Source organism: Muscardinus avellanarius (genome assembly GCF_963383645.1).
Source record: "Muscardinus avellanarius genome assembly, chromosome: 16".
In the NCBI taxonomy this organism is placed as follows: Eukaryota; Metazoa; Chordata; class Mammalia; order Rodentia; family Gliridae; genus Muscardinus; species Muscardinus avellanarius.
Window position 1 is genome coordinate 35,724,246 of NC_137802.1, and position 249,212 is coordinate 35,973,457.

Genomic DNA, 249,212 nt, shown 5'->3' on the forward strand with positions numbered 1-249,212 from the left:
TTATGATTATTTTAAGAGTCTTGCTAAGTTGCTGAGACTAGCCTCAAACCTGTAATTCTCCAGTTTCAGCCTCCCAAGTACTAGAATTACAGCTGTGCTCCACTGCACTCTGTGGGTACTACCGGTATGTAACTCTTTACTTGGAATGTTTTCTGCTTTATTATTTTATTTTATTTTTTTAGGAGACAGACCCCTGAAGCAAAAAAAATCTGGACCAGAGAAAAAGTATTCAAGGGCCATGCAAGCCAACTGTAACCAGCTGCATAGTTCTCCAGGAACTGCCAGTGGTGAGGCTGCCTCGGCCTCCCAGTGCCTCCACACAAGGCCGACAGGAGAAGGTTCTTGTCTTCATTCTGGAGACATTCGTATCCAGATGAACTCCACTCCTAAAGAATACACTGATAATCCAAGCTCCAGAAGTGCAAGGTCAGGTGGCCATAGCTGTACTCACGGATGCATGCACAGTCGTTTTCGAAGTCACTCCCACGGTGAAGCCAGGCAGCCTGATGATTCTGCCACGGAGTCTGGAGAACATGGCGGTAGCTCTTTCTCAGAATTCCGATATCTCTTCAAGTGGTTGCAAAAAAGTCTTCCATATATTTTGATTCTGGGTGTCAAGCTTGTTATGCAGCATATAACAGGTAGGGCATAATGAAACAGCGACTTGTTTAATTGCTAAATTCAGTTAATTTTCTTTATTGGAAATCTAACCTGTGTATTTCAGTTACTTATTTTCTGTTGGCTTTTAAATTTATATGTTTCATTTTAGTTTATTTTATTAGCTTATAGAGTGCTTTTTGGTTCTTTTTTTCTTTCAATTAATTGGAACTTATTTTCTAACAGGCATTTCTCTTGGAATTGGGCTGCTAACAACTTTTATGTATGCAAACAAAAGCATTGTAAATCAGGTTTTTCTAAGAGTAAGTATAAAAAGCAACTAAAAGAATATTAACTGTTTCTCTCTTAACAGTAACAGAGAAATAAATTTGAGAGAAATAGAAATAACTTTGAACTGGTGATTGAACCCAGGGTCATTCTACCTCTGAGCTACACCCCCAGCCCAATTATTTAATCTTAATTTTGAAACAGGGTCTCACTAGTAGCTGAGGCTGGCCATGAACCTAGATCATCTTGTCTCAGCCTCCCAACTACTGTGTTTACACATGTGTGCCACCACATATGGCTTTATTTTTTTATTTTGAAACAGGTTTTCACTAAGTTGCAGGGGGCCTCACTAAGTAACTGAGACTGGCTCTGACCTGCAATCCTCCTGTTTTAGCCTCCCAAGTACTGGGATTACAAGCGTGCACCAACGCCTGTCAGAAGCTTTTATTTTAAAACACAGTTTTGCTAAATTGCAAGGTTGACCTTAAACCAGTAATCTTCCTGTTTCAGCCTCCCATACTTGTATTTTGTGCCACTACACCCAGGTAGAAAAAACTTTTGAGAGGAATAGAAAATAATAAGAGCTGGGTGTGGTGGCACACGCTTGTAATCCTGGTACTTGGGAGGCTGAGACAGAAAGATCACAGGTTTGAAACCAGCCTCAGCAATTAGTGAGGCTCTCAGTAACTCAATGAGACCTTGTTTCAAAATGAAAAATAAAATAGGTTCTCAGGGTATAGCTCAGAGATAGTAGGCCCCTGGGTTTCATCCCCAGTACTCCCACAAAAAAGAAAAAAATAGAGTATGATATGATATCCATGACATATTTGTTATTTAAATAACCTGGAATAAATTATCTCTGCTTGCTAGGTGCAGTGGTGCAGGTCTGTTATCCCAGTGATTTAAGAGGCTGAAACAGAAAGATTAGCCAGACCTTTTCTCAAAATAAAAAGGATTTAGGATGGATTTTTTTTTTTTTTTCAGTTCTGGGAATTGAACCCAGGGGCATTTTACCTCTTACCTGTACCCTCAGCCCTATTTTTTATTCTTTATTTTAAAACAGGGTCTTAACCGGGCGTGGTAGTGCACGCTTGTAATCCCTGCGCTTGGGAGGCAGAGACAGGAGGATCATGCAGGTTCAAAGCCAGCCGCGCACGCTGGCTTAGGAGACCCTGTTTCCAAATAAAAATGTAAAAATAGGTCTGGGAGTGTAGCCCGGAGGTAGAAGGGCTTCCAGGAACCCCAGTACCACCAAAAAAAAAAAAAAAAAAAAAAAAAACAGGGTCTTAAACTGCTGAGGGTCTCACTAAGTAGCTGAGGCTGGCTGCGAACCTGCTATCCTCCTGTCTCAGCCTCCCAAGTACTGGGATTACAAGTGTAGACCACCATGCCCAGCTCTGGGGTGGATTTTAGTGGTGAATTGCCCTGATTTCAATCCTGAGTGCTGGGGAGGTGTAGGGTAGTAGAAGGAATAAAAGGCTCAAACCACACCATTTGATCTGGTTTGGTGCCCTTGTGTTTTTTTGAGCTAATTTGAACATAATATAATCTTAATAAAATTTTTAGTTGATGCATTATAAGATTTAAAATAAAGTACTGCATTGAATAAATAAATAGGTATTGAATTGTTTAGGGTCTCTTACTGAAAGAAAATTAAACTAAAGAAGGTTTTCCTGTAATAAGAGTCTTAGTCATAGATATCACTGGAAAAAACAGAGCTGACAAAATTTCACCTTAATGCTTACTTATTTTTGTGGTACTGGGGGTTGAGTCCAGAAGTATTCTACCTCTGAGCTATACCCTCAGCCATATTTTTTTAATTTTTAATTTTATTTATTTATTTATTTATTTATTTATTTATTTATGGGTCTAGGGATGGAACCTAGGCATTTGACCTCTATGCCACACCCCCTGCCCTATTTTTATTTATTTTGAAACAGGGTCTCACTAAGGTGCGGAGGGCCTCACTAAGTAGCTGAGGCTGCCCGTGAGGCTGCCCGTGAACCGCGATCCTCTGGTCTCAGCCTCCCGAATGTTGGGATTACAAGAGTGCGCCTCCATACCCAGCTTTTTATTATTTTGAAATAGGACTTCACTATACTCATGAGTAAGGACCTCTTGAGATTGCTGAGGCTGGCCTTGATCGAACCTGTGATCCTGTCTCAGCCTTCCAAGTACTGGAATTATAAGCATGCACCACCACACCTGGCTTACAGATACTGTAAAGCAAAGAGCTATACCTGTGTCAAGGATTGTGCATTCTTACCTGAAAATTTATAGAACTTATCAAACTTAAAGGAAGTTAATTCATGGTTTAAAACCAGTACAGATTATCCAGGTGTGGTGGCACATGTTTGTAATCCCCACCTTTGGGAAGCTGAGACAGGAGGATTACACAGACTCAAAGCCAGCCTCAGCTACTTAGTGAGGCTCTCAGCAACTTAGTGAGACCCTGTTTCCAAATAAAGTATAAAATAGGGCTGGGAGTATAGCCTGGAGGTAGAAAGTCCCTGGGTTCCACCCCCAGTACCACACACACACACACACACACACACACACACACACACACACACAGTACAGATTGAGTATCCTTTATCCAAAATGCTTAGAACCAGAAGTATTTCAGATTTTAGAATATGTGCATATACATAATGAGGTATATTGGTGATATGACTCAAGTCTAAACACAAAACCCACTGGGGAAGGTATTGGGGGTTGAACCCAGAGGCATTCTACCTTTAAGCTACACCCACAGCCCAGTTTTATTTATTTGGAAACAGGGTCTCACCAGGTTGCCGAGAGCCTTGTTACATTGCTGAGACATGCTTTGAACCTGCCATCCTGTCTCAGCCTCCCAAGTACTGGGATTACAAGTGAACACCACCACGCCCGGCCCTCATCTGTTTTATATACAACTTATACACATAGTTCAAAGGTAATGTTGGGAAGTATTTTTAGAGCACTTATGATTTGACTGCCATATGAGGTCAGGTGTGGAATTTCCCACTTGGGGCTTCATGTTGGTGCTCAAAGTTTTAGATTTTGGTATATTTGGAATTTCTAATTTTCAGACTAGGATGCTCAAACTGTAAAACTTTAAACTAGGAACTAAAACTTAACTTTTAAGAATTTAAAAGTAAATATTTATAAACCCTAATTGACTTAAATGCATTTTTTAAATTCTGTTTTGTGAAAAATTCACAAAAAGAGCTACAGAAGTAAAATTCTTTTTTTTTTTTTTTTTTTTTTGGTGGTACTGGGGTTCCTGGAAGCCCTTCTACCTCCGGGCTACACTCCCAGACCCATTTTCCATTTTTGGAAACAGGGTCTCCCAAGCCAGCACGGCTGGCTTCGAACCTGCGCGATCCTCCTGTCTCCGCCTCCAAAGCACGGGGACTACAAGCGTGCGCCACCATGCCCGGCAGAAGTAAAATTCTTTATGTCAACTTGTAGAAGATTTGGCTTCTTTAAAACATAGTTTATAGCCGGGCGTGGTGGCGCACACTTGTAATCCCTGCGCTTGGGAGGCAGAGACAGGAGGATCACGCAGGTTCAAAGCCAGCTGCACTGATTTAAGAGACCCTGTTTCCAAATAAAAAAGTATTAAAAAAAAAAAAAAAAAAGGTCTGGAGGTGTAACCCGGAGGGCTTCCAGGTACCACCAAAAAAAAAAAAAAAAACAGAACATAGTTTATAGCCGGGTGTGGTGGTGCACACTTGTAATCCCAACATTTGGGAGGCTGAGACAGGAGGATCCGGGTTCACAGACAGCCTCAACTACTAGGTGAGGCCCTTCGCAACTCAGTGAGACCCTGTTTCAAAATAAAAAATAAAAAAAATAGGGTTGTGGTATAGCTCAGAGGTAGAATGCCCCTGGGTTTCATCCCAACTACCCCCTACACACACACACACACAAGTTTATGCCAGGCATGGTGGCACAAATTTGTAAGAACAATATTTGAGAGGCTGAGACAGGATGATCGCAGGTTCAAGACCAACCTTGGCAACATAGTGAGACCCCCTTTCAAAACAAAACAAAAAATAAAAAGGGCTGGGAGTAGCTTGGAGGTAGTTCCATCCTCAGTACCACGCACACACAAAAAAACAGATCATGAGCTGGGGATGGTGGCACACGCTTGTAATCCCAGCATTCGGGAGGCTGAAACTGGAGGATAGCAGTTCACGGACAGCCTCAGCTACTACTTAGGCCCTCTGCAGTTTAGTGAGGCCCTCTGCAAATTAGTGAGACCCTGTTTCAAAATAAAGAATAAAAAATCGGGCGGGGGTGTAACTCAGAGGTCGAATGCCCCTGGGTTCCATCCCCAGGCCCACAAAAAACAAACAAAAAACAGATCATGTATTTTGTAACAGTGAAGTAACTTGTTTTATATTTTGTTTAAATACAAGAGTTCTGTTTTGTTCAGTAAAGATATATAAACCAGTGACTCTTGACAGTGATGTACAACTTAACATATATTTTATATTTTTAAGATTAATCTCAAAGAACACCAAATATTAATGTCACTAAATTTATTTGTGTGTGTGTGTGTGTGTGTGTGTGTGTGTGTGATATGTATGTGTGTGTGTGGTACTGGGGATTGAACCCATGGGCATTCTACCTCTGAGCTGTACTCCCAGCCCAATTTTATTTTTCATTTGGAAACAGGGTCTCACTAGGTTGATGAGAGTCTCACTACTTGCTGAGGCTGGCCATGAAACTGAGATTCTCCTGTCTCAGTCTCTCAATTACTGGGATTACAAGCATGTACCACCACACCTGGCTAGTCACTAAATGACTTAGTGATGCTGAGCTTCTTGGCTTATGCCCGTAATCTACCATGTTTCAAAATAAAAAGAGAGCTGGGTGTGGTGGCGCACGTTTGTAATCCCAGTACTTGGGAGGCTGAGACAGGAGGATTACACAGGTTTGAAGCCAGCCTCTGCTATTTAGTGAAGCTCTCAACAACTTAATGAGATCCTGTTTCTAATAAAATATAAAAACAGGTCTGGAAATGTAGCCCTGATATAGAAAGCCCCTGGGTTACACCCCTAGTACCACCAAAAAATAAAAATAGAATTGGGCTGAGAGGTAGAATGCCCCTGGGTTCAATCCCCAGTGCTACACACAACACAAGAAAAAAAAAAAAAAGATATTTGAAATTCTAGCATAATTCAAAGTAGTAAATTATAAAATTGTTTATTTTTCAGGAGAAGTCCTCAAAGATTCAGTGTGCTTGGTTACTGGTATTCTTAGCAGGATCTTCTGTTCTTTTATATTATACCTTTTATTCTCAGTCACTTTACTACAGGTAACTACAAGTTCTAGTACACATTTTTTATGTAATCATATATTCCATAGCATATTGCATATATCTTACCTGCAGTATTACTTCTGTATTATAGTTCAGTTTTTACCTGTCTCCTTTTGTGAGTAAAAGCTTTGAGTGACTTATTCAGACTTGTATAGTGTCTTGGAACATAGTGGCTACTCAGTGCATACTTAATTTTTATAGTAATTTTTGTTTAATTAGTACTTATTAAGTACCAATATGTGGTTATCACTGGCCTTTTTCTGTTTCTAGAAATAAGGAAAAGACAGTAGGTGATGAGTTTTCATGTTAAATGGGAGTGTTCTGAATTTTCAGCTTTAATCAGCTAGTTGAAATTCTGGCTGCAGTGGAACTGGAGATGTGGCAGATCTGGGGTAGAGATTAGAGGTGGAGCCAATACACTCAAAAAGCTGGGAGAGGATGGGTGGGAAGAGCAAGAACGACCTCTGGGTGTTAGTCTAAACATCTGGCTGGATGGTGGTACCATTTTATTGGGTTAGGGAAAGAGCTGGTTTTGAAAAGAAAATCAGCCGGGCGTGGTGGCGCACGCTTGTAATCCCAGCATTCGCTTGTAATCCCAGCATTCGGGAGGCTGAGACCTGGAGGATCGCGGTTTGCGGACAGCCTCAGCTACTTAGTGAGGCCCTCTACAACTCAGTGAGACCCGGTTTCAAAATAAAGAATAAAAAAAAGGGAAGGGGGTATAGCTTGGGGGTCATAAGCCCCTGGGTTCCATCCCCAGACCTGCAAAAAAAAAAAAAAAAAAAAAGAAATCACTAATTTTGTTTTGAACATACTAAGTAGGAGAGGCCAAGGCCAAGTGGTTCTAGATTGGAATTCAGGGTAGAGGTTGGTGTTGTAAATGTTGGTGTTATCAGTATATGGTTGATAATTAAAAAACAGGACTGGACAAAACTAATCAGGGAAAGAAAGTATAGAGAAGAGGGCCCAGTCTTGGACAGACACAGTTCGAGGAGGAACAGCAGAGGAGGCTAAGAAGACATCATAAGGGACAGGAGAACAACTATGAGAGTGTGTGTTACAAGTCTGGAGATTTAGCTCTATGCTAGAGTGCTTGCCTGGCATGGAGGAGGTCCTGGGTTTCATCCCTGGCAGCACACACACACACATAAAGTCTAGAAAGATGGGAATTCAGGGAGAGTAAATGGAAAAAGAGAAAGGGTCTTTAGAGCCAGGCCTGGTGGCACATGCTTGTAATCCCAGCATTCGGGAGGCTAAGACAGGAGGATTGCAGTTCGAGGACAGCCTCAGCTACTTAGGCTCTTTGCAATTCAGTAAGACCCTGTTTCAAAATAAAGAATAAAAAATTGGGCTGAGGGTGTTGCTCAGAGGTAGAATGCCCCAAGGTTCCATCTCCAGTACCGCAAAAAAATAAATAAATAAAAATAAAAATCTTTAGATATAGCAGTACAGAAGGAGGTGCTGACCTTGACTAAAGCGAGTCTGTGGAAAGGAAGGGATGGGATCCTGTTTAGAGCTGATTGAGGAGACACGGCAGATGTCTTCTGGTAATGAGGTTTTTATACGCTAGAAAAGTGTCAGCTGTAACAAGCCAGGGAGACCTTTTTCTATATTCTATGAAAGGAAGATTTGAAATAAAAACACTTTTTTAAAGTCCCTTTAAAATAATCTTCCATTCCATTTATATTAGCTCTAACATCTTGCCAAAATCCTATTTTTACACATGAAATTAAAATATTTGTATCATACTTAAAACTTGCATCACCCAGTTTACCTGTTACTCTAGTAACTAATCTTGATGTTTTCTCTTGGTAGCTTAGTTTTCTTAAGTCCCACTTTGGAGCATCTGAGCTTCTGGGAAGTACTCTGGGTTGTTGGAATTACAGACTTCATTCTGAAATTCTTCTTCATGGGCTTAAAATGCCTTGTTTTATTGGTGCCTTCTTTCATCATGCCTTTTAAGTCAAAGGTAAGAAACTAACATGGTTTATTGAAATGTTAGCAAACTACATTAATGCAATGTAATCTTTGTTTAAATGTCTCTTGTAATTTTCCAGTTTACTAAATGGCCTAATTTTAGTTAGGTTATCATCTCAACCGTACAACTATTTGCTCAAGGACTTGAACCAAAATCCTAACCTTTTGGGATAAAATCAGAATTATTTTTGCTTCACAAAAATTGACAAATTCGCCCCCCATCATTATGTGGGAAAATATTAGATTTGTACGTCTATCCTCCTCTAGGGTTTTATCAATTGATAATTGACTATATGTAGTTTTTCAGATTCTCATACCCTATAAAACTTTAATAACAAAAATTTCACTTTTAATAACAAAAATTTCACTTTTATTCTTTAGAAATACATTGAAGCTGGATGTGGTGATGCATACCTGTAATCCCAGTGCTTGGGAGGCTGAAACAGGAGGATCACAGGATTCTCAGCAACCTAGTAAAACCCTGTTTCAAAACAAAAAATATAAAGGGCTAAGGGTGTAATTCAGAAGTAGAATGCCCTTGGGTTTAATCCCTAGTACCCCTCCCCCCAAAAAGAAATAGTGCTTGCTTTGGCAGTACATATACTAAAATTGGGAAGATACAAGGAAAACTATCCTGGTCCCTGCACAAGATGACACACAAATTCACAAAGTGTTCCATATTTTTCAGTAAATTGCCATATGGTTCACTTTTTTTATGGCACTGGAAATTGAACCCCAGGGCATTCTACCTTTGAGCTACACCCTCAGCCTTGTTTTTTTGTTTTGTTTTGTTTTGTTTTTTAATTCGAAAATGGTCTCACTAAGCTGCTGAGGCTGGCTTTAAACCTGCGATCCTCCTATCTCAGCTTCCTAAGTACTGGGATTACAGGTGTGCGCCATCATGTTCCACTCTGGTTCACTTTTTTTTTTTTTTGCGGGTCTGGAGATGGAACTTAGGGGCATTCGACCTCCAAGCTATACCCCCTGCCCTAATTTTTATTCTTTATTTTGAAATAGGGTCTTAGTGAGACCTAAGTTGCAGAGGGCCTCACTAAGTAGCTGAGGCTGTCCTCAAACTGCAATCCTCTGGTCTCAGCCTCCCAAAAGCTGGGATTACAAGTGTGCGCCACTACCGCCCGGCTTCTGGTTCACGAAAGAAAGAAAGAAGAAAGAAAGAAAGAAAGGAAGGAAGGAAGGAAGGAAGGAAGGAGAGAAAAAGGAGGGAAGGAAGAAAGGAAGAAAGAAAAAGAAAGCAAACTATGCCCTGACTATGAGAATCAGGCTGAAATTGTCAGTCATAATCATCATGAAGACTAATTTCATAGCTACTTGTATTACTGCATTTACATATCCATGATGTTCTCAGTCCAGTAGTAAGTATTTGTGCTATGTATTTAGGTAGCTTGAGTAACTCCGTAAGTTTTCCTATTTCTTCCTTTTCAGGGTTACTGGTATATGCTTTTAGAAGAATTATGTCAGTATTACCGGACTTTTGTTCCCATGCCGGTTTGGTTTCGTTACCTTATAAGCTACGGGGAGCTTGGCAACGTAACTAGGTGGAGTCTTGGGATATTGCTGGCTTTACTCTACCTTGTACTAAAAGTAAGTAACATCATCGTCATTTGTAATTGCAGTGTTGATTCTACATACTCCTTTCCTTCTTGACTGTCTTAAGGCTTATCTTCACATAACTGATTCAAAATAATGGCAGATAGATGTGAAAAGCTGGACTCATTGGCACACGCCTGTAATCCCAGCTACTAAGGAAGGAGAATTGTGAGTTTGAGGATAGCCTGGGCAGCATAGCAAGACCCTGTCTCTAAAAAACATAAGAGAAGCTGGGCGTGGTGGCGCACGCTTGTAATCCTAGTACTTTTTAGGCTGAAACAGGAGGATCACGCAGGTTCAAAGCCAGCCTGAGCTACTTAGTGAGGCTCTCAGCAACTTAGTGAGACCCTGTTTCCAAATAAAATATAAAATAGGTCTGGGAGTATAGCCCAGAGGTAGAAAAGACCCTGGGTTCCACCCCCAATACCACCAAAAAATAAATAAAAATAAGAGAGGGTTTTAGGGGTATAATTTAGTAGTAAAGCACTTGCCTTGTATGTGTAAGGCCCTGGGTTCTATCCCTAGCCCCACATATATACACACAAAAAAGTGGGAGGTGAAAATCAGGTTGTTCTCAGTTTTTAATTGGGGTGGGGAGAGGATTTCCATGTGGCATAGATTACCTAAGAGGGATAAATAAACAGAACTGAACATAACTTGTCCTGAAGAGTAACATCTATTTTATACATAAGAGTATCTTGTTCTGCACCCTTTATTAAGGCCTGATGGCTACAAGTTAATAATCACTTTGTAAACTTTTTTTTTTTTTTTTTGGTACTCAGGATTGAACCTAGGGGTATTTTACCTCTAAACTACACCCCAGTTCCTATTTGGTGGGTCTTTTTGTTTTTTTTTTTTTTTTTTTTTTTTTTTTTACAGTACTGGAGATGGAACCCAGGGCATTCTACTTCCAAGCTATACCCTCAACCTTATTTTTTATTCTTTATTTTGAAACAGTGTCTCACTGAGTTGCAAAGGGCTTCACTAAATACCTGAGGCTGGCCACGAACCCAGATCCTCCTGTTTCAGCCTCCCAAATGCTGAGATTACAAGCGTGTGCCACCACGCTCGACTCACCCCAGTCCTTTCTATTTTTCATTTTAAAAAATGGTTTTGCATGCCAGGCATGGTGGCACACATTTATAATCCCAGTACTTGGGAGGCTAAGACAGGAGGCTCACAGGTTCAGGGATAGCCTCAGCTACTTAGGCCATCTACAATTTAGACTCTGTTTTAAAATAAAGAACAAGAGCTGGGCGTGGTGGCGCACGCTTGTAATCCCAGTGCTTGGGAGGCTGAGACAGGAGGATGGCGCAGGTTCAAAGCCAGCCTCAGCTACTGAGTGAGGCTGTCAGCAACTTAGACTCTGTTTCAAAATAAAGTATAAAATAGATCTGGGAGTATAGCCTGGATGTAGAAGAGCCCTTGGCTTCCAAACCTAGTACCACAAAAATAAATAAATAAAATAAAAATAAACAAAGAATAAAAAATAGGGCCAAGAGTGTGGCATGGAGATAGAATGCCTTAGGGTTCCACCCCCAATAATGCAGAAAAAGGGTCTCACAAAGCTGCTGAGGCTGGCCTAGAACCTTCTATCCTTTTATCTCCACCTCTCAAGCACTAGGATTATAGGTATGGGCCATGAAACCCAGCTCACTTTATGAAACTTTAAAATCTAAAGGCTAAGCCAGGTGTGGTAGCACATGCTGTAATCTCAGTACACTTGGGAGGTTGACACTGGTTTGCAGGTTTGAGGACAGATTCAGTAACCTTCAAATCTCTCAGCAACCGAGTGAGATCCTGTTTCAAAACAAAAAATAAGCCAGGTGTGGTGGCGCACACTTGTAATCTCAGCATTTGGGAGGCTGAGACAGGAAGATTGCAGTTCACAAACAGCCTCAGCTACTTAGGCCCTTTGCAAATCAGTGAGACCATTTCAAAAAGAAAAAAAAAATAGGGCTGGAGGTGTAGCTCGGAGGTAGAATGCCCTTAAGTTCCACCCCAAGACCCACAAAAAAAAAAAAAAAAAAAAAAATAGGGCTGGGAGTGTGGCACAGAATGTCTCTGGGTTCAATCCTCAGTATAAAACACACACACACACACCTAAATGCTAAGGGCATGTGAATTAGATAAAGTTGCTTTGTTTCTGACATAGTTATACTTATCTTTTTTTTTTTTTTTTTATTGGTGCACTGTATTCATACATCATAGTGGGATACAAACTTTTGGAGACATACATGCACACATCGCCCAGTCAGCCCCCACCCGATCCACACCCCATTCTCTCCCCATCCCTCCCTCCCATGCTTGGCTTAGTGGTTGACATCTAGTATTATAGCAATTTATCCAAAATTAACAATGATAATCTCACAGAATAGTTTCATTTGTCTGATACCAAGCTTTTGATGACTTAAAGATAACATTTCAATATTTCTTTTTACTTTCTTTCTTACCAGAGAATATTTTTTTCTATTTTTTTTAGGTGAAACTATCATATATTTATATATTTATTTTTCAGAAAAAAAAATCTATCCTAATATGGAATATGGACTCTAGATACCCAAAACGATCTTGAAAAAGAACAAAGCTAGAAGATATATATTTTCTGATTTCAAACCATATAAAGCTACAATAATTGAAACAGTGTAGTACTGTTCTAAAGGCAGATATATAAACCATTGGAGTTAAATAAAAGCCTAGAGCTAAATTCTTCCCTATATTGTCAAGTTATTTTTGACAAGGTTTCCACGAACATTTGGTGGTAGAAATAATAATATTTTAACTAAATATTGTTGAAACATAATAATTACATGGAAAAGAATAAAGTTGGACCCTTACCTAATCCCATATACAAATATTAATTCAAAATAGATAAAAGACCTAAATATAAATCTTAAGACTATAAACTTTAAGGAGAAAATCTGGGTCATAAAACCTCACAGCATTGAAATTGGCAGTGATTTCTTGGATATGATTTCAATGGCACAGGCAACAGAAGAGTATACAAACTCCCTAAAAAATAAAAAAGATATTGTATATCCAAAGACAATGTAAACAGAGTTAACAGTTACTAATAGAATGGGATAAAATATTTCCAAATGCTATATCTGAAGGTATATTAATATTCCAACTAGAAATCCTAAAAACTAACAACAATAAAGGCAAACAATACCATTTACAGATAGGTAAAAGACTAACATAAGTAATGAATCTCCACAGATAACCAATCTTAGTTGACTGATGGAAACTCTTGTTTCTCTGGTTCTGGTGTGTGTTACCTATTTCTTTTTTGTAGTTAATCTCTTTGAGTATTTTCTCTAGCGCTGGTTTTGAAGACATAAATTCCTTCAGTTTCTGTTTGTCATGGAAGCTTCTTTTTTCCCCATCTAATTTGACAGAAAGTTTTGCTGGGTAGGAAATTTTTGGCTGGAAGTTGTTTTCTTTCATAGTTTGGAATATGTTACTCCAAGCCCTTCTGGCTCTCATGACTTGGTTTGGGAAGTCTGGAGTGATTCTGATTGGTTTGCCTCTGAACGTCACTTGGCCCTTTGTTTTTGTTGCCTTTAAGATTCTCTGCTTGGCTTCCACATTGGTCATTTTGACAATTATGTGGCGTGGGGATTCTCTTTTCCGATCCTGTCTAAAGGGAGTTCTATAAGTTTCCTGGACCTGTGTATCAACCTCTTGCTCTATGTTTGGAAAATTTTCTGCTATTACTTCCTTGAAGAGATTGTTGATCCCTTTGGTATCACTTTCTTTTCCCTCCTCTATTCTGATTATTCTTAGGTTAGCTCTCTTAAAATGGGCCCATATTTCTTCAAGATCAGATTCCTGCTGTCGGATATTTTTTCCTAGATTAGAAACTATGCGTTCATTTTTGGAATGATCATCTTCTAAGAGCGAGATTCTGTTCTCCATGTGGTCTAATCGGTTGTTTGTGCTTTGAATTGAGGCCTTTACTTCATTAATTGCATCCTTTATCTCTTTTTGGCTCTCTCTGAGTTCTTTTCGAAGCACTTCTATTATTTCTACAGTTATTTTCCTGATTTGATCTTCTAGAAATCTCTGACTTTCAGTTTTATTGGGTTCTGATGTTGTGGGGTTGTGGGCATTCATTGCACCAGTGTTATTCCTCTTTCCCATGATTTCGGAAGTTTGTGCCTTCTCTGGTTTCTTCCCTTGGGTCACTATGACTTCACTTAAGGTGTTCTGGATCTCGAGTCAGTAGTATCTCAGACCCCACTACTCCTTTACTGGGTTGTATCAAAGAGTCTCCGACCCAGAGAGTCGATAGAGGCTGCTTTAGACTGTGGGGGGTGCCAGGTTGCACGTTCTCCTATGGTGTGATATCTCTGCCACCCCCCCTCCCCCACTGGGTCAAGTCCCAGGGAGTACAGTACTGGGATTTCTCCTCTGTGGCCCGCAATTTGACTCACTGTTCTTGAGTACGCAGATGTAGCTGTACTGGACTCGGTGAATTCTGTGCTGCTGCCAACGGTGGCAATATGGTGCTGCTGCTACGCCCTCGGCCGTGAGGCTGGCGTATTTCTTCTTGGTTTTGATTTCCACTCTGAATCCCTGCGGCGTGTGCTGAGCTCAGCCACTGGTAGCTTTAGATTTTACCTGTGGCGAGAAATCCCGCCTGGCTGTTCCGCAGCGGCTCACCTCGTCTTGCTGTAGCCGTCCGGTGAAATTGCCGCTGCCGCCGGCAGTATGGCGCTGCTGCTGCGTCCTCGGGCGTGAGGCCGGTGTATCTCCTCTGTGGCTCTGAGCTCTGTTCTCAGTCCGCTTTCTCTCTGGAGCCTGGTGATTTTTTTGTTTCTCTGGTGATGGTGTTTTCTGGCTATGAAAGGCACTGATTTTGTGGTAATGGAGATTGGTTGTTAGCGGGGCTCTTAAGCCCCGCTTTTCTCAGTCGCCATCCTCCCCGAAGTCCCTATTTATTTATCTTGATCACATTTTAATTCTAGGTATTTCAGTGTACTTCTTGTTGAGAGTTTGCTCAAAACTATGGACTAGATATTCAGTAATTAGACTTGAAATTTAATTATTTGTTTTTTGTGTGTGTAGTACTGGAGTTTGAACCCAGAGGCATTCTACCTTTGAGCTACACCCTCAGCTTGACTTTATTTCTTATTTGAAAACAGGAACTCGATGGGTTGATGAGTCTCACTGCTTGCTGAGGGTGTCCTCAAAACTCTGATCCTCCTGTCTCAGCCTCCCAAGTACTGGGATAACAGGTGTGCACCACTATGCCCAGCTTGAAATATATTTATAATAAGTGATTAGCTCCTGTATGCAATGAATTAGGGTAATATGAGAATTTAGCATTATGAGATTTCAGCTTTAGATCTTTGGGTTTAACAGACAGGGAACTTTAAACTAATAAAGCATCTCATTTTTTCTTTCAGCTTTTGGACTTTTTTGGACATCTGAAAGCTTTCAGACAGGTTTTGCGAATATTTTTTACACGACCTGTAAGTACTTTTAAACAGTTAAGGGAAAAAAAAAACCCCTCACCTTTCTTCATTATAAAAATATTTTATCCTGGGGTGGTAGTGCATGCCTGTAATCCTAGTATTTGGGAGGCTGAGACAGGATTGTAGGTTCAAAGCCGACCTCAGCAACAACTTAGTGAGAGCCTGTTTCCAAAAGAGTGAAAATAAAATAGGGTTAGGGAGTGTAGCTCATAGATAGAGTGCCCCTGGGCTCAATTCCCAGCACCACTGTAAGAAAAAAAGAAAGTAGGACTGGGGCTGTAGCTCAGAGGTGGAATGCCTTTGAACGCAGTCCCCAGAACCACACACAAGTAAAAAAGGATTGTCTAAAAGTGGTCTAGGGTAACTAGCCAGGGTTGTTGTTCTTATAAGACAGTCAGCACTCTATATCCTATGCACCCGTCTTACTTCAGAGAAGTAAAATCCAGAGTTTAGCTGTGTTCGGGTTTACTTATATGAGCGTGAGCCATGTTGTTCTAATTGATCTAATAGGATTTGTGCTGCGATGCCCCCATGGAAATGCCTTGTGTAGGGGTAGATGCTTGTCTAGTATGCATGAGGCCCTGGGCTCAGTACTCAGCACCACACACAAAACCCCGATACTGTGTAGAGAGAATACCAGTCATTGATACTAGTGTTCACAAGTCTGTCTGAGATGCCCTGAACATGAACACATATGTTCTTTAACAGAAATGGCTTATCAGGATAAGTCTTCATTCACCTTGGGGGTCTCCAAATGCCAGACAAAAGTGTTTTCAGCCTTTTCAGGAGCTGGACATGGTGACCCACACTTGTGATCTCAGTACTTGGGAGGCTGAGACAGGAGGATCACAGGTTTGCAGCCAGCATCTGCAATTTGTAAGGCCCTCAATTACTTATTAAAAAAAAGAATAAAAAGCCGGGTGTGGTGGTGCATGCTTGTAATCCCTGCATTCAGCACAACGCTGAGACAGGAGGATCACAGTTTGCGGACAGCCTCAGCTACTTAGTGAGGTCCTTTGCAACTCAGCAAGACCCTGTTTCAAAGTAAAGAATAAAAAATAGGGCTTGAGGTGTAGCTCAGAGATAGAATGCCCCTGGGTTAGCCGGGCATGGTGACGCACGCTTGTAATCCCCGCACTTGGGAGGCTGAGACAGGAGGATCGCACAGGTTCGAAGCCAGTCTCAGCTACTTAGTGAGGCTCTTGGCAACTCAGTGAGACCCTGTTTCCAAATAAAGTATAAAATAGGTCGGGAGTATAGCCCAGAGGTAGAAAGCCCCTGGGTTCTACCCCCAGTATCACAAAAAAAAAAAAAAAAAGAATGCCCCTGGGTTCCATCCCCAGTACTGGAAAAAAAAAAAAAAAAGAATAAAAATGCTCAGAGGTAAAATGCCCCTAGGTTCAATCCTCAGTACCACAAAAATAAGTAAATAAAAAAGCAGTTCAGACCAGGCATTGTATTACAGGCCTCTAATCCCAATACTTGGGAGGCTGAGACAAAAGATTGGCAGGCTTGAGGACAGCCTCAGCAGTATAGCAAGACCATGTTTCAAAATAATAAATGGTTAGGTTTGTAGCTTGGAGGTAAAATATCCTTGGATTCATTCAATCTCCAGTATCCCCACCCCAATAAAAAAGCTTTTCAGCATAAATGAATGTTGTGTGTGTAGGGGTGTGGTTGGTTCTGGAGATTGAACCCAGGGCCACTCCCACTGACCTATATCCCTAGCCCCTTCTTTTTTTTTTTTTTTTTTTTTTGGTGGTACTGGGGTGGAGCCCAGAGGCTTTCTACCTCCGGGCTATACTCCCAGACCGGGCTATACTCCCAGACCGTTTTTTTTTTTTTTTGGGGGGGGGGTGCTTTCTATTTTGAGGCAGAGTTTCACTAAATTGATCAGGCTGGCCTTGAACTTGCAGTCCTCCTGTCTCAGCCTTCTAAGTACTGGGATCACAAGCATGTGCTACCATACCAGGCTCTTAAATTATTTTTAGATTAATGGCAGAAGACTCTTGTCTTCAAACCATACTAAACTCACTCTGGAAACTTCCCAAAACATAAATTTCTGAGTCATATCTCAGCATGTTCAGGCCTACTGAATCAAACACCACTATGGAACACAGACCCCCTGCCCCCAGGTACTGGGGATAGAACTCAGCTTTGCACACATTGCCAGGCAAGGATTCTATCATCGGCCACACACTGAGCCACACACTATTTTTATTTATTTTTATTTTTTTAATTTTTTTTTTTTTTTGTGTGTGTGTGTGTAGTACTGGGAATGGAACCCAGGGGCCTTCTACCTCCGGGCTATACTCCCAGACCTATTTTATATTTGATTTGGAAACAGGATCTCTTAAACCAGCTAATGCTGCCTTCGAACCTGCTTGATCCTCCTGCCTCAGCCTCCCAAGCGTGGGGATTACAGGCGTGCACCACCACGCCCAGCATACCACACACTATTTTTAAAGTAAGCTCTCCAGTTACTTTTCTCCCTTTCCCTCCCTCCCTTCCTTCTTCCTCCCTCCCTCCCTCTCTCCCTCCCTCCCATCCTCCCTTTCTTCCTTCAGTACTGGGTAATGGAACCCATGGGCATTTTACCTCTGAGCTATACCCCCAGACCAATTTTATCTTTTTTTTTTTTTTGGTGGTACTGGGGTTCCTGGAAGCCCTTCTACTTCCGGGCTACACTCCCAGACCTATTTTTACATTTTTATTTGGAAACAGGGTCTCCTAAGCCAGCGCGCGCGGTGGCTTCGAACCTGCGCGATCCTCCTGTCTCTGCCTCCCAAGCGCGGGGATTACAAGCGTGCGCCTGCGCCACCACGCCCAGTCTCAATTTTATCTTTTATTTATAGACAGAGTTTTACTAAGTTGTTGAGAGCTTCGGTAAGTTGCTGAAGCTGGCTTCAAACCTGCATCCCGTCTCAGCTTCCCAAATACTAGGATTATAGGCACGCCCCACCACACATTGGATTGACTTCATGAACCACTGCTATATAGGTAACAAATAAGTGGGCTCGATTTGGCAATCCTGGATAACATGGATATATATATATATATATATATATATATATATATATATATATATAGAGAGAGAGAGAGAGAGAGAGAGAGAGAGTGTGTGTGTGTGTGTGTGTGTGTGTGTGTGTGTGTGTCACTGAGGATGAAACCCAGGGGCATTCTACCTCTCAGCTACACTCCTAGCCCTATTTAATTTTTTTTTTTTTTTTTTTTTGGTGGTATTGGGGGTGGAACCCAGGGGCTGTTCTACCTCTGGGCTATACTCCCAGCCCTATTTTATATTTTATTTGGAAACAGGGTCTCACTAAGTAGCTGAAGCTGGCTTCGAACCCGTGCGATCCTCCTGTCTCAGCCTCCCAAGCACTGGGATTACAAGCGTGCGCCACCACACCCAGCTATTTTATTTACTTTTGAAACGGTATTGCCAAGTTGACGAGAGTCTCACAATATGCTCAGGCTGTCCTCAAACCTATGATCTGTCTCTCTGCCTTCTGAGTACTGAGAATACAAGCATGCACCACCACACCTGGCAGGATTTTATAATATTTGTATTTTATTTGGTTAGTGCCTGAAGCCAGTTGTTAGAATTTGAAGCACTGTTACCATCTGGGAATACAGTGGATGTAACAATCTACCACAGTCCTAATATGTATTATTTGAGGATTTCGCCTTGATGTAGTCAAGATATGGCTCTGTATATGGCTCAGTTATAGAATGCTTGTATCCCATGGAAAAGCTTTAAAAAACCTGATTCCTGGGAGATTTGAGAAGTACATCAGCTATGTATTTGAGAAACAAGAAAGACATTTGTACCTGAACAGAACTTCTCTTCATAGAGTTATGGAGTGGCTGCCAGCAAGAGACAGTGTTCAGATGTGGATGATATTTGTTCAATATGTCAAGCTGAATTTCAGAAGCCAATTCTTCTCATCTGCCAGGTAATTATATTCTTAAACAAACAATATAGTACTTTTGTATGATTTGTAAAAGTCACATTTGTTAAAAGGCAAAAAAAAAAAAAACTCAAGCTACAATATTTGTGGAAGTTAACATTCAGAGTATATGCTTAGAATTTGTGATTGGGGTATGGTAAATTGGCCATTCTTCTCCCTTATTTTCTGATGATTTTTAACTTTTTATAGTACTTGGGATTGAACCAAGCAGCATTCTACCTCCAAGCTATGAGATAAAACGCCATCCCTATTCTTTTTTTTTTTTTTTTTTTTGCAGTACTGGGGATGGAACCCAGGGGCATTCTACCTCTGAGCGACACCCCAGCCCTATTTTTTATTATTTTGAAACAGGGTCTCACTGAGTTGCAAAGGGCTTCACTAAATAGCTGAGGCTGTCCATGAACCATGATCCTCTTGTCTCAGCCTCCCAAATGCTGGGATTACAAGCATGCGCCACCATGCCCAGCTTTATTTTGAAGCAGGGCCTAAGTAGCAGAGACTTACTGCAAACCTGCAATCCTCCTGTTTCAGCCTTCCAAGTACTGGGACTACAAGTGTACGCCACCACGCCATGGCTTGTTCATGGATTTTTATGCAGAGTATATAAAGGGGAAAAATAATTCAGTTGGCAGATTGGATATCAAAGTGATTGGAAAATAGGTTATTTATTTATTTTTATAATTGGATACTAGTCTTGTAGAATAGTACCAACATTTTTTATGGGAATGTGTAAGATTCTTTCCTATACTTTATGGCAGTTAACAGTTACTCAAAGACTTTAATAGGCTGCTAAGTCATTATAATCTTAAAAGTTATCACTTAGGGATGGCTTATATTTTGTTAAAAATGGTTAAATGAGCAGCAGCTGAGACGTGGCTCTACCACTAAAACGACTGTCTTCTTGAGTGTCACGCTTTCTCCATTTTCTCATTTGTAAAATGTGGGAATTAGTGCCCTCAATTCCCTTTCAGTTTTAAAGAATATGGTTCTCACAATATGAATATAAAATGTTTATCAAGTATAAAATCTAGTTAATTGCCTTCCAGCATATATTTTGCGAAGAGTGCATTACCTTATGGTTTAACAGAGAGAAAACATGTCCGCTCTGCAGAACTGTGATTTCAGACCGAATCAACAAGTGGAAAGATGGAGCCACTTCATCACACCTTCAAATATATTAAGTTGTATAAACCATTACGGCCACAAAACAGTAGTTGGTTACAGCAACAATGGTTTTCCGGGATAGAAGAAAAAATGTTTCCAAAAATTTTCACAAGACTTATGTGTGTAATCCAGTTTATCAAAAGATTAAATGAAAGAACCCTGTGTTTTTAAAAGCATGCCATATTCAGCCTACGGAATATGCAACATTTAGTCTATCCTAATTATTTGACAGGTAATTGCAGTGTTAAATTGTAAATGTGTTTTCTTGTTGATGTTACCAAAACAGCAATTAGAAACTAGAACTAGTAGTTTTAAAAGAAAGTGGGCTGGGGATATAGCTCAGTGGGAGGGCGCTGGCCTAGCGCAAGGCCCTGGGTTCCATCCCCAGTATCACAAAAATTAAAAAATAAAATTCAGGTATTATTTCCTGATATTGTTTTCAGAATAAAGAATATTTTCACAGTATTTTAAGATACATATTATTTGAAAGAATTTTCTCCAGCGTTGACTTTTATAGTTCTTATTCTAAAAATGTGTAAATTTTTCATAAGATTTGTACTTTTAAAGTTCTAAATGCTATATTTTACTTGTAACAACATTTTCTAAGTGATGGTTAATTTACTAAGGATGATATATTTTGCTATTGTATTATCCTCTATATTATGATTAGTAATCAGTGAGAATAAATGATTTAAATTTATTTTGTTTGTGGACCTTGTACATCTTGCCATCAGCGTTAATGTTTACAATTTTGCTTTTTGTATAGGGTTGTGGAGTTAACTTATAAAAACACTCATGCAGGGGCTGGAACCATAGCTCAGTAGTAGAGCACTTACCTGGTGTATGAAAGGACCTGCTTCCCATCCTCAGTACCAAGGGGGGAGCTGGCACTCAGGAGCAGTTACAAGTTTTGGATGTGTGGTTTGCAGCCAGGTAATCTGTGGCTAGGTAGGGGGATTAAAAGGGAATGAGGCACTTTGTTTATTCCACTTGATACTTTAAAGAAGAAATCTGAAATCTGAAACAAATCTAAAGGGTTGTTACTAGCTATATGTAGGTTTAAAGAACAGGGCTTCTGCCTGGCATGGTGGTGCACACTTGTAATTCCAGTCCTTGGGAGGCTGAGACAGGAAGATTACAGCCAGTCTCAGCAACTTAGTGAGACCCTGTTTCAAAATAAAATATAAAGTAGGTCTGGGGATGTAGTTAAGAGGTAGAATGCCCCTGGGTTCAATCATGAGTACTGCCAAAAAAAAAAAAAAAAACAGGGCTCATGCCTCTTTCGCTATTACTGCCTGTCAGTTTGCACACAAGGAAAAGACAGTGGGAGGAAGTTAGGAGGAGGCTTTCTATCTCTGGGCTACACTCCCAGACCTATTATTATATCTTATTAGAAACAGAGTCTTACTAAGTTGCACTAAGTCAAACCTGTGCGATCCTCCTGTCCTCAGCCTCCCAAGTACTGGGATTACAAGTGTGCGGCGCCACAATGCCCGGCTTGCAATAACTTCTTGTTCAGCACTATGCCCTGTTACCATACCTACATGCCTCATGGCTATTCAAACCACTTTACTTTTTTTTTTTTTTTTTTTTTTGAGGGTTTGGGGATGGAACCCAGGGGCATTTGACCTCCAAGCTACACCCCTGCCCTACTTTTTATTCTTTATTTTGAAACCAGGTCTCGCTGAGTTGCAGAGGGCCTCATTAAGTAGCTGAGTCTGTCCACGAACCACAATCCTCCAAATCACAGGTTCCATCTCCAGTAGCACACACACAAAACCCAGTAATGAAAAAAGATCAGTTTTACAGACGGGGCATGGTAGCACATGCCTGAAATCTCAGTATTTGGGAGGCTGAAACAGAAGAATCAAGGTTTTCAGCCAGCCTCAGAAATTTAGTGAGACCCTGTTTCAAAATAATGAGTGAAACTAAGCGTGGTGGCACATGCTTGTAATCCGAGCACTTGGGAGGCTGAGACAGGAGGATCGTGGTTCGTGAACAGCCTCAGCTACTTAGAACTTTGGCAACTCAGTGAGACCCGGTTTCAAAATAATAAGCCAGGCGTGGTGGCACACACTTGTAATCCCAGCGTTTGGGAGGCTGAGACAGGAGGATCGCACAGGTTCGAAGCCAGCCTCAGCTACTTAGACCCTTTTTCCAAATAAAGTATAAAATAGGCCTGGGAGTATAGCTCAGAGGTAGAAAGCCCTGGGTTCCATCCCCAGTACCACAAAAATAAATAAATACAGAAGGAAGGATAGGTAGAAGGAAGATAGATAGATAGATAGGAAGGACTGGTGGTAGCTCATAGGTAAAATACCTGGGTTCCATCCCCAGTACCGCAAAAAAAAAAAAAAAGAGTCAGTACTGATCACTTGTTCCTTCCACAAGAGGAACAGAATCACCACATGAACCAGGCACACTACTCCTAAGGATTAAAATTAGAATATAGTGATACATGCATACCCATGTTTATAGCAGCACAATAGCCAGATTATGGAACCAACCTATGTATCTATCAACAGATGAATGGAAGCCAGACATGATAGTGCATGCCTGTAATCCCAATACTCAGGAGGCTGAGACTGGAGGATTGCATGTTTAAGACCAGCCTCAGCAATTTAGTGAGGCTCTCAGCAACTTAGACCTTGTTTCAAAATAAAAAGTAAAATAGGGCTGGGGATGTAGCTCAGAGGTAAAACACCCCTGAGTTCAATCCCCAGTACCACATACAAAAAGATAAATGGGTAACAAAAATATGACTATAAACACAATGGAATTTCACTCAGCCATAAAGAGTAAAATTATGTCATTTGAGGGAAAAAGGATGGAACTACAGGATATTATGATGAGATCAGCCAATCTCAGGAAACCAGAGATCACATTTTCTCTCATATATGGGAGATAGAATAAAAATAGGAAACAAAGACTTCAGCCAAGTAAGAAGAGAATGCCGGGCATGGTGGCGCACGCTTGTAATCCCAGCGCTTGGAAGGCTGAGACAGGAGGATCGTGCAGATTCGAAGCCAGCCTCAGCTACTTAGTGAGGCTCTCAGCAACTTAGGGAGACCCTGTTTCCAAATAAAATATAAGATAGGTCTGGGAGTATAGCCCGGAGGTAAAAAAAAAAAGCCCCTGGGTTCCACCCCTGGTGCCCCCCCCCCCAAAAAAAAAGATACAAATAAGAGAAACCAGTAAAACAGTGGAAGGGAGCCAGGCATGGTGGCGCACGCTTGAGACAGGATGATCAAGGTTTTCCGATAGCCTCAGCTACTTAGGCCCTTTGCAACTCAGTGAGACCCTGTTTCAAAATAAAGAATAAAAAATAGGGCTGAGGTGTAGCTCAGAGATAAAAATACCCTGGGTTCCATCCCCAGTACCAAAAAAAAAAAAAAAAAAAAAAGTGAAAAAAGACTGGAGGAGAGATGAGGTTAAAAAAAAATGACCGAGGAAGGGGGGGGGCAGTTCAAATAAGGTTGTATCCATACACTAAGGTACTACTACCGATCTTGTGAAACATACATGGAGGGAAGGACACAGAGGGAAACACACCAAGTGATGTGTGCATGCATGTTTGTGTCACTTTGAATCTCACTATGATGTATACATACAATGCACCAGTACAAATATAAGAAAAAGAGGTGAAGCCGGGCGTGGTGGTTCATGCTTGCAATCCCACCATTTGGGAGGCTGAGACAGGAGGATCGCGGTTTGCAGCCAGCCTCAGATACTTAGTGAGGTCTTTAGCAACTAGGGCCATCCCCAGTACCGCAAAAAAGAAAAATGACGTTATCATATTTTATAAAAAGGCAGCATCAGTTTGAGAATTTCTGAAGAGATCCTCACCTTGGCAAGTGTGATGAAAATGCCTCACAGATAAGTGGTTTATAAAAAATACTCATCCTACACTACACATTAATTAAAATAGATTTGTGGGGGCTCTCTCCCTCGTGAGATGGCCCATGTTTTCCCTTGAATTTGTATCTACTTTCCTAAATAAATCTTTATCTCTGAAAAAGAAAATAGATTTGGGGGACTGGGATGTAGTTCAGTGGTAGAGTGGTGCCTGCCTAGTGTATGCAAGGCCCTGGCCCCGAGTTCAATTCCTAAGCACTGCAAAATAAATAAATAAATAAATAAATAAATAAATAAATAAATAAATAACATTATTTGTGCATATACATCAAGTTATCAAATGTAACTGAGAAGCTGGGCATGGTGGTGCATGCCTGAAATCTCAGCTACTTAGGAGGCCAAGGCAGGACTGCAAGTTGAAGGCCAGCCTAGGCAACATAAAAAGACCCTGTCTCAAAAACAAAACAAAATATATAGCTGAAAAGTGTAGCTCAACAAATTGTTGATTATCAGCACAAGAAAGCATTCCTAGTGTTTTAATGTGAAGTTAGTAGTTTAGAGTCTGTTCAGTGAATTTTTACAAACTATTCAAGTCTACTGTTTGACACAGCTTGAAAATCAAAGATGTGTAACATCTAATATATAAAGTCAGTACTAAAACTTGCTATATATTTAAGGAGCTTTGGCATCTCAGCAGAAACAGTTTTACAGCTGTCTTTCCTTACATATGCAAGTAGTTTATTAAATATGAGAACCTGAACACATTTGACATGCTAATGGAAAAAACTTGTACACCTTGTATGTATACTGAGTTATCTCTTCCTCTCCTGAGGTAATAAAAAATCACTTCTAGTTTATGTTTGTTCAAATTTGCATTTAATTTCTATTTACATTCATTCAATCTGAAGTCAAATATCTTAATACAGTAAACTAAATACAAGATGAAAAGCAGAAAAGGTGTTACCCTCATAGCACTCCTAATAAGGCAGCTGAAAAATTTATTTAATAGATGCAAAGCCAACTTGGGATAGGAGAAACACAAGAGACCAGAGAGCAAACACACACAGGTGAACCCATATTTTAGATGTTACTGCATAATCCACTGAGATAATACTTGTAGTCTTAGGAATCACACAGGAAAGGTACTGTATTAAGCAGCAACAGACCACAGGTCAGGTGTGACAAATACTTTTATGACAGTCTGCCCAGCTTGCTAGTGTCTACTGTGAGAAAAGGCAGATGTCTGGGTCTTGATAGTTTGAGAAGCATTTTTAAAGCCTCAGAATCTATTCTTCATAAATTCAACATTTCTCATGGGAATAATCTTAGATCTAGCCCTTGTAAGCTAGGATCAATTTGACTAACTGAATATTCAAAAAATTTAGGTCCTATATTGAATAAGAAATCCAAAGCTTTGGATAGTAATGCTATCTAAGATGCATCTTGTTCATAACCATTTATTACCTATAGGAAAGAATGTTGAATTTATGGAGTTTCATACATGCATCCTCCTCCCCCCAACTCAAATTATCTTCTATCTCAAAAAATAGTGTGGAAAAATCCTTTTTGAAGGATTTCAATTAGTTAAGACCAGTAAAGGGGAAAAATAAATAACATGATTTTCCTAAAAATCTGGTTCAAGTTCATTAATTAGTACTTTACATTGTTAATCACAGCTGGTTTATAAATCCCAGTTTAGTTATTCTGTAATGCTACAAACCTTATAAAATCAAATTAGTAAACTTCAGTGGTTACATTTTAATTAAAAAACAGCATGTATAAAATAAAAAAATATCCTGTAATAGCTGGTTTTAAAGAAAATAATCAAGTGATGAAAAAAGCACTTAATCCGCTTATACACTTACCTGGAATAATCACAGAGAATCCTCTAGAAACACAAGACCAGTAATACCGACATCATATATTTAAACTACACTTAGATTCTTACAAATAAATATCGGGTAGGCCATATTGCATAGGTGTGTGCTTTCCGTCTGTGACACTAATGTGACACTTGACATGTTTTCACAGTCATAGTAGGGATAGCCATTTATGAAACAATTTCTCAATAAACTTGCCACAGCGTGGGAAATTAACTTCATCTTAATGTTAAGTTTTAAAAACTAAATGTTTGTGTGGATGGAACGTGTGCAATTAATGCTTTTTATGCAAAAAAAAAGTTGCAGTGTTCGCCATTATTGCTGGCAATACTGGTAATGAAAACAGTTTAACTACGGGATAGTTATAGCCAGCCAAATCACAGTGCGCACGTTATTAGCAAATAGGACTGAGGAAGAATATTTTGGTGTAGAAGTTCCACTGGAATTTGGTCAGGCAGTCAACACCGCAGTTAGTAAACACATCTGAAAACAAGTGTCAGAGTAGCACAAGCCATTTACAGTCTACATTATGTATACATATCATCAGAGCTTGGGGGTGGTTTTTTCAAGTCATTACAAATTGTCACTTTAAGTACAATTTCTGCCCTTAATCATTGTAGCTTCTAATTTACCAGCTACAATTATAAAATTCTCAGTAGGCTGCTACAGTAAGAGAAGGAACTGAGAGGGAATCTAAAAAAAATGGTTTTCTCTCCATAGATGGAAATGTTATCGATTCTTACACTTATTGCCACAATTGAAAGGATGTATTTCCAACCTTTTTCGTGGTACTGGTTTTGCTTACTGTCATATGATTTCATCCCTTCTCCCTTGAATTGCAATTTACATAAGAAAAGTTTTGCTCTTTTTTGACTGAATTAACATGCATAAAGAATTTTATGGCTTGGATCCTATGGCTCAAAAGGGTTTGGAGAACACAGCAAGCAGCATCTATTTAAAAAAAACTCTAGAACGCAAACTATTACAGACTGATTGACACTGGGACGGAACACATTATAAAAGACAAACCAAAAAGAAGTGTTAAGTCTCAACTGCGACTGCACGATCATCTACTTATACCAGTATGCACTGAAATGTATTTTATAAAGCTCTGCAGATAGTAAACCCTTTCACCAGCTAAAGTCATGGAATTGCTCTCTTTAAGGCAGGAAGTATTTAAGAAAGGTAAAATCACCTTTATTTTTATTCTTTGTACCTGTAAAATCACTTATGTAGATTTTGTTACAATTTCAAAAACAGTGTTCTATCGACATGTTTCCTAAATTAAGCCACGAGGTTTTCTTATTCACTGTGGAAGACATTCATCAAAGGCCATCAAGTATTTTTACAATCAAAAAAATGTAGCCCCAGTATAGGAGAAAAAGTTAGACCTTTTTTTCCCTTTTAAAACCATTAAGGAAAAAAAATATTAAGGAAGGTAGACAGCAAAAACAGTAAAAAGAAGTTAACCTTAAAACCTTACCAATCTGCTGTAAAGAGAGTAGACAGAGAGTGGGCCACAGCAACACCCTCTTCCCCTGGAAATCCCTATCTCCCCACTTTGCTGCCCTCAGTTTGCGTTTTATCCTGACTCTCTTCTGTCCTTCCTCAGCCACGGGCTGAACACATTTGGCATCTTGAACCAAATACTGGTATAAGAACAGGTGGCGGGTTTTTTTTCCAGTGCAATGCAGGCCCAGTACAAGGATGAAATGAAGGACATACCACTGATGCCCATTCCAAGGCTTCCAGTTAAGCTTAGCACGGAGCAGTACTGCAAGTAGAAATGATTAAATAGATTTTTTTTCCTAGTATTACAGACAGGTATTGCAGCTGGGTTACTAAAAATAAACCCCAAGTCCACCCCAAGCCTTCAAACGAGTCACAGCTGTGGTTAACAATGATTCATTTGCATTTTATTATTTCATCAAGAGAAGAAACAGAAGCTGTCTGGCTTTCTTCACACCAACCAATAATTTCGCATTTTAAAGTTTGGGATGTTTTCCATAATGAGCTGAATCAAAAATCTATTTGAAAAATATATATTTATATAAAAAAAAGATTCAGGTTGTTTGCACGTAAAACATTAATTGATAAGTTTCTTTTGTCTTTGATTCCATGTTGCTGGAAAAAGTTTGACCAAGCTTGCATGCTAATTTGTCCTTAGTTGCAAGTATTGTAGGCAACTTGTACTTTGCCTAATGAAGGATAACCCTCTCTGACGTAATCAGAACTCAACAGTGATTCAGAAGCAACATCCTATCCTTAATACTGTCAGTTTCCAGCCATCAGTGTGAAAATCCTTGATAAGGTTGAGAAGATGTTGCTAGGAATCAATTAACTGATGTGCCTAAGAGTTCTGAAATACTATTTTGCTTAAGTTTTTTTTGCACCATTGATTGATTTTTAAAAATCCATGTTAATTTTCCTCTGTCCAAGTGTTCTGGGCAATGACACCGACTCTCTGAGGCTGTCATTTTGATTCCTCTTGTTTCATCTTGCAGGATGCTCGCACACCCCCTTCCCTGCTTTGTTTTTCCTTTTGCCTCAAATTCATTAAGAAGCATTGCTTTGTCATAGATTCATGCGCAGGTGCTCTGGCCGTTTGGAGATCATGGGGAAAGCTTGCTTTTTGTATGGCCCGGAGTTGGGCTGCCGTATGGGAAGCGGTGCCGACGCCTCCCCACTCGTCGTCACGTCCATCTGCTCTACGCCGCTCGTTTCCATGGGGTACTCCACAGGCGCCGGAGGGGCTGCCGTGCTGGCCGAAGCACCTCTTCCCCAGAAATCCCCAGGAGAAAATTTGACCGGGCTTTAAGACAAGGAAGAGCTATCATTCATTTGTCTCAAGGATCATCTCAACAAGAAGTATTTCCCTTACATTTAAAAGGAGGGGCAATATGACACTTTTTCATCTATTTTATTTTCGTGTGGACTGGCACAAGGGTAATAGTTCTAGTTGAGCCCTCCCTCTCTCCTCTAGACTTGACCCCTGAAGCCCTAAGTTTTATATTTGGGGGGGGGGGTGTGCTGAGGACTGAACCCAGGAGGCATTCTGAATCACACCCCCTAGCCCTATTTTATTTCTTGTTTTGAAACAGTTTCACTAAATTGCTAAAGCTGGGCATGAACCTACAATCCTCCTGTTTCAGCCTCTCAAGTACTGGGGTTACAGGTGTGCATCATCACACCTGACCAAATAATACAGATTTTAAGTCATTTTATTCCCCCACTTAAAACAGCTTCCTACTGCATTTAAAATACTTTTACAAACTCCTGCCACTGTCCTCCTTGCTCACCACACCCTGAGAGTACTGGCCTCCCTTTCATTTCCAAGAAAAAGCCAAGGTTTTCCTCCCTAGGGCTTCATGCTTGCTCTCTTCTCCCAGTATTTATTTCCATGCTTCCTATTTGTGCAGAGCTGGCTGTCTTTATTCCAAGATGTGTCTTCACCAGGGAGTCCTTCTAGGAATGCGAGCCATTGCCCACTGGGAAGACAAGTCCCCTTGACTTCCTCTGCCCTCTACTGCCATACTTTTCTTGTGGTACTGGGGATTGAACTCAGAGGCATTCTAACTCCAAGCTACGCCCCCAGCTCTCTTTTATTGTATTTGAAACAGGGTCTCACTAAGTTTTAGAAAGCCTCACTAAATTGCTGAGGCTGGCTATAAACTGGCCATCCTCCTGTCTCAGCTTCCCAAGTTCTGGGATTACAAGTGTGCCACCACGCCTGGCTTTTTTTTGTTTTTAATACTTAACAGTACTTGTAGTTACATATTTTTTAGTGTATTTCCATCTTTTTATTGTGACTCTCTTCCATTAAATTTTAAGTTTGATCAGGACAGGGTCAATTTCTGTGTTATGTGTATTACACAAACATAAGCATTATATCCTGCAGCATGCAGCATAGCTGCCAGTGTGTTTAGTGAATGAATAAAAAGGACATTTGCCAGCAAAGCAGCGTACTTTCAGGAGGGAAGGTAAGCTATTAAAATTATGATAGATGTGACTAAAGAGAAATGACAGACTTCCATTTATGCAACTGGACATAAGTTTCTTAAGCAATGATATTCTAGGTTTAAAAAAAAAAGAGGCCAAGAATAATAGAGTCTAAAATACCTGACAGGTGTTCGTGGGCTGCCAATAAATCTTCGTGGTGATCGGATTTTTGGTTCAAAAGAAAATTTTTCTTTCACACTTTCAAGTACAGATGGAGCCACATATGTAAAACCCTGAAAGACAGGAACAGTGGATTACAGAATGGCATTTGGTCATATACACCAAGAAAATGGGTGTTCAGTCTCCCATACACAACACATGAATGCCAGACTGGCAATATAGCTCAGTGACAGAATGCGTGCCTAGAATGACTGAGGCCCTGTGTTCAATCCCTAGCACCAAACACAAAAATAAACAAATAAAACCAGCCAGATACAGTGGCACACACCTGTAATCCCAGTAGTTGAGACACTGAGACAGGATGACTGTGGGTTCGAGGACAGCCTTAGCAATGTAGCAAGATACTCAGCAACTTAGTGAGACCCTGCTTCAAAAAGGGGGGGGGGGCCTGGGGGTGTAGCTCAAAAGTGGAATGGTCATGGGTTCAATCCCAGTATCAATCAATAAATAAAACCAAGTAAAATCAACAATGTATATATTCTCCCATCTCCTCAATCTCATTTTCACAACTATTAGCTTTTTTTCTGCCATTTCTTATGGCATAGATAGACGTCAAAAACTGAGCCCAATATGGCAGCAAACAAAATTCTACCCTATTATTAGGAGCAGGAAAAAAAAAAGAGGAAAAATGTAGGCTCCTCCTTAAGATGATACCAAGAGAAATACAAAGAAAATTCTAGTGTGTCAAGAAACATGCAAATAAGCAACTAACATTATCACCCTTAAACAGTCTCTAACAACTAGGCCAAAGTAAAAATAAAATTCTCCAAGTTGGCCTGTGTGATCCTTCTGGTTTTGTGCCAATGACTGGACAGAATCCACTTTTTTTTCTTTTTGGATGAATAAATATCAACATCATGAAAACCCTCCACTGTAACAGGCAAAAATACAATTTTCTTAATGTAGTTCTGTGTGGACCTTGCTATCAGGCTACCAATGATTATTTTCTTTGCTATTAATATTTGCTCCTTAACAATCAATCCTACACCTTATTATTAGCTATGAGTGACCATTATGCATCCCAGCAGAGTTAATAAGTTCTAAGTGAAGTCCAGAAGAGGGAGGTATAATTCCTCTGTATCTTCTTTGTGACTTCAGAGGCCATTTCTCCATATGCTCGAGTACACTAAAGCTGTAGAAGCTAAGAGGACCAGGCTGAATCTTAGTCATCTTTGAATTTCCTTTCATCCTGTGATGGGGTCTTATAGTAGGATTTAAATATTTGTTGAGTTAAAGTTATGAGAAGTAAAATCTCCAAGTAAGTGCGGGGGTGGTGTTATTGTTTACGGCAGTGCTGGGGCTAAACACAGGGCCTCACACAGTTAAGAAGCATGTCCAGCCGGGCGTGGCGGCGCACGCTTGTAATCCCAGCATTCCAGAGGCTGAGACCTGGAGGGTTGTGGTTCACGGACAGCCTCAGCTACTTAGTGAGGCCCTCTGCAACTCAGTGAGACTCGGTTTCAAAATAAAGAAAAAAAAAAAAAATAGGGCAGGGGCTGTAGCTTAGAGGTCAAATGCCCCTGGGTTCCATCCCCCAACCCACCAAAAAAAATATATATATATATATTTTTTTGTTTGTTTGTTTGTTGGTTGGTTGGTTGGTTGGTGGTACTGGAGAATGAACCCAGGGGCACTCTTACTGAGCTACATACCTAGCCATTTTTTTTCATTAACTTTTTTTATTATTTTTTAATTGGTGTATTGTAATCATGTATCACATTGGAATACAAGACTTGAGAGGATATACAAGCACACATCATCAAATTAGCCCTCATCCAGCCCCCATCCCATTCCCTCCTCCTCCCACAATCCCATGCTTGTTTGGTGATTAACTTTGATACATTTGTTTATGTACCTCCTGCTTTTTAAAGAGGCTCCATCCTCCCCTATTCCATACCCTCTGATTGGTCACCTTAATTGCTTCACTATAGGGCCCTTTCTATAGCTCGACCTCTTCCTGTTGCCCCTTTCCTCCTAGTTTTTGCTGATTAGGGGAAGCATCTGATTTTTATTTTCTGCGACATTTCTCTGTGCATGCCGCATTGCAAGTACTGATCCCACTCTTGACAGCCCCAGTAGTGGCCTGGCTACCCGGTGGACTGATCCAGACCTCGCTGGCTCAAGCAGCGGCCTTGCCTCATAGGAAGCCCCGATTCTGGTCTTGCTGGACCCGACACCAGCCTAACCCCTCAGCTGGCTCCAATCCCGGCCTCGGAGGCCCCAGTAGCAACCTTGCCTCACGGCAGGCTCCGATGCCAGCCATTGGCCCCAGCACCAGCCTAACCCCTCGGCAGGCTCCCATCCCAGCCTCGGAGGCCCCAGCACCGGCCTAGCCTTACAGCAGGCTCCAATCCCGGCCTCGCTGACCCCAGCACCGGCCTAACCCCTCAGCAGGCTCCGATCCCAGCCTCGGAGGCCCCAGTAGCGGCCTTGCCTCCTGTCAGGCTCTGATGCCGGCCGTTGGCCCCGGCACCAGCCTAACCCCTCGGCAGGCTCCGATTCTGGCCTCGAAGGCCCCAGCACTGGCCTTGCCTCACAGCAGGTACCTAGACATTTTTTAAAATTTTGAGACAGGGTCTCACTCAGATGCCCATGCTGACCTCGAATCTGCAATCCACCTATCTCAGCCTACCAAGTAATGGATTACAGGTGTTTTCTACTGTGTCCACCTCCTAGCGTGGTGTTTTTTTTTTGGTTTTTTTTTAATCAATCTTAAAAAAGATCTTAGCTAGGTATGGTGGTACACACTTGTAATCCCAGTACTGGGGAGCTAAGATAGGAGGATCGCAGTTTCATGGCCAGACTCCACTACTTAGGCCCTCTGCAACTTTGTGAAACCAGGTTTCAAAATAAAGAATAAAAGATAGGGTTAAGGATGGAGCTCAAAATTAGAATGCCCCTGGGTTCAATTCCCAGTACTGAAAAAAAAAAAAAAAAAAAAAAAAAAAAAGATCTTGACAGTAGGGATTAGCACATACAGGTACATCTAGAAGGAAAACTAATGCATTTATTATCACATATGAATCAATTCTTTGTGTGTGAGGAGTGATGGGGATTGGATCCATGGGGTTCTACCTCTGAGCTACATCCCCAAACCTTTTTATGTTTTATTTTAAGACAGGGTCTCTCACACAGCTACCCAGGCTGGCCTCAAACTCACAGTCCTCCTGTCCCAGCCTCCAAAGGAGTGGGATTATAGGCATGTACCACCAAGACCAGCTTAATCAATATATTTTGATGTTAAATATTCACAATTAATTTTACAAATCACTACAGACTTAGGTTAAGAATATCAACAATCTATAGTTCTGGGAATAAAATAGGCTTTCTCCCACTCTGAACGGCTGTGCGGTTTTTCATTGAAATGCTAATCCAAACATTTTAAGTCAATGGCTCAACCATAAAAGGGAACATATACACCAAACATTCATCACATAATTCTGCTTTGCTAAAATAGAATGAAATTAATTTTTCAATAAGTTATAAAGGTAGTGGCTTCTTTTGGCATTGGAGATTGAACCCAGGGACAGTCTACCTCTGAGCTAACCCCAATCCTGTTTGTTTACTTGTTTTGAAACAGGGTTTCACTAAGTTGCTGAGGCTGTCCTCGAACCTGCAATCTTCCTGTCTCAGCCTACCTTATACTGGGATTATAATATTGCCACCACACCAGACTGCATTTTTTTGGGGGTGAAGGGGCGGTAGTGAAGATTGAACCCAGGGGCATATTACCTCTGAGCTACATCCCCAGTCCAATTTTATTCTTTATTTTATTTTATTTTTTGGTGGTGCTGAGGGTGGAATCCAAAGGCTTTCTACCTCCAGGCTATACTCCCAGACCTATTTTATATTTTATTTGGAAACAGGGTCTCACTAAGTTGCTGAGGGCCTCACTAAGTAGCTGAGGCTGGTTTTGAACCTGCGTGATCCTCCTGTCTCAGCTTCCCAAGCGCAGGGATTACAAGCATGCGCCATCACGCCTGGCGTTTATTCTTTATTTTAAAACAGGGTCTCACTAAGCTGCAGAGGGCCCCACTAAGTATCTGAGGCTGGCTGTGAACCCGGATCGTGTCTCAGCCTCCCAAGTACTGGGATTACAAGCGTGCGCCACCACACACACCTAAATTTTTTTTCTTCTTCTTCTTCTTCTTTTTTTTTTTTTTTTTTTTTTTTTTTTTGTGGTCCTGGGAGAGGAACCCAGGGTCCTCTACCTCTGGGCTATACCCCTGATTTATTTTATATTTTATATTGAAACAGTGTCTCACTAAGTAGCTGAGGCTGGCTTTGAACTGTGTGATCCTCCTGTCTCAGCCTCCCAAGTACTGAGATTACCACCGTGCCCGGCTCCAAACCTTTTTCCTTATATTTTTATTTATTAAATATTTTTTATTAAAGGACCACCTGCATATTTATTTATTTATTTTTCTGGTGGTACTGGGGTTCCTGGAAGCCCTTCTACCTCCGGTATACACTCCCACGGACTACACTCCCAGACCTATTTTTTAACATTTTTATGTGGAAACAGAGTCTCTTAAGCCAGCGAGGCTGGCTCCGAACCAGCGCGATCCTCCTGTCTCCGCCTCCCAAGCGCGGGGATTACAAGCGTGCACCACCACGCCCGGCCCACCTGCATATTTAAATTTCCCATAGATACCTAGAAATTCTTTAACTTACCAGAAAAACTTGGTTGGCACTTTCACTGAGAGTTGAGTCATCTGGGCTGTCAACTGGTGTCTGACGTGTAAACTTTGAATCAAACTGACTCACATCCTCTTCAGATTGCTTTATAAAAGCAAAGTGATTAGAAAATGATGAACGGAACGGATGTATTAGAGACCCACAGTGGCCAGCTGAGCAAAGTATCTTTAAATGTCGCTTGAAGGCACACTAAAGCGTTTTTGTTTTCTTTTGTGGTACTGGGAAATGAACTCAAGGGCATTCTACCTCCAAGCCACCTACAGCACTTTTGTTGTTGTTTGGAAACAGGGTTTCACTAAGTTGCTGAGGGTCTTGCTATATTGTTGAGGCTGTGCTTGAACCTGGGATCCTCCTGTCTCAGCCTCCTAAGTACAGGAGTGCACCATCATCCCTGGCACACTCGTGATTTTTTTGTGTGTGTGTGGTACTGGGGGTGGAGCCCAGAGGCTTTCTACCTCTGGGCTATACTCCCAGACCTATTTTTATATTTTATTTAGAAACAGGGTCTCACTAAGTTACTGAGAGCCTTACTAAGTAGCTGAGGCTGGCTTCGAACCTGCGCGATCCTCCTGTCTCAGCCTCCCAAGCGTGGGGATTACAAGCATGCGCCACCACGCCTGGCCTGATATTCAGTTTTTAAAATAGAACAATAACTATATACTAAAGTCTACTTTAATACATATGTAAAATGTGAAGATACAATTTGACTGTTGATACTTTCTACCTGCATTCTTCTTCAGTCCATGCCTGCTAAAGAGGATTTTTTTTTTTTTGTGGTACTGGGGATGGAACTTAAGGACTTTCTACCTCCAGGCTACACTCCCAGACCTATTTTATTTGGAAACAGGGTCTCACTAAGTTGCTGAGAGCCTCACTAAGTAGCTGAAGCTGGCTTCAAATCTTCACAATCCTCCTGTCTCAGTGTGCCACCATGCCCAGCTAAAGAGGATTCTGATATCCTCTTTAGTCAACTCTGGAAAGAAGGCTGTCTAGAGCTTGCAACAAGTGGAGGTACGGGGAGAAAATGCACAAGATAAGCACAGACTATCACTTTCCTTGTTTTGCTCTCTAATCTCAGAGAATGTGAATGTGGTCATGTCAAAAGGACCCAGGAACCAACATGTATCCCAAGAAGGGGAAACTGAACATTAGTTAAAAACACAACAATGGCACAAAGGCCAGGCGTGGTGGCGCACACATGTAATCCCAGCATTCGGGAGGCGGAGACTAGAGGATCAAGTTCTCAGACAGCCTCAGCTACTTAGTGAGGCCCTCTGCAACTCAGTGAGACCCTGTTTCAAAATAAAGAATAAAAATTTAGGACTGGAGTTGTCACTCAGAGGTAGAATGCCCCTGGGGTTCCATCCCCAGTACCCCCCCCCAAAAAAAAAAAAAAGTTTCTGACTGCTCTGAGATTTTTCCTACTTTTAACAAAGTACCAAGTCCCTTAAATTATGTTTTCACATATACGTACCAATAGAGGTTTAAAGGGGGGCTCCACCTTCCGAGCCAAAAGTTCTTCCCAATTAATGTGTCTGAAGAATGGATGAGCCTAGGAAAAAAAGAATAGAAAACACCAGGGGAACAGACAAATCACAAGATAAGCTACACTAAAAGCAACTATATACAACTGTCACAAATCAAACTAGCATCATCTTCCCCCCAAACAACAGACATGCAGTTCCTACTTGCACTTCTCCAGCGTCCCCAGGACCAGCTCCAAGACGGGAAGCAGCGTTTCTTTTCAGCAGCTTTAGAGGGGATAAAAGCAGTGATGAAGGGCATTCCTTAGTTCAGCTGAAACTTTTTTTTTCTTTTTTCAGATTTGCTCATCAATTTTGCCTTGAGCAAATATAATTTATTAATTACTACTAAAAATTGCTTGAGAATATAAAGAAATATTTAAATATTTACTTTGCTTCCAAAATCTACAGGCTTTTATCCTCAATATCTATGTATGATTTTTTTTTTTTGGTGGTACTAGAGATTGAACCCAAGGGTGCTCTATCATAAGCTATATCCCAATTTTTTTTTTTTAAACCAGTACTGGGGATGGAACCCAGAGGCACTCTACCTCCAAGCTACACCCTCAGCCCTATTTTTATTCTTTATTTTGAAACAGGGTCTAAATTGTAAAGGGCCTAAGTAGCTGAGGCTGGCTGCAAACCAAGATCCTCTGTCTCAGCCTCCCAAATGCTGGGATTACAAGCGTGTACCACTACGCCTGTACGCCTTTATTTTGAAACACGGTCTCACCGAGTTGCAAAGGGCCTCACTAAGCAGCTGAGGCTGTCCATGAACAACAATCCTCCTGTCTCAGCCTCCCAAATGCTGGGATTATAAGCATGCACCAACTGCCCAGCTTCCAACCTTTTTCTTTTCTTTCTTTCTTTTTTTTTTTTTTTTTTGTAGTACTTGGGTGGAACCCAAGGGGCTTTTCTACCTTCCAGCTATACGCCCAGACCTATTTTATACTTTATTTGGAAACAGGGTCTCACTAAGTTGCTGAGACCTCACTCAGTAGCTGAGGCTGGCTTTGAACCCGTGCGATCCTCCTATCTCAGCCTCCCAAGCGCTGGGATTACAAGTGTGCGCCACCACGCCTGGCTCCAAACCTGTTTCCTTATATTTTTATTTCTTATTTATATTGATATATTGATGTGTGGTCCTGAAGATTGACTCCAGGGCATTCTACCTCCAAGCCACACCCCCAGCCCTCCTTTTTTTTTTCCTTTGAAACAGGTTCTTACTAGGTTGATAAGTCTTCCCACTTGCTGAGGCTGTCTCTGAACCTACAATCCTCTTGTCTTGGACTCCCAAGTACTGGGATTCCAGGCATGCAGCACCATGGCTGGCTTTTTATTTTTATTTTGAAATAGGTCTCTGTACATTGCTCAGGATGGTCTCATACATCTAATCCTCTTACCTCAGCTTCCCAAGTACTGGGAATACAGGCAATGGACCACCATACCTGTCTTATTCTTTATTTAAAATATATGTTAAATTCTATCTAGTTAACTAGAATACTAGTTGTTGAGATTTTTTTAGTTTGTCCACTTTCAGAACCCTACCTAGTTGGACATGGTGGTGAACTCCTGTAATCCCAGTACTTGGGAGGCGAGACAGGAGGACTGCAGGTGAGAGGTCAGCCTCAGCAATTTACAAAGGATCTCAGCAACTTAGACGATTTCAAAATAAAAAGTAAAATAGGGCTCAGGGAGCTGGGCATGTTGGCACACAACTGTAATCCCAGTGCTTAGGAGGCTAAGACAAAATCACAAATACACAGCCAGCCTCAGTAACTTAGGTCTTCTGCAACTTAGTGAGACCCTATTTCAAAATAAAGAATTAAAAAAAAAATAGGACTGGAAGGCATATAGCTTAGAGGTAGAAAGCACCTGGATTTAATCCCCAGTACAACAAAAAAATGTATATATAAAATAGGGCTGGGATATAGCTTGGAGGTAGAAAGCCTCCAGGTTCAATCTGCAGTACCACAAAAAAAAAAAAAAAAAAAAAAAAAAGAAAGAAAGAAAGAAAAGGAAAGAAAGAAAAAGAAAATGAAAAGAACCACGCTACTCATGGGCTGGGTACATAGCTCAGTATATAGCATTTACCCAGAATGTGCTATGCAAAGCCCCAGAGTGGACCCCTAGCATTGAAAACAATGAAATAGAAAGAACTCTACCTTTTTAAGCAGATCTCTGGCTTCTTGTGTGAGGTAGGGAGGCAAATTAAGTTTACATTTGAGGATTTTGTCAATTGTTTTCTTTCTATTCTCTCCAGTGAATGGAGGCTAAGGGTAAAGGAAAGTAAGAAAATTAGCACACAAAAAACAAAAAAATGTTTTGGTGGTGCTGGGGATTAAACTCAGGGACATTCTACCTCTGAGTTATACCCCCAGCTCTTTTATTTTTTATTTTCTTCTTTTTTTTTTTTCAGTATAGGGATGGAACCCAGGGGCATTCTACCTCTGAGCTACACCCCCAGCCCTATTTTTTATTCCTTATTTTGAAACAGAGTCTCACTGAATTGCAAAGGACCTCACTAAGTAGCTGAGGCTGTCTGCAAACTACGATCCTCCTGTCTCAGCCTCCTAAATGCTGGGATTACAAGCCTGTGCCACCACACCCGGTTATTTTTTATTTTCAAACAGGGTCTAAGTTGCGGAGGGCCTCACTGTGTTGCTGAGGCTGGCCATGAACCTGCAATCCTCCTGTCTCAGCCTTTCAAGTATGGGGATCACAAGCATACGCCACCCTGCCTGGCTCACAAAACAAATTTTAAATGACAATATCTATTTCCTGAGTTAAGCAGTTTGCATGGAGATCAGAAATGTCTGTGGTAAAATGTGCTAATACCTAAACACCTGTAGTTTTTAAGCCATGGCACAGCAGCAGCAATACTCTGAGGAAGCCTCCCTGGGCTTCAATTAGCTAGCTGTGTGGCACATTGCCTCACACAGTGAGGCACTCATTTTATGTTCCTCTTTTTCTTTTTGCATTAGATAACCCGACACCTATTTTACAGGACACCCAAGACATAGATCATTTGAATAAAAATGTTCTTAAAACTATGGAATCTCACGTGTTCATAGGGCATTATTAGTATTAAACTGCTGATAACAAATATGACTACATTGGTAATATTTTCAAAAGGTATGGGTCTTTTGTCAGTGTGGCTTAGTCTTAGTAATACATGCAGCTGTTAACTGTGCACCTACTGCTCCAGTCAGCATGTCATACATTAATGCTCCCAAACTCCACCAATCCACAGCGCGGTTGTGGCCACTTCTCATCAAGATTTCAGGGGCCCTGCAATGAGAAAAGTGACACGCCTAAAAAAAAAAGCACACATTAGCATATCATCTGGATTAGAATTACAGTAACAATATACAAAGTCAATTATACTACAGAAAACTAAGATGCTATTACTTAAGCCAGGTAAAAGCTAGATATTACCCCAAAACCAGTTACATTTCTTTTAACATGCAGCTCACATGTATTCTATTGTTCCACAAAAAGTGTGTGTGACTGTTCCATCATGAATAGATTCTTTGCATAGTCCAAAGTCTGTGAGTTTCACATGACCTACAATGAAAGATTACAACATGATTATTCTGAGTTTTTCGTTAAGCAGTGTTTGACTATATCACATAAAACACAATTATCTATCCTTCCATTTAACTTTTTCTTGAAGATGTCAAGAACTAAGGAGGTACAATACATAAGATGGGGTGCTAACTCTTTAGGGATAAGGCAGTCACCCTTCTCCAATGATATAATCAATCTAATACAGATAAAACAAAGCAAAAGTGGAACAGCTCGTCTGAGGCTCTGGCTTTACCTATATGCAGAATCTTCTTCCATTCTGAGAAAGAAAAGTCCTGGGAGCGCTTCTTTCTGAAGTCTGGTTTAAGTACATAGATCCTAATAAACATATTCTGTACCCTTTAAATAAAAGTTGTAACACTGTTTCAAAATATAGTTCTTATCACAGTGAACTATGACTTGAGAGTTCTTAAAATGATCTCATGAAGTCACTATAACAAATCAGTTTACTCTGCTAAATACTAACAATTAAAAGAACTAAAACTGGAATGGGACAATCATCTCTGCTCCAGAAGTAGAGCTCTACTGCATGCAAAGTTTAGCTGTACTGAGCTTCATTTGCTAGCCAATGGTTCAATACCAAGGAGCCTTCTATTCCATGTTCATTTCAGAGAAAAGAAAAGGCAATGGCCTATTGGCTCAAATGTATATAAATACTATATGCAGAAAAAGAACTGTGGATTGTATTTTCTCAGAACCATCTGACACACTGAGGTATCAAAGGGGTTCAATGTTCCACCACTCGACATTCTAGCCTTCGCCTCAGAATTTAGAATCAGAGTTCAGGCTTATTTTTTTTTGGGGGGGGGGGTTGATTTCAATGTTGTACTTAGTTAACTGTCATTGGTCTCAAAAGAAAAAAAAGCAGCACTACTTGGAATATTTATATTGGCTTTAGCTGTCCATATACCATTTTCTGCCCAAGAACGTGAAACAATTAACTACCTCTTATATCTTTTATGGATCAGCATCTTCTGCCAGCCTCCTAGAGGCCTTAGTCTGCCTGCTGCTCCTCTGAAGTGTGAGTGAACTGCCAAGATACCCAGCCTCGTCACTATGGCATAAACGGAACTGTCCGTAGCAGCACACAACTGGAGTCAAGACTCAGTGCACTACACCTACAGCTATACAGAATATTAGTCTCTTAGATATTTATGCTTGTTGTCACAAACAGCAAGAATTAACTGAGGCCTACTAAACATTTTACTGTCAAGGCTACATAAAATATTTTTGTTCAATTTCAATCCTTTCCTTTTTCCAACATTAATAAAACTGATCATAAAACGTACTGCTTCATATATATATATAATTTTTTTTTCTTTTGTAGGTCTGAGGAAGGAACCCAGGGGCATTCTACCTCGAGCTACAACCCCTGCCCTACTTTTTATTCTTTATTTTGAAACAGGGTCTCACTAAGCTGTGGAGAGCCTCACTAAATAGCTGGGGCTGTCTGAAAACCACGATCCTCCGGTCTCAGCCTCCCAAATGCTAGGATTACAAGCGTGCACCACCACGCCCGGCTCTGCTTCCAATATTTATGTATATTCATCATTACACTCAATTTATAGTGTTAAAATATGCTTTTCAATTTAAGGAATGAACCAAAATTAATGTTTGAACTGGTTTTTGGCTGGCCAGGCAAGCTTCCCCGTGCCTATAATCCCAGTACTTTAGGAGACAGAGGATCACAGGTTCAAGATCAGCCTTTCAATTTAAAGAGACTCTAAGCAACCTAGCAAGACCAGTTCAAAACAAAAAATAAAAAGGGGATAGAGTGTAGCTTGAAAGCAGAACGCCTTTGGATTCCATCCCTAATAAAAGACACACACACACACACACACACACACACACACACTAAAGAGTAGCAACTTCTGGGCACAGTGGTGCATGCCTATAATCAGAGATTCAAGAGGCTCAGGCAGGAGAATTGGAAGTTTGGGCCCAGCTGGGCAGTTTAGTGAGACCCTATCTTTTTTTTTTTTTTTTTTGGTGGTACTGGGGTTCCTGGAAGCCCTTCTACCTCCGGGCTACACTCCCAGACCTATTTTTACATTTTTATTTGGAAACAAGGTCTTCTAAGCCAGCATGCACAGCTGGCTTCAAACCTGCGCGATCCTCCTGTCCCTGCCTCCCAAGCGTGGGGATTACAAGCGTGTGCCACCACGCCGGGCTAGTGAGACCCTATCTTAAAATAAAATTCTAAAAAGGGCTGGGGATGTATTTTAGTGGCAGAGCACTTACCTAGCATATGTGAAGCCCTGGTTTCAATTCTCAGTATATCAAAAGAAAAGGAAAAAAAGAGCTGGGGATGTAGCTCAGTGGAAAGGCACCCCTGAACCCAATCCCCAGTACCACAAAGAAAAAAACATTGGCTACTATTTCAACTCTTTGTTCAGTCTTATCAATTATAAGCACCTAGATACTAAAACATCAGCAAGACAGGTGTGGTGGCTCACGCTTGTAATCCCAGCATTTGGGAAGCTGAGACAGGAGAATCACGGTTTGCAGACAGCCTCAGCTACTTAGTGAGGCCCTTTGCAACTCAGTGAGCCCCTGTTTCAAAATAAAGAACAAAAAATAGGGCTGGGGGTATAGCTCAGAGATAGAATGCCCCTGGATTCTATCCCCAGTACCACAAAATAAATTTTTTAAAATCAGCAATTTTGGGGGGGTATTGGGGATTGAAACTAGAGGCTTTCTATCTCCAAGATATACCCCTAGCCTACCTGGGTGTGGTGGCACACACCTGAAATTCCAGCATTTGGGAGGAGAACTGTGGTTCGTGGCCTCAGCTACTACTTAATGAGGCTGTTTAAAACTCAGTGAGACCCTGTTTCAAAATAAAGACTTGAGCCGGGCATGGTGGCGCACACTTGTAATCCCCGCACTTGGGAGGCTGAGACAGGAGGATTGCACAGGTTCGAAGCCAGCCTCAGCTACTGAGTGAGGCTCTCAGCAACTTAGTGAGACCCTATTTCCAAATAAAATAGAAAATAGGTCTGGGAGTATAGCCCGTAAGTAGAAAGCCTCTAGGTTCCACCCCCAGTACTGCAAAAATACATACATACATACATACATACATACATACATACATACATACATACAAACAAAATAGGGCTGGGGGTGTAGCCCGGAGGTAGAATGCCTTTGGGCTCCATCCCTAGTACTGCAAAAATAAATATAAAAAACATACCCTAGCCTGATTTTATGTCTTATTTAGAAAGAGGGTCTCACTAGGTTGCTGAAAGCCTAGTTAAGTTGCCAAGGCCGGCTTTGAACCTGAGATCCTCTTGTCTCAGCTTCTTAAGTACTGGGATTACAAATGTGCATCACCACACCCAGCTCGGCAAATATGATGATGCCATAAATTCTGATGGAGGAAGGAAATGACCCGTATGGGAGGATTTTAAGATGATTATTTACTACAGAACTGTTTATATCTCCACCTTGGTGATTAAGCATGATGTTCTCCGGCTTCAGGTCTCTGTAGATGATCCCCTTTTGATGTAAATGCCCCAAAGCCATGGAAATTTCTGCCAAGTAAAAGCTGGAAACAAAAATGGTTTAATAAAATTAAAGAGTAATCTACCAAAAGCAGTCTGTATGGAGTAAAATTCCTTGAAAGGAACGGAAATGCATCAAAGACCAAATTAGTGTGGGGAGGAGGAAGCACGGAGGAAAGAGGTGGTGTGGGATGATGTCAAAAGGCATGGGGACATTTATGCTTCAGTCATTTTAGTGAAACTATAAAATGTTCTCAGAACACACTGGTAAAACTGAAAAAATTTCCAGAGTATGCTAAACTGCCACCGATCATGTTCTACACTCTTTGTGGGGATTAGGTCAACAGTCATGAGAGCAAAGTAAGTTCCTCTCTCCCACTCCCATTTTAAAATCCCATAGGAAAAAGGAACTTTGTTATTCTCAGAGATCAAGTCTTGATTTTTAAAGTTACCTTACAACCCGACCCTTAGAAGCCCATTAATCTCTTAGTATAGTTGTCTACTTAGAGAGAGTGATGCCCACAATGCCTGCCCTCCCTCTTGCCATCCAGCCCACAACTGTAAACTGTGTGACTCACAAATATATCTACCTCAAAAGAATAAAGGACTCAATCAACCCTGTCTGGATTCGAAAAGCCCAAGGCACTGCAATACTGGCTGCAGAGCAATCCTGCAGATTACTCCAGGATGGAGAGGGTGTGTCTTGGAGGACTGAGCGGTTCCACAGCCAGCACCACCACAAAACAGCCTCCAACAGAGCTCAGAAGGCCTCCTCCAAAAAGGGGCACTTCATCCCTAAGGCTCTTAAACGCAGCTTCTGTGTTAGAAAACATCTGAAATTAAACAGTGGAATGCAATTGGTAATTAAGGTAGAAAACCATTTAAGTGTTGTTTCCTATTCAGTCCATGTGTAGGATAAACTGATTCACTGTTACCCAATACTGTCACTTAACAAAAGGATGTGCATATTTATAATCTGAAGTAGATGCCATTTTAAAAATAGGAGGGCAGATCTCATCCTGGCTACAAAATCAATCTACAGATGATATATACAGGATTACCACCTCCTTAAGACTGCACCTTGGGAACTGGAAAGTCTAAACAAAAACAGATGATTTCTGATACTTTCCACTGTTCCACACATAAAGTTTCACTGGAGATCCACTCTCACCCACAGCCAATGCAAGCAGCTTACCAATTCAAGGAAAGAAAGTCGCAATGAGAATGGTTCTGTTAGGAACAACTGTATAAAGAGCGGTCCACCCAAAGCCTGGAGGCAAAGGAATGATGTGACCTCCAATAGCTGCCCGGTCCCAAAGCTACTTTTGAGTGACTGGCTCCAGAGGGTTTGACTGAATCACTTGGCTGCCCACGGTGGGAATGGGGCTTTACTTTTCATTATATGAATCATTACCTAAATCCATACAACCACAAAAATTTCACTTACCAGGCAGTGTCTTCCATAAATATTCCCTCTCTTTCTAACTGCATAAATAGTTCTCCTCCTATAAAGAAAAGGAAAACACATTAGGGATCTTACTTCCAGCACACTGTTTTGGTTTTTTTTTTTGGTGGTACTGGGGTTCCTGGAAACCCTTCTACCTCCGGGCTACACTCCCAGACCTATTTTATACTTTTTATTTGAAAACAGGGTCTCAGCACAATCCTCCTGTTTCCACCTCCCAAGCGTGGGGATTACAAGCATGCACCACCATGCCCGGCTCTAGCACACTTCTAATGAGAGAGTTTGTGCTTTCTAACAATTAAAAACATATTCACCCTTAAAAAAAAAAAAAAAAAAAAAAAAAGCTGAGTGTCGTGGCGCACATTTGTAATCCCAGTACTTGGGAGGCTAAGAAAGGAGGATCACAGGTTCATGGCCAGACACCGCTACTTAGTGAGACCCTCCTTCAAAATAAAAAATTAAAGGGAGCTTGGTATGGTGTTGCACACCTGAAACCAGCATTTGGGAGACTGAGATAGGAGGATCGCAGTTCGAGGACAGCCTCAGCTTCTACGTATGGCCCTTCACAATTCAGTGAGACCCTGTTTCAAAATAAAGAATAAAAATATAGGGCTGGGGGTATAGCTAAGAGGTAGAATGCCCTTGGGTTCAATCCCCAGTTTTGCAAATAAACAAACAAATAAATAAATAATAAAAAATCAGGTGTAGTAGAGCATGCCTGAAATCTCAGTACTTGGGAGACTAAGATTTGAGGACATCCTCAGCATCCTAGCAAGACCCTGTTTCAAAACAAAAATAACGCCAGACGTGGTGGTGTACATTTGTAATTCCAGCATTTGGGAGGCTGAGACAGGAGGATCGCAGTTTGAGGACAGTCTCATGTACTTAGCGAGGCCCTTTGCAATTCACTAAGACCCTGTTTCAAAATAAAGAATGAAAAGTAGGGCTGGGGGTATATCTCGGAGGTAGAATGTCCCTGGGTTCCATCCTCGGTACCGAAAAAAAAAAAGAAAAAGAAAAAGATTCCACGAAATAATCTCAGATACCATGAGTCCCCAATGGTGAACAATGATAGTGATAAATGGATAAGTAAAATTTTTTTTGTGGCACTGGGGATGGAATCCAGGATCATTCTACCTCTGAGTTACACCCCCAGCCCTATTTTTTATTTTGTATTTTTGAAACATGGTCTCACTGAGTTACAAAGGACCTCACTAAGTAGCTGAGGCTGTCCGGGAACTGCGATCCTCCTGTCTCAGCCTCCCAAGCGCTGGGATTACAAGTGTGCACCCCACCATGCCAGGCTAAGTAAAAATTTTAAATGAAAAAAGGAAAGCTCTTTATTATACTAGAATGCCAAGTGATAAATGAAAGAGGCATGATGGAACAAGAAAACTCACTTGGCAAAAATCACAGTTAAGAGCTGGGCATGGTGGCACATGCTTGTAACCCCAGCATTTGGGAGGCTGAGACAGAAGAATTGTGGTTCTCGGACAGCCTCAGCTATTTAGTGAGGCCCTTTGCAACCCAGTGAGACCTTATTTCAAAATATAGAAAAAAATAGGGCTAGGGTTGTAACTCAGAGGTAGTATGCTCCTCAAGGTACCCTGAGTTTAATGCCCAGTATCTCACCCCCCCAAAAAAATAGGTGTCATACTGAATATTAAAATTTCTTAAGAGATGATATTTTATTTTTATTTACGTGTGTTTTTTGTTTTTTGTTTTTTTTTTTTTTGCAGGTCTGGGGATGGAACCCAGGGGCATTTGACCTCCAAGCTACACCCCATGCCCTATTTTTTATTCTTTATTTTGAGACAGGGTCTCACTAAGTTGCGGAGGGCCTAAGTACCTGAGGCTGTCTGCGAACCGCGATCCTCCTGTCTCAGCCTTCTGAATGCTAGGATTACAAGCGTGTACCACCACACCCAACTTAAGAGATAATATTTTAAATAATTCCAAAATTTCTCTTTAAAGATAGTAACTGCAGCGGGGCATGGTAGCTCAGGCTTGAAATCCTAGTACTTGGGAGGCTGAGAGGAGGATCACAGATTCACCACCAGCTTTAGCAATTTGTGAGGCCCTAGGCAACTTAGTGAGACACTGTTTCAAAATAAAGAATAAAGCCAGCAGTGTGGTGGTGCATGCTTGTAATCCCAGTACTTGGGAGGCTGAGACAAAAGGACTGCAGGTAAGGACAGCCTCAGCTACTTGGTGAGGCCTTCTGAAACTTAATGAGACTTTGTTCCAAAAGGTGTAGCTTGGAGGTAGAATGCCCCTGGGTTCAACCTCCAGTTCTGGAAAAAAAAAGTAACTGCAAAGGGAAAAAACTGGCATATACCATCTTATACATGTGACCAAAGTAAATATCATTATTAATGGGACAAAGATGTAAATATTGTGCTATCTCCTGACCTGATGTACTGAGACGGATACAATGCAACTTCAATGGCCCTACCAAAATTGTGTAAACTAAATCTAATCCTAAGGAAACATCAGAAAGACCCAGGGCCTATACTTCTTTTTTCCCTTGGTACTAAGGAATTGAACTCAGGGGTGTTCTACCTCTGAGCTACAGCCCATTTTTAATTTTGAAACAGGGTCTGACTAGTTTGCCCAGGCTGGCCTTCAACCTGCAATATCCTACCAAAGTATCCAAAATATGGAATCACAGGCATGTGCCATCATACCCAGCTAGATATTTAGGGTGGTGTTGTTGGTGGTGGTGGTGTTGTTGTTGGTGGTGGTGGTTGGTTGGTGTGTGTGTGTGTGTGTGTGTGTGTGTGTGTGTGTGTGTGTGTGACTGTGACTGCAGAATGAACCAAGGAGCAGTCTACCTTTGAGCTACACCCCAGCCCTATTTTATTATGAAACAGGGCCTCATTACGTTGCAGAGGGCCTCACTAAGTAGCTGAAGCTGGCCATGAATTTGTGATCATCCTGTCTCAACCTCCCAAATACTGAGATTAAAAGCATGCACCACCACACCTGGATGACATTTATTATCTTTATTTTTATTTTTATTTTTTGGGGGGGGTACTGAGGATGGAACCCAGGGGCATTCTACCTCCGAGCTATACCCCAGCCATATATATTCCCTCCCTCCCTCCTTCTCTCCCTCCCTCCCTCCCTGTGGTACTGGGAGTGGAACCCAGAGGTTTTCTACCTCCGGGCTATACTCCCAGCCCTATTTTATATTTTATTTAAAAACAGGGTCTCACTAAGTTGCTAGAGCCTCACTAAGTAGCTGAGGCTGGCTTCGAACCTTCGAGACCCTCCTGTCTCAAGCCTCCCAAACCAGGGGATTAAAAGTATGAGCCACCACACCCAGCTTTTATTTTTTATTTTGAAACAGAGTGTCACTGAGTTGCAAAGGGCCTCACTAAGTAGCTGAGGCTGACTGCAAACCTCAATCCTCCTGTCTCAACCTTCGGAATGCTGAGATTACAAGTATGCACCACTATGCCTGGCAACATTTCAGGATCTTTGTTTTCCTTCAGGTCTGGGGATGGAACCCAGGGACGTTTGACCTCCGAGCTACACCCCCTGCACTATTTTTTATTTTGAAGCAGGGTCTCACTGAGTTGCGGAGGACCTCACTAAGTAGCTGAGGCTGTCCGTGAACCACAATCCTCTGGTCTCGGCCTCTTGAATGCTGAGATTACAAGCGTGATCCACCATGCCCGGCTAACATTCAGTATCTTTTTTTTTTTTTTTTTTTAGTGGTACTGGGGATGGAACCCAGGGGCCTTCTACCTCTGGGCTACACTCCCAGACCTATTTTATATTTTATTTGGAAACAGGGTCTCTTAAGCCAGCTGAGGCTGGCTTCAAACCTGCGCGATCCTCTTGTCTCAGCCTCCCAAGGGGGGGGATTACACGTGTGCGCCACCTCATCCGGCTAACATTCAGTATCTTAAACAATACTTTCAGGTTTTCTTTTTATTTTGGTGGTACTGGGGATTGAACCCAGGGGCATTCTACCTCCAAGCTACACGACCAGCCCTACTTTTTATTCTTTATTTTGAAACAGGGTTTCACTGAGTTGCAAAGGGCCTCACTAAGTAGCTGAGGCTGTCCACGAACTACGATCCTCCTGTCTCAGCCTCCCAAGTGCTGGGATGACAAGTGTGCACCACCACACCCGGCTTTCTTTTCATTTTGGAAAGGACTATTTTAATGGTTTGTTTGAATAATAGTAGCTTATCCCAGCACAAGTTGATGGCCCTGCATCAAGTGGGTGTTATTTTGGTAAATGTTTTATTATGAAGGGATTAAAAAACTTCACCCTCAAAGTTTCCTTCCTATCTGCCTAAACATAAAAACATTTGTTCACATCTGAATTCCTTATTTCAATGTATATTCATCGATTGTAGGATTTGATCACAATGGGCAAAAGCATTTTTTCTATTTGAAAATAAGGCTTTGGTCCAGTTTCTGGAGCAAATGCAATTACACAAAACTATACTAACCACTGAGATACTCAAGGATGAGGTAGAGTTTTCCACCGGTCTGAAAGGCATAAATTAAATCCACAATGAAGGGATGCTTTACTTCCTCCAGAATATTCCGTTCTGCTTTTGTATGAGCTGTATCTTTAGCATTTCTTACAATCATTGCCTAAAAGGAGAGAGATGATCTATAAGAACAGTGAAAATTTTTATTCTATAGTAACAAAAAAATCTAGTTTGTAGCTTTTCTAGAATACCTTCCACTAGAAACTGAGGTGGGCCTAATGAAAGACACTCACTTCCCTTTTTTGTTTTGCTTTGCAGTACTGGGAGCCGAATCCAGAGGGATGGTGTACACTGAGCTACATCCCCAGCCCAGTTTTTTAAGACAAGGTCTCCCCCCTACAGAGCTTTAAGATAACAAATGTGTGTTAAGTCCCTTCCACCCAAAACAAGACAACGTTTCCCTAAGTTGCCAAGGCTGGCCTCCAATTAGGATCCTCCTGCCTCAGTATCCCCAACTGTTGGGAGTAGCAGTGTGCGTCCACCATGTCCAGCTACATTCACTAACACATCTGAACTATGTGATTTTTTCTGCAGTAAATGTGTAAAAGAAAACATAAAAACATTTTCCAAAAGAAAGCTGTAAACAGTTCAAGTTTACTCATCTATTCACTAGCTGTTGACTGTCTACTATATACTCAGCTCTGTGCTAAGAAAGCAGAATGGAGGCGTCCTATCTGAGGCGGCCCAGAGCATCAGGGAAAATGAGGTAAGTCGACGGGGTAGGACAGAGCGTTAGCAGGAACAGGGAGCTGCATCCCACCTGGCAAGAAGCTTATGGAGCTGACAGCGCCTCCGCTGTACCTCAGGAGGTTAGTAAGGTGATATGTGAGAGGCACAAGACATCCCAGTGCAAAAGAGGCAGGACAAGAGAGGAAGTGTTGGGGGAATCTACGAGAGGTTCAGTTGGTAACAAGTAGCTTAAATTAGGCTAGAGAAGTAGGCAGAAGCTGGGAAATAAAGCTTAGGCATCTAGGCAAAGGTGCTGAAATTTCATCTTAGAAACAAGAAGGTTAGGATGAATGACAACAGTAACCTTTGGCATTAAGAAAGGCAGTGTTAGTAGCAATATGGAGTTTTAGGGAAGAAAGAAAACTAATTAGAAGGCTAGTACAGGAAAATAAATAAAAAAGACCTATAACTATAATCCTCACGCTTAGGAGGCTGAGACTGTTGGTTCGAAGCCAACCTCAGCTATTTAGTGAGGCACTCAGCAACTTAGTGAGACCCTGTTTCCAAATTTAAAAAAAATATAAAATAGGTCTGGGAGTATAGTCCGGAGGTAGAAAAGCCCCTGGGTTCCTCAGGCATTGTGGTATGTACCTGTAATCCCAGTACCTGAGAGGCTGAGATAGGACTGCAGCTTTGGAGGTCAGCCTCAGAAACTTGGAAAAAAAGGTTAGGGAAAACCAGGCATGGTGGTGCATGCTGTAATGCCAGTACTTGGGAGGCTGAGACAGGAGGACTGCAGGTTCAAAGACAGCCCCAGCAACTTAGGAAGGCTCTCAGCAACCTAGTGAGACCCTGTTTACAAGTAAGAAATAAAATTGGGCTGGGGGGGGTGGTAATAGCTCAAAGGTAAAATGCCTCTGGCTTCAATTACCAGCACCACACAGACCCAAAAAAAAAAAAAAAAAAAAAAAAAAAGGCTAGGGGGGGAGGAGGCTAAAACAGGAAGATTAGCCGGGTGTGGTGCTGCACGCTTGTAATCCCCGCACTTGGGAGGCTGAGACTGGAGGATCGCACAGGTTCGAAGCCAGCCTCAGCTACTGAGTGAGGCTCTCAGCAACTTAGTGAGACCCTGTTTCCAAATAAAATATAAAAAAGGTCTGGGAGTATAGCCCGGAGGTAGAAAGCTTCTGGGTTCCACCCCCAGTACCACCCAAAAATAAATAAATAAATAAATAACCAGGAAGACGGCAGGTTTGTGGCCAGTTTCAGTCACTTGTGAGGACCTCTGCAACTCCGTGAGACAGTTTCAAAATAAAGACTAAAAAACAGGGCTGGGGGTAGAGCTCAGAAGTAGATTGTCAGCCAGGTGTGGTAGCACACACTTGTAATGCCAGCATTTGGGAGGCTGAGACAAGAGGATCATGGTTCGCAGACAGCCTCAGCTACTTAGTGAGGCCCTTTGCAACTCAGTGAGACCCTGTTTCGAAATAAAAAATAAAAAATAGGGCTGGAGGTAGCTTGAAGGTAGAATGCCCCTGGGTTCCATCCCCAGTACCACACACACACACACACACACACACACAAAAAGAAGTAGAACGCCCCTGGTTCAATACCCAGAGGAAGGAACAAAGGAAACAAAGTATGGAGGGAGGCAGGGGCTAGGAATATAGCTCAGTGGTAGAGAATGTGTGGTGAGCATGCATGAGGCCCTAATTTTAATCTCTATCACAAACAAATAAAAAGTCTGAGGACAGAGGATGGAATGAGAGGGTAGGGTAAGTAAGCAAAGTCACTTAACAGGCAGAAAGAAATGATGGTATGCAAAACATAAAGAGGAAATGACCTCAGAATACATGTTTCTTTCTTTTTTTTTTTTTTTTTTGGTGGCACTTTGGGGATTGAACACAGGGGCAGTCCAACAAGCTATATCTATATCCCTTTTTATTTCAAAACAGGGTCTCACTAAAATGCTGAGAATCTTGCTAAAGTTTCTGAGGCTAGCCTTAAACCTGGTGATTCTCCTGTCTCAGCCTCCCCTCCAGTACTGGGATAACAGGTGTGTACCACCATGACCCAGCTGAGAATCAGAGGTTTCACTAAGACCAGGAAGTTAAAAAGTAAGTGAAAATGCAAATTAATACAATATCGGAAACAGGAAAGTGAAGGAAATGACATTTGATAGTCTCGAACAGGAAGAGGGAGTGTTGGCTAAAAGGAGCAGAGAGGCTAACAGTAAAAGCTGTAAACAGTTGTAGAGAATAAAGAGTTATCAAGGGGCCTCTTAAAATATTGTGGGGAAATCCAGGTGTGGTGACACATGCCTATAATCCCAGTACTTGGGAAACTGAGACAGGAGGCTCGCCCTCAGCTACTTAGTGAGGCCCTCTGCAACTTAGTGAGACCCTGTTTCAAAATAAAGAATAAAAAGTAGGGCTGAGGTACAGCTCAGAGGTAGAATGTCCCTGAGTTCAATACCCAGTATCACCAATATATATATATATATATATATTTTTTTTTTTTTGGGGGGGAGTACTAAAGGTACAAATGAATTAGAGATCATAAATTAGTGTTGGGGATTATGAAACTTTCCCAACAGCAATCTATAGCTTTGTATAATTCTGCTAGTAATTCTCAGTAGCTGAGATACAGAAACAAAGGAGAACAGACAACTGGGTTTATTCAGATTAGGATGTCCCTAAGCATAAAGTTAATGGGGCTAGCAAATGAATAAAACAGCAGATCTTTTTCCTTTTTTTTTTTTTTTTTTTGAGGTACTGGGGATGGAGCCCAGGGGCAGTCTACCTCTGAGCTATACCCCAGGCCCTAATTTATTCTTTATTTTGAAACAGGGTCTCACTGAGTTGCAAAGGGCCTCACTAAGTAGTAGCTGAGGCTGTCCACAAACTGCGATCCTCTTGTCTCATCCACTCAAATGCTGGGATTACAAGCGTGCACCACCACGCCTGGCTTAGATAATTTTTGTGTTTGTGTGTGTGTGTGTGTGTGTGTGTGTGTGTGTGTGTGTGTGTGTATGTGTGTGTGTACATGGTACTGGGTATTGAACCAAAGGGCATTCTATCTCAAAGGTACACCACAGCTCTATTTTTTCTAATTTATTTTTATTTTGAATCAGGGTCTTGCTAGGTAGATGAGCGTCTCACTACTTGCTGAAACTGTCCTCAAATCTGTGATCCTCCCAACTACTGGGATTACAAGATTGCCCAACCACACCTGGCTCATGGCAGATCACTTTTGTAAGTCTAAATTAAAAATAAAATAAGAGTCTAAAAACTGGACATGGAGCCGGGCATAGTGCGCATGCTTGTAATCCCAGCATTTGAGAGGCTGAGACAGGAGGATTCAGATTTGTAGCCAGCCTCAGATACTTAGTGAGCAGACCCTTTGTAACTCAGTGAGACTTTGTTTCAATATAAAAAAATAAAAGCAGGTATGGTGGTGCACACTTATAATCCCTGCATTTGGGAGGCTGAGACAAGGAGCATTATGGTTTGTGGACAGCCTCAGCTACTCAGTGAGGCCCTCTGCAACTCAGTGAGACCCTGTTTCACAATAAAGAATAAAAAAATAGGGCTGGGGGTGTAGCTCAGAGGTAGAATACGCCTGGGTTTTAATCCCAATACTGCAAAACAAACAAACAAACAAACAAACAAACAAACAAACAAACGGCTGGAGGTGTAGCTTGAAGGTAGAATGCCCCTGGGTTCCATTCCCAGTACCTCAAAAATAATTAATAAATAAATAAATAAATAAATAAATAAATAAAATACTAGACATGGATAAGTTGAAATAATCAAAGACTTAAAAGGCTGGTATACAGTACCTGGGAGGCTGAGACAGGAGGATCTCAGGTCCAAGGACAGCCTTAGCAATTAGTGAAACTCTCATGAACCTAGTGAGACCCTGTTTAAAAATAAAAATAAAATAGGACTAGAAGCCGAGCGCTTGGGAGGCTGAGACAGGAGGATCGTGGCTGAGACAGGAGGATCATGCAGGTTCAAAGCCAGCCTCAGCTACTTAGTGAGGCTCTCAGCAACTTAGTGAGACTCTATTTCCAAATAAATATAAAATAGATCTGGGCGTGTAGTCCAGATGTAGAAGGCCTCTACGTTCGATCCCCAGTACCACCAAAAAAAGAACTGGAGGTGTAGTTCAGAGGTAGAATGCCCCAGGGTTCAATCTCCAATACAAAAAAAAAAAGGCTAGTACATTGATTACTTATTCAATAAGAAGACAGTAAAGACAACATCAAGACATGAGTTGAATGGGGAGGGGGGAATTAACTAGGTATTCAAGCGTTTTCTTTTTGGGAGGAGAGAGGAAACTAGAGAACTAAGGATTAAACCTAAGGCCCCTGGTACATGCTAGGCAAATCCTCTATTACTGAGCTATATCTCCAGCCTAGTATTCTTGTTTCCATAAATTTAAAAAAAAGGTTTGAGATGGTAGATAAAGAAAAACAGAGAGAGGTAAAGGCTTAAATCTCAAAGAAAAAAGAGTTTTTCTGAGCACAGTGGTATGGAATACCCATAATTCCAATTCTTGAGCGGCTTAGAAGGATCAAAGGTTTGAGAGCATCCTGAACAGCTTTAATTAGACTCTTTTCAAAGCAAAAAATAAAATAGGGTTGGGGGTATAGCTCAGAGTTAGAAAGCCCTGGATTCAACTGTAAGAAGAGAAGGAGAGGAGGGGGGAGGAGGACAAGAAGCAGGAGAGGAAGAAGAGAAGGAAGAGGAAGAGAAGCAGGAGAGGAGGAGGAAGAAGAGGAAGAGGAGGAAGAGGAGGGGAGGAGGAGGAATGGTTTTGACCAAAGATGAGTAATTTTAAAGATAAAATGTGGGCTCAGTGGTATATCATTTGCCTAAAATTCACCAAGTCTTGGGTTTGATCCCCAGCACCAGAAGAAGAAAAAAAGTGTAAATTCTTTCTTTCTTTGAATTATGCAGTTAAATAAAGTGAAGAGAAACTACATTTATCTCAAATAAAAAATCCTAGTATATAAAAAAATTACTGGCATATAGAAGGTTCTCAACTGGGTCAACAACAGATGGAATGGAAGAAGTGGAGCCAGTCTTACAAACCACGGACCTGTGGACAAAGGTTCTAAAGTTTAAAAGGAAAGTCAAAGAACGCCTGCATTTTAGTATTTTGCTTCGAGTATATTTTTGTTCAACTGCTAGGGCAGAGACATGACTGTTGATCATTTTTTTTTTCTCAACATTCCACCATGAGCATATACCCACGCGGTACTATATCTTATGAGGAGTAAATAATCTGACAATGCAGACAAAATGTCCAGATGCAAACAACAAGTTTACTTGATATAACTGGAAATCTGGTTCTACTCTATTTCTACCTTTAAGGCTGGGAAGAGATATGCTCTTACAATATACTCAGCTTAGAGGGATTAGTCATCTCTGCCTCAAGGATAATAAAATCAGAAGGTGGGGGAAGCCCCTCAAGCCAGGCATAGTGGTGCATGCTCATAATTACAGTAGTTGGGAGGCTGAGACAGGAGAATCACAGGTTCAAGGACAGCCTCAGTAAATTGCGAGACTCTCATCAACCTAGTGAGAACATATTTCCAAACAAACAAACAAAAAAACCACATAGGGCTGGGTGTAGCTTGGAGGTAGAAACCCTCTATGTTCTATTCCCAGTACCACCAAAAAAAAAAAAAAACTCATAAATTTTCTATAGTCATCTAATCTAGAGATTTAGGAATATTAGGAATGAAAACTCTGGACTTAACAGTAACTGCTTCACTTTCATTACTTAAGCTGTGAGCCTGTTTTCAAGAACAGCAAGGAAGGAGACAGTAGCTGATCCTCTAGCAAGGCTTAGGGAAAGACCCCACAGGTGGGAAGGAATGAAAACCAAGCAAAAGGAGAGGTGATCAGCCTGGGCTTTAAGTACCTGGTCTTAAATAGGAGGTCTGACACTGAGCAATAATTAAGACTTTCCAGCCAGGTACAGTGGGACCTGCCTGTGATTTGGGAGGCTGAGACAGGAGGATCACAGATTCAAGGCCAGCCTCAGCAACTTAGTGAACCTCTCAACAACCTAGCAAGATTTTGTTTCAAAGCAAAAAGTAAAATAGGGCTCAGTGTGGGGCTCAGAGGTAGAAATGCCCCTGGGTTGAATCTCTAGTATTAAAAAAAATTTTTTTTCAATATGCCACTCTCACCCACCATTGGTGTAAAAAACCCAATACACCCTTCTTTTCACTGAACATACTTTTACCAGAAACATATTTCACTTAACGTATAATTATGACTAATATAGGAAGCCCTGATTATCAGGTATGAATAAGTAATAAAAAAAATAGATTAAACTCAACCAGTACTTCTTTCAGCATTCTGGAGCATACATTATTATACTGTTTTCAGTTCTGTACCTAACATGTTTTACAGACTAAAAACATTACACTCAAATAACCCCAATATAAAATCCATCAAATATTAATCCCATTTTACTAGAGCAGTAATTAATGTTGAAAATAAAGATGGGGCTTCTTTCAAACCATCACAAATAAAGTTGCGATCATAATATAGAGGGATAGAGGAAGACATCACCTTTTTAAGCACCTTCATGGCGAATATTTTCCCAGTATTTGCTCCTGTTACTTTTCGTACTTGAAAAACCTAGATAAAAAAATAAGAGTGTGTGTGTTATTAAAAGCCAAGCTATGTGGGTCATACTACCTTAATCTCTATTTTTAAAAATCAAATGAGACATTAGTTTATACTATAAAACCTAGCACCATGAAGGACTATGTGCAAAAATGATTAGAAGAACCAGGCAGGACGGCGCGCGCTTGTCATCCCCGCGCTTGGGAGGCGGAGACAGGAGGATCGCGCAGGTTCGAAGCCAGCCCCGCGCGCTGGCTTAAGAGACCCTGTTTCCAAATAAAAGATATAAAATAGGTCTGGGAGTGTAGCCCGGAGGTAGAAGGGCTTCCAGGAACCCCAGTACCACCAAAAAAAAAAAAAAGAATAAGGATAAGGTAGGGGTGGGTATAGCTCAGATGTAGAATGCCCCTGGGTTCGATCCTCAGGACAGAAAAAAAAGAATAGATCACATTTTTTTGTTGTTGTTTTCTTTTTTTTTCTTTGGTACTGGGGAACACACACACACACACACACCCCAATGGCATTCTACCTCTAAGTTACACCTCCAGCCCTTTTTATTTTAAAAAAAAAAAGGGTCTCGATAAGTTGCTGAGGCTGGCTGCAAACCTGTGATCCTATTGTCTCAGCCTCCCAAATTTTAAGATTAGTGAAATCTGTTTAATATGGGACTTTCCTGTTTGGTCCGCAGCCACCTGGTGGCAATGATGAAAAATGACCATCTAATGATGAGCACACATAAAATCCTAGTCTATTTAGGACACGGGCATGGTGGCGCACACTTGTAATCTCAGCATTCGAAAGGCTGAGACTGGAGGAACGTGGTTCGCGGACAGCCTCAGGTACTTAGTGAGGCCCTTGGCAACTCAGTGAGACTCCGTTTCAAAAAATAAAGAAGGCAAGGCATGGTGGCGCACGCTTGTAATCCCAGCATTTGGGCTGATGAAACAGGAGAATCATGGTTTGTGGACAGCCTCAGCTACTCAGGCCCTTTGCAACTCAGTGAGACCTGGTTTCAAAATAAAGAGTAAAAATAGGGCTGAGAGTATAGCTTGGAGGTAGAATGCCCCTGGGTTCTATCCCCAATACCGCAAAAAAATAAATAAATAAAAAATTAAAAATAGGGCTGGGAGTGTCACTCAGAGGTAGACTGTCCCTAAGTGCCATCCCCAATACCTAAAAAAAAAAAGAAAAAAAAAGAAAAAGAAAAAGGGTTGCCTGGCGTGGTGGTGCATGCTTGTAATCCCAGTGCTTGGGAGGCTGACACAGGAGGATCGCACAGGTTTGAAGCCAGCCTCAACTTCTTAGTGAGGCTCTCAGCAACTTAGTGAGACCCTGTTTCCAAATAAAATATGAGCCAGGCATGGTGGCACATACTTGTAATCCCAGTATTTGGGAGGCTGAGACCGGAGGACTGTGGTTCACGGACAGCCTCAGCTACTTAGTGAGGCCCTCTGCAACTCAGTGAGACCCTGCTTCAAAATAAAGAATAAAAAATTGGGCAGGGGGTGTAGCTCGGAGGTCAAATGCCTCTGGGTTCCCCAGACCCGCAAAAAAAAAAAAAAAAAAAAAAAAAATTATATATATAATAGGTCTGGGAGTATAGCCCAGAGGTAGAAAGCCCCTGGGTTCCACCCCAAGTACCACACACAAGAAAAAGGGGCTGAGGGTGTATCTCAGAGGTAAAATACTACACAAATTTATTACAAAGGTGCCATTGTACTTGCTTCACATAAGACTATTTAGCTGGGCGTGGTAGCACACACTTGTAATCCCAGTACTTGGGAGGCTGAGACAGGAGTCTCAGCTACTTAAGTGAGGCCCTCCACAACTTAGTGAGACCCTGTTTCAAAATACAGAATAAAAGCCAGATGTGATGGCACATACTTGTAATCCCAGCATTGGGGAGGCTGAGACAGGAGGATCACAGTTTGCAGACAGACTCAGCTACCTGGTGAGGTCCTTTGCAACTCAGTGAGACCCTGTTTCAAAATAAAGAATAAAAAATAGGACTAGGGGGTGTAGCGCGGAGGTAGAATGCCCCAAGGTTCCATCCCCAGTACCGCAAAGAAAAAGAATAAAAATATAGGGATGAGAGCATAGCTCAGAGACAGAATGCCCCTGCATTCAACCCCCAGTTCCACACACACAAACAAAAGAAATTTACTAATACTAATAGTTGATAGGAAATTAGCATTTACCCATTCCATTAAATATGGCTAGTGATAATACATTTTCTTTCTTGCTTGCTTGCTTTTTTTGGTGTGTGTGGTACTGGAGATTGAACCCAGGGGAATTCTACCTCTGAGCTACACCTCCAGCCCAATTTTATTCTTCTATTTTGAAACAGGTCTAAGTTGCAGAGGGCCTCATTAAGTTGCTGAGGCTGGCTGTGAACTTGCGATCCTCCTGCCACTCTATCTGGCTGTGACAATACATTTTCATGCAACAGATAAATTTGTGGGATTCAAAGTGTACATGCTAAACATTCAGGATGATGAAAACATATTATAAACTGTCCTTAAACTTAGGAATAAACTACAAATGTCACACTTTGCAAAAATTAACACTATCAATGGGAGGCTGGGACAGGAGGATCACATGGGTTCGAAGCCAGCCTCAGCTCCTTAGTGAGGCTCTCAGCAACTTAGTGAGACCCTGTTTCCAAATAAAGTATAAAATAGGTCTGGGAGTATAGCCCAGAGGTAGAAAGCCCCTGGGTTCCATCCCCAGTACCACAAAATAATAATAATAATAATAATTATTATTGTTGTTGTTGTTGTTTTGTTGTTGTTGTTGTTGTTATTATTATTATTATTATCATTATTATTATTATTATATCCAGTAGTATAAATATTTTTTGAGGGGGTGGTTGTGGTGGTACCGGTGGTAGAACCCAGGGGCCTCCCAACTTTGAGCTATAATCCCAGCCCTATTTTGTGTGTCTGTGTGTGTGTGTGTGTTTTTGTAGTACTGGAGATGGAACCCAGGGGCATTCTACCTCCGAGCTGCACCTCCAGCCCTATTTTTATTCTTTTTTTTTTTCAGTACTGGGGATGGAACCCAGGGGCATTCGACCTCTGAGCAACAGTGACACCTTCAGCCCTAATTTTTATTCTTTTTTTTTCTTTTGGTGGTACTGGAGATGGAACCCAGGGGCCTTCTACCTCTGGCTACATTCCCAGACATATTTTATATCTTTATTTGGAAACAGGGTCTCTTAAACAAGCGAGGCTGGCTTTGAACCTGCGCAATCCTCCTGTCTCCGCTTCCCAAGCGTGGGGATTACAAGCGTGCGCCACCACGCCCGGCTATTCTTTCTTTCTTTATTTTTTGGTGGTACTGGGGTTCCTGGAAGCCCTTCTACCTCTGGGCTGGGCTACACTTCCAGACCTATTTTATACTTTTTTATTTGGAAAAAGGGTCTCTTAAACCAGTGAGGATGGCTTCGAACCTGCACGATCTTCCTGTCTCCCAAGCGCGGGCCTCACTAAGTAGCTGAGGCTGTCCAAGAATCACAATCCTCCAGTCTCAGCCTCCTGAATGCTGGGTTTACAAGCATGCACCACCACGCCCAGCATGTTTTTTTGTTGTTGTTGTTGTTTGTTTTTTTGAGAACCTCACTAAGTTGCTAAGGCTGACTTTGAACCTGTGATCCTCCTGTCTCAGATTCCCAAGTACTGGGATTACAGGTGCACCCAGCTCATAAACTGTTTTTAAACTTAAGCCTAACTTCTGTAATAACAGACCTGGCACAGTGCTTATTAATTTACTTAGCACATGCTGACTGAGTTTGGAATGTGTAACCCAGAGACATTCTAACTCTGAGCTACATCCCCCAACCCAATTTTATTTCTTACTTGGAAAGAAGGTCTTGCTAGTTCAATAAGAGTCTCACTACTTGCTGAAGGTGTCCTCAAACCTTGCAAACCTTGGATCCTCCTGTCTCAGCCTCCCAAGTACAGGGATTACAGGCATGCGCTATCACGCCCAGATGCTGATTAGAGTTATTGTGTGCCGGATTTGTATATACGTGGTAGTAGGAAGAGGAAGGAAAAGTGTACTATTTCATTCCTTTAAATCATGTCATATCCTTCCCTGATGGCTAAGCAAAGACTGACGATGACTGCTGCAGCCAGGGCATAGAAATCAATCTACTCAAGATAGACAGTAGCTCCCATTTAAAAAATACTTCCTACCTTTCCATAGCCCCCTTTACCAAGTACCCGAAGTAGCTCAAAACATTCTGGTCTGATTTTTTCTGGCCCTCTGTTCACACTAGTTTCTGATATTTCAAATTTCTCACAATGTTCCATGCCACTGGGAAGAAAAGCAAAACCAAAAGTAAATTTTAAAAAGTTAAATTATTGTCAGCACAGTTAGAAAGGAGAAAGAGAAATGGAATTCAATTAAGTAAAAGGAAAAAAGTACATAACAGTGAATTTAGTACCTGTGCTCTACATAAACTGACGATGCAATGGCAGGACGGGTCAAATTAGTGTGGCTCTAACCGTTTATCTGCTGTTCACACAAAGGATACTCATTTGTTTCATAAGCATCAATCACCCCTAAACTTAACCAAACTAAGGGAAATTAGAAAAAGTTTATTAAAATAACATGGGAAAAAAGTTTTCTAGTTATTCAAAACATCATGAAGCCAGGCGTGGTGGCGCATGCTTGTAATCTCAGCATTTTAGTGAGGCCCTCCGCAACTTAGTGAAACCCTGTTTCAAATTAAAGAATACAAAACAGGGCAGGAGGAGTAGCTTGGAGGTCGAATGCCCCTGGGTTCCATCACCAGACCCACACACACAAAAAAAGTCATGATATTAGGTATTAGCCAACAAATCATTTGGTAATTCTGGCAGAAAATCTAGGATCTTTAAAAAAAGAGTCAATTAGTTCATCTTTATCCTACAAAAAATCTTGCTAATAAAACTGATCCATGCAGCCGGGCGTAGTGGCGCACGCTTGTCATCCCAGCATTCAGGAGGCTGAGACCGGAGGATCGCGGTTCATGGACAGCCTCAGCTACTTAGTGAGGCCCTCTGCAACTCAGTGAGACCCGGTTTCAAAATAAAAAATGAAAAACAGGGCAGGGGTGTAGCTCGGAGGTCAAATGCCCCTGGGTTCCATCCCCAGACCCGCAAAAAAAAAAACAAAACTGATCCATGCATCTTCCTATGTCTGGCTTTCTAAGTTATAAGCTTCATTTAAAGACTCCAAAAGGGCTGGGAAAGTAGCTCAGCGGTAAAAAGCACTTGCCCAGCATGCATGAAGCCCTGGGTTTAATTCCCCATACCACAAAAGTAAGTAAAAAATAAATAAATAAAAGCTGGGTGTGGTGGCTCACGGCTGTAATCCCAGCATTCAGGAGGCTGAGACCTGAGGATCGCGGTTCGCGGACAGCCTCAGCTACTTAGGCCCTCTGCAACTCAAGAATAAAAAACAGGGCAGGGGGTGTAGGTTGGAGGTCAAATGCCCCTGGGTTCCATCCCCAGACCCACTAAATAAATAAATAAATACTCCAAAAGAGATGATTTCATCTAAGCGCTTCCTGTAGGAGTGAGCTATGAGTGCTCTATGCTCTAAGTCTTCTCCTACACCAAGGCTTTTTACCTGAGGTTAGGGTACTGGGGATTAATCACCATACTCACCTAACACATCTTGTTTAAAATGATTTAAGAATCTCTATTTAAATGATATATTAAAGCAAAACTAGAAGCATTTGACTTTTGGGGCATGTCTACAAAATTTTCAGTAAAAAAAAAAAAAAAAAAAAAGGTTAGAAATATAGTTCTCTATATTATAGAAGTAAAAATTCCTAACCAACTCAGACTCATATTCAGCATACTCTGAATTTTAATGAATCTATTTCTCAAAAATATATATACATAACATAGAAACTTTGGATATTATTATATTGGTCAGATTTTAGTGCCAAACTAAATAAATAAAGTCTATAAATGTGACTAAAGATATTTAAGAACAAGTTACTGGAATCACTTGATGGGCAGGAACGGAAGCTAGTATAACCTACTTGAAAGAAAGCACAATGAAAAGCTTTTCATATAAACTTACAGTTCATATGGTCCAACTCCCCCATGGTCCATGCTTTCATTTAACTGACCCTGAAAAATATGTTAAAGTTTTAGAAATAATCTCATAAAAATAAAAGTTATACATTTAATGTTTTATAACTGAAAAAGAATGAATTAAATAAGCCAGCTTAAAATTTTTCTGTACTTTAATAATAGGCAAATATGATGATGGAGAAAATAAAGCACACAAACAATACAATGGGAATTTCAATGTTTTTTCAATTTTACTTTCATATGACAACTATAGAGGGTACTCATTCATGATTCAAAAATCTCATTTATCAAAAATATTTTTTGAAATTTAAGGCATTCCAGCTCGGCGTGGTGGCGCACGCTTGTAATCCCCACGCTTGGGAGGCGGAGACAGGAGGATCGTGCAGGTTCGGAGCCAGCTGTGCTGGCTTAAGAGACCCTGTTTCCAAATAAAAAAAGTATAAAAATAGGTCTGGGAGTGTAACCCGGAGGTAGAAGGGTTTCCAGGAACCCCAGTACCACCAAAAAAAAAAAAAAAAAAAAAGAAAGAAAGAAATCTGAGGCATTCCATTTTGATCTTTTTTTTCAGTACTGAGGATTTAAGGACCCAGGGGCATTCTACCTCTGAGCTATATTCCCAACCCTATTTTTATTTTTTATTTTTAAACAGGGTTTCATTAAGCTGCAGAGGACCTAGGTAGCTGAGGCTGTCCACGAACCACGATCTTCCTGTCTCAGCTTCCCAAATGCTGAGATTACATTCGTGTGCCACCAGGCCCAGACATTTTGAATTATTAAATCAATTTACTCATACAACATGCTATTCTGATATACTTCTCTTAGCTAGACTGACATATAATAAACTAAGCCTAAATTTTTAAACTAAGCCAAGATATTACTGTACAATGGAGCTAGTCGAGGCAAAATAATTAAGAAACACTCAAATAACTGGGAACTGTGCTAGCCAATTATTTATTCAGACCACAGAATAAATGAGTGAAAATTTAATTAACCTTCTATGCACTAGCAATGAACTATCCAAAAATGAAATCATAACATCATTCACAATAGCATCAATAAAAACAACTTAGATAAAAATTGAGAAAGTAAGACTTGTACACTGAAAACTATAAAACAATCTTGAAAAAGAAACGTACAGATCTAAATGACTGGAGAGGCATTCCATGTTTACAGATAAAAGACTAACGTTGTCAAGATGGCAATGATAACAAAATGAGTTTACAGACTCAACTGAGTCCTAGCAAAATCTCAAGTTCCTTTACTTGCAAAAATTGACAAGCTGAGCCTAAAACTCACATAGAAAAGCAAAGGACCCCAAACAGCCACTATAATTATAAAAAAAAAGAACAATGTCGGGGAACTGGCATGTCCCAATTACAAAACTTAATACATAGCTATAACAAGTCAGTGTAATACCGGCCAAGGACAGATATGTAGATCAATGGAATAGAACTGAGAACTCAGAAATAAAACCTAACATTTACAGCCTCTGATTTTGACAGAAATGCTAGTAGAAAAGGGAGAACCTCTGAATAAATGGTACTGAGACAACTGGCTATCCACATACAAAAAAATTACACTGCATCTTGACTTTACAACATACATAAAAATTAACTCATAATAGATCAAAGACTTCAAAAATAAAGACTAAAACTATTAGAATAAACACAGAAAGAGAGTAAAGCTTCATGATCTTGGGGTAGGTAATGATTTCTTACCTGTGCTTATTGGCAACTGATGGAACGTGTATATACCCCTAACTTGTGTGTGTGTGTGTGTGTGTGTGTGTGTACACATGCATTTTATTACTGAGAATTGAGCTCACAGACATTCCATCTTTGAGCTACACCTTCAGACCTATTTTACTTATTTATTTTGCAGTACTGGGGTTGAGTCCAGTGGAATTCTACCTCTGAGCTATACCCCCAGCTCTATTTTATTTTTTATTTTGAAACAAGGTCTCATTAAATTATGGAGGGCCTAAGTAACTGAGTATTGATCCTCCTTGTCTCAGCCTCCCAAGTACTGGGATTACACACGTCAGGCTTTTTTATTTTTTATTTTTTTATTTTTTTTGGTGGTACTGGGGTTCCTGGAAGCCCTTCTACCTCTGGGCTACACTCCCAAACCTATTTTATATTTTTATTTGGAAACAGGGTCTCCTAAGCCAGCGCGCGCGTGGCTGGCTTCAAACCAGCACAATCCTCCTGTCTCCACCTTCCAAGCGCAGGGATTCCAAGCGTGCGCCACCACGCCCGGCAGGCTTTTTTATTTTTTAACAGAGTCTCACTAAGTTACTGAAGGTGTCCTCAAACCTGCAATCCTCCTATCTCAGCCTCCCAAGTACTGGGATTATAGGCATGCACCATCACACCAAGCATAGGTAATGATTTCTTAGACATACCACCAAAAGCACCAACTACTAAAGAAAAATAATCAGGCTTGGTGACAAATACCTGTAATTCCAGTACTTGGGAAGATAAGGTAAGAGAATTGCAGGTTTAATGACAGCCTCAGCAAGTAGTGAAATTCTCAGCAACTAGCAAGACCCTGTTTCAAAATAAAAATAAAGGTGTGCTGAAGGTGTAACTTGGAGATAGACTACCCCTAAATCCCTAATACCTCCCAAAAAATTAAAAAAGAAAAACCGATCAATTGGACTTAGAGAAAATTTAAAATTTTGGCGTTCAAAGACACCATCAAGAAAGTGAAAACACTGGTGCATGCCTGGAATTCCAATATTTGGAAAGCTGAGACATGAGAATTGCAGCAAGTTCAAGGCCAGCCTCAACAATTTAGTAAGGTCCTCAACAGGTTAGACCCTGTTACAAAACTTAAAAAAAAAAAGGGCTGAGGATATAGCTCAGAAGTAGAATGCCCTCTCAATCCCAAGTACCACACACATATATGAAAAGAATCTGGAGGATGTAGCACATACCTGCAATTCTAGCTACTGGGAAGGCTAAGGTAGGAGAAACAAAAGTTCAAAGCCAGCCTGTATCACTTACCAAGTCCTTGTTTCAAAAAAAGCAAGGGATGGAGGGTGCCTGGGTTGTAGTTCAGTGATAGATCACCACTGGGTTGAATTCCCAGTAATACACACACACACACACACACACACACACACACACACACACACACTCACACTGAAAAGAAAACCTACAGGACAAGAATATATTAAAAATTACTATAGCCGGGTGTGGTAGCACACACTTGTAATCCCAGTACTTGAGAGGCTGAAACAGGGTTGTAGGATCACAGCCAGTCTCAGCTACTTAGTGAGGCCCTCCAGAACTTAGTGAGATCCTGTTTCAAAATAAAGAATAAAAAAAAAGAGCAGGGGTGTCGCTCGAAAGTAGACTACCTCTGGGTTCAATCTCCAGTACCACAAGGAAAAAAATTGCTATAGTTGGGCATGGTGGCGTACACCAGTAATCCAATTTCTTAGGAAGACAGGAGGATCATGGTTTGCAGACAGCCTTGGCTACTTAGTGAGGCCCTCCACAACTTAGTGAGACCCTGTTTCAAAACAAAGAATAAAAAATAAGACAGGGGCTGTAGCTTGGAGGTCGAATGCCCCTGGGTTCCATCCCCAGACCCCCCCCCCAAAAAAATAGGGCTGGGGGTGCAGCTTAGAGTTAGAATGCCCCTGGGTTCCATCCTCAGCACCGCACAAAAATAAAAAAAAAAAAAAAAAAAGCTACAAACTGTGTAATTCCATTTTTCCCCACTGTGGTACTAGGGATTGAACCCAGAGACATTTTATCTCTGAGCTATACTCCCAGCCCTTTTTATCAATTTTTATTTTTTGAAGTACTAGAGGTTGAACCCAGAGAAATTCTGCCTCTGAGCAACCCCCACCACTCTTTTTAATCATTTTTATTTTTCTGTGGCACTGGGAGGTTGAACCTAAAGCATTCTACCTCCAAGCTATACCCTCGGCCTTATTTTATTCTTTATTTTAAAACAGGGTCTCACTAAATTGCAGAGAGTCTCCCAAGTAGCTGAGGCTGGCCACAAACCTCGATTCTCTTGTTTCAGCCTCCCAAGTACTGGGATTACAAGTATGTACCACCATACATACAGCCAGTCATTACTTGCTCCTGGTGTGAACAAATCAGGATGACATGTAGCACCAGAATATATGTTTCATGATTAGACTGAGGAAGATGGGTGGGCCACTATCAAAAGGGAAAAAGAATTCTAACAGTCTCAATTGGATAAGGTTTTCGCTGGGGGTGATGGGATGGTTATGGTTACTGTTTCTTTGGTCTCTGATGCTCGACTTAATGATCTGTGATGGCTTTTACTTTAAAAACAAAAGACTAACGTCTTTTAGATGTGATAAAACTGGTATTACATAATTGGTTTTCTTTAGTGTTAGTTTTATTTAATTTTAAATTAAAGACCACAGAGCAGTTAACACTGAGCCAAGACTTTGAAGCCACTCCACAAGGTATGTCCTGTGGCAATGTTTCATTTCCAGAGCTGGCCAGGCCTGTAGTACCACCTGCATCTGTGCTGGGAACTTCCTACCCTTACCTCTAGAGCAGAGAGGTACAATTCTTTTCTGCTACTCACTGTTTCCCTTATAAGAGTCTCAAGCCAGAAAAATCAAGCTAACATTATATAATATATACTGTGTACATTTACGAACATATCAGTCACTAAACCAAACATGAGAAGGAGGGAGGGGGAAGGATATGGGGTGGGAAATGGGGAAGAGCTAAATGAGTGATATGTGCATGTATGCCTCCTCTACCATCTTGTACCCCATTAAGATGTATGACTACAGTGCACCAATAAAATAATTAATTTAAAATATATAATATATTGACAATATTCTTTCACAAGAAATTCTTCAGTTCTTCTGCTGCCTTAAACTTTGATGATTCATCCAATATTTTTCTGTGTCCCACTACACTGACACAGTGGAATCCTACTTATCTAAGGTACTCTATAAGATACACTGTTTCAAACTAGCCCACCAGAACCACTATTTGCAAAGTTTTAAGTAAAAAATGTATACAATTTAATATGCTTGAAGTCTCAGTAAAAGAGTACATTTTACAAAAATGTCAATAAATTATCCTTAATCCAGATATTCATTAAATCAATTATTCCTGGCTGGGGCAGAGCTCAGTGGTAAAGCATTTGCCTACTATAAGCCTGGCTATGTGTTCAATTTCCAGCAGCAAATAAGACCAACGTTCCAAAAATTTTTTTTTTTTTTTTTTTTTTTTTTTTTGCTGGATGTAGTTACAGGTGTGCACCACTGCATCTGGTGAGCAGCAACTTTTCTTTTTTTCTTTTCTTTTTTTTTTTTTTTTTTTGTGGTACTAGGAATAGAACCCAGGGGCATTCTACCTCTGAGATACACACTCAGTCCCAGCCCTACTTTTTTTGTATTCTTTATTTTGAAACAGGGTCTCACTAAGTTGCAAAAGGCCTCACTAAGTAGCTGAGACTGTCCACGAACCATGATCCTCCTGTCTCAGCCTCACAAATGCTGAGATTACAAGCATGCACCACCACGCCTGACTATGGCAGCAACTTTTTTGCTGTTGTTCCTGAGAATTGAACCCAGGGGCATTTTACCTCTGAGCTACATCCCTGGCCTTATTTTTTATTTTTATTTTTGAAACAAGGTCTCCCTTGGTTAATGAGTCTCTCACTAATTGTGAAGGCAGGCTGTGAACCCAGATCCTTCTGTCTCAGCCTCCCAAGTACTGGGATTACAGGTCTGCACCACTGGGCTCAGTTAATAAGATTTTATGTAATTTTTCATAAGTATGAGTAAGTACATACTATCTGTTTAGTATTTTGTTTTCCAAAACCATTAAAGTCAAGCCGGGTGTGGTGGCGCACACTTGTAATCCCAGCATTCAGGAGGCTGAGACAGGAGGATCGCGCAGGTTCGAAGCCAGCCTCACTGGCTTAAGAAACCCTGTTTCTAAATAAAAATATAAAAATGGGTCTGGGAGGGTAGCCCGGAGGTAGAAGGGCTTCTAGGAACTCCAGTACCACAAAAAAAATAAATAAAATAAATGAAGGGAGAGAGGGGAGGGAGGAAAGAAAGAAAGAAAGAGAGAAAGAGAAAGAAAAAAAATAAAAGAAAGAAAGAAAGAAAGAAAGAAAGAAAGAAAGAAAGAAAGAAAGAAAGAAAAGGAGAAAGAAAGAAAGAAAGAAAGAGCCGGGTATGGTGGTGCACACTTGTAATCCCAGCATTCGGGAGGCTGAGACCTGAGGATCGCAGTTCGCAGACAGCCTCAGGAACTTAGTGAGGCACTCTGCAACTCAGTGAGACCGGTTCCAAAATAAAGAAAGAATAAAAAAATAGGGCAGGGGGTGTAGCTAGAAGGTAGAATGCCCCTGGGTTCCATACTCAGACCCGCAAAATAAAAAAAGAATAAAACATAGGGCTGGGAAGCCAGGCATGGTGGCTCACGCTAGTAATCCCAGCATTCAGGAGGGTGAGACAGGAGTTCATGGACAGCCCCAGCTACTTAGGCCCTCTGCAACTTAGTGAGACCCTGTTTCAAAATAAAGAATAGAAATTAAAGCAGGGAGTATAGCTCGGAAGTGGAATGCCCTTGGGTTCCATCCCCAGACCTGCAGGAAAAAATTAAAAAATAGGGCTGGGGGTGTGGGTCGGAGGTAGAATACCCCTGGGTTCCATCCCCAGTACCAAAAAAAAAAAAAAGTATTCAAGTTTCTGCTCAGTAAAAAATCTGATATCCTAGCCAGGGGTAGTGTCACAAGCCAGTAATCCCAGTACTTGAGAGACCTAGACAGAAAGATTGCAGGTTCAAGACCAGCCTCAGAAACTTAGTAAGACCCTGTTTCAACATGGGGAGAGGCTGGGAGAATAGCCTGGAGGTAAAACAACGCTGGGTTTAGTAATCCCCAGTACCCCCCAAAAAAAATATTATATCCCAATCTAAACTTATACAGTATGCCTGTGATTATTTCAAATTTTCAACTAGTAGAACAAAAAGAATTTTTTTTTTTTTTTGTGGGTCTGGGGATGGAACCCAGGGACAGTTGACTTCCGAGCTACACCCCCTGCCCTATTTTGTATTTATTTATTTATTTATTTATTTATTTATTTATTTATTTATTTATTTATTTATTTTTGGTGGCACTGGGGTTCCTAGAAGCCCTTCTACCTCCGGGCTACACTCCCAGACCTATTTTTACATTTTTATTTGGAAACAGGGTCTCCTAAGCCAGCGCGCGGCTGGCTTCGAACCTGCGCGATCCTCCTGTCTCTGCCTCCCAAGCGCAGGGATTACAAGCGTGCGCCACCACGCCCGGCGTATTCTTTATTTCGAAACCGGGTCTCACTGAGTTGCAGAGGGCCTCACTAAGTAGCTGAGGCTGTCCGCAAACCACGATCCTCCAGGTCTCAGCCTCCCGAATGCTGGGATTACAAGCGTGCACCACCACGCCCGGCTAAAATAGGTCTGGGAGTGTAGCCCGGAGGTAGAAGGGCTTCCAGGAACCCCAGTACCACAAAAAAAAAAAAAGTAAGAATTTTATAAGTACATTACAGGACTTGGGGTACAACTCAGTGGTAGACTACTTGCACAGGGCCCTAGGTTCAATCAGCACAGCACTTTATCCTCCCCCACAAACTGCATTAGTTTTCTACTAGTCTTTAAATGAAATTCTCCAGAAGAAAACCTCCCCTTGGTTTCAACTCACTGCCCCCACATACCATCACCAGTGAAATGAAAAACAGAAAACAAAAAAGACCCCACTACACACACTAAACTCTATAACCAACCACTGGCTGTAATATACATTCTATATTTCCTGAGGTGGTTTCTTTCCCTTTTTGCTTCCTCCCGCCCTCTCTCCTTCCTTTCTCTCTTGTACTGGAGACTGAACCCAGAGACATTCTACCTAAGAGCTATACCTTCAGCCCTATTTTATATCTTATTTGGAAACAGGTTCTCACTAATTGGTGGAGGGCCTCACTAAGTTGCCAAGGCTGGCTTCAAACCTGAGATCCACCTGTCTCTGCCCCCCAAGTACTCGGATTACAAATGTGTACCACCACTCCCAGCTACCTCCAGGCCTTTTATTATTTTTTGTTTGGACTCTAGGTCTCACTACGTTACTGAGAATCTTGCTAAATTTCTTAGGCTGGTCCTGAACCTAAGATTCTCCTGTCTCAGCCTCCCAAGTACTGAAACTACAGGTATGCATCACCACACCTTGCTTTCTGAGGTTTTCAATCAATGTTTTGTGTTTTGTTTTTTGTCATACTGGGGATGGAACCCAGGGGCTTTCTACCTCTGAGCTACACTCTCAGAGCTATTTTATATTTTATTTGGAAATGCGGTCTCACTAAGCTGCTGGGACCCTCACTAAGTAGCTGAGACTGGCTTCAAACCTATACGATCCCTCTGTCTCAGCCTCCCAAGTACTGGGATTGCATGTGTGCGCCACCATGCCCGGCCATTTTTGTTTGTTTTTAATTAGGTAGCATTAGGTAGCAGACATTCAGTTTTATCCATAAATGTGTCAACTTAGTCTCATCATTTACTCTAAAAAATTAACTAAGCTCTGAGACAGGAGGATCGGGGTTCTCGGCAAGCCTCAGCTACTTAGTGAGGTCCTGTGCAACTCAGTGAAACCCTGTTTCCAAATTAAGAATAAAAAATAGGGCTGGGGGGTATAGCTTGGACGTAGAATGCATCTGGGTTCCATTCCCAGTACTACAAAAAAATAAATTAACTAAGCTATATAAATATGTGTACTCTGTGTAACATGCCTAAAAAGACATATATTATCTATTTCTAAATGGGATCAATGATTAAAAAAATAAAACATGAAGCTACAGTTCTAAAACATCCTATAATTGCTTTTTGTATGTGTATGTGTTACTGGGGGTGGAATCCAAGGCCTTTTCTACCTCCGGGCTACACTCCCAGACCTATTTTATATTTTATTTGGAAACAGGGTCTCACTAAGTTGCTGAGAGCCTCACTAAGTAGCTGAGGCTGGCTTTGAAACTATGTGATCCTCCTGTCTCAGCCTCCCAAGAACTGGGATTACAAGTATGCGCCACCACACCCAGCTATAATTGAATTTTTTAAATCCATAGGCATAGATGAGGGTAAACTTGAATAATTTGTTTCTTGGAAATAAGTAACACTGACAAGCTATATTGCCAGGAATTACCAAACTGCTTAATATGCTAGGATATTTTGAGAATATAAACTTAATTTCATGGAAACCTCATTTTATAGAAAAAAAAGTCAGATTAAGCAATTTACTTTAAATCATAGTCAGTGAGTATGGCCACAGGTATTTGAGTTCACTTTTGACACACCACAGAGAGGCAACAATATGACCAAACTAATAAATGCAATCACTAATCTATACAATTGAAGACTGCTGAATTGAGTCAGAAGACATTACCACTATGAGATTGAGAGCAATCATCTCTCTGGCCTATGCCTCTGTTTCCTTACTATTAAATAAAGAAGAGCCAAGCGTGGTGGCGCACGCTTGTAATCCCAGCATTTTGGAGGCTGAGACCAGAGGATCGTGGTTCGTGGACAGCTTCAGATACTTAGTGAGGCCCTCTGCAACTCAGGGAGACCCAATTTCAAAATAGAGAATAAAAAAATAGGGCAGGGGGTGTAGCTCGGAGGTTAAATGCTCCTGGGTTCCATCCCCAGACCCGAAAAAGAAAGAAAGAAAGAAAGAAAGAAAGAAAGAAAGAAAGAAAGAAAGAAAGAAAGAAAGAGAAAGAAAGGCTACTCTGATATGTAGCAATGTTAAGAAGGTTTGCATAAACCAGGCATGGTAGCACACTCCTGTAATTCCAGTACTTGGGAGGCTGAGACAGGAGGATCCCAGGTTCGCAATTAATCAAGACCCTCAGCAAGCCAGACACGGCAGCGCACGCTTGTAATCCCAGTACTTGGAAAGCTGATTAAGGAGGCTCGCAGGTTGTGGCCAGCCTCAGCTACTTAGTGAGGCTCTCTGCAACTTAGTAAGACCCTGTTTCAAAATAAAAGATAAACAGGGCTGGGAGTTTCGCTCAGAGGTAGAATGCCCGTGGGTTAAATCCCCAGTAACTAACACACACACACACACACACACACACACACACACACACACACCCTCAGCAAGGTAGCAAAACCTGTTTCAAAATAAAAAATTAGAGCCAGGCGTGGTGGCGCACACTTGTAATCCCCGCACTTGGGAGGCTGAGACAGGAGAATTGCACAGGTTCCAAGCCAGCCTCAGCTACTTAGTGAGGTGCTCACAACTTAGTGAGACCCTGTTTCCAAATAAAATATAAAATAGGTCTGGGAGTGTAGCCCAGAGGTATAAAGCCTCTGGGTTCCACCCCCAGTACCACCACCACCACCAAAAAAAAAAAAAAAAAAAAAAAAAAAATTAAAAATTAAAAATTAAAGAAAAAGGCCTGGAGAGATAGCTTGGAGGTAGAATGCCCCTGGGTTCAATCCCAAATACCCCCCCCAAAGATTTTCATAATAAGCAAATAGTTACAAATTCACAATAGAAAACATTAGAAGATTTTGTTTTCTTTTTTCTGTGCTACTGGTGATTAAGCCCAGGGGCACTCTACCTCTGAGTGCCCCTAGTCCTATTTTATAATTGGTGGGTTACTCTTTTTTTCTTTTTCTAGTACTGGGGATTAAACTCAGGGTCATTCTACCTCTGAGCTACATGCCCAGCCTATTTTTTATTCTTTATTTTGAAACAGGGTCTCACTAATTTGTGAAAGGCCTCACTAAGTAGTTGAGGCTAGCCTCAAACCTGCAATCCCGTTTCTGCCTCCCAAGTACTTGAATTACAAATGTGTGCCAACAGGCCTGGCCGATATATTTTGTGTCTATAGTACTGGGGATGGAACCCAGGGGCTTTCTACCTCCAAGGTACGCCAGCAGACCTACTGCCATAGCTGTCCTCGAACCTGTGATCCTCCTTTCTCAGCTTCCCAAGTAATGGGATTACAAGCATGTGCTACCATGCCACAGTTCTCCTTCCCTTCCCTTTCCTCCCTTCCCCTCCCCTCCTCCTTCCATTCTTCCCTTCCTTCCATTCTTCCTTCCTTCTTTCCTTCCTTCATATGTTGCTGGGATTGAACCCAGGGCATTCTAGCTCTGAGCTATACCCCTATCCCTATGTATCTTTGTATGTATGTATTTAGAAACAAGGTCTCATTAAGTTGTGGAGAACTTTACTAATTTGCTAAGGCTGGCCATCAACCTGTAATCCTCTTGTCTCAGTCTCCCAAGTACTGGGATTACAAATTTGTGCCAACACACCCAACAATCTAAACTTCCCCCATATTTCAGTTTTGTTTTTTTTTTTTTGGGGGGGTGTGTGTGTGTGTAGGGTACTGGGGGTTGAACTCAAAAGTGTGTGATCTGAGATACATCCCCAGACCTATTTTATTTTTTAGCTTGAAACAGGGTCTTCTAACCCTTTGGTATCAGCCTCTCCTCTGGGTGTCACCACACACAGCCCTATGCTTTTTTTGGGGGGGGAATGTTCTAGAGACCGAACCCAGGGGCATTCTAACTCTAAGCTACAGTCCCAGCCCTATTTTATTTTTTAGTTTGAACAGGGTCTCACAAAGTTGCAGAGGCCTCACTATAAATTGCTGAGGCTGGCCATGAACCTGCACTCCTCCTATCTTAGCCTGGGGTACTGGGATTACAGGCATGTACCACCACGCCCAGCCATATTTTTAATACTTAGAAATTTTTTTCAGAGTAATTTTGATGTCACTGAATCTCCATGAGTTGCCAACCCAATCCCATTTTTTTTTTTTTTCCCTGCTGTACTAGGGATTGAGCCCAGGGGCATTCTACCTCTGAGCTACAGCACCCACCCTATTTTTTATGCTTTATTTTGAAACAGGGTCTCACTAAGTTGCAGAGGGCCTCACTAAGTAGCAGAGACTGGCCATGAACCTGTGATCCTTCTGTCTCAGCCTTCCAATTGAGGTACCTCTTAATAACACACTCAAAAGAAACATTTAAGTCCAAAAACATTGCTAAGTAAGATAGATTTTACTAAAGGCTCTTCCTCAAAATCCTCTTTAATTACCTCTGCTCTTTTTCCAAAGTTCCTCTCCCTAAGGTAGTGGTCACATTTCTTTCGCTTTTCCATTTTTTTCTGGTCCCCTCCTCCATACCCTCTCAGAATCCTACTTGCTGTACCCAGCAAAACAAAAGCCCAGGAGTAGGCCAAAACTGGAACACCTACTGTTCCTGAAACACATCAAGAAAATGAAAAGAAAAACGACGTCCCAGTTCATAACAGGAATCTTAATACAGCACTGTACTTTCAAAGGAGGATAAACCTTTAGTCTGGAAATTTTATCAGTTCAATTTATAAAAATATAAAAGCACCTTTCCTATCCAGTTTTCTCCCCTGCCCCACTTCAAAGCTACTACCATATGGAACAATGCAAAGAACTATAGTATAGTATATACAAGGAAAGTAATCCTGTATTTTTGTTTCAGATTGTATTTATTATTCACTAAGTTGGATTAAGATGCAAGCTAGAATTCCATTAAACAAAATCAGTTTTAAAATGCACATATCTCAATACCCACCTTCTAAACTGTGTGATTTTGACTGACTCATTTGATATGAAAAGAACAGTATTACTTTAGCCCACTTACTTTCATGAAGTACTCAAAGTTCTTTATACATAGCATTTCAATCTTTTGTCAGAAGGACAAAATTTACTTGCCAGAAACGAAAAAAGAGAAGGGAGCCCCCCCCCCAGCAATTAGAGCACACATCTGACAGTCATAAATCCACATACTAATACAGACAATGGAATTTAGGATCTCAATTACCATGAAGTTATCACTGATGATCATTTGTCCAGAACTGGTGATTAACTATTTTTTAACTTCAAGTATAACTTGTGATTTTTTAAATAAATTTATGTTGGAAAAGAGATTTTCATAAAAATAACTACTAAGACAGCAAAGGTAAAACCAAGATGTGCATTAAGAAAAACAATTCTAAATTTAGCACCCTAAAATTACAGCAAGGAAAGCCCTGACACCACTATTCACAAGTCTCAGTTCAAGCAATTTATTTTTGGCAAGCCAAATCACAGCTGTCAACACTGGTTTTTGCCCACCCCAAAATTACATAAGTTATTCTGAAAAAATATAGACATCTTCAACTTGGGGAAAATTAAGTTACAAATGCCGTGTGTCGTTATAAATGCTTTTTTAAAAAGTCACACGGAAGGGGGTTAAAAAAAAAAAAGGCAAACAAACAAACCCTGGAAGATGCAGCAGAGCCCCCTTGCTCTCGAAATAAAACTCCTGGTGGCCGTAACAGCAGCGGCAGTGCTACTCCCGACAGAAGTTTTCAGCTGTCACTTCTAACAGCTGAGCGCTTCCTAGGAGAGAAGCGACAGGCCAAGAAGAGAGGTGGTTGTGGGAGGTCTGAAGATTGAATGCTTGAAATCTTACACTCCAAGGGAACCCCTTCCGCACTTCACCTGCACTTACGGGACACCCAGCAAGCTTAGAGCCTCCTCCCCCCAACACACGCTCACAACACCCGTGCCCCGCCACACTCGGGTCCAGCAGCTCCAGAAATCGACCACGCGACCTTTCTCCATCCCTCCAGGAACAGACTGCTGGGGGCTGCGCTGCTCTGGGGCTCAGGGCGCCACCTGCACCTGCGAGCCGCGCAGAGGCCTCACACTTAGGGCCAGTCCTCCCGCCGCTCCCTCGCCCGCCGCGCGGCGCCTCCGCTCCTCCAGGAGCCCACTCGCGCCCCCCCGGGTCTCGGCGCCCAGGACTCGCCCGGCTTCCCGGGCCGCGCCGCCGCCCCGGCCCTGTCACCTCGGGCCCCCCGGGACCCCGGGCCTCACCCCCTCCTCCAGCTCATCCTCAGAGCCCGCGTCCTCTGGCTGGTCCAGGTCTATGTCAAACACTCCTGCCATGTCCTCGGCTTCCCTGTCTCGGAAGTCAGGCGCTGGGTAAAAGCCGTCCCGCCTCCGTCGCCGCCTCATGGGCCCGGACCGGCCGCAGCCACAGCCGCTGCTGCCGCCATCACTGGCTGCTTAGGCTCAGTGCGTCTGCGCCTAGGCCCTAGACAGGCTCCTGAAGTTCAGCGCGGGAGCATGCGCACAGGGTTCCCTGAAGTCAAACTGTGGGCAGTGGACATGCGCACAACAACCTCCAGGGCCCAGGTTCTGGGAGGAACCTGCGCAAAACGCCAGCTGAAGCCGCGCTCGGAGGCTGGCGCATGCGCGTTGCCAGAAAAGCGTTTGATGGACCGTGAGCATGCGTAGCTTTATCTGAAGTTGATAAATTGAAATTGAACATGCGTAATTAACCTTTCTGAATAGAAGGAAACACAGAAAACACACACGCGCGCACACACACGCACACACACACACACACACACACACACACACACACACACACACACACACACACACACACACACACACCTCTTCGTAAGGACATGCGCACTCGTTATCAGTATCTTTTTGGTGTTGGACGTGAGCATGCGCATTGTGAGAGTTGGTCCGGAGTTTGAAACGAACCGAAGTCGCGCCGGGCAGTGCACGGGCGGTGGGTTGGGTGAAGCCGGAGTTCTCAGAGCCGGTGGGGACGTGTCTCGGCTTTGTATTTACTAGTTCGGCGGCCTTAGGAAAGTCATACCATATTGCCTACTTTGCAGATTTGAAATTATAAGTGCAGGATCTGGCTGGGAAGCCTCTACTCATTCCCAGTGCTGCATAGATCTGATGTGAGTTTTTAGCAAAAATTGTCTTTTGGTTGTTAATGTTGTTCTTAAAAATAATGAAGATCTGCTTTACTATTTCATCCGGTCTTTATTCCAAGCTCCATCTTTCCTATATTACCAGAACTAAACACCCGAGTCTTTCTTGTAAGTCTTAATCATAGTTATTAGGTCAAAAAGGTGGTTGGTGTTGAAAGAGACTGTTCCTATTTAGAAGAGAAAAAATTAATGTACAACTGAATGTATAATTGTTGAGGTAATTTCTGGTCTCCATATGGTGGGAAGTGTGTATGACTAATTCCTTTCTTCTGAGTATTTTTTCTTTTGCTTTGCTTGATTTTGATTTAAATGCATACTTAGGAAAATGACTATACATCACATTTTGGGAACTATTGAGCTGGGGATGAACTTGAATACAGTAAATCCCAAATCTGGAAACTATATGGAGTAGGAGAAGAACTTTGAATGACTGGCTCATCAGACAACATAGCTATTTGTAATACCATAAACATATATAGCATTTTAAATTATTCTTTACTTATGTATAATGAACACATATGGCACCATATTTGTTCTTATTGGTAATATAGTGGTTCCCAAAGCTTGTATTTTTGTTGTTGTTACAGGTTGGTCATTTTTTTCTATGAAGGAATAAACCTCTCTCGTGGCTCAGCATGTCAATAGTAACCGTGCAGCTTGGTCAATGTGGCAACCAGATTGGTTTTGAAGTATTTGATGCTTTATTTAGTGACTCACACTGTTCCCAGGGACTCTGTTCTAAGAGAGAGAATGAAGCATATCAAGCATCTTGTAAAGAAAGATTCTTCAGGGAAGAAGAAAATGGAGGTATCTGTGGCCCACCATCCTTTTCTTCACTCTGACTTAAATCCCTTCAAGGCCTGGCTCTCCACTGGTGTCTGAACCCATCTCACTAGAGAATGACTTTGATTCTGACCTTTTCTTTTTTCATTTCTTTCTTTTTTCTCTTTTTGGCAGAACTGGGGATGGAACCCAGGGGCATTCTGCCTCTGAGCTACACCCCTAGCTCTATTTTATATATATTATATATTTATTTATTTATTTAGTGGTACTGGGGTTCCTGGAAACCTTTCTACCTCCGGGCTACACTCCCAGACCTATTTTATATTTTTATTTGGAAACAGGGTCTCTTAAGCCAGCAAGGCTGGCTTCGAACCTGTGTGATCCTGTTTCCACCTCCCAAGCGTGGGGATTACAAGCATGCGCCACCATGCCCAGCTATATTTTATTTTAAAACAGGGTCTCACTAAGTTGTAGAGGGCCTCACAAAATAACTGAGGCAGGCCGCAAACCTGGAATATCCTGTTGCAACCCACTTGACTTGACCCTTTGTTTCTTTGTTAACAACTTTTGTATTTCCAGGGACATCTTATTCCAGAACATAAGCATGCTTAGATTTTACCAATCTAAAATCAACCAAATGTAAGCCGGGCGTGGTGGCACACGCTTGTAATCCCAGGATCGTGGACAGCCTCAGGTACTTAGTGAGGCCCTCCGCAACTTAGTGCGACCCTGTTTCAAAATAAAGAATTAAAAATAGGGTCAGGGGTGCAGCTCCAAGGTCGAATGCCCCTGGGTTCCATCCCCAGACTCTCAAAAAATAAATTAATTAAATAAATAAACCAAATGTGCTGGGGATATATATATAGCTCAGTGGTAGAGGGAATACCCTGCATATGTGAGACCTTGGATTCTTTCCCTAGCACCACCAAAAAAAAAAAAAAAAAAGGAAGGAACCAAACAAATAAAACATCTCTTAGTGAGGCTCTTTGTAACTCAGTGAGATTCTGTTTCAAAATAAATAAAAGCCGAGCCGGGTGTGGTGGCGCATGCTTGTAATCCCAGCATTTGGGAGGCAGAGACCAGAGGATCACGATTGGTAGACAGCCTCAGCTACTTAGTAAAGCCCTCCGCAACTTAGTGAGACCCTGTTTCAAAATAAAGAATAAGTCGGGCGTGGTGGTGCCCACTTGTAATCCCCGTGCTTGGGAGCCAGAGACAGGAGGATCACGCAGGTTCGAAACCAGCCACAAGAGACCCTGTTTCCAAAAATAAAATAGGTCTGGGAGTGTAGCCTGGAGGTAGAAGGGCTTCCAGGAACCCCGGTACCACCAAAAAAAAAAGAATAAAAATTAGGGCAGGGGGTGTACTTCGGAGGTAGAATGCCACTGGGTTCCATCCCCAGACCCGCACAAAAATCAAATGTGGAGGCACAGGCCTATAATCCCAGTACTTGGGAAGCTGAGACAGGAGGATCGCAGATTCTAGGACAGCCTCTGAAACATAGAAAGGCCTCAGCAATTTTGTGAGACCCTGTTTCCAAATAAAAATGAAATAGGACTAGGGGTAGAGCTCAGAGGTAGAATGCCCCTGGGTCCCATCCCCAGTACATACATAGATAGATAGATAGATAGATAATAAAATGGGACTGAGGGTGTAGCTCAGAGGTAGAAGGTCCCTGGATTCAATCCCCACTACCATACACATACAAAGAAAAGTTTCCAGTGGCCTTCTAATTACCATGTTCTTTCTTTTCTTCATTTTCTTACCAGAGTTTTATAAGATTAACTATAAAACTGCCCCTTCTTTGTGGCACTGAGGTTTGAACCCAGAGTCATTCCACCTCTGAGCTATACCCCCAATCCTATTTCATTTTTATTTTGAAACAGGGTCTCACTAAGTTGTGGAAGGCCTTGCTAAGTAGCTGAGGCTGGTCTCAAACCTACAATCCTTCAGTCTCAGCCTCCCACGTACTGAAATTACAAGTGTGTGCCACCATGCCCAGCTTTAAAATTGCCTTTTTGAATCTCCTTCTTAGTCTCTGAACTTTTCCTTTTTTTTTTTTTTTTTTTTTTTTTTTTTTTTTTTTTTTTTTGCTGGTCTGGGGATGGAAGCCAGGGACATTCGATCTCTGAGCCACACCCCCTGCTCTATTTTTTATTCTTTAGTTTGAAACAGGGTCTCACTGAGTTGCAGAGGGCCTCACTAAGTAATAGCTGAGGCTGTCCGCGAACCGTGATTCTCCGGTCTCAGCCTCCCGAATGCTGGGATTACGAGCGTGTGCCACCACGCCCGGCTCTGAACTTTTCTTATCCAGTAATTTTTTCTCATGCTCTCCTCTTCCATCACATGTATAGTTCTCTCTGGAACTATACATATATATTATATATAATATATATATATTATATATATTATATATATTATATATATAATATATATATTATATATATTATATATATAATATATATATGTATAATTTGCTCCATCCTTTTATACCAGTGACTGTGTGTGTGTGTTACTGGGGATGTATGCAGTTATTCTACCCTTGAGTTACACACCTGGCCCTATTTTATTTTTTATTTTCAGCGGGGTTTTACTAAGTTGTGGAGGGCGTCACTAAATTGCTGAGGCTGGCCTCACACCCATGATCCTCCTGTCTCACCTTCCTAAGTACTAGGATTACAAGTGTGCACCACCACACCTGGCCGACTCCCTTCTTTCTTTCTTTCTTTCTTTCTTTCTTTCTTCCTTCCTTCCTTCCTTCCTTCCTTTCCTTCTTTCTTTCTTTCTTTCTTTTTTTAACCTCCAACCTACACATCCAGTCCTTTATTTTTTTATTTTGAAACGGAGTCTCACTAGGTTGCTGAGAGCCTCAGTATGTTCCTGAGGCTGGCCTCAAACTGGCAGTCATACTGTCTCTGTCTCCCAAGTACTGGGATTACAGGAGTATGCCACCATGCCCGGCTTTATTTTTTTTTATTCTGATACAGATTCTCCTTAGTTTCTGAGGCTGGCCTGAAATGTGCAATCATCCTGTCAGCCCCCTGAGTATAAGATTGCAACGCAGGGAATGAGGCAAGCAGCCCAAGTAAAAAGCAGGGGCAACCGGGCGTGGTGGCACAGGCTTGTAATCCCAGCGCTTGGGAGGCTGAGACAGGAGGATCGCACGGGTTCAAAGCCAGCCTCAGCTACTGAGTGAGGCTCTCAGCAACTTAGTGAGACCCTGTTTCCAAATAAAATATAAGTCTGGAAGTATCCCTGGAGATAGAAAGCCCCTGGGTTCCACCCCCAGTACCACCAACAAAAAAAGAAAAAGAAAAGAAAAAATAGGACTGGGGGTGTAGCTCGGAGGTAGAATGCCTCTGGGTTCAATCCCCAATACTGGAGAGAAAAAAAAAAACAACAACCCGCATGCTTACTATTCACACGCCATCAAACATCAAGACCTGCCCTAACACCGAGATCTCTGCTGCTGTTGTTAGCTCTGGCTCTTGTCCTCTCGCGCGCCTGGACTGTTTCAAGACACCCCTTCTGGGTTTCCCTGCCTGGAGTCTTCGCCTCTCTCTTCTGCTCTCCACACTGCTGTATTAAAAAAGATATCTGACTTTTCTTCCCCCACTTGAAAATGTTGAGGGATTTGCCATTGCCTGAAGATAACATTCGAGCTTTTTAGCGTTGCCTGTAAGACTTTTCAAGTTCCAGGCCCTGGCTGCTTTCTGTCCGCACCCGTCACTCTGCCCTCTCCTTTATCTCCTGCTCCCAGGCCTCTGGGCTGCGTCTTATGCCAGTGGTATTTTGCTCTGAACTGCATTCATTGTGTAGATTCATTGTGGCTCATAAGTTGCAACGATTCAAGGCTGATGTTTCATTTTTCTGAATGGGCCCTTGTAATAACAGATCCACGTCTTCATCTCTGTATCCCCGGCACAGTACATGGAACATTGTAAGCATTCAACAGATTTTTTTACTTTTTTGCATGTGACTTTTTTTTTTTTTTTATTACAGTACTGGGGATGGAACCCAGGGGTATTGGGTTCCATCCTCAACTGGATGGAACCCAGGGCCTCCAGCGGGGTAGGCAAGCTTTCTATCACTAAGCCACACTACCAGACCATTTATTTATTTATTTATTTTTATTTTATTATCCTTTTTGTGTTACTGAGGATTGAACCCAGAGGCTTTCTACTCCAAGCTATACCCCCAGCTATATTTTATTTCTATTTTAAAACAGGGTCTCGCTAGGTTGATATTTCCCTCCTTGCCGAGGCTGTCCTCAAACCTGCGATCCTCCTGTCTCAGCCTAACAAGTGCTGGGATTACAAGTGTGAGCCACCATGCCCAGCACCCTTTTTATTTTGACACGGGGTTTAACTAAGTTGCCCTGGCTGGCCTTGAACATGTGAGCTTGCTGCTTCAGACTTTCCAGTAGTAGAGATTACAGGCTTGTGCCATGGCAAAAGTGACCATTTTAGCATATGCTGATTCATCCTGTTTTGCAGAATCCTGGACTTATATCCACATTTGCCTGTTACAGCATTTTTTAATATTTTGGTACTGGTGATTGAACCCAGGCACAGTCTACCTCTGAACTGTACCCCTAGCGCCCACCCCTCCTTTTTCTTTTTCTTTTTTTATTTTTATTTTGAAACAGGGTCTCACTAAATTGTTGAAGCTGGCCTGGAACCTGCAGTCCTCCTATCTCAGCCTCCGAAGTGTTGGGATTATAGGTGGTTGGGATTATAGGTGTAGGTGTAGGTGTTGGCTACTGTACTGTGTCTGCTACATATATATATATATATATATATATATATATATATATATATATATATTTTTTTTTTTTTTTTTAAGCAGGTCTGTGGATGGAACCCAGAGGCATTCGACCTCTGAGCTACATTCCCTGCCCTATTTTTGTATTCTTTATTTTTAAACAGGGTCTCACTGAGTTGCAGAGAGCCTCACTAAGTAGCTGAGGCTGTCCACAAACCGCGATCCTCCAGTCTCAGCCTCCCGAATGCTGGGATTACAAGCGTGCGCCACCACACCCGGCTCAGAATTTTTAAGAAATATAACAAATCTTTCTTTCTCCAACCCATCAATTTTTTTTCCTGAACCTAGAGCTGGGGGTGTAGCTCAGGGACCTAGAAGTTTATGGTATGCGTTACACAAATATGATGTATATGACAGTATTTTCTTTTGATTTTTTTTTTTTTTTCCTTCTCTAGTTCCAGTTGCCCGGGCTGTACTTGTTGACATGGAGCCTAAAGTGATCAATCAGACACTGTCCAAGGCTGCCCAGTCTGGCCGCTGGAAATACGGTCAACACTCATACTTCTGCCAGAAACAAGGTTCTGGAAATAACTGGGCATATGGGTAAGAATTCTTCATGATTTTCAGTTTAGTTACAGCTTATTGTCAGTTAACAGTCAGTATAGTTACAACCGCACAGCTGATATATGTAGCAACAAAGTCCTGAAATTGCTGTTTTAAAATTTAGAATTCAAAGCTGGGTTTGGTGGCACATGCTTGTAATCCCAGTACTCCGGAGGCTGAGACAGGAGGATCACAGGTTCCTGGCCAGCCTCATATACTTATTGAGGCCCTCTGCAACTTAGTGAGACACTGTTTCAAAATAAAGAATAAAATATAAATAGGGCTGGGGTTGTAGTTTGGAAGTGAAAAGCCCTTAGGTTCCACCCCTACTACAGTACCGATAAATGAAAAAAATTTTTTGAATCCAAAACTGGGTGTGGTAGTAGTACATGCTTGTAATCTCAGTAACTGGGAGACTGAGACGGGAGGATCCCAGGTTAGCAGACAGTCTCAGATACTTAGTGAGGCCCTCCACAACTTAGTGAAACCCTGTTTCATTATAAGGAATAAAAAATAGGACTGGGGGCAAGGCATGGTTGCATGCTTCTAATCCCAGCATTGGAAGGCTGAGATAGGAGGATCGCTGTTCACGGACAACCTCAGCTACTTATGAGGCCCTTTGCAACTCAGTGAGACTGTTTCAAAATAAAAGTATAGCCCGGTGTGGGGCACGCTTGTAATCCCTGCGCTTCGGAGGCTGAGAGAGGAGGATCGCACAGATTCAAAGCCAGCCTCAGCTACTTACTGAGGCTCTCAGCAACTTAGTGAGACCTTGTTTCCAAATAAAATATAAAATAGGTCTGGGAGTATAGCCTAGAGGTAGAAAGCCTCTGGGTTCCACCCCCAGTACCACCCAAAAAAAAAAAAGAATAAAAAAATTGGGCTAGGGGTGTAGCTCAGAAGTAAAATGCTCCTGGGTTCAATCTCCAATACCGGGGGTGGGGGGGGGACTTAAGGTAGAGCTCAGAGGTAGAATGCCCCTGGGCTCAAACCCCAGTACCACAATAATTAATTAATTAATTAATTAATTAAAATATGGCTGAGAGTGTGCCTCAAGGTGGGATGCCCCTGGATTCAATCCATAGTACCACAAAAAATAAATATAAGCTGAATGTGGTGGCGCACGCTTGTAATCCCAGCATTCGGGAGGCTGAGACAGGAGGATCACAGTTTGCGGGCATCCTCAGCTACTTAGGCCCTCTGCAACTCAGTGAGACCATGTTTCAAAATAAAGAATAAAGAATAGGTCTGGGCTGTCGCTCAGAGGTAGAATACCCTTGGGTTCCATCCCCAGTACCGCAAAATTAAATAAATAAATAAATAAATAAATAAATAAATAAATAAATGTTAGAATTCCGCCCAACATGTTGTCATATACTAGTAATCCTAGTACTTTAGGAGGCTGAGAAAGGAGAATTGCAGATTTGAAGCCAGCCTCAACAACTTCTTGAGACACTCAGCCCCCCTCCCTTTTCTTTTCTTCTCTTTTTTTTAACCCCAGGGGCCTTCTACCTCTTGTCGCAGCTTCCCAAGTACTGGGATTAAAGTGTGTGTGTTGGGGGCGGAGTATTGGGGATGGAACTCAAGGGCATTCTACCTCCAAGCTACACTCCAGACCTATTTTTCATTCTTTATTTTGAAACAGGGTCTCACTGAGTTGCTAAGGGCCTCACTAAGTTAGGTAAGGCTGACAGCGAACCACGATCCTCCAGTCTCAGCCTCCCAAATGCTGGGAATCCAAGCATGTGCCACAACGCCCGGCTTAGTGAGACTTTGTTTCAAAAATAAAGAATAAAAAATTGGGCTGGGGGTATAGCTCAGAAGTAGAATGCCCCTGCGTTCCACCCCCAGTACTGCAAAAAGAAAAAGAAACAGTCTCCCTGAGTCGCAGAGGCCTCACTAAGTAGCTGAAGCTGGCCAGGAACCGCGATCCTCCCGTCTCAGCCTCCCCAATGCTGGGGTTACAAGCGTGCGCCACCATGACCATCTACTTTCTTATTTTCAAAAGACCTCTGTAAAGCCGGGCGTGTAGTGCACACTTATAATCTCAGCATTCGGGAGGCTGTTCGCGGACAGCCTCAGCTACTTAGTGAGGCCCTCTGCAACTCAGTGAGACCCTGCTTCAAAATAAAGAATACGAAATAGGGCATGGGGTGTAGTTCAGAGGTTAAATGCTTCTGAGTTCCATCCCCAGACCGCCAAAAAAAAAAAAGGCCTCCGTATCATAAATCTTTTCCCTGTATTGCATCCCTCTGATTAAACTGAAAGATGTTTGTGTTTTGTTTTTAACCATTGCATAGTTACTGTGTACATGGACCTAAGCATGAAGAATCTATAATGAACCTAATCCAGAAGGAAGCGGAGAAATGTGACTCTCTGCGTGGATTTTTCATCATAATGAGCATGGCGGGGGGCACAGGAGCGGGGCTGGGAGCCTTTGTGACACAGAAGTTACAAGATCAGTACGAGAACTCTCTGAAAATGAATCAGATCATATGGCCTTATGGAACTGGTGAGGTATGAACATATTCATTGAAATTTTTATATTTTGGGCTCTTTGCAGTTGAAATGAATATAAGTAAAAGATAGATCTCCTCCTTTCTTTGGAATTGTTGTTACAGAGCCGGGCATGGTGGCTCACGCTTGTAATCCCAGCATTTGGGAGGCTGAGACGGGAGGATTGAGGTTCACGGCCAGCCTCAGCTACTTAGTGAGGCCCTCTGCAACTCAGTAAGACGCTGTTTCAAAATAATGAATAAAAAATAGGGCTGGAGGTATAGCTGGGAGGTAGAATGCCCCTGGGTTCCATCCCTAGTACTGCAAGAAAGAAAGAAAGAAAGAAAGAAAGAAAGAAAGAAAGAAAGAAAGAAAGAAAGAAAGAAAGAAAGGAAGGAAGGAAGGAAGGAAGGAAAGAAAGAGAGAGGGGGGGAGGGAGGGAGGGAGGAAGGAAAGAAGGAAGGAAGGAAGGAAGGAAGGAAATATTGTTTAAGTAACAGGAGTGATTATACAGAATGACACATTCATAACTAATTCACCTAACTGCTTAAAATTTTCCAAACAAAGGAGGTATGCTTATTTTAAAAAGTTCCAAAGATAGCTGATAGGGTAAACGATTTTTAAAAAGCCAGATGTTAAGCCGGGCATGGTGGCGCACGCTTGTAATCCCAGCATTTGGGAGGCTGAGACGGGAGGATTGAGGTTCATGGCCAGCCTCAGCTACTTAGTGAGGCCCTCTGCAACTCAGTAAGACGCTGTTTCAAAATAATGAATAAAAAATAGGGCTGGAGGTATAGCTGGGAGGTAGAATGCCCCTGGGTTCCATCCCTAGTACTGCAAGAAAGAAAGAAAGAAAAGAAAGAAAGAAAGAAAGAAAGAAAGAAAGAAAGAAAGAAAGAAAGAAAGAAAGGAAGAAAGAGGGAGGGGGAGGGAGGGAGGGAGGAAGGAAAGAAGGAAGGAAGGAAATATTGTTTAAGTAACAGGAGTGATTATACAGAATGACACATTCATAACTAATTCACCTAACTGCTTAAAATTTTCCAAACAAAGGAGGTATGCTTATTTTAAAAAGTTCCAAAGATAGCTGATAGGGTAAAAGATTTTAAAAAAGCCAGATGTTAAGCCGGGCGTGGTGGCGCACGCTTGTAATCCCTGTGCTTGGGAGGCTGAGACAGGAGGATCCCACAGGTTCTCGAAGCCAGCCTCAGCTACTTAATGAGGCTCTCAGCAACTTAGTGAGACCCTGTTTCCAAATAAAATATAAAAAAGGTCTGGGAGTATAGCCTGGAGGTAGAAAGCCTCTGGGTTCCATCCCAAGTACCACAAAAAAAAAAAAAAAAAAAAAAAGGCCAGATGTGATGGCCCAGGCCTTCAATTATCAGGCCTTGGAGGTTGAGACAGGATGGCCACAGGTTCAAGGCCACCCTCAACAACCTGTTAGACCCTGTTTCAAAATAAAAAATCTGCAGCATGAAGGGCGTGGTGGCACATGCTTATAATCCCAGTACTTTGGAGGCTGAGACAGGAGATCTCAGGTTCAAGGTCAGCCTTAGATACTTGGTGTTTTAGTGAGACCCTGTCTCAAAGAACAGAAAAAAAAAGGCTAAAAAAAATTGTATATATATGCTGGGTGTGGCAGTACACCCTTGTAATCCCAGCATTTGGGAGGCTAAAACAGGAGGATTTCGGTTTCCCAGACAGCCTCATCTACTTAATGAGGTCTTCTGCAACTAAGTGAGATCTTGTTTTAAAATGAAGAATAAAAAATAGGGGCTAGGGGTATAGCTTGGAGGTTGAATGCCTCTGAGTTCCATCCCCAGTACCACACACACTAAAAAAGAACGAAAAGAATAAGGCTGGGAGTGTAGTTCAGAGGTAGGATATCTCTGGGTTCACTCTCCAGTATAGGCAGGTAGGTAGATGTTAAGATGGATGGATGGATGGATGGATAAGAGGAGAATGTAGCTTGGCAGTAGAATACTCCTGGGTTCAGTCCCTAGTTAAAAAAAAAAAAAAAAAAACTTGCTGAAAGTCCTGCAGCTAGAAGGTAACAGAGCTGGGACTTGAAGCTCCACAGGACCTACTTTTTTTTTTTTTTTTTTTTTGCACTGGGGATGGAACCCAGGGACATTCCACCTCTGAGCTACACCCTCAGCCCTATTTTTTATCTCTTTATTTTGAAACAGGGTCTCACTAAGTTGCGCAGGGCCTCACTAAGCAGCAGAGGCTGGCCACAAATCTGCCATCCTTCTGTCTCAGCCTCCACGTGCTGGGATCACAAGTGTGCGCCCCCACAGCCAGCTTGAAGCTACAGTCTTTACCCCTCTTCTCCCTGCCTTTCCTCTGTCTGACCTTTGCTCCGCAGGTCATCGTTCAGAACTACAACTCCATCCTGACACTCTCCCACTTGTACCGGTCTTCGGATGCCCTCCTTGCCCACGAGAACGCTGCCATCCATAAGATCTGCGCACAGCGGCTGAACATCAAGCAGATCTCCTTTAGTGATATGAACAAGGTCCTCGCACATCAGCTGGGAAGTGTGCTTCAGCCCACCTACTCTGCAGAAGGCTCCTTGCACTACAGAAGGAATCCCTTGGGTAGCTGTTCCCTGACTGTTATTTACTAGTCTTGTGTTCTGAACGCCTCTCGGTTATTCAGCTGTCTCCTCTGCTCTGCCTGAAGATACACTCCCTATCTTAAAAGTTTTCCGTCAAGACCCATCTCTTAGAATCCCAGCATTTGAGAGGTTGAGACAGGACTGTGCTTTGAGGGCGGCCTCAGCTCATTTTTTTTTTCAGTACTGGGTTGGAACCCGGGGCATTCGACCTCCGAGCTACACCCCCAGCCCTATTTTTTATTCTTTGTTTTTTTTTTTTTTTTTTTTTTTTTTTTTTTTTTGGTGGTACTGGGGTTCCTGGAAGCCCTTCTACCTCCGAGCTACACCCCCAGCCCTATTTTTTATTCTTTGTTTTGTTTTTTTTTTTTTTTTTTTTTTTTTGGTGGTACTGGGGTTCCTGGAAGCCCTTCTACCTCCGGGCTACACTCCCAGACCTATTTTTACATTTTTATTTGGAAACAGGGTCTCCTAAGCCAGCGCGCTCGGCTGGCTTCGAACCTGCACGATCCTCCTGTCTCTGCCTCCCAAGTGCGGGGATTACAAGCGTGCGCCACCACGCCCGGCATTTATTCTTTGTTTTGAAACCAGGTCTCACTGAGTTGCAGAGGGCCTCATTAAGTAGCTGAGGCTGTTCAAGAACCACGATCCTCGGGTCTCAGCTTCCCGAATGCTGGGATTACAAGTGTGCGCCACCATGCCCGGCTAGTCTTTTTGGCTTTTTTTTTTTTTTTGGTGGTACTGGGGTTCCTGGAAACTCTTCTACTTCCAGGCTACACTACCAGACCTTTTATTATTATTATTATTTTTAAATTTGAAAATAGCCAGGGAGGCTGGCTTCGAACCTGCCCCATCCTCCTCCTGTCTCTGCCTCCCAAGTGCAGGGATTACAAGTGTGTGCCACCACGCCCGGCTTTCTTTTTGACTTTTTGTAACAGGGGCTCACCAAGTAGCTGAGGCTGTTTGTGAACTGCGATCCTCCTGTCTCAGCCTCCCAAATGCTGGGATTACAAGCGCACGCCACAAGATTATTTTTTATTCTTCTCTTCCTCTGTGTGTGTGTGTGTGTGTGTGTGTGTGTGTGTGTGTGTGTGTCTGTCTGTGTGTGTGTGTGTCTGTGTGTGTGTGTGTGTTGCTGAGGATTGAACCCAGTGGCTCTTTTTGTTCTTATTGTTATCATTTTGAAACATTTGTGTTAAATTGTTGAAGGTCTCACTAGATTGCTGAGACTGGCCTCAAACCTGTATTAATCTCATCTCAGCCTCTCGAATAATGAGATTACTGTGTGCACCACCACACCCCATTGTTTTTTTTTTAATTTATTTTAAAAGTGTCTCACTAAAATCACAGGTTCAAGGCCAGCCTCAGCAACTTAGTGAAACCCTGTTTTCAAAATTAAAAAAAAAAAAAAAACAGCTAGGGGTATGGCTCAGAGATAGAATGGCCCTGGGCTCAATCCCCAGTTCAAAAAAAAAAAAAGAAAGAAAGAAAGCTGGTGTGGTGGCACACACTTATTAATCCCAGCATTTGAGAGGCTGAGACCAGAGAATGGTTCATGGACAGCCTCGGCTACTTAGCGAGGTCCTTCACATCTCAGTGAGACCCTGTTTCAAAAAATAAAAAGACCAGAAAATAGGGCTGGGGGTGTATCTCAGAGGTAGAATGTCCCCAGGTTCCATCCCCAGTACCACCAAAAAAAAAAAAAAAAAAAAAAGAAAGAAAGAAAGAAAGAAAGAAAAGAAAAAATTAGGCATATTCCTGTGTCAAGGAATCTATTCATCCCCTCTTCTCTCCAAGCACAGTTTCATATTCACACATTTTTTTTTCTTTTTTATTTTCCTTCCTTCCTTCCTTTCTTTCTTTTTTTCCCCTAACAATGCTAGGGATCAAACCCAAGACCTCAAACAAGGACTCTATTACTGAGCTACACCCCCACCCAGCCCACAAGTGATTTTTTGTTTGCTTTGTTTGTTTGTTTTGGTGGTACTGGGGTTCCTGTAAACCCTTCTACCTCCGGGCTACACTCCCAGACCTATTTTATACTTTATATTTGGAAACAGGGTCTCTTAAGCCAGCGCGGCTGGCTTCGAATCTGTGTGATCTTCCTGTCTCCACCTCCCAAGCGCTAGGATTACAAGTGTGCGCCACCACGCCTGGCTTACAAGTGATTTTGATTTTCATTTAACCAGATAAATAAAAAGATCTAGAAAAATTTCTAAGGGAAGGGGAATAGTTAGTAAACACAGAAGGAGAAGAAAAGCATATTAACTTTCATGTTCATTTTCTGGGGGTTTAGCCACATTTCCAGATACTCAGCTTCTAAATTCTTGTTTCCTTTTCCTTTTCTCTCTCCTTTTTTTTTTTTTTTTTTTTAGTACTGGGGATGGAACCCAGAGACATTCTACCTCCGAACTACACACCCAGCCCTATTTTTTTTTATTCTTTATTTTGAAACAGGGTCTCATTGATGAATTACAAAGGGCCTCACTAAGTAGCTGAGGCCGTCCTCAAACCGTGATCTGCCTGTCTCAGCCTCCCGAATGCTGGGATTACAAGCGTGCGCCACCACACCCGGCTTTTAGTTTCCTTTTTGATAAACTCTTTTTCCTCATTCATACTAAAATGGGTGCCAAGAAGTTGGAGGGTGTACCGCAGAGGTAGAACACTGCTTAGCATGCCTGCGGGCCTGGGTTTGATCCCCAGTACCACACGCATACAAAGAAGGTAAAAATAATTAAGTAAAATGAGTGGCAAAGCTGTGCACAGTTGCACACATCTATCATCCCAGTACTCGGGAGGCTGAGACAGTAGGAGTAGGGGCACAGGTTTGAGGCCAGCCTCAGTAACTTAGCAAGACATTTAACTCTTTTTTTTTTTTTTTTTTTTTTTGGTGGTGGTACTGGGGTTCCTGGAAGCCCTCCTACCTCTGGGCTACACTCCCAGACCTATTTTATTTTTGGAAACAGGGTCTCTTAAGCCAGCACGGCTGGCTTCGAAACTGCATGATCCTCCTGTCTCCGCCTCCCAAGCGCGGGGATTACAAGCATGCGCCACCATGCCCGGCTCATGAGACTCATTTCAAAATAAAAAATAAAATTGTGTTGGGGATGTAGCTTGGAAATATAATGCCCTTGGGTTCAGTCATCACTATAAGAAAGAAAAAGAAAGGAAGGAAGAGAAAAAATATATATAGGTGCCAAAATAAAGCTAATATATAGTTTGTAATGGGTTGGCCTTTGAAGTTTTATTATTTTAAAATTTAAGCAATTCTGGCCTTAAAAAAAAAAAAAAACAACAACACAGTTTAGCTGGTGTGGTGGTGCATACCTGTAATCTCAATATTTTGGAAGCTGAGATATAAAGAACACACGTTTGTGGCCAGCCTCAGCAACTGAGGCCCTCCGCAACTTAGACCCTGTTTCAAAATCTAAAAAAATAAAATAGGGCTAGGGGTTTAACTCAGAATTAGAATGCCCCTGGGTTCAATCCTCAGCATCACAAAAAGAAGAAAAAAAGAACAACACTGTTGACCCAGAAAAGCATCAAATCATATCATCTGTGGTAAACATCCACAGTATAGAATTAACAAAACTTCATTTACGATTGTCTTTTTTTTTCTTTACAGGAGATTTAATGGAGTCTTTAGTTCCCCATCCTGAATTCAAGATGCTGGGTGTTCGTAACATTCCTCAGATGTCTGAGAATTTACTGGCATACAGCACATTTACTTGGGCTGGCCTCCTTAAGCATTTGAGACAGATGCTTATTTCTAATGCAAAAATGGAAGAAGGTAAGTGATATTTTAAAAATATTCAGCCCACAAGCTGAGAAATGTGCCCGTCCTGCAAGCTCTGAGTGTAAATCGGCTCGGGCCAGCTGAAAGAAAGGGTCCTTCCCTTGGCCAGGGAGCTCCTGTAGAAGCACATCAGGACATCACTGGAGGAAGGCTGCTTTCTTTCTTTTTTCTTTTTGGAGGTGGGAGGAATTAAACCCAGGGCCTGATGCAGGCTAGGCAGGTGCCCAGCCCCACAGCAAGGCTTCTTAGTCACTTCATAGATTCGTTACCAAAGAACAATTCTCTTTTCTTTTCTTTTTTTCAGTACTAAGGATAGAACCGAGTGAAACCCCCAGCCCTATTTTTTATTCTTTATTTTGCTTTTTTTTATTTTTTTATGGTACTGGGGGTGGAACCCAGGGGCTTTTCTACCTCCAGGCTATACTCCCAGACCTATTTTATACTTTATTTGGAAACAGGGTCTCACTAAGTTTCTGAGAGCCTCACTCAGTAGCAGAGTCTGGCTTCGAACCTGTGCGATCCTCCTGTCTCTGCCTCCCAAGTGCTGGGATTACAAGCGTGCGCCACCACGCCCGGCTTTTATTTTGTTCTGAAACAAGGTCTTTTATGTTGCTGAGCATCTTTCTATATTGCTGGGTTTGGGCTCAGACTTACAATCCTATCTCAGCCTTCCGAGTACCGGGATTTCAGGCAGGTGCCAGCACGCCCGGCTCCTCTTCCGTTTTTTTCTTTTTCCCCAGTACTGAGGATTGATCTCAGGGTCTCGCGCATGTTAAGCAAGTCCTCTACCACTGAGCTCCTCCCAGCCTCCCCATTGTCAGAATAGGATTTGCAGACGAGTCGTGTGGTGTCCGTTCGGTCTGTCATTACTTCAAATCACCGTGTATTTTATTTATTTATTTATTTATTTAGGTGGTACTGGGGTTCCTGGAAACCTTTCTACCTCTAGGCTACACTCCCAGACCTATTTTATATTTTTATCTGGAAACAGGGTCTCTTAAGCCAGCACGGCTGGCTCCGAACCTGCGCGATCCTCCTGTCTCCGCCTCCCAAGCGCGGGGATTACAAGCGCGCGTCACCATGCCCGGTCCTTGTATTCTTTTAGTTGCATCTATTATACTCCAAGTAAAATAACTGTTGTCAGTAATATGAAGGTGGATTTTCTCTACATTTGCTGGTAATAGTGTAGAGACTTTGCATCATAGTGCCAGAGATCGGAGGTAAGTAGAAAGTTCCCATCTTAAAAGTAGGCTTCCAGAATTGTTTGGCCTCGGTACTTGTTTTTCTAGCAATACCTGTTAATATCTCAGGAACAGAATGTTCTTAGCGTAGCCTGCGACATAGTGCTCCGAGCTGGCTTAGGTCAATAAACCACAGTTTGCTTAGTCATCTTCCCATGTGGGACTTTAGGGTGTCCACGTTTTTCCAGTTAGTTTTAGATAGAGTTTGGACACATAAATGTGCTGTGGTTGTTTTAGGACCTCTTGCGTGGTAGGCAGACACCCTACCACTGAGCTACAACCTTGGTCCCTAAACGTTTTCATTGCTTAATATATGAATATGTATATTTGTGGCATAAACCAGCTTGAAAGATCTAGTTTAATGACTGTTCATGCTCTCAGATATATAAACGTTGGCTCCATTTCTGTCACCATCAGCAACATTTCTGTTCCCAGATGTCCTGACAACCAGGGAGTGATGACCCAAGAGAGAATAAGACAGAAGTTATAATGTTGCCGGGCATGGTGAGCACTCCTGTAATCCCAGTTCTTGGGAGGCTGAGGCAGGAGGATTGCAGGTTCAAGGTAGAAGGCCAGCCTCAGCAACATAGCAAGACTCTGTTTCTCTTGTTCTTTTTTTTTTTTTTTTTTAATGAAACTGGAGGTAGAACCCAAGGGCCCTCTACTTCTGAGCTACACTCCCAGCCCTATTTTATTTTTTATTTGGAAACAGGGTCTTGCTGAGTTGGTGAGGCTGACTTCAAATCTACTATCCCACTGTCTCAGCCTCCCAAGTAATGGGATTATAGGATTGTTCCATTATGCCCAGAGATTTATTTTTTTCCAGAACTGGGGATTGAACTAGAGGGCTTTCTATTTCTAAGCTATAGCCCAGCATTTTTTTTTTCTTTTTTGTGGTACTAGAGGTGGAACCCAGGGGCTTTTCTACCTCCATGCTATTCTCCCAGACCTATTTTATACTTTATTTGAAAACAGGGTCTCACTAAGTAGCTGAGGCTGGCTTCAAACCTGTGTGATCCTCCTGTCTCAGCCTCCCAAGCGCTGGGCTGGGATTAAAAGCCTGTGCCACCTTGCCTGGCTTTATTCTTTATTTTGAAATAGGGTCTAGGTTGCAGAGGACCTCACTAAGTAGCTGAGACTGGCCATGAACCCGTGATCCTCCTGTTTCAGCTCTCCACGTACTGGGATTACAAGCATGCGCCACCACACCAGCTTTCTCCTTTGATTTTTCTTTGATTTTTCCCTTTTTTTTTTTTTTTTTTTTTTTTTGTGTGTGTGTGTGTGTGTGTGTGTGTGTGTGGTACTTGGGATTGAACCCAGAGGCATTCTACCTCCGAGATACACCCCCAACTCAATGTTATGTCTAATTTGGAAACAGGGTCTTACTAGGTTGCTGAGAGCCTTGCTAAACTGTGCAGGCTGTCTTTGAACCTGCAGTCCTCCTGTCTCAGCCTCCCACATACTGGATCACAAGCTTGCAGCACCATGCCCAGCCAGATAAGATTTTTATATTGATTCTTACATAGCAAATAAAAATGAATGTGAAGTACATGTGCCACATGACATTTTCTCATCGTGCTCAAAGCCATTCATAATCTCTGGGTTTTTCTTCCTCGCGGTAGGAATTGATTGGCGAGTGCGGCCCCCTTCATCGGGACTTCCACCTCTCGGCAAACAGTCTGTCAGCAAGGAGCTTCATTTTAACACCTCCATTGCTAACTTGCTTGTCCTTCGTGGGAAAGGTGTGCACAGTGCAGATCTGGGTAAGCAGGAGTTAGGGTGAATATTAAGATGTACGTTTTGCACCAAGTACACGGTTTTTAAAAAAAAATGTCCCTGAACTGTGTATGGTGACACACACCTGTAATCCTAGTACTTAGGAGGCTGAGACAGGAGTATTGTGGGTTCAAGGCCAGCCTCGGCAATTTAGCAAGACCCTCAGCAACCTAGTGAGGTCCTCTTTAAAAGCAAAAAATAGCCAGGCGCGGTGGTGCACACTCGTAATCCCAGCATTCGGGAGGCTGAGACCGGAGGATCGCGGTTCGCAGACAGCCTCAGCTACTTAGTGAGGCCCTCTGCAACTCAGTGAGACCTGGTTTCAAAATAAAGAATAAAAAATGGGGCAGGGGCTGTAGTTTGGAGGTAAAATGCCCCTGGGTTCCATCCCCAGACAGGAAGGAAGGAAGGAAGGAAGGAAGGATAAAAAGTAGGGCTGGGCTTGTAGCTAAGAGTAGAATGCCCCAGATTCAATCCCTTGTACCCCCAAAAAATTAAAAAATAGCCAGGCGTGGTGGTGCACACTTGTAATCCCAGTACTTTGGGAGCTGAGATAGGAGGATCGCACGTGTGAGGACAGCCTCGACAACGCAGCAGGACGTAGAGCGACCTACTGAGACTGTTGGGGTTTTGTTTTTGTTTTAGGTACTGGGGACGGAACCCAGGGGCATTCTACTTCCGAGCTACCTCCAGCCCTATTTTTTATTCTTTATTTTGAAACAGGGTCTCACTGAGTTGCAAAGGGCCTCACTAAGTAGGCTGAGGCAGGCCGCAAATCACCATCTTCCTCTCTCAGCCTCCCAAATGCTGGGATTACAAGCCTGCGCCACCACGCCCGACTCTGAGACTCTGTTTTAAAGTAAATAAAATAAGGCTGGATGTGTGGCTCAGAGGTAGAACTCCCCCAAGTTCAATCCCCAATACCAAAAAGAGTTAAAAATAAGTAAACCCACTTCACTGCAAAAAAATAAATGAATAGAAGGCAAAAGGGGATATCTGATGAAAGAGACAAGAAAATATGTTTATTACTTTGTTTTATGATTAATATTCTGCTATAAAAAATGGCTGCTTTTGTTTTTACTCTAGATGGATTTAAAGACCCGGCTCTCTATACATCCTGGTTAAAGCCCGCAGATGCGTTCAATGTGTGGAAAACCCAGAGAGCCTTTAACAAATATGAAAAGTCCGCAGCACTGGTCAGCAACAGCCAGTTCTTAATAAAGCCACTTGACATGATTGTGGGCAAAGCATGGAATATGTTTGCTTCAAAGTAAGTAAAATTAGCTACCAGTGCTTAGGAAGGCTGAGACAGACAAGAGGATCGCAGGTTCAAAGGCAATCTCAGCAACTCAGACCCTCAACAACTTAGCAAGAGCCTATTTCCAAATAAAAATAAAGAGGGCTCGGATGTAGTTCTGAGGTAAAATGCCTCTGGTTTAAATTCCCAGTATGGAAAATAAATAAACAAAATCAATGCAGTCAGATAGGACTGGGGTGTAGCTCAGAGACAGAATGGCTCTGGGTTCAATCCCCAGTAACTCAAATACACAAAAAGGACAGGGAGTGGGTGGGAGGTACAGCCCCGCGGGAGAGTGTGTGTCTAGCATGTGTGAGGCCCTGGGTTCAATCCCACACATCATCATCATCATCATAAATAATAATAATAATAATACCTGGGCATGGTGGCACATTCTTGTAATCCCAGCATTTAGAGGCTGAGACAAGAGGATTTCACAGGTTCAAAGCCAGCCTCAGCTACTTAGTAAGACCCTTTGCAACTCAGTGAGTCCCTATTTCATTGACTTTTTTTTTTTTTTTTTTTTTTTTTTTTTTTTTTTGGCAGGTCTGGAAACACAACCCAGGGGCATTCAACCTCCTAGCTACACCCCCTGCCCTATTTTTTATTCTTTATTTTGAAAGAGGGCCTCACTAAGTAGCTGAGGCTGTCCACGAACTGCGATTCTCTGGTCTCAGCCTCCCAAATTCTGGGATTATAAGCGTGCGCCACCACGCCTGGCTAGTGAGATCCTATTTCAAAATAAAAAATAGGTCTGGGGGTGTAGCTTGGAGGTAGAATGCCCCTGGGTTCCACCCCAGTACTGCAAAAAATAATAATAATAATAGGCAAGGGAATTTGAGATGAACTAAAAGTTCACACATTTTTAAACAATTAAACAAGATTTCTAAGAGATTATATGATATTTAAACTTGGTGTTTTTTGTTTGTTTGTTTTTCTGGTACTGAGGGTGGAACCCAGGGGCTTTTCTACCTCCGGGCTATATTCCCAGACCAATTTTTTTCATACATTATTTGGAAACAGGGTCTCACGAAGTTGCTGAGAGCCTCACTAAGTAGCTGAGGCTGGCTTCTAACCTGTGCACTCCTCCTGTCTCAGCCTCCCAAGCACTGGGATTACAAGCGTGCGCCACCACACCCAGCGAGATTATATGATATTTAAATGTTCATGAGGAGCCAGGCAGGATGGCACATGCTTGTAATCTCAGCCAGCCTCAACAACTTAATGAGACCCTGTTTCAAAACAAAAAATAAAAAAATAGGGCTAGGCCGCCAGGCGTGGTAGCGCACGATTGTAATCCCCGCGCTTGGGAGGCTGAAACAGGAGGGATCGCACAGGTTCAAAGCCAGCCTCAGCTACTTAGTGAGGTTCTCAGCAACTTAGTGAGACCCTGTTTCCAAATAAAAGATAAAAAAAAGGTCTGGGAGTATAGCCCAGGGTAGAAAGCCTCTGGGTTCCACCCCCAGTACCACAAAATAAATAAATAAATAAATAAATAAATAAGGCTTGGAGTGTAGCTCATAGATAGAATGCCCCCTGGGTTCCATCCCTAGTACTGCTGAAAAATAAGTGAATGAATGAATGAATGAATGAATGAATATATAAATATTCATGAGCTAGAAATGGTCTATTTATTGGTTGACTTTAAGTCACTCATTTGCCTGAAGTGATTTGTTTTACCTTTTCAATTTTTGTCTCTAGAGCCTACATTCATCAGTACACAAAATTTGGAATTGAAGAGGAGGATTTTTTGGACAGTTTCACATTGTTAGAACAAGTCATCGCAAGTTACTGGAATCTTTGACCTTCAAAGAAAGGGGGAAAGTGCCGGAAAGCATTTCTGGACCAAGACACTTCCAGTGCTGCCTTCCCTAAAGTTTAATCTGTTAAACTAACGAAGTAGAACACCAGTCCCATGCTGTATATTACACCCACAGAAATTAAGACAACTTTTAAAATGGAGGCTAGCATATTTTCCAAGAAACCATTTACTTGATATCTCATGTTAATGGGAAAAAATTGGTGTTTCCCTAAAGAACTTTGTTGAAACAATTTTACATTGTTGCCAAGGCTGGTCCCAGCTCCTTGGCTCCAGCAGCCCCGGTCCGTCCCTCCGCCTCACACGCAGCTGGACTGCAGGCTGAGGCCACGAAGCCCAGTTTAAAAGAACTTTGGAAATACCCTGCGGAGATGTTGCCACTCTGGAAGTATTCAGGAATGGGAGATATTCTGTTTGTCTCTCTTTACTCCAAAAAAAAAAGATTCACCAACATGAACTAAAAGTTCACAGCACAATTATAAACTAAGAATTTGCAATTCTGTGCTTATATTTTTGAAACGAATCCTTTGAACCACAAGAGGGAGATGTTGTCAAATGCTACGGTATGAACATCTATTTTGAGTATTCTGTGACAGGCTGAGATTTTCTACTCTCTAAGAACCTATTTAAAAATAAATGTTGAGCCGGGTGTGGCGGGGTAAGTCCCAGCATTTGGGAGGCTGAGACAGGAGGATTGGGTTCGCGGCCAGCCTCAGCTACTTAGTGAGGCCCTCTGCAACTCAGTGAGACCCTGTTTCAAAATAAAGAATTAAAAAAAAGGGCTGGAGGTGTATCTCGGAGGTAGAAAGCCCCTGGGTACCATCCCAGTACCACAGAGAAAGAAAGAAAGGAAAGAAAGAAAGAAAGAGAGAAAGAGAGAGAAAGAAAGAAGGGAGGAAGGAAGAAGGAAGAAAGAAAGCTGGGCATGGTGGCACACACTTGTAATCCCAGCATTCGGGAGGCTGAGACAGGAGGATCACAGTTTGTGGGCAGCCTCAGCTACTTAGTGAGGCCCTCTGCAACTCAGTGAGACCCTGTTTCAAAATAAAGTTTAAAAAATAGGTCAGGGAGTGTAGCTCAGAGGTTGAATGCCTCTGGGTTCCATCACCAGACCTGCAAAATAAATAAATATAAAAAAATGAATAAAATAAAAATAAATGTTGGAAGCTGGGCTTGGTGGCATAATCCCAGCATTGCATTCAGGAGGCTGAGAAGAGAACTGTACAAGTTCGAAGCCAGCCTCAGCTACTTAGGCTCTTTGCAACTCAGTAAAACCCTGTTTCAAAATAAAGAATAAAAAATAGGTCTGGGGGTGTTGCTTAAGAGACCCTATTTCCAAGTAAAAATATAAAATAGGTCTGGGAGTATAGCCCAGAAGTAGAAGGCCCTTGAGTTCCATCCCCAGTACCACCAAAAAGAAAATAAATAAAAATAATAAAGAATAAGCCGGGCGTAGTGATGCACACTTGTAATCTCAGGATTTGGGAAGCTGAGACAGGAGGATCACAGGTTCAAAACCAGCCTTGGCAATTTAGCGAGGCCTCTCAGCAATCTGAGACCCTGCCTCAAAATAAGATATAAAATTGGACTGGAGGCCGGGCGTGGTGGCGCACGCTTGTAATCCCCACGCTTGGGAGGCGGAGACAGGAGGATCGCGCAGGTTCGAAGCCAGCCGCGCTGGCGTAAGAGACCCTGTTTCAAAAATATAAAATAGGTCTGGGAGTGTATCCCGGAGGAAGAAGGGCTTCCAGGAACCCCAGTGCCACCAAAAAAATAAATAAATAAATAAAATTGGACTGGGATGTAGCTTGGAAGTAGGATGCCCCTGGGTTCAATCCTCATTACCTAAATAAATGAATAAATAAAATGTTGCTGGGGTGCCGGGCGTAGTGGTGCACGCTTGTAATCCCCGCGCTTGGGAGGCGGAGACAGGAGGATCACACAGGTTCGAAGCCAGCCGCGCTGGCTTAAGAGACCCTGTTTCCCAAAAATAAGAAAATTGGTCTGGGAGTGTGGCCCGGAGGTAGAAGGGCTTCCAGGAACCCCAGTACCAAAAAAAAAAAAAAAAAAAAATGTTGCTGGGCATGGTGGCACACCTATAATCCTAGTACATGGAAGGCTGAGAAAGAAGGATCTCAGGTTCAAGGACAGCCTCAGCAAATAGTGGTACTCTCAGCAACTTAGTAAAACCCTGTTTTAAAATAGGGCTGGACCAGGTGTGGTGGCGCACTTATAATCCCAGCGCTTGGGAGGCTGAGACAGGAGGATCACGTAGGTTCAAAGCCAGCCTCAGCTACTTAGTGAGGCTCTCAGCAACTTAGTGAGACCCTGTTCCAAATAAAGTATGAAATAGGACTGGGAGTATAGCCCGGAAGTAGAAAGCTTCTGGGTTTCACCTCAGTGTCACCAAAAAAAAGAAGAAGAGGAGGAGGAGGAGGAGGAGGAAGAAACCGATTAGAGCCTTCTAGTCTGTTCCCTTGTGCGAATTGACCCGTTCTTCTTGTTTTGGTCCTGGGGATTGAACCCAGGGTCTGTGGACGGTACAAGGGGTGAGCACGCTCATCCACGTTTTTCTCTGAGTTTAGAGAATTATCACTAGGGCAGTCACCTCGTTCTTGATAAAATGAACACACACAGATTCGGGTTTTCACTCAGGGAAATAAAATACACTTGAAAATTGGCAGTCAAGTTTGAGGAGGGATCCTGTTTTTTTGTGTGTTTTTTTTTTTAAACACATCACATGCAGTGTATTAACAAACGCAGAATGGGAAAGAAATAGGAGTACTTGCCTTTTCTGCCAAACCTGCTGCTTGTGGCTTTATTTTCATATGGGAAAGTGACGCGTCACAGCTTCGCTGGTCCCTCCCTTGTCTTTCCACATGGAAGTGATTACCTTTTTGCTGTTTTTCTTATCAACTGTTGCTATGATTTAAAAAACGGAGTCTATCTTACTTCTAAAGAATGTGAGAAGTGGTCAGCTCAGCTGCTGAAGGGCACACCCGCTGCTGCCTTCTCTGACCCCAAGTCCACTTGAAAAATAATTAGATCATAATTTTTACAAAACCAAGTTAAGCCCATTGCTGAGCATTGAAGGCCGCCGATGACTTAGACAATTTCCCAGGCTATGGCAGCACTGGTGAAGACTTAGCTGTGAGCTCACAGGGCCTCGGGCTGCGGCCTCTGGCCAGAGACTGTGCCTGAAGCCTTAAGTTGGAATCATTAGATATCTGAGGAAGGAATTCCTGCGACACAAATGAGGTGTGTTGCTAATTGGGCACCTTGAGGAGCCAATGGCAGGTGTGTTAGGAGTAAACATTGAGCCTAGTGTGGTGGCGCTCGCTTGTAATCCCAGCATTCGGGAGGCTGAGCCCAGAGGACGGTGGTTCATGGACAGCCTCGGCTACTTAGCGAGGCCCTTCACAACTCAGGGTTCTCTCAGTGAGACTGTTTCAAAAATAAAAAAGACAGCTGGGCGTGGTGGCACACACTTGTAATCCCAGCATTCAGGAGGTTGAGACTGGAGGATCACGGTTCGCGGACAGCCTAAGCTACTTAGTGAGGCCCTCTGCAACTCAGTGAGACCCTGTTTCAAAAATAAAGAATAAAAAATTGGGCAGGGGTGTAGCTTGGAGGTCAAATGCCTCTGGGTTCCATCCCCAGACCTGCAAAAAAAAAAAAAAAAAAAAAAAAAAAAAACCATAAATAAGACTCAAAACAAAACAAAACATGTGGCTGGGAGTGTATCTCAGAGGTACAATGGCCCTGACTTCCATCTCTAGTATCGCAAAAAACAATTAATAAAATTAAAAATAAATAAATAAAAAGACTAACACCGGGCATGGTGGCACATGCTTGTAATCCCAGCATTTGGGAGGCTGAGACAGGAAGATCTCGGTTCAAGGCCAGCCTCAGCTACTACTTAGGCCCTTTTCAAATCAGTGAGACTCTGTTTCAAAATAAAGAATAAAAAATATGGCTAGGGGTGTAGCTCGAAGGTAGAATGCCCCTGGGTTCCATCCCAGTACCAAAAAAAAAAAAAAAAGTAAACATTGATTAGAGCTATCTAGACTTCTAGATGTTTCCTTGTGCGAGTTGACCTGTTTTCTTGTTTTGGTCCTGGGGATTAAACCCAGGGCCTTAGACAGGAGTGCTCTACCACTCAAATACACCTCCTCCAACTGTTTTACAATCTTTTTCTTTTCTTTTCTTTTCTTTTTTTGTACCAGGGATTGAACCCAGAGGCATTCTTTTTTTTTTTTTTTTTTAATTCTTTATTTTGAAACAAGGTCTCGCTAATGAAAGGTTGAAAATAGAGTTAGGGAGTTTAGGAGGGAGGTAAAAACACCAACCGGCTTCTCAGAGACCGCTGCTTAATTCGGACCCAGCCCCTCAGGAGAGTCAGCCGGCCGTGGGGGAAGGGACCGACGGCCACGCGTCTGGAGAGTTGCACATAGTCCTGATCTGCGGCCGAGTCACGTGGTGGAGCGGAGGCACCGATGTTTTATAGGCGTGCCGATTCTCTCGCGAGATCTGTAGTCTCACGACGTTTGGAATCTCGAGGCACCTGGAGTCTCACGATATATCCGCTTCTAGCTTCCGGGTTCCGCCTCCTGTTCCCGCTGGGAGATCACGTGGGGGAGGGACCCAACTTATCATCCCGGCCTTTTGGTGATATTGGGCAGAGACCAAATCTTAAGCTACTTCCTGATGTCAGGGGGTGTCCTGGGGGGGGGCCTTGGCCAGAAGAGGTCGGGTCCTCCAGAAGTGGGCAGGTGGGTGTATGGCGGCAGCAGAGTCGGAGGTTACCCTGTACAGCTTGGTGATGTGTGTTTGAGGAGACTTTAATGGGTGAGGAACTATTAAAAGAAAAGGCAAATTGTGAGAGTGAGTCCTGGGAAAGGCAGGAGCCCATCAGCTATTGGCCCTTGCCCAGGAGGGAAGGAGCCCAGCAGCTGCTGGACCTTGGAGCCCTTTGAGATATGAGGTAGATTGTCACTGGATTTATTAATATATAGTAGCATTTTTCCTGAGAAAGACGTACACTACCCTTTTAGCAGTGAGTGGGTTTGGGTCAGTCTGGTCAAATGAAAACATGCTATTGGGTCAGGAGCATCAGTAATGGATGTTAGAGAGTTTAATACTTATGACTGTCTGGCATCTGGAGAGGGAGGACACCGTACTATGCAAACAAGTGGACCTGCTAAAATAAAAACATCAAAGAGAATTATGCTGAGAAAAACGAAGCTTAGTGGCCCCCAACACTGTACAAGAGAATTTGTCATGAGGCTGTTGTAGCGGAGCCCTTTGTAGACTTGGCCTGAGCTCCAGGCAGAACAATTTTGTCCTTTAAGAGAGCTTGCTGTCAATCCCCTGTGCCGAGATCAAAAAGGAACACTAGGACCTAAAAGGATGGAAGGACTGAGCAGGCAACCATAAAGGAGACTGGCTTACCCTCTACCTGGAGAGTTACCCTGGGCTGGCAAGGAGGATGGAGGTTGAGGGATCCAGGAGCGGTCAGTCTTTGGCCAGGCCGCGTAGGGCCAGCAGCGGGGCCTGGTCTGGAAAGGTGGGCCCCCTGTGCTGAGGCACCTGGGACTCACCGCTTTTCCAAGGGCACTGTTCCAGTGGCCCTCCTGGCCACACGCTGGGCATGGTCTGATTGGTGGGCGTGGCTTTGCTGCACTTGAGGCAGGCTCCTGGAGGTAGTTGTCCTTGCTGTCCTCCACCCCTAGGTGGCGCTCCAGAGAGCTGAGCCGCCACCGCCAGCATCAGGGCAGCTACCAGGGATCTGACTTTTGGAAAAGTTGGAGTGTACACTCCAACTGAGTTGAGGAGGGCCTCGCTAAGTAGCTGAGGCTGTCTGCGAACCATGATCCTTGGGTCTCAGCCTCCCGAATGCTGGGATTACAAGTGTGCGCCACCACACCCGGCTGAACCCAGAGGCATTCTATCTTCAAGCTACACCCCCAGCTCCATTTTTTATTCTTTTTTTTTTTTTTTTTTTTTTTGCGGGTCTGGGGATGGAACCCAGGGGCATTCAACCTCCGAGGTACACCCCCTACCCTATTTTTTTTTCTTTATTTTGAAACCGGGTCTCACTGAGTTGCAGAGGGCCTCACTAAGTAGCTGAGGCTGTCCGCGAACCATGATCCTCTGGTCTCAGCCTCCCAAATGCTGGGATTACAAGTATGCGCCACCACGCCCAGCTTCCATTTTTTATTCTTTATTTTGCAGTACTGGGGGCAGAACCTGGGCCATTCTACCTCCGAGCTACACCCCAGCTCTATTTTTTATTCTTTATTTTGAAACAGGGTCTCACTCAGTTGCAAAGGGCCTATAGCTGAGACTGAGAACTGTGGTCCTCAGGTCTCATCCTCTCAAATATTGGGATTAAAAGTGTGCGCCACCATGCCCGGCTTGGATTTGTTCTTTATTTTGAAACACAGTCTCACTAAATTGCTGAGGGCCTAAGTTGCCAATCTGGCCTTAAACCTGCAATCCTCCTTTCTCAGCCTCCCAAATACTGGGGATGGAACCCAGTATTCTACCAGCTTTTCTACCTCTGAGCTATACTCCCAGACCTATTTTATACTTTATTTGCAAACAGGGTCTCACTAAGTTGCTGAGAGCCTAAGTAGCTGAGGCTGGCTTTGAAGTGCTAGATTACGAGTGTGCGCCACCACGCCCAGCTATTTTATTCATTTGTTCTTTTTTTTTATTTTTATATTTTGGTGATACCGGGGATGGAACCCAGTGGCCTTCTACCTCCGATCTACACTCCCAGACCTATTTTATATTTTATTTGGAAACAAGGTCTCTTAAACCAGCTGAGGCTGGCTTCGAACCTGCGTGATCCTCCTGTCTCAGCCTCCCAAGCGTGGGGATTACAATCGTGCGCCACCACACCCGGCTTATTTTTTTTTTTTTTTTATTTTAAAACAGGGTCTCACTGAGTTGCAAAGGGCCTCACTAAGTAGTAGCTGAGGCTGTCCGTGAACCACGAGCCTCCAATCTCAGCCTCCTGAATGCTGGGATTACAGGCGTGCGCACCACACCGGCTCTGCTGACTGTTTATTATCTTGCCTGTGTCTACATCCAACTTTGTTATGGGAAAGAATGTGGTCTAGGAAGGAACCGTGAATGGGGGCTCGGGGCTGGCGGTGCAAACACGGAACGTGTGCTCGCCGCCTGGTGATTGCTTTGCACTGCGCGCGCCAGCGGATCTTCCCCTGGGTGCCGTGTTTAGCACACTTGAGTTCTTGCTCAGCACTTTGTTTTAAAACATGAGCCATCTGTCCTCATTCCGCTTTTCTCTCCCTGTGAGCCCGAGGTTGGCAGTCAGCCCTCCTCTCTCTCTCTCTCTCTCTCTCTCTCTCTGGGTTATTGGAGGTTGAACTCAGAGGCTCAGAGCTACAACCCAGCCCTATTTGTTTTTTTTTTTTTAATTTTGAAACAGGGTCTCACTGAGTTGCCGAGGGCCTCACTCAGTAGTTGAGGAAACCTGCGATCTCCTGTCTCAGGCTCCCGAGTACTGTGATTATAAGCCTGTGTCACCACACGGGGCTAGAAACTGGAATTGAACAAAACTTTTCCTTACTAGGTGAGAGGGCACGGGAACTCGATAGTGAGAAACAGGACAGAAGGCAAAAGATGGGAGTTTCCCTTTTGAGAAAAAAAAGAGGCCTTTGCTTTGGCTGGACTCATGAGATCAGTATGCGACAGGCAGGATGTGAGTTTGATTCCGTAAACATCCACGTGCACCTGCAAGAAAAGACGGTGTGCTCAGGGGGAGAGGAGAGGCAGGAATGAGCGAGCCCGGCTCCGGCCTCGCGGTGTCCGCCACTTGGTATATTATCATTTCTTATTTTATTTTTTGAGGTACTGGGAGTGGGACCTAGGGCCTTTCTACCTCTGAGCTACACCCCCGGCCTGATTTTCTTTTTACTTTGAAACAGAGTCTCACTGGGTTGCTGAGAGTCACTAATTCCTGAGGCTGTCCTCCAACCCGGGATCTTCCTGTCTCAGCCTTCCAAATACTGGGAGTCCAGGCGTGCACCACCGCACCCGGCTCTTGATATATTCTTTGCTGACAAGCTCGTGCCTGGCTACTGGTACAGACTCTTTTTGTTGCTGTTGTTGTTAACATATAGCTCTGGAGGAGATGTTAAAGCAGCAGTGAAGCCCGTCCAAGCTCTGTGACAGGCAGAAGGTGGCACAGCCCCAAGATGAAATTTGGAACCTTAAAACAAAAACATAAGCCGGGCGTGGTGGCGCACGCTTGTAATCCCCGCTCTTGGGAGGCTGAGACAGGAGGATCGCACAGGTTCGAAGCCAGCCTCAGCTACTTAGTGAGGCTCTCAGCAACTCAGTGAGACCCTGTTTCCAAATAAAGTATAAAATAGGTCTGGGAGTATAGCCCGGAGGTAGAAAGCCCCTGGGTTCCATCCCCAATACCACCAAAATAAATAAATAAATAAATAAATGAAATAAAAAAAAAAACAGTAACATACTTCAAAATATTTTGTCATTGCCAGGCATGGTGGCGCACTCCCGGAAGCCCAGTACTTGGGAGGCTGAGACGGGAGGATGGCAGGTTAGTGGCCAGCCTCTAAAACTTAGGCTCTCGGCAAGTAGGAGAACCCTGTTTCCCAATAAACAATAAAATAGGCTCAGGGTGTAGAAAACAGAAAAAAGTCCTTAGGAAAACACACATGGATTCGCCTAGATGATGTTTCGTGTCTTTGAGATAAACAGAGAAGGAACAGCCTAGCATTGCTCTGATGGTAGGAAGGGACAGGCCCAGGGATCCTGCCTGCTCCAGCTCTGTTCCAACCACAAGCTCCCCCAGGCAAGCATGAGGGGTCCAGCTCGGCCTGATGGCGCACGCTTGTAATCCCAGTGAGGCTCTCTGCAACTCAGTGAGACTCTGTGTTCCAAAATAAAGAACAAAAAATAGGGCAGGGGGTGCAACTCAGAGGTAGAATGCCCCTGGGTTCCATTCCCAGTACCGCAAAAAAAGGTGTTTTTTTTAAAAATATTATACACTTCTTGCACTTTTATATAAAAAAAAAGCCTTTAAAATACCAAAAATAAGCCTGGTGTGGTGGCACACGCTTGTAATCCCAGCATTTGGGAGGCTGAGAGAGGAGGGTCGCGGTTCAAGGACAGCATCAGCTACTACTTAGTGAAACCCTTTGCAACTCAGTGAGACCCTGTTTCAAAATAAAAAATAGGGCTGGGGGTGTAGCTTGGAGGTAGAATCCCCCTGAGTACCATCCCTGAAACCGCAAAAATAAATAAATAAAGAATACAAAAGAGGGCTGGAGGTGTAGCTCGGAGGTAGAATGCCCCTGGGTTCCATCCCCAGTACCACAAAATAAAATAAAATAAAATAAAATAAATAAAATAGGAATACTTGTTGAAAATAATTTTTACTTCTCCCTAAAGAGATTAGGATATCTTTTATATGCCAATGGATGGATTCTTCCTCTCATTCTCTCTCTCTTTTGTGTTATTGGGGATGAAACTAGGCATTCTACCTCTGAGATATGCCCCCAGCCCTATTTTATTCTTTTATTTTTTGTGGTACTGGAGGTAGAACCCAGGGGCTTTTCTACCTCCAGGCTATACTCCCAGACTTATTTTATACTTTATTTGGAAACAGGGTCTCACTGAGTTGCTGAGAGCCTCACTAAGTAGCTGAGGATGGCTTCGAACCTGTGCGATCCTCCTGTCTCAGCCTCCCAAGCGTGGGGATTATAAGCGTGCACCACCATGCCCGGCTTATTCTTTTATTTTGAAATAGAGCCTCACTTAGCTGCTAAGGTTGGGCACAAAACTGCAATCCTCCTGTCACCGCCTGCCTAGTATTGGGATTACAAGTGTGTATCACCACACCTAGTTTCTTTCTTTCTTTTTGGTAGTACTGGGGATTAAACACAGGGACATTTTATCTCCAAGCTACACTCCCAGCTTTTTTGTTTTGTTTTGTTTTGAAACAAGATCTCACTAGGTTACTGAGTCTCACTAGGTTACTAAGGCTGTTCTCAGACCTATTTTATTTTTTTGTTTTGAAATGGGGTCTTGCAGCTGGACATGGTGGCGCACGCTTGTAATTCCAGCATTTGGGAGGCTGAGACAGGAGGATCGTGGTTCGCGGACAGCCTCAGCCTCTTAGTGAGGTCCTTTGCAACTCAGTGAGACCCTGTTTCCAAATAAAAAATGTAAAAAAGGTCTGGGAGTATAGCCCGGAGGTAGAAAGCCTCTGGATTCCACCCCCAGTACCACCAAAAATAAAAATAAATAAATAAATAAACAAACAAACAAAATAAAGAATAAAAAACAGAGCTAGAGGTGTAGCTCGGAGGTAGAATGCCCCTGAATTCCATCCCCAGTACTGCAAAAAAAAAAAAAAAAAAAAAAAAGAAAAAAGAAAGAAAAGAAAAAAAAGAAATGGGGTCTTGCTAGGTTGCTGTGAGCCTTGCTATGTTGCTGAGGCTGTCCTGGAACCTGCGATTCTCCTGTCTCATCCTCCAACTACTGGGATCACAACATGCCCCACGCTTTGTGCCGCTCGTGTCCATCACACGATTATCACACAGTGAGTGTGTCCCGCTGAACTCTGGTTCTCCTGCAGAGTGCTGTAATTGTGGTCATATGTTGTTTATTCTGAGCTCCTACACCACCAGCTTTAATAAGCAATAACTCATTTACTGAAACATGTAAACAACCCCAGCGCCAGAGCAGCCAGATGGAAAGCCGCCCTGGCCACATGCGCTAGAAGGTGTAATAAAGCTGAGACTTTGCCTTTGGCTTGGCAGAGGAAGTTGGGCCGATGCCCTCGCTCTGACTTGGGAACACTTGTGACATCTGGGCTCTGGGTGGCTCCCGCGGCTGTCTAGGCTAGTGCAGCTAGGATCTTGGACTCCACTAGATACACAGGAAACCACAGTGCCAAACTTTTCTCCTTATAAAGACAATCTCTCCAGGAATTACCATCCTCCCAGTGTCACAGGGAGGAGCCTCTGGTTAAGCCGGCAGGATACAACTGGGAAAAGGAATTTTAAGTTTCCTGTGACTCCAAGGTCCCAGCTCCCCAGGAGGCTGAGGCAGGAGGATCACAAGTTTGAGGCCAGCTTGAGCAATTTAGAGAGACCCTGCCTCAAAACAAAAAGGGCTGGGGGTGTAGCTCAGTGGCAGAGTGCCCGAGTTCAATCCCTAGAGCCGCAAACAAAAACAAAAGAAAAAAACGTCTTTACAAGCCAGGTGTAGTGGCACATGCTTTTAATCCCAGTACTTGAGAGACTGAGACAGGAGAATCGCGGGTTTGTGGCCAGCCTCAGCTACTTAGTGAGGCCTTCTGCAACACAGTAAGACCCGTTTCAAAAATAAAGAATAAAAAATAGGGCTGATGGTGTATCTTGGAGGTAAAATGCCCCTGGGTTCCATCCATACCGGGAAAAAAAAAAAAAAAAAGGCTATACAAATAGAAATTGCTTTGTAATGACCATCAGCCTGCCCACACAGGACCGAGAGGAACTGGCTTTCCCAACCCTGGGCCATAGGGAGGTGCAAGGGCTGCCCAGCACTTTAGGCTGAGGCCTTGATTTTCTGTTGCCTTCCTTTCTCCATCAACTACTCGTGATCACAAGACGAAGCCAATATGCTGATGCTTAGATTTTGGCCCTGATCTCTACAGGACAGAGTGGCTGAGAACCACGATGCTGAGGCCTAGCCCACTGCGACGTCCTCATCCCACCCTCCCCACCCACACACAGATGACCGCACCTCTCTCCCTTGATGTCCTCCTGGGGTTGCCGTAAGGATTAGATGCTAAGGACAATACATATAAAACAGCTTGGGAAATAGTCCCTGGTATGGGGCCTGTAATCGTCACCAGTCACAGCCCTCCATGGCGCACGGCCCGGGCAGGGCACAGGGGCCTCCTGGGAGCTGACTTGATTGCTAGTGTCCAGTGTATAGAGAAGACTGCATGAAGGGAGGGGACCTGGGGAAAGAAGAGGCTGACATGGCGGTTGTCACGGAGCAGAGGTGTCTGAAGAGTTCCAGGCTGGTACCTAACCGTGTGAGCTGAAGCAGGAGAGGGGCCCATCGGTGCGCCCGAGAGCCAGTGACCGCGAAGAGCACTCAAAAGTGAGCCGACAGAGTGGTGCACACCTGTCATCCCAGGACTTGGGAGGCTGAGACTGGAGGATCACAGGTTCGAGCCTTGGCAAGCTAATGAAACTCTTAGCAACCTAGTGAGACCCTGTTTCAAAACATAAAATAAAAAGGGCTGGCGGTGAAGTTTGGGTATAGAATGTCCCTGAGTTTAATCCCCATTATGGGGGGGGGCAGAGGCCAGGGGTGCGGCTCAGTGGTATGGTGCTTGCCTAGGGTGTTCACGACCCTGGTCATCATCCTCTTTACACACACACACACACACACACACACACACACACACGAAGGCTTCCACTCCCTATTCTAGGATTTCATCTTTTTAACTAGTGAAAATAAGTTGAGGAAAAGTTCCTTCAGGGGTGCAGGCGCCAGGCCTCAGCCCTCCTTCCTGCCAGGAGGGAACCGGAGTTGCTCTTGGTGTCCAGCACAACAGGCAGGCGCCTCACCTTCAGGGAAAGGCGGGGCCGCCCATTTCCTCAATCCCCAACTGCCTCAATCTCCCAATTTTTTTTTTCCCCATCGGAAACAGACTAGAACACAATTAAGCAGTGCTGTCGGGCTGGGTCAGGCAGAAGGGGTCGGGAGGAAAAAGCTGCTCACGTCCTGCCCCTGGGGGCAAATGGCAGCACAGGAAAGGCCACGTATGGGACGGGTGGGGCCAGGGACGCTCAGACGCAGAGGGCTGTGGCCCGCAGCTTCCTGGTAGCTCAGGGTGGGGGGGCAACTTGAGGTGGGAGGTGCCCAGAGCCAGCCGGAGCCTTTCCTTAAGAATGCTGGGTGAGCCGGGCGTGGTAGCGTCCGCTTGTAATCCCAGTACTTGGGAGGCTGACAGGATCCGGGTTCAGCCAGCTCAGCTACTTAGGAGGCCCTCCACAACGTAAAGAGGCCCTGTTTCAAAATAAAGAACACAAAATCGGGCTGGGGGGTGTATCTCAGAGGTAGAATGCCCCTGGGCTCTACCTTAGTACCGCAATAAATGAACGAATTCTGGACTATGGTTTCCAATGCAAATAAACTACATTGTAGAAATGATGCTGGAGCTTGGGCAAGCACTTCCTCTGTCCTTTGAGTCATTGGGAAACGGTTAACAAACAGGTTGGGCACCTGGGCTCATTACCCGGGATGGGGATTTCCACACAAACCCTAAGCTGCCGTCCTGTTCCCAGTCCGTGCGCAGTTCTACTCCACCCTCTGGGCTAAAGGTGCCCTGAAGGTTCCACATGCCCTAACTCTGACTCCAGCTCTCTTCAGTTAGAGCAGCAGCTGCTGCTGACACAGAGAAATAAACGGCCAAGCAAGTGTGTGTTTAAAGATTTATTTTAAATTAAGGGGAACCGATAGCCAAGGTCTCCAAGAGCCACACGTTTTCGGATTTGGCGGACATCACTCCAGGCTGCGCTTCTCTTCCCAGTCAGCCACTGGCACTGACTGTGGGCCCCACGCGGGCCAGTCTCCCCACACAGCACCAGCTCAGGGCTCAAGTGAATCCAGGTTTGGGTGGAGAGGGCCCATCTAAAACAATTCATCCCCGTTTTTGTTCTTTTTTTTGTGTGTGTGGTACTAGGGATGGACCCCAAGGGCATTCTACCTCTGAGCCACACCTCCAGTCCTAGTTCTTAGTCTTTTTTTAATTTTTTGAAACAGGGTCTCACTGAAGTTGTGAAGGGTCTCGCTATGTAGCTGAGGTTGTCTGCGAACCGTGATCCTCTGGTCTCTGCCTCCCAAATGCTGGGATCACAAGCGTGCGCCACCATGCCCAACTCACTTTCCCCCTTTTAACTTAGTAATAACAGCATCCACGCAGCAAACTCTAAGGCCAGTGGGTCAGAGTATGAGCGAACAGTTGGCATCTGCCTGTCCCCACACCAGGTGACTCAACACACCATGAGTAAGCAGCTGTCGAAAACGGGTTTTTGTAAAATCCCTTAAGAGTAGTGGTTAAATATGCAAATACACATAGGCCACTGGCTGCGATTCAAGGCCTCACCTCCAAAGCAAACACTGGGCCTCAGGTGAACTCAGCCTTCCTGTGGGAGGGGAGCACCGCCTGTCCACAAGCCTCATGACTCCAGCTGCTTGAGGTTAAGAGTTAATGATGTGCTTTCTTTTCTTGTCCCAGTATAAATGAAAACTCTCAGATGCAATGGTTTTGTGTAGTGTCATTTGCTGTCTCGGGAATACCAGAGAAGCAGTGATCAGTGTTAGAGGTGAAATGTGATTTAGCTTTCCTTTTGGGGGTGCTGAAGGGGGCACTAGAGTTTGAAACAGTGGCATTCTCCTCCAAGCTACACCCCAGCTTTTTACCTCAGTCTCCTAAAGCAGCTGGGAGGACAGGTGTTACCACTACACCGCACACACACATTTTTTTTGGTGGTAATAGGGCTTGAACTAGAGATTCAACATCTAAACTAGATTCAGTCAATTTTATTTTGAAGTAGGATCTCGCTAAGTTGCTGAGGCTGGTCTTGAATCTATGATCTTTTTGTCTCAGCCTCCCAAGTACTGAATTACAGGCATGTAGTGCACACCTGGCTGGGTTTGTGCCCGTGTGTGGTACTGAGACCGAGGGGCTTGTGCGTGTTAGGAAAATGCCCTCTCATTGTGTCAAATCACTGTTTTTTTTTTTTTTTTTTTTTTTGAGTCAGGGGTATTCTATCTCTGAGATACACCTCAGCCCTATTTGATTTTTATTTTGAAACTAGTTCTAAGTTGTGGAGGTCTTCACTAAGTTGCTGAGGCTGGCCATGAACCTGTGATCCTCCCATCTCAGCCTCCTAAGAACTGGGATTACAGTGTTCATCACCCTGCCTGGCTTATCCCTGGTCTTTTTTTTTTTAACGGTTCTGGGGGAGAAACTCAGAGGCCTTTTATCTCAGGGCTATACCATTAGCTCTATTTTGTTATTTCTTTTGGAGACAGGGTTTTGCTAAGTTGAGACTGACGCATGCACCATCATACCCAGTTGTCCCTGGTCCTTTTTTTTTTTTTTTTTTGCAGATCTGGGGATGGAACCCAGGGGCATTTGACCTCCGAGCTACATCTCCTGCCCTATTTTTGCTTCTTTATTTTGAAACAGGGTCGTACCAAGTTTCGGAGGTAATCACTAAGTAGCCGAGGCTGTCTGTGAACCACGATCCTCTTGTCTCAGCCTCTCAAATGCTGGGATTACACGCATGTGTCACCATGCCCAGCTTCTCCCTGGTCTTTTTAAAAAAATAATTAATTTTGAAGGTTTGAGGACAGTCTCAGCTACTTAGTGAGGCCCTCTGCAACTCAATGAGACCCCACTTCAAAATAATGAAAAAAAAAAAAAAGTAAGAGCGCACGCAGTGGCTCACATTTGTAATCTCAGTATTTGGGAGGCTGAGACAGGAGGACTGTGGTTCCTGAACAGCCTCAGCTACTTAGTGAGGCCCTTTTCAACTCAGTGAGACCCTGTTTCAAAATAAAAAAAGAGGGCCGGGCGTGGTGGTGCACACTTGTAATCCCCACGCTTGGGAGGCAGAGACAGGAGGATTGTGCAGGCTCAAAGCCAGCCTCACTGGCTTAGGAGACCCTGTTTCCAAATAAAAAAACACAAAAAATAGGTCTGGGAGTGTAGCCCGGAGGTAGAAGGGTTTCCAGGAACCCCAGTATCACCAAAAAAATTAAAAAATAAATAAATAAAAATAAATTAAAAATAGGACTGGGGATGTAGCGTGGAGGTAGAATGCTTTCGAGTTCCAGCCCCACTAGTCCCCCTCCCCAAATAGGGCTGAATAAAATAGGGCTGCGGGTGTAGCTTGGAGGCAGAATGCCCCTGGGTTCCATCTCCAGTACTGCAAATAATAATAATAATAATAATAATAATAATAATAATAATAATTTTGAGACAGGTTTTGCTAAACTGTCCAGGTTGGTCTTGAACTTGTAATTCTCCTACTTGGCCCTCCTGAGAGCTGGGATTAGAGACATGCACTATGCTTTAGCAAAAGTAATGATATTCCTTTCTTCCAGGCCCCACACTACAGATTATGTGTATACACAGAGACTACAAAAAGCTGGACCGTGTACTCGCACCCACATCAGTGTTTAAGTGTATAAACTGCAGTCATACTGGCCTGCTAGACAGCCACGAGCTGGGAACACGGTACTCTAGATGTGCAAGGCACAAAAGGAGACATAGAGAACAAGTCGACTCGATTCCCAAGCCCTCTTTTTATTTCCAGTAGGATCAAGCCATCCACTGGCAAGTTTCCTGGCCTTCCACCAGGTGACGGAGGCAGGTTGATCTCATGCAGCTGTATTGACATTAGTGGATACAAGAAATGACCAAAGCAACCGCTGGAACAGAAAGGCATCACAGGGGCCAGCTGGAAGCCAGCAGATTCCGAGCGCCACACCTGACACCGAGGAAAGAAGCGGGTGCTCTCTGACCGACTGCCAGGCAAATTCATTTGAAACGGTGACTGAACCATCAGCACAGGTCGAGTGTGCTAATTCTGTACACCTTTAGCCTGGAAGACAAGGTCTTTTTTTTTCTAATACATGACCTTGAAATAAATTTATCAGCAAACCCCAAAGATTTATTACAAATAAGTACAATTCATATTTGCTTTCCTTTCTTCAGACAAACACCAAACAAAATGCAGGTGAAGGAGATGAAACACACTGGAGGCTGACTTGGGAACCCTGCCCTTAGCTAACCCTAAAATTCTGAAAAATTATTTTGGTTCATGTGAATTTATTTCCATGTATCTGGGTACTGCTTTTCAAGCAAAGGCAAGTAACAGTCAAAGTGTGCTAGAAAAGCACTGGAAAACAAAGCAAGCGGTTGTTAAGAAAGTAACCTTTTCAAAACCCACAGGCAGGTGACTTATCCTTTATTTATTTAGTTGTGGTTATGGCAACTATCCCAATTTCCCATAAAACCTTCTCTGGATATTGCTGCCATACCATGGTATAAAGGAACTCAGAGTACCTCCAGACACAGGCAACAATTTCTGGTTGTAAACCATGATGGTAGGTGATGTCTGAATGAGGACATTTGATATGGATGGTCAGATGAAAGATACCAGAATGTCAGACAGCCCATCGACTGCTGTTGCCATGAGATTCAACAGTCAACATCAGTCTGATAAGCTACCCGGCAGGTGGTACAGCCATGGAGATGTCACGACGGCAGACAAGACAAGCAGACACGGTAGGACCGGAGAGGACAGCCAGGCATTTCTGGCTTGTTGGGACCTAACCCCAGTTCTATTCTCTTTTGATAACATGTTAGAATCAATTTTCCTAAAGGAAAAAAATAAAATTGTTCATTTTCCTCCCAAGCAAAACAAAATGAACAGGTTCAATCAGAAATATCCCAAAGGAAAATCACATTAAGAAAAAAACACAGAAAGGAACCTGGGTTACATATAAAGGTAAATTTTGGTCCATTAAAACCAGAGTACATATTAGCTAAAATTAACATAGATATGTGAAATTGCAGTTTTTAAGCAGATAAGTAATTTCTCCTTTAATTTTCTTTTAAAGTGAAGATTGAACCCAGAGCCTTGCACAAGGCTGGCAAGCTCTACCACTGAGCTATACCCCCAGGCCTCTGCACCATTTTTCGTTTGTATATTACCATTTCTCCTGTCCTGTTCTCACGAAGCAAGAACTCCCCCCGCCTGGCTACAGTAACCCCAAGATGCCAGTGAGGAGTGTGGAGCTGCCAGTCCCAGTATAACACAAGTACCTGGCTGGTGGCTTTCACACAGATAAAGAAGGCTAAGAAACTCATATCGTAGGTGGATCTGGCAAGGCTGTCATTCAGCTGGTAGAAGCTAAAAGGAAGTAAAAAATCAAAACGCTCAAGAAAATGGACACAATTTTGGAATGATCAAAGATGTCTTTATAAAGTTTTTCCATGACTTCATTCTAAATATACAGAATAAAAAATGGTGTCAACTCATTCATGAGACACCAACCAGATTTTCCTTATACTGTCTCAAAATTTAAAGATCAGTTTCCCCAGAGGGTGTGCAATGCATCATAAAATGGCCTTTTGTTGAGGGTAGGAGAGGAAGGTTGGGCAGGATGGCATATTAAATTGTACCATGATAGACATGCAAGATTGTTATCCAATCTATAGAATTTATATACATTTTGATGACTTAGAAAAACAAAGCAATCATTGGTGACAAGCCTAAAAAGCTTGACAACATATTTAGGAACATTCTGTGTGGCAGGAATTCTCTAACTGTACCATGTGGGCCTTTCCAAAGTAACAAGCCGGTTTCTGTGGGGTTTGTGCCTGAACATCACACTCCTCAGTGAACTGAATGGAGGGTGGTGCCCTGACCTTCACACAGAGGAAAGCATGTCAGTGCAAATGCGGACTAAACTGCTCTCAGGAAAAAAAGGTTTTAAAATTGCTGCAGGTCGGAAAAGGGAATTTTCCTTCCTGATTTGGAGTCCTCCCAACGTAAGGCAGACCCATCCATCCTAATTTCTGCAGTTAAAAACTTTCTCTGCCTATTTAGTTTTCTCCTCTGAGTTCAAGCGCTGCTGGACTCGCTTGGCATAGCTCTGTGCCATGGAGTTAATGATAGACAGGACAAAGTAACACACCATCACAACGACCAGCTTCTCGAAGGTCCAGGACAGCCAGTTTTCTCCCTGCAGAGACAGAGGCGGAAGGACGGTGAGAGAGGACCCTGTGTGAGTTGCGCATCCGCACAACAGTAAGGGGACTGCCGCTTCTAACTGGGAGTCAAAACGAAAAGCCTGCTTCCAGCGCCCTGAAATCTACACTCAGTCCAAGTCTTTTTCACACCTGGCCGTAAAGATTTCATTTCTCTTTTTTTCCCTTTATTTTTTTTCTTTGCAGTACTGGGGATGGAAGCCCAGGGGCATTCTATCTCCGAACTACACCCCCTGTCTTATTATTTTGAAACAGGGTTCACTGAGTAGCTAAGGCTGTCTGAGAATCATGATCCTCTGGTCTCAGTCCCCAAATGCTGAGATTACAAGCGTGTGCCACCACGCCCGGCTTGCTTTTCAAATATAAATTTAAGTCAGGTTTGGACAACTGAGGGCAGCACAGAGTGTGGGGCAAATGAAAAAACAAGTGTGCTTCCCATGCCAGGTTGCTGCTTACTCATCTCTTCTGCTCATTTCCCCTCACACACAATGCAAGGCAGGCTTAGTTTAAGTTAAAAAAAAATTTTTTTTGGTGGTCCTGAGGATAGAACCCAGGGACCTCTACCTCCGGGCTACACCCCTGACCTATTTTATATTTTATTTTGAAACAGAGTCTCACTAAGTGGCTGAGGCTGGCTTCGAACCTATGCAATTTTCCTGTCTCAGCCTCCCAAGTACTGGGATTACAAGCGTGCAGCACCACACCTGGCTTTAAGTTAATGTTTTAAAGTCTAGCTATGTTAGGAAACTCACTTTATTTAAAAACATTTTTTTTGTGGTACTGTGGATGGAACCCAGGGGCATTCTACCTCCAAGCTACACCCCCAGTCCCTATTTTTGAAACAGGGTGTCACTGAGTTGCAAAGGGCTCACTAGGTAGCTGAGGCTGTCTGTGAACCAAGATCCTCCTGTCTCTGACTCCTAAATGCTGGATTACAAGCATGTGCGCCACCATACCCAACTGGAAACTCGGTTTATTAAAAAAAATTTATTTTCTCACGCTGAAACAAAAAACAGTGGGCAGATACTCAAGTTACCGCTGTAAACTTAATACTTTGTTATGCTATAAATTTTAAGTTTTTTATCCAGTAGGAAAGCACAAGTTATTTAAGATAAAGGCAACTGAGACAGGAGGACTGAAGGTTCACAGCCTGCTCAGCAACTTTGTGAGACCCTGTTTCCAAATAAAAAAATAAAATGGAACTGGGGGTGTAGCTCAGAGGCAGATTAACCCCCAGGGCCATGGGGAAAAAAAAAAAGATAAAGGAAACTCATTTGGCAGAACTCAAGTATTTTCCACTTGCTCTACTCTTATTTTTGGAAGATGCCTAAAAAAGTAGTTACATTTCTTTTTCTTTGTTTTTGGTCTGGTTTAAGACAAGCTTTCCAACAGAGTACCTACTGCCCCAATGTCTGTGAAGGAAACTAGCAGGCAGCCCTCACTCTATCTGCCTACGGAGTGAGCTCCAGCCCGGCACCGATTTCAGTTCCCTGCTGGCGGGCGTAGGGGAGGGAGGGGAAGGGCGCAGCATGCGGTCTCACCTGCGGCGCGCCGGCTCCGCTTCTGTGGTGAAGCTTCTGCCGCTGGGCTTCTAGGTACTCCTGGAAGGGCTTCTGCAGGGATGGCCCTATGCCGGGGACAGCGCTGGGAGCGGCAGGCAGGTACCCGAGGACAAGAGACAATTGGGAAGAAAAGCAGGAGAGAAGTTAAAGAAAATTCACTTACCACCTGGACTCGAAAAGCAGGAATTAGGTAAAAAAAAGGAACAAATTCGACAGTAAAAGAGCTGTTGAAATTTGGAGAACTCTCTCCAGAGGATAAAATTTCTCCCCCCAAACAACTCCTTAAAGTAGAAAAATCTCTGCCACTCTCATATCTGGGCGAGACCAAGACACTTCAACAAGTCCGGAGCTACTTCCAGCAGGAATCCTCTGTGAGCTGGCTCCACCGATAAGCTCGCTGAGCCTGCGGAGATGGCAATGAATGACTTCTGAGAAGCCCCACATTTATCACCCCCAGTTCCTGTAAGAACTGGTTTGAACCGATTAATAAGGAAATGACTTATGCTTGTGTCATCCCTAGTTAAAAAAGAAACTGCCCGCCCTCTCCGCCTTGTCCCATCTTCTCCGAGGGGGCGGTGCTTTCTCAATCTAAGTCCTTATTAGGACAATCCGTGCGTCATCCTTGTCCAAAAAGAATGCATTAGCAAATTTGGGAGGCACCTCCCCCTAGTCAGAAGTCAGTGATTAACAAAGAAACAAAGAAGGAACTCTGAACCCTGAATCATCCGTGGTTTATGGTGGACTGATTGCACAGAAACTCCTGTACATTTCTAAACAGCCTGTTCCAAGAGGACTGGGATCGGAGTCTCTGATAAGGTTCCAGCTCGGCTCCCTCACCCAGAATGTGTGCAGGCAGTGAGCATGGTGAAACCGGTCTGACAACTGCGGCTCCCAGGCGCCCATTTAGACAGGCTTGCAGGGATTTTTAAAATGGTAACTTCGGGCAACTTAGAAAATCAAACATGTTTATTTTCTGCAGCCTTTATTTTCTCATCTGGGGCTAAAAAGCAAGCCAGCCCAATCTCTTTCCCAAAGCCATCAAAGGGTATTCTGATACGCATTTGTAACACCGTGTTACTCTACCTAAGTGTACTGGTTCAAATGAACTTCATCTCTTTTCTTTTTTCTTACTCTTTTCTTTTCGTACTGGGGATGGAACCCAGGGCCTTCTATAGAACTTCAGGTTACACCCTCAGACTTATTTTATATTTTTATATTTTATTTGGAAACAGGGTTTCACTAATTTGCTGAGAGCCTCACTAAGCTGCCGAGGCTGGCTTCAAACCTGTGATCCTCCTGTCCCAGACTCCTAAGTGTTGGGATTATAAGGGTGACCACAACGCTTGGCTACTTTATTTCTTTTCTAGAACAATTCAGTAGCTGCTTTTAGTAACAAAAATCATTGAAATGGAGTAACAGATTTTTAAAGTGTGTATTTGCCAGAAGCCAACATTTTTGTGTGTGTGTTTGTGTGTGGTACTGGGGATGGAACCCAGGAGCATTCTACCTCTGAGCTATACCTCCAGCCCTATTTTTTATTCTTTATTTTGAGACAGGGCCTCATTAAACTGCAGAGGCCCTAAGTAGCTGAGGCTGTACATGAACCACAATCCCAGCCTCTTAAATGCTGGGATTACAAGTGTGCACCACTATGCCCAGCTCTGACATTTTTCTTTGATCTTATTATCTACCTACCACCAAACACTCAAAGGAAAAAAACAAAAACACACACACACACAAAACAAACATCCAGAAAAATAAAACAGAGCTGGGGCTGTAGCTCAGAGGTAGAAAGCCCCTGGGTTCAATCTTTGGCAACACACACACACACACACACACACACACACACACACACACACATTGCCCTTTGCAACTCAGTGAAACCCTGTTTCAAAATAAAAGATAAAAGCTGGGCATGGTGGCACATGCTTGTAATCCCAGCATTTGGGAGGCTGAGACAGGAGGATCTGGGTTCATGGCCACCCTCAGCTACTTAGTGAGGCCCTCTGCAACTGAGTGAGACCCTGTTTCAAAATAAAGAATAAAAAAACAGGGCTGGGGTGTAGCTCAAAGGTAGAATGCCCCTGGGTTCCACCCCCAATACCCCCCCCCCCCAGCCCTGTACACCTGCTTAAGAACTTTCATCTCATCCTTAGCGGCTGAAGTCCTCTCACCTGCCTCTAGGCTCCAAGTTCAAAAAACTAGTTTTGTGATACAGAAGAACAATAAGTTGGAAAACAAACACATGAAGAACTATTTTGCAGTTAGCTACTGGAATGCAATATATACTCGAGCTAGCCTTGCAAACAGCCACTTGCTCTAGGCAAAAAAGCCTTAAAATAAAGAAAAGGAGATCTCTACTTTTCCTTGCTGTAGACCTTCAACAGGTTGGGTGGAAAAATCTTTTTTTTTCCTTGCAGTACTAAGGATGGAACCCATGGGCATTCTACCTCCAAGCTCTACCCCCAGCCCAATTTTATAAACACACACACACACACACACACACACACACACACACACACACACACACTTTTTGGCGGTACTGGGGTTCCTGGAAACCCTTCTACCTCTGGGCTACACTCCCAGACCTATTTTATACTTTTTTAAAATTTGGAGACAGGGTCTCTTAACCAAGTGCTGCTGGGTTCGAATCTGCGCGATCCTCCTGTCTCTGCCTCCCAAGCGCGGGGATTACAAGAGTGCGCCACCATGCCCAGCTATAATTTTTTTTTTTTTTTTTGGCGTGTCTGGGGATGGAACCAGGGGCTCTGAGCTACACCTCTGCCCTATTTATTTTGAAGCCGGGTCTCACTGAGTTGTGGAGGGCCTCACTAAGTAGCTGAGGCTGTCCACGAACTGTGACCCTCTGGTCTCAGCCTCCCGAATGCTGGGATTACAAGCATGTGCCACCATACCCGGCTAATTTTTTTTTTTTATTCTTTATTTTGAAACAGGGTCTCACTGAGTAGCAAAGGGCCTCACTAAGTAGTAGCTGAGGCTGTCCCCAAACTGCGATCCTCCTGTCTCAGCCTCCCAAATACTGGTATTATAAACTTGTACCACCACGCCCAGCTGGAAAAATCTTTTTGGGTGATAGGCAGCCAGCCAGCCAGCCAGCCAGCCTGCCTGCCTTCCTCCCTCCCTCCCTCCCTCCCTCTCTTCCTCCCTCTCCCTCCTACCCTTCCTCTGTACTGAGGATTTTTTTTTGTGTGTGTGTGTGTGTGGTATTTAGGGTGGAACCCAGGGCCTTTTCTACCTCCAGGCTACACTCCCAGACCTATTTTTTATACTTTATTTGGAAACAGGGTCTCACTAAGTAGCTGAGGCTGGCATCAAACCTGTGCAATCCTCCTGTCTCAGCCTCCCAAGAACAGGGATTACAAGCGTGCACTACCACACCCAGCTGTACTGGGGACTGAACTCAAAGACATTCTGCCTCTGAGCTATACTCCTAGCCCTTTTAATTTTTTTTTTTTTTTTTTTTAATTTTGAAACAGGGTCTTGCTTGGTTGCTGAGAATCCTGCTAAATTTCTGGGATTGGTTTCAAACTTGTGATCCTTCTGTTTCAGTCTTCCAAATACTGGGAATATAAGCATGAGACACCATGCTCAGCAATAGTTAGCATCTTGGTATTTTTATTCTTTTCACAAACAAAAAGCAAATATAAAGCTGGGCGTATTGGTCCACACTTGTAATCCCAGCATTCGGGAGACTGAGACAGGAGGATCATGGCTCATGGCCAGTCTCAGCTACTTAGTGAGGCCCTCTACAACTCAGTGAGACCTGGTTTCAAAATAAAGAATAGGAGACTTCCAGGAAGATGGCAACCGAGAAAAGCAGTGTTACGAGCCCTGCTAAAACTCGATCTCTATGACCACAAAATCAGTGCTTTTCATAGCCAGAAAACGTCATCAGCAGAGAAATAAAAAATGTAAACACAAGGGACAGAGAACAAAAAAGACTAGAAGAACAACCAGAGACCAGAAATCAAGCCCGCAATGCAGCAGCGAGGCCGCGCGGGCACCATCTTCCCTCACAGGACCAGGATCCAGAGAGGAAAGGTAAACAAGGAGCCGAAGTGAGCAGCTGCGGATCATTTGGGTGTAATTCAGCAGTTCTTTCAGCACAAAGAACATCTAAAACTCCCAGTGGTCAAGCTCATCACGCCTTCCAGGGACTCAGGACAGAGCTCAAAACCAGAAAAGAAATACGCCAGCCTCATAGCCGAGGGGGTGGCAGCAGTGCCATATTGCCAGCAGCGCCAGCCTCACGGCCGAGGGTGTGGCAGCGGCACCATATTGCCAGCAGTGACAGCGAATTCACCATGCCCTCAACAGCTCCTGATCAACATGCTCAATAACCGTGAGTGAAATTGCGGCCCCTAAAGGAGAAATCCACGTACTGCACGCCCAGGGACTTTGATAATCTCCCTGGGTCTGAGATTTTCAAGTCTAACCCAGTGAAGGAGTAGCAGTGGCAGAGATACCACACCTTAGTCGCAGCTCCCCGTGGTAACATGCCCAGCCCGGCACCCCACAATGGTCTCACGCAGCCTCCATTAACTTCCTGGGTCTGAGACTGCAATACAACCCAGTAAAGGAGTAGTGGTGACTGAGATTACCACAGACTCGAGATACAGAGCACCCTAAGTGAAGTTGTAGTGATCCAGGGAAGGCACAAACTTCTGAAATCATGAGAAAGAGGAACAACAATAGAGCAATGAATGCCCACAACCCCATACTATCAGAACCTGATAGCACAGAAATTCAGAGCTCTCCAGAAGATCAAATCAGGAATATAACTGTAGAAATAATACAGGACCTTCGAAAAGAATTTAAAGAGAGTCTAAAAGACATAAAGGATGCAATCATTAAGGTAAAGGCCTCAATTCAAAGTATAAACAATCGATTAGACCACATGGAGAATAGAATCTCGCTCCTAGAAGAGGATTACTTCAAAAATGAACGCATAATTTATAACTTAAAAAAAAAAATCCGACAGCAGGAATCTGACATTGAAGAAATATGGGCCCATTTTAAGAGAGCTAACCTAAGAATAATCGGAATAGAGGAGGGAAAAGAAGGTGAAACCAAAGGGATCAACAATCTCTTCAAAGAAATATTAGCAGAAAAATTTCCAAACACAGAGCAAGAGATCGAAACACAGGTCCAGAAACCTTATAGAATTCCCTTTAGACAGGATCGGAGAAGAGGATCCCCACGCCACATAATTGTCAAAATGACCAATGTGGAAGCCAAGCAGAGAATCTTAAAGGCAACAAAAAGAAAAGGCCAAGTGACATTCAGAGAAAAACCAATTAGAATCACTCCAGACTTCCCAAACCAAGTCATGAGAGCCAGAAGGGCTTGGAGTAACATATTCCAAACTCTGAAAGAAAACAACTTCCAGCCAAAAATTTCCTACCCAGCACAACTATCTATCAAATTAGATGGGGAAATAAGAAGCTTCCATGACAAACAGAAACTGAAGGAATTTATGTCTTCAAAACCAGTGCTAGAGAAAATACTCAAAGAGGTTAACTACAAAGAAGAAATAGGTAACACACACCAGAAACAGAGAAACAAGATTTTCCATCCAACAGACAACTAAGCAAAGACAACACATTCATGTGTTTATTGGTTAAAATCTTTGGAGATTCATTATTTATTTTAGTCTTTTACCTATTTCTAAATTGTATTGTTTGCTTTTATTGTTGCTAATTTTTAGGATTTCTATTTGAAATATTAATATACCTTCAGATATAGCATTTGGAAATATTTTACCCCATTTTATCAGTAACTTTTAACTCTGTTTACATTGTCTTTGGATGTACAATATATCTTTTATTTTTTAGTAAGTTTGTTTGTTTATTCAGTTGTTGTCTGTGCATTTGAAATCATATCCAAGAAATCACTGCCAATTTCAATGTTGTGAAGTGTTATGACCCAGGTTTTCTTCTAAAAGTTTATAGTCTTAAGATTTACATTTAGGTCTTTTATCTATTTTGAGTTAATATTTGTATATGGTGTTAGGTAAGGGTCCAATTTTATTTTTTTCATGTAATTATTATTTTTCAACAATATTTAGTTAAAATATTATTATTTCCTCCACCAAATGTCTGTGGAAACCTTGTCAATAACTTGACAATATATGGAAGAATTTATCTCTAGGCTTTTATTTAACTCCAATGGTTTATATATCTGCCTTTATAACAGTACTACACTGTTTCAATTATTGTAGCTTTATAAGGTTTGAAATGAGAAAATATACATCTTCTAGCTGTGTTCTTTTTTGAGATTGTTTTCAGTATCTAGAGTCCATACTCCATATTAGGATAGATTTTTTCTGAAAAATAAATAAATAAATGTATGATAGCTTCACCTAAAAAAAAAAAAAAGAAAAAAGAAAAAAATATTCTCTGGTATGAAAGAAAGCAAAAATAAATATTGAAATGTCATCTTTAAGTCATCAAAAGCTTGGTATTAGACAAATGAAACTGTTATGTGATATTATCATTGTTAATTTTGGATAAACTGCTATAATACTAGATGTCAACCACTAAGCCAAGCATGGGAAGGAGGGATGGGGAGGGAACGGGGTGGGGATCGGGTAGGGGTTAATTGGGCAATGTGTGCATGTATGTCTAAAAAGTTTTTTTTTTATCCCATTATGATGTATGAATACAGTGCACCAATAAAAAAAAAAAAAAGAGAGAGAGAGAGCCAGGCGTGGTGGCGCACGCTTGTAATCCCAGCATTCGGGAGGCTGAGACCTGGAGGATCGTGGTTCACGGACAGCCTCAGCTACTTAGTGAGGTCCTCTGCAACTCAGTGATACCCGGTTTCAAAATAAAGAATAAAAAAATAGGGCAGGGTGTGTAGCTCGGAGGTAGAATGCCCCTGGGTTCCATCCCCAGACCCGCAAAAAAAAAAAAAAAAAAAAAAAAAAAAAAAAAATCCTCTGGTAAGAAAGAAAGCAAAAAGAAATATTGAAATGTTATCTCTAAGTGATCAAAAGTTTGATATTAGACAAATGAATCTGTTATGTGAGATTATCATTGTTAATTTTGGATAAATTGCTATTATTATTATTATTATTATTATTATTATTATTATTATTATATACATTATATTAGATGTCAACCACTAAGCCAAAAGCAAATATAAAATAAAAAACCAAATTCCTAAGAAATTATTCTAATGGAATGGAATTCTTAACTTTTGTTATGAATTTTTTTTAAAAAGGAAAAACAAGAACAAGAGAAAGAAAACCTTTTAGAAATGCAAATGAAATGTGAAGGAAAGAAAGAACTTACTCACAAAACTCCAAATCCATATAGAGCTCAAAATCAGTTTCACAGGCAAAACTATTTGCCATACTTCTGTGCCTAAGCCTCTGTTAGAGCCACGATTAACTTCTTTGCAAACTTACTCTTTTTTTGTGTGTGTGTGTGGTAGTGAAGATGGAACCCAGGGGTTTTCTACATCCAGGCTATACTCCCAGACCTATTTTATATTTTATTTGGAAACAGGATCTCACTAGTGGCTGAGAGACTCACTAAGTAGCTGAGGCTGGCTTCGAACCTGTGCAGTCTTCCTGTCTCAGCCTCCCAAGCATAAGGATTACAAGCGTGTGCTATCACATCCTGCAAACTTACTATTTAAAAAAAGAATCTGATAGCTGGGCGTGGTTGCACATGCTTGTAATCCCCATGCTTGGGAGGCTGAGACAGGAGGATCACCCAGGTTCGAAGCCAGCCTCAGCTGGCTTAAGAGACCCTGTTTCCAAATAAAATATAAAATAGGTCTGGGAGTGTAGCCTGGGGGTAGAAGGACCCTGAGTTCCATCCGCAGTACCACAAAAAAAAAAATAAATAAAAAAATAAATAAATAAATAAAAAAAAATAAAAATAAAATAAATTTAAAAAATCTGGCCAGGTGTGGTGGAGCAAGCCTGTATGTAATCCCAGTACCTGGGAGGCTGAGACTGAAGGATCACAGGTTTGTGACCAGCCTCAGCAACTTAGTGAACTGTCAGAAACCTTTGAGACCTTGTTTCAAAATAAAAATACATCTAGAGATGTAGCTCAGAGGTAGAACACCCTTGGGTTCAGTCCCCAGTAAACACACACACACACACACACACACACACACATACACACACACACACGTTTGTGCAAAATTCTGTCAGAGTTTTCATTAATTTGCAAATAAATCTATTTTTCTGTTTTTTCTTTTCTTTTTTCTTTTTTTCTTTTCTTTTTTTTTTTTTTGAAGTACTGGGGATTGAACTCAGGGGCATTCTATTTTCTAGCTACACCTCCAGCCCTATTTTTGTTTTTTGTTTTTGTTTTGCAGTACTGGGGATGGAACCCAGGAGCATTCTACCTCCCAGTTATATCCCCAGCCCTATTTTTTAAAATTTTGAAATAGGGTCTCACTAAATTGTGGTGGGCCTCACTAAGTAGCTGAGGCTGTCCATGAACCATGATCCTCCTGTCTCAGCCTCCCAAGTACTGGGATCACAAGTGTGAGCCACCTTGCCTGGCCTCCCAACCCTATTTTTAATTTTATTATTATTATTATTATTATTATTATTATTATTATTATTATCATCATCATCATCATCATCTCTGGGGATGAAACCAAGGGGCAGTCTACCCTGAACAACGACTTCCAGCTCTATTTTTTATTCTTTTTTTTTTTTTTTTTTTTTTTGTGGGTTTGGGGATGGAACCCAGGGGCATTTGACCTCCAAGCTACACCCCCTGTCCTATTTTTTATTCTTTATTTTGAAACAGGGTCTCACTGAGTTGTAGAGGGCCTCACTAAGTAGCTGAGGCTGTCCGCGAACTGCGATCCTCTGGTCTCGGCCTCCCAAATGCTGGGATGACAAGCGTGCGCCACTATGCTCAGCTCTTATTCTTTATTTTGAAATAGGGTCACACTGAGTTGCAAAGGGCCTCACTAAGTAGCTGAGGCTGTCCACAACTGTGATCCTCCTCTCTCAGTCTCCCAAATGCTGGGATTACAAGGGCATGCCACCACTTATTCTTAATTTTAAAACAGGGTTTCATTAAGTTTCGGTGTGCCTCACTAAGTAGCTAAGGGTGGTTTTTAGCCTGCGATCCTCCTATCTCAGCTCCCAAGTACTGGAACTACAAGTGTGTGCCATAATGCACAGCTTCTCTGTTTTTTTTTTTTTTTTTTTAACCTCCGGGTTATACTCCCAGACCTATTTTATATTTTATTTGGAAACAGGGTCTCACTAAGTTGCTGAGAGCCCCACTAAATAGCTGAGGCTGGCTTTGAACCTGTATAATCTTCCTGTTTCAACCTTCCATGCACTAGGATTACAAGCGTGAGCCAACATGCCCAGCTCAGCTTCTCTATTTTTTTTTTTTTTACTTTTTTTAAATTTATTTTTATTTTTTTATTTTTGGTGGTATTGGGGTTCCTGGAAACCCTTCTATCTCTGGGTTACACTCCCAGACCTATTTTTATACTTTTTTTATTTGGAAACAGCGCGGCTGGATTGAACCTGCACGATCTTCCTGTCTCCGCTCCTGAGCGTGGGGATTATAAGCGTGTGCCACCACGCCCGGCTTCAGCTTCTCTATTTTTTAATACTACATATATTACTCTTATTCTAGAGATTTCTTATCGGACAAGGAATCTCTATTTTAAATTCTCCTCATATTCCCTTACTGTAGAGGTCTACATATTACTCACAAAACCCAGAAAATCTTCCCAAGGAGGCATTAATATTTGCAGTGGTTGTACAGTCAGTAGTTACATGAGAACTGTATTTTACAAGTTGTAAATTTTCATTTGAGGTTAATCTAGAACACACCTATTCCAAGCATGCCTAGAAATAGGTCATTATTATTCCTGTTTTCAAGGGACTCCTTTGTGTAAATCTAAAACAAGTTCGTTCGCTACACACACACACACACACACACACACACACACTCACTCACTTTTGCTAGGCATGGGGGCACACGTTTGTAATCCCAGCATCTGGGAGGCTGAAACAGGAGGATCACGGTTTGCTGCCAGCCTCAGCTACTTAGTGAGGCCCTCTGCAACTCAGTGAGACCCTGTTTCAAAATAAAGAATGGGCTGGGGCTGTAGCTCAGAGGTAGAATGCCCCTGGGTTCTATCCCCAGTACTGAAAAAAACAAAAACAAAAACACTTTGATATACTCTGAATCTCTTCTCCATCAGAGACAGGTGGTCATGATGCCAGGTTTCCACCCCCAGCCCTGCCCTCTTGTCTCAGCCTTCCACGGACTGGGATTACAAGTGTGCACCACCACACCTGGCTTGAAAATGATCTTCTAACTGAAGCCAACAGACTCTTCTTATGTTTGCTTTATGGTACTGAGGATTGAACCCAGAGGCATTCTCTCTCCAAGCTACACCCTCAGCCTATTTTTTTTTTTTCTTATTTGGAAACAGAGTCTCACTAGGTTGCTGAGAGCCTTGCAAAGTTTCTGCAGCTGGCTTTGAACCTGTGATAACGCCTGTCTCAGACTCCCAACTACTGGGACTACACATTTCCAAGTGTGCACCACTATGCCCGGGTAAGAGACTCTTCTGAAGGAAATGAATTTTACATTTAAAGCAGTAGTGGTCGTGGTATGTTATTTCAGGGGTGAAATAAACGCTCCTCCCACTACAGGCTAGTGGTCTGCCTTTTGTGCAAGGGAGGTGAGAGAGGTGTGGGGAAGTCAGCAAGGAGATGAACTAGCAAGTCCTTCTTTTGGTAACAGTCTGGTAAATAACTCTGTTTTGAGAATGTTCACATTACAGCCAAGCACTGTAGGGTTAAATTTCCTCCACACACCCCAGGCAGTGATCTAAACAGGCTTAACGGTTAGTATTTTAATGAGTTGTCATTTCCTGTCTGATAAAGATTCTCACAGTATTTAACCACCAGTTTCCCTGGGGACCAACCAATACTGGAGCTCTGTCCATAGTGACTCAGAATGGACCTCAGACCCTTGGCCTGACTCAACAGTGACAGATTAACCTCTACGTGGAACGTTCTTCCTCCTAAGGTGGACTGCTCAGAAAGGGTGGGGGAGTTTATCATGCAATCCTTCTGAAGAAGCCAAAGGGCGGCTCACGCGCAGACTCTCATCAATATTTATAGCCTCACTACCCTTGCCTTAGAGTTTAGAGGGGATAAAAAGGACAACTGTGCCCAATTATTCCAGGAATAAGCAAACAAACTGGTGCTAACTGGAAAATCTACTTATGCTTAACCTAGTAAAAATAAGGTCTAGTAATTCTATGTGACTGGAACAAATGAATTATTATTTTACATTTAATTTAATTCACAATATAAATCTTTACTGGGGGTTGAACCCAAGGCCATTCTACCTCTAAGCTACATCCCCAGCCCTTTTTATTTTTGTTTTAAAACAGGGTCAGCTGGGCATGGTGGTGTGCATCTGTAATCCCAGTACTTGGAAGACTGAGACAGAAGGATTTCAGGTTCAAAGACAGCTTTAGCAAGTAGTAAGATTCTCATCAACCTAGTGAGACCCAGTTTCAAAAAAAAAAAAAAAAGTGTTGGGTGGTGTAGCTGGGAGGTAGAATGCCCTTAGTTCAATCCCCAGTACCACAAAAACTATCAAAAAAGGGGTCTCATTAGATTGCTGAGGATAGTCTCCAACCTGCAACCCTCCTGTCTTAGCCTCCCAAGTACTGGGATTCTAGGTATGCACCAACATGCCTAGCTCAGATTATGAATCTTTGAAGGTGACACTGTAAGAAAAACTTGGTAACTCAGATATGCTACTAGCTCCTGAAATGTGGCAGTCAATTCAAATCAAATTCCTTTACATCCTAGAATCTTGGAAGAACAACTTAAAATAAGTTCAGAATAAATTTATGTATTACACTGAAAAATCAAAACTTTCTCATGTATACATGTTTGAATTAATAATCTCTGGCACCTTCTAAAATTCACTGTGAACCGGTATGTCTTGGTAATATATGCCTGTAATCCTAGTATTGAGAGGCTTCAACAGTAGAATTGCAGGTTTAAGACCAGAGGTAGATTGCCCCTGGGTTCAATCTCCAGTACTACAAAATAAATAATTAAATAAAATAATAAATCACTAAATAAAAATAAAAAGTTAACTCAATTCATTTACAGAAAATGACAATGTGACTAAAATCCCAGAAACTCAGGAGGCTGAGGCAGAAGAATGACAAATTTGAGGCCTGCCTAGATAACTCAGTGAGACCCGTTTCGAAACAAAAACTAAAAATGAAGCCGGGTGTGGTGGCACACACTTGTAATCTCAGCATTTGGGAGGCTGAGACGGAGGATCTGGTTTCGTGGATAGCCTCAGCTACTTAGTGAGGTCCTTTGCAACTTAGTGAGACCCTGTTTCAAAATAAAGAATAAATAATAGGGCTAGGGGTGTAGCTCAGAGGTAGAATGACCCTGGGTTCCACCCCCAGACCCAAAGGGCGGGGGGAGGCTGGGCATGTAGCTCGGTAGTAGACACATACCTGGGTTCAATCAGGAGAAGGAGAAGGAGAAGAAGGAGGAGGAGGAACATGACAGGCCTGGTGGCAGTATTTTATGATAGGTCTATGGCTGGCTTGATGATCACAGAGTTCTAAGATGAAAAATCAGAGATAGCCGGGCATGGTGGTGCACACTTACACAGGTTTGAAGCCAGCCTCAGCTACTTATTGAGACCCTGTTTCCAAATAAAATATAAAATAGGTCTGGGAGTATAGCATGGAGGTTGAAAGCCTCTGGCTTCCACCCCCAGCACCCCCCCCCCCACAAAACAAAAACAAAAACAAAAATACAAAAGAAAAGTCAGAGATAGGGAGATAGGAATCCATAGGCCCTAAGGTCAAGAACAAAGGACAGTTTGCAGAATTTTAAATTTAGGGTGCAAGGCAGGGCAGCTCACTGGCCTTGAGATGACAGCAAGCGCATGCACGGGTGAAAAGAAGAGTGGCAGTAAGGATTGGAATTCAATGTCACTAAGAATAATCTCATCACTCCAAAGCTGGTGACGCACACAATCATTACATGCACGTAGACGACCAAGAAATGTCTTTTTGCCCACTAGAAGAGTGCTTGGGGCTTGGGGTAGAGAGAGAACGAATGACTATATTTAACAGTACAGAAACCAGTAGGCTTCTTGCCAACAGCACCAGCTAGTAAGGAGCCATGCTGGGCCCCGGTGGGTGGGTGGCCGCGGCTGTCGGGGTCACACAGCAGCTGTTTGAGGCTGGAGCTTCCGCTCAAATCCTCACTTCCAAGGCTGGCAGATGGACAGCCTGTGGCCTCAGTGTCCCACTCTGCTTCAGAACATCTTGGAAGGTTTTCAAGAAAAAACGGATTAAAGAGGGTAATCAACCCACCAGGGGTTTTGTTTGTTTTGGTATCTCCATTTATCTTTTATTTTCTATATGAAATTAACTTGTTCCATCTACCCAGGAATAGTTCCTCACAGGTTTTGTTATACATATTAAATAAAAATTTATGTAAAGCATCTGTCATAGTGGTGCTTACTAAATGTCAGTTTGCGTTCCATAGCCTTTTTTATTTTTATTTTGTGGTATTGGGCATGGAAGCCGGATGCATTCTACCTCTAAACTATACTCACAGCCTATTTTATTCATTTTGAAACAGGGTCTCACTAAGTTGCGGAGGGCCTCACTGAATTGTGGAGGCTGGCTTTGAATCTATGATCTTCCTGTTTCAGCCTCCAAGTACTGGGATAGTAAGTATGCACCACCATGCCCGGCTATAGCCATTTTTTAAATTTTTTATTTTTTTGGTGGTACTAGGGTTCCTGGGAACCCTTTTATCTCCAGGCTACACTTCCAGACACCTATTTTTTAATATTTTATTTGGAAACATGGTCTCTTAAGCCAGTGAGGCTGGCTTCGAACCTGCGCTATCCTCCTGTCTCCGCCTCCCAAGTGCGGAGATTACAAGCGTGCGCCACCATGCCCAGACATAGCCATTTTTTTAAAAAACACTTCATTTCTTTTTTTTTAAGGTACTGGGGATGGCACCCAGGGGCATTCTACTTCTGAGCTACACCCCAGCCTTATTTTTTATTCTTTATTTTGAAAAGGGTCTTACCGAGTTGCAAAGGGCCTAAGTAGCTGGGGCTGTCCATGAACCTGGATCCTCCTGTCTTAGCCTCCCAAATGCTGAGATTACAAGTGTGCACCACCAAGCCCAGCTCTCATTTTCATTTTTTATCTCTAGCTTTTTGCTAGTCTTTACTTCAGCCTAAAAAACATGGAGCTTCCTCTTGTTAATGAATGAATGGACTCATTTAGTCAAGAAATATTTATAGAACAATTAAAATGTGTCAATAATGACCTTGGCTAGTCTTTCCTTTGCTCCACAATTCCATCTGACTGTTAGTTTTCATTGTTCTACTGAAATGCTCTTATTATGGTCAGAAGTCACTCCCTAATACAATGTCCACTTCTCTCTTGTCTAATATCTACGCTGCCTCCCAAGATCTATGATAAAAATGTGGAAAGAGGCCGGGCGTGGTGGTGCATGCTTTTTTTTTTTTTAAATTATTTTGTGCTTTGAACCTGTGTGGTCTTCCTGTCTCAGCTTCCCAAGTGTGGGGATTACAAGCATGCACCACCATGCCTGGCCTGGTGCATACTTTTAATACCAGCATTCAGGATTGAGACCGGAGGATTGTGGTTCTTGAACAGCCTCAGCTACTTAGCGCAGCCCTTCCCCACTCAGTGAGACCCTGTTTCAAAGACTAAAAAATAGGGCTGGGGCCGGGCATGGTGCCGCATGTTTATAATCCCAGTACTTGGGAGGCTGAGACAGGAGGATCATGCAGGTTTGAGCCAGTCTCGGCTACTGAGTGAGGCTCTCAGCAACTTAGTGAGACCCTGTTTCCAAATAAAATACAAAATAGATAGGTCTGGGAGTATAGCCCAAATGTAGAAAGCCTCTGGGTTCCATCCCTAGCACCAAAAAAAAAAAAAAAAGGGCTGGGGGTATATCTCAGAAGTACAATGCCCAGGGTTCCTTCCCTAGTACTGTACAAACAAACAACAAACAAACAAACAAACAAACAAACAAACGTGGAAGGCCTAAGTGTCAAAAGAGAAGGATGTATAAATGACCAAGAGCCAGGCATGATGGCACACAGGTTTGAAGTCAGCCTCAGCTACTTAAGTGAGGCTCTCAGCAACTTAGTGAGACCCTGTTTCCAAATAAAATATAAAACAGGTCTGGGAGAATAGCCTGGAGGTAGAAAGCCCCTGGGTTCCACCCCTCCAGTACCACCAAAAAAAAAAAAAAAAGAATAGAAAATAGGGTTGGGGGTGTAGTTCAGAGGGAAAATGCCCCTGGGTTCTATTCCCAGTACTGCAAAAAAAAAAAAAAAAAAAAAAAAAAAGTCTAGGCTCGCATATCTTATTCTGACCACTTTCCACAGAGTGGGGAACAAGAAACAACATTCAAATTTGAGCACTTAATTACTCATTAGTTAAAATGATCTCTCTTGCCATAGGCAAGCCAGACTCTGAGGTCAAACATCAAGTTAGCTCAGAAATAGAGACAGCAAAGAAGAGCATGGAACATTCTGTATCTGTAAAAAGTCCCTGTTCCAGCCAACCCCATCCCCCAGCCCTCAAGTTCAATGATTGAGTTATGGAAACTTCTCGTGTGGTAAAACTGGGGACTTTGTCTTCCAATAACACCCTGGCAGCCTGACAACGAGCCAATGTTCTGCATATGGTTTGTTGCGAGTCATATGCTTAATGATATTTTCTGGGAATTCTCATCCTGTATTTGGTGAGAGTACCGGAACATGTCATTTTAATTATGATTTTTAAAGTTAGATTTGGTTATGTTCTTTAAAAAAATACGTGCAGGTCCCTCTCAATGGAGAGAGTCTAAGTTTAAATACAAATTAGATTTGAATCACAATTTAAGAAAAGAAGAAAACAACAAATGTAATAATGCCTGTCAAGCTCTGAAGTTCCCTGGTTCTTTGGTTCTACCCCTTGGTTTATTCCACGAGTGAAATATATCACATGTTCAATCTTTTTTTTTTTTTTTTCTGTGTGTGTCTGGGGATGAAACCCAGGGGCATTTGACCTCTGAGCTACAGCCCCTGACCTATTTTTTATTATTTTGAAAGCCGGTCTCACTGAGTTGCAGAGGGCCTCACTAAGTTGCTGAGGCTGCCTGCGAACCGCGATCCTCCAGTCTCAGCCTCCTGAATGCTGGGATTACAAGCGTCGGCTTAATCTTTTTCTATTGGAACCTTTTCCCTATCTATCTGCTAAACATGGCATAAACTAGAAAGCTATTATCTACAGTCTAACCTCTCTCAGAATATGTAACTTATTATGTCTGTTTAGATTTATATGTATAAATAAACCAATACTCTGATTTATAAAGAGATAATAAAGATACCTTCCCTTAAGCCTCATGACACTGGCAGCCACTTTCCGATTTCTGACTGGGGGATGAAAACTATTTAAGTTTTTGGGGAAAGAGCCTATATTCGCTCTGGGACCTATGTCAAAGGTGTACTTGCGGAATCCTACTCAGCTAGGCCACTCCATTACTGACATTGACCAGAAGCACGGCATCCAGACTTCTGCAAAATTAATACTACACTTGATCACCAGAGATGTCAACAATAACTCTTCCCACACTACCTGGGGGAAAGAATAGCAGCAGCCCAGCAGGTGACACACCCCTGCCATGTGAGTCTGCCCCAACTGGGCCTTAGGCAGAACTATGAGATGGGGTGTCGTGCTTATGCAATGCCTGTTTCTATTCACCTTTCCTCTTCTGAATGGCCCCCACCACCATTTTCTCTTAGGCTCTTTCCTAAATCCTCATCTATACCATACTAAGAAATGCCCATAGGAGCACTGTTGATAATCACAGAAAAAGGAAAATAATGTGATACCCACCACCGGGAGAGGGGATGAATAATTACCCAGTGGAAAAATATTCAGCAGCCAAAATGAATAATTTTTAACAACACAGCATTAGCAAAATGATATACCAAGTGAAAGGTCTCAAAAGATAAAGGTCAGGTGTCGTGGAGCATGCTTGTAATACCAGGGACTCAGAGGTTGAGGAAGGAAGATCACAAATTCACGGACAGCTTGGGCAACTTAGTAAGACCCTGTCTCAAAATAAAAAATAAGCCAGGCATGGTGGTACAAGTTTATATCCCATTACTTGGGAGGCAGAGAAAGAAGGATCACAGGTTTGAGATCAGCCTTGACAACTTAGGAAGACCCTGTTTCAGCATAAAAAAATAATTTGCTAGGGCTTTAGCTCAGAGGTAGAACCCTCCTGGGTTCAAGCCCAAAAACCACAAACAAACAAACAAACAGGGCTGGGAATGGAGCTCACTGGTAGAAAACATTTGAATTCAATCCTCAGTACTGGAGGGGGGCTTTACGTTTACTAAAATTGAAATAATAAAGTATACATTATAACCTCTGCACCAACTTCCCCCTCCCTCCTCCCTTCTTTTCCTCCCTTATTCTTTCCTTTCTTGGATGAAACCCAGGGGCATTCCACCTCTGAGCTACACTCCTAGCCCTATTTTATTTTTTATTTTGAGTTTTTTATGTGTGTGTGGGTCTGGGGATGGAACCCAGGGGCATTCTACCTCCAAGCTACACCCCCATCCCTATTTTGTATTCTTTATTTTGAAACAGGGTCTCACTGAGTGGCAAAGGGCCTCACTAAGTAGTAGCTGAGACTGTTTGGGAACCATGATCCTCCTGTCTCAGCCTCCCAAATGCTGGGATTACGAGCATGCACCTCCACGCCTGGCTTGTTTTTTATTTATTTTATTTTTATATTTTGGTGGTACTGGGGGTGGAACCCAGAGGCTTTCCACCTCCGGGCTACACTCCCAGACTTATATTTTATTTGGAAACAGGGTCTCACTAAATTGCTGAGAGCCTTACTAAGTAGCTGAGGCTGGCTTTGAACCTGTGTGATCCTCCTGTCTCAGCCTCCCAAGTGCTGGGATTACAAGCATGCGCCACCACGCCTGGCTCTTATTTTTTATTTTGGAACAGGGTTTCACTAAGTTGTGGAGGACCTCACTAAGTTGCTAAAGCTGGCCATGAATCTGTGATCCTCCTGTCTCAGTCTTCTAAGTACTGGGAATACAAGTGTGTGCCACCATGACTGGCTTCTTTGAACCATTTTTTTTTTTTCTTTTTCTTTTGTGGTACTGGAGATTGAACCCAGGGGCATTCTACCTCTGATCTATAAACCTTTATTTATTTATTTAAAAAATCGTTTTCTTTTTTGCGGGTCTGGGGATGGAACCCAGGGGCATTTGACCTCCGAGCTACACCCTCTGCCCTATTTTTTATTCTTTATGTTTGAAACAGGGTCTCACTAAGTTGCGAAGGGTCTCACTAAGTAGCTAAGGCTATCTGCGAACTGCGATCCTCCGGTCTCCCAAATGCTGGGATTACAATCATGCACCACCACACCCAGCTCTATCCTTTTTTTTGCGGGTCTGGAGATGGAACCCAGGGACAAACCCAGGGACATTTGACCTCCGAGCTACACCCCCTGCCCTATTTTTTATTCTTTATTTTGAAACTGGGTCTCACTGAGTTGCAGAGGGCCTCACTAAGTAGCTGAGGCTGTCCTCGAACTGTGATCCTCCAGGTCTCAGCCTCCCTAATGCTGGGAACTATCCTTTATTTTGAAAGGGTCTCACTAAGTAGCCGTGGCTGCCCACAATCCCGTAATCTTGTCTCAGGTTCCCAAGTACTGGGATCACAAGGGTGCACCACCTTGCCTGGCTTACTGAATCAATTTGCCACCACGCCTAGCTCTGAATCAATTTTCTAATCAGTAAAAGCAAAAAATGACTATCATACAGAGAAACAAACAGAAACAATACGATACTATATACAAAGAGTCAACTAAATTCAAGAAATAGTTTCCTCAATAATTATTTAAATGCTCTTTGATTTCTTTGATGAAAGACTGGCTAAAGGCATTTTCGTGATCAAGGAATAAAGTAAGGAGGGGTATTTTAATTGAGATGGTTTTGTGTGTGGGGATGGTACAGGAGGGGTATTTTAAAGAGAGGTAGGCTTTGCCTCAATCTTCCCTGAGACCACAATAAACAGTCACCTGCAGTCAGCCTTCACTCCCGTCAGGAGAAACTTAGGAAAATGAGACTCTGAGAACACAGGCAGCATCAAACTTGAGACAAAAGGCATTTTAAAAATCCACAGCTTTGGAATGTTAACCCACTGATATGAGTGTATTTCAAATGAACTGTAAAATACCAGGTTACAGAACATTTCAAATTCTGACTGCAGTTGCAAAGGTTATCAGTGGCCTCTTGAACCGGAGGAAAAATGCTACTGAAAAAAACACATTTGGAAGAACAGCAACTAGAAGCAGAAACAAAGAGAAGCTAAATGGCCGGGCGTGTGACAGACTCCAAATCCAAACTGAGATTTGCTCTGTCGGAAGCCTGTGCTTTTCCCCTGGACCACTCTCTAGCGGCTCTTGCTCTTGGTTCTCGTTTTTCATCCTTTCCTGCCTATTATTTCAATTTTGTTTAATTAATTAATTCATTTATTTTGCGGTACTGGGGATGAAACTCAGGGGCATTCTACCTTCAAGCTACACCTCCTGCCCTAATTTTTATCCTTTATTCTGAAACAGGGTCTCACTGAGTTGCAGAGGGCCTCACTAAGTAGTAGCTGAGGCTGTTCGGGAACCACGATTCTCCTGTCTCAGTCTCCCAAATGCTAGGATTACAAGTGTGCACCACCACGCCCGGCTAAATTTTGTTTTACTTACTTTTCATGTTTTTATTTTTGCAGGTCTGGGAATGATTCTACCTCAGAGCTACATCCCCTGCCCTATTTTTTATTCTTTATTTTGAGACAGGGTCTCACTGAGTTGCGGAGGGCCTCACTAAGTAGCTGAGGCTGTCTGTGAACCGTGATCCTCCAGTCTCAGCCTCCTGAATGCTGGGAATACAAGCATGCGCCACCATGCTCGGCTAAATTTTGTTTTAAATTTGAACTGTTGCTGACCTTTTTCTTCTTTCCTTTTTCCTTTTTTTCTTTACTGTGAAATTCATAACTCGCCTAAGTGTGGGTACATAGTTTTAAATATAGTTCATAAGACTGCATTCCAAATTTTACTGGTTTATTTATTTTTTATTTGTTTATTTATATTTTTGCGGGTCTGGAGTTGTAACCCAGAGGCATTTGACCTCCGAGCTATACCCCCTGCCCAATTTTTCATTCTTTATTTTTATTTATTTATTTTTTTGCAGGTCTGGGGATGGAACCCAGGAGCATTTGACCTCCGAGCTATACCCCTGCCCTATTTTTTTTATTCTTTAATTTGAAACCGGGTCTCACTAAGTTGCGGAGGGCCTCACTAAGTAGCTGAGGCTGTCCGCAAACCACGATCCTCTGGTCTCAGCCTCCTGAATGCTGGGATTACAAGCGTGCGCCACCACGCCTGCCATTTTCATTCTTTATTTTGAAACAGGGTCTCACTGAGTTGCAAAGGGCCTAAGTAGCTGAGGCTGTCTGCAAACCATGATCCTCCGGTCTCAGCCTCCCGAATGCTGGGATTACAAGCGTGTTCCACCACGCCAGGCTTTACTAGTTTATTTTGATGATCTACTATACTGCTTGGAGCGTTAACAATGTGAAGAGGAGAACTAATAAAAGAGAAAATTCTACAGGAAGTTAGAGGCAGTATTTCTAGCTCAATTCAACAATAGACAGACTGATTTAATCTAAGTATTTTTTCTGAAATAAATTGCTAATCTATTTATTATATAAGATTAAAAATTGTATGAGGTGCTAGAAATGGTGGTGCATGTTTATAATACCAGCTATGTTGGAGGTTGAGAAAGGAAGATGGCTTGAGCCTTGGTGGTCAGGGCCTTCCGAGGCATCATATCAAAACAACATCGCACAGTACCTGGGAGGCTGAGACCTGAGGATCGCGGTTCTCAGACAGTCTTAGCTACTTAGTGAGGCCTTCTGCAATTTAGTGAGACCCTATTTCAAAATAAATAATAAAAATATAGGGCAGGAGGTGTAGCTTGGAGGTCAAATGCCCCTGGGTTCCATCCCCAGACAGACCTGTAAAAAAGAATAAAAAATAGGGCTGGGGGTGTATCTCAGAGGTAGAATGCCCCTGGATTCCATCTCTAGTAAACCCCCCCCCCACAAAAATCAGACACAAAAAACAACACACAGCTGGGCATGGTGATACATGTTTGTAATCCCAATACTTGGAAGGTTGAGACAGGAGGATCACACATTTGAAGCTAGCCTCAGCACCTTAGTGAGATTCAGAGCAATTTAATGAAACCCTGTTTCCAAATAAAATATAAAATAGGCCTGGAGGTATAGCTCAGAGGTAGAAGACCACTGGGTTCCATCCCTAGTACTACACACACCTTCCCTTTAACTTATTTTCCATTCCAGGCTCAGTGAGTATTTAATTATTTTCTGGTTTTAGGGATGTAATCCATGGCCTTGAGAATGTTATATAAGCACTTTACCACAGAGCTATATATACTCCCGCTCTATTTCTTGATTTTTTCTCTATTTCTTGCATATCTATACCTAAAAGCATTTCCTAGCTGGGTGTAGTGGTGCACGCCTGTAATCCCAGTACTTGGGAGGCTGAGACAGGAGGATCACAGGTTCAAGGCCAGCCTCAACAACTTAGTGAGACTCTTCGGGAACTTAGTGAGATCCTCTTTCAAAATAAAGAATTAAGAGCCAGGTGTGGTGACACATGCTTGTAATCCCAGCATTTGGAGGTTGAGACAGGAGGACTGCAGTTCGAGGACAGCCTCAGCTACTTAGTGAGGCCCTCTGCAACTTAATGAGACCCTGTTTCAAAATAAAAAATAAAAAATAGGGCTGGGGGTGTAGCTTGGAGGTAGAATGCCTCCGAGTTCAATTCTTGGTACTGTAAAAGGATAAAATAAAATAAAAATAAAAAGGAATGGAGGGTAGCTGAGAGGTAGAATGTCTATGCTTCAATAGTCAGGAAAAAGAGAAATAAAGAGAGGGAGAAGGAGAGAGAGAGAGAGAGAGAGAGAGAGAGAGAGAGAGAGAGAGAGAGATAGAAGGAGAAAATAAAACAAATAAAAATCCCAACAATTTTTGTTTTTATCTCAATATTTGACAGTATTCATATTCCAGATGAAAGTTAATTTGATTAACAAGGCAAAATAGGTATCTCTTTCCTGTCTGTCAAAGTGAACTTTATAGCTTTGTGATATTATATTTAAATTATGTTGAAAGTAGTATTATTTACTTCTTAAAAACTAAATAAAAATTTAAAAATTGATAGCCTTTTTTAATGGCTTAATTTTTCTTTAGTGAAGTAACAGATTCATATCTGATGTATTTTAGTAATATACCATCCTATAATGCATGATTTAATGAAATACTAAAATTTTATATAACATTTATATTTAAATTAAATACAAATGTGTATCTGGCATCCAATTTTGGCCCAAAGACATAGTATTGTACTAAAGCACTGTTAAAACTGTAATGATACACACATGTCTTTTATACAAAGTACATTTCTATGTACTTGGAGGGGCTACAGACTCAAATCCAAAAGCTTCTTTTAAATCACAAATTATGAGACTTCCAGGGTGGAACACGGGGGCTTTCTACCTCCGGGCTACACCCCCAGCCCTATTTTATAAGTTATTTGGAAACAGGGTCTCACTAAATTGCTGAGAGTCTCACTAAGTAGCTGAGGCTGGCTTCGAACCTGTGCATTTCTCCTGTCTTAGCCTCCCAAGCGCTGGGATTACAAGTGTGCACCACCATGCCTGGCTCAGGTTTTGTTTTAAAATGAAACAGTGGACTTCATCCTTCCCTAATATACAATGAGAAGGGCATTTTGGAATTTTCAATTTAACTAACAGGGAAAAGATTTTGCTTCTCAAAAATAAAGAGCGAGGGCTGAAGATATAGCTCAGAGGTGGAGCACTTGCCCAGCATGTATGACGATGCAGGTTCGACCCCAATACCACCATATAAACAAATAGCTCTCTCAAAATTCAATCCCCATTCAGTCTTCTATCACGTTTATTCTAACATGGATATTTATATTAGTTCTTAAAGAATTACTTACCCAATGAAAGTCACCATCTGCTCCACTATGTGCTTGCTGAATGTTATTATTACAAAGATTTTCTGGAAAGAAAACATGTTAAAATAAATATTTAGTCATTAAGGACCAATATAAATGCACAATTCTGATAACAGTCTAAAAAGTTGAAGTTCTGCCCCAATTGCAATTTTATAATTTCTTTAAAAATAAAACAGAAGATACCATTTAATTCAAATGCTACCTACTTTGTATTTTAAAGATACTTTTCTGTAAGCACAGCTCCGGTCTTACTAGGGTACGTGACTATATCTCAGGGAAAATATGAGTCATGAAATCCGAGACAGGGAGGGAAGAGTGGACATTTACTTTTCTCTCTTTCTTTCTCTCTTTCTTTCTCTCTTTCTTTCTCTCTTTCTTTCTTCCTTTCTTTCTCTTTTCTTTCTTTCTCTCTTTCTCTCCCCCCCCCTCTTTCTCCCCTTCCCTCCCTCCCTGCCTTCCTTCCTTCCTTTTTTGTGATACTGGGGATTGACCCAGGGGCATTCTACCTCTGAGCTACACCCCCAGGCCTATTTTTATTCTTTATTTTATTATTATTATTTTTGTGGGTCTGGGGATGGAACCCAGGAGGATTCAACCTCCAAGCTACACCCCCTACCCTATTTTTTATTCTTTATTTTGAAACAGGGTTTCACTAAGTTGCAGTAGGGCCTCACTAAGTAGCTGAGGCTGTCTGCAAACTGCGATCCTCCTGTCTCAGCCTCCCAAATGCGGGAATTACAAGCATGCGCCACCATGCCCGGCTTATTCTTTATTTTAAAACAGGATCTCTTTGAATTGGGAAGGGCCTCACTAAGTAGCAATTCTCCTGTCTCAGTCACCAGGGGATCAAAGCGTGCACCACCATGCCTGGCTGGACATTCACATTTCTATGTATCTTAGAATCTTGTACACAAACAGGAGTCTTGGGTTCCTATATAATACAATATCCACTCCTGAAATCAAAGTTTATTACCCCAACAACAGGGATTCTGGACTAAATTTAATCCAGAGGATCTTGATAAGACTGTCCATTTTTCATGGGAGGTTTTAATAAAAGTACCACGAAGCCAGGTGCAGCGTGTGTCTGTAATCCCAGAATGTGGGAGGCTGAGACAGAGTTGCAGATTCAGTGCCAGTGTGTCATAACTTCCCAAGACCCTGTTTCAAAATAAGAAATAAAAGGGGGCTGGGGATGTAGTTCAGAGGTGGAACTCCCCTGGGTGCAATCCCCAGTACTACACGGATACACATGAAGTTCTAAGGAAGTTCCATTTCCAGATCCTGAATGAAGTTGGCCTTCCATGCTTAGGGTTAAAGGGTCATCAGACCTGGGGCATTTGCAGTTTGGTGTTAATGAAGTACTCTCTCCAATAATTAAAGACACTAATACTTTACCTTACTAAAACAAGAAAAGATGCTTCTAGGGCTAGCAGATAACAAATATTCTTGGCTCAATTCAACAATTAAAAGTACTTACTATGGATAATATAAAGTATTGTTAAGAGTAACCAGGCGTGGTGGCGCACGCTTGTAATCCCCACGTGTGGGAGGCTGAGACAGGAGGATCATACGGATTCGAAGCCAGCCTCAGCTACTTAGTGAGACCCTGTTTCCAAATAAAATATAAAATAGGTCTGGGAGTATAGCCCGGAGGTAGAAAGTCTCTGGTTTCCATCCCCAGTACCACACACACAAACAAAAAACAAAAACAAAGTATTGTTAAGGGTTTCCAGGGAGTACAAGGATGAGACGGACACCTCTTCAAAGCCCTGAAAAAGTTTTCTATTTTTTCCAACAAACAGTAGAAATATGGTAAGTACATAAATGTAAATATTTATTACATATACATTTATTTGCTTACATAAGTAAACAAGTTCTGTATCTCTATAAATGCCATGTAAAAAGAACCCAAAACAACTTGTTATATAAGTCAAAAGAATGGAAAGGTCATATTCATTTGTGTGATTAACTAGGAATTCGAGAAGGTGATATTTAACTTTAGCTTTCAAGGATGGATAATAATTCTGACTAAATATGAATTGTGGATTTTCTCCAAATTCATTGTAACAAACTCTTTAGTGTTCTGTTATTATTTGTTAAATAATTACTTTAGCCAATGTAACCAAGGGGAGGGGAAGGAAGTAAAATAAATAACAATAGCCTTTTTATCTACCCACTATAAATCTGAAGAAAGTAGAGAGATTAAAGTCCACTATTTCAGGTGGAAGGATAAAGCAGTGTTATATAAGTTATATAGTTATAAAGCTAACAAGACAATTATTACAGATAGCTTAGGGAGAAAAGCATTCACAAATTGGAGGTCCACACCAAAATCCAGCTATTTGGACCTATAAATCTTTTACTACTTGACAGAACTAATGGTTTGACTTTCAGTGATTTCACCACTGCGAGCTTCCCTACCAACATTTCCTCACATGCAAAAGAAGCCAATGCCCGGATAATTGCACAATTTCATAGCTTGAAAAACAAAACAAGATTTTCTTTTTATATGTAACAGCTTAAAAATTCACTGTGCTGGGAAAAACATAAAATGTGTCAGACATTTAAGAACATATGTCTCAGAGTCTTTCAGGCTGAAGGTCTGAGTGGGGATACTGTCTCAGCCTCTCTCAAGTACTGGGTTACAAGTGCGCCCTATCACATCTGGCTAGAACTGTGTGTGTGTGTGGTACTGGGGACTAATACAAGGGTGTTCTACCTCTTAGTTACACTCACAGCCTTACTTTTGCAGTACTGGGGATGGAACCCAGGATAATCTACCTCCAACCTACACTCCCAGTCCTATTTTTATTCTTTATTTTGAAACAGGGTCTCAACTGAATTGCAAAGGTCCTCACTAAGTAGCTGAGGCTGACTGAGAACCACAAACCTCCTGTCTCAGCATCCCAAATGCTGGAATTACAAGCGTGTACTACCACACATGATTTATTTTCCATTTTGAAACAGGGTCTCACTAAGTTGCTGAGGGCCTTGCTAAATTGCTGAGTCTGGCTTTGAACCCAAGGATCTTCCTGTCTCAGCCTTCCAAGTACTGGAATTATAGGAGCCCAGTTCCTAGAGCTCATAAATTCCATGTATGAGCTGGGTGGTGCATGCTTGTAATCCCAGCATTTGGGAGGCTGAGACCAGAGGATAGCAGTTTGGGGACTGCCTCAGCTACTTGGTGAGGCCCTCCACAACTTAGTGAAACCCTGTTTCAAAATAAAGTAATAAAAAATAGGACAGAGGGTATAGCTTTAGGTCGAATGTCCCTGGGTTCCATCCCCAGACCTGCAAAAAAAAAAAAAAAAAAAAAAAAAATCCATGTATGTGTATGTGGTGTGCTGGTGAGTGAGAAGATAGAGGCAAATACACAGTAACCAGGGAAAATAAGTTACAAGGTACAAGAATGATATAGTTGGCTGGGCGTGGTGGCACACACTTGTAATCCCCGTGCTTGGGAGGCGGTGACAGGAGGATCGTGCAGGTTCGAAGCCAGCCTCGCTGGTTTAAGAGACTCTGTTTCCAAATAAAAATACAAAATAGGTCTGGGAGTGTAGCCCGGCATTAGAAGGGTTCCATCCCCAGTACCACCAAAGGGAAAAAAAAAAAAAAAAGAGAACAGAATGATATAGTTAAGTAATGTTAACCTTCTTCATATCAGGGATAATCTCTCTATGGATTCTTCTACAGGCATTCTTCTATGACTTGAAATTGTCCAGTAGAAGAGAAAATTGTAACATTACAGATGGGCTGATTTGAAAATTTTCAAGGAAGGTTAACAGCGTGGTGGCACAGGTTTGTAATTCCATTACTTAGGAGACTGAGGCAGGAGGAGCGCAGATTCGAGGCCAGCTTCAGCAATTTTGTGAGGCTCTCTGCAACTTAGTGAGAGGCTGTCTCAAAATAAAAATTAAAAAGGGCTGGGGGTATAATTCGGAGGTAGAATGCTCGAGGATCAATCCCCAGTACCACAAAAAGAAAAGAAATTAGAGGAGGGTTGTCTACTCTTTAAACAGCCAAGGAAGAAGTAATGACAAAAGCAACAGGAGGAGCGAGGCTGGCTGCTGGAGGAGCACTGGCTGCTGGAGGAGCACTGGCTGCTGGAGGAGCACTGTGTGGTGATGCGCCTCCCCTTGGGAAAGGCAAAGGCTTCGTGTTATTCACTAATTCTGCTCCTTCAAGGAGTGGGAAACACTTGTTACCTAAGCTACATCTGCATGCACAGGTGACAGCCTTTACACAGTGTGTCCTTCTGATACAGTGGAGCACAGCAAACATCCCACGGCCTGGGCCTAGTGAAGAAACTCTAAACACAAATGCGTTTAGATTTCCGTTTCTTCTATACAGGGATACACCATCAACATCACAGAGCGTTGTTTGAATTCCAGGGCCTTAGACAAGTACTTTACCTTCCACTAAAGCACCTCCACCCCATGTGAAGTGTGGGTATCACCTACAACACAGATTACCCTGACAGCTGATAATGAGGTAACCAAAGCAAGTTACCCGGCACAGGTCCTCATAAACAGCAGCCACTGAACATTTGACTTACTTAGTCATACGATTGAGGGTTAAGAAGGCGATGCAAAAGAAAGGACACTGGAAAGATACTGGACTTGAAGCCAAAAGACAAGGGTTCAAATTCCAGCTGTTATGTACTTTCTTATACAACTATCACTTTTTTGTGTGGTACTGGAGACAGAACCCAAGGGCATTCTACTTCAGAGTTACATCTCCAGTGCTATTTTTAATTCTTTATTTAAAAAACAGGTTCTTACTAAATTGCAGAGGACCTCGCTAATTAGCTGAGGTTGGCCTTGAACCTCCAATCCTCCTGTCTCAGCCTCCCAAGTACTGGGATTACAAGTGTGCACCACCAGCCCGGCTTCAAGCTCTTATTTATTTATTTATTTTTGGTGGTATTGGGGATTCCTGAAAACCCTTCTACCTCTGGGCTACACTCCCAGACCTATTTTTATATTTTTTTATTTGGAAACAGGGTCTCTTGAACCAGCGAGGCTGGCTACAAACCTGAGATCCTCCTGTCTCCGCCTCCCAAGCGCAGGGATTACAAGCGTGCACCACCACACCCGGCCCTTCAAGCTCTTATTATTTATTAATTTATTTTTCGTGTGGCACTGGGGATGGAACCTAGGGGCCTTCTACCTCTAGACTATACTTCCAGAATTACTTTTTAAATATTTTGTTTGGAAACAGGGTCTCACTAAGTTGCTAAGAGCCTCACTAGGTAGCTGAGGCTGGCTCTGAATCTGTGCGATGCTCCTGTCTCAGCCTCCCAAGTACTGGGATTACAAGCGTGCGCCACCACGCCCGGTTTACTTTTTATTCTTTATTTTGGATCAGGGTCTCACTAAATTGCAAATGGTCTAAGTAGCTGAGGCTGGCTGTGAACCTATAATCCTCCTTAGCTTAGCCTCCCCAGTACAGGAATTACAAGTGTAGGCCACAATATTCCGCTATGTTTATTTTTAAAAGAGGTAGTGGGGATTGAACCTTGAATCCAAAGGTATTCTATCTCCAGGTTACACCCCAGCATCTTACTTATTTATTTTGACTTTGAAACAGATTTCACTGAGTTGCTGAGGCTGGCCTCAAATCTACAATCTTCCTGTCTTAGCCTCCCAAGTACTGGAATTACAGGTGTGTACCAGCACTCCTGGCCACTATTTAATTTTTTTTTTTGGATGGTACCCAAGGACATTCGACCTCCGAGCCACACCGTCTGTCCTATTTTTTATTCTTTATTTTGAAACAGGGTCTCACTAAGTTGCAAAAAAGCCTCATTAAGTAGTTGGTATTACAAGTGTGCGCCACCATGCCTGGCTTATTTCTTATTTTGAAACAGGGTTTCACCAAGTAGCTGAGGCTGCCCACAAACCCGTGATCCTCCTGTCTCAGCCTTCCAAGTTCTGGGATTACAAGTATGCACCACCACACCTGACAGGATTCAATTTTTTTTTAACTTTTTTTTTTTTTTAGATCCTGTTTCAAAATAAAAGAATTTCCAGTAAAACACACACGCACGCGCACGCAATGGTAACGTGAAAAATCTACTTAGAATATTTAAAAATATCCTAGCTTTGCATCTTTCTGAAATGAAAGGTCTGTAAGCTATTATCTATCACTGTAGGTAAGGTACTTAGTATATAATAAATTTCACACCAATTAAAGTTACTGCATTCAATAGGTACAAAACAAAATACGTAAAAATTTATGTATTTCTAGAGAGAGAGATTTTTACACAAAGAACCAAAATAATTCATAATTATTCCCTAGGTATTAAAGACTTGAAAGGTTAATCAAGTTAATTGATAGCACTAATCAAGTTAATTGATAGCACTCTTCCCTTAGAAAGAACTAAAAGATTAAAGAAAAATCAGGTGTGGTGGCTCACACTTGTAATCCCAGTATTGGGAGGCTGAAACAGGAGAATTGCAGGTTTGTGGTTAGCCTCAGCTACTTAGCGAGGTCCTCTGCAACTTGCTGAGACCTTGTTTCAAAATAAAGAGTAAGAAATAGGGCTGGGGTGTAGCTCAAAGGTAGAATGCCCCTGGGTTCCATTCCTAGCACTCCCCCCAAATAAAAGATTAAAGAAAAAATTGTCTGAATTCAGACACACTGAAAAATAATTTATTACTCAGCTTATTATTATTATTATTGGTGGTAGTAGTAGTAGTACTGAGAATTGAAGCCAGGGGCATTCTACCTCTGAGCTCCACCCCCAGCCCTATTTTATTTTGAAACAGGGTCTCACTAAGTTGTAGAGGGCCTAAATTGCTGAGGCTGTCTGAAAACTGGAGCTCTTCCTGTCTCAGTTTCCTAAGTACTAGGATTACAGGTATGCCACCATTATGGCGTGCCACCATACCCAGCTTCTTATTATTTTAAAACACTCTTGCTGACCATGGTGGTGCATACTTATAATACCAGTACTTGGGAGGCTGAGACAGGAGGATTGCAGGTTCAAAACCAGCCTCGGCAATATAGCAAGGCTCTCAGAAAAATAGTGAGACCCTGTTTCCAAATAAAAAAATAAAATCAGACTAGGGGAATAGCTTAGAGGTATAATACCACTAGGTTCAATCCCTAGTACCAAACCAAACCAAACCAAACCAAACCACAACAGAAAACCCCCACAAAACTTTTATGGTACTTTAAAATTTCTTTTTGTGTGTGTGATACTTAGGACTGAACCCAGGGGCATTCTACCTCTGAGATATACCCCCAGCCTTCTTTACTTTATGTTTTGAAATGGGGTCTCACAGTTGGGCATAGTGGTGGATACCTGTAATCCCAGTATTTGGGTGGCTGAGACAGAAAGATCTCAGTTTGTTAAAGGCTAGCCTCAGTGATTTACCTTGTTTAGAAAAATAAGAACTGGCCGGGCGTGGTGGCGCACGCTTGTAATCCCCACGCTTGGGAGGCAGAGGCAGGAGGATCGAGGCCAGCCGTGTTGGCTTAAGAGACCCTGTTTCAAAAATATAAAAAATAGGTCCAGGAGTGTAGCCTAGAGGTAGAAGGGCTTCCAGGAACCCCAGTACCACCAAAAAAAAAAAAAAAAAAGAAAGAAAAATAAGAACTGAGCTGGGCATGGTGGTGTATGCTTGTAATCCCCGTGCTTGGGAGGCGGAGACAGAAGGATCATGCAGATTCAAAGCCAGCCTCACTGGCTGAAGAGACTCTGTTTCAAAGAGAGAGAGAGAGAGAGAGAGAGAGAGAGAGAGAGAGAGAGAGAGAGAGAGAGAGAGAGAGAGAGAGAGAGAGAGAGAGAGAGAGAGAGAGAGAGAGAAGAAATGAAGGAAAGAGAAAAAAGAAACAGAGTCATGTCAAATTGCTGAGGCTAGCCTGGAACCTGTGATCCTTCTGTCTGCTGTCTCCCAAGTACCAGGATTACAGGTGGACCCCAACATTCCTGATTGGTATTTTAAAATAAATTAAGCTGGGCATGGTGACGCACACTTTTAATCCCAGCATTTGGGAGGCTGAGACTGGAGGATCGCGGTTCGAGGGCAGCCTCAGCTATTTAGTGAGGCCCTCTGCAACTCAGTGAGACCCTGTTTCAAAATAAAGAATAAAAAATAGGGCAGGGGGTATACCTCAGAGGTAGAATGCCCCTGGGTTCCATCCCCAGTAATGACAAAAAAATTATTTTTTACGATACTGGGGGTTGAGTTACATCCCCAGTCACCCCCGCCCCCGGGTACTGGGTATGGAATCCAGGGGCATTCTACCTTTAAGCTACACCCCCAGCCCTATATTTTATTCTTCATTTTGAAACAGGGTCTCACTGACTTGCAAAGGGCTTCACTAAGTAGCTGAGGCTGTCCGCAAACTGCGATCCTCCTGTCTCAGCCTCCCGAATGCTGGGATTACAAGCGTGTGCCACTATACCCTACAGCCTAGTCCTATTTTTATTCTTTTTTTTTTTTTTTTGGTGAGACTGGAGATGGAACCTAGGGGCATTCCACCTCCGGGCTACACCCCCTGCCCTATTTTGTATCCTTTATTTTGAAACAGGGTCTAAATTGCAGAGGACCTCACTAAGTATCTGAGGCTGTCCAGGAACCATGATCCTCCTTTCTCAGCTTCCTGAATGCTGGGATTACAAGCGTGCGCCACCAGGCCCGGCCTATTTTTATTCTTTATTTTGAAACAGGGCCTCACTAAGTAGCTGAGGCTGGCTGCAAACCTGAGATTTTCCTGTCTCAGTCTCCCAAGTACTGGGATTACAAACATGCACAACTATGCCCAACAGGTATTTTAAATTTTATCTACTTCAAAAAAAATTTTTTTAATCTCCTTCAGTAGCACTGGGAAAATTAAAAATCTTGTGTCCACTAAGCAAAATACATAATGCTGTTGGGAGGAAAATTATTCCTTGAAGGAGGAAAAACATCCCTGAATTTTTTTTTTTCTGTACTAGGGACGGAACTCGGGGCATTGTACCTCTGAGCGACACCCCCAGCCCTATTTTTTATTCTTTATTTTGAAACAGGGTTTTGCTGAGTTACAAAGGGCCTCACTAAGTAGCTAAGGCTGGGTTCCAACCTGCACAATCCTTCTGTCTCAGCCTCTCAATGCTGGGATTACAATGTCTGGCTTTGAAAAAAATATTTTTAGTAGCCGACATGATGGCACATGCTTGTAATCCCAGCATTCGGAAAGCTGAGACAGGAGGATGACGTTTTGTGGCTAGCTTCAGCTACTTAGTGAGGCCCTTTGCAACTCAGTGAGACTTTGTTTCAAAATAAAGAATAAAAAAATAGAGCTGGGGTGTAGCTCTGAGGTAGGTAGAATGTCCCTGGGTTCCATCCCAGTAAGGCCAAAAAACCCCCAAAAACAAAAAAACAAAACAAAAAAAAACTTCTCAGTGTTCTACACATTCAAGAAAACTTTTCTAGTAACAGACTTTAGAAATGATTCCTGAAAATATAGTCTTTATTCTTGAAATTCTGAGTGATTATTATGGCAAAAAGAGTAGACAACAGACTCAATAAAGTCTTCCCCAATGTCGGAACCTAAGATTAGAAATGAGGGGCAGAAGCAGCTAAGGTTTTCCTATTTCATTTGTCTCTTCAAGAACCCAAATCGGGGAGGTATCAGGAAGAATCACTGTGGGTAGATATTTTCTTTCCTTTTTTTTGGTGTTGGGGATTGAACTTGGGGCCTCACACGTGTTCAGCAAACGCTCTATCGCCAGCTGGAGAGACATATTTTCAATTATTATGGAATCATATGAGGGCAGAGACATTACTTCACTGTTCGTGCCTTTTTTTTTTTTTTTTTTTGATAAATTCTTCTTTCTTGCAAACCACACTGATTAAAACCAAATTCTTTCCAGGTTAATTTTTAGTTTATTCTAGGGAGATTTGCCCTTAGAAGGAAAAAAATTCACATTACAGTTCTAAAACCACATATCCATGTCTCCCTCACTCAGGTTTTAGCCTCTTCTCTCTCTTCCATTTGTGTGCACCCTTCCCTAGAGATGTCACTCAGAATGGCTCGGGCCTAGCACACTCTCACTTCTCTAACCACAAGCCACGGTCTCTTGCTTCATGGAGGACCTTTCTTCCCCACTCTCTCCCACACTCACATCTGTCTGGTTTCGGTAAAGGATATCAGTGACATGAGAGGAAGTTCTACATTGAGTGTGTGAAAGAATATGAGAATGAGAGAAAGGTGATATTCTCAGGTTGTGGTCAGTAAAGAAATTGCGTTTACTGACTCTGTATGAAAATTTCCCTACACAGTAACACTACCTTAGATTGATGAAAGTCTTGGATAAACAGTTTCATAGAGCAAAAAATAAAGTGAAAAAAGCAAGGAAAGAAGGAAAAAAGAGGATGAAAGGAGAAGGAGAAAAAAGAAAAAAGACTCACAGCCAGGTGTGCTGCGCATGCCTGTAATCCCGGACTTGGGAAGCTAAGAAAGGAGGATTGCAGGTTTGTGGTCAGCCTCAGCAACTAAATGAGGCCCTCTGCAATTTAGTAAGACCTTGTTTCAAAATCAAGAAAATAGGACTGGGGTGAAGCTCAGAGGTAAAATGCCCCTGGGTTCAATTCTCAGCCACACACACACACACACACACACACACACACACACACACACACACGAAGGAAGGAAGGAAGGAAGGAAGGAAGGAAGGAAACAAGGGATTCACTAACCTCCAAATTATATATGCATGCTTTTATTATCTAAGCAAGCGACCAATCAAAGGAAGCAGAAACAGCAACATATTTCCCTTAGGAATGAGCCTATCTTTACTGTCTGTAATGGGTTTATCATCATTAGGTAGAATTGGTGGTATAATTACCTGGATATGCATTTTAATTATTGCTTTTCCAATCAGGGTTGCACCAAAGAAGGTCCAAAAAGGTACGAGAAAGTGTCCACATGTTATTCCAGCCAGATCAAACAGAGGATTTGGAATCTATCAGGAGAGAGAAAAAAATAAAATCCATAAATATAAGTCCATGGACATATATAATCCATAAATATATAAATCCATATATAAATATATATAATTCACAAATAAGAACAACTTAGTTTTACCCACTCCTGGAATGTGGTGTTCTGCTCTGAGCCCTGCTTGCCCAGTAAAACAAGGTCTGGGTTCGCTGGCCAGAAGGATGTTCAGAACGCTGAGCAAGGTATCTATTGTGTTCTAACCTGGAGATAATATTTATCTGTTTGTTGTTAAACGTGCTCACAGCAAACCAAGCTGTCCTTCTGCTTATATTTCAAATGGTTAATGACTAGACATATTTTTTTTTTATCACATGAGAAGTCGATAAAGACCATAGATTTGTAATAATTTAATCCCCTTCGGTAAATTCTTGCTCATGTGGTGGCTGTTTTTCTTTTTCTTTTTTTGTGGTACTGGGGATTGAACCCAGGGACATTCTATGTCTGAGCTATACCTCCAGATCTATTTTTAAATTTATTTTTTTTTAACTATGAGACAGTGTCTCACTAAATTCTTGAGGGCTTCACTAAATTACGGAGGCCGGCTTTGAACCTGTGATCCTCCCGTCTCAGCCTCCCAAGTACTGGGTTTACAAGGATACAATACCACACCTAGCTGGTGGCTATTTTCTATGGTATGGTAATAAGCCTTGAGATTATTTTAGTAGTAACTACGGTCCTCAATTCTTCAGCCTAAAACACAAGTGCTCACATCTTTAGCAGGCACTTTAGTAAATTCACAAATTCATTTTTAGGTGGATGAATGTTTATATTCTCAACATTAAAAATTTCATTACCTGCATTCTACTTTCAGAGAGCTCAAGACTGTGGGGCCAGGTGACATTTTAGAAAGAAAATCAAGTCTTGAGGTATGAGAACACATAGATTCAGATGTTTTGAATACTTAGTCCCAGATAAAGAAGTGATTCATAATAGATATATTTTCCAAATATTCCCACATTTTAAGAATGCTAAAAGACAATTTCGTGTAAAAGTGCAAAGAAACCACAAGCCGTTTTTGAACGCTTCATCCATTTTTTCCCCACAGAAGTACTATGCCCTTGTAGCTGTTGGCCGAACCATTTATAAGCCAATTAACTGATATAATTTCGTTTTTCAACTATGAAAGAAAAGTCTTGTCATTTAACAAATATTCATCACATATGCTCTTTTAAAACAATGCCATGACTAAATTAGAATTTACGCATTCTTTTGTTAGTAATACTTGGATTCAATAACTCCTTTTTGTTTTTCTCCTCTAAATTCCAATGCTTTATGTATTTCATTTCTTACAACTCTGATGTAAGTATGTATAGCATTACATCTGCCATATTTTTATGCTTTCTCATGTTACCCTTGTAGCTATGAATTATAATTTTTTCCTTAATTCTCAGGCTACAATTCATGTTGAAATGTAAGCAAATTTTAAGTATACAACATATGCAAATCAGATCAGAACAGATAAAAACTAGAATTTGTTAACGTGTTGAATATCTCATTCTACAATGGATCATCCCAGAAAAGCATAATCAATGAATTTAATATTAAATATGCATGTTATTTATTCTTTTTACAAGTGCTAAATTGAAAGAAAGATTAGAATTAGCTGGGGGTGGTGGTGCACGCTTGTAATCCCAGCATTCGGGAGGCGGAGACCAGAGGATCGCGGTTCGTGGACAGCCTCAGCTGCTTAGTGAGGCTCTCTGCAACTTAGTGAGACGCGGTTTCAAAATAAAGAGTAAAATAAATAAATAAATAAATAAAATAATAAAAATAAAAAATAGGGCAGGGGATGTAGCTCGGAGGTCAAATGCCCCTGGGTTTCACCCTCAGACCCGCCAAAAAAAAAAAAAAAAGAAAGATTAGAATTAAAGGGAGTCTTTTTTTTTTTTTTTTTGGGCCGTGCACTTGCCAGGCAAGCGCTTTGCCACTGAGCTACATCCATACATACAGCCCAAAAGATTAGAATTAAAAGAATTAAGTCAGGTGTAGTGGTGCCCTCCTGCAATCGCAGGACTTGTGGAGCTGAGACAGGAGGATTGTAGTTGTGTGTGTGTGTGTGTGTGTGTGTGTGCACGTGTGTGTGCGTGTGTGTGTGTGTGTGGTACTGGAGATTGAACCCAGAGGCATTCCACCTTTGAGCTACACCCCAGCCTGATTTTACTTCTCATTTGGAAACAGGGTCTTGTTAGGTTGATGCAGTACTTGACGTGGCTGTCCTTGAACCTGCAAACCTCCTGTGTCAGCCTCCAAAGTACAGGGGTATAGGCATGTGCTACCACGATGCCTGGCCAGGATTGCAGGTTTGAGACCAGACTCAGCAACTTAGCATGACTCTGTTTTCCTTTTCTCCTTCCTTCCTCTCTTTCTGTGGTACTGGGGATGGAACTCAGGGGCATTAAACCTCTGAATCACACCCCCCAGTCCTATTTTCTAGCCTTTATTTTGAAACAGGGTCTCACTGAGTTGCAAAGGACCTCACTAAGTAGCTGAGGCTGTCCATGAACATGTCTCAGTCTCTCAAATGCCGCGATTACAAGTGTGTGCCGCCATGTCCAGCTCAATGCTCTGTTCTTCAAAATAAAAACTAAAGTTGGACTGGGGGTGTATCTCAAAAGTAGAATGCCTCTGTGATTAATCTCTAGTAAAAAACACAGACACACATACACATAAACACAGAAGAAAAAAAAAACCCTCACAAAGAACTAGGCAGTTGCTTTGAAATTTTCCCTTAACTAGGAGTTTTAATTTAGTTAAATGTTGTCAACAAGATAACTAATTAGTAAATTCATTTTTAACGTAAATCAGTATGTAGAAATATAAGTATTCAAAATGTCCTAGAAGCCAGGAGTGGCGGCACATGCTTGTAATCCTAGTACTTGGGAGGCTGAGATGGAAGGACCACAAGTACAAAGCCAGCCTCAGCAACTTACTGAGGCTCTCAGCAATCTAGCGAGACCTCGTTTCCAAATAAAATATAAAACTGGCCTAGGGGTATAGATTGGAGGTAGAATGCCTGAGTTCCATCCCCAGTAATAAAACAAATAAACAAACCAAAATGTCCTAGAAAAAAAATTCTTAGAATATTATACTGATCCGTAGATTTACTTATTTATTTACTTACTTATTTATTTATTTATTTATTTATTTATTTATTTATTTATGTACTGGGGGTAGAACCCAGGGGCTTTTCTACCTCCAGGCTGTACTCTAAGACCTATTTTATACTTTATTTGGAAACAGGGTCTCACTAACCTGCTGAGAGCCTCACCAAGTAGCTGAGGCTGGCTTTGAACCCGTACGATCCTCCTGTCTCAGCCTCCCAAGTGCTGGGATTACAAGCATGCGCCACCATGCCCTTGCCTGATCCTTAGATTTATGTTAAAGATTAACTATACATAATCAAACGTAAAGAATGGCTAATATAGGAAGTGGATTTTTGGTCGAGCTACAGCCAGATCCTCTTATCATAGCCTCCCAAATGCTGGGATTACAAACATGCGCCACCATTCCCAGCTCCAGCCCTACTTTTATGTTTTATTTTGAAACAGGGTCTCACTAAGTTGTGGAGGGCCTCACAAGGTTGCTGAGGCCGGTCATGAACCTGCAATCCTCTTATCACAGCCTCTCAAGTACTGGGATTACAAGTATGTGCCACCAAAAGTTCTTTGTGTGTGTGTGTGTGCGCTACTGAGGATTGAACCCAGGGACATTCTACCTACGAGCAACACCCCAAGGCTTTTATTTATGTATGTATGTATATATTTTTATTATGTTTTTTGATAATGTGGATTAAACTCAGAAGCATTCTAGCTCCAAGCTGTACCCCCAGCCATATTTTATTCTTTATTCTGAAACGGCCTCACTTAGTTGCTAAGACTGGCCTGAACCTGCACTATTCCTATCTCAGCCTCCCAAGTACTGGGATTACATGTATATGCCACACTGCCCGGCTCAAAGTTCTTAATTTTTTCCCCCCCTGTGGTGCTGAGGATTGAACCCAGGGACATTCTACCTCTGAGCTACACCCCAGCCCAATATCTTATTCTTTATTTTGAAACAGAGACTCACTGAGTTGCAAAAAAATCAGGCTAGGGGTTTCCATCCTAGGTTCCATCCCCAGTACCACAAAAACAAATAAGCAAACAAAAATAAAAAATAAAAAACAACGTTTCTAGTCAAGTGTGGTGGTTTATACCTGTAATCCAAGTACTTGAGAGGCTGAGACAGGAAGATCATAGGTTCAAGACTAGCCTCAGCAATTTAGTGTGGGTGTGTTTCCACATAAAAAATAAAAAGGGTTGGGCATGTAGCCTGGAGGTAGAATGCCCTGGGTTTAATTGCCAGTACCAAAACCAAACCCCCCAAACCACCTTTCTATTATGTTAGAAAAGACCAGGATAAGCACCAACTCATCAATTTCACAAATCCAAAATTTAAGTCATTAAAACATAAATTTGCTGGGTATAGTAGTGTATGCTGTTAATCTCAGCTACTTGGAAGGCTGAGACATAAGGATGGGAAGTGGAGGCCAGCCTGGATCACTTAACAAGAGCCTGTCCCAAAATAAAATTTAAAAAAACTGCTGGGGATATAGCACAGTGATAACATTTGCCTAGCATGAGTGAGGCCCAGACTATAATTCTCAGTCCTGCACACACACACAAAGACATTATGTTTTGGACAAAAATGGCTTCTTAGTTCACTATAGCCAAAGATGTCCTTAACTTGCCATAAATACTTTTTATTTTTATTTTTTAATTTTTTGCTGTAGTAGAGGTGGAATCCAGGGGTATTTTACCTCTGAGTGATACCCCCAGACCTATTTTCTTTTTTGAAATAAAGATTAATTTCATCAAGTTTTTTTTTGGTGTGTGTGTGTGTGGGGGGGGGGGGGTCCTGGGGTTGGAACCCAGGGGCTTTTCGACCTCCAGGCTACACTCCCAGACCTATTTTATACTTATTATTTGGAAACAGGGTCTAAGTTGTTGAGAGCCTCACTAAGTAGCTAAGGCTGGCTTCAAATCTGCTTGATCCTCCTGTCTCAGCCTCCCAAGTGCTGGGATTACAAGCGTGCGCCACCATACCCGGCTTCCTATTTTTTTTCTTTATTTTGAAACAGGGTCTCACTGAGTTGCAAAGGGCCTCACTAAGTGGCTGAGGCTGGCCGCAAACTGTGATCCTCCTGTCTCAGCCTCCCAAATGCTGGGATTATAAGTGTGAACCACCACGCCTGGCTGCCATAAATACTTCTATATACTGAAGACTTCCAAACTCTAGCCCCTTTCACTGAATTCTCCACCTTGTTGTTGTTGTTGTTGTTGTTGTTGTTGTAGTACTGGGGATGTAGCCTAGGGACTTCTACTTTCAGGTTGCATTCCCAGACCTATTTTATTATTTATTTATTTATTTGTGGTACTGGGGTTCCTGGAAATCCTTCTACCTTCGGGCTACACTTCCAGACCTATTTTTATATATTTTTAAAATTTGGAAACAGGGTCTCTTAAGCCAGTGAGGCTGGCTTCGAACCTGTGTGATCCTCCTGTCTCCACCTCCCAAGCGTGGGGATTACAAGTGTGCGCCACCACGCCTGGCCCTATTTTATTTTTTATTTTGGAAATAGGGTCTTGATAAGTTGCTGAGAGCCTAAATTGCTGAGGTTTGGCTTCAAACCTGTGATCGTCCTGTCTCAGCCTCCCAAGTACTGGGATTACAAGTGTGTGCCACCACACCTGGCTATAGATACTTTCATAACCTATCTGAGAATTAAGATCACTTAAGACAGGTTTTATAGAAATTCTCTCTTGTAACTAATAAATGAAACTTTGGAAAAAGACTTCCTAACTTCAACATTATGGAGAGAATGAAATCATCTTTACTTGGTTAAATGTACTTCCTTATAAATTCTTTACAGAAAGTCTAATGGATTTCTCTCTCTCTCTGTTTTGCAACCTGTGGACTGAACCCAGGACCTATTTAGAGCATGCTGGGCCAATTCTAGGCTGAGTCCAACTGTGTCTCTTTTGTTCTTAATGAATCAAGCCTTTTATGTCTGAAATCCTCAGATTTAAAAAGTTGATAGGTAGCCAGGTGTGGTGGCCCACACTTGTAAATCCCAGCATTCGGGAGGCCAAGACGGGAGGATTGCAGTTTGAGGGCAGTCTCAGTTACTTAGTGAGGCCCTCTACAACTTAGTGAGACCCCGTTTCTTTTTTGGTGGTACTGGGGGTGGAACCCAGAGATCCTCCTGTCTCCGCCTCCCAAGCGCAGGGATTACAAGTGTGCGCCACCACACCCGGCCTTTATTCTTAATTTTGAAACAGGGTCTCACTAAGTTGGCCAGGCGTGGTAACGCACGCTTGTGATCCTCGCGCTTGGGAGGCTGAGACAGGAGGATCGCACGGGTTCAAAGCCAGCCTCAGCTACTTAGTGAGGCTCTCAGCAACTTAGTGAGACCCTGTTTCCAAGTAAAATATAAAAAAAAAAAAGGTCTGGGAGTATAGCCCGGAGGTAGAAGGGTTTCCAGAAACCCCAGTACCACCAAAATAAATAAATAAATAAATAAATAAATAAATAAATAAATAAATAAATAAAAATAGGGTTGTATGTAGCTCAGAGGTAGGATACCCTTGGGTTCTACCCCCGGACCAGAAAAAAAAGTCAATAAAACTCTGAACCTACTGAATAAGATAACTGATTCACAAAATTCATACTCAATAAAATGATAACATTTTTGCTCAAACAGGAGCATATCTTTAAAAATAAACTGATCAAAATATAACCTTATCATTTAGTGAAACTTCTTAGTCTTACACAATTCACTTACTGAAGCACAGGCCAAAATTCCAAAAAATCCAACCTTCTGTACTAGGTTTTGAACCGCCAGTTTAGCCCGTGAGGCAAAGTCCTGCAAAAATAAAGAATTTTAAAAAATTAATTAAAAGCACAAGAAAGAAAGAAAGAAAGAAAGAAAGAAAGAAAGAAAGAAAGGTAAAGAGTTAATATTAAATATCTCACAACTTGCTGGAGTTGATTCATTTAATGACTAAGCTGATTGATTTAATAATATCACAGCAAATATTCACTGGAAAGCATGTATACAAAATTTTCATAGAATATTATATCCTTAAACTTTTACTCCATTTAAGAAAAACCAGTGGGTGTGGTGGTGTATGTATGAAATCCCAGTATTTGGGAGACTGAGACAGGAGGATCCTAGGTTTGAGGACAGCCTTTTTTATTTTTTATTTTGAAACGGTCTTGCTAAGCTGCTGAGGCTGTCCTCAAACCTTTGATCCTCCTGTCTCAGTCTCCCAAGCACTGGGATTACAGGCAGGAACCACCATGCCTAGCAAAGTTTAATATTTTTGAACAACTGAAGAACTGCAGGAAAGAGCATTTTAAATTCTGAATTAAGATTTCTAACTCAGATTAAAGCTTGTGTTTTTTTTTTCTTTTTCTTTTTTGGTGGTGCTGGGGCTCCAACCCTGGGCCTTGTGCTTGTAGTGATCTACATCCCCAGCCTGACAACATTTTTTTTTTTTTTTTATTAAATACGTTATCCAAGTCAGATATATGGGTTTGGCTCTCCTTCCCTTCCCTCCTTCCTTCCAATAGAAAATAGGGCCTCAAGTACATTACACAAGCACTCTATTACTGAGCTGTATTTCTAGCCCTAAAGTCTTATATTTATTAATTCAAGTGACTGATAGTGTCATCATCTCATAGGATGACATTTTTCTACTACAGAGACACAAACATGAAAACCTAAGTTGGATATCGGTATGATTATACATCTCTACAGAGAAAAAATGATTAAACATTATGTTTATCACGTAATAAACTAATATTGGTCTACTGGATGTACTTGTTTCTCTTTCCTTTTACAAAAATATATTTAAAACTGGGCATGGTGGTGCATGGTTGTAATCCCAGTACTTGGGAGGCTGAGACAGGAAGATCACACAGGTTCGAATAAAAATATAAAATAGGTCTGGGAATGAAGCCCAGAGGTAGAAAGCCCCTGATTTACACCCCCAGTGCAACAAAAATAAAAATAAAAAACAAAAATATATTTAAGACTACAGAAGTAGAAGAAAACAAGTGTTTCTATTTTTAATTTCTTTTGAGATGGAGTCTCATTTGTTTTTCAGGCTGGACTTCAACTCAACATCCTCCTACCTTAGCCTTTCAAATAGCTGAGATTTACAAGTGTGCCCCACTAAACCCAGCAAGAAACATGCTTTAAAAAAATAAATCTTGAGCTGGGCATGGTGGTGCACACATGTAATCCCAGAACTTGGGAGGCTGAGATAGGAGGGTCACAGGTTCAAGGACAACCTCAGCAACCTAGCAAAAATCTCAGCAACTTACTGAGGCTGTTTCAAAACAAAAAGTAGACAGGCATGGTGGCGCACACACGCTTGTAAATCCCAGCATTTGGGAGGCTGAGACTGGAGGATTGTGATTCGTGAACAGCCTCAGCCACTTAGGCCCTTCACAACTCAGTGAGACCCTGTTTCAAAATAAAGAATAAAAAAATAGGGCTGGAGGTAGCTTGGAAGTAGAATGCCCCTGGGTTCCATTCCCAGACCCGCTAAAATAAATAAATAAATAAATAAATAAATAAATAAATAAATAAATAAACAAACAAACAAGCAAATAAATAAATGTAAAAAAGGGCTGGGACTGTAGCTCAGAGATAGAATGCCTCTTGATTCAATCCCCAGTATCAAAAAACAATCAAATAGTCAATCCTGGAAAAAAAAAAAGTCAATTCAATATGGGAACCATAGCTAACAAAGGAGAATAAAAAGCAAGGAGTCATTATTTCTCCTTAGGGTAGAATTTCCTAAGAGAAATTGGGCAAGAACAAAGGCAAATAGACTCCTTGTTCTTGCAGATGCCTGAGCGCCCATCAGCAATCTGTAAGGTCGCTTCAACAATCTGAGAGAAAAGGGTTCATCTATCCAAACAACAAAAGTAGAAACCTCCTTTACCTTTTGTTCTTTTTCATTTGAAGCTGGTATGTATTATGAGGAAGATAAGCAAAGTACCTTTTTAATGGCGAGTTTTACTTTTTAGAAATGGAGAGAATGATTTACTAAAAATGGATTTCATAAATTTTATTATGTATTTTTACACACAGTGACTATGGTACTTTCAGTTCCTATTATTTTTTCCCTCAGGTCTTTCACAATAGCCTCAGAATTACAATTACATATCAAATAATTCAAAAGCATTAATTAAATTGAACTAATATTTAAACTAATATTTAAATGTAGATGGTTCTATTACAAAAAATTAACAGTAGCTGAATATACAGGTTTTTCTTTTCCCCAGTACTGGGGATGGAACCCAGGGGCATTCTACCTCCAAGCTAAACCACTAACCCTATTTTTTACTCTTTATTTTGAAACATGGTCTCACTGAGTGCAAAGGGCCTCACTAAGTAGCTGAGGCTGTTCTCAAACCACAACCCTCCCATCTCAGACTCCCAAATGCTAGGATTACAAGCATGTGCCACACGCCCGGCTTGAATATGCAGTTTGATGGAAGAGTCTCTTGATTTTTTCTTTTCATTGCTGGTGAAATGAGCAAACAAAACAAAACTTAGAGAGATACTGTATGTTAGTAGTTGTACCAATAAATGTGGGGTTGTACACTCCTATAAATCCCAGCTACTTGGGAGGCTAAGGCAGGAGAAATGTAAGTTCCAGGCCAGCCTGAGTAATTTAGTGAGCACTGTCTCAAAATACAAAATAAAAAAAGCCGGGCATGGTGGTATACACCTATAATCCTAGAGGCTGACTGGGAGAATCACAGGTTCAAGGACAGTCTCAACAAGGTAGAAGAACCTGGTGAGACCCTGTTAGGCTGGGTGTAGTGGCACACACTTGTTAATCCCAGCATTTGGGAGGTTGAGACAGGAGGATCACCAGCTACTTAGTGAGGCACTTTGCAATTCAGTGAGACCCTGTTTCAAAATAAAGAATAAAAAATAAGGCTGGGATCAGGGAGATGCAAATCAAAATTACGATGAGATTCCATCTAACCCTAGTCAGAATGGCAAGCATAAAGAAGTCAAATAACAACAAATGCTGGCGAGGATGTGGGGAAAGAGGAAGTCTTTTGCACTGTTGGTGGGAGGGCAACCTAGTTCAGCCGCTATGGAGATCTGTGTGGAGATTCCTTAGAAAACTGGGAATAGATCCACCATATGATCCAGTTCTACCACTCCTGGGTACTGTTCCAAAGGGGTTGAAATCAGAGAACTACAGCAACTTATGATACCTATTTTCATAGCAGCACAATTCGTAATAGCCAAAATATGGAACTAACCCAGGTCCCCATCCACAGATGAATGGATAGCAAAACTTTGGGAAATACACACAATGGAATTCTATTCAGCCATAAAGAAGAACAAAGTCATGTCATTTGCAAGAAGATGGAAAGTCCTGGAGAGCATTATGTTAAGTGAGATCAGCCAAGCACAGAAAGAGAAGGGACATATGTTTCCTCTATTATGCCCAAACTAGGGAGCACTGGGGATACCAGAGGGACTCCAGCTAATAGAAGGGAAATCTCAGCCAAGTCTGAATGGAAGGAAAGGAGAGGAGGAAGGCTGACCTTGATTAATGAGGGGCTACATCTGAATATGTGTAAAAGTATGAATATAGCATGGTTACCCTGGACAATCATTGGTGGGAGGGGGAAGGGAAAATGGGGGTGGGGGGAAAGGGCACCAAGTACAGTTTAAATGTATACCATTTATTTTCAATTAAAAAAAGAAACAGGGCTGGGGGTGGAGCTCAGAGGCAGAATGCCTCTGGGTTCAATTCCCAGTACCCAGCACTACTTTTTTTTTTTTGTACTGGAAACTGAAATGTTCGAATTCTAGCTATAGCCCAGGTCTATTATTTTTTTTTATTTTTACTTTTTGTGGTACTGGGCCTTTTCTACCTCTGGGCTATACTCCCAGACCTATTTTATACTTTATTTGGAAACAGGGTCTCAATGAGTTGCAAAGTGCCTTACTAATTAGCCAAGGCTGGCTTTGAACCTGTGCGATCCTACTGTCTCAGCCTCCCAAGTGCTAGGATTACAAGCGTGCGCCACCATGCTCGACTATTTTTTATCTTTTTGGAAACAGGGTCTGGGTAAGTTGCTGAGGCTGTGTTCCTCCTGCCTCAGCTTCCCACGTACTGGGATTACAGATGCACGCCACCACACTCTGCTTCTGGATCCTACTTTTGAAAGAGAAAAGAGACATACAATTTTCCCCCCAAACATTAGAAGAAAACCAAGAAAGAAGGATTATAAGTCATTCATAACACTGAGACTTCAAAGATGCATAAAACAGACCAAGCCCTAAAATATGAATAATCATGTACCATTGTTGCTTTACATTTCTTTTCCTCAGAAACATATTTATAACCAAGGGAGAAGAGAAACCATAAGGCTAATTGCAATTAGTCTGTGATTCTAATAATATCAGCTTAAATCTAAATATATAAAATAACATTTTCTTTTATGGTGCTGGGGGTTGAACCCAGGGGCATTTTACCCCCAACCTATACCCCAGCCTTATTTATTTATTTATTTATTTACTTACTTACTTATTTATTTATTGTGGTACTGGGGATGTAACCCAGGGGTCTTTTACCTCTGGGCTACATTCCTAGACCTATTTTTTATATTTTATTAGGAAACAGGGTCTCACTAAATTGCTGAGAGCCTCACTAAGTAGCCGAGGCTGGCTTCAGACCTGTGCAATCCTCCTGTCTCAGCCCCCAAAGTACTGAGATTACAAGGGTGCACCACTATGCTTGGCCTTATATTTTATTTTGAAACAGAGTCTCATTAGGTTGTGGAGAGTCTCACTAAACTGCTGAGGCTGGCTGTGAACCTGCGATCCTCCTATCTCAGACTCCCAAGTGCTAGGATTACAAGCCTGTGCCACTGGGCCCAGTGTAACATTTATCTTTGAATGGCAGTAATAGCCTTTTTCATGATGAGCTGACTACATGAAAAGACCTCTTTAAGAACACCAGAAGCAGCTGAGCGTGGTGGCACAGGCTTGTAATCCCAGCATTTGGGAGGCTGAGACTGGAAGATCGTCTCAAACCAAAAAACACCATCAGAAAATCCCTAAACAGCTGAGCCTGAGCGTGCAATCCCAGCGACTGAGAGGTTCAGACAGGAGAACCATGGGTTCCTCAGCAAGGAACACGACTCTCAGCAACCTAGCAACAGTCAAAATAAAAAATTAACTTTTTCTTTTTCTTTTTTTGGCAGTACTGGGAACGGAACCCAGGGGATTCTACCTCCAAGCTACAACCTTAGTCCTATTTTTTATTCTTAATTTTTTGAAACAGGATCTCACTGAGTTGCCAAGGGCTTCATTAAGTAGCTGAGACTGGCTTCAAATTTGTGCAATCCTCCAGTCTCAGCCTCCCAAATGCTGGGATTACAAGCGTGTGTGCCACCACGCCCAGCTTCTGGTGTTTTTTTTTTTTTTTAAATTTTGCTGTACTGGGGTAAGAAAGAGATAAAGGTCCATGGTGGGGGGGGGGGACAAGTGAATAAAGAGATTTAGGAGCTGTTGGATTTAAAAAGTAATCACATTCAAGTCTAGATAAGGTAATTGATGTAGAACTATGTCAGGGAATGAAAGGAATGAACCCAGGGCTTTAAGCTTGTGAGGCAAGTGTTCTGCTACTGAGCTACATCCTTGGCCCATTTATTTTATTACAATTTCAGACAGGGTTTTCAAGGTCTTGCTAAATTGGCCAGGATGGCCTTGAACTGTAATTCTCCTGCCTCCTGAGTAGCTGAGATTTCAGCTGGAATTTTGTCACTGTATGAACATCAAAAAGTGTGCTTACACAAACTGTCAGCTATGTTGTTACTAGGTGAGAGAATCTTATTGGGTAACTGTTGTATATGCAGTTCACTGCAGAAGGAAATAGCACTATGTGCTGCATGATGATACACCCCTAACTTCTGTATGTATGACCATGCGTGTGCATGCACGAACCCCAGGCTTTGCACATGCTAAGTGCATGTCCTATCATTAAGCTACACCCTAGCCTAATATCCTTATTTTTGAGGGAAGCACTGCATTAATAATAATTATGCCCATTTCTGGAGATCTCTACATAGTGCTTTAGTTTAAAATCAGGGCAGTAAAATTTTTTATTTTAAGATCCAAGATAAGAAACACAGAAGACTCACAGCTGGGCGTGGTGGCACACGCTTGTAATCCCTGTACTTGGGAGGCTGAGACAGGAGGATCGCACAGGTTCAAAGCCAACCTCAGCTACTGAATGAGGCTCTCAGCAACTTAGTGAGATCCTGTTTCTAAATATAGGTCTGGGAAGATAGCCCGGAGTATAAAAAAGCCCCTGGGTTCCACGCCCAGTACCAAAAAAAAAAAAAAAAAAAAAAAAAAAAGACTGACTGACAGACATCTTCATATCTAGCAAGAATTGCAGCCCTACCATAACAAATCAAAGGCCTCGACTAATTAGAAATAAAAACACCTTTGCCATAGAAAAAATTTTTTATTGGTGCATTATATGCAAACATCATATTGGGGTAAAAAAAACTTGTGTGTACAAACATGTACACATCACTGATTTAACTCCTACCCAATTCCTACCCTATTCCCTCCTCGTCCCTCCTTCCCTTGCTTGGCTTAGTGATTGACTTCGATATGTTTAAGTACATTGTGTGTTTTAAAGATTTTCCTCTTCCCCCCCTCCTTTCTCCTCCTTTAGGTTGTCTTGTTTGCTCCTCTATGCCATAGAAAATTTGAATTAACACTTATTCTGCCTTCCATTAAACCATGGTTTTGTGAGCACTTGGCAGTTGTAGGAGGGTGGGCTTGTATTTAGTATGCTACCAATCTGCAAACTCATGAGCAAAAATACAGAAGCATGAATAATCTGTTGGTCCAACTTTCAATGAAAGAGAAATTTCTAAAGGCATTTTTATCAAAGGTGTTTGAAACACATACCTGAAAATAACCCGTTTAAGTTAGTCTAACAATGGTAACCTAATGCTGGCCTACTGCTTCTGTTTTTCATATCTGCAAACAGGTGTGGAGATGTAAAGAACAAAGCAGATGAAACAAAACTACATTCTACTGTTAAAGTCCAAAGCAAACTAAGAAGAGAAACCTTAAATATTCCTTATTATGCTTTTTATTGACTGGCTGTATTAATCTCTTTTCATTTGAAAACCATCTAGTTTCAATTAGAATTGCTTCGTCATCAAAACAAATAGACGTTTTCTATTTTAACCGATCACAGAGTTAAGAAGTCTGGCTAGAATATAAACAACTGAAAACTTCCATTATTCTGTATCCTTCCTTTTTTTTTTTTGGTGGTGCTGGGGATCAAATCCAGGGCCTTGTACATGCTAGAAAATATTTCATTTTTGTTACTGGGGATAAATCCAGAGGCATTCTACCTCCAACTTATACTCTCAAACAATTTTACTACTTCTTCTTCTTCTTTTTTTTTCAGTACTTTTTTTCAGTGTTACTGGGGATGGAACCCAGGGGCATTCTATCTCCAAGCTATCCTCACAGCCCTATATTTTATTCTTTATTTTGAAACAGGATCTCATTAAGTCGCAGAGGGCCTCACTAAGTAGCTGAGGCTGGCTGTGAACCTGTGCCCCTCCTGTCTTTGTCTCCCAAATGCTGGTATTACAAGCATGAGCCACCATGCCCGGATCTGTTTTATTCTTTATTTTGAAACAGGGTCTTACCTAGTTGTGAAGAGCCTCACTGAGTAGCTGAGGCTGGCTGTGAACCGGGATCCTCCTGTCTCAGCCTCCCGAATGCTGGGATTACAAGTGTGCACCACCACACCACTGAGCTACACCCTCAGCCTTTTAAATCTTATTTTGACACAGGGTCTCATGAAGTTGTACAGGCTGGTCTGGATCTTCCTGCCTCAACTTCTCAAGTAGTTGGGGTGTGTTATCATCCCCAGCTAAGTAGGAGATTTCTTTTTTGTGGTGCTTAGGATAGAACCTATGACTTCTATTACAAAAAAGTAAGTAGGCTGGGAGCAGTGGGGGATCACAAATGGAGGCCAGCCTGGGGAACTTGGAAGGACTCCCTCTCAAGCTATATCTCTTGGATATAGCTCTGTGGTAGAGTACTCTTAGGTTCAATTCCAAGTACCACCATCCTTCCTCATCCCCATGCAAAACTAAGCATGGTGGTGTAGACATCCCCAGTGTAAAGTGTAAACACATTACAGGTTCAAGGCCTGACTCAATAACTTAAACAAGACCCTATTTCAGAATACAACAAACAAACAATAATAACAAAAATGGGCTAAAGTGTAGCTCTGAGGTAGAAAGAATGTCCCTGGGTTCTATCCCCAGTACCTCCACAACCCCCCTTCCCTACAGCAGAATAAAAATAAAATCTGGCAGGCTGGATTTAGATGTTTTCACTAACTTTATTAAATAATTTAGCTGGGTGTGGTGGTACATACTTGTAATCCCAGTACTTGGGAGTCGGAGACAGGAGGATTTCAGGTTTGAAACCAGCCTCAGCAACTTAGTGAGGCTGTTAGTAACCTGGTGAGATCCTGTTTCAAAAAAAAAAAAAAAAAAAAAAAAAAAAAGGGCTGGGGTGTAGCTTGGAGTTAGAAAGCCTCTGGGTTCAATCCCTAGTACCAAAAAAAAAAAAAAAAAAAAAAAAAAGGTCTTATAAAGACAAACATGACAAGGTTAAATACAGAAACACACATGTAAAAAGAAGTGAACTTAGTACTACACAGAAAACAGAGAAGTTTCCCAATAGCCATTCACTTAGCAGTTTGAGTCAGCTTGCAAGTATCTTTCCAGTTCAGTTGGTAGATATTATAGAAATGGGTTAATAAATAGAAAAGTCAGAAAAAAAGCTGGGTGTCATGGCACACGCTTATAATCCCAGCATTTGGGAGGCTAAGACAGGAGGATCGCAGTTCGTGGCCAGCCTTAGTGAGGTCCTTTGTAACTTAGTGAGGTCCTTTGTAACAGTGAGACCCTGTTTCAAAATGAAGAACAAAAAAATAGGGCTGGGGGTATAGCTTGGAGGTAGAATGCCCCTGGGTTTCATCTCTAGTACTGCCAAAAAAAAAAAAAAAAAAAAAAGTCAGAAATAAGATAAATACTCAAGTCTAAGAGTGAGGTGGGGAGAGACTAAAAAAAAAAAAGCAAAAGCTTCCTGAGAAAGCAGATAAAAGGAGGCACAAAGAATTCCATCGAAAATCATGCCAAAGTGTGCTTAGAAGCTACAACTACTAAACATTCTAAGGGCTACCTTTTCTTGCTGAACAATAAAGAATAAAATGTAAGTGACCTTTGGTACTAAAACCTGACTGCGCTAATAATTGAAATATTCTGCAACTGCATCCATCAAGAGACCACTTAAAATTGCTTAATCTTGAGGGTACTTTGTGGTAAAATCATGAGCTAGCTATGAAAGATTTAGCAGGCTTGCTTTTAAAAAAACGAAATGTTACTGGGCGTGGCTGGCTGGTTCTGAAGGGAGAAGCTATAGTAGCCTCAGTAGTTTTTTTCATCTTCTTTAATGATAAAGAAATGTGTCCAGCATGTATCTCTACTGTCTACATGATAGAGTGGATCCGTTTAACTCTGCGAACAGATCCTGAGAGCAGAAAGTTTCTGTGGAACTCCTGACACAACACAAACCATAGCAGTTGCTACAGAGTTTAATGCAAACCCTCTAGAGTCCACGTTGACAAATTCTTTAACAGGCCCTGTGGTTACAGGGAAGCTGGTTTCAGTCTGACTCACTCCTGCTCAAACAGTTTACTGGAAATGAAGGGGAGGGGGAATTTTCAGAGAAGTCATGTGACAGCCAGACAAACCACAACCAGTAAAGGTTCAACAGAGTCAAAAACAGGTCCCAGCACAATGGACACTGCAAGTGTTCAAATGGCACCACGGCATTTGAAAATGAGCCCTGTTGGGTTTCAGATCATCTATAGCATGAGCTCTTGTGTAAATCTGTGTATATAAAGGAACAGATACCTCTGAGGGGAAAAAATCAGCAGGCAATAACATGATATATGCAACTGCAAACATTTCTTAAGAAATGTGCTAAACAGGAAATAAATAAATAAATAACACTTTAGTGGAGGTATATATATTCATTATAAACTACTCTAAACTCAAGTGACCAAATAGTCAATCACTATTAGAAGAACTTCAAATCATTTTCACCTGGTACGTGAAGGGGATGTTCACTAGGAAAATGTCTATTTCAAGAAAAAGAAGAAAAGGCACTGAGCTGGGTGTGGTGGAACAGGCCTGAATCCTAGGAGGCTGAGACAGAAGGACCTTAGGTTTGAGGCCAGCATGTGGTAACTTAACACTATTTCAAAATAGAAAATAAAAGCTGGCTGTGGTGGTGCACGCATGTAATCCCAACATCTGGGAGGCTGAGACCGGAGGATTGCAGTTCGCAGACAGCCTCAGCTGCTTAGTGAGGCCCTCTGTAAGTTAGTGAGCCGCGGTTTCAAAATAAAGAATAAAAATAGGGCTGGGGGTGTAGCTCGGAGGTCAAATGCCCCTGGGTTCCATCCCCAGACACACACACACACACACACACACACACACACACACACACACACACACACTCTCTCTCTCTCTCTCTCTCTCTCTCACACACACACACACACACTCTCTCTCTCTCTCTCTCTTTCTCTCTCTCTCTCTCACACACACACACACACACACACACACACACACACAAAAAAAAAAAAAAAAAAAAAGGTTGGGGAGGTAGCTCAGTGATAGTGTGTGTCTGGATTCAATGTCCAGTATCCTGCTTCTTACCTCCAAAAGAATAAATAAATAAATAAAAAGGAAAAGAAAAGTCACTGGCCAGAAGAACTATCATAACTGATTCACTTTTTTTTAATTTTTAAATGTTTTCACTAATAATGTAAATAACTTTAAATTTCTGATAGGATAAGAATCTCATTAAGCTAATAATATTTTTCAGACTTAAATAAACCTAACACAAACTAGTATGAGAAAAGAAAACTAGGATTTAAACTTAATTTGGAGATCTTGTTTCTTTTATCCTCCCTCCCTTCCTTCCTTCCTTTCTTTTTCTTTCTTTCTTTTTTGTGGGTCTGGGAATGGAACCCAGGGGCATTTGACCTCCGAGCTACACTCCCTGCCCTATATTTTGCTCTTTATTTTATTTATTTATTTATTTTTGGTGGTACTGGGGTTCCTGGAAGCCCGTCTACCTCCGGGCTACACTCCCAGACCTATTTTATATTTTTGAAACAGGGTCTCTTACGCCAGTGCGGCTGGCTTCGAACCTGCGCGATCCTCCTGTCTCCGCCTCCCAAGCGCGGGGATTACAAGCGTGCGCCACCACGCCCGGCACGTTGCTCTTTATTTTGAAACAGGGTCTCACTGAGTTGCGAAGGGCCTCACCAAGTAGCTGAGGCTGTCCACGAACCGCGATCCTCCGGTCTCAGCCTCCCGAATGCTGGGATTACAAGCGAGCGCCACCGCGCCCGGCTGGAGATCTTGTTTCAATATACAGATTAAGTGGCACATATTTCAGTCTTAAATAGAAGCTGAAAGTGCTCACTCTAGAGCCAGGCATGGTGGCACATGCTTGTAATCCCAGTAATTGGGAGGCTAAAACGGAAGGATTGCAGGTTTGCAGCCAGTCTCAGCTACTCTGTGAGGCCCTTTGCAACTTAGTGAGAAGAACTTGTTTCAAAATAGTTTGTATAAGAATAAAAAATAGGGTTGGGAGTGTAGCTCAGAGTTAGAGCGCTTCTGGGTTCAATCTCCAATACTGCAAAATAAATAAATAAATAAATAAAATAAAAGTTACCTTAAAACATTAAACCCAGAAAGTATAAAGTAGCCTTTGAGGAAATGTTCAATCTAAGATGGTTTATAGATTCATGCATGACACTCAAAACCAAGATGAATATAGAAAAAACCCAGTATCCTTCTAAAAGGTGAAGCTTCGAGACTTTTACATTTCTGATTTGATTCTTTAAATTTCCAGTTCTAGTCGGGCATGGTGGCACATGCTTGTAATCCCTGCATTTGAGAGATGGAGACTGGAGGACCGTGGTTCGCAGACATCCTCAGCTACTTAGCCAGGCACTTTGCGACTCAGTGAGACCCTGTTTCAAAAATAAAAAAAGACTAAAAGAAATAGGGCTGGGGTTGTAGCTCTGAGGTAAAACGCGACTGGGTTCCATCTTCATTAATGAAAAATAAAAAAAATTCTGATTCTACTAAAAACAACAACAATAAAAAAAGGGTAAATTTCATTAGTCAGCAACCTACCACTCTGTGAGAATACAAGTAGCAGATCATTTGGCTGGATGGTGTTTAGGCAGTCTGAGAGATGGCAATCTTAATTCAAAGCAAAATCCTCCAAATAAATATGTACAACATTCCTATTCTATTGTGTAAGCATTAAATACAAAACTACCACAACCACCCCCAGACTCCCATTCTATTACATCAGTAATACTGGCTGCGCTAATATATTTTTTTCCTGGTGGGGGAAGGTACCGTGGAGTGAACCGAGGGGCATTTTTCCTCTGAGCTACACCCCCAGCCATTTTTTATTCTGAAGCAGGATCTTGCTAAGTTTCTGAGGGCCTTGCTAAGTAATCTTTTAGGAAGCACTGAGCAAATAAGTTACCTTATTTTTCAAATTATTTTTACTCCTAATATATCTTTAATTTCTCTTTCTCTTTGGTTATATAGTCTATGGAATAAACAAATTTATCAAAAGAATCTTATTTGCTTCTTTTTTCTTTTTTTCATGGTGTGAAGGATTAAACCCAGGGTTTGGTGGATTCCTTTTTGTTTTCATTACTGGGGATGGAAGCCAGGGTTATTCTTCCTCTGAGCTATACTCCCAGCCCTATTTTTTTTTTTTTTTGGTGGTACTGAGGGTGGAACCCAGAGGCTTTCTACCTCCAGGCTATACTCCCAGATCTATTTTATATTTTATTTGGAAATAGGAACTCACTAAGTTGCTGAGAGCCTCACTAAGTAGCTGAGGCTGGCTTTGAATGGGTAAAATCCTCCTGTCTCAGCCTCCCAAGTGTGGGGATTACAAGTGTGTACCACCACGTCCGGCCCCCAGCCCTATTTTTATCCTTTATCTTGAAACATGGTCTCAATGAGTTGCAAAGGGCTTCACTAAGTAGTAGCTGAGGCTGTCCGTGAACCCGGATCCTCCAGTCTCATTCAGTCTCCCAAATGCTGGGATTACAAGGATGCACCACCATGCCTGGCTTGGTGGATTCTTAAGTACTCACTCTATGACTGAGCTTTACCTTCAGCCCCCTATGTGTTCCTCAAGTATGGAATTCCGCAAAGAAAATTTTTTTTTGTGGTACTGGGGTGGAACCCAGGGGGTTTCTATCTCCGGGCTATATTTCCAGACCTATTTTCTATTTTATTTGAAAACAGGGTCTCACTAAGTTGCTGAGGCCGGCTTTAAACCTGTGGGATCCTCCTGTCTCAGTCTCCCAAGTACGGGGATTACAAGTGTGTGCCACCATGCCCGGCCTACACAAAAAGTATTTTACTCAATACGAATTAAAACTTGCAAGTCATTTAACTTGATGTCTCTTTATATTATCTTCAACCTTGACCTCAAGTCACTATCAAACTAAAGATGCAGAGTTCAGTTTTCCTTTGTATATAAAGGAAATATATTTTAAATTTTGTGCTCACTGCACTTTACACTTTATTTTACAGCAAAGGAAGGTTGAAGAGTAAGTGAATGTGGTTCATGCAACGCTACATTTCCCCTCTTAATTGATCTTTCACCATTTATTCAAAATATTTACCGCACACAAGCTCACTGCTCATGTACAAGACCAGGCAGGCATTCCTAAAAGGACACATTTTTGAGGCCTCCTCGCAAGCAGTTTACAGGCTCCTGATAAGAAAAGTGTATAAATAGTTTTAGAAGAAGGCAGAAAGTGGCAAGTGACATATGAAAGACAAAGCTGGGTGCTAGAGGGAATCAGGAGAGGCAATGTGAGGAGTGAAGGAGATGAGGCTGGAGGGGCGAGAGAATGATAAAATACTTCAGTAGGAAGCTGCAGCACATAAACCTGAAAAGCAAGAATTGGCAATGTGGACGCATGGTCATGGGAGCAAAAGACAATGTAAGCACAGTAATGGAAACCGACTACCCCACACAGTTGTAGAGGGGAAAGCTGAGTTATTCAAATTTATCGGAGCAGCAATTTTTATTTTGCTTTTGCAAATTTAATAAATCACCATGAGGTAGGCACATTGGCGCATGTAATCTCAGTACTTGGGAGAATGGGACGGGAAGATCGCAGGTTTGAGGACAGCCTCAGCAATAGTGAGACTCATCAATTTAGCGAGTCCTGTTTCTAAGTAAAGACAAAAGCGGGATGGGGATGTAGCTCGGAAGTAGAATGCTCCTGGGTTCAATCCCCAGTACCACAAAAAGAAAAAAAAAATATCATGAATTTTGGTTTCTTTAACAAGAGCAACATGTTTTAAATTTAAAAACCAAGCTGGGCCAGGCGTGGTGGCGCACGCTTGTAATCCCAGCATTCGGGAGGCTGAGACTGGAGGATTACGGTTCGCGGACAGCCTCAGCTACTTAGTGAGGCCCTCTGCAACTCAGTGAGACCCGGTTTCAAAATAAAGAATAAAATATAGGGCAGGAGGTGTAGCTCGGAGGTCAAATGCCCCTGGGTTCCATCCCCAGACCCGCAAAAAAAAAAAAAAAAAAAAAAAAAAAAAAAAAAAAAAAAAAAAAACCCAAGCCGGGCGTAGTGGCACACGCTTGTAATCCCTGCGCTTAGGAGGCGAAGACAGGAGGATCGCGCAGGTTCAAAGCCAGCCGTGCTGGCGTAAGAGACCCTGTTTCCAAATAAAAAATATAAAATAGGTCTGGGAATGTAGCCTGGAGGTAGAAGGGCTTCCAGGAACCCCAGTACCACCAAACCAAACCAAACCAAACAAAAACAAAAGAAAAAAACTTAAAAACCTCACAGTTCTTAATTAAAAAAAAAAAAAATGTTTACCTAGACCTGGGCGTGATGGCACATGCTTGTAATCCCAGCATTTGGGAGACTGAGACGGGAGGAGGATCACAGTTCGCAGACAGCTTCAGCTACTTTAGGTCCTCCACAACTTAGTGAGACCCTGTTTCAAAATAAAGAATAAAAAGTAGGGCAGGAGGTGTAGCTTGGAGGCCAAACGCCCCTGGGTTCCATCCCTAGACCCACCCAAAAAAAGTTTACCTAAGTATGTGAATAAGTCTGCACGTACACAATTTTCTTTTTCTTTTTTCTTCTTCTTCTTCTTTTTTTTTTTGGTGGTACTGGGGTTGGAACCCAAGGGCTTTCTACCTCTGGGCTGTACTCCCAGACCTATTTTCTATTTTATTTGGAAACAGGGTCTCACTAAGTTGCTGAGAGCCTCACTAAGTAGCTGAGGCTGGCTTTGAACCTGTGTGATTCTCCTGGCTCATCCTCCCAAGTGAGGGGATTACAAGCATGCGCCACCACGCCCGGCCTACACAATTTTGTTTCAGAATGGGCATGCTAACAGTCTCTTAAAGCTCAATTTTAAAACTACCAAAAGCTGGGTGTGGTGGCGCATGCTTGTAATCCCAGCATTTGGGAGGCTGAGAACAGAGGATCACAGTTCAGACAGCCTCAGCTACTTAGTGAGGCCCTCTGCCACTCAGTGAGACCCGGTTTCAAAATAAAAAATAAAAAATAGGTGTAGCTCAGTGGTCGAATGCCCTTGGTTCCATCTGTAGACCCGCAAAAAATAAAAAAAGAAAAGAAAAGAAAAAAAAAAAACTACCAATGTTGGGCTGAGGGTAGAGCTAAGTGGTAGGCAGAACTTTTGCGTAGCATGAGTGAGGCCCTGGATTTGATCCCCAGAATTGCTAAAACCAAAACCCATCACTGCAGAGGATAAGAAATTGTTAAAAGGAGATAAGAATGATTTGCAGATTGGGATTAGAGGTGTGTGGCACTCCACTCTGTTGAGCTTAAGTGTTTTTTAGAAGAGTATTTTTGTTGCTTTGTGTGGGAAAAGATAGGGGGACTAGTAAGGAGAAGGTCAGTTGGGAAGTGACTGGAAATGTTCAAGTAAGGGTCAACAAAGGTCTGCGTCAGAAGTTCTGAGGAGCAGGAGAGGACAGATGATGAACACACTGTGGATGCAGAAACATCAGGCCCTGAAAAATGACTGCACATGGAGGCAGACGACTCAGATTTTATTTTTTCGTGCTAGAGATTGAACCCAAAGAAGCCTCAGACTGTAATCTGAAGCAATTGTGAGGATGGTGGTGATACCATTAACAGAGTTTAGAAAGAAAGGAGAAAAGGAAGCCCATAAAGTCAGCCATTAAGCCTTGTCTGAAATAATTCACAAAGCACATGACCCACTATCTAGACCCAACTTTTACAAATGATGCTGGGCTTGCTCAAGGACATGGGAAGCTGCAGGTTTTCATGCCTACCTCCCACAGACATCTAGTGAAAACACGATAGACAGCCAAGAGCCAAAGGAAGTCAGTGTAGTGGAAAAATACTGCCTAATCTCAATACTGTACTTGCAAAAATAAACCAGGTAGTGTAAGGAATCAGAATGCAAATAGATGCTTCAATCACTATTTGTTTTCCTCTCAAATCATTTAACATGTGAAATCCAGCCATTAATAACACTGGAATTTAAGCAAATACACTTAACTTTAAAATTGTCACCTCATAACAATTTCTTAGTGAAATCACATGTACCCTTTAACCTACTTGGAAAGCACATGCCAAAGAAACCAGTGCCAAGCTTTTTTTTTTTTTTTTTCCTTTTCCTGCTGATAAACTTATGTTACTTATGTTACTACTTCAAAAGTAAAAATACAGTTTCTAACTTATTCTCAGCCAATCCTCAAATAACTGCTCATTTTACTTAATTTGTTGTTTTTAGTTACAGCTGCTCCAAATCTTTCATATTTTATTGCTCCTACTAAATTGGACGTTTTACAAAATACATCTTATCTGTGGGCAAATTCTAGCACTATAGTCAGATAAACTTTGGATCTTTCCTAAACTGATTACTAAAGAAATTTTAAATCACAACCAATTAGACATCACAAAAAGATGTCAGGTGAGCTGAGTGTGGGGGCGCACACCTGTAGTCTCAGTACTTGGGAAGCTGAGGCAGGACAATCACAGGTTGGAGGACAACCTCAGAGACTTAGTGAGGCTCTCCACAATTCAGTGAGAACGTTTATCAAAAATAAAAAATAAAAGGCCAGGTGTGGTGGTGCACGCTTGTAACCCCCGCGCTTGGGAGGGCAAGACAGGAGGAGCGCGCTGATTGAGACCCTGTTTCCAAATAAAAAATATATAATACATCTGGGAGTATAGCCCAGCGGTAGAAGGGTTTCCAGGAACCCCAGTACCACCACCACAACCAAAAAAAAAAAAAAAAAAAAAAGGGCCGGGCATGACCCTTGTAATCCCCACGCTTAGGAGGCTGAGACAGGAGGATGGTGCAGGTTCGAAGCCAGCCTCAGTTACTTTGTGAGGCTCTCAGCAACTTAGTGAGACCCTGTTGCCAAATAAAATAAAAATAGGTCTGGGAGTATAGCCTAGAGGTAGAAAGCCTTTGGGTTCTACTCCCAGTACCACCAATATATGTATGTATATATACATATATAAATAAATAAAATAAAAAATAAAAATAGGGCAGAATAGAGCAGGAGGTATAGCTCAGAGACAGAATGCCTGGATTCAGTCACCAGCAACAAAAACATCAGCAACAAAAAATCCTCTTAACTTTTTTGTGTGGTACTAAGGATGGAACCCAGGGGCATTCTTCCTCAAACCCACACCCCCAGGCCCATTTATTTTTCTTCTTTATTTTGAAACAGGTTTTCAAGAGTTGCAAAGGGCCTCACTAAGTAGCTGAGGCTGTCCGCGAACCAGGATCCTCTTGTCTTAGCCTCCCAGATACTGGGATTTCAAGCGTGCACCACCACGCCTGGCTCCCTCTTACATTTTTATAAATTTGTTTGCATAGTACAAACTTCGTGAGGGAAACCACGAATGTGTCACAGCACTGCACCAGAGCAGCAGGTACATCAGCTCTCACTCACACAGCACTGCGGAGTGTCAGCGAGAATGTACACGACTGTCCCTGAACAACAGAGAAGACGCAAGTGCTCCCTTGGATAACGTTTTCCTACCTCCTCCACCACAAAGAATAAAAATCAATAAACAGAGATAAAAAAACTCACAAGACCCTTTGTCGAACACTGGGAAAAAGTATATAGAAACAATTATGCCAATATACACTTAACTCCTAAACTTTCATTTATTTATTTATTTATTTATTTATTTATTTATTTATTTATTTATTTAATACTGGGGATGAGACCCAGGGGCATTCTACCTCTCAACGACACCCCAGCCCTATTTTATTTTATTTTTGTGGGTCTGGGTATGAAACTCAGGGGCAGTCTACCTCTGAGCTACATCCCCATCCGACTTTTTTATTCTTTTTTTAGAAAGAGGGTCTCACTGAATTGCAAAGGGCATTATTAAGTAGCTGGGGCTGGCCACAAACCTGGATCCTCCTGTTTACAAGCTTGTGCCACCACACCCAGCTCCTATTTTTTTTTTTATTCTTTATTTTGAAATAATATCTCACTGAGTTGCAGAGGGCCTCACTAAATAGCTGAGGCTGTCTGCTAAATGCAATCCTCCTGTCTCAGCCTCCCAAATGCAGGGATAATAAGTGTGTGCCACTATGCCCAGGTTAAAAAAAAACACAAACCAAAAACCTTTCAATTATTATTATTATTTTTTTGGCAGTACTTGGGATTGAGCCTTAGGGCATCTACTTCTGAGATAGATCCCAGCCCTATTTTTAATTTTTATTTTGAAACAGGGTCTTGTTAGGTTGATGAGAGTCTCACTATTTGCTGATGCTGTCCTCAAACATGCAATCTTCCTGTCTCAACCTCCCAAGTACTGGGATTACGAGCGTATGCCACCATTTCCGGCTCCAAACTTACAATTTTATGCCTGTGCATGTGTGTATGTTATACTAGGGACTGAATCCAGGGGCACTGTACCTCTGAGCTACATTTCTAGCCTTTATTTTATTTGTACTGAGGATGGAACCTAGGGGCATTCTACCTCCAAGATACACCCCCTGCCCTTTTTTTATTCTGTTTTGAAACCGGGTCTCACTGAGTTGCAGAGGGCCTCACTAAGTAGCTGAGGCTGTCCGCAAACTGCGATCTTCAGGTCCCAAGTCTCCCAAATGCTGATTACAAGCGTGCGCCACCACACCCGGCTCCCAGCCCTATTTTTTATTCTTGATTTTAAACAGGGTTTCACTGAGTTTCAAAGGGCCTAAGTACCTGAGGCTCTCTGTGAACAGCAATCCTCCTGTTTCACCTCCCAAATGCTAGGATTAACATGTGTACCACCACGCCCAACTTATTTTTAATTTTATTTTTTTTATGGCAGCAGGGATTGAACCCAGGGGCATTCTACCTCTGACCTACATTCCCAGCCCTATTTTTTAATCCTTTATTTAGAAACGGGGTCTCATTAGAATGTGGTGTGTCTCACTAAGTACCTGACTCTGGCCACAAACTTGCGATCCTCCTATCTCAGCCTCCCAAGTACTGGGATTATAAGCGCGCATCACCACGTCTGGCTTTTACTTTTTTATTTTGAAACTAACAGGGTTTCAAGTTACTAAGGCTCGCCTTGAACCTGTGTTCTTTCTGTCTCAGTCTCCCAAGTACTAGGATTACAGGTGTGTGCCACTATGTCCTGTTACAATTATATGCTTTATCAACTGATATGTAAACTAGAAAGTAATTAAGTAAACTAATAAGATAAGAGAGAAAACAGTAACTCATCCTGACAACTTTGTGGGCTTTTCCTATTAATTTTCCTCCTATGGTCAATAAAAATCTGTATATTAAGCATTTGAAGCCAAGTACAATGGCACAATTTTGTATGCCCAGCTACTGGGGAGGCTGAGACAAGAGAAGGCCAAGTTTGAGGCCAGCCTGGGCAACTTAGCAATACACTCTCAAAATACAAAGTAAGCTGGGCATGGTGGCGCACGCTTGTAATCCCCGTGCTTGGGAGGCAAAGACAGGAGGATCGTGCAGGTTCGAAGCCAGACGCGCTGGCTTAAGAGACCCTGCTTCCAAATAAAAATATAAAAATAGGTCTGGGAGTGTAGCCCGAAGGTAGAAGGGTTTCCAGAAACCCCAGTCCCACCAAAAACAAACAAAAAAACCACAAAAGTATAAAAAGCTGGCGTGGTACTGCACACTTGTAATCCCAGTACTTGTAAGGCTGATATAGGAGGAACACAGGTTCCTGGCCAGCCTCCCCTCAAAGATGAAATAAAAGGTAATAACTCTGATTTTATTTTTTATTTTTAGTTTTTTTTTTCAGGTAGAAATGGGGTCTTACTGTGCTTTCCAGGCTGGCCCCAAATTTCTGAGTTCCAGTGATCCTCCTGTCTTAGCCTCACTACTAGCTGAAACTGGATACATACCACTCACCCAGCTTTCCCTCGATTTGAATAACGAAATGTTTGAAACAATACACTGCCAGTGAATATCAGTGCCCAAACCCAGCCCCCTGTTCTGCCTTTCATTGATAAATACTGTGTATACCATGTCGCAGTGCAGCAACGTTTCCACAGGATTAAGGTGGATTAGGGCGGTACAAATGAAGAACTAAGGACCCGAGCGTGGTGGCGCACACTGGTAATCCCAGCATTGGGGAGGCTGAGACAGGAGGATCCTGGTTCGTGGCCAGCCTCAGCTACTTAGTGAAGCCCTTTAAACTCAGTGAGACCCTGTTTCAAAATAAAGAATAAAAAATAGGGCTGGGGGTATAGCTCAGAGGTAGAATGCCCCTGGGTTCCATCCCTGGTACTGGAAAAAAAAAATGGGGCTAGGGGTGTAGTTAGGAGGTAGAATGCCCCTGGCTGGGTTCTATCACTAGTATAAAACAAAATAAAACAAAACAAACAAACAAACAAAACCAATGGATAGATCTTCAAGGCAAAAGATAAGTAAAGACTCTTTTTTGTTTATTTGTTTACTGGGGTTCCTGGAAACCCTTCTACCTCCGGGGTACACTCCCAGACACCTATTTTTTTATTTGGAAACGGTCTCTTAAGCCAGAGAGGCTGGCTTTGAACCTGTGGGATCCTCCTGTCTCCTCCTCCCAAGTGCAGGTATTACAAGTGTGCGCCACCATGCCTGGCATAAAGACTCTTTAGAACAAAGAAAACTATAAACCAAAAGGACCTAATAGACATATACAGACTATTTCAACCAGGAACTACAGAATACACATTCTTCTCAGCAGCCCAGGGAAGTTTCTCCAAAATAGATCACATCCTGGGCCACAAAGCAAGCACCAGCAAATTCAAAAGATGTAATATAATTCCCTGCATCTTTTCAGACCATAATGGATGAAAGTAGAAATCAACAACAGGAAACTCAAAAGAAACTATTTAAATACATAGAGATTGAATGATACACTATTGAATGATGAGTGGGTAAGATCGGAAATTAAGGGAGAAATAAAGAATTTCTGGAAAAAAGTAAAAACAGCAAAACAACTTACCAAAATCTATGGGACATTTTGAAGGCAGTGTTAAGAGGAAAGTTTATAGCATTGAGTGCCCAAATAAGGACAGAGAATCGCCAAGAAAACAACCTAGTGACACAACTCAAGGATCTAGAAAGACTGCAACAGTCTAATCCCAAAGCCAGCAGAAGGCAGGAAATTATTAAAATCAAAGCAGAAATAAATGAAATAAAGAACAAAAACACAATTTAAAGAATCACCAAAACAAAAAGCTGGTTCTTTGAGTAGATGCATAGGATCGACAAACCCCTGGCCAATCTAATCAAACCAAAGAGAGAATCAACTCAAATTATTAAAATCAGAAATGAAAAAGGAGACATCACCACAGACAGTGGGGAAATTCAAAGAATTATCAGAAACTATTTTGAAAATTTATACTCCAATAGACTAGAAAACATGGAAGAAATCGGTAGATTTCTAAGCACATATGACCTACCTAAACTGAACCAAGAGGACATAGCAAGCCTAAACCAACCAATAGCAAGCAAAGAAATAGAAAAAGCAATAAAAATTCTGCCTTCAAAGAAAAGCCCAGGCCCTGACGGGTTCCCAGCTGAATTCTATAAAACCTTGAGTGAAGAACTAATACCAATACTTCACAACTTGTTCCGGGAAATTGAAAGAGATGGAATTCTCCCAAATTCCTTCTACAAGACTAGTATCATATTAATCCCCAAACCAAATAAAGATACATCAAGAGAGGAATTACAGACCAATATCCTTGATGAACATAGATGCATAATTCTAAACAAAATACTAGCTATATGCATTCAAAACCGTATCAAGAGAATTGTACACCATGATCAACTTGGTTTCATCCCAGAAAAGCAAGGCTGGTTCAACATACGCAAATCAATACATGTTATTCATCTCAGACAACCACATGATCATATCAATAGATGCTAAAAAAAACATTCGACAAAATCCAGCACCCATTTATGTTAAAAACACTGCAGAAAATTGGAATAGAAGGAATGTATTTCAACATCATTAACCCAATATACAATAAAACCAAAGCCAACATCATATTGAATGGGGAAAAACTGCAAGAATTTCCTCTAAAATCAGGAACAAGACAAGGATGCCCACTATCACCACTTCTTTTCAAAATAGTCCTTGAGACTCTTGTCACAGCAATAAGACAAGAAAAAGAAATCAAACAAATTCAAATAGGAAGAGAGGTATCAAAACTATCCTTATTTGCAGATGACACGATCCTTTACCTAGAAGACCAAAAGAACTTAACCAAAAGACTTCTGGAGCTGATTAACCAATTCAGCAAAGTTGCAGGATACAAAATCAACCTAAAGGTATCAGTTGCTTTTCTTTATGCCAACAATGAAAGAAATAAAGAAAATAATTCCACTCGCTATAACCTCAAAACCAATAAAATACCTAGAAATAAACCTAACCAAAGATGTAAAAGACCTGTACAAAGAAAACTATAAAACATTAAAGAAAGAAATTGAAGAAGAACTTGGAAGATGGAAAGATCTCCTGTACTCATGGATAGGCAGAATAAATATCATCAAAATGGTCATTCTGCCAAAAATGATCTATAGATTCAATGCAATTCCCATTAAAATACAAACGACATTTTTCACAGACCTAGAAAAATCAATCATGAATTTTATATGAAGAAAGAAAAGACCCAGAATAGCCAATGCAATTCTCAGCAATAAGAACCATGCAGGAGGCATCACAATCCCAGACTTCAAATTATACTATAGATCAATAGTAGTAAAAACAGCATGATATTGGCACAACAACAGGCATACTGACCAGTGGGACAGAATAGAAGATACAGAAACAAACCAACACACCTATAGTCAATTAATCTTTGACAAAGGGGCCAAACTCTTATGCTGGAGAAAAGATAGCCTTTTCAACAAATGATGCTGGGAGAACTGGCTATCCATTTGTAGAAAGATGGAACTAAATCCTTACCTCTCACTATGCACAGGAATCAACTCAAGAAGGATCAAAGACTTAGAAATTAGACCAGAAACTGTGAAGCTATAAGAGGAGAGCATAGGCTCAACACTCCAACATATAGGCACAGGCAGTAACTTTCTCAATGAGACCTCCAAAACTCAGAAAATTAAAGCAAGAAATAAGAAGTGGGATGGCATCAAATTAAAAAGTTTCTTCTCATCAAAGGAAACCATCAAGAACCTAAAAAAGAAGCCTAAAGAATGGGAGATCTTTACCAGCCACCACTCTGATAAAGGGCTAATATCCAGAATATACAAAGAGCTCAAAAGACTCTACACTAGCAAAACAAACAACCCAATCAAGAAATGGGCAACTGAAGCTGGGGGTGATGGCGCATGCTTGTAATCCCAGCATTTGGGAGGCTGAAACCAGAGGATCACGGTTCGCAGACAGCCTCAGCTACCTAGTGAGGCCCTTTGCAATTCAGTGAGACCCAGTTTCAAAATAAAGAGTAAAAAAAACAAAATAGGGCAGGGGGTGTATCTCGGAGGTTGAATGCCCCTAGGTTCCATCCCCAGACCCACAAAAAAAAAAAAAAAAAAAAAAAAAAAAAAGAAGAAATGGGCAACTGAACTGATGAGACACTTCACACAAAAAGAGATACAAATGGCCAAGAGATTGTGTGTGTGTGTGTGTGTATGTGAGACTGAGAACGGAATCCAGTGGCACTGTACCTCTGAGATATACTCTCAGCCCTATTTTTATTTTTTTCATTTTTTTTGTGGTACTGGGGATGGAACCCAGAGACATTCTACCTCCAAGCACCACCCCCAGCCCCATTTTTATTCTTTTATTTTTTTTGTGTGTGTGTGGTGGTACTAGGGGTCGAACCCAGAGTATAGCCAGGGGCTTTCTACCTCCGGGCTATACTCTCAGGGCTATTTTTCTATTTTATTTGGAAACAGGGTCTCACTAAGTTGCTGAGAGCCTCACTAAGTAGCTTAGGCTGGCTTCAAACCTGCGTGATCTTCCTGTCTCAGCCTCCTAAGCACTGGGATTACAAGCGTGTGCCACACTACACCTGGCCCATTTTTATTTTATTTGAATTTTTATTTTTTGGTGGTACTGGGGTTCCTGGAAGCCCTTATATCTATGGGCTACACTCCCAGACCTGTTTTATATTTTTTATTTGGAAACAGGGTCTCTTAAGCCAGCGCGACAGGCTTCGAACCTGCACAATCCTCCTGTCTCCGCCTCCCAAGCGCTGGGATTACAAGCGTGCACCACCACGCCCGGCCCATTTTTATTCTTTATTTGGAAACAGGGTCTCACTGAGTTGTGAAGAACTTTACTAAGTAGCTGAGGCTGTTCTTCAACCATGATCATCCTGTCTCAGCCTCCCAAATGCTGGGATTACAAGCATGGATTACCATGCCTGGCTTTTATTTTTATGTTGAAACAGGGTCTTGCTAGGTTGATGAGAGTCTCACTACTTGTCAAGGCTGTCCTTGAACCTGCAATCCTTCTGTCTTAGTCTCCCAAGTACTGGGACTACAAGTGTGCTCCAGCACGCCTAGCTAGGATACCCCTTTCTTAAATGTTATCCCAAAATATAGAAAAGAGAAATATGAACTATCTTTGATGAAACTTACAGTAAATCAGGACAAAGACAGTTGGAAGAAAATACTATACTTGAGAGGCTTTGAGGGGAGATACGGAAGAGAAGAAAAATGATCTGCCCATGAAAACCCCAGAAAAGTTCTTCAGCAGACCTGCAGAAAAAGGAAGGGCAGGCTAAAAACAGAGAGATTACTTAAAATGGAGATTCCTGGGCCCCACCCTTAATCCCCCTCAGCACCATAGGAGATGTAAAAAAACAATCTTTAGACAAAGTAACTAGAGGTTTGACCTCAGGATATATCTGTGCTTGTGTGTGTGCAGAAACTGAATGCACAGTGGATTAAGTGAGAGTGTACATTCAAATGGACATTTCTGCTGGGCGTGGTGGTGCACACTTGTAATCCTGGAGCTTGGGAGGCCGAGAGGAGGATCACGCAGGTTCAAAGCCAGCCTTGCTGGCTTAAGAGACCCTGTTTCCAAATAAAATATAAAAAAATAGGTCTGGGAGTATAGCCCGGAGGTAGAAGGGTTCCATCCCCAATACCACCCCCCCAAAAAATAAAGGATATTTCTTTCTTTCTTCCTCTTATTTTTTTGTGGTACTGGGGATGGAACCCCAGAGACATTCTATCTCTGAGCTACACCCCCAGCCCTATTTTATTCTGAAACAGGGTCTTACTAAATTGTGGAGGGCAAAGCTGGGTGTGGTGGCACACACTTGTTATCCCAGCATTCCATCCCCAGTACCACAAAAAAAAAAAAATAAATAAAAAATAAAAAATAAAATTGCGGAGGGTCTAAGTTGCTGAAGCTGGATGCAAACCTGCAATCTTCCTGCCTCACCCTCCGAAGTATTAGGTTTATAGGCATGCTCCATCCCTGACTCTAAATGGAGATTTCTTTCTTTCTTCTTTTTGCAGTGCTGGGGATGGAACCCAGGGGCACGCTACCTCTGAGTGACATCCCCAGCCCTATTTTTTATTCTTTATTTTGAAACAGGGTCTCATTGTGTTGCAAAGGGCCTTACTAAGTAGCTGAGGCTATCTGTGACTGCGATCCTCTGATATGGTGCTTTGGTTTAGTATAAGTTACATTATTATAATTCTTATTTTTCTATAATCTTAAAATAAGATTTTCTTTTTAAATTAAAAAAACATTTTTTTGCAGTGCTTGAGATCAAACCCAGGGGATCACATATGCTAGGCAAACACCTGACCCCTGAAGTACCCTCAGCCCCTATTAAATACACTATTTCACATCATTTTTCATTTTGCTTTTACTTTGGCAATTTTCTTCCTTTGAGTAACTATTAACAATTTTAAGTTAATAGTAACCAATTTAGGTATTAGAAGCGGGTTCCACTTTCCCCCACTGTTCTTACTTGTGCAGCCTCTGCATGTTCCAGCATCTCTTCAAATTCCTGATATTCTTCATCATCTGGTTCAGCACCTGAGAGGCGAGCTGCTCTTGCCATGAAATATGGAGGCAGCTCTCCAATTGCTGTACCGATACCCTATGCAAAAAATCAAAATACTTACAATGACGTTTTGTTTTTAACACGGTGACAATTAAATCAAATTTATGCTTTTTTCTATCACCAAAAGCATGCGGAGATGCAACATACTGGGAGGAAGCCTATGCTTACCTAATCAAAAGTGTAAGTTTGAATCTTTGCCCTAATTCTGATGTATATGATGCCAGCCAAGACAATACCCATGAAGCCCTCAGACAATCCCTGGCATGCCGTGGACACCATCGATCACCATCATCACTAATTTGGCTCTCTTATTTTTCTTAGTCTCTCCCCCACTTTTTTTTTTTTTTTTTTCAGGACTGGGGATGGAACCCAGGGGCATTCTACCTCCAGCCCTATTTTTTTTTTATTCTTTATTTTGAAACAGGGTCTTGCTGAGTTGCAAAGGGCCTCACTAAGTAGCTGAGGCTGTCCACAAACTGTGATCCTCCTGTCTCAGCCTCCCAAATGCTGGGATTACAAGCGTGTGCCACCACGCCTAGCTTTCACCCCACTTTTATAATAGCCAAATGATGTGGTAATAAGACTTTGCCCATAGAGCTGTTAGACTAACATCCTTCATGAAATCTGGCATTTTAGATGTTGCTTTAATCACAATACAATGTTTTTTGTGTTGAGTTAGAACTTTAAACAGAGACTGGTTAGAAAGCCCTTGAAATCTCAACATTAGGACAGATAAATTTTCACTACAGAAAAATGTTTAATTTCCTCACAACAAGTGATTCATGTTTTAGTCACGTTGCAGACTTCTGCTTTTGAGACATGTTTTCCCCAATCAATTTAAGATGTGCAAGAATGAAAACAAAGTTCAATGAACCAGAATTTTTTTTTTTTTACTTTCAAGACTTAAATACAGGATAAATCATAATGCAAAAGGCACAAGGAGTCTAGGGAAATTCTCAAGTTTGAGCCACACAGATATGGTGTGTCTATCCTGAGTCAGTGAATGAGGAAGCTTTGCTAGTTCTCATAGCGGCTCCACCCTTTCAGTTTACTGTGCCCTTCCCTTTGCCTCCAAATGCTTGAAAAGAATCCTCAAGCCGGGCATGGTGGCGCAAGCTTGTAATCTCAGCATTTGGGAGGCTGAGACGAGGATTGTGGCTCCTGGCCAGCCTCAGCTACTTACTGAGGCCCTTTGCAACTCAGTTAAAACACGCTTTCAAAATAAAGAATAAAAAATAGGGCTGGGGGTGTATATAGCTCAGTAGTAGAATGCCCCCTGGGTTCCAACCCTAGTAACACACACACACACACACACACACACACACACACACAAAAAAAAAAAATCCTCAAAGGATGTTATCAAATCCAGACATTGTGTGTGTTTGATGTGTAAAACCAACAGTCTCTTTTAAAAGTCCATTATATATGTGAACAAGAATTTTTTTTTTTTTTGGTGGTACTGGAGACAGAACTCAGAGGCATTCTACCTTCAAGCATCACCTCCAGACCTAATTCTTATTCTATATTTTGAAAAAGTCTCAATAAGTTGTGGAGAGCCTCACCAAGTAGTAGCTGAGGCTGTCCTTGAACTGCGATCCTCATGTCTCAGCCTCCCAAATGCTGGGATTAGAAGTGTGTGCCACCACGCCCGGCAAACAAGAATTTTGAAGAACATACTGGAGTGTCAAAAAACAGGGCTGGGGTATAGCTCAGAGGTAGAGTGCCCCTGGTTTCAATGCTTTGTACCACAAAACAAAACAAACAAACAAAAATGATTTTATGTTGGACACCATGCTGCATGGGATGATCTTTTGAGACCAGGCGTTCCAGGCCAGCCTGAGCAGCACAGCTTGTCCTTGTCCCCACACCCTAGTACACAAAAGTAGTATTGTAGCTAATAACAAAAGAAACAGTGATGTAATTTTGTAATCTCTAATAAAATAATGAATTTATAACAATAACAGATTATCACTAGTGCTAATATCACAACAAAGACAACCAGACATTGCACCTTGTGACAGAAATATACAAAGCTATGAAGTATACTCCTATTAAAAAGAAAGTGAAGCTTCTATTACTCATAGGAACCAGAGAGAACAGAGAAACATATTTATATTACACCAACTAGAAGACAATCAGGACAGGAAAATGCAGACTATGGGAAAGTATATATTTTTTCTAGTACTGGGGATGGATCCCAGGGGCATTCTACCTCAGAGCTATACCCCCTAGCCCTATGTTTTAGTCTTTTTAGGTTTTTTTGTTGTTGTTGTTGGTACTGGGAATGGAACCCAGAGGCCTTCTACCTCTGGGCTATACTCCCAGACCTATTTTGTATTTTATTTGGAAACAGGGTCTTGCTAAGTTGCTGAGAGCCTCACTAAGTAGCTGTGCCTAGCTTTGAACCTGCCGGATCCTCCTGTCTCAGCCTCCCAAGCGTGGGGATTACAAGTGTGTACTACTACATCTGGCTTTTTTAGTTTTTTTTCTCTTTTTCTCAGTACTGGGGATGGAACCCAGGGGAGTTCTACCTCCCGGCTACACCCACAGCCCTATTTTTTTTTTATAATTTGGAAACAGGGTCTCACTAAATTACTCAAAGCCTAAGTAGCTGAGGCTGGCTTCGAACCTGTGCGATCCTCCTGTCTCAGCCTCCCAAGCACTGGGATTACAAACGTGCGCCACCATGCCCGGCTGTCTTTTTTAGTTTTTGAAACAGGGTCTCACTGAGTTGCTAAGGGCCTTGCTAAGTAGTTGAAGCTGTTTGTGAAACGTAATCATCCGGTCTCAGTCGCCCTAATATTGGGATTTTTAAGCTTGAGCCATCATTCCCAGCCTATAGAAAAGTATTTGACAAACCAATTTCATTAACATATAGATTTGGAAAGAAAAATAAGGCTGGGAGTGGTGGCACATGCCTGTAATCTCAGTACTTGGGAGCTGAGCAGGAAAAGCACAGCTTTGAAGTCAGCTTCAGCAACTTAGAAAGCCTGTTTCCAAATAAAAAATAAAATAGGTCTGGAGGGGAAGAACAGGTTAAGAAGGCCCCTGGGTTCCATTCCCAGTAAAACACACACACACACACACACACACACACACACACACACACACAGAGAGAGAGAGAGAGAGAAAAAGAGAGAGAGAAAAAAAGAAAAGAGGAAGAAAAAGAGAGAAGGAAAAAAGAAAAGACAAGCCATTTGGTGGAGTACGCCTGTAATCCCTGTACTCAGGAGGTTGAGACAGGAGGACTGCAGGTTCAAGGAAAGCCTCAGCAAGTAGTAAGATTCTCATCAGCCTAAAGATCCTGCTTCAAAATAAAAATAACAAAGAGAAGCCAGGTGTGGTGCCATACACTTGTAATCACAGTACTTGGAAGGCTGAGACAGGCGGATGTGAGTTCGCACACAGCCTTAGCTACTTGGTGAGGCCCTCTGCAACTCAGTGAGACCCTGTTTCAAAATAAAGAATAAAAAATCGGGCTCTGGGTGTAGTTCAGATGTAGAATGCCTCTGGGTTCTATCCCCAGTACAAAAAAACCCAAAACCCAAACAAACAAAAAAAAACAAATAGGGCTAGGAGTATAGCTTGGAGGTAGAATACTCCTAGTTCAGTCCCCAGCACCACAAAAATAAATAATAAACAAATAAATAAATAGCAAACAAACATCACCAGTAAGTTTTGAATGTTAGCTACCAGATTTTGAGGGACTACTACTTTTTTTTCAGGGGTGATAGTTTGTTTTTCAAGAACTGAGTCTGAGCTGAACTTGGTGGTGCATGCTTGTAATCCCAGCATTTGGAAGGCTGAGATTTGAGGATCATGGTTTGTGGACAGCCTCAGCCACCTAGCAAGGCCCTTTGCAAACTTAAGAGGAACGATGCTTCAAAAATAAAAAGACTAGCCGGGCGTGGTGGCGCACGCTTGTAATCCCCGTGCTTGGGAGGCAGAGACAGGAGGATCGCGCAGGTTCGAAGCCAGCCTTGCTGGCTTAAGAGACTCTATTTCCAAATAAAATATGAAAAAGAGGTCTGGGAGTGTAGCCCAGAGGTAGAAGGGTTCCATCCCCAGTACCACCAAAAAAAAAAAAAAAAAAAAGACTAAAAAAAAAAAAAAAATTGGGCTGTTGTATAGCTCAGAGGTACAATGACCCTGGGTTCCATTCCAGGTGTGGTAGCACACGTTTATAATACCAGCATTTGGGAGGCTGAGACTAAAGGATTGCGGTTTGCGGACAGCCTCAGCTAATTAGTGAGGCCCTTTGCAACTTAGTGAGACCTATTTTCAAAATAAAGAATAAAAAATAGGGCTGGGGGGCGTAGCTTGGAGGTAGAATGCACCTGGGTTCCATCTCCAGTACTGCAAAATAAAATAAAATAAAAAATAAAAAGAACTGAGGCTGATACATTCATAAGTGAAATGCAAATATATGTGGTATCTGCTTCAAGGTAATTTAGAGGAAAGTGAGAAAAGGTATAGGTGAAATATTATTAGCCATAAGTTAATATAAGTTGACATTGGATAAAATATATTAAATACACTTTATAATTCTCTGTACTTTTTGAGAAGTTTTCCATAATAAAAAGTGGGAAGAAAAATTCATTACAACATATTATTTACAACATGAACTTCTCTTAAGTTCAAATGTAAAGTTCAAATGTGAAGTCAAATGTTCTACAGTCATATGATTCAAACTCATGACAAGTTTCAGTGAAGTTAAAAGGAAGTAACATAATTGGCTGAAAAGAAATGCTTAGTTATGTTGGTAAATTTCACATGTTGGTAAGTATCGGGACCAGAAGTGCACAGCTCAACAGCAGCAACAGATTTACTTGGAGACAGATCTGGGAGGAGGCACCTGACCAGGAGAGAGTCCACGAGAGTCACGGCCCATCTTACTTTACAGACTAGGGGCTTTTTATGGGGCAGAAGGAGAAAGGGATAGTTACACAGTTGCGGCTTTTCCCCATTAGTGGTCTTGACTGGGGCAGGACAGGTAGGTTTATGAGCTGGGGACAGGTAGTTGGTTAGGGTCACTTTTCCTACAACTGCTGGAGTTCTTGGTTCTCTATCTCTGGCCAGGCCTCACAGCCAGACCTCACAATGCCCACAAGTTATATATTGTCTTAGTTAATTGATTATGGTTTATATACATACATACATACATACATACATACATGTGTGTGTGTGTGTGTGTGTATGTATGTGTGTGTGTATATATATATATATATTTTTTTTTTCTTTTTCTTTTTCAGTACTAGGGTTGAACCCAGGGGATAACCTCTGAGCTACATCCCACCAGCCCTATTTTTATTTATTTATTTTTGTGGGACTGGGGATGGAACATAGGGGCATTCTACCTCTGAGCTACACCCCTAGCCCTATTTTTTATTATTTATTTATTTATTAATTTTTTCCCCTGTACTTGGAAAACCTGGGCATTCTACCTCTGAGCTTTTTTTGTGTGTGTGGTACTGGGGATAAAACTCTGGGGCATTCTGCCGCCGAGGTACACCCCCAGACCTATTTATTTATTTTTTGCGGGTGTGGGGACAGAACCCAGAGGCATTTGACCTCCAAGCCCTATTTTTTTTGTTTATTTATTTTTTTATTGGTGCACTGTATTCATACATCATAATGGTATAAAAAAAAAACTTTTGTAGACATACATGCACACATCGCCCAGTTAGCCCCTACCCGATTCCCACCCCGTTCCCTCCCCATCCCTCTTTTCTATGCCTGGCTTAGTGTTTGACATCTAGTATTATAGCAATTTATCTAAAATTAACAATGATAATCTCACATAACAGTTTCATTTGTCTGATACCAAGCTTTTAATGACTTAAAGATAACATTTCAATATTTCTTTTTGCTTTCTTTCTTACCAGAGAATATTTTTTCTTTTTTTTAAGGTGAAACTATCATACATTTACTTATTTATTTTTCAGAGAAAATCTATCCTAATATGGAATATGGACTCTAGATACACAAAACAATCTCGAAAAAAAACAAAGCTAGAAGATGTATATTTTCTGATTTCAAATGTTATAAAGCTACAATAATTGAAACAGTGTAGTACTGTTATAAAGGCAGATATATAAACCATTGGAGTTAAATAAAAGCCTAGAGATAAATTCTTCCACATATTGTCAAATTATTTTTGACAAGGTTTCCACAGACATTTGGTGGAGGAAATAATAATCTTTTAACTAAATATTGTTGAAAAATAATAATTACATGAAGAAGAATAAACTGGACCTGTACCTTACACCATATACAAATATTAACTCAAAATAGATAAAAGACCTAAATATAAATCTTAAGACTATAAGCTTTTAGAAGAAAATCTGGGTCATAAAACCTCACAACATTGGAATTGGCAGTGTTTTCTTGGATATGATTTCAATGGCACAGGCAACAGAAGGGTAAACAAACTCCCTAGAAAATAAAAAAAATATTGTATATCCAAAGACAATGTAAACAGAATTAAAAGTTATTGATAGAATGGGATAAAATATTTCCAAATGCTATATCTGAAGGTATATTAATATTCCAACTAGAAATCCTAAAAATTAGCAACAATAAGAGCAAAGAATACAATTTAGAAATAGGTAAAAGACTAACATAAATAATGAATCCAAAGATAGCCAATCTTAGTTGTCTGTTGGATGGAAAATCTTTTTTCTCTGGTTCTGGTGTGTGTTACCTATTTCTTCTTTGTTGTTAATCTCTTTGAGTATTTTCTCTAGCGCTGGTTTTGAAGACATAAATTCCTTCAGTTTCTGTTTGTCATGGAAGCTTCTTATTTCCCCATCTAATTTGATAGTTTTTCTGGGTAGGAAGTTGTTTTTTTTCAGAGTTTGGAATATGTTACTCCAAGCCCTTCTGGCTCTCATGACTTGGTTTGGGAAGTCTGGAGTGATTCTAATTGGTTTGCCTCTGAATGTCACTTGGCCCTTTGTTTTTGTTGCCTTTAAGATTCTCTGCTTGGCTTCCACATTGGTCATTTTGACAATTATGTGGCGTGGGGATCCTCTTCTCCGATCCTGTCTAAAGGGAGTTCTATAAGTTTCCTGGACCTGTGTATCGACCTCTTGGTCTATGTTTGGAAAATGTTCTGCTATTACTTCCTTGAAGAGATTGTTGATCCCTTTGGTTTCACCTTCTTTTCCCTCCTCTGTTCCAATTATTCTTAGGTTGCTCTCTTAAAATGGGCCCATATTTCTTCAATGTCAGATTCCTGCTGTCGGATTTTTTTTCTAAATTAGAAACTGCGGCCGGGCATGGTGGCGCATGCTTGTAATCCCCGCGCTTGGGAGGCAGAGACAGGAGGATCGCGCAGGTTCGAAGCCAGCCGCGTGCGCTAGCTTAGGAGACCCTGTTTCCAAATAAAAAAATGTAAAAATAGGTCTGGGAGTGTAGCCCGGAAGTAGAAGGGCTTCCAGGAACCCCAGTACCACCAAAAAAAAAAAAAAAAAAAAAAAAAGAAACTGCGTTCATTTTTGGAGTGATCATCTTCTAGGAGCAAGATTCTATTCTCCATGTGGTCTAATCAGTTGTTTATTTTTTTTTATTTTTTATTTTTGTGGTACTGGGGTTCCTGGAAGCCCTTCTACCTCTGGGCTACACTCCCAGACCTATTTTTACATTTTTATTTGGAAACAGGGTCTCCTAAGCCAGCGCGCGTGGCTGGCTTCGAACCTGCGCGATCCTCCTGTCTCTGCCTCCCAAGCGCGGGGATTACAAGCGTGCGCCACCATGCCCGGCTAATCGGTTGTTTATACTTTGAATTGAGGCCTTTACTTCATTGATTATATCCTTTATCTCTTTTTTGCTCTCTCTGAATTCTTTTCGAAACACCTCTATTATTTCTGCAGTTATTTTCCTGATTTTATCTTCTAGAAATCTCTGAATTTCTGATTTATCAGGTTCTGATGTTGTGGGGTTGTGGGCATTCACTGCTCCATTGTTATTTCTCTTTCCCATGATTTCAGAAGTTTGTGCCTTCTTTGGGTTCTTCCCTGGGTCACTACGACTTCACTTAAGGTGCTCTGGATCTCAAGTCTGTGGTATCTCAGTCACCACTGCTCCTTTACTGGGTTGTATCGTAAAGTTTCAGACCCAGGGAGTCAATTGAGGCTGCTTTAGACCATGGGGGGTGCCAGGCTGGGCGTTCTCCTGCATGGAGTTGTGACTATAGTGTGATATCTCTGCCACCGCCACTCCCCCACTGGGTCAAGTCCCTGTGAGTCAGTACTGGGATTTCTCCTCTAGGGGCCACAATTTGACTCACTGTAGTTGAGTGCGCTGATGGAGCTGTAGTGGACTTGGTGAATTCGCTGCTGCCGCCCCGGTGGCAATATGGTGCTGCTGTCACGCCCTCGGCCGTGAGGCTGGCGTATTTCTTCTCTGTTTTTGAGCTCTGCTCTGAGTCCCTGCAGGGTGCGCCGTGTCCAGCCCCTGGGAGCTTTAGACGCTCCCTGTGCCAAAAAATCTGCCGAATCCCGCCCAGCTGATCTGCAGCGGCTCATCTTGGCTCGCTGTCCGCCGCTCCTCTCTGGAGCCTGGTGGGCTATTGAGTGCGTTGGTCTGGTGCCGTCTGGTGAAGTTGTTGCTGCCACCGGCAGTATGGCGCTGCTGTTGTGTCCTCGGCTGTGAGGCCGGGGTATCTCCTCTCTGGCTCTGAGCTCCATTCTGAGTTCCCCTCCTCTCTGGAGCCTGGTGCTGGAAGGAAAGATAGCGTCTGCGCGGCTCCGCGCCGCGGCTCCAGCTGCAGCACTGCGGTCTGGTTTCTTTCTGGTGTCTCGTTTTTTCAGCCCTCTTTTTCTCTGTCCCTTGTATTTACCTTTTTTGTTTCTCTGCTGATGGTGTTTTCTGGCTATGAAAGGCGCTGATTTTGTGGTAATAGAGATTGGTTGTTAGCAGGGCTTGTAAGCCGCGCTTTTCTTCGTCGCCATCTTCCCGGAAGTCCTATTTTTTTAAAAATCTTCTTCTTTTTTTTTTTGGGTGGTACTAGGGTCCCTGGAAGCCCTTCTAACTCCAGGCTACACTCCCAGACCTATTTTTTATACTTTTTTTTAATTTTTGGAAACAGGGTCTCTTAAGCTAGAGAGGCTGGCTTTGAACCAACGCCATCCTCCGTCTCCGTCTCCCGAGCATGGGGATTACAAGCGTGCGCCACCACGCCTGGCTTATTCTTCATTTTGAAACAGGGTCTCACTAAGTTGTGGAGGACCTAAGTAGCTGAGGCTGTCCATGAACCATGATCCTATGATCTCAGCCTCTCAAATGCAGAGATTACAAGCATGCGCCACCACACCCGATTTTCTTCTTTATTTTTTGAAACAGGGTTTTACTGGGTTGCAAAGGGCCTCATTAAGGCGCTATGGCTGGCTGCAAACCCGGATCCTCCTGTCTCAGCCTCCCAATTGCTGGGATTACAAGTGTGCACTACCATGCTTGGCTCTATTTTAATTTTGAAACAGAGTCTTACTAAGTTCCTAAATTGCAGAAGGCCTCATTAAGTAGCTGCGGCTGGTCTTGAACCGCAATCCTCCTGTCTCAGCCTCCCAAGTACTGGAATTACAAGTGTGCGCCACCATCCCTGGTTATGGTTATATTTTAACTGAATTCTGCTTATGTTTTTCATATCAGCAAGAAAACAATAATGATCATATTGATAGTCTATTTTTATGAAAGTATTTAAAAGGGGCCAGACATGGTGGTACATACCTGTAATACCAGTACTAAGGAGGTTAAGACAGAAGGATCATTGATTTGAGCCCAGCTTCAGCAACTTAGTGAAGCCCTCACCAACTCAATGAGATCCCGTTTATATTTTTTTTGTCAAGAAAGTCAGCAGCACTGTGCTTTTCATATCGGGAAATGGTTAAATTTAATGAAAAAACTTTCTCTAGAGCAGAAAGTTTTTTATATAAGCTGACTTCTCAAAAACTGCAGTTTTGTATTATCAGTGTGCTAACTTTTTATGCACATTTTTCTATTAAATATTTCAACTGCAAACGTAAATTAGAGGTTAAATAAACAGAGGATTAAAAGGTAACCTTGAGCAAGGTATGGTGGTGCAAGCTTATTATCCCAGTCCTTGGGAGGCTGAGACAGGAGGATTGCACAAGTTCAAAGCCAGCCTCAGCTACTTTGTGAGGCTCTCTGCAACTTTGTGAGACTCTGTTTCATATATATATATATATATATATATATATATATATATATATATAAAATAGGTCTGGGAATGTAGCCAAGTTAGAAGGCCTCTGTGTTCTATCCCAGGTAAATCGTACACACACATACACACACAAGTAACCTTTAAACCAAGGAGAAATTCAAGGTTTATAGAAGTGTTTCTATTTATTTATTGATTGATTGATTGTGGTACTGGGGAGGGGACCAAGGGGCTTTTCTACTCCCAAGACCTGTTTTATATTTTATTTGGAAAAAGGGTCTCGCTAAGTTGCTGAGAGCCTCACCAAGTAGCTGAGGTTGACGACTTCGAACCTGTGCGATCCTCCTGTCTCAGCCTCCCAAGGACTGGGATTACAAGCCTGCGCTATCACGCCCAGCTACAGCAGTGTTTTAAAAGTATCTATTAACAAAGAAGGGTTGGGAGACTTAGACAGGAAAAGACTCTCCGTAACTTAGTGAGGTCTTGTTTCAAAATAAAACTTTAAAAGGGCTGAGGAGTAGCTTAGAGCCAGAATACCCCGAGCTCAATCCCAAGTACCATCAGCGCGCGCGCGCGCGCACACACACACACACACACACACACACACACACACACTTAAAGAAAAAAACCCTAGCCGGGCGTGGTGGCGGACGCTTGTAATCCTTGTAATCCCCACACTTGGGAGGCGGAGACAGGAGATTGCGCAGGTTCGAAGCCAGCCTCTGCTGCCTTAGGAGACCCTGTTTCCAAATAAAAATATAAAATAGGTCTGGGAGTGTTGCCCAGAGGTAGAAGGGTTTCCAGGAACCCCAGTACCGCCACCAAAAAATAAAAAATAAAAAATAAAAGAAAGAAAGAAAACCTATATCAATGTTGTTATTATGAAGTTTGTGGGTTTTTTTTGGGGGGACAGTATTCTGATCTACACCCAGAGTCCTATTTTTATTCTTTATTTTGAAACGGTCTAAGTTTAGAGGGCATCACTAAGTAGCTGAGGCTGCCCACAAACCTGTGATCCTCCTGTCTCAGCCTTCTAAATACTAGGATTATAAGCGTACGTCACCACATGTGGCTTGAAGTTGTTGTGAAAATAAGTTTTATTTTCAAATAGGCATAGTGGTGCTTGCTTCTAATCCAGTATTTAGGACAGGAGGCTTTCAGGTTTTAAGCCAGCATGTGTTAACGTAGACCCTGTTTTAAAATGTAAAAAACTATATAATAGGGTTCAACCTGAAGAACCACAAAAAATATAAAGTAATAATTTGTTTGTAGGTCCCATTAAAGTCAGACTCTTTCAAAATAAAAAGTAAAAAGTAGCCTGGGGATGTAGCTTGAAGGTAGAATGCCCCTGGATTCCATCCCCAGTACTGGAAAAAAAAAAGTTATTATTTAATGAACAGAGTTGTTTTTTTTTTAAATTTTATTTGGCACTAGGAATGGAACCCAGACATGCTACCTTCAAGCTACACCCTCAGTCTATTTTATTTCTTATTTGGAAACAGGGTCTCACTAGGTTGCTGAGAGCCTCACTCAGTAGCTGAGGCTGGCTTCGAACCTGTGCGAGGCCTCCTGTGTCAGCCTCCCAAGCACTGGTATTACAAGCGTGTGCCACCACACCCAGCTACTTTTAGTTTTATATATAACTTCTTTTTTTTTTTCTGGGTCTGGGGATGAAACCCAGGGGCATTCTAACTCTGAGCTACATCCCCTGCCCTATTTTTTATTTTGAAACAGGGTCTCACTAAGTTGCAGAGGGGCTCACTAAGTAGATGAGGTGGTCTGCGAACTGCAATCTTCTGGTCTCAGCCTTCCGAATGCTGGGATTACAAGCATGCGCCACGACGCCCGGCTTATATATAACTTTTTTTTTCTTTTTTTGCGGGTCTGGGGATGAAACCCAGAGGCATTTGACCTCCGAGCTACACCCCCTGTGCAATTTTTTATTCTTTATTTTGAAACAGGGTCTCACTGTGTTGCAAAGAGCCTCACTAAGTAGCTGAGGCTTCCGCGAACCGTGATCCTCTGGTCTCAGCCTCCCAAATGCTGGGATTACGAGCGTGCGCCACCACGCCCAGCTTATAACTTCTTAATAAGTATTTATCAGACATACAGGCACTACAACAGAGTTTACAAAGCTCCATCATCTATCTACACTGTTTTTCCCTGCTGCGGTCTACTTGGCATCAATTGCTTGTTGTATACATGGGTTCCTGTTTTTCTTGTAAAATGTCATTTACAAATAGGAGAAGCTCTAAAAGGGTTCTTTTCTGTCTTAGACATAGGTAGCCCATAATTTCATGAGTTCTTCACTAACTAGGTGTATTTTCAGATTCCATTTCAAAAGTAAAAGTATAAGGCCGGGCGTGGTGGCGCACGCTTAAAATCCCTGCATTTGGGAGGCTGAGACAGGAGGGTCGCAGTTCACGGACAGCTTCATCTATTTAGTGAGACCCTGTTTCAAAATAAAGAATAAAGCCGGGCGTGGTGGTGCACGCTTGTAATCCCCGTGCTTGGGAGGCTGAGACTGTAGGATCGCAAGGGTTCGAAGCCAGCCTCAGCTGCTTAGTGAGGCTCTCAGCAACTTAGTGAGACCCTGTTTCCAAATTAAAAAAAAAAAAAAAAGGTCTGGGAGTATAGCCTGATGGTAGAAGGCCTCTGGGTTCCACCCCCAGTACCACCAAAATAAAGAATAAAAAATAGGGCAGGGGGTGTAGCTAGGAGGTTGAAAGCCCCTAAATTCAATCCCTAGTAACACACACACACACACACACACACACACACACACACACACACACACACGTATCAAAATGATGAGGTTAGCTTTAGACAAACATGAAAATGCAGATCTTACCCACATGCAGGCCTCAATCCTAACTTTTGAGATGATACTCCACAAAGATATGGCTCCTTCAGTGCTTTCTTCATCTGGACAAATAATCTGATCAGGATAAGGGGGTTCAGGGAAATTAACTGAGTTGCATTCATAAGCAGCTAACGTAACTGAAGCTATATGTGGGCCCTAGAAAACAAACAGAAGAAACTTCTGATGAGAAATATTAGTGAAAAAATTATCAATACATGCTATTTTAACAGCACATTAATCACTATATAAGAAGAGCTTAATTTTCAAAGAACAAGAATCTGTCGAAATAAATATTTCAAGATGCAGTTAGTAGTTGGGCATTATGGTATACACCTGTAATCTGGGTAGTTGGGAGACTGAGATGGGAGGATCATAGGTTTGATGACAGCCTCAGAAACTTAGCAAGACTCTAAATAAAATAAAGTAAGCAGGACCCTAAATAAAATAAAGGGCTGAGTTATGGTTCAGAAGCAGAATGCCTCTGGGTTCAATCCCCAGTACAACAGATTCACTGAATTATAAGAAGAATCAATTTTTTTTTTTTTTTTTTTGATACTGGATATTAGGTTGTTGAGAGCCTCATTAAGTAGCAGGGGCATTCTACCTCCAAGCTACACCCCCACCCCCAGTCTTTTTTTTTTTTTTTTTTTTTTTTGCAGGTTTGGCGATGGAACCCAGGGGCATTCAACCTCTGAGCTATACCCCCTGCCCAATTTTTTATTCTTTATTTTGAAACAGGGTCTCATTGAGTTGTGGAGGGCCTAAGTAGCCGAGGCTGTATGCGAACCGCAATCCTTCGGTCTCAGCCTCCCAAATGCTGGGATTACAAGCGTGCGCCTCCTAAATGCTGAGATTACAAGCATGCGCCACTATACCTGTCCTGAAGTAAATTTTTTTACAGAAACTTTTTATTTATTTTTTGGTGGTACTGGGGATGGAATTCAGGGGCATTCTACCTCCGAGCTATACTCTCAGCCCTATTTTATATTTTATTTGGAAACAGGGTCTTATTAGGTTGTTGAGAGCCTCACTAAGTAGCTAAGGCTGGCTTCGAACCTGTGCGATCCTTCTGTCTCAGCCTCCCAAGAATAGAGATTATAAGCGTGCGCTACCACACCTGGCTTACAGAAACTTTTATGCTGCTTTGTTCCTTTATTTTGAACTACTGCAAATGAACAATAAACATTTACATTAAAATGTACTAATATTTGGATATGTGAGAAAGTCTTAAACATAATAGTTCCAAAATGCACTAGGAGTTGTCTGCATGAGAGTCAACTCGAAGTTAGTTAAGAAGAAAAATTCCAGCTGGGTGAGTTGGTTCATGCTTATAATCCCCGCGCTTGGGAGGCTGAGACAGGAGGATCACACAGGTTTGAAGCCAGCTTCAGCTACTTAGTGAGGCTCTCAGCAACTTAGTGAGACCCTGTTTCTAAATAAAATATAAAAAAAAAAAAATAGGTGGAGTGTAGCCCAGATGTAGAAAGCCCCTGGGTTCCACCTCCAATACCACCAAAAATGAAAAAATAGGAAAAAAAAAAAAAAAGAAAAATTCCTGGCTCCTCTAAATATAGATTGATAAAGGCCTTCTGGTATATAGTTAGGTATAAGCCATTAGCTGTTATATGAAAAAAATACTTTACAAGATAGAATTGATAGAGTTACTTATATATACAACACATGAGACTATATAAAAAAGCCTGGCCTGGGGCTGGGATGTAGCTCAGTGGCAAAGCGCCTGCTTTGCAGGTGTGGTTCGATTCCCAGTTCCAAAAAAGAAAAAAAAAAAAAAAAAAAAAAAAAAAAGAACCCCTTTAAAAAAACCCTGGCGTGATGGTGCACGCTTGTAATCCCAACATTTGGGACATGGAGACCAGAGAATTGTGGTTCAAGGATGGCCTCAGCTACTTAGTGAGACTCTGTGCAACTCAGTGAGACCCTGTTTCAAAAAGTAAAAAGACTAAAAAATAGGACTGGGGCTGTAGCTTGGAGGTAGAAAGCCCCTGGTTTCTATCCCCAGTGCCACAAAAAATAAAAAATAAACAAAAAGCATTAATGAAATCCTATTACACTAACAAACTTTATTGAATATCTCTATGTATAAATTTCTATAAATAAGCTGCATTTATCCCTAAATAGGCATTTTTTGTTAATATAAAATCTAAAAAATAAAGGTCCACTTTTTTGGAGTACTGCAGATTGAACTCAGGGGCGTTCTACCTCTGAGCTACACCCCCAGTTTGCTTTTTTTTTTCTACTACTGAGGATGGAACCCTGGGGCAGTCTACCTGAGCTATATCCTCAGCCCTACTTTTTATTCTTTATTAAGTTTAGGAGGGCCTCACTAGGTAGCTGAGGCTGACTGAGAACTTGTGATTTTCCTGTCTCAGCCTTACATGCTGGAATGACAAGCACGTGCCACCACAGTTAGCCATGGTCACAATTAACCATGGAATCGACAACTTCTTTCTTTCTTGCCTTTTTTTTCCCCTTGCGGGTCTGAGGATGGAACCCAGAGGCATTTGACCTCTGAGCTACACCCCCTGCCCTGTTTTTTATTCTTTATTTTGAAATAGGGCCTCACTAAGTAGCTGAGGCTGTCCACAAACCAGGATCCTTAGGTGTCAGCCTCCCAAATGCTGGGATTACAAGCGTGTGCCACCACGCCTGGCTACAACTTATTTCTTTAAATATTATATACATAAATGAGATCTCACAGTTACAGAGGGAAGATTATTTTATGGTTTTACCAAAAAAAAAAAGAAAGAAAAAAGAAAAAAGAGAAGAGATAAAGAAAAAACCCTAAAGTTTAAAATTTGTGGTATTCAGAATAACTGTACGGTGAGTGATAAAGGGCGTGGTGGCACACACTTGTAATCCCAGGATTTGGGAGGTTGAGACAGGGGGAATGGAATGCAGTTAGAGGACAGCCACATCTACTTAGTGAGGCCCTTTGCAACTCAGTGAGACCCTGTTTTAAAATTAAAAGGGCTAAAAAATAGGGCTGGGGGTGAAGTTTGAAGGTACAATGCCCCCAGGGTTCCATCTCCAGTACTGAAAAAAAAAATATAGCTTAACTATAAGATGTAAAACAAAACAAAACAAAAAACAAAATAACAAAACAAAAGTCAAAAAACCCAGTCAGGCATGATGGCACATACCGGTAATCTCAGTACCTGAGACAGGAGGATTGTAGGTTGGAGGACAAACTCAACAAATAGTGAGACTCTCATCAACCCAGTGAGACCTTGTTTCTAAATAAGAAATAAAATTGGGCTGGGGGTGTAGCTTGAAGGTAGAATGCCTTTGGGTTCAATCAACAGTAACCCCCCCCCAAAAAAAAAAAAGATTTTGATCATGATAAGCCCACATAATTGTCATCTTTGGCTACAAGTACAGTCTATGGCTGAATTCTAAAAATGAACTGTAAAACAAAAAGCAAACAAAAAGCATTCTGGAGGTGCAGGTAGTGGCAGAGCAGTCACCTAGTGTGAACAAGTTCTTGGATCTGATCTTCTCCCCACTCCCATACCCACTAAAAAAAAAAAAAAAAAAAAAAAAAAGAATACCACAGAAAAACATTGTTTGATTTCTGGGATACATAAGAAGGGGAAAGCCACATTTCTATTAAAAATATACAGACTAAAAAGTGTACCTCTATAGATTAAACACATTATCCAATAAAATAAAAGACTTTTACATGGTTTTTTAGTGATTCTAAAAAGGGAAATTTTCAACAATTTGAGAATTTTTCTCTAAAGAATATGTTCACTCACTCAGCTGAAATGATATATACTTTTCATAACCACACTAGTAAGTCATGATTACTCAGCCTTAAAAGCAGATGAAGTGATTCCCAGACAAAATGAACACTAACAACTCAGTTTCTTACCCTTTGTTCTCAAGAGTCTGTTTCCCCTATACCTTGACATTTCTGTTTAGACTATATTAACCAAAAGGAAATCTCACACTTTTCAACATTTTAACTTAATGGTTCCTAAAAATATCCAGTTTGAATAAAATAAAATTTTTTTATGAAAAACCCAAACAAGAAACTAAAAAATATTTTTGATGAAAACAATTTAAAAAGTTACCAATATTCAAATAACTTTTTCTTTAAAGTGGCACTGCGGTTCAAACCCAGAGCCTCATGCATGCATGATGGGAAAGCACTCTACACTGAACTACATCCCAGCCCTCAAATTATCTTGAAATATATTTTCTAACAAGTATAAGTCTCACTACAGTGTATCATATATGAGTCACATTGTAAGTAAGAAACAAGGGGGTAAAGCCACATCTAGCTACAGAAATAGGCTAGGAACCCTAGCCTATAGCTGAGGCTTTTCCTTCACCAATACTAAACTCACTCCTTTAGTAAACAATGAGAAAAGTGAACAAAATATATAGAATAATTTTCAGACACTGCACTACAGGCAATACAGGGTTTTTAATTATTAAGAGAAAGAATATAAGGATTCCCTATGACTACAGTTTTTTGTTTGCAGACACATTTTTGTGTCTGGGGAAAAAAAATCCAGGTCCAAAGAGGAAGAGGCCAAGCAAAGAACTCAGCTGAGAAGGACACCTGCTTTCTGGGAGACCAAGGTAGTTAGAACCTATGGGGCAGAATACTAAAGGAGGAGCTACATAGAAAGAACTGTAGCAACCAGCACTGGATCATGGAGACTGGCATACAACTCTGCACTGCATGCTACCGTACCTATCCATGAGGGGAGGTAAAGACAACTATTGGGAAAAGAACTATTACTAGGGACTTATGTGACCTACAAGATAGAAACTGGTCAAAGAAACAGACTTTAAAACAGTGATTACAAATATATTCAAGGACTTAAAGCAGAAATTGGAAAATTTAGGCTCAAGGCCACATCCTGCCCACCATCTGTTTTACAAATAAAATATTGAAGAATATAGCCCTATTTATTTATTTACATATTGACTGGCTGTCTTTGTATAATGATAGAAAAATACAGCCTGTGAAAGACCTATAGTCTATAAAACCTAAAATATTTACTAATTAGCCCATTATATAAGTTTGATCTCTAAATTAAAGAAAAATATAAACACAATGAGAAATGAAAACTATTCACATACATGTATATATGAAGATTCAGATAGGGCTTCTATAGCTGAAAATACACCTAACTGGAAAAATTATTCTATGGATTATCATAGGCTTAGATAAACCAGAATACAGTATTAGAGAACTTACTAGTAAGATCACAGAAAGAAAAAACTGAGAAAGAAATGAATCTGTGTGACTTGTAGGTAATATCCATCAGTCTAATATACATGTAATTAAAATTCTGAGGGTAGAGAGTTGCAGAAAAATACTACAAGAAATAATGGCTGAATATTTTCAGACATGCTGGAAAATATCAACCTATTAACCTATAAATCTAAGAAACTGACCAAACCTCAGTGAGAATTTTTTCTAATTTTTTTTATTGGTGCATTGTAGTCATACATCTTAATGAGATAAAAGATGGTGGAGACATACATGCACACCTCACCCAATTAGCCATTACCCAATCTCTACCCCGTTCCCTCCCCATCCCTCCTTCCCATGCTCAATGAAAATTAAAAAAAAAAACAAAAACCATAAATTGATGAAAATCATTACAGTCTTACAGTCAAATCATAATCAAATTGTTCTAACTCAATAAGAAGAAAATTTTATTTATTTATTTTTATTTTTTATTTCTGGTGGTACTAGGGGTGGAACCCAGAGGCTTTCTACCTCCGGGCTATACGCCCAGACCTATTTTATATTTTATTTGGAAACAGGGTCTCACAAAGTTGCTGAGAGCCTCACTAAGTAGCTGAGGCTGGCTTCGAACCTGTGCGATCCTCCTGTCTCAGCCTCCCAAGAGCGGGGATTACAAGCGTGCGCCACCACGCCCGGCTAAGAAGAAATTTTTAAAAGCAATCAGAGAAAGCCAGGCATGGTGGTACACACTTGTAATCCCAGCACTTGGGAGGCTGAGACAGGACTGCACAGATTCAAAGCCAGTCTCAGCTACTTAGTGAGACCCTGTAGAAACCGGAGGTAGAAAAACCCCTGGGTTCCACCTCCAATACCCCCCCCCCACACACACACAGCTATCAGAGAGGGAGTAAAAATAACACATTAGCAGCCAGGCATGGTGGCACACACTTGTAATCTGGGTTCCACCTCCAATACCACACACACACACACACACACACACACACAGCTATCAGAGAGGGAGTAAAAATAACACATTATCAGCCAGGCGTGGTGGCACACACTTGTAATCTGGGTTCCACCTCCAATACCACACACACACACACACACACACACACACACACACACACACAGCTATCAGAGAGGGATTAAAAATAACATATTAGCAGCCAGGCGTGGTGGCGCACACTTGTAATCCCAGCATTTGGGAGGCTGAGACCGGAGGATCTGGGTACATGGACAGCCTCAGCTACTTAGTGAGGCCCTTTGCAACTCAGTGAGGCCTGGTTTTAAAATAAAGAATAAAAAATAGGGCTGGGTGTGTAGCTTGGGAGTAGAAAGCCTTTGGGTTTAATTCCCAGTACAGTAAAAATAAAATAAAATAAAATAAAATAAAATAAAATAAAATAACTTCTCTAGCCAGACACAGGCCTAGGCCTATAATTGCAGGTTCTAGGACAGCCTCAGTAACTTAGTGAGGCCCTCTACAACTTAGCAAGACTCTGTTTCCAAATAAAAAATAGAATAGGGCTTGGGAAATAGTTCGGAGTAGAATGCCCCTGAGTTCAATCCTCAGCACCACAAAAATAATTAATAAAAAGTGCTGGGGGGTACAGCTCAGAGGTAGAATGCCCTGTTCAATCCCTAGTACTAAAAAAAAAAAAAAAAAGTCCATAAACTGGGTGCAGTGGCATACACTTATAATGCTAATACTTGGGAAGTTTAGTTAGGATTGCAGCACCTGGTAACTGAATGAGAGCCTATTTCAAAAATATAAAAAGGGCCGGGCGTGGTGGCGCACGCTTGTAAGCCCAGCATTCGGGAGGCTGAGACCTGAGGATCACGGTTCATCGACAGCCTCAGCTACTTAATGAGGCCCTCTGCAACTCAGTGAGACCCGGTTTCAAAATAAAGAATAAAAAATAGGGCAAGGGGTGTAGCTTGGAGGTCGAATGCCCCTGGGTTCCAGTCCCAGACCCGCAAAAAAATAAAAAATAAAATAAAATAAAATAAAAAATATATATAGGAAAAAATATATTAAAAGGGCTGAGAGTGTAGTTCAGTAGTAGAGTGCCTCTAGGATCAATATCCAGGATTATACACACAAAATAAAATACTAAAAACAAAAAAAACCTCAGTTTAAAGGAGTACAATAAAATAATGGTTCAAGGGAAGTAGATTTAAACCTTACCATACTGACATTAATTGTAAATGAAGCAAACCCATAAATGAAAATGTCTGCCTTTGTTAGACTGAGTAGTATATGCTAGTGAGGCCCTCTGTAGGTCAGTGAGACTTTCTTTCAAATAAAGAACTAAAAAATAGGGCTGGGGGTGTAGCTCGGAGGTAGAATGTCCCTGGGTTCGATCCCTAGTACCACAACAAATAAACAAATAAATAAATAAGCATTAGATTAGTGTCCTAATCTAGCAGGGAAGAGAAGATTTACATAGTGTTCTGATAAATAATATCTATATATGCCCAGAGAAAGATATACTGGTATCATGAACAAAAATTAGAGTTGCCGTTTTTTGGTGTGAGGGATTGAACCCAGGACCTCAGGCATGCTGGGCAAGTGCCCTGTCACTGAGCTACCTCCCTATCCATTTTCTTAAATTTTATTTTACAACAGTGTCTCATGAAGTCGCCCAGGTTGGCCTTGAGCTCGTGATCCTTTGGCCTCAACCTCCAAAGTAGCTGGGATTACAGGTGTGTGTCACAATGCCTGGCTAAGTCAAGGTCTCTGTAAGAAAGAATGAATACATTCATGTGTTAACCTATGAAAAAAGTATATTAATAAAATGGCAAAGCAACAGACGTTGTTGTTTTACTCCAAACAAAGAGTAAGATTTCTGGATTTTGAACTTTTCAAGTTCTTTGAACTGACACTAGGGTGGCTGAGGATGTACATAACTGTACTGTCCTCATGTACTTTTTAGTATTCTAGGAACGGAAGAGTTTATACTTCCATGTTTCATTAAAAAATACAGCAAGCAAGCCAGGCGTGGTGGCACAAGCTCGTAATCCTGGTATTCAAAAGGCAGAGATGGCGGAGACCTTGTTTCAAATAAAGAATAAAAAATAGGGCTGGGATGTAGCTCAGCGGTACAGTGCTCCTGGGTTCTATTCCCCAGTACCGCAAATAAATAAACAAATAAATAAAATGGTATAGGGCCAGGTGTGGTAGTGCATGTCTGTAATCCTAGTATTTAGAAGAACGAGACAGGAGGATTGTAGGATAAAGGACAGCAGCGTGGTTACTTAGTAGGTCCCTGCTTCAAAAATAAAAAATAAGGCCGGACTGGTGGTGCATGCTTGTAATCCCAGCATTTGGGAGGCTGAGACAGGAGGTTCGTGGTTTGAGGTAAAAGCTACTACTTAGTGAGGCTCTTTGCAATTCAGTGAGACCCTGTTTCAAAATAAAGAATAAAAAAATAGGGCTGGGGGTGTAGCTGGCAGGTAGAATGACCCTGGGTTCCATCCCCAATACCTCAAAAAAAAAAATAATAATAATAAAGAGCTGAGTCATTCAGTGTAAGAATGACTCCAGGTTTAACCCGCAGTACCACAACAATAACAAACCTAAAAAAAAAAGAGAGAGAGAGAGAAAGAGGGAAGTAAGGAAGGATAGAAGGGAGGGAGGAGAAAGAAAAAGGGCTGGGAATGCAGTAAGTGTAGAGCAACCTGGGTTTGATACTAAACACTGACAAAACAAAATAGTATATAATTCTTGAAACCCAAGAGAGATTGAGATACCACTGGGTGTATGTTGTTGTTGTTTTTATTATTTGTGGTACTGGGAATTGACCCAGGAGTGCTTGACCACTGAGCTACACTCCAGCCCTTTTTTTAATTTTTTGTTTTGAAACAAGGTGTCACTAGGTTGCTGAGAGTCTTGATAAATTGCTGAGGCTGTCCTTGAACCTGAGGTTCTACTGTAACAGTCTGCCAAGTACTGGGATTACAGGCATGTACCACAATACTCACAGGTTGTTTTTTTTTTTTTTTTTTTGTGGTGGTACTGGGGATGGAACCCAAGGGGCTTTCTACCTCCGGGCTATACTCCCAGAATTATTTTATACTTTATTTGGAAACAGGGAACAGGGTCTCACTAAGTTGCTGAGAGCCTCACAAAGTAGCTGAGGTTGGCTTCGAACCTGTGCGATCCTCCTGTCTCAGCCTCCCAAGTGTGAGGATTACAAGCGTGCACCACCATGCCCTGCACACTGCATCTATTTCAGGGTCATCTTTTAAAAACTAATAACTAAAATGATCATATATTAATTAATTATGAGTCTAATCTGACCAATCCTGTTTATTAACCAAGATAATATATGACCAAGAATACCATATAACATTACGAATGCAGTGTGTGTGTGTGTGTGTGTGTGTGTGTGTGTGTGTGTGTGTGTGTGTGCATGCATGAGCAGACAAGAGATAGACATTCATCCACTTGAGGCAGGTCCCTCAGAACTGATAAAACATTTCTAAATACTGGAATTGTTTGTACAACATCTGTAATGTCAATTCATAGCCTAATCCATCATCTATACACAGAAGTCAAGTGAGATCCCAAAGGCAAAAATTCCAATTAGTTCTGTCTGGAAAGTTCAGGGCAAAGGTAATAAAATCAAGAAGCCGGTGCTGATTCACTGGGAAAGCATTTGTTTGCCGCACTCCTTCACTGAGGAACAAAAGGAGTCAGTGGTTAGTCTGGAATGTGATTCATTAGGAATATCTGGGTGATAAATAAATGAAAGGACATGACAAATGTTGTCTGTGAGTCTTGCAAAACCTTTTTATATTTCCTTTTAAGTTCAACTTTTAGGAGACTTTACAAATCCTTTTGTATACAGAGAATTTTTTTGGTACTAGGGATTGAACCCAGAGCCACTTTATCTCCAAGCGGAACCCCCAGCCCTATGTTAATTTTGAAACAGGGTCTCATTAGGTTGATAAGGCTCACTACTTGCTGAAGCTGCCTTCGAACTTGTGATCTTCCTGTCTCAGCCTCTCAAATACTGGGATTATAGGCGTGTGCCATCATGATCGGCATACATAGAAATTTTATTTAAAAAATGTAAACTATTGCATTTCTCATCAAAGTAAGAAAACAACTTATCTAAGTTTATGATCATGGCAAATTGATTTTAGAAGGCCAGGGTATAAAACTATTGTTCCCAAATGGGCACTGAGAAGTTGACCCACTGTTTTTTTCCTTTTTGTAAAGGTTTCTTGGGTTATGTTTCTGCTTCCTCTCTATAAAAGGCATTGCAGTATGACCAAAATCAGTAACCTGGGCATCAAGTCAATTTGGGTTTTAGTTTTCTAAATCTGTTAGCAACTTTTTAGGTGTAATTGAAATTCTCTTTGTAGGTGTAACTGAAATTCTCACTCATCTTCCTCATTTAACAAGAAGCTTAATATCTGTGCTGTCACAGGGCAAGAATATGAGATTATAAGATTATATTATAAAAGTGCAAATACACAATTGCTAGCCAAAATAAAAGAAATGTAAACTGTACAATAGCAATAAGGTACTGTATTGAAGCCATTCGTATTATACTAGATTAATTCATAGACAAAGGCATGTTTCACCTTTCTTCTCTAAACCTAAGCAAGTTAAAAAAATTTAAATTGATAGATAACTGTCTGTCCTAATGGAGTACATTGTGAGGTGTTGGTACTCAGACACATGATATATTGATTAAATCAAGATATTCAGGTTGCCCATCACCTTAAACATTTATCATTCAACCTAAGGAACATGCTTGTGAGCTTGACTTAAGTGGTCAGGAGAACTGGACCATATGCTTAGAGAACTAGTAACACAGGTTCCTATAAATTATTTAACAACTGCTTAACAACAGAACAGACTTAAGCCAAGTGAATATTCTTAGATTTCTTTTAAGCACACATTAATAAATAGTGACTTAAGGGCAGGAAGTTATCCAGTCTGCATACCCCCTGAGCTTGGAAAAAAAAAAAAACCCAGCCCTCTGTCTTGGAGACCTCTTTTGATGTGGTGATGCTCATAGAGTCAATCCATGAGTCATTCCTTGAGGAAAGACAGGGAGAAGAGCTATCATGCTCCCAGCGAACAAAAAGGCAAACAGGCTTTTTCTAAGAAGGGCCTACAGGTCTTCCCACAAGACGTGAGTCACTGGCTGAACGCGTACACTCAAGTTATTGTATCTACAGAGAGCAATACCAAAACCTTAACTTTCGGTAATTTTGTCCTTTTCTGTCTTAAAAGATAAACAGGTGATCAATGAAGCAATAAACAGAAGTAAAGAAGAAAGCCAGGTGTGGTGACACAGGCCTGAAATCCTAGTACTTGGAAGGCTGAGACAGGAGGACTGTAGGTTCAAGGCCAGTGAGACCCTGTTTCAAAATAAAACATAAAATAGGGCTGGGGTGTATGTAGCTCAGAGGTAGAATGCCCCTGGGTTCAATCCCCAGTAAAAACACACACACACACACACACACACACACACACACACACACACACACACATTCTCTCTCTCTCTCAAGCAGAAATGCTGAAGATGTTGACTAGTTGACTAGCAGGGTTTTTTTTGGCGGGGGGGTAGTGGGGATTGAACCCAGGAGTGTTCTACCTCTGAGCAACCCCCTAGCCCTTTTTACTTTTTTGTTTTGAAACAGGGTCTTACTAGGTTGCTGAAAGCCTTACTGAGTTGCTGAGGTTGACCTTGAACCTGCAATCCTCCTGTCTCGGCCTCAGTACCAGGATTACAGTGCCACCATGTCCAGTTTATTTTTTACTTTGAAACAGGTTTTCCCTAAGTTGCTGAAGGTTTCATTAAATTGCTAAAGCTGGCCTTCAACCTGTGAGCCCTTTGACTCAGCCTCCCAACTACTAGGATTACAGGCATGTGTTACACCTGGTGGTTAACAGTTTGTTTTTTAAAAAAGATACTTTATCTTATGGCATTAACAATTATTACAATATTTCACTTATGAATATTATTTCACCATTTCATTTTATCCAATATCCAGGCTGTTTTCTAAATCACACTTACTTTTAGCAATAGCTAAGAATCAAAAGTACCAAAAATGTTTCACCTAAGAAAAAAATAGCTTTAAAACAACATATATTACTATAAGGTTCTTCTCTGAAGGAAAAAAGTTGTTGAGATGTTTATAAATAAACATACTGAGATGTTCATAAATGAGAAAGCAATCAAGATGTCATATTTTATTATATTGGTGCTACTGGGATTCCTGGAAGCCCTTCTACCTCTGGGCTACACTCCCAGACCCATTTTATACTTTTTATTTGGAAACAGGGTCTCCTAAGTCAGCGCGCGTGGCTGACTTTGAACCTGCGCGATCCTCCTGTCTCTGCCTCCCAAGTGCGGGGGTTACAAGCGTGCACCACCACGCCCGGCAAGATGTCAGATTTTAAAAAGGCATAGTATAATTTTTACCATGTTATTATTATTATTTATTTTTTGCTGTACTGGGGATGGAACCCAGGGGCATTGTATCTCCGAGCTACACCCCCAGCTTTATTTTTAAGTCTTTTTAGTTTTTGAAACAGGATCTGAGTTGCAAAGGACCTTGCTAAGTAGCTGAGGTTGTCTGTGAATGGTGATCCTCTGGTCTCCATCTCCTGAATGCTGGGATGCTAGGATTACAAGTGTGTGCCACCACGCCCGGCTAGCATGCCATTATTATTATTTTTGTGTGTGTATGGTACTGGGAATTGAACTCAGGTATTCTACCTTTGTGCTACACCCCTAGCCCATTTTTTTCTATTTCTCATTATTATTATTTTTATTATTATTTTATTACTTATTATTACTTATTATTTATTTTATTATGTTATATTATTTATCATTATTATTTTTATATATTATTATTTCTCATTATTATTATTTTTGTGTGTGTATGGTACTGGGAATTGAACTCAGGTATTCTACCTTTGAGCTACACCCCTAGTCCATTTTTTTCTTTTTTATTTCCCATTTGAAAACAGGGTCTTACTAGGTTGATGAGTGTCACTACTTGCTGAGGCTGTCCTTGAACCTGGGATCCTCCTGTTTGGCCTCTCCAGTACTGGGATTACAACCCTGCGCCACCACGCCCAGCTACCACGTTATATTTTAAAACAGAGTCTCACTAGTTTGCTGAGAATTTTGCTAAGTTTCTGAGGCTCATCATGAACCTGTGACCCTCCTGTCTAAGCCTCCCAAATACTTAGTTTACAGGTGTATGCCATAATATCAGGGTATTTGGATGCTGTTTAAAATTCTAAAATAGCTGGGCATGGTTGTAATCCTCGTACTTGGGAGGCTGGGACAAGAGGATTGCAGGTTCATAGTCAGCCTCAGCTACTTAGTGAGGTGCTCCACAACTTAGTGAGACTGTTTCAAAATAAAGAATAAAAAGTAGGTCTAGAGGTGAAGCTCAAAGGCAGAATGTCCCTGGGTTCAATCTCCAGTACCATGAATGAATGAGTGAACGATTGAATAAATAAATAATTGTTGGTAATTTTGTTCTCTTTATAGTTCTTTGTCTAGAACTGGGTTTGTCTAAAACGGATGGAGCTTTGTTAAGCCATTTTTCAGGAAATTGCCCCACCTAGTGTCAAGACACGACATACATCCCAATATACAGGACTGTAAAATAATAGCTCTTTTGTTATAAATAGAAGAATTTACAAAATGTCTGCTTTTTTTTTTTGCAGTCCTGGGAATGGAAACCAGGGACATCCTACCTCCAAGCTACACTTCCAGCCCTATTTTTTATTCTTTATTTTGAAACAGGGTCTCACTGAGTTGCAAAGGGCCTAAGTACCTGAGGCTGTCCACAAATGGCGATCCTCCTGCCTCAAGCTTACCAAATGCTGGGATTACAAGTGTATGCCACCATGCTCAGCTAAAAATGGCTTTTTAATCATCTTCTTACTTTATAAGTTTAAGAATAATAATGCATATAAAGCAGCCTATCTGTGAGACATTTTTCATTAGGTACCAAAGTTTTATCAATTGTTTAAAAAATTATAAATCATATTTTTCAGTTAATGGTAAATAATTACAAGAATCTACTAAAATAACTCCACTGCTTTTCTCAATCTTTTTCCAGTACTGGGGATCAAACCCATGGTCTTGCACTTTGCCACACCTCCACCCCTTTGCAATTGTTTGTTTTTTGCAGTACTGGGGATGAAACCCAGGGGCCTTCTACCTCCGAGCTACACCTCCAGCCCTATTTTTTATTCTTCATTTTGAAACAGGGTCTCACTAAGTTCCAAAGGCTGTCCGCGAACCACGATCCTCCTGTCTCAGCCTCCAATGCTGGGATTATAAGTGTGCGCCACCACACCAGGCTTGCAATTGTTTTTAACATCTAAACTTTAATGAAAATAATACATTTGCGGTCAGAGGTGAGCTGAGTGGTGAGTGCTTGTGCTTGCCTACCATGTCTGAGATCTTGTTTCAATCCCAAGACTACAAAAAAAGAAAAGAAAAAGAAAAAGAAAGACAGCTAGCTAGTTCATTAAGGCTTGCAGGCTCAATATACTTCTTTTGATATAGTTCTGTCAATAACCAACTACAAACTGCAGATCAAACTCAGCTGCCTATTTTTGTGAACAAGTTTTTACTGGAAAACAGCTACATTTATTTACTTATGTACTGCCTAGGGCTGCTTTGTAATTACAATGACAGATCTGAGTAGCTGCACAGAAACTGTGATCTATGGAGTATGAACACTATGCCCTGGCCCTTAGCAGAAAGTGTCACCTCTAGCCCTAGGTTAGATTGTTATTAAGGTAGAAATTTTGACTCTCCACAATGGGCTACACAGTGATGCACCAAAGCCACTCTGTGCAAAACATCAACCTACTGTTCTTATTCTCTGTACAGTTTTCACATTAGAGAGTAAATAAGCATTCCTGGACCACTCGTGTACTAGATCTGCTATAAGAAAGCCAAACTAAGACAAATCTGTCTGTAGAGTTTAAAAAGTTAATACTAAGGAGCCGGGCGTGGCGGCGCACGCTTGCAATCCCTGCGCTTGGGAGGCTGAGACAGGAGGATCGCACGGGTTTGAAGCCAGCCTCAGCTACTTAGTGAGGCACTCAGCAACTTAGTGAGACCCTGTTTCCAAATAAAATATAAAAGGTCTGGGAGTGTAGCCCAGAGGTAGAATGCCTCTGGGTTCTACCCCCAGTGCCACCAAAAATAAAAAATAAAATAAAAAAAGTTAATACTAAGGAAAACTTCACTTGGAAGGCCACAGGTGCTTTTATTTTGTATCTGATCTACATATAAAAACATGAGTAATGCTGGGCTTGGTGGCACACACTTATAATCCCAGCACTTGGGAGGCTGAGATAGGAGGATTGCAGTTCACAGACAGGCTCCACTACTTAGTGAGGCCTTCTCAACTTAGTGAGACCTTGTTTCAAAATAAAGAATAAAGAAATAGGGCTGGGGGTGTAGCTCAGAAGTAGAATGCCCCTGAGTTTCATCCCCAGTGCCACAAAAATAAATAAATAAATATAAACAAATAAAGTAAATGAATAAAGCCAGTGGCTTGATGGACAAATTAATTTGATCATACAGATACCAAACAAATGCATATCTATATGAGAAATAATATCAAAAGAAGAAATAAGAGTTCACATTATATTTAATTTTAATTTGTTTAAGAACATAATATAAAGATGAGCCAGAAATAATAAATATATTGGTATAATGAACACAATTATAAAAATCATTATTAAATAATTCATCATGCCTGTTGTCTAAAATTAAGCAAACTAAATGCAAAAAGCATATTAAAATGTTCAGTTGGATGTGGTACATGGCTATAATCTTAACACTTGAGAGGCTGAGACAGGAGAATCACAGGTTCAAGGACAACCTTAGCCATGTACCGAGACAGTAACATAGTGTAACCTTATTTATTTATTTTTGCGGGTCTGGGGATGGAACCCAGGGGCATTTGACCTCCGAGCTACACCGCTGCCCTATTTTTTATTCTTTATTTTGAAACTGGGTCTCACTGAGTTGCAGAGGGCCTCACTAAGTAGCTGAGGCTGTCCGCGAACCGCGATCCTCCAGGTCTCAGCCTCCCGAATGCTGGGATTACAAGCGTGCGCCACCACGCCCCCGGCTAGTGTAACCCTATTTAAAAAACAAAACAACAAAAGGCTAGGGGTGTATCTTGGAGGTAAAATTCCCTTGAATTTTAATCCCCGGTAGCAAAATAAATAAAAAAATATTGTTTACACAGCAGGAATTTTATTTGCCGGAGGACTAAAGAGAGGAAATACTGAGGTCCAACATGAACGATCTTCCAGGCTTGAGACTGACAGGAGGCTCAGTTACAGAAGCCTCAGCAACTTGGCAAGATCCTCAGCTAGTTAGATCCAGTTTCAAAATAAAAGAGCTAGGGGCGGGCTTGGTGGGGCCTGCCTGTCATCCCAGCTCTTCCAGGTTCAAGGACAGCCTCAGAAAGTAGTGAGATTTCATCAACCCAGTGAGACCCTGTTTCAAAATAAAAATACAATAGGGCTGGGCGTCTAAATTGGAGGTAAAATCCTCTTGGATTGAATTCCCAGTACCACACATACACAAAAAAAGTCTAGGGATGTAGCTGGCATTCAATCTTCAGTACCAATTATTCTGTCTACTCCTCCCATAGGCCTCTAAGATTTTATATTAATTTATTCAGTTATATATATTTATTGAGTACCTAGTACCCAACAGGTATTGTTCTGAGAATCTATATTCTGTTAGAATATGACATTAAGTAAGAAAGTCCTGTCCTGGTCCTCAAAGAACTCTTATTTTAAAAGTGAAGCCCAACTGGGGATTGTGGTGCACACTTATAATCCCAGCATTTGGGAGGCTGAGACCGGAGGATTACAGTTTGTGAGGTCCTTTGCAACTCAGTGAGACCCAGTTTCAAAATAAAGAATTAAAAAAAAAAAATAGGGCTGGGGGTGTAACTTGGAGGTAGAATGCCCCTGGGTTTTGTCTCTAGTATAGGAAAAAAAAAAAAAAAAAAGTGAAGCCCACACATTTTATTATAGTTTTTCTTATTTTAGCTATTTGTCCTCTGCACACCATCTAATCCTTTAAATTAGAAACCTCTAATAGCTGGGCGTGGTGGCGCACGCTTGTAATCCCCGCGCTTGGGAGGATGACAGGAGGATGGCGCAGGTTCGAAGCCAGCATCGCTGGCTTAAGAAACCCTGTTTCCAAATAAAAATATAAAAAATAGGTGTCTGGGAGTGTAGCCTGGAGGTAGAAGGGTTTCTAGGAACCCCAGTACCATCACCAAAAAAAAAAAAAAAAAAAAAAGAATTAAAAAATAGTCAGGGGGTGTAGCTCAGAGGTCGAATGCCCCTGGGTTCCATCCCCAGACCCGCAAAACAAAAGCCAGCTGAGGCTGGTTTTGAACCTGTTAGGTCCTCCTGTCTCAGCCTTCCAAGCGCTGGGATTATAAGCATGCGCCACCACACCACACCCGGCTGCCCAAGGGGATTCTACCTCCAAGTTACATCCCAGCCGTATTTTATTTTGAAACAGGTTTCATTAGGTTGATGAGACTCAGTAGTTGCTGAGGCTGTCTCAAACCTCTGATACTCCTGTCTCAGCCTCCCAAATACTGGGATCACAAATTTGTACCACCACAAGGACTGAATTGTATCTTTTATTATTAAAAATGTACCCCTTTAAAGCCGGGCGTGGTGACGCACGCTTGTAATACCCGCGCTTGGGAGGCAGAGACAGGATGATTACGCAGGTTCAAATTCAAAGCCAGCAGCGCTGGCTTAAGAGACCCTGTTTCCAAAAAAAAAAAAAAAGGTCTGGGAGTGTAGGCTGGAGGTAGAAGGGCTTCCAGAAACCCCAGTACCGCAAAAAAAAAAAAAAAAAAAAGTACCCCTTTAGCCGCGCTTGGTGCACCCTTGTAAACCCAGCATTTGAGAGGAGAGACTTGAGGATCACAGTTTGCAGACAGCTTCAGCTACTTAGTGCGGCCTTTCACAACTCAGTGAGACCCTGCTTCAAAAAAAAAAAAAAAAAATAGGGCTGGAGGTGTAGCTTGGAGGTCCAATGCCTTTGAGTTCTATCCTGGGTACCACAAAAATCATGTACCCCTTTAATCTATTAATGATTTCTGTCTCATGCTACATTATTTTAGTATAGCTACTTAAGATTTTTCTTGTTTGATACTTGTTAGTGTATCTTTTCTATTAGTTTATTTTTAATATTTCCATTGTCTTTAGGTACATATTGTATAAAAAGGAATTAGCTGAATGTTTATGTGTGATACCCAGGACTGAATGCAGGAGTGTTTAACCTCTGAGCTATACTCCCAGATCTCTTTTATTTTGAAAGTGTCTAGCTAAGTAACCACACAGTAGTATCAACCCTTCTTTCTCACCCTCCCAAGTTCTGGGATTACAAGTGTGTACCACCAAGCCCAGCCTGTTTGACTTCTTCCCTCCCTTCTTTTTTCTTTTCTTTTTTTGGTGTGTGCTACTTGGGACTGAACTCAAGGGCATCCATTTATTTATTTATTTATTTAATTTACTGTTTGAAGACAGGGTCTCAAATGGTTGCTGAGAGCCTTGCTAAATTGCTGAGACTATCCTTGAAGCTGCGATCCTCCTGTCTGTCTCCCAAGTATTATATTACAAGCCTGCATCACCAAGCCTGGTTCCAGCTTTAATTTTTAAAATTATTTAATTGGATAAGCAGAAGAAACACTTAATCCACTTACATTTATAAAATTACTAATGTAGCCAGGCATGGTGGCACACGCTTGTAAACCCTGGGCTTGGGAGGCTGAGACAGGAGGATTGTAGGTTTACAGACAGCCTCAGCTACTGAGTGAGGTCCTCTACAACTTACTGAGACCTGTTTCAAAATAAAGATTAAAATAGGGCTGGGGATGTAGCTTGGAGGTAGAATGCCCCTGGGTTCAACCCCCAGCACCAAAAACAAAACAACAACAACAACAAAAAACTAATATATTTAGATTTAAACCTATCACTGTAAGCTTAATACATTTCCCATCTGTTCTATATTCCTTTGTCTCATTTCTTGCTTTTTGATTGGCTTTTTAAGAATTACTCATTTTTACCTCCTCATATTAGCTTGACAGTTATATGTTCTTATAATACATTCCCTAAAGATTTTAATATAAATCCTATTTACTAGTTTTATACAAATTAGTATTCTGCCTTTCCCAGAGAAGGTAAAAAAAAATACTTTAGAGCCATGGGTGTGGTAGCACAAGCTTGTAATCACAGGACTTGGAAGGCTGAGACAGGAGGATACCAGATTTAAGACCAGCCTCAGATTGTCATCAGTTTAGTGACCCTGTTTCCAAATAAAAAATAAAATCTGGTTGGGGTGTAGCTCAAAGTTAGAGTGGTTCCAGTTCAATCTTCTGTACCTACCCCTACAACACAACACTTTAGAATGATTTAATTTCAAGTTCTTCACATCTGATTTGTAGATTGTATGTTTTAATTGTCTCTGTATATTTAAAATCTCTCAAGAAATTATCAACCTTTTTTTTTTTTTTTATTGGCGTTACTGGGGATTGAACCCAGGGGTATTCTACCTCCAAGCTACACCCCAGCCCTATATATATATTTGGTGGTACTGGGGTTCCTGGAAGCCCTTCTACCTCCGGGCTACACTCCCAGACCTATTTTTACATTTTTATTTGGAAACAGGGTCTCCTAAGCCAGTGCATACAGCTGGCTTTGAACCTATGCAATCCTCCTGTCTCTGGCTACCAAGCGCGGGGATTACAAGCGTGCGCCACCACGCCTGGCCCCAGCCCTATTTTTTAGTCTTTATTTTGATATAGGGTGTCACTGAGTTGCAAAGGCCCTCACTAAGTAGCTGAAGCTGTGCTTGAACCTGCGATCCTATCTCAGCTTCCCAAATGCTAGGATTACAAGTGTGCCCCACCACACCCGACTCATCAACCCTTATTTATTTATTTATTTATTTATTTAATTTTTTTGCAGGTCTGGGGATGGGACCCAGGGGCATTTGACTTCCAAGCTACATCCCCTGCCCTTTTTTTTTTTAATTCTTTATTTTGAAACAGGGTCTCATTAAGTTGTGGAGGGTCTCACTAAGTAGCTGAGGCTGTCCGCGAATGGCGATCCACAGATCTCAGCCTCCCAAATGCTGGGATTACAAGCATGCGCCACCACGCCCGGCTTAACCCTTTTTTTTATAAAATAAAACAATTTTTTTTTTTAGTGGTACTGGGGATGGAACCCTTCTACCTCCGGGCTACACTCCCAGACCTATTTTTTTTATATTTTATTTGGAAACAGGGTCTCTTAAACCAACGAGGCTGGCTTTGAACCTGTGCGATCTCCTGTCTCTGCCTCCCAAGCGTGGGGATTACAAGCGTGTGCCATCACGCCTGGCATAAAAGCAATTTTGATTTAAATTCACCCATAAGCCAAGTGTGGGGACATATGTTTGTAATCTCAATACTTGGGAGGCTGAGACAGGAGGACTGCAGGTTTGCGGCCAGCTTCAGATACTCAGGCCCTCTGCAACTTAGAGAGACCCTGTTTCAAAATAAAGAATAAGAGCCGGGCATGGTGGTGCACACTTGTAATCCCAGTAATTGGGAGGCTGAGATCTGAGGATCGCAATTCACAGACAGTCTCCGTTACTTAATGAGTCCCTCTTCAACTCAGTGAGACCCTGTTCCATAAGAAAGAATAAAAAATAGGGCTAAGGTGTAGCTTGGAGGTAGAATGCCATTGGGTTCCATTTCTAGTACCACAAAAAAAAAACACATAAGCTGGGTATGGTGGCTCATGCTTGTAATCCCAGCATTTGGGAGGATCGCAGGTTCGTGGACAGCCTCAGCTACTTAGTGAGACCCTGTTTCAAAATTAAAAAAGGGGATAAGGGATCTAGCTTAGAGGCAGAATGCCCCTGGGTTCAATCCCTAGTTCCAACAAAATAAATAAATAAAAATAAAAAGTAGGGGTAGGGTGTGTAGCTCGGAGGCACAATCCACTATACAAACAAACAAACACCAATACATTTACTTTGTTAGAGCATGACTGTTGTTGACTGTTTCCTGGAAAATCTCTTTATTTTAGCGTTTTTTAAAATTATTTTGTAGTACAAGAGATTGAACCCAGGGGCATTCTATCTCTGAACTATACCTCAGCCCTATTTAATTTATTTTGAAACAGGGTCTTACTAGGTTGACGAGAGTCTCACCAGCTGTTGAGGCTGTAGCTCCTTTAGCGCTTTGAAGACATCATTCCAGATGGGCATGGTGGTGGACACTTGGAATCCCAGTACTTGGGAGGCCAAGACAGGAGAATTACAGGTTTGTGGCCAGCCTCAGCTACTTAGTGCGACCCTCTGTAACTTATTGAGACCCTGTTTCAAAATAAATAATAAGAAATAGGGCTGGGGGTGTAATTTGGAGGTAGAATGCCCACAGATTCAATCCCCAGTACAAAAAAAGGTGAACATTTTTACATACATGTATTAACTGGTATTATGTAGGCAAAATCTCTAGGCATAAATACAGATAAGCAATAAGATGTGTCTCCAAGCTAAGCAGGGCCATTTGATGATGCTGTGGTTTTTGGGTACAGTTGCTCTATAAACACATAGTTATCCAAAAAGGAAATATAGTACAGTAAATTAATTATATTAGCACTGCCACCTAGTGGTGGCCAAATATAGACCTAGGGAAAACGTTCCCGCAGGGAGGTTTTTAATCTTTTATAAATTCTTCAGTCATACAGTATGTTTTCATGTATATGTACCGTGTAGAATGGAAATCAAGATAATTAGCATATCCATCACCTTACTTCATTTTTGGGGGGAGAGCAATCTGAATTTACTTAGCTGTTTTGTAATTTACAATACATTGTTATTGGATATATTATACAATAATTTAAAAAACTAAAAAACTTATTTCTCCTGTTGAACTAAAACCTTTTTATCCTCTGGTGGACAATAGAAGAAATTATATTACTTGCTGCCCTAGCCTGGGTGGAAAGGTGGAGTGAGATGAGTGAAGAGCGACTGCTAGAGGGTACAGACAGGTTCCTCTGGGTGATGAACATGTTCTAAAGTTAGATTATGGAGATGCATGCACAGATTTGTAAGTATCTCCAAAATCATTTAATTGTATATTTAGTTGTATAATAGTAATTTACACTTCAATTTTATTGTACATAAATTACATAATAAAGGGTGTTGGGTTTTTTTTGGCGGTAGTGGGGATGGAACCCAGGAGCATTCTACCCCAGAGCTAATCCCCCAGTCCTACTTTTTATTCTTTATTTTGAAACAGGCTCCCACTGAGTTGCAAAGGGCCTCACTAAGTAACTGAGGCTGTCCTTGAACTTTGAACCTCCTGTCTCACCTTCCCTGCTGAGATTACAAGTGTGTCACCATGCCTGGCTAGTAAAGGTGTTTTATTATTAAAATCTTCAGAAAATTTCACGAATACTACATGTCCTTTATTCCCCAGGGGGAAAAAATTTCATTTGCACAAACACACAACAGGTATCGTGTCTGGTGGAATTAATAGACTGTGTGAAGTCCACTTACTGACCATGAACAGAACAAACCAACTAAACTAGTAGCCCGATAGCTCTCCTGGAGCCACAGTGAGAAGGAACCCATTCTCCTTCTCTTGTCTTCCTCTTTGGCTATAAACCAGAACTGGCTGATTTAACCACTTTTCTTGCATAAACAGGTCTAACTTTTCCTTGCTGGCTAAATATGTGGTCTCTGTAAAGAAATTTATATTGTTCTTCAATCAATTTACAATATTTGATGGTAGTCCAAACTAGTCACGTTTCCCCTATCAATTTTCATTAAATTTGATGTGGATCATCAAGCAAATATTAATACTTATAATGTTTAAAGAAGTAATAAAGATCTCCAGGATATCTGAATTTCAAGTTTAACTTATGAAATTGTTCACTGACAAACTGAAAACCCCAGGTAACTTTTTAATTTAAAATATCTAATATATTAGTAAATATAATTATTTTAGGTGATCATTTAGTATATAATCAATTATAATGAACTAAAATGATACTTCCAAAAAAGGTAACTTCAGCTGGGTGTGGTGGCACACACTTGTAATCCCAGTACTTGGGCGGCTGAGACAAGAGGATTGCAGGTCAGCCTCAGCTATTTAGTGAGGCCATCTACAAATCAGTGAGACCCTGTTCAAAATAAAGAATAAAAAATAGTGTTGGGGGTGTTGCTTGGAGGTAGAATGCCTCTGAATTCAATTCTTAGTACCATACACAAGAGAACCATGAAAAAGAACGGATTACATCTTTTTAATTATTATTATTATTATTATTATTATTATTATTATTATTATTAATTTTGGTGGTACTGGGGTTCCTGGAAACCCTTCTACCTCCGGGCTACACTACCAGACCCATTTTTTATATTTTTATTTGGAAATAGGGTCTCTTAGGCCAGCGAGGCTGGCTTAGAACCTGCACGATCCTCCTGTCTCTGCCTCCCAAGTGCGGGATTACAAGCGTGTGCCACCACACCCAGCGGATTACATCTTTTAATTAGAAATGTTTTGCTGGGCATGGTGGCGCACGCTTGTAATCCCCGTGCTTAGGAGGCTGAGACAGGAGGATCACGCAGGTTCGAAGCCAGCCTCGGCTACTTAGTGAGGCTCTCAGCAACTTAGTGAGACCCTGTTTCCAAATAAAATATAAAATAGGTCTGGGAGTATAGCCTGGAGGTAGAAAAGAGCCTGGGTTCAACCCCAGTACCACCAAAAAAAAAAAAAAAAAAAAGTTTCTTTTTCACACATTTTGCTACAAATTACTGTCAAAAAGAGGGATTTTCCCGTGCGCCCACGCACATGCCTCTGTGTGTGTGTGTGTGTGTGTGTGTGTGTGTGTGTGTGTGTGTGTGTGTGAGACTAGGGATTGAATCCAGGTGCGTTCTACCTCCAAGCTATACCCCCAGCCCGATTTTTAAATTAGGAAACAGAGTTTAGTTAAGTTGATGTGCACCTCACTTGAGTCACTGAGGCTGGCTTTGAACCTGTGATCTCCTGTCACAGCCTCCCAAGTACTGGGATTACAAGTGTGTGCTACCACGCTTGTCTGGAAGGATATAATTCTGACCAGACTAATCCGTAACATGATCACTTGGTTATATGAGTATATATGGCAGAGGTATCTGTTTCATCAGCACAAAAAAAAAAATAGGACATGCCGAGCACCTGTAATCTCAGTACCTGGCAGGCTAAAACAGGACTGTAGGTTCAAGTTCAGCCTTACTGATACCTTGTTTCAAAATAAAAAGTTCTGGGAGGTATAGAATGTCCCTGGGCTCAATACCCAGTATAAAAAAAGTAGGACATGAGAATGTTAACATTATAGTTCCCTAAAAAAGGATTATACATAAACGCATAAATAAAAATATAATTAGGACTTCCAAAAAATATTTCCTAGATAAAAAAAAAAAGAAATGATCTATAAAGATCAAATTATGTCATGCCGGGCGTGGTGGCGCACGCTTGTAATCCCCGCGCTTGGGAGGCAGAGACAGGAGGATCGCGCAGGTTCGAAGCCAGCCGCGCATGCTGGCTTAGGAGACCCTGTTTCCAAATAAAAATGTACAAATAGGTCTGGGAGTGTAGCCCGAGGTAGAAGGGCTTCCAGGAACCCCAGTACCACCAAAAAAAAAAAAAAAAAAAAAAAAAAAAAATCAAATTATGTCAACCATCCATACCAAGAAAATGGCACATTAAAAAAAAAAAACCTAACCAGAGATTATTTTGAATAGCTTCTATTAAGCATAAGCACAGATCAAAATTTAAAACCTTTGATCTGCTTTGCCTCTTGTCTCCAATTTTTCTTTTATATTTGCCAATGTTCACATGTTGGATAAGTATATTTAATCAATATCCACTGAATTACAGTTATATATACTTATTAATGAGAGTTTTTGTTCCATGAATTGTTATTGACTAAGGCAATTCACATAAAGCAATGACCACAGAGCCTAGCAAGTAATAATACTGAGTGGATGTCTGCTAGTTGATCAGTTACGGTAAACTAGACAATGCCACAACAGCAAAACCTAAGGGTCTCAAGCAACATTCCCACTTAGCTCATGTTTCTTTGGTCAAAGCAAATCATATGGCTAGAGTTCAGTAGGGAACGGATATAAAAACTTCCCACAGCTTATGATACCACAAAAAGAGATGCCAAAACAGATTAAAAACTAATAGAATTAACTTTAGTTATTATCACAATATTATGATGTTCATTATTTTTGTTGTTAGTAGTACTAGTCAACCTCCTGCAATCTGATTTCCATTCCATTTACAAATCAACTGAAAAATTAAAACCAGCATATAAAAATATAAATTTAAAAGGTTACTTTCTTATCCTACATATTTAATACATACATATTTAATTTATGTACGTATACGCTATATTAGCCTTCAGTCCATTTCTTTCTTTCTTTTTGTTTTTTGCGGTACTGGGGAAGGAACCCATGGGCATTCTACCTTTTTATTTTTATTTTGGTGGCACTGGGGTTCCTGGAAACCCTTCTATCTCTGGGCTACACTCCCAGACCTATTATTATATCTTTTTTATTTGGAAACAAGGTCCCTTAAGCCAGCGAGGCTGGCTTCAAACCTGCTCAATCCTCCTGTCTCTGCCTCCCAAGCGTGGGGATTACAAGTGTGCACCACAATGCCCTGCTCAACATTCTACCTTTTTATTCCTTTTGGAACAGGATCCACTGAGTTGCAAAGAGCCTCACTAAGTACCTGAGGCTGTCCTCGAACCGTGATTCTCTTGTCTCAGCCTCCCAAATGCTGGGATTACAAGTGTGTGGCACCATGCACAGCTCCTCTGGTCCATTTCTGATTACTATAGTCTAAAAACTGCATTTTTAAATTTTATAAAATCTAACACTGATTTATTATTTTATTTTTAAAAAGCTCTTAACAAACTAGGAGTAGAGGGATCCTTCCTCAACTTGAAAAAAAATCTACAGAAAATTTATATCTAACATACTTTAGGGTGAGAAAGTAGACCTCTCCTATTGAAACTGGGAATGAGGGAAGACTTCCCTCTTATAACTCCTATTCAATATCATACTGGAAACCTGGCTAATGCAGTATAATTTAGCTAAAGCAGCACAAAAAGTATACAGACTGCCCATATAATTAAAAAATCCTAAGCAACTGTCAAAAAAATATCTTGGAGCTATTAAGAGATTACAGCAAGGCTGCAAGATACAGTTAATATATGAAAGCAAGTTTCTTTTCTATCTACCAGCTCTGAATACACATGTTCTACTGGGTGTGGTGGCTCATGCCTGTTATCCTAGTACCAGGTATACTGAGACAGACAGGATTTGCAGGTTCAAAGCCAGCCGCAGCAACTTAATGAGACCCTATTCCAAAATAAAAACAAAGAGTTGGGGGTATAGCTCAGAGATAGAACACCCCTGAGTTTAATTCTCAATACCATTTTTAAAAAGAAGAAAGAAGCCGGGCGTGGTGGCGCACACTTGTAATCCCTGCGCTTGGGAGGCTGAGACAGGAGGATCGCGCAGGTTCGAAGCCAGCCACACGCACTGGCTTAGGAGACCCTGTTTCCAAATAAAAATGTAAAAATAGGTCTGGGAGTGTAGAAGGGCTTCCAGGAACCCCAGTACCACCAAAAAAATATATAAATATATAAAAAAATAAATAAATAAAAATAAAATAAAAAGAAGAAAGAAGCCAGCCATAGTGGTGCATGCTTGTAATCCTAGTACTTGGGAGGCTGAAATAAGAGGATCACAGGTTTGTGGCCAGCTACCTGTCCCCCCAAAAAAAGCAAAAATGTAATGATCTAGGTGTAATTCTTCAAATATTTCTTGAAGAAGTCCTTTTAAAATTGTTAAATTTTCTAACCAAATTCCATTAAATTTGCACTCAGATCAAGGGCTGAAATAACTGCTAATTTTGGAATAAAAGATTTGATTTTCCTCCACATCAATTTTGTAATAAACTCTTATTAGAATGGTTCTAAATTCTTTACTGGATACCTTGGTCAACGGGACTGGAATAATAATAATATGAAGAAATTTTATAAATGTCATTTTATTAATGTTACTTATGCATATGTGAATAGGAAACATGATATTTCACTGTTTCAAATGTCTTTACTGTAGCTGGGCATGGTGGCGCATGCTTATAATCCCAGTACTTGGAAGGCTGAGCAGGAGGATCACAGGTTAAAGGCCAGGCACAGCAACAGATGAGGCTCATCACATGTAGTGAGACCTTGTTTGAAAATGAAGAATAAAATAGGGCTGGAGTGTAGCATGAAGGTTCAATGTCCCCGAGTTCAACCCTCAATAACACACACACACACACACACACACACACACACACACACACACACAATTTCTTTATTCTAAGTTCTTATAAAACTTAAAATGGCTTTATATTAATTCCTTTCAAGGTTCTGCAGGATCTGCTATCTAGGTTATTTTTGTTTGTGTTTTGTGGTGCTGGAGATTGAACCCAGGGGCATTCTACCCTGGAGTTACACACCCAGCCCGATATTTTATTCTTTATTTTAAAACAGGGTAGCTGCCAGGTGTGGTGGCACGCTTGGGAGGCAGAGACAGGAGGATCGCGCAGGTTCGAAGCCAGCCACGCTGGCTTAAGAGATCCTGTTTCCAAATAAAAATATAAAATAGGTCTGGGAGTGTAGCCCAGAGGTAGAAGGGCTTCCAGGAACCCCAGTACCACCAAAACAAAACAAAACAAAACAAAAAAAAACAGGGTAGCTGAAGCTGGCCACGAACATACAATCCTCCCGTAATCCCAAGTGCTGGGATTACAAGCATGTACCACTATGCCTGGCTAGGCTGTTTTTTGGGTTTTTTTTTTTTGTTTTTATTTGTGGTGGTACTGGGGTTCCTGAACCCTTCTACCTCTGGGCTACACTCTCACACCTATTTTACATATTTTTTAAATTTGGAAACAGGGTCTCTTAAGCCAGGGAGGTTGGCTTAGAACCTCTTCGATCTTCCTGTTCTGCCTCCCGAGCGTGGGGATTACAAGCATGCGTCACCACACCCAGCTAGGCTGTTTTTTAGGTGCTTCCACATTAATAAAACTGGAGGCTGAGACCGGAGAATTGCGGTTCGCGGAAAGCCTCAGCTACTTAATGAGGCCCTCTGCAACTTAATGAGACCCTGTTTCAAAAAAATAAAGAATAAAAAATAGAGCAGAAGGTGTAGCTCGGAGGTTAAATGCCACTGGGTTCTTTCCCTAAATCCACAATAAAACCACAAAAACAAAAATAAAAAACCTCTACAAAGAAAACTATAAAACATTAAAGAAACTGAAAAAGACCTTGAAAGATGGTCATGGATAGGCAGAATAAATATCATCAAAATGGCCATTCTGCCAAAAGTGATCTATAGATTCAATACAATTCCTATTAAAATACCAATGACATTCTTCATAGACCTAGAGAAATCAGTCATGAATTTTATATAGAGAAAGAAAAGACCCAGAATAGCCAAAGCAAACCTCAGCAATAAAAACTAAACAGGAGGCATCACAATCCCGGACTTCAAATTATAGTATAGAGCAATAGTAGTAAAAACAGCATGGTATTGGTACAACAACAGGCAGACTGACCAGTGGAATAGAATAGAAGATACAGAAACAAACCAACACACCTATAGTCAATTGATCTTTGACAAAGGGGCCAAATTTTTACATTGGAGAAAAGACAGCCTTTTCAACAAATGGTGCTGGGAGAACTGGCTATCCAGTTGTAGAAAGATGGAACTAAATCCTTACCTCTCACCATCCACAGGAATCAACTCGAGATGGATCAAAGACTTAGAAATTAGACCAGAGACTGTGAAGTTATTAGAGGAGGGCATAGGATCTACACTCCAACTTAAAGGCACAGGCAATAACTTTCTCAACAAGACCGCCAAAGCCCAGGAAATTAAAGCAAGAATTAACAAGTGGGATGGCATCAAACTAAAAAGTTTCTTCTCATCAAAGGAAACCATCAAGAACTTAAAGAAACCGGGCATGGTGGCACACGCTTGTAATCCCAGCATTTGGGAGGCTGAGACAGGAGGATCATGGTTCGCGGACAGCCTCAGCTACTTAGTGAGACCCTCTGCAACTTTGTGAGACCCTGTTTCAAATTAAAAAATAAAAACTAGGGCAGGGGGTGTAGCTCAGAGGTCGAATGCTCCCGGGTTCCATTCCAAACCTGCGGGGGAGAGGGGGACTAAAGAGAAAGCCTACAGAATGGGAGAGGATCTTTACCAGCCAACACTCGGATAGAGGGTTAATATTCAGAATATACAAAGAGCTGAAAAGACTCTACACTAGCAAAACAAATAACCCAATCAAGAAATGGGCCACTAAACTGAATAGACACTTCACAAAAGAAGAGACACAAATAGCCAATAGATATATGAAAAGATGTTCAACATCATTAGCTATCAGGGAGATGCAAATCAAAAATACGTTGAGATTCCATCTAACCCCAATCAGAGTAGCAAGCATAAAGAAGTCAAATAACAAATGCTGGTGAGGATGTGGGGAAAGAGGAACTCTTTTACACTATTGGTGGCAGTGCAAACTAGTTCAGCCACTATGGAGATTTGTTTGGAGATTCCTTAGAAAACTGGGAATAGACTCACCATATGATCCACTCCTGGGTATCTTTCCAAAGGGGTTGAAATCAGAGAACTACAGTAACATATGCATACCTATGTTCATAATAGCACAATCGTAATAGCCAAAATATGGAACCAACCCAGGTCCCCATCAACAGATGAATGGATTGCAAAATTATGGGAATTAGACACAATGGAATTCTACTCAGCTATAAAAAAGAACAAAATCATGTCATTTGCAAGAAGATGGAAAGACTGGGAGAACATTATGTTAAGTGAGATCAGCTGAACACAAAAAGAGAAGGGACTTATGTTTTCTCTAATATGCCCAAACTAGGGAGTATTAAGGATACCAGAGGGACTCCAGATAATGGAGGGGAAACCTCATCAAAGCTCAAATGGAAGGAGAGGAGAGGAAGAAGGCTGAGGTTGATTAATGAAGGAGCTACATCTGAATTTGTGTAAAAATATAAATACAGCATGGTTAACTTGGACACTCATTTTTGGGAGGGGGGAGGAGAAGGGGAGGGTACCAAGCATAGTCTGAATGTATGCCATTTTCAATATGTTCCACACACACACACACAAAAGAAGAAATCAGATGCTTTACCGAATATGCGAAAGCTAAGGAGAAATGAGTAACAGGAGGAACTTTAGATGACGAAGGAGATCCTATAGAGGAGCAAATAAAGCGACCTGAGGGGATGGGAGGGGGGAAGAAGGATCCTCTAAAGCACATGATGTACTGAAACATATCAAAGTCAATCACTAAGCCAAGCATGGGAAGGAGGGATAGAGAGGAAATGGGGTGGTGATTGGGTAGGGGCTAATTGGGTGATATGTGCATGTATGTCTATACAAGTCTTGTATCCCATTAAGATATATGACTACAATGCACAAAAAAATTAAAAATAAATAATCAAAAAAAAAGAAGTATCATAGAAAAGGTCTAGATAAACACAGAAAAGAATCCTGTAATTTGCCACTTCTTCTTTTCCCTTTCCCCCAAATTCTACTAGTGAATCTAGTGTTATGCTGCTTAGAATGTAATGGACATTAGATAAACAATGATATGGGTTACTACTCTGAGATTTATGTCCCCACTCAAGCTAAAATCAGCAAATAGGTATGAACATAATTCTAAAATTCCAAGTATTTTGTTTTTGCTTTTCTTTTTTGAAACAAGATCTTGCTATATTGCCCAGGCTGGCCTTGAAATTATGTCCTGCCTCTGCTTCCCAAGTAGCTGGTGTGTTATTACATCTAGCTTAAAAGTCCTTATTTATTTACTTACTTATTTGGTACTGGGGATTAAACCCAAAGGCATCCTACCTTTGAGCTAAACCCCCAACTTGATTTTTAATTTTTATTTTAAAAACAGGGTCTTGCTAAGTTGATGAGTCTCACTACTTGTTGAGGCTATCCTTGAATCTGTGATTCTCCTATCTTAGCCTCCCAAGCACTGGGATTACAGGCATGTGCAACCACGCCTGGGTAAAAAGTCCAAATTTTAAACTATACACTTCAAGAAATTATTATAGATTAATTCCCAAAGTATTCTTTATACCATTTTTTCAGCACCCCTTTTTTTGGGGGGGGATGTCTGGGGATGGAACCCAAGGGCATTTTGACCTCCAAGCTATAACCCCTGCCCTATTTTTTATTCTTTATTTTGTTGTAGTTTGGGCTTTTGTTTTGTTTTGTTTGGTGGTATTGGGGGTGGAACCCAGGGGCTTTCTACCTTTGGGCTATACTCTCAGACCTATTTTATATTTTATTTGGAAATAGGATCTCACTAAGTAGCTGAGGCTGGCTTCAAACCTGTGCGATCTTCCTGTCTCAGCCTCCCAAGCGTGGGGATTACCAGTGCGTGCCACCATGCCCGGCTTTATTCTTTATTTTGAAATAAGGCCTCACTAAGTTGCGGAGGGCCTCACTAAGTAGCTGAGGCTGACTGTGAATAGCAATCATCCGGTCTCAGCCTCCCGAATGCTGGGATTACAAGCATGTGCTACCATGCCTGGATAATTCAGCACCCTTTTGAGCCAAGCAATCATTCCTTAATATTTAACACACCTGCTTCTGAAACAAACTCATTATAGTACATAGACTGTACTTCTTTGTAGTGATAAACTGTATTCAGTGGCACTGAATCACCCTTTCACTTGTTTTTCCCCAAAGAACACTGGCCAACTGAGAAATAGAATTGTTTTCAACTTATAAAGGAACAGGAACTGCAACAAACAAGGCATCTATAGCACAAAACTTAATGAGGCACTACACATCAAGTCTATCTTTTTTTTTTTTTTTTGCAGTACTGGGGATTGAACCCAGGGGCATTCTACCTCTGAGACACCCCCCACCACCACCACCAGCCCTATTCTGTATTCTTTATTTTGAAACAGGGTCTCACTGAATTGCAAAGGGCCTAAGTAGCTGAGGCTGTCGGTGAACACAATCTTCCTGTTTCAGCCTCCCAAATGCTGGGATTACAAGTGTGCGCCACCATGCCCAGCTATCAATTCTATCTTTGCATGACCCTGAGCATGCCTATTTATATTGTGTGTAGAGGCTGGGGATGTATCTCTGTTGTAAAGTGCTTGCCTGGCATGCCCAAGGTCTTGGGTTCAGTCTCCAGCATCACATTGAAACAAAATAACATAAAATAAAGTGCCCTAGGTGTCTTGCTTCCCTCTCTCTCCCTACATTTAGTTCGGCTATTATTTCAGCATATTTGTGAATGTTTAAGGAAAACTTACCTTTATTCTCTCCTACCTGAATTAATTAAAGGATATTTTTCAGAAGAGGAACTTTTATACTTTAGTTCAAGAGATTTTAAAAAGCAATTAGTTAGCTGGGCATGGTGGCGCACACTTGTAATCTCAGCAGTCAGGAGGCTGAGACCAGAGGATTGCAGTTCACAGACAGCCTCAGCTACTTAGTGAGGCCCTCTGCAACTCAATGAGACCCAGTTTCAAAATAAAGAATAAAAAATAGGGCAGGGGGTGTAGCCCAGAGGTCGAATGCCCCTGGGTTCCATCCCCAGACCCGCTAAAAAAGAAAAGAAGAAAAAAAAAAAAACAACTAAATAAAAGCAATTAGTTCTATGTACATAATATTTCATCAATTATATTAAATAAAAATACCAAAATAAAGCTGGGCGTGGTGGTGTATGCTTGTAATCCCAGCATTGGGTAAGGCTGAGACAGGATCACAGTTCATGGTCAGCCTAAGCTACTACTTAGTGAGGCCCTTTGCAACTCAGTGAGACCTTGTTTCAAAATAAAGAATAAAATAGGGCTGGGGGTGTAGCTTGGAGGCAGAATGTCCCTGGGTTCCATCCCTGGTACCAGAAAAAAAATAAAGAAAAGAAAAGAAATAAGCTGGGCATGGTGGCATATGCTTGCAATCCCAACATTTTGGGCTGGGGGTGTAGGTCAGAGGTAGAATGCCCTTGGGTTCAATCCCCTGTACTAAAGCGGAGGGGGAGAATACCAAAATAATTATCCAAGTATATACAAGGTGGGTGAAGACATGAGGGAAGACACTGTTTCTCTGTCTAATTTATCCTAAACCTTTCATGGGATTTTGGACACGGAAATTAACTTCAGCTATTAAAACAACAATTGTATGAGCACAAAAATCATTATTCCAAAATCAGAAGGAAAATATTTTCTGAATGAATTTTTTTTTTTTTTTTGGTGTGTGTGTGTGTGTGTGTGTGTGTGTGTGGTACTGGGGATGGAACCCAGGGGCATTTTCTCTCCGAGCTACAGCACCAGCTCTATTTTTTATTCTTTATTTTGAAACAGGGTCTCACTGAGTTGCAAAAGGCCTCACTAAGTAGCTGAGGCTGTTGGAAAACCGTGATCCTCCTGTCTCAGCCTCCCAAAGGCTGGGATTACAAGCATGAGCCACCATGCCCGGCCTGAGAACTAATTTAAATAAATAACCTTACTGGCCGAACTGGTTTCTTTTTACCTTTTTTTAAATCCTTAACTCAAAAGGAAACTCAAATTTCTAAATCAAACTTAAAGCATTGATTTGAGGACCAGAATGTTTATAAAACAAAAGTCTTGAAATGTTAACTTTTAAAATGAAAGCACCAATAACAAGATAGAAAATATCTTTTAAGTTTTCTTTACTAAACAAAAGTTATTCTTACCAGATAAAGCAGAAAGGTGTGTAGCCCTGTTCCAAGCCCAACTGAAGACAAAATTCCCAAGCCTATCCAGTAGGCATACAAAAGAAATTGTTTCTCTATGCGTTGCACATACTGAAAAACAAAAGGGATGAAATGAAAAATTGGCATCCCATACACAGAAATGTGGTACTCCTTTCTATCACCGGAATAAAACAAACCAACTCTTTATTTATTATTATTATTATTATTATTTTTGGTGGTACTGGGGTTCCTGGAAGCCCTTCTACCTCTGGGCTACACTCCCAGACCTATTTTATACATTTTTAAAATTTGGAAACAGGGTCTCTTAAGCCAGTGTGGCTGGCTTCGAACCTGCGCGATCCTCCTGTCTCTGCCTTCCAAGCGCGGGGATTACAAGCATGTGCCACTACGCCTGGCAAAACAAACCAACTCTTAAAATGAGTTTCACCTAGAAGAGAGTATTAAGACTAAAAACTTAATATTCTCTTTAAACTCCTTAGAGTTTTTAGTATACAATAGCAGAGATGGCAAAGAAATTCATCTAACTGGAACAAAACCCTTGTTTCTAAACTGCTTATGTCTTACTATTAAGATTACATAAGAATAAAGCTGGGCGTGGTGGCGCATGCTTGTAATCCCAGCATTCGGGAGGCTGAGACCCGAAGATCGTGGTTCGTGGACAGCCTCAGCTACTTAGTGAGGCCCTCTGCAATTTAGTGATACCCTGTTTCAAAAATAAAGAATAAAAAATAGGGCAGAGGGTGTAGCTCGGAGGTCAAATGCCCCTGGGTTCCATCCCCAAACCCCGCAACAAAACAAAACAAAACAAGATTACATAAGAATACACACATTACTAATTATAATAAAAAGTTTTTAAGCTATTTCTTTTCTTTTCTTTTTCTTTTTTTTGGTGGTACTGGGGTTCCTGGAAGCCCTTCTACCTCCGGGCTACACTCCCAGACCTATTTTATACATTTTTATTTGGAAACAGGGTTTCCTAAGCCAGGGCGCGCGGCTGCCTTTGAACCTGCGCGATCCTCCTGTCTCCGCTTCCCAAGCGCAGGGATTACAAGCGTGCGCCACCACGCCCGGCTTAAGCTATTTCAAATTTATAAAACTTTAAGAAAACAAAGTGCACAGTGTTAAGAAATGGGCAATTATAAAATATTTATAAACAGAATACATTCTTGATTATCCAAATAAAAAATGGGGATAACAATGTAATTCCAGCAAGGCAGGAGAAGGCGCCACCATGCCTGGACCAAGATGCTTTACAAACAAGAAGAAAATGAAGTTTACTGGGAAACAGACTTGAAAGAATTCCAGACTTGTTTCTAGAGAAATTTCTCCACTATTGGCAAGTAAAATCAGCAAGTTAGTTTACTACAAACTCTTAATACCAAGAACAAGAGGATTTAATACAAGAGTATTAGTGTAAATATTTAAATACGAGTATTTAAGGAAATGCCTTTAAAACTATAAAAACTACCCAGTGTGGTGGCACATGCCTGTAATCCTAGTACTTGGGAGGCTGAGATAGGAGAATCACAGATTTGAGGACAGCTTCAACAACATATCAAGCCTCTCAGCAACCTAGAGACCCAGTTTCAAAATAAATAAAAAATAAAATAGGGCTGGGGGAGTATCCTGGAGGTAAAATGCCCATGGACTCAACCCCCAGTAGCACAAAAACAAAAAGAAACTATAAAAACTTCTCTGAGAGTAGAGGTAAACTGTTTTAAAATATGAAATGACATTGCCAGGCATGGTGGCGCACGCTTGTAATCCTTGCGCTTGAGAGTTGGAGACAGTAGGATCGCGCAGGTTCGAAGCCAACCATGCTGACTTAAGAGACCCTGTTTCCAAATAAAAATATAAAATAGGTCTGGGAGTGTAACTCGGAGGTAAACGGGTTTCCAGGAACACCAGTACCACCGTAAAAAAAAAAAAAAGATATCATTTTAGAACAATTTCCTATGAGAATACTGTTTTGCTATTTTAATGAAAAAGGTTAACAAAATAACCTATTTTCTCATCAGTAATGTATTTGCAAATTACATGTAAATGACTTGTCTTTCTATACCAATAAAACCTAACCCTCAGCCAGGCGTGGTGGTACAAGCTTGTAATCCCAGCACTTGAGAGGCTGAGACAGGAGGATGGAGGTTCACAGACAGCCTCACCTACTTAGTGAGATCCTTTGCAACTCAGTGAGAACTTGTTTCAAACTAAAGAATAAAAAATAGGGCTGGGGGTGTGACTCAGAGGTAGAATGCTCCTGGGTTCTATCCCCAGTACCACAAAACAAAACAAAACAAAACAAAACCCCTAACCTTCAACTTAGACCTGTTTGAATGGATCATAAAAGTATATAATAGAAAGCTGGGCATGGTCGCACACACTTTGTAATCCCAGTACTTGGGAAGCTGAGACAGGAGGATCAGCCAACCTCAGATACTTAGTGAGGTCCTGTTTCAAAATAAAGAATAAAAATAAATCGGGCGGGGGTTATGGCTCGGAGGTAGAATGCCCCTGAGTTCAATCCTCAGCACCACACACACACACAAAAGTATATTATAGAAGGTCTAAATTTGGCAAAGATGAAAGGATTCTTGTTGCTTTGACTGAACCAGTCAGGAGAGTTACATTTAAATCTTTGAAGGTAAAAAGGAATCATAGATACCAAATACAATGCTAAGCATCCATGAATCAGTACAAGAATATTTTTGGTATATGGTCTTAAAAGTAAGACATTAACATATCAGTTATCAAGTAGATAAAAATAGAAAACCAAGCCTAAAAATATTGAGTGTAGAAATTCTATGAAATCCACATTAGTCTCATTTTGAAACTTTTTGGGATTATAACAGGTACAAGAATAGAAATAGAGTTGCTAAGTTTCTTACCTGTTGATGTGCTCCTTCAACATAATACGTAGCTATAAGCACGGCAAGCAGCAGTAAAAAAGACACCACAATGCTTTGACGATGCCATAATCTTAAAAACAAATTAAAAAATTAAAAAAACTCAAGTTATCTCATTTTCAGGATTCATCATTCTCAAAACAATTTGTTGAAGAATCCCTGGGGGTGCAGAAAGGGGTCAAGGGAAGATCTGCAGGCAGGGAAACTTATTATGTATCATGAGTCCCATTGTAGCCCTTTCCTGATCTTGTTTACATCCCAACTTTTTTTTTTTTTTTTTCCAGATCTGGGGATGGAACCAGGGGCATTTGACCTCCTAGCTACACTCCCTGCCCTATTTTTTATCCTTTGAGACAGGGTCTCACTAAGTTGCGGAGGGAGATGAGGCTGTCCACAAACCACAATCCTCTAATCTCAGCCTCCCAAATGTTGGGATTACAAGTATGCACCACCACGCCTGGCTTACATCTAACTTCTAATTTGAAAACATTAAAGAATAATAGAGCATTGACTTTCAAGTCAGAGGACCTCAGTCAGAGACCCATAGTGTTGCACTTTTAGCAAGACACTAGCCAATCTAATTTTTTTTTTTTTTTTTTTTTTTTTTTGCTTTTAAAATCTATCTCAGTACTTGGGAGGATAAGACAGGAAGATGGCAGGGTGGAAGCCAGCCTCAACAATTAAGCAAGACCTTCCCCAACTGAGTGAGTTTTTTTTTCAAAACAAAAAATAAGCCAGGCATGGTGGCGCATGCTTGTAATCCCAGCATTTGGGAGGCTGAGACTGAAGGATCGTGGTTTGCAGACAGCCTCAGCTACTACTTAGTGAGGCCCTTTGAGACTCAGTGAGACTCTGTTTCAAAATAAAGAATAAAAATAGGGCTAGGGGTGTCCCTCAGAGGTAGAATGCCCCTGGGTTCCACCCCCAGTACCACACACACACAAAAATAAATAAATAATAAAAAGGGCTAGGAGAATAGCTCTGAGGCAGAATGTCCCTGGGTTCAACCTCACACACATGAAAAAAATCATAATAATGACATGCATGTTTTACCTTCTTCATGGAGTTGCTTATAAGCACCAAATGAGCTGAAAATGTTATAAATTTTTTTATAAACTCTAAGTACAATAAAAAGTAAAGATCATAGTTCAGATAGCTTGGAAAGGCAACAAGAAAATGATAAGATGTGTAAAAGTTCAACTTGTATGATATCTGAAGCAGGGCTTTACAAGTACTAAGTTTAAAGGTAGAACACATTTGCATGGCCGGGTCCTTGTTCACTGGCTCAAACTGTCAGTAGAAGTGCCACGTATCCTGAACCTCGTCCTGCTGCAGAGTCAGTGTGCCTAATGTACACAGACCTGATTTCTCTTGAAGGTAAAACCACTGTTAATTCCCATGCCTTTGCAAGACTCAACACGAGACAGTGAGCAATTTTAATAATTCACTGAGCAAATAATGTTTCCTCATCTATTTTTCTTCAAACTAAATTCCCCAATCTATGTTTCTTCAAACTACAGAAAGGGGAATTAAAGTATGTTCCTATGATAATATTCTAAATTTAATTAATTCACTAAGAGCAGATGGCAGAGAGTAGGAGATGGTTAAGGATTTCTAAAATTAGAAATAAGGTTTATATAAAAAGTAAAAGCAGACTCTTTACTTTGAGGTCCATTCCTTCAAGATTACAAGAATTTCCAGAGAAAAATACTGCAAGGTAATGAGTGGCTGTCTCCATAGGACAATATTCTGTCTTTCTTCTCGATCCCTCCTTTTCTTTTCATTCATTGAAGAAGGGTCTGAAAAACAGCAGCAAAGAAGTTAAAACAGAACTACTAATAATTATGCTCACTTACCTGCAAAACTTTTAAAAATTTATCTACTTTCTCATCCTACATCTGAAAGACGGCACATAAAATCTCAAATGTAGGGTTGGGGGTATACTTAAGTGGTAGAGCTAAGCGAATGTGGGGTCCTGGGTTAGATCCCCAGCACAATTAAAAAAACAAACCCTCAAAAGTAGAAACAATAATTGACATCTGGGTCACACAAATTTACAGTTTAAGTAGTAAGTGGAGATCACCACTCCTTTCGATGAGGAAGCCTTTGGTGCACAGCTCTAATAAACATGGAGCCCACTAAGAGTGTGTCTGAAATATGTAGCAGAGATCCAAAGACTGGTAAATTCCTGTAACTTAAAACACAATGTAGCAGGGTGTAGGGGTACATGCCAGTAATCCCAGTACTTGGGAGGATGAAACTAAAGAATAGCAGATTTGAGACCTGCTTGAGCAATTTATTGAGACCCTGTTTCAGAGGTAAAATGCTCCTGGGTCCAATCCCCAGTAATAAAAAAAAAAAAAAAACCTCAAAAACAAAACAATGCCATCCAGTGGCATTTCATTTATATGTACACCTGTCTTTCAATCAGTGGCAACCCTACAGGATATTCTCTTTTTTTTTCCTTTTCCTTTTTTTGGTACTTGAAGTTGAACTCAGAGGCTTTCTATGTCCCAGCTACACCCGTAGTCCTATTTTACTTTTTATTCTGACACAGGGTCTCGCTAAATTGCTGAGACTGGCCTCAGAACCTTGGACCTCCTATTCAGCCTCTCAGGTACTGGGATTACAGACATGCATCACCATGTCCAGCTTGTTGATATTCTTTTAAACTGTCTTGGAGAAGGACAGTATGATGTGTGAGTGATCAAAAATCGACTAGATGAAAACAGAGTTTTACCAATGTCCCAGATAACCATTAACAGCAAATCCTCAAGTTTGGAGAAATAGCAGCTAGTATAGACTCAGCAATACCTAGTGGCTCAGAAAGAAGATGAATTATCATAGTTGATACATTTGGTTTGATGCTGGGGATTTAGTTCCTCATGCACACTAAACATACTCTACCACTGTACAGAAACTCTAGCCCATAGTTGCCACTTTTTTTTTTTTTAAATGAGTGTTGCCTAGAAAACAACTGAAGGGGAAAATAAATGCCTGCCCTTTGCAAACTCCATGACCTAAGAGATATGATTAACTAGCAAAAAAAAATTTTCCCCCCAGTACTAAGGATGGAACCCAGGGCCTCACACATGATAGAGAAGTATTTTGCCACTGAACTATATCCTCAACTCCTGAGACAAAGTCTTTTGTAGAAGGTGTCCTAAATAAGGACTGAAAATTCCAGCCATAAAGTTTTAACTAAAACTACAGATTTGACCGGTATAGTGGTATACACCTGTAATCCCAGTACTTAGGAGGCTGAGACAGGAGGATCACAAGTTTGAGGACAGTCTCAGCAAGAAGTAAGACTTTCATCAACTTAGTAAGACCCTGTTTCCAAATAAAAATGATAGTTGGGTGTGGTACTGCACACTTGTAATCCTAGCAATCGGGAGGCTGTGACAAGAAGATCACAGTTCGAAACAGCCTCAGCTACTTAGTGAGGCCCTTTGCAACTTAGTGAGAGAGACTCTGTTTCAAAAATAAAGAATAAAAAATAGGACTGGTGGTGTAGCTCTGAGGCCAATTGCTCCTGAGTTCAATTCCCAGGGCCACAAAAAAGAAACAAACTATAGATTTGAGTGAATAATATGCCTGGGCTAGGTTATTCTGTTTCAATCTTTTTTCTTTTTTTTTGCAGTACTGGGGTTGGAACTCAGGGGCATTCTACCTCCAAGCTACACCCCTAGCCCTATTTTTTATTCTTTATTTTAAAACAGGGTCTCACTGAGTTGCAGAAGACCTCACTGAGTAGCTGAGGCTGTCCATCAACCTTGATCCCCCAGTCTCAGCCTCTCAAATGCTGAGATTAAAGCGTGTTCCACCATGCCCAGCTCCAATCTTAACATTATTCTTGCAATTATTTTACTGTCAGTGCACAAGCTCCTACTCTTACACATTATTGGAGTAAGTCTAAATTGGTCCACCTTCAATGAAGAATACTGTATGAATGTGGCATCAAACTGTAGATCAAAGTGGTTTAGATTTCAAAATGTAGAGGTAAACTACTTGGTTCCAAATCCTGGCTCTGCCACCTACCACTTATGTGATCTTGGACATGTTAGGTAATATTTCTTTTTTTTTTTTTTTTTTGTGGTACTGGGGGTAGAACCCAGGGGCTTTTCTACCTCCGGGCTATACTCCCAGACCTATTTTATACTTTATTTGGAAACAGGGTCTCACTAAGTTGCTGAGAGCCTCACTAAGTAGCTGAGGCTGGCTTCGAACCTGTGCGATCCTCCTGTCTTAGCCTCCCAAGCGTGGGGATAACAAGCGTGTGCCACCACACCCAGCCAAGTTAGTTAATATTTCTGTGTCTCAGTTTTCTCTTCTGTAAAATGGGGGATAACACTTTCCAGGGTCATTTAAAGACTGAGTTAATATATCTTAAATTCTCAGAAGAATTTGATACGTAGCAAGTGCCCCGTGAAGGCTTTGCAGTGATGTCTTCATCTATACTTTACCTGTGAAACTTCCATTATGTTGTTCCTTGTTCATTGCTACACGTCTCTGATCACAATTTTTTCCATTCTCTGCCATTTCATAGGTCAGTAACTCTTGAGAAGCTAATACAATAAAATAAAATCCAACAATATGTTATATTCTTCTGCTTTGCAGATGAGATTGAATAAAACTGAACACAAGAATAGCACAGCAGTAATCTCCCGTATGCTATTTGTATAATGTTGTTATACTTTATCCTTTTTAACTGAGATTTGAACACTTTGTATAGAACTCCTAATGTGAGCTACAATAAAACCTTGCAGTTGTAAACCTTTGCCAGACAGATATTTCTGTGATTTTTTCCAGATTGCAATATGTAGTCAACCTGGTCAAAGAATAAGGATATTCAAGCTGGGCATGGTGGCGCACGCTTGTAATCCCAGCATTTGGGAGGCTGAGACAGGAGGATCGCAGTTTGCAGACAGCCTCAGCTACTTAGTGAGGACCTTTGCAACTCAGTGAGACCCTGTTTTAAAATAAAGAATAGGGCCGGGTGTGGTGGCGCACACTTGTAATCCCCGTGCTTGGGAGGCAGAGACAGGAGGATTGCACAGGTTCGAAGCCAGCCTCTCTGGTTTAAGAGACCCTGTTTCCAAATAAAATATAAAATAGGTCTGGGAGTATAGCCTGGAGGTAGAAGGGTTCCATCCCCAGTACCACCAAAAAAGAATAAAAAATAGGGCTGAGGGGTAGCTCAGAGGTAGACTCCCTGGGTTCCATCCCTAGTAACACACACACACACACACACACAAAAAAAAAAAAAAAAAAAAAAAAAAAAAAACAGGTCTTGAGGTGTAGCTCAAGGTTGAATGCCCCTGGGTCCCATCCTAGTACCACAATAAACAAATTCAATTAAATTTTAAAAAATCATATATTTCATAAAAAGCTTGTATCTGAAATATATAACAAATGCCTATAACTGAATAAAAATAAAATAAGTGAAAGAAATCAGTCATTAAATGCCACATGCAATGACTCCCAACTATATAAAATGTCCAGAATAGGCATACATAGAACAAAAAAGTGGATTATTTGGAGAGAAATGGGGAATGGCTTTCAATTTTTTTTTTTGGGTGATGAAAATGTTAAATGTTTCGAGTTGCCGGGCGTGGTGGTGCATGCTTGCAATCCCAGCACTTGGGAGGCTGAGACAGGAGGATTGCACAAGTTCAAAGCCAGCCTCAGCTACTTAGTGAGGCTCTCAGCAATTTAGTGAGACCCTGAAAAAAAATATATATATATATGTTTAAAAATAGGTCTGGGAGTATAACTCGGAGGTAGAAAACCCATGGGTTCCACCCCCAGTACCACACACAAAAAAAAAACTTTCAAAATTGATTGTGGTGGTGGTCACAAATAACCACTACAACCACTAAATCATGCAGCTTAATTAGTTATTAATTAATTTTGCCTTGCTGGAGATTGATCCTGGGTCTTGTACATGTTAGGTAAGTATTCTACCACTGTGCTACATCCATTCCCCAAATTGTACAGTTTAAATGGGTGAATTATATGGTTGCAATTATGATCCAATGATGCTATTTAAAAAAAAAAGTCATAGGTGGGCATGGTGGTGTATGCTACTAATCTTAGTACTTGGGAGACTGAGACAGGAAGATTGCAGGTTTAATACCAGCCTCAGCAATTCAGTGATAGTGCTGGGGGTGTAGCTCAGAGGTAAAATGTCCCTGGGTTCAATCCCTAGTAACACACACATATACACGTCCTTAAAAAAAAAAAAGTCATCAACAGGAACTATATGAACCTCCAAATACATTCTCAGGAAAAGAATAGGGATGTAGTTGAAGGTAGAATGTCCCCGGGTTCAATTCCCAGCAAAACACACACAGACAAGGTCACAGGTTTGTGAGTTGCTATTTTAGTCTTTAATTAAACTTTTTACAATAATTACTACTAAACATTTATCCCTCATACAGAAAAACAAGTGAAAGACTACATAAAATGACTGAACAAAGAACATACATTCATCATTGCAATATAGAAATAGTCTCTCCTCTTTTAGATAAAATCCACTTGTGGATACCTGTGTTACCTTAATTTCTCAATGAACAAATAAATATATCAAGAAATAAAGCAAAGGTTTCCATGAGCCTGGATGAGATGACTATAGAGATGTTTATTTTTTCACTTTTATTGGTGCATTATAATCATACATCATAATGAAATTCAGAGCAACAGAGACATGTAGAAACACAGCCCCTGGTGAACTTCCCTAGAGCCTCTTCTTTGCTCAAGATACTGAGACTGGCACTGCTACTTCTGTATATGTGCACTGTGTCGAGGGAAGTGTTTCCTTCCTCAAATCTCCTTCCCCTACCCACCACAGGATTTAAAGTTTGAACATCTGGACTTTCACCCCAGATTGGCTATTAACTACTTATGTGATCTTTAGCAAACTTCATTTTCTTTAGGCCTTGATTTTCCAAACCCACAAAACGAGAACAACAATTGCTGCTTTCACAGCATTGTGTGTGGATAAAAGTCTATAAACGTGCCATGAATGTTTGTGTGTATATATGCATGTTTAACTATAAATGCTAATGCATCAAGAGGGTGGGAGGTACAAACAATAAACCTGAAAACTACCCAAAGCACAAAAACAGCTTCGCAGCGCCTGTCTCACTGCTAAGCTGTTTTGCTGTTCTTGTCATTCCTTCTACTAGGGTCTGTCCTTGAGTGGCAGTCTGAGCCAGGTCTGGTGGCCCATGACTCTGGAGGCTGAGAAACGAGGATCACTAGTTCCAAGACATCCTGAGCAACTTAGTGAGACCCCAATGTCAGCAGAAAAAAATAAAATGGGGGCGGAAACATAGCCCAGTGGTAAAGCACCATGGATTTAATCCCTAGTACTTAAACAAAAAAACAAACAAAAAATAGATTGGGAAAGTCTGGTCAGAAAACCAAACAAACACACAAGAATAGAATAGAATAAAATTGGTGTGTGTGTGTGTGTGTGTGAGTGTGTGTGTGTTACTGAGAATTGAACCCAGAGGCTTTCTACCTCTGGGCTACACTCCCAGACCTATTTTTATACTTCATTTGGAAACAGGGTCTCACTAAGTTACTGAGAGCCTCACTAAGTAGCTGAGGCTGGCTTCGAACCTGTGTGATCCTCCTCTATAAAAATAGAGCCCCAGCTCTAGTTTTTATTCTTTATTTTGAAACAGGGTCTCACTGAGTTGCAAAAGGCCTCACTAAGTAGCTGAGGCTGTCGGAAAACCATGATCCTCCTGTCTCAGCCCCCCAAGCGCTGGGATTACAAGTGTGCGTCACCACGCCCGGCTTTTTAAAAATTGGTGTTTTAATATAAGATTAAGCCGGGCATAGTGGTGCATACTTGTAATCTCAGTACTTGGGAGGCTGAGACAGGAGGATCACGGTTCAAGGCCAGCCTCAGCTACTTAGTGAGGCTCTTCGCAACTCAGTGAGACCCTGTTTCAAAATAAAGAATAAAAAATAGGGCAGGGGGTGCAGCTCGAAGGTCGAATGCCCCTGGGTTCTATCCCCAGACCCTCAAAAATCAAACAAAAAATGAAATGATAATATAAACTCAAAACAGGTTTTGAGTTTTACAGAACTAGTTTTAATCCAAGCTTCACAAGTAGCTATTCCGTGAACTCAGGCAGGTTTGTGAATCTCTCCAAATACCAGCTTTATTAATTTGTAAAATAGGGACAGCATGGTACGCAGCAAAGGACTATTATGAGTATTAAGCAAGCCAGTGTGTGTCACCACCTTTTATATGACCTCAGTATACAGTAGCTACAAAGATGAAGAGGAGGAAGCAAGCACTGTGGGAGTTCAAAGGGCAAGACGTTTATAAGCCTTATTTACAGAAGCTCAGGGATTAGAGTTTAGGTCTATACATTTTATTTTTTTTGGTACTGAGGATAAAATCCAGGGGCATTCTAACTATAGGCTACACTCCGCCCTATTTTTTTTATTTCTTATTTATTTTTTGAGTCACTGGGGATGGAACCCAGGGTCATTCTACCTCCAAGCCACACTCTCAGCCCTATTTTATATTCTTTTGAAACAGGGCCTAAGTAGCTGAGGTTGGCTGTGAACCTGTGATCCTGCTATCTCAGCCTAAAAGAACTGGGATTTAAAGCATGCACCACTACGCTGGTGAAAATGAGATTCTTTTTTTTCTCTTTCTTTTTCTTTTTTTTTTGTGGTACTGGGGATGGAATGCGGGGGCATTCTACCTCTGAGCTACACCTCCAGCCCTATTTTTTATTCTTTATTTTGAAACAGGGTTTCACTGAGTTGCAAAGGACCTCACTAAATAGCTGAGGCTGTTTTTAATCCGCGATCCTCAAGTCTCAGCCTCCCAAATGCTGGGATTACAAGTGCACCACTACACCTGACCCCTATTTTATTTTGAAACGAGGTCTCATTAAATTGCAGAGGATCTTGTTAAATGGCTGAGGATGGTCTTGAACCTGTAATCTTCCTGTCTCAGCCACCCAAATACTGGGATTACACCCAGCTTAGTTCTGTAAACTTAAGTAAAACTTCTGTAAAGATACTGTAAAAAACAACAATGCCATATAAGCAATTACAAAATAAGAAAGACAAAGCTATTTTGTGAAAATATGTAAGATGAGGATATCACAATAGGTTTATAAAATGAAAATGTATCCTATCTGAAAAAATTTTTTACCTATCTCTGGATTTTTTTTTTTTTTTTTTTTTTGGTGGTACTGGGGTTCCTGGAAGCCCTTCTACCTCCGGGCTACACTCCCAGACCTATTTTATATTTTTGAAACAGGGTCTCTTACGCCAGCGTGGCTGGCTTCGAACCTGCGCAATCCTCCTGTCTCCGCCTCCCAAGCGCGGGGATTACAAGCGTGTGCCACCACGCCCGGCCCTATCTCTGGATTTTATTAATAAAATTAACTCAGGATATTTGAAATAGAGCCATATAAAGAAGTTAAAGATTTTAAACTTCCAGTCATTTATTTTGAAGCTATACTTAAGTTCTCTAAATATTTAAAACTGTGTCAGCTGATAGCCAATCCTTTTAGGCAATTTTTTTGGGGAGATGAATAGCCAACCAATTGCCTACATCATAATAAGTAAAATTTAATTAAATTGTGGTGAAATGATGAACAGGGCACAAAGAGGCTCAGATCATAATGCAAACAAACCCCTAAAACCTAACCACCCCGAAAATATTGATAACTGAACTTCTTTCTTCCTACGTATTCTTTTCCATACTGTCATCTTTGAGAGATAAAAGTGTTTTATCCCAAATAGCTTGGGTCCATTTGAGATCATACTCATAAAAATAACATTGCACAATTATTTAAAAATTTTATTTTTAAGATATTACAACAGGCACTTTTATTTGAGCAAATAATGTGTTATTACACAATGTGCTTAAAAACAGCCTACTGAGCCAGGCTTGGTAGCACACGCTTGTCATCCCAGTATTAAGGAGGCTGAAACAGGATCACGGTTTGCAAACAGCCTCAGCTACTTAGTGAGGCCCCTTGCAACTCAGTGAGACCCTGTTTCAAAATAAACAATAAAAATTAGGGCTAGCGTGTAGCTCAGAGGTAGAATGCCCTTGGGTTCTAACCCCAATACCACCAAACAAAACAAAACACTAAAAAAAAAAAAAAACCAAAAAAACAAACAAAAAAACAACCTACTGACATTTCCTCAAAAATTCCTCTAGAAAACATAAAATAAGTGCTGGGTTTGGTGGCACACGCTTGTAATCCCAGCATTCCAGAGAGCCTCAGCTACTAACTGAGGTCCTTCATAACTTGGTGAGACCCTGTTACAAAAAAATAATAATAACAAAAAGACTAAAAATAGGGTTGGGGGTGTAGCTTGGACAATGCCCCTGGGTTCCATTCTCCATACCACCAAAAAAAAAAAAAAAAAAATCAAACAAAACAAAACCCCTTAAAATAATAGAATAATTGGAATTTTGTAAGAAATAACCTACAGAACTAAGTTATTTTCATTTAAACAGTCTACTTCTTTACATACAAAATAAACTCTGGGATTTTTTGTTTTTTTTGTTGTTTAGTTCTGGAGATTGAGCCCAGGGGCATTCTACCTCTGAGATACACCCCCTACCCTTGTTGTTGTTGTTATTAATAATAATAATAATAATAATAATAATAATATTATTATTATTATTATTATTATTAGAGGTACTGGGGATTGAACTCAGAGGCATTCTACCTCCCACCTACACCTCAGCCTATTTTTTTATTCTTTATTTTGAAACAGGATCTTACTAAATTGGGAGGGCCTTACTAAGTAGCTAAGGCTTGCCTTGAACCTGAGATCCTTTTGTCTCAGCCCCCCAAGTACTGGGATTACAGGATTATGCCCAAATCAATTTGTTTTTTTTTTTTTGTGTTTGTGTATGGTACTGGAGGTGGAACCCAGGGGCTTTTTTTTTTTTTAAACCTCCAGGCTATACTCCCAGACCTATTTTATGCTTTATTTGGAAACAGGGTCTCACTAAGTTGCTGAGACCCTCACTCAGTAGCTGAGGCTGACTTCAAACCCGTGAGATCCTCCTGTCTGAGCTTCCCAAGCGCTGGGATTACAAGCATGTGCCACCATGCCCAGCTCAACTTGGTTTTAGTGGTACTGGGGGTAGAACCCAGAGGCTTTCTACCTCCGGGCTATACTCCCAGACCTTTTTTTTTTTTTGAAACAGGGTCTCACTAAGTTGCTGAGAGCCTAATTAGCTGAGGCTGGCTTCGAACCTGTGTGATCTTCCTGTCTCAGCGCGGGGATTACAAGCGTGTGCCACCACTCCCGGCTCAACTCGGTTTTAAAAACATCTTTTAAAAAAACATTTTCCATTCCCCCAAAAATGAATTAGAACATAAACTCAATCAAGCAAAGGAATGAACGACTGTGGTTCTTAGTTAAGCGTGTAATAGTATTAAAACCTTTTTGCATTTCTTATTATTTAGGATGGTTAGAACTATCCTAGGAATCAAACAACCAAAATAAAAGAACAGATTCTAAACTGGCAAGCTTACAAAGGTACCGAAACTTGTTTGCATTTTAGCCATTTTCTAAAGAATTTACTTTACTTCTTGCTTTTAAAAATTACTTCCGAGCTAGGCCTGGTGGTGCATGCTTGTAATCCCAGCACTCGGGAGGCTGAGACTGGAGGATCACAGTTT

General features: G+C 41.6%; 4 protein-coding genes across 14 annotated transcripts in view; 2 read left to right on the forward strand and 2 right to left on the reverse strand.

Annotated features, from left to right (window-relative positions):
* Positions 1-20,416, forward strand: part of RNFT1 (ring finger protein, transmembrane 1) — a gene marked incomplete at its 3' end in the record, with an annotated part of 21,265 nt that extends 849 nt beyond the window's left edge. The window contains exons 2-9 of the mRNA XM_080712604.1: positions 183-641; positions 844-920; positions 6,093-6,193; positions 8,012-8,165; positions 9,617-9,775; positions 15,193-15,258; positions 19,119-19,220; positions 20,282-20,416. Coding sequence (XP_080568730.1) covers positions 183-641; positions 844-920; positions 6,093-6,193; positions 8,012-8,165; positions 9,617-9,775; positions 15,193-15,258; positions 19,119-19,220; positions 20,282-20,416 — 1,253 coding nt within the window. The remainder of the gene's footprint in view (positions 1-182; positions 642-843; positions 921-6,092; positions 6,194-8,011; positions 8,166-9,616; positions 9,776-15,192; positions 15,259-19,118; positions 19,221-20,281) is intronic.
* Positions 20,417-28,708: 8,292 nt separating this feature from the next.
* On the reverse strand, positions 28,709-77,062 carry RPS6KB1 (ribosomal protein S6 kinase B1; the record flags this gene model as incomplete). 5 transcript variants are annotated; one of them, XM_080712499.1, is made up of 15 exons in its annotated part: positions 28,709-28,946; positions 30,254-30,366; positions 34,988-35,095; positions 36,486-36,563; positions 36,700-36,762; positions 38,700-38,807; positions 39,735-39,825; positions 40,011-40,101; positions 43,569-43,669; positions 45,073-45,130; positions 49,560-49,707; positions 56,867-56,935; positions 61,120-61,240; positions 63,002-63,051; positions 76,922-77,062. In XM_080712499.1, the coding sequence occupies 15 exons, from the start codon at positions 77,060-77,062 to the stop codon at positions 28,709-28,711; spliced, it is 1,578 nt and encodes a 525-aa protein (XP_080568625.1). The 5 variants fall into 5 exon arrangements, with proteins under 5 accessions (XP_080568625.1, XP_080568626.1, XP_080568627.1 ...); XM_080712500.1 differs by lacking the exon at positions 56,867-56,935; XM_080712501.1 differs by lacking the exon at positions 34,988-35,095.
* A 1,414-nt stretch (positions 77,063-78,476) lies between these two features.
* Positions 78,477-99,015, forward strand: TUBD1 (tubulin delta 1; the record flags this gene model as incomplete). Of its 5 annotated transcripts, none has more annotated exons than XM_080713618.1 (8): positions 78,477-78,654; positions 83,850-83,991; positions 86,292-86,508; positions 88,853-89,084; positions 92,727-92,891; positions 95,761-95,901; positions 97,001-97,184; positions 98,913-99,015. In XM_080713618.1, the coding sequence occupies 8 exons, from the start codon at positions 78,477-78,479 to the stop codon at positions 99,013-99,015; spliced, it is 1,362 nt and encodes a 453-aa protein (XP_080569744.1). The 5 variants fall into 5 exon arrangements, with proteins under 5 accessions (XP_080569744.1, XP_080569743.1, XP_080569746.1 ...); XM_080713617.1 differs by having other exon boundaries at positions 78,477-78,648; positions 83,844-83,991; XM_080713620.1 differs by lacking the exon at positions 97,001-97,184 and having other exon boundaries at positions 78,477-78,648; positions 83,844-83,991; positions 95,761-95,917.
* An 18,696-nt stretch (positions 99,016-117,711) lies between these two features.
* On the reverse strand, positions 117,712-242,082 carry VMP1 (vacuole membrane protein 1; the record flags this gene model as incomplete). Of its 3 annotated transcripts, XM_080713406.1 has the most annotated exons (11): positions 117,712-117,855; positions 119,422-119,524; positions 142,643-142,704; positions 153,498-153,614; positions 160,476-160,556; positions 187,334-187,465; positions 200,461-200,628; positions 234,593-234,703; positions 237,499-237,589; positions 239,180-239,315; positions 241,983-242,082. In XM_080713406.1, 11 exons carry the CDS (start codon positions 242,056-242,058, stop codon positions 117,712-117,714), a joined length of 1,221 nt encoding a protein of 406 aa, XP_080569532.1. The 3 variants fall into 3 exon arrangements, with proteins under 3 accessions (XP_080569532.1, XP_080569530.1, XP_080569531.1); XM_080713404.1 differs by lacking the exon at positions 234,593-234,703 and having other exon boundaries at positions 241,983-242,058; XM_080713405.1 differs by lacking the exon at positions 200,461-200,628 and having other exon boundaries at positions 241,983-242,058.
* Positions 242,083-249,212: the final 7,130 nt, after the last annotated feature.